This window comes from Anguilla rostrata, chromosome 9 (genome assembly GCF_018555375.3).
Source record: "Anguilla rostrata isolate EN2019 chromosome 9, ASM1855537v3, whole genome shotgun sequence".
Classification (NCBI taxonomy): Eukaryota; Metazoa; Chordata; class Actinopteri; order Anguilliformes; family Anguillidae; genus Anguilla; species Anguilla rostrata.
The window spans coordinates 24,592,127-24,829,182 of record NC_057941.1 but is presented as its reverse complement, the minus strand read 5'-3'; the positions used below and the strand labels follow the sequence as shown (position 1 = coordinate 24,829,182).

Below are 237,056 nucleotides of genomic sequence, written 5' to 3'. Positions count from 1 at the left end.
ATATGGTAGTTCTTACCAATCATTTTGGCATGACACTCCAAACAAGTTGAATTCAAGGGTGTTGGCCAGATTGGAGTTTTTTTTGACTGAGTGATGGATTTGTGTGACCACTTACCAGGCCTTATGGAGTGTTTCTGTGGGTACGTTTTTGGCATAATCATTTAACGGCGCAGTCCTGTGGTTCCAAAATGTAATATTTTTATGTTCAACACATTCATTATTTACAGATGTTAATAATGGGCTGCAATCACGGAAAGCACCAGAACCTCAGCTTTTCAAAGACTAATGATGTAATTGTGTTGATTTTGGTTTTAAATTTGTGCATGGCCCTCAGCTAATGAGAATACATCAGAGAGACAGAGACATACCTTGCTGTGCGCTGCACTATTAATTAAATTATTCTCATGGAAAAACACTGCACATATGTATAACAAACATTAGGCCTACATTTAGCACATTCAGTGTTTATAACCTTGGAGGGTAATCTGTTCAAAACATATTTTTGTTTGGATTCATGCCAATGCTCCTTTTTTTTCTTAACCACAGTTCACCCTTAACTTCCAGTAACCCATGCTGGAATAGTGTGTCAGTGTCTGGCACTAATAGTGGAAAAATACCAGTTCCCTGTTTGTTTTATTTACACAGTGAAGACCCTTTTGCAGAATAAAAAAAAAAAATACACAGGAGACTAAAAATAGCAAGTTTCTTCTGTTGAAGATGCCATAATTCTGAAAACACTTTTTCTGTCCCATTGTTAAATTTGCAATAAAAGGCTGGGGCAAGTTAACAGCTTGTCAAAAATAGAACATTTGGGTAAAGACTTTTAGACTTTTATGTCCAGTTATTGTGCCTTGTGAGTGTTTTTAGTGCTGTTGGAATTTGCTTTTATGCTGATGAAATGTGGCATGAAGGCATCGGGTATCCTGATAAATGTCCTATGACAAATATATTGCAGTGGCCAAATATCCATATCCAGAGTATTATCTGACTTTCCATTGTGCCATTTCATGCCAAGATGTTCCTAGCTAAAGCTCTATCTTTGGTGAGAAATAACTGGGTCTTATTAGAGGTGCACAGTTCTGTTGTCATCACATTAACCAGATAAGATTTAGCAGTGTGGGCACTGGGCAGCATTGTGGTGTCGCTGAAATGGAACTGGGCTTGTGGCAAGATGGTTACCAGTACATATCTTGGTTGTTACACTGCCATGCACTGTTGAGCAGAATACTTCCTGTTTACAATACATCAAGCTTTACTGATTTGAGAAAAAAAGATTCACATAAAAGACTCTATGAAACATTCTGAAGGATATTTCTCATCTTACTCAGGTTGTTTTATTGTCAGGACCTATTACGTTTCATAAGGCTTGTACTGTGCCATTATTATTAGAGTGTGTTATTTGATGTAAGATTAAAGTAATAATCTCGAAGATTTTCATTAAAATAAATGTCTGTTAAGTCACTATCTATCGCTGAATGAGGTAACACAATGGTGATTGAGCCTATTATTATATTAATTTATATTATTATAACAATTTATGACTAAAGAACTGGGTGTCTGTGGCGACATTCCCAGGAAAAAATCACAAGCGGCGCATAGATAGTGATGCGTTTTTCATCACCCATCAGTGGTTGGTCCGCCAGAGAGTGTAGGCGGAGCTAACGCAACAGGCTTGCTTTTCAACTCACTTGTGTGTCTGCTGGCGTTAAAGGTGGGGGGTTATGGAACCCTAATAAGTTTTTGTGTAACACGAGAGGTCATATTATTTGTTGATGTAGATTTCGTATTACATCTGATGACAATGTAACGTTACTAAATTGCATAGCTATTTGCACAGCTAACGCTAGCTACCAGACCATGTCAATAAAGGCAACATTAGTTTAGACAACGTTGCGCACAGTAGGCTATCCATCTCTCATATCAGGTAACATTGCGTTAGCTAATGTAATTATCACAATCTAATGTCAGCTAACAATTAGAAAAAACGCTAGCTAACGCTACCGACCGGTACCGACCTCGTAAACTGTCTCTCGAATGCAATGCTACCTTGTTGCAGCGTTGCAATGTAGCTAACTAAAGGCCAGTTCTGATCAATGATTCGCAACGAGACTGGATGCAACTTGCAAAATTCCGAGACGTCTGATTGTAAACGTTCTAAAACTGCACTTGGCGATTTGACAAGGTGGGTCTTTTGAGACCCTAGGCAACGGCTTCAGAGGCTCTGCAATTAATCAGTTCACACCGCTGCAATTTTCTCTGCAACATTCTAAAACCGTTTCATTGCGAATCATTGATCTGAACTGGCATTAACGTTACCGTTATTTACATTGCCATCAAGTTCATCAATATATAAGCCGGGGTATAGGTGGAGCAGAGCCGGGTCTGATTTCTGTGTAAAGATGTCAAGCTGGAGATAACTAAATAAAAGAATACGGCAGTATGGATTAGCGTTGTTATTATTTTATTACGCTTTCTCATATGTTCCTTCAGCCTTGATGCCCTTTTTTGATGAAATCTCCTTTGTTTTTGTTTTATTCTTCTTATTCTGATTGCTAATTTAACACCCAGCTCAGCTTTATTCTCGAACAGTTTAGCTAGCAAAACCAGAAACAAGGCGGTTGTTTCTAAAATATCACACAACAATCATTCATGATGATGATGCGCGAGATAAATAATTGCACGAACCACAACGAATCCCGCAAATTCTTCTCTGCAGTGTAAAGATGTTCATACTGAGCAAAAGGTGGATAAAGAGCGTTTGTGGAAATTGATCATCACTAATTCTACCCCAGGTCTGCTACAGCATTTTAACCCGGCTTGGCAGTGTAAAGGCAGCTTAAGTTAGCCTAATGTTAGACAATGAATGAGTGTGTACATAATGTTACTTTTATAACAACCATTTTTTATTCAGTAAATAGTAAATGTAATAGTTGGCGTGGCCCAGGTGCCAACTGACTGACGTCACACAGGCGACACTGGTTGGATCCGGTTGGATCTATGGGAAGTGAGGTACAAAAACATACCTGCAATTACCGCTTCACCCCATTGGTACCGCCAAAGAGAACGAAACTGAAATCTTTGAGATTGTAACTTTAATTGTTGACATTTTAACAAGGCACACAAACCTTGAAACACTAATGCATGACTGTATGCATGTATTATTGGTGATAGGGTCTAAGGTTGCAATTATATCACAGTTATATATCACACCTCTTTCTGTTTTGGGTCAAGCATAAGCTCAGAATGTTTACTTGTCATCTATATGATGAAATTAAAGACGGTTAAGTTATAAAAAATTATTGTAAAAATGATTTTTAGTTTTTAAAAAAGAAAATAAAGTTAGTTAATATTCTGTTTGTGTCTGTGTGTATGTGTATGTCAATGTTTCTGTGTGTGTGTGTGTTAGTCTGGGATTGTGTGTGTGTTTGCATTTGTGCATGTGAGCACGTGTGTGTGCACATGAGTATCTGCGTCTGCCTACGCAGAACTCTGTAGAAACAGCCACTGGGGTTTCTACAGAGTCTCTTGGACTGGGGCCAGCACTGCATAGCCTGCCTCTTACTCAGGAAGGGGGAGTACTGGCTCAATGACGTCCATAGCGAAGCCCGTGGCTGTTTTGCAGGTAACCACTTGCAGATGGAGCTGGCAGAGCAGCCATGCTATTCCATGCCAAATTCTCTTCCAGGAATCGAGCGTTAGATGTGTATCATGAACACAGCAAAATACAACAGTAGAGAGAGCGAGTGAAGAAGAGATGGTGGGGGGGTGGTGGGGTGGCGTGCTAATCTGATGCTGTGTTTCTTAGTGGAAAGTGTTGGCCTTTTAAAGGGATAGCAGGCATAATTAATTTGCCTTAATTTTTCTACTTCATGTATTTTATTTCTTATTCAAAAGTATGTTGTCATATGAAACCCACATGCAGTTCTGTGGAGATGTGAGAGTCACACGGGTGAGATATTTATGAGCAGTGAACAGGGAAGGCTGAATGGAATAAAACAATTAGAATAGTTGACTCATTATTAATGAAAAAAGAAAATTGTATGATTCATAATACTACTGTTTGTCAACCTATTTTAACAACTAGAAATTCCCTGTATTGTCTCATTAAACATCTTGAGTATATATATATATGAAAAATGTACGATTATGCAAATCTATAATGTTAAAAATGTACAATAATCTGATATATTCATAATTAGGTCACAAAAATCATAATGCTCTGAACCTTGTTTTAGATGCCATTATGGAGTGAAAATGTCTACAGGAACAGATAGTTTACACCAAATCCACTGTACCATCACTGAAAATATTACCATATCTTCACTTGGCCCAGTTTCACGTCCAACACTGCACAGCTTTTCTGTACTAGGAATACTTGGCATATGTCATATGTATATATACAATGGAATGGAGTTTTCCCTGCAGAACTTTCATAAATAAATTCAAATTTCTCATCCATTCATAATCAGTGTGCAAATCCTGGGTCTTATGTGAAATCCAAGAGCATGGGTGGCATTCAGATTTCTTCCCCTCTTTCAGAGAGGTGGGCTGGTGGGAGGATTTCTGTATCAGATACATGCTAGGAACATAGCAGCGTGGACATGGTCCACACTTTCAAGTGTTGATTATAAGGTGCATTTGAGATCCTCCCTTTCAGAACACTTTTTTCTAAGAGTGTATAACAGTCAGACAAGGAAAATAAGTATTCTCTTTGATGCCTGATAGAGATGTTTCACAGGCATTGAATATTGATAGGTCCGTATTTTCATTTACTCACACGGCCAAACAAATAATGTGTATGACTGAAGACTCACCTCTTCAGGCTACACCTCTCCCCATCCCTCCCTATCTCCCTGTAGTCTCTATGTAATCGTAGGGTTGTAGCTAGTTAAGCTGTTTATTTTAGTTGACTTAGTTGAGCAGGCACTAGTGCAACAACTATTGCTTGTTTTATTTGCATAGACTGCTTTGTTGCTGTTTTTTGTTGTGTTAATCAGATTAACCTACGGGGTCCAAGTTAAACTACGCGGTCGTTCCCTGCACTTGGAACTGTACTTCCCTCTAGGGTTTTCAACACGCTTGTTCCTGGTTTTGGTTATACACTTTGTTGTACGTCGGATAAGAGCGTCTGCCAAATGCCTATAATGTAATGTAATTTTTTTGGTGGTATCATATGCAACTAAAGCCCCAATGCTCTCCATGCTCCTTAGTATTTACCTACCCTCACAATTGTGCTTTCTCCAGTTGTTCTCTTACAAATGTGTGACAATTATTATTGTTTTTTAAATGTATTAAAAATGGTTTCCGCAGCCACGTTATTAAAGGCCAATTATGTATATCTCAATAGCTGTGCTGTGAGGGTGATTGAGCAGGGAGACTCTGGTGAGGCTCGACTCACTTGCACTTGAGTCATCTGTGGAGGAGGCGTTTCTATCGTCCAGATGGCCCGCAGAAGCAGGCGATTGAGCTGACCTTTATATTTGTTTGAATTGCACCAGATGAATATCGGACTGCCATAATGGACTCAACCCAGCAGGTCAGGGAAGTGGCAAAATGGCCCTTCTCACAATTTCACAAAACTTTTGTGGAACGGCTGCTTGAACTACATCTACTACACTGTCTCTGCTTTGATCGTGGTGGCTTTTTTTCCTGAAAACCCTACCGATGGAGGGGTGCTGGAATGGAAAGAGAAGAGAGTTTTGGGTACTGGGGCTGAGGGAGTGGGTTATGAGACACAACTAAACTGGTGATGTGAAGCGGGCCTCACACTCACATAATCAAACACTGATCTGATCCACACGAGGCGTGTGTGAAAGTAAAAGTGATTGTTACCCCAGATGCTTCAACTGCTGTGATCTGGTTGAGCAACAGGACACTGCCCCACATGCAGGAAACTGAAAGGGGAGGGGATTAAAAAACCAGCTCAGAACAGCTAACGGGAATCTCACACCTCCTAATGACAATCCCTCAGCAGCCCATTCCTGCTAAGACAAGTCAGTAACAGAAACCTGCTAGATCTTGATCTTGATCGGATTACCATCAAGATGGTGAGGAAGATAAAGTGATAAATGTTCTTTCTTCCTAAGTACCGCTTGGGTGGTTTTCATATATTTTCATATGTTTTTTTTTTGTTTTTTTACAAACTAAAACAACACTGGTTGGATAAAGAGCTATTGTGCTGCAACAGAAGTTGGACATGCCTCGGAGGATTTTTGTCATTAAAGAAGTACCTGTTTGCTTGAAATAAATCTGGATTGCACATCAGTCATTCAAGAGTGCATCCGATCACCATTATTGAAGTATAGCACAGTATGTGGATGGGATACAGATGCTTTTCGGGGGGGGGGGGGGGGTGATGGGAAGTCTATTAGAACACGTGGAACAGGAATGCCAGTCTGTGCGGGAAACCATTGATGCGAGCACTGTCTTTATTGCTCATCAAACCTTCAGCGCACACATCACGTCAATAAACATAATCAGTGGTGCAGCCGCATAATCAGGCAATTGGCTGACTCAAGGTTGCCCTGGTTTCCATAATATTCAAGTCCCTGGTCCAAGGTCCAAGAGCCTATCTGCAGTGATGCGCCCTAGCTTAAATTCCTTCCCTTTCTCATTCTTGTGATGAGAATGAATATAAGTACATTAAGTGAAAATCAAGCCTTTCAGTCAATGGGTCCCTTTTTAATTGTTACTTCACCTCGTCTTTGAGCATGTTGCTGCAATGCTCTGCAAAAAGCTAAAAAAAGTGCAGATTAAAATCTTTGACCATGTTGATCTTGCTTACATCGCTTGCATTCCATTGCAGATAGTTTCAGGGTCTTATCGCCATGAAAAACTTTATATGTGCATTTTAAATTGAGAAAAAATCTCTGCTGTATGTGGAAGAAATATTAAGACCGATACAACAGAATTTATTTCGAGTTAAGAGGTCCCCCATTTCCCCAGAAGATGTCATACAACTAGTTAATTTGTATACCTATCTACCTATACCTTCCAGAGCAGTGTATATACATTGAGCAGCCAAGTAGAACGCAATAAACATGCAGGTTTTTCTTATTCAGCTCACAGCTTACGGCTGTGCTTTCCAAAGAAACGGCGGGGTTGCTGCTGGCAACGGGAAAAGAACTAAGCAAAATTAAAAAGGCAATCACATGAATCAGCTGCAGTGGCGTGAAGAAATAATTCAATGCTCAAGCTGCCAAATTTGAAATGCCTCTAGAAACTACTCCCGGGGTGAAATTAACATTTTGTACCTGTGAAACTACTCTCTCGCACTTAACGAGCATGTCAATCACCGCCCCCGCTGCAGATACCATGCCTCTTGCTGTTTATCTAACTGAGTCTTACAGTCCTCTCACATGGTCTGCACAGAGGACTTCAAGTGAAGTAAAACATGAGTATCCGATAAGCTAGGCTTGGCCTTGTCTGTCACTCTGAAAGGGGCTTCTTTCTTTTATTTTTCTTTCATGTTTATATCCCTTTCCTATTTATATTTGTCATTAATCTTGTGTGATGGTTCTTACTTCTCTTCTCAATAAAAAAAAAAAAAATAAATCCTGGGTCTCAACAAACACTAATTTTCCTGAGCTATGTCGCCCCAGTGCCAACCTCAGGTCCACATATTTCCCCAGTTTACCTTGTGAATCAGTAATTATCTGTCTGTATTATTGCAAAACATTAAAAAACCCAAAGAGTGAGTCACAGGGGTGGTTGTTTTGGTTGCCACTGATAAGAGCCTGTTCACCATCTTGATACTCCTAGCCTTTAAGGCTGTTTTAGAAATGTATTGCCATTACGTAACAGATTAGATAGTTGTAGTGAGAGAGGGGCTGGTGAGTGGTTCGTCCAGGTCAAGCACGAGGTAATTGTGTGGTGGAGCACCCGACCGGGCAAGGGGTGAAATTTTGGTTGGCAGCATTGCCCCTGCTTCATTACATGAGGGTGACTCCTCTGTTTGAGCAGTCATATAGCCTGTGCTGTCTTCAATCGCAGTGAATTTGCAGCACAGCTGGTGGACTGCGGTATGAAAACAAACTGGCTAACTACGTTTTTGTTCATGTGCTAGGTGCACTCTCTCTAGATTGAAAGAGGATTGTTGATTGATGGAACGGGCCATTGATTAATCATACAACTATCATTTTGTTTTTCCAAATTGGCAGCAAAAAGAAAGATAATGATGCTATAAAAAGCATGGCATCCCACGTTGTCTTGTTCTTTCAAGAAAGTCAAAGGCTCAAAATTGTTAGACTGTTGTTAGCATAGGTTTATTGCTTAGATTCCCAACAGTTTGCTTAGAATTCTTCTGGGGGATATTAGAATGCAACTCTTACCTAGCTGAATAGTACAATAGACAAAATGCCACGATTAGTTTGAATATATAGGCTTCCCTTAAGTATGCAGCTTGATACATTTTTTGGTCATTTGTTTCGTCTTTGTCTACTTAAAATACTACATTCTCACTGAATTGGCATTTTCTCATTACTCAGCCAAAGATATCAAAAAAATGGAGGGGACTGTGTATAGATAGATAGATAAATAGATAGATAGATAGATAGGTAGATACATACATACAGACGGGAGACAAATTTATGCAAAAACCTGAATAAATGAGTGGAGAAACATAATGAATGCAGATACTTCCATACATTTTCCAGACATTTTCATGTCACAGAGCATGGTAGGATGTTAATTTCTTAATTGTATCATATATATATATATATACATTTAATGCCTCAAATTACAACATTTCTAATCATATGTAATGTAGTTTTTATCGTTTCATGGAATTCGGAACTGTCTGCCAAACCTGTCTACTGGCAAATATTGTGGGGGGATGTATTTTTAATGTATGTTGTAATATTACTGGCAAATAAAGGCAGGCAATAATGCATGTAACAAGGACAATTATGTCTCTGATTCTGTGCACAGTGTCGGTATGTTACAATAATAATAAAACCTGTGTGTGCACTGCAGGACAGGAAAGACAGTCACGTGTTTGTGTTTGCTCAGTGGAGCGGTGGAGAGGCAGTGCAGGTCTGATGACTGAAAAGACGTGCGTGGGTGCAGTTATTACATACGGCCTTGAAAATGCTCCTCAGATGTGTATCGCCCAGCTCTGGCAGAGTGCCACGGGGTTAGGCAGCAGTTGCCTGTTATGGACGTGGGCTGGTAGTGTTCCGGCCTTTGGCGGTATTTGTACTGAACTTTGAAGGTTGTACCTGAATTAATGAAAAAACTGTTGTTTCTCGTACTGCTGAAGTGCATATCTGGCTTCCACTTTACAGGTCTGCTCTGTGACTGCCTAGAGACAAATGTCTGACTAACTGATAATAAATGTGACTCTTTATTATTTAATTTGAATGCTGTGGCTTTTGAGACATCCCGCGGGACAAAAGAACTCAGAAAAGATATCCAAAAGTGTTTTGTGTGAGTTCAATCAACCTGACACTGATAGAGCTCTTACCACCATGAACAACCCTAGCTGTCATTTCTATGGCGATTTTCATTTTGATGGCACAGTTCCAAAAGGTGTCCAAATACAGTTATGTGATGTCGAGGAAACCCTGTTCTCTCTGGGCGCAAGATCACTTATTTTTCTCATTGTGATGTTTTACTGTTGATATACAGCATTCATTGTTCTCAAACTTCCTTCTGCCGTCCTTGCCAAACACACACACACACATGCACACGCGCACACACAAAAACACACACACAAACACACAAACACACACACACACACCAGCTGCCTATGCGGCCACACAAAGTTCACAGACATCATCTTCTAATCAAGTCTGGATTATTATACCGGTTATTACAAGAGATGCTGGCAGTGGGTTCCTCCGACCTGTTGGCATAGCAGCGAGACACCTTTGCTAGTGGTGTAGCCAGTATTGACACAGCTGTGTGTGAGTCTGACAGTGCTGAACATAAAACCTAATGCATGTAAAGAGTGGGGCCTCAAACGCCTAAGCCTCAAGCCACAATTTAGCTCTGCAAATAGTTGTTTTGTATTTGTTGTGGTTCTCCTTGAAATGTAGCATTGTGTGCATACTGAAATTTTTCATTGGTTTAACAGCTTTTGAGTGAGGATAATTGCTCCTGCTCCATTTCTATCATGTCAGAAACATTACAGAGAATATCTAGTATCACCTTTAACAAGCCTACAAATGAAAAACAATTATTCTACAACACGTTTCAGCCGTTGGTTTCCAAAGAAATGGTGGTAAAGTTTTTGAAGAAAAGAGACACAATGGCCACGTGACAGGAGGGACAGAGGAGAGGCACGTGTTCCAGGAGCTGTGGGGACAAAAGAAGTGTTTGTTTTGAACCATTTGCAGTGACCTAGCAACCACAACAGATTACAGAAACACAATAAGAGGACAAAAAGCTGGGCTGTTCCATAGATGTGCTAGCAAGGTAAGTTTTCAGAGCCTAGCATTATTATTGATGTGTTAATATAATGTTTCCTGAGCAATAGAATTGAAGACAATTGCAAATAATGATCTGCTTCAATGTTCATTTTAATGTCTGTGTGTGCTGTGGTGTGCAAATTCTGACATCCTGGTTCCTCATTCTATTATAGTTCAAACCCACCCATTTCCGCTCGGCCAATGGCAGGTATCTTATCAGTAAGAAAGTAAGCTGAGAGACCGACTCAAGTCAAGGTGCACCTGATTGCCTAGGCATGCATATCCCTCAAAAACTTGCAAAGACTACAGTGGGGTATAACTGAATCCAGGACAGTGTAAACACACCATGTGAATTTTCATTACTGTTGCAATATTAACAGATGAATTATTCCACATTTATTACAGAACTTTCGTAAAACCAACTGAAAGCACTTCTCACTTCAACAATGACCAAAATTAATATCAATATTATACAATTAGACTACTGCACTTTATATTCGATTGAATTCAAGAATTCAGTAGTTCATTAAAGGCATTTGGCCTATTTTTTATTGTATGTGGTCATCACTTTGAACTCACTACTTATTCAGTGTTTTTGTATTAATATAAGCAGCTGTTCATCTGGCCCAACAGTTATTGGGGGTTTTATTCAAATGTTGGCTACTGCAGCGCAAATTAACACATCAAAATTAAAGAATAAATTGCCTCTGTATAAACAATTTGGAATATAACCGACAGAAATCGGTCAATTATTCAAATTACAGTTGTTGCTGAAAACATCCCTAATTTGTCGATACTTGTCCTATACCTGGTCAGGAAGTGCTAAAATGCTCATTGGTGGAATGATACACAACCCATGCCCATATTTGGAATAAACCTCTCAACAAATTTCATGATCATGTGGTTTTTATAGCAACCATATAAAACAAACTCCAGCACCCCTGTGGCTTCCTTTTTTTTCTGTGTGGTTAAATTTTATCTCAAGAATGCTATTAGGCTCGAACATGAATGTGGGCCCAAGAGCGATATAAAAGGGCCTCAGGGCCAGAACCTCAGTCTTATCCAGAAAGGACAAGTGTGGGTGCATGCTTCCATTCTAACAAAGCAGTTACACACCTGATCCTACTAATCAACCACTAAAGTCTTTGCTAAGGACCTTGATTAGTAGAATCAGGCGTGTTACTACTGGGTTCAAACAAAAGCCTACTCCGACACCGGCCATTTTTGGGTAAGATTGAGGACCCCCGCATTAAAGGTTCAGAGTCTGTTCCTCAGCTTTTGTGAGTACCCCTTGCTAATGTTGCACATCAGCAAAATACAAAGATTCACTATTTTTATTATTGTGGATCCTCATTTAAGGCACAACAGACACAAACACAAGATTGTAGGAAAAAATAAAACTTTATTACACAAGGTTATAATGTAACAATGCTGTTAATCAGTAGGGGTAGGAGAAAATAATTCAGAAAAAATGTCACCATTTAAAAAAAATTTAAATTTGAATAGTATCATCACAAGCACTTATCATCAAAAGAAAAAAAGCATCCTTTACATGGTTGTTTGCACGTTTGCAGTTAAAATTCTGCCAATAAAATGCACAAGCAACTCTGTGATGAGAAGCTACTCAGTATACCTTGCTTTTGAACTTGAACCATCCATTGCATTCTGTAGGGTATGTAGGCAAATCAGTCATTAATACAGAACAATCTGTCTACTACCTCAAATTAACTAATTTCTGATGGATATAAAAGGTGTACATTCCACAATGCTCCTGTTCTCCTGCCCCTATGCATACCACGTTGGTTTTTACAACTGCCAAACATTAAAACTTGACAGCTATTTAATTTAAAACTGTTCACACATTAGGCATTGAGAGGAGGCCAGTACAACTTTACTTACAATTAAGACAGCAAACATCCATTGCAGACAGGACAAGTAGTGTCTGCCTAATCAGTGGCATATAAGAATCAGATTAACATTTGTATAACATTAATGAACAATTTACTAAATAAAGTCATCCTCCTGAGAGAACAAATGGTTTCAGCCCCATTTTCACAATACTTATTAAATATTCATACTTTAATTACACCAATAGCCAGTCCATACTTGCGGCGAGCACAGGACTGTCGAACAGAGTAAAAAAACATATATAACAAAATATATAAACACAAAGCTTAATTTATTTTCTTACATCCACATGTCGCTTTGGTCACACAAAAGAGAGAAAGAAAAGCAGCAAATCTGGCACAAATAGAACTCTGACAGACCAACTGAAACCCCAACAATAAAATTACATAAGATGTCTTTTCTGCAACAGCTGTACAAGGGGCATTCAGCTAATAAATTATTCCAGTGAATGTCCACATAATAATACACTCACATAACATGATAAAAAATATAGATTTACATCGTTAATAAAACAAACATTTTTTAAATATCAATGAAATCCCTTTAACAGAGGAGCGAAGTGCAGCATCTTGACTGCATCTGACACAGTGTGTGACACATCAGCATAGACATGCCAGCCTGAATTTGGATTGCAAGCCGCTTAGCACTACAGTAGAAAGCACTTTGTACAAAGTTGTAAGAAGACAATGTAAACATTTTTGCAAGAATCAGGAGCACATTCCTCTCCTTGAAGGGTTACTTCTTGGAGAGGCCACACTCCTTGTGCTATAGGGTCAACATTGAACATACAATTTGCCATATTACCAACAAGTTTGACAATTAAAGGCGCATCCACAAAGTGTAACTTATGGGAGGGGTCATACAGACTGCAGATAACAAGCATAATTCCCAATACTCAGGGATTATAAGCATAGAGTCTCCAATCACGTCACCCTTGGGAAATCTTTCTTTACCAGTTTTAGCCTTTCAGGAATGTTGAGCATTTACTTCAGGTTAACATGAGCAAATATCTTTCTCATTTGCAGCTGTTTCACACTGGCAGCTCAAGAGAAATACAAGTGGGTAGGAATTTCCCCACCTTTGAGCAAAGAGCCTTCCATTGCCATAAGAGATACAGTTAAGGAAAAAGACACTTTTCCCTGCGGCAGGCTCTAAGGGTCACCTCTCCACAGTCAAAAAAAATGGAGAGGGTACGAACCCCCCCTGCTCATGTCTGCAGTCTCCGCCAATGCGGTGACTTTCAACACAGTGTATCGCACATTGTGCAAGCCATGCGCTCACCATAGGGTGGTGAATATCAGAAGGCCTCCTACCAACGGCAACTGCCCCCTTCTCCTTCACCTGCCCGAAACGGAACAGCGGCTCGCTCAGTCCTCGGTGTCGGGCTGCACGCCCAGCATGACATGCAGCTCCTCAGCAGAGTACCCCAGCAGGTTCTGCAGGTCACAGACGAAGCGGTAGACGTAGCGCTTGCCCGAGGTCTTGTGGATGATGTTCTTGTCGTAGTAGTAGCGGAGGCCGCGGCTCAGCTTCTCGTAGTTCATCTTGGGCTTGTTCTTCCTGCAGCCCCAGCGTCGGGCAACCTGCGGAGGAAGGACAAGCGTGAGGCCATGGACGAGGAATTCTTCTGTATTTGCTACCGCTTTGGCGTGAAGCCATGTTGACCTGAACATTTTCGTACTAGTCACTTGGATTTGCTTAATTATGAAAGCGCAGGTCTGTACTCACCTCATCAGGGTCAGTGAGTTTGAACTCCCAACCATCCCCGGTCCAGCTGATGATGGACTGGCATGTTTTATCGGTTAGAAGCTCCAACAGGAACTGCCACAGCTGGATTGGGCCACTGCCTGTAGGGACAGAACCAAGAAGGCATCAGAGACTGAGGTAAGCCACCACTGTACAATGGTGATTGAAACTTGAGGGTGAGGCTTGGGACCAAGCATAAAGCTTATACAATGGAAAAGGGTGGAGTTTGTGAAATAAGGGGGTGAGACTTCAGAAAGCAGGGAAAATGTGTTAATGGGGGGGAAGGGGTTTAATGAAACCAAAAATGGGTACAGCTAAGGTACAAATAACACAAGCCACCAATAACAGACTGATTTCAACCTCACATTGTTTGTGGAGGGCTAAATATTTTGATTGGTTCAAACAAGAAAATGATTGATGGCTCATTTTTGCTCCACCCATTCTCAGGTCCATGAGTAGGGTAAGTGGCTCACCCGTGAATCCAGCCAGAACTGCAGCAGGGATGACAGGCTCGCCCGTCTCCACAGGTTTATTCCTCTCCTGCACGTAGTCTTTAAAGGACAGACCCTGCTTTCCCAGGCTCAGAGGCACCGAGGCAAAGTCATCCTCGAAGCTGTCATGGGAGGGGACTCGCTGCATGTCAGCCAGGGAAGACTGGCTGCCCCAAGAGCGAAGCATGGACTCCGTGCCATCAATGCTGTCCACGCTCTCCATTGAACTCTGGTCCTTGGAGGAGACTGCACACACAAAGAGAGACACGGGCAGGTTAGTCCCCTAATCCATAGCGCACTCATCCACCAGTTAGATTCTTTGATGCTAGAACTCTATTTTTTCAGAGCTTCTAAAGTGTACAAGACTTATGTGGCACTTGTAAATCAAACAAAAAGCAAATAGTAATCAGTAATCCACTCTTATGCACCGGCACATACTTGGAGGTCAAACTTACAAGGTTTGCAAAGTCCAGTCGCTTGGCTGCTTCTGGAGAAGTCCTGGGAGATGGGCATGTAGTTGACACTGACAGTGTGCAGTTGGGGCTTGGAGAAAATGGAGTACTTCGGCTCTGGGTTGAGGAGCGTGGTCCTGTCCGGGGCCTCAAAGAGCTCCCTCAAAAGGTTGCTGCTGCTGCAGTCGGGCACTTGAAGAGAGCTGCTGGTCTCCTCCATGCTGAAGCCTGCGGGGACAACAGTTAAACTGATTAAGTTACCACTCCCTCCTTCCTCAAACACCTCCCACTTCCAACGCAGCCCCTCACCATCACACAATTTCTTTATTGTTTTAGTCCAAAGAAACACAAATGCTTACCGACTGAGTTGTTAGTCAACCAGTTGGTCACTGAAGGCACAGTGCTACTGAGGTTCTGGGACTCTTCTTTCGCCTGGGAATCTATGGGACACAATGAGGGACAACTCTGCTTGTAAAAAAACTCTAACATACTCAATGGATAATAGATTATGGATACGATAATTGTGAAGCCACATTGCTGGAAGAAAACTGGAAGGAGCACGACCAATCGTGGTTGAAGGCTAGAAATACCAACAGAACTACGCTGTCAATGATTGGTGAATACTTTCAGGCTATATTTCTGGGATCTGTAGGAATTACTACTAGTGAAAGGAAGCCAGAAAATATCTACTAATAACTGTGGGTATTGTTCTGTTGTTGTTAGCAACGTAATACGTGATTAGTGGAACTCCTCTTCGTTATCTTCCAGTAAGCAGACATCACAATTGTCTTATTCAGATTTTGTTATACCTGACACACCAAGCTCTGCCCTTAACACAAAGCCTGCACTGAGCTCAGGACTGTGGGAACAGAAGCCCAGTCTCTCATTACCTTTCATCATCTGATCCAGGTGCTCCCAGAGGATGTCACCCACAAAGTCCGGTGCCAGGTCCAGGAAGCGCTCCTTGCCCAGGTCACAGAGCTCCTGTCCATTCATGTTGAACTTGAAGAAGTTGATGTTCGACAGGCTGAACTCATTAGCTACCCAGAGCAGCCACTGTATCACATGTTGCTTGCTCCATGTGCGGGGGTCTGCCAGACAAAGACAGTAGGTATGTCACTATTTGGATGTGTCAGGTGCCAACCACAGCCAACCGTAAACTAATATAATTTGAAAGGCAAAGTAGAAGCACAAATTCAATGCAGCGATAGTACTGAACACGTTGAAACAATGAAGCAAGGAGTAGAAAGCAGTGTGTCTTACAGCAATTAGATAAAAACACTCTAAATCCCAATACAAGACACTTCTCTCATTATGGGAATGGTGCTTTTGAACAGTTAGCACAGAAAGAAGTTAGGATCCTTTCATCAGCTAAGTTGCGGTGTACAAGCTGGTTTCACTAAAGTTGGAAAAAGTGAAAGAGGCAGAGGGAAGAGACTTACTGTTGGAGATCCCACAGCGATGTTGCACTTTGGCAAACCCACTGAAGCTGTCGTTAAGGGCCTGGCTCATCACTGCTTTGCTGCAGGGGGTCAGCAGGGGCACCGTGCAGGGACCCAGATCTGTGGGACAGCATGAACATGCACTCTAAGGATCCTGTTACACTAAGCAATCTACACACAACTTCTGTTACATGCAACTAAATTGCTCTAGGATTGCATCGTGTAACACCAATGCAAATTACTTGCAACTCGGATGAATTTAGTTGCAGCCGGTTCTGAACAGCTCAACTTCAAGCAACCGATTTCATGCAATAGCTAATCTGAGTAGAGATACAGGTCGCACATGCACTTATGCACCTACATTTTAATCCGTAATATTAATTTAGCTAATATGGTGTTTTTGGGGTTTCTTCCTCATTTTCAAGGAGATCGAAAATTGGGAATATTAACACATAAACATTTGTGTTTCCTTGTTGAAAGTATTGCCAGTGACATTAAGGACAAAAAACATAGCGAACAATACACCGTTATATTATCAACCGTGAATGTCCTGAAATTATACTAAAATAAACACCGATAGAATGTATCAATGCAACGTCAAATGAGATTACGTAACACACTTTATTCTGTTTGTTGATTGACTACAATTTTAATTTCTTGCAAATTGTCTCGTGTAACAGTGTTATCGCTTGAAATAACATCAGAGCCAATGTGTTGCAAGCAACAGAAGTTGTGTGGAAATTGTTTGGTGAAACAAAACCCTAAGACACATCAGCAGGGATGAAACCTAGACCCCGCAGGCAGCGGTTTTCTTTTGGAGAATAAATGCCAAAGCAGGTTGGCTTGGCAATGGCACTAATGACCAGCTGCTCCTCTGCCATACGTTAGGCATTACAGCAGAAGGGATGTAATGCTACCTGCCACACAGCCCTGGTTTACTTCTCTTGCTGTTTATGACCACAAAGACCAGCAGGGTGTCAACTTCTTTTGAAATTTAAGGTTTAGCCTCCCAGCTTGCCTGATTATAAAGGGATGGAATGAATCGTAACTGTACAGGCACTGAATAAATTTACATTGTAACCAGGCGTAATGCAGTTCTGGTGTAATTTTGCAATGATGTGGATTTCTTGTTCGTGTTCTCCCTCAGCTGAGCAGACACAGAGGATTTCAAATGTACTGAGGATTTCAAAATAGCGGTAACTGCGTTATTTATTTCAAAAGGTTTCTCACCATTTCCCGTCAAGTCATTTTCATCACTGAGAGATGACGTAACTCAAATTTGTAGGATATTTGCCATTCACGCTTAACCAGGTCATGCGAGACGCCCCTAACAAATAATAATTTTTTACACTTTCAGATGTGATTTTGGGTCTTAAGGTACCATTTAACACCCGTTTGCTCACAAATCATATGGGTCTTCAGTGAGCAGAATTAAAAAAAAAAAAAAAAAAAAAAAATGATGAATATACATGGCTTATTTATTTGCAAGTACAAGTCAGTGTGGTTTACCATGAGAAATGGAGTCTAGTCCTGTGGGCACCTCCTGCACCGACTGCTCTTCCTCTGAAGAGAAGCAGTACCCCGAGAAGAGAGACATGGCGTCTTCAATCACATCAAAGGCTGCCTGACGCTGTGAGCAGAAAACAGGGAGAGTGGAGAGATTTTAAAAAATGGCCAACTACAATCATAAATAGCAATGTGGCCTGTAAAACTGGGAATCCCACAGTGTGTACATCTAAATAGGTCAATTACGCAACACAGAACCAGTCTCATCCTGCTGACAGTACGCTCTCGTCTTTAAAAAGTGCTGAGGTCTGAATTGTTTTCAGGAGAGAAAAAAAACACCACGGTACTTGGTGTCACGTTGACAACATCAGAGATCGAGAAGCAGATAACAAGGGCAGCAAGAGAACTTGCAGACACTCCCTTGGGCTTGCCTGTCATCGTTACTCAAACACTGTCTTTATCAGCCTTTAAAGTTCAACTCCCCTGCCGTTGCCTGGAGCCGTGAACAGTGGGTGACCATATATGGGACTTCCTCTTCCGTAACACTGGAAGCTTGTCTCAAAGCAGCCTGACTGCAATTCAGCGCTTTGTGGCCTAAGGGGCTGTGTGGGAGTGTACTGATTTGTGTAAAGACAAGCTCCCTGGTAAATCTGATTAGCTCTCATCAAATTAGATTTTGTGAAAACTGAGCTGTCTTAAAAGTAGCACATGCTATACATTCTGCACCATCACACTTCCAATTTAGACAATTTTTAAATCTAGTTTTTGTGTTGCGTTTTGTGTAATTTAGGATAACAGGATTCAAAATATGACATTAAAAATACTTTTCAAACAACATTAAACCAATCTGTTTTCTGGTTAATAAATAAATAAATACTATTGAACAAAAAAATGTGTCTTTTTGTCCCCAATGCTGCAAAATGAATTTACTTATAAGATGACTCGAGCTGAAAATCCCAGAAAATGCTTGAGAGACCTTGAGGCATTTTTATTCAATGAAACAATTTGTCATCTGCTCTTAAAAAGCTGCTCAGCCTTTTCTGGGGCTCTGTCTGGGCATTCACTAGTCCTGCTTAGAACAACATGTCCCTCAAGGTCTCACTGTATTTCTCCCCTTTTGTTATTGGGGGGACAGACTGTGCTTCACTGGCCAGTATAAGAGTACACATTCAACATCAAGATCCTTTGGCGTAGCTCCACTACAGACTCCCTGTCATTACTCAGTCAAGTCTGTCATTTACGAGAGACACAATGTAGCAGGCAACCACCATTGATTAACAAATCATTTCCAACTATTATCAATACATTGTAAACAAATACAAAATATGTTGATGTTTCCTCAAACATCGAAAAAACTGAGGCATCTCCAAGTTCTTTCACATGTATGCCAACTGCATGAGGAAAAGCAATGAGCATTTACAGTAGGTACTGCGCTTGACTCATGGTAAAAGGGCAGCTGAAACGCCCTGTCTTCTTACCTTCAGAACAGAGCGACAGCCGGTAGAGAAAGGGGCCACTTGGTCCATGCTAAGATCACACATTGTGCTGCACCTTAGTTCAGTCAGGAAAATAACTGTGAATGATCGAAGTTACAGAGACTGATTAAAACCTTTACAGTCACAATGACAACAATACATGAAGATAATGCCATTTATTTGAGAAAACTGGGAAATACCTTGGCCCTCTTTACACCCAATAGTGGCAAGTCTAATTAGTAGCAACATATATAATACATGCTGGGTAGAATCCATAAAGTTATCATGTGAGGGTTAGGGGTGCAAGAATAAGACAAAAGCAAGAGAAATCATTGTACAAACTTAACAATGCTTCAGCAAAAGATGTGCATTTTCCACATCTCTTATATAATATGCATATAATAAAATGATCGCAAAACACCAATTGTGCATATGGTTTAGTATCCCAAGACAACCCTCAAAATTCTGTCCTACTGGAAATTGTGACCAACTAGTTTGATCTACCAAACTTATGATGCACTGAAACTTTCCTATTGGAAGGTAGGAAGGAGCATAGGTTTAAATTATTCATGTTCTACTGCTGCAATATTACTTTTTACGAATGATCGATCGATTGAGCAGCCGAGTTAAATCACCATTTTCCTGCTATGCGTCATGGATTTTCAAATATCGATCCAGGCGCATAACTCTCTCATTGGTCATAAGTTTAATGGCTAATAGAAATGACTCACGCGCCCTCTACAGAGGGATGGGTGGTCCTCGACACATAACACGCCGTCCATCATCTATTTTATTACCTCAAAATATGTATCTGCTCAACAATTGGATGACTAACAAGTAACGCCAAACGTATCTGAAACGGGTTTGTTCCGTAGCCGCACAGTCATTTCTAAATACAGGATAACCAGCATAACTCCATAAACTTAGACCGATAACGTATTCTGTGTGCCTAATTACTGAGCTTTTTAAATAGCTACGTAAACATTAATGAAATACTCGATACGTTGAAAGGAAACGCTGTACAATCGACGATTGGCGCGGTCAGACTAATTTCCTGATTTTACAGATAAAACAGCATAACATTCCTGATAACATTGTTAATCTGCTTCAAGAGCTTGGCTTTTAGTCGTTATCAAGGAGTAGACTATATATTATTAGTTGTCAGGCGAGCGATTATAGACCCCTACCTGGCAAAGTTTCCCGTAGCTTCTTAGAAACCGAAAATATATCCCAAAAAAACCCTTTGTATTCCCTTGAAATTCAGTCGTATGAAATCAATTGATGTCTATAGATTGTTTGTTCCCGATTGACTGACCACGTTATAAGTGAACAACTAAGCAATCCTGTAGGATATAGGCTTGGGTGAGTCAGGGCTCGTAGTCTACCTTCTCAATGAGGAAGTAAAAGAATTATTTGCTCTTTTCATAGCAGCCGTGGTAGATGGGAGGAGCGACCAGTAGGCTAAACAATAATACGCCATTCCCACGGCGATTCATCGAGATTGTCGGGAAACGTTTTACGTGTGAAGTAGAACAATAACGCTCATGTATCCTATAGCCTATTGGCCGACACCCCACAGCATTTTGAGACGGTGTAACAGTAGCGTGTCGATTACTCGTGTGATGGCAGATATATGGACGTAGGCTACAAAACTCTTCCTAAATGCACAATGAAAAGAGTAATTAGCTCGTTTGAATCATATACATAAACTAAACAATAAGTTAAGCTATTTGGCACCGCACCCTGACCATATCAAGAGAGGAACCCAAGTAAATTGTGTTTGCCAGTGTCTGTTATCTGCTACAGTTTTATTTGTTAAATGGGGCGTTTGTCGTTCAAACTGAAATACAGCCTAGCCCAAAACAAGCTTACTTGGAAATTTAAGTAGGCTACTTAAGGTTGTAAAGTCGGACCGGTATTTTATGACTTTATGTATAATTGACTGCAATTTGTGCGTGTTGATGCTATTCTTGAAACCATTGCTGAGTTTGATTTTGGGGTGAATTAAGCGGTGTATAAAGTCAATGGCTGAGCCCTACAGGTACACAATTGAGAAGTGGTCGCGCACGTGTACAGCATTCGCGATGAGATGTTAGCATACTGCTGAAAAAACAAAACTAGGCTACATCGTGTAAAAGGTAGGCCATTGTTATACGCATAGTGTGCTTACATTGGTCTTTGAATAAATGTAAAGATAGTGGACTTAGAAATAGGCTATGTGTAATTCTATAAAACTTAGCCCATGTTTCTGATGTGCACTGGAGCCATCCTCGCCCCCACCGTGTTTAATTTAAACCTCCTTAAAACAAATTTGTAGTTTCGCTTTAATTTGGATCTGCATCGATAGCTCGTTTAAGTAGGCCTATTAATGTGCTGGGGGCAACGTAAAACAGGCCCTGCATATTTATGCAGAGATCTCTTTATGGCTGAGAAGCATACTTGCGTAATTCGGGTAATTTTAACGCGGTGCAATTGCGTAAAAAAGGTAATCGTCACACTTTATTACGTATTGTGAGCATGTACGGTAGGATAACAAAACTCAGCATTGGTGGGTCTACGCATCTCAAACGTGGTATTAGGTCTGCTCTTTTGTGAAGCCCACCTGACTGGATTTAGTTTTGACATCTGTCGTTTCCCAGTTAGAGCATGGCTTGCTTTAACGAGGTAGAAGTAAAAATAGCTTTTCAAAATGAGTGTTTTTTCCCCCAATGTGAAATATTACGTCACATTATGACAGTAATAGGAAAAGAGAATGGCAGAATTCCAAGAGCAATAGGTCCTACAATAGGACATGCCTGAATTCATAGAGCATTTTTTTAGTGACCCGGTAAATAGACAGTTCAAAGCTATCAGTAACATTTTATATTTACCGCAAATGTACCTATTCACCAACAGTTTTACCACAGTTTCTGGGCCCCTTTTTATACTAGTCGTCATTACAGCCGTTTGGAAGCTTTTATTCAGATGTGCACCGCAGCTATCAAACTGCTACACTATACCATCAGAAAATATCTGGAAATAATTAATACCTTGAGGAGAGAAGGTTAAATCTCAGTATTTATTAGTAAAAATAAAAGAGAACAAACTCCAGTGTTATAAGTGCACTATACCGAGCACACATGCAGTCATTGGCACTTAGCTACAAGTCTAATTTATAATTTTGTTGTCTAAAAAAAACATCTGGGATGGGCTGTTCCCTGTGTTTTATATTCTCATGAAACCACCCTGGGCGAAGTGTACAGTTCTTTCTCATGTTTTCACAGGGCTAAATTTCTTCCATGCCTTGTGCTCCAAATTCTGTAATGTAAAACCCTCAGTCCTTAAGGTTGGCTCCTTGATGGTTCCATTTTAGGTAAAAACACAATAGAAACATTTTGACTGTTGCACGTGTTAATTGAGTGTGATATGGTTGGTGGTTGAAAAATCTGCCTATAGAGAGAAGTTTTTCCTTTGAAGAGCACTGCTAGACAGGTAAGGCAATTGATAACATACCAGTATTACCTAAAACCAGTTTTGGACTAGTTTCTGGTGTCATTTAGAGTGTAGGCTTCTGTTCAGTTTAAGAGCTGTGTAAGTTCTCAATTTTGAATTAAAAATTTGAGGTTTATTTTTTTATTTTTGTAAATTTCAGTTACCGGCCTTCTCATAGCATTAGGTTGAATATGGAAATATAACAAATAAATAAATAAATAACACTGAATTAAATTTGTTGCTGAAATGCAATTACTGACAGTGTTGTGAAACGCATTTATGATTGCTTAAGGTAATGACCTCATGACTGTGTTGTACAGCCCTTTGCTGTGTGTTTTTTTTTTATGATAAGCGATGCTTCCGTGTTACATAAATCTGCATCAGGAACTTTGTGTCCTAGTTCTCATTATGTTACTTCACAATATTGAAGCATGGATTGCTGTATCTCATCTCAACCCCTTAAGCACTTCTGCTGTTGAATGAGCATTGAATCCCTGATAAAACTATATGGCAGGGGTCAGATGACTGTGCAAAACATGAGCATTAATGCCTGTGTGACCACTAAAAGAGCTGCAGTCTTGCAGTCGCCAGTGAGCCTTGCACACGCTGGCCTAGTCTGCAAATGTGTTTTGTTTTTCACTGTACAAATTGTTGCTTAGCAACTCAAGCTCAGTTCAGTTCCTCTCTGAGGTTGCAGCCAGGCTGCAGTCACAGGGAAAATGAGTGCCAGTGCTATACTTACTGGGCACAGACTAACACAGAACCAGGGCTTTGGCCGCTTGTCATTTGACAGCCAATCTTTGGACTAGGGTTGGGGAATAATTTAACTGCATGTAGTTAAACTAGTAGTAGTAGGCCCTAATTGCATTTTGCAGCAGTTTGCTTGTAGTTCACCGATATTCAAATTTGTGTTGTAGTTACTTGCTTTTTTGCAATCCTGATTGGTGAGCAGTGCTTCCCAACACTATAAATGGGCACTAGGCAGCTGTTTTGTAGGTGACTAGGTGACTAGGTGCATTAACTAGGTGACTAGGTGCATTAACTGTCTTAACGACTACTTGTATTTTTTCCATAGATTGCGTTGTTGCCGTTCTCGTTGTTAGTGTTAATCAGTTTAACCACCAGGGTCCAAGTTGAACTATGCGGTTGTTCCCTGCACTTGGACCGGTACTTCTCTCTAGGGGTTTCGTCATACTTGTTCCTGGTTATGGTTATACACTTTGTTGTACGTCGCTCTGGATAAGAGCGTCTGCCAAATGCCTGTAATGTAATGTAAATAAATGTCAATGGTCAACTGCCAACAAACAGAAATACAGAGGCTACATGGCAAGATGCATACCACTGGTTAGCTGCAAAAACAGGATGGCCAGGTTAAAATTAGCTAAGAAGTACCTACAAGTGCCTGCAAAGTTCTGGAAAAAGGTCTTGTGGACAGATGAGACCAAGATTGACTTGTATCAGAGTGTTGGCAAGAACAACACGTGGAGGCCAAAAGGAATTTCCCAAGATCCAAAGCACCCTGCCCCCCCCCCCCCCCCCCTATCCATCTGTAAAACATGGTGGGGATGTTATGGTTTGCGCATGTACAGTACGGCTGCCACAGGTGCTGGCTCAGTTGTCTTCATTGATGATGTAACTGCTGATATCGGCCACAGAATTAATTCTGAAGTGTACAGAAGCTTCTTATCTGCTGAAGTTCAACCAAATGCTTCCAAACTCTTTGGACGGCTAAAGAAACAAAGAAGTTTTTCAAAGCCAACAGCTGGAAAATTTTTGACTGGCCAAGTCATTCATCCAATCTGAATGCAATTGGACATGGGTTTCATATGCTGAAGAGAAAACTAAAAGCATCTACCCCCAAAACAAGAAGGAGCTTAAGATGTCTGTGGTACAGGCCTGGCAGAGCATCACCAGAGGAGGTACTAAGCACCTGGTGATGTCTATAGGACACACACTTCAAGCATGCTTCATTGCATGCTAAGGATATGTAACAAAGTACTAAACATGACTATTATCATTTACATAACATAAAAATGTCTGAAATATTATAGTGGCCAGAAATGAGGGGTATTTATTAGAAGTGCTTTAATGGGGGCTATTTATTAGAATGGGGGCTATTTATTTGAAGTGCTGTAATTTCTATGTGGAGAAACAAAAGTGCATAAAAACACCCTTAAATAAAAGCGGATAATGTGCACTTTAATCACATGTGAATTGTTTGATTGAGTACATAGCCAAATGTATGATTTGAAAAAATATGTCCTTGTCTCACACATTATGGAGCTCACTGTACATCTTTGGAGTAATTGTAGTTTCACAGGCTACATTTCTCTTTAGAGTAACTTTGCGGTGTGAATTAATTGGTCCTTTCTAGAACTATGCTTTCAGGTAGTTTACCCAACACTGCTTTGGAGAAGATGTGTCAGCTCGTACAGCTGATGACACCTCCAAAACACATTCTTTGAACAGTATTAATAGAAGGGATTGTGACATACAGACAAGGCAATGAATAAAGCATGCTTGCTCCCTGCTGAAGTATTTGCCTCTCCCTGGGCAATTTATACAGTCTTCCTTCTCATCTCCTTGATTAGACTTATTGTTCCCCTTACATGCTTCACTGATGTCAGCGACTTGTTGGCAGCTATTGGTACAAAGAACTTGATGCAACGACTTATAAATGTATTTGCACACTCTAGAATCTGTAAAGCAAATCTATGTTAAATGAATGGTTCTTTATCAAGAATTGTTACTGCTGAGACAAAAGCTTAAAAAATGCTATACTTACGGAAAAAAATGTATTGTCTACCTATTATTCATGAGAAAAACAAACAAAGATGAACATTTTTTTGTAAATTTGTTCCATATTGTAAGTAGTTGATTCAAGTTTTGTGGTGTACAACTTTCAAATCTTATTATTTCTCTTGACTCAGTGGGCAGGGAAGTGGGACAGGATGTGTTTTATGAAGTGGTATAAGGAGCAGAACTAGTGATCATGTCAGTTTGAGGATAGTCTTCACTGTTAACCAGATGCTAAGAACTTCATTCTATGTACCAGAATTGAGAATGCATTGGAGAGTGGTGACTGTATGTATTCACAAGCCATCCACAAGGCATAAGTGCACAGTTCATTAAACAAGCACGGAACCGTCCAGACCCACAACTTATTTCCACAGACATATTTTAGCTGGCACCACCTGCGCACGTGTCCCACAAAACGTCCCTCAAAGGTCATCCGTGAGTGAGTGAGTGAGTGACGACAATTTGCCATGCATAGTTACTGTACGCCGTGGGAAAAACACTAAAATATGTTAGATTCACAAACAGTGAGACTACATACTGCATAAATCATTGATAATACTATGAGAATTCAATGTTTTACTGAAATTTGTTTTTTCATCGACTTATTAAATCACACTAGCAATGGTAAGTGCATGCCTTAAATGTCCATGAAAGAAAGATGAGTGTGTTGTTGAAAGAGCTGAAACATGTCCAGAGGCTTTGGAAAACCAGATCCCTGGCCCTCAGGGCCAGTTCACTTGGAGAGTGTGCCTTGTGAGAAAGTTCTCCATAAAATCAACTCTTAAAATCATCCGTCAAGTCAACCTGCTGTTCCACTGTAACTCATAACCTCTGCAAATGATTTCTTAAACAGATGATTACGTGGCCACAGAAATAGAAAGTTTCTGCATACTTTACTCTCCCTTGTGTCATTTTCAGCCATGTGTGGATGATTGCTTTTCCATATAGAACAACAGATGTTCAAGCAGATATATCTTGCAAACGAGCAGTTCCTTTTTAATCACAAAGCATAATAAAATAAAGTAATAATAATAATAATAGTAATAATAATAATAATAATAATAATAATTTGTATCAGGATAAGGTGTACACTGAATGTTTTTAGTATCTAACCAAATAAGCAAGAACTGTATGAACTTCAATAGTATTTATTTACAGTTAAAATAATTTTAAACTGTGAAACTGATAAAGTTGAAGTATAATCTTTCAAAAAATATATTAGATTTTTTTTTCTCAGTCTCTGATTTTATTGCAAAACCTCTTAAAGCTCTTAAGCTGCACTCCCTGGCCTATACTGTATCTTTATAACTCAATGTTTTTTAATAATTAAGGACACCAAACTCTAAAGAATGCATTAGATATTTAATGGTTGATGACTGACAACAGGACCAATATTTTAAGAAGTTGCAGTGAACACATTTCACAACATTTATAGTCATTTGTTTTATAAATGTCAGTATTAGAACCTGGTATTATGTATTAAGTTGAACCAAGTGCTGTTTTACCTTTGAGTCCATCTTATAGATTAATTCCTTAGAAAAGGCTGTTGCCGTTTGAGTAGTTTCATTCAAATTGCTTGGCTGTGTTGCCCTCTGGCGGTGAAGTACAATATGTGCACTCTGACAGGCCATGTTGACTTAACCATCTTGTAAAATGACTAAAGATCTCTTTTTTCTTATTTTCTAACAGGGAAGCAGTTATCATTAACATCCTCTTATTATCTTCACTGCGTGCCTGTTCAAAACATGTTGTTTTATTGAGTGTGATTATTGTGGTTATCAATGATGTATCTACTTTGATTGTTAAAAAAAAAAAAATTAAATAGTACGAACAAATAACATCTGCAAAATACATATTACATATAATGTAGATAATAGATATAAATGTATAGATATTAATGAGTTTAATGTGAAACTGAAGTGTTATTTCAGTTAGAACAATAGATGCCATACATAAAAATTTGTTTTAAAACAGCATGGCACATAAACATTTTACTGCATGCGATTCTGAAACAGTCTTTAGCGTATAAAGGCCTATTCAGAAAGTCTGCTTCCCCCACCCATGACTTTAACTACAGAAAAAAAGGGTGAAAAATGATGTGACTATTTTTCATGTGTAATTAGGCAGTGAAATGTGACCCTTCACTGCAAGACTGCCTGCCCTGAGCTTCAAGCTGGAGTCAATGGCTTCCAGATCCAGATTTCAATCCAATCTCCTCTGTCTAGACTCTACGTTGCTCTTTTTTTTCCCCGTCCCAGCCAAAAAAATAGACTCTTTACACAAAATGGCAGGAGCTGGAAGGTTTCTGTCCCCTTCTCACTTGGAGATACGGGAAAGATTCCTGCAGCCCAGATGGGCCAATGCTAATATTCCCCCAATGCAACACGTGTCATCTGGGATGGGCTGTGATGACTCTTTGGTGTCCTGGGGTACCAGACAGGTCATGCAGGGCACCTTGGCACAGACAGTCTGTCTCTCCCTCCAGGACCTGAATAAAGAAGCTTCCCTCTGGGATGGTTTAATGATGACTGTTTGCAAGGTTGTTTTCTGTGATGCAAGGCTGTCCTTTATAGGATTACAGGTTTTTTTATTTTTTTATTTTTAAGAGTATCATTTTCATTTGTGCATATATTTTACCAGCAACAAATAACTGCCCTGAAAATAGCTTGAATGATGGTCTTCTGTCTTAAATAGATATTCTTTTCTTCTTTCTTTATTCTTAATTATGATTTAGAAATTCAATGTGCACAGTGACGTGAGAACCGACTGCCTGATGCCATGTCTTTCAGTCAATGTTTTATTGTTTTATAGACTTCTAATTTTATTGGGATGAAAAACTAACTAACTTTCTAAAGATGTGCATTTGAAATGTGAAGCACTCTTAGACATATTTGAATTGGGAGCAAATGATTATCCTTTGATGTTTAGCATCTAAACAAACTAAATTGAATACATTTTGTGCTGCATTATGCACATGAAAAAAATTATAAGGTTTCCTGTTGGTCTTGCTACCTCTTCTGTATTTGGGCTCATTATTTGAGTTTAGCAAGTGGCATTAGTGCTGCAATCACTGGGCTGAGCCGTTGCAGTTAAAAAAAAAAAAAAACTTTTACTCAACCCACTCCCTCCCCACCCACCAAATCTGGAACAATTCCAGAACATTCAGACTCTGTGCAACAGTTTTCTATTTTCTGCCCATTAAGAACCTGGACTTAAATTTTCGTGCGTAGACCCTTAAATGTGAAAAACCTGGAAGCAGTGCAGCCCGCTTTTATTGCTGTATTGTCCAGTCTGTAACATGTAGCTGTTCTTTCTCCTCATGACTAGCGTGTTATTGTCTCTCCAATATCAAGCAAGACATGCTTGCTTTGGATTTAGTTTGTGGCTTGGGGCAGGTACAGAGGATTTCTCAATATTTCAATTCTGTTTGTTCTGTGGGAAGAATTGTCTTTTGTGTCTGCATTCTTTCTGTTTCTCCAGATGGTTTCATATTTGCTCTAAGGCTTTGCTTAACTGGAACAGATTGACTTATTTCTTTTTTCTTTATTTGCTTTGTCATAGAAAAGGAAAAACTGCCATGTTCAACCAAAATGTCCACTGACACTCTGTGTCCAAAGAGACTTTAAAAATGGTGTGACTGTGCACTACTGAGCCTCTCTTGATGGACCATGAATGCAAGAAAATGAGATTGTGCAAGAGTTGACTTATGGTAATCACACCAACATGACTTCCCTCAACAAATGTCCGATTTGTTATTTTTTCCTCACAAACATTTTTCTAGTTTTCAGATGTATTTTTTTTTCTGATTTATTGAGATCATCACACCAGTTGATGCATGGCTGGCCATCTAGCACACTTGAACAAAGGCTCACTTTCTTCCCAACTCTACAGCAACATCATGCCACTTTGCCAGAATGGTAGAAAATTGTTTAATGTATTCATTAATAAATTATAACCTTGTGTAAACTCAATACATTTAGTTCTGCAATGTATTTTCTCTAGATGTTTATGAAAGTGGTAGGCTTTTGGATAACATATCAGGGTAAGATTTTTTCATTGGAGAGGGTTAACATGAGAAGGTAAATGTAAAACAAATATGAAATAAAACAATGAACAGTTAATAATAATAATAATAATAATAATAATAATAATAATAATAATAAAAAATAATAGTGTACATCATAATCATGTCATTACTTGCTGTTCGCACTGATGTGTTATGCAATGCCTGAGGGAAGGTTATATTTGTTCCCAGGCATCAGTTCAGAGCAGGGGCTCTGCCGGTTCATTGATCTGTAAAACATGTGGATTGGCTGTTTATGGGCAAAGATTAGATTGATGAAAATATTAGTAGATCTGCATAGCGGTTACCTTAAACTGTTGCTTGTGAATTAACTTTCATCAGGAGTTCCTCAGCCTTTAACCTTTGCCAACGTATTTTGCACGTGCATTGTGCGATTCTTCTCGTTTGGATATTTAAGCTGCCCATTTGTTTTCAGCTATTTGCATTAATAAAATGCAGTTTGGCTCTGGCCATTTTGTATATTATTAACCTGTCCAAGTGACTTTATTTCATTGAATCAAATGTATATGAGGACATTCAATGACTGTTTGTTAAAATAATAACCAGACAGTCATATTCTACATTTCTTCGGTTCTCTGTATTTTCCAAGGCCAGAACACCCATTACCACCCATAATTTGGTCAAAATATTCTGGTCTTGGTCTCACCCTTTCATGAGGAAATCACATTTCAGCTTCAACAAACACAGAGACAGGACATTCAATGTTAAGAATATAGAGCTGATCAGCTGAAAAATCTGTTACATATATTTTTTCCCAACATCAGGAAAAATCCCCTCATCTACCAAAATGTAACTTGCATAGTGCCAATTTATGACATATTATTCCTTTCTTTGGCATTCACAGTTCCATTGTAGAAAACATAACACTATGGTGAGCAACATAGAAACCATGAAAATGGAGTACAATATATACAAAATAACATGATATCACAATCCTTCACACATAGGGCAGAATATAAACAAAAATATACAAATAAGGAATACGCATTCATCAAAAATAGACAGGCATGTAACAAAATAGGGGCGGCGCGGTGGTGCGGGAGAGTTGTGACAAACAGTTCAGTAAAATGGTTAATGTATTTAGAGTCAGGTTTGGAAATCGAGTTGATACCAATGATTATTGGCCAACGTGGGGGACATGAGAGATGTATCTTGGCTAACATGTAAAAGTCAACAGTTTAGAGTTTTCTTTAAAAAGAAAATCCCATTCACTTGTGTCCAACGGTTTCTTGTAATGTATTTTATCTTTTTTTTTTCACCTGAAGACTCAGTGCCTTGGCCTTTTTCCTTGGTGCTGCACTATTTCATATTTATCCACCATTTAGAGGAATTTGTCCCCTAGTATTTGCCTACCTGGCTTACTAATGAGCACCTGTCATTCACAGATCTGTTCAGTGCTTCCTTTTTTAGTTGTTTGATCAAGTTAGCCAAATTAGACTGTAGCAAAATAGTTACTGTAGGTGCTACTGTTGAGCCAATGGCTGCTTACCTGACTGTGGGTATCTATTTCCTCATGAATATCAGCGTATAGGGAAGCTGTTCAGTTTGCTTGGTCCCTGGGACAAATAAACGTCCCCTGTTAATTTAGGGTCACTTTCAACATCCTTCAGTAAATCTTTCATTAAGCCTATATTTATATAGGACATAATACAGATTGCATAAATACATATTTTTTCTGTCAGAAGAGGGGGAAGAGGGTGTGTTATATTTCTGGTTCTTAAAAAAAAAAAAAAAAACCCAAAAAATGTTGCAAATACCAGGAATTTCTAATGTGAGCTTTCATGAATGAGGAATGATTCCAGAATGATTCTAGGGCAGTAAATCACTTTAAGAGTTATGGAGCACCATGAAATCCCAACAATAATATCAAATATAAAACATGTAATTAAGAACACTTTAGAAATTATAATACCGTTGAGTCTAGAACACTATGGCATAGAACACTGGAGGGGATAGAACTATGCAGAGTATAGAAAAGAGTAGAATAGAACATAATAGTATTATAGGACTGTAGGAAATTAATAGTTGGGGAAGTAGGACATAAATTATTTAATGGGAATAAACCATAAAAATTCTTTTCCCAGTAATTTAACAGGAATTAAAAATCAATAAGTCAGCATTGTCTCTGTAAGTAATTCAGTAAGGGCTGCTTAGGTTAAAAAGTTTTTGCACACCCAAATGTACAATGTCCAAAGCTTATATGTAGTGTGCCATATCCTCATCCATCAAGAGACTCTTACACACAGGCACGGCACACATACACACACACAGACACATACACACACACACGCAAGCACACGCACACGCACACGCACATACCCTCCCACTCCTCTTTCTCTCGTGCTCTCTCTCTCTCTCTCTCCCTCTCTCTCTGGAGGCAGAACTGTTAAAGTCTTCCACAGGGACTTGGGGGGGGGGGGGTAATACCCACAGCCTCTATCCTGACCCAGACTTGGGGGTCTCTCTGTGTGTTTCTTTTTATTATTTCTCTTTTTCCCCTCCTCTGATTTTTTTGGCAGACTTCAGGAATGTCTGGGAGGCGAGGGGATTGGGCCTTCGCTCATGGTGTAGCATTCTGAAATGAGAACAGAAAAAAGAGAGGGAGAGAGGGAAAGTTAGAGACCAGACCACAGAAATGTAAACATGTCTGGAGCTAAAATAACTCCGCTTTCATTGAAAACACCCCTCTGTCACAGACAGACCTCTATGTGCTACACCCTGTCCAAAAATTGTCACCAAAAGCCAAGTTATACATTGCACAAGCATTGTTTTACCAAAAAAACAGCCATTCAAATATAACTTACAAATACAAATAAGGCTGGCCATCAGCAGATAAGAATTTAATTACAGTTTTTAAATAAAACATAACATTAATGCAATGATCCAGCATTACTTGCAAACGCTGCAAAAATAATTTACATGTCCCTCAAAAAGAAAAAAGAAAGAAAATCTATATTTTACTGTATGCTTGAACTGTCTCTTGACATTCACCAGTATGACTGAAATATAATTTCCATCAAAACATTTTAATCAACAATTAACTAGCCAATCTTTGCTTTAAAAACATATTTTATCCAAGCTAAATTTCAACCATTTGAAAAACATATTAACAATGTTAACATTTCCAGATCACAAGTGATGCCTTTTGTTAACAACTTTAATGGGCATAATTAATTTTGACTGCATTTCTGGAATCAGCTAGTACATTTTAAAGAAACTGTATTTAAAACATTTTTGTGAGACAAATTAATTTATATTTCTTTTGTGAATGAACATATGAATGCTTGTGTGTACAGATCCTCTGGTGGGCTCTGACCTCAAATTGTTGGAAGAGACTTTAAGCAATTAACTTTTTGAAAACAATTTGGGACTATTAAATTGGTTTAATTGCAGTATCATTAATCTCAAATAGCTCGTTTGGGCAATGGAGGCTGGACAAAAGCCAAATATTTTCTGTGGCTGTCCCATTGAGAGACCTACAAGACGTCAGTGAGGAGCCATACTTGGTGGCAGGATGTAAGGTTGTCTGGCAAAGCCTTGGACTAGCGGCTCTGAAACCATTTCATTGTTCTTCTCCATTATTACATTTATACATAATTATACATGATAACATTGAATACCTGTGAATTGACAAGCGACCAAAACAAAATAGAAAATAAATAAATCATAATAAATAAGGAATAAGTAAAATAAAAAATAAAATAACAATAAAAGAAGATATTTACAGATCTGTCTGAACATCACACTTCCTTAGAACAAAACGCATATATTTTTAGTATTAGATTGGTTTAATGTTCTGGGTAGCGCATATCTGGAATGACGCTCGGAAGTTCAGAAGTTAAGTAAATTACATTGTAGCAAGCCTCATCTCTCTTTCGAAGTCTATTTCTGCCAGCTTGTAATGCTCTCTCTCTCTCTCTCTCTCTCTCTCTCTCTCTCTCTCTCTCTCTCTCTCTCTCTCTCTCTCTCTCTCTCTCTCTCTCTCTCTCTCTCTCTCTCTCTCTCTCTCTCTCTCTCTCTCTCTCTCTCTCTCTCTCTCTCTCTCTCTCACATTTGTGTGCGTACAGTGCGCTGTTTTGTAAGACTTACCCAATATGCTCTAAACTTATATAGTAGCTGTAGTCTGGTCACTACGCTGATCTATGGTTAAAACAAGCTAAATTTTTTTTTTCTCCCGGCTGAACGAATTTCACACATCGCAGCAAAAGTTTGTCTCGCCTGAAAACTAAACGTGAGTAAAACCGATATATTAAAAACTTTTCTTCTTATTTTCTTTTTTAAAGAAAGGCAGTATTTTATTCAACATGAACACTTCTCTAATGCCTTCTGAAAAAGTCGTTTTGAAAACGATTTACAAAGCACCGGACGCGCCGATTAATGATGCTATACAGACAAGACCATTTGCTACCGCGAAGATGCTCTTTTAAGATACTTGCAACCATTGACAGCTATCAGTCAGTCTCTGTTGACGGACACGAGACATTATGTGGGTGCATTGTGGGTTTCCTTCGTCAGTATTATGGATAGCTTTTATAAATTGTTCAGCGTTTGTGATTGTGTTATGTTTAGCCTACATATTAAACCTGCGTTTATTGCGCATTAATAAGGGGTGTTTCGCATAAATTTGTGAGACGCCAAACAGTTAGATCGAATCGCGCCTTTACCTGTGCACATAAAAATACACTGTTTGCCTTACACATAAAACATTGGTTGCTTGTTATTGTTAATTTTTTTAATGAAACGACCATGACAACAGTATCCATTAGCATAATAGTAGTAGTAGTAGTTGTAGTGGTGGTAGTAGTTTTTTTATTTAATCTTTTATTTAACCTTTATTTACCCAGGGTAGGTTCGTTGAGCACGGATGCTCTTTTACAGGAACGCCCTGCTTCACACTCACACACATTCACACCTGGGAGCTGCCCAGTACAACCACAATCCTTTATTGTTGGCCACTGAGCAGCTCCACTAGTGTAATAGTCGCAGTATTAGTGAAATGTTCAGTCTTAATTTAACTCTAGCAGGGTACATATGAGTCCCACTGGGTACACTACTACACTTCACTGTGTGGTAATAGTGATTGTAGTAGTAGTGAAAGTAGTAGTAGTAGTAAAAGTAGGAGTAATAGTAGTAATATTAGTAATACAAATAATACTACAAAGTCAAGTTAAGGTGGGAAAGTTGAATAGAGGTGGCTTACTCCAGCGATCTTGATCCAACAATGCCTGAATTTCATTAGCCATTTTTTACTCTTTACCCTTCTGGTATTGATGCTGCAGGGAACTGGATTGGATTTGTAAAAACAAAAAAATCAAACAAAAATAAATGTAAATATTTCTATTAAGAGGATGCTTAAAGGTGAGGCTATGGAGAATTTTACCATCAACTCCGGTTCTCATTCCAGATTACTTCTTGATATCGTGATATCTTTGGGCATTCCTCTGCTGTTCATATGTAAGAGAAAAGGGATTCAATTCTAGCCAATCAGGTTCCGTGTTATATGTACTGGGGGAGTGAATGAATCACGTATTCGAGCTTTTTTCTCCCAATGAATATCACATGAAACAAGTTTTCTTCAACTTGTCGCATTTCCACCTTGACCATTAAAATAAAACAACTTTTCCATCATTTACAAATGGTTGTTGTATTTTGGAGCAATAACTGAACAAACAAATAAAATTACATTAATTTCTCAGCTATAATCTCTTCTTATAAAAAAAATGATAATTTGATTGCTTTCAGATTTTTTATAAAGAAGGACGGCAAGGCTGATTTTAATTTTGTAATTATCTTAGATATATTGCAATTGACAATTTGGTCTATGGCTAGCTTTGAACAGAACTATCGCATGTTGTGAACGCGAAACAACCACTTGTTGTGTGCATAACACTAATGAGATGTGATCAGTGTTATGAGATCAATGTATTTTCTTGTTTTACATAATGTCATGTGGTACCTAAATTGCTACATTCTTTAAATAAAATTGTTGATATTCTTTCTGATACAGGTACACAGTATATTCAGTGTTAATTCAGCTCTTACAGAGTCAGATGGGGGTTTCAAGTACTCTATTAGTGTACATCAAAGGTTATTTATCACTGAACATGTTACTGTATGACACGTTAAGTACCAAGCCTATTTCATATTCACCTGCAAACTTCAAATGGTAAAACTCCATGAAAACAATGGATCCTCCCCAGTCTTTACGCATGAATGGCATACCATACAGTGCAAACCCATAATTGTTCTGCACAGAAGTCTATCATCTACCGTCTAAAAAAAAAACAGCCAACGTAAGATTCACTGGCTGGAAAGATGCGAGGCTCTCTAGTTTCAAGTTTTATGGGAGGTTAATCTTGAATACTAGAATGTTGCTTTTTCTGGATAGTACTTCATGATGTTCCATCTAGAGCAAATATTTCCTTCTGAAAATATGCATTTTCTTTCAGAACAATTTAAATGATTTGCTGTTTTTTTATTTTTTATCAAATTGAGTAAGAAAATATGTAATTAAGGTCAAGATGACACTTGCAACATCTGCTCTGTTCTGCAGGCTTATCAAAATGTATTTTCTTTCCAAAGCAACTGTTCCATCAGTCAAGTTTTGCCAATGCTTCTTCTTCATGTCACCTCTTTCCAATTAGAAATTGGCTTCAACATTGTGCCGTAGAATCTTGGTTTTGCAGTGATATATGTTTCTCAGTTAAGTGTGAATCTTCACTGAATAGTCTGCTTCAGTTTGCATGCACCTGGATTCAATCATTTGTCCTTAAGTTTAATGTTTGAATAATTGTTTGTGTTACCTTTTATTGCAAACACAATTTTCCTGTTCATAAATCGATTGTTTAATGTAATTGTTGATCATTACACTCCCCAGACTGTTTAGTGAAAGTAAAAAAATAAGGATAAATGTTGAATTATTGATTTTGAATCAATGGTCATCAAACATCACAGCTGCATCACATTTTTAGAAATGTTTTGATCTTTTTGATGGCAAAATCTCCATATGCACATTTGTCAACTGTCCAAACGGTACTTCAAGAAAGGATGTTGACTGTCTTTTGTTGCCGTGGAGTAAATAGACTCTGTCAATAAACAAAAAACAGACTTGCATGAAATCATAAATGGAATTGCTATATTATTTCATGGTTGCTACTGAGAACAGCATAGCGCGGTTTCAGAAGGTGTGCCTTGGTCATGGGCAAACTTTTAAACCGGCTGCCCGATGGTCAACCTCGGGTCAAACACCAAAACTCCACTGCATATTTTCTAAGGGGATGCCTCGGAAGAAAATAATCCTCGACTCTGAGAGCCGCAGAATGCATCAAGGTTTTTGCCCAAGGCCGATTTAATAAGATCGCATGTGCAGGAGTGATTTTAGGCCCCGAATGTTTAAATGTTTAATGCATGGAGCAGAGGCTCATTCTGTAGGTGTGATTGGAGTGCTGAGATGTGAGGTGGGTGTATCAATAAGGGCGCTGTTCCTGTGCACACAACATTTCAGATGCAATCTAAATCTATGAATCAAAAATTCCAATGTTCTCCACTTCAGTTACTCACTGCCCCCAATGCCTGCAGAGGGGGGAGTCTACCTGAGAAAAGTATGGTTTTGGTGGAGGGTGATGGATGGGGTGGCCAATAGTTGAGGCAATAAATAGTAATTTAAAAATGATTTCTGAATGAATGCATCAAATACTGTACATTGAGAGGGCTACTGATTTTGTGCACAGTAAAATGTTCAGTGTTAAATCAGCTCTAAGAGAGTAAATGCGGTCCCTATTGAGCTCATACTGTATGTACTCTGTTAGAGTTGAAGTAGCACTGGCAGTTTTACTGTGTGTGTTTGGGTCCAGCTAAACATTTTCTCCAGCCTTCATTTTCAAATGTGTATTGCCTTTTTCTCTGGGAAAAGAAGAATTACAACATTAAAATGAGAAAAATTCCAAAATTATACTGATTTCCAGTGAAGTGAACTGTAGTCTCATGTAATGTAATGTAATATAAAGTAATGTATTCTAATCTAAAACAGCCCTAGATTTATTTTGACGAATTAATTTCCAAAAGGGTAAAACTGATATAAATATCAGAGTAATTTGCTTGCACGGGTTATTTTACCTAAAGTGAGCCTCACAGCAACATGTCATTTCCCGAAATGCATATTAGACTCATACTGTCATATTGATATTGTCTTTCACAGATTTGGAGAGGAACAATAAGGTATTTCTCCAGTATGAAGAATTGCAATGTGTTACCTTCCTAATGCATACATTGCAATCTTAGTTACTTGATCTTTATGGTATTGCAGATGATGTAGAATTTTTACATAAGTCTTTAATTATTCACCTGTAAGCATATCCTACACTGTTGTCCAGGTTTACTGAATGTATGAATTCCCAGTTTAACGTTGAACTTCAGTGTGAAGTGTCATGGCAGTTATGGCGAATGCATTGTGACACATTAGAATGCTAACAGCTATCAGATAAAACCAGAGGAATGGTGCTGTATGCAGCCACGAAGGCAAGGAATGGCTGAACAAGTGGGAAGGAATGAGGTGGTAAACCTTGTGCTTGGCCTGCTGAGAGGGAAGGCCTGGCTGTCTAATTCAAACCTTGTGCGTGTGTGTGTGTTTGTGTCTGTATTGTGTTTGTGCGTGTGTGCGCGTGTGTTTGTGTGAGCGTGAGTGTGTGTATGCGTGTGCGTATGCACGTGTTTGTGAGTGCGTGTGTGTGTGTGTGTGTGTGTTTGTGTGAGAGAGAGAGTGTATGTGTGTGTATGTGTGCCCCAGTATGGGACTGCCAGATCTGAGTTACTGGCCTACACAGACCTGGGGCTGAGAAAGCCTGGGTGAGAAACTTTGTTTTCGTTCTCTGAGCTAAAGCTTCTTAGCCCTGAGACTACAAATTAAACCATCCTGTAAATCTTCCATTATAGGTAGTAAAAACTAATTTTAGATTTCCTGCAGCGTCTCGACTGATTGCTACCATACTTGTGAGCAGGGGCCTGAGCTGCTGGAAGCGGCATAGGCTTCATGACGGTTGTGATGTGTGAGCGATTGCAGGAAAAGGACAGGCTTCACGGGCCAGCCCTCGCCCATTAAAGGTGTTTTATCATGAGTAAAATCGTTCAGCCGGCTGAGAGGTGTGCGTCTCTGTCTCCGCGGAGATGGGAACTTGTGTGGTATCAGGTGATCAATGTCCAGCATTTGCTGTTGTTTAGGTCCACACCTGAGGACACCGTGTGCACCCCTGCTTCCCCAAGCACTTATCTTCTTATGTGGACCTCTAATTTGTGTAAAAAAACTCACACAGAACTGAGAAGTGGTTTGATTTGGGAATAGCGATGGCTTCAGGTTGCGACACCTGCAGTGATTTCTTGTTGTGCGTCTTCTGAGAACACGTCACGTAGCGTAATTAAATCACTTCTTATTTTGACAGCGCTGAGAAACCATCAAGTGTTGCACAAATGTGTGTGCAGAATTTTAAAAAACGGAGTGAGAGCGAAAGTGAGAAAGCGAGAAATGTTGTGTCGCCCCAAATCCAGTCAGTGAGTCATGCGCTCGTTCAAAATGGAGCGGCTCTGGGGTTTAGATCGGGTACCACCTGAAAGTAATCACTTCTCGGCTTTGCGGGGGTCCCTCATATGGAATCGTTTTATGGGCCATCTTTGGTTTCCAGTTTGTGTGTCAGTCCGTGTTCTCCTGACGCGCGTCGGCTCGGCCGCTGAAAGCTGAGCGTGTCCGCTCGGGCCCACTCGTCAACGGGAGCTAATGGAAGTTTAACGAAAGCACGCGGTGCCAAAAATCCCTCCCTCTGCAGGCCGACGCGAACCAAGTTCGGTTTGTTCCCAGATACAGCGAGCACGTCCAAGGGAAGCATTTGAGTGAGAATACATTCAATTCGGGCATTTTTTCAACAGGTTGAGGTGGTTAGATTAGCACACGCTTCACTTCACTTATGTTTCAGAAGGCCTCCTAATAATAGCTTTCATTTTAAGGATTATTTTATTTTTAAATGCTACTTAAAGGTTGTTTTAGCAAACACAGGCATGTGGTCATTTGTATAGTTTGTACATATCCATACAGATAATACTTCCATCCCATAGCACTGCTATCTGGTGCAAGTCATTCGGGCTATTATGGAATTCTTTTATGGTTTTATGATTTAACTGCTTGTTGTGGATGTTATCTGTATGCATTTGTGATTTGCATTTTGATTCTTGGTTAGCATAGTTAACATCCATTAGTGATGTTGTGATGTTGCATATACACTAGCAGGTTTGCCCAGGTCCGACACGGTCATTCAAACTCTTCAGGTGGAGGTACTTGCATATGCAAGTAACATTCATGTATAATTATCTGTGTTCCTACTTCAAGCCAGAAAAGCTGATTCTCTGAATGCTGCTTTGAGAGGGCTCTGGGCCAGGATATTTTTAGGGCTTTCCCTGCTTCGCAGCTCTGGTGGTTACTAGGTTTGGTGTTCCACATGACAGATCTCTCTGACATCGCACTAACCATATTTACTGAAACGACAGCTACAAGAGGCCTGGATCAGCATCCCTATTGCCTTCCTCTGTCTGAGAAAATAAAGTATAAAAAACCCGACTTGCAGTAACAGACTTATGGGGAGTGAACATAGTTCCCATTGGTTTTTAACCTTTATGCGGAATAAATCTCAGAAGCCATCAAAACCACAGGCATGAGCTGGTTTTGAATGTTGTGCATTATGACTCCAATTTGCTTGAAAGAAGCCAGACCGGGCTCTGTCTCTGCAGAGCAGAAAGATCTGAAGTTATTCATGTTTAATAAAGTGTGCTTTAGATGTTGTTGTAATATTGATATCCACAACTACATGGCATGTATTTAAAAAATAATGATTTTAAATTAACTGGTTTTTAATGAAAATATGAAAGAACCTATGAAACAGAAGCCCATAAAGTGCAAAAAAGATAATGTGACAATAATCTCTTATTTAAGTATGGAAACTGTTGCTGCATTTAGCACTGAGCTTGCTCTGTTCACAGACAAACTATTGTACCTTTGGATCAACTTTACACCTCCTCCAGCGCAATTAGACTTCAACTCTGAATAACAAGTATTTTTAAAATACTGAAAAACACATTTCTCACTGATCTTAACTTGAGATTAAAGATAAATGTTTATGTAGCAAAAAATAACAATAAAGCTTCCTTAAATATGTTCAAAAGCATGAATTCTAGGCTAGTCCCTGGTTTCTTCTATGTTTTTTTCTCAATTTTGTGGTCCAAAGACTGGTTTTAGCATGTCCAAAACTTTTTATATTCATTGCAGTCCTTCAAGCGAAAGAATTAGGCATTGCACGTTAGCATTGCTGGTAACAATATGCAGAGCGTGTGTTAGCCAACTTCTTCCACAGCCACATGTGCCTAATTTGCTGAAAATATGCTAAGTGCTGTAATTCTTTAAGGACTATTAAAGCAGGCCGATAAGACCACCCGCTTAACTTCTTGAGATTTGAACCCCTTCTCTTTGGCAAGCCTACAATAAATGCATTGCTCTACAAAAATGGTTTCCTTTGAATCTACAAGGCACTGTGGATATCTATACCCTCATTTGTGTTTTGGTGACTGGGGGTGCTTGTAGATATTTCTTCATTTAAGTAAACTCAATGTTAATCAGGCATAGATAAAAGTAGTCATTTGCCATCAGACCCACATGGGGCAAAATGAATCCAGCTGCATATTTTCTGAAAACATATGAATTATAATGCATGTGGAAATTTTTATACCTCAGTGTGTGGGCCATAGTAGCCTATATTTATTATCAAGCATTAGTGAATTTTTAATCTTAGATTAATTTGCAATATCCCAGTTAACGAAGGAAAGGTGATGAACCTTGATATGTTGTTTTCAAATTAATGCTAACTTAAATATGTGTTTTTGATTGTGATCCCATTAGCAATGGTGGTGTTAGAACCACATAAGTAAAGGAACAGATGTCATGGTTGGTCAGTGGTTGGAATGGTTTCAAATGGAAGTTTTGGTTTATACTCTCTTGTTGGTCTTAAATATCTTACACTCTTTAAGAGAAGTGGAAAGAACTGGAACATTACTGGCTTGTCAATGAATTTGTTTACCATTTTCTTTTAGCTGCCTTTCCTGACCAGCAGAACACTAAAAGATGTGTCATCGCACGTGTGTTTTTTAAGTCTCAAATCTCAAGTAACCTTTTACAGAGTGACTCAATTGTAGTGTTTTTAGAAACCATTGCCTCTCCTCTACAGTATTCTCCTGTGATGTCACCCCACTACTTTTTCACCAAGGCCTATTTTTCTTAGGAAAGTTTTATTTTGGTTGAAAAAAGAAAAAGAAAAGTACTGGATAATTATAACCCCTTGGCTGAAATTACACGCCACTTCACTGAGCTGCTGCATGTGCATTGAGCCTGTCAGTCAGTCCACACCTTCCCACTCATGGCCCAACGGAGTGGGGCCCACATGGGGGTGCAGTCCTTGGAAAGGGGAACAGTGGGGTGGGGGGGGGGTAGTTTTGAGGGGGTTTTGTCAGTTTGAAAGGAAGAGTTCTCTGTGTGCCTGTGAAGGGGGCTGCAAGCCAGGCGTAGTGGAAAGTTAAATATGTGGACTGTTGATGGGTGGAGAGATGGGGGGGGGAGTTAAAAGAAATTGAGTAAAAACAACACTAGACTCACTCGATTGTCATAGGATGGAATGTTCATTTTCAGAGACGCGTGTCAAAGTGTGTTGCTCAGTGTTTGGTGTGTTAAGCAGTGTGTGGTGGTGTGTCTCAGTGGTGCTACTCAGTGTTTCCTATGTTAAGCAGTGCATGGCGGTGTGTTTCTGTGTGTGTTACTCAGCGTGTGCTAAGCAGGGTGTGAAGGTGTGCTCCAGTGTGGTATTCAGTGTTTGGTGTGTTAAGCAGTGTGTGTGTTTCTCCGTGTGTTACTCAGCCTGTGTTAAGCAGTGCGCAATGTCACATTTCGCTGTCTCTCCGTGTGGTACTCGGTGTGCGCAGGGAACAGTGCTCCCTGTGTGCTGTGGAAGACTCTGGACTCTCCATCGGGCAACGCAGGCAGTTGAGGCCACAGTGAGTGGGAGGCCTAATACTGCCAGCCAAGTGCCCATGACATCACCGCATGACATCACCTGGCCTGCACTGAGGAACGCCTACCTTTACTGCGGGGTGCACTGCCGTCCCTCTGGAAATATGAGTGTGTCTGCACACAAACAAACAAACATGCAAAAAACTCTTTCCACTGTTTTTGAACATACTTTGTGCACAATTATTTTAGCGTGGTACACTGGACCCACAGTTTTCAATTTTTATTATTTTTTCACCCTTTTTGAGTTTTGTGTTTCTGTGTAAGTATGTCTTGAACTCTCTTCTGCTCTGCGATAGGAGGTAACAGAGTGCTGACCAGTGATAAGCAGAGTGCCCTGTTGTTGTACAAAGTATAAATAATAAACAAGGTGTCGGCCTGTCCTGCGTCGGGACTATCATTAACGTGCTTATGCGAGTAATTACGCTCAGCTACCATTTGCCACGGTGCCACTGTCTGCGTCATGATGCGTCCCAGATGTGGACTGCGGGACGGGGAGTATTGGAGACGTGCTTATCTCAGGGCCCGACTGGTTAACCTCGGTGGCAGATATCATTACGGAATTACGGCTCGCCTGGCCGACATTCGCAGCGAAGATCAGGCGTGACCGCACGGCCTGTTTATTTGCGGAGGAGTGAAATGGCCCTACTTGCTAAGTGTGGGGCTCGCTGTCAAAGCCCAAAATGAAGGGTGTGTATGGGGGACAGGGTAGCATACCTCTATGCTCTCTCTTCCTCCTCTCTCTGAAGAGTGACAGAACCCACTGCATTGGGGGGGTGGGGGTGTGAAAGTAGATCCTGCATAGGTCTTCCAGCATCATTGTTGTGATACACATAAGACACATGGCTGCATGGATAGCCACATACACAAGCGTATATATTCCCATTTTTTGAGATCAGACTGTAACCATAGCCTTTACCTTGTGATCTCTATCCTCCTGACTCACGTGTACTCTTCTCACAGGTACGCGCAAAAGGGACGCCCCCTGCTGGAGAGATCTCTCATGTCAGCCGAGGGACATGATTCAGACTGGAGCAGATCCTGCAGGCCCCACAAAAGTGAGTATGCAGTATGCACTGACTGTGCTCTTTGGCTTATTGAGGTTTGGATGGTGGGAGGTAGTTGTGAGTATGCAGTATGCACTGACTGTGCTCTTTGGCTCATTGAGGTATAGAAGGTAGGAGGTAGGTGTGTGTATACAGTATGCACTGACTGCACTCTTTGGCTCATTGAGGTATGGAAGGTAGGAGGTAGGTGTGTGTATGCAATATGCACTAACTGCACTCTTTGGCTCATTGAGGTTTGGATGGTGGGAGGTAGCTGTGAGTATGTGCCGATATGATCAGCCATGTATTTTGTCCATGTGTATATGGATGCATGCAGGTTTTGTGTTGGTTGACCGCAGCTGGTGGAGCATGCAGGCGTGTTGTGGTTCTTCAGTGATCCATCAGTCAGCACTGGGTACCTTGTGATGTCATATGGTGCAGGCTGTGCTAAAGAAGTGTATTACTGTAATTCATATTGTGCGGTGTTCGTGTGTGTGTGTGTGTGTGTGTGTGTGTGTGTGTGTATATGTATGTGTGTGCTTTCATTTGAGAAGTTGACAGAATCTTCTAACCCTCTTCTCTGCATTGAGTCAAAAATTCAGTATGCTCTCTTTAGGGAGTCGCAAGTGTACTGAAAGTGAACTTTTGGTTTTGGTTTTAAGTGCTGAAATTCCAATCTTTTGATTGTGGCAGTGAGATGCTGGCTGGGGGCACTACCTGTGAAGCGGGACAGTTTAAATCAAGCATCTGGGCCCATGAGGAGTTCATCTATTGCTCAGCAGCCTGACCGAGTATAAGAGTCAGGAGTTGACAGTTGTGAGAGTCGAGGAGTCTGCAGACTTTGACTCCATCCTCTGGAGATATGTTATATTTATAGGAGCTGTCCATATGTGTCAAATAAAAGTCAGAACTTACTGTAGTCCTGTGAAGTATGTTTCCAACAAAAGGGAAGAGGGAATGACACAAGCAGGATTTGAAATTGAGTGCAATGGAGATTTGTTGAATGGAGTAGAAGGGCAGACTGAGGTCTTTTGGGGGTAACGGCAGTTTTTTTCGTTTATGCTCCACTACCCCAGATTAAAGTGAGCAGACTTTTCCTTTGTTACGTCTGCCTCTGATAAATGTATAACGGTGTTGGTTAGGGGGTTAATCTGGCTGTATACACGGTCGCTGACCTCTTGTTAGCTGTGAATTCCATTTTTTTCTCTGTTGAGTTGTATCGCATCCTGTGGTAAAAACCATGTGCAAGTTGATGAAGATGGTATTGTATAGGTGGAATTCAATGTACACATATACAGTATGTATCTATCAACATATATGTGTGCACTCATATATAGTGAGCTCCATAATGTTTGGGACAATTTTTTTTTTCTTGATTTAGCTCTGTACTCCACAATTTTAGATTTGTAATCAGACAATTCACATTTCACACAGTGAAATTGCACATTCTCAGCTTGTATTTGAAGGTATTTGCATACACGTTGGTTTCACCATGTAGAAAGTGCAACACTTTTATATAATGTATACTCTATATAAGGATCTGACATTTGCGCTGATATATTTTAGCTGAATACATTTTTTATTTTTAAGGAATTAATTTTAATGAAAACATTTTCATCAAGACCACTGCTTGTTATGTAGTCTCGATATATGGCTGTCGGAGCAGGTACAACACAGATGTGTTGTGTGTGTGTGTGTGTGTGTGTGTGTGTGGAGGGGGGGTGGTCTATCTTCTTTAAACTGCTTGGCTTCTGAGAGATATTTTTGTGAACGAGCTGCAACAGCGCCCCAGAGATTGGGCAGCATGACGGGGGATGCTGATTTAGGTTCATCCTCAAAAGCGAGCAGGCTGGGACCAGAGGAAGGGCTTCCTGCATCCTTTGCTTTGGTCCGATAGAAGGAGATGGCGATAGCACTCGCCGATGGTGTCACCGTGATTAATGCTTCCAGCATTTGTTCGGTGGGCCTTTGGAATGTGTAAAGAACAGCTCGTGACCACAGGAAATGCTTCTGCCTTAACAAACGGCATTTCTGCTTCAAATTCAAGATTGAGTTACTTTGTCAGCAGCGCTGGAATTTGCAGAGATTTCGGCAGTGTTTTCATTGTAAATGTAAATTTCATTTATGAGAATTTTAACCTTTTTCACCCCTCCCCTTTTACTGCCTCCTTCCTATAGTATAGCTTTTTATTTACCTGCGTATAATTTATCTAATGTCTTTATGGTGCCATGTGATCAGCCCTGATGTTTTAGAGGAGAGGTTATCCTTTGGGAAGCTGTAAATGTCACATGATACTATTTTATCTGCCCAGCTTGAGCTACCATTGTCTGTATGTTTCTTTCTTATCTGCATAAAGTAGTTCACATGAACCAAAAATACATATTATCAAGAAAGTAGTACGAAATGCAATATGGTTACAGATATACTATGCCCAGTATGTATCATAACCAAAAAATATGAGTGACTCATTTTTTTTTACATACATACTATGAAGTAACAAGTACATAAAAGCAGCCCATGAGAAACAGCAATATGTGCTCGCATATGAATTAAGCTAATCATATCTCTTAAATAATCACTATTAAAATATGTTTCGTGTATTGTGGAATGTTTCTTGAGAAACAAGATGTATTGTGTCTGCTGATATATACCATAGTTGTAGGACGCACGCATATTTCAGGGTACTATCTTTAGTCCTAAGTGTATTTCTAAAATATACGTATTTTAAGGAGACCCAAAGGCACTTTAAGATAAATGGTTTAAGATAAACGTGCATGTGAGATCTGCCAGAGTATTCTCTATTTGTTACAGCTTTCATGCCTGAATGTTTCCTCTCTCTGCATTTCTGGTGCGTATATAGTTTCACTCATAGAATTGTTTTTGAACATTAAGTATTCAATTATTCCAGGTTCTAGGGTTACCCGGCCTGAGTGGTGTGAGTGTGTTACGGTGTAAACAGTTACACACTCAGTGGAAACGATGTTGGACTATTAATGGGTAGCAAGGGAGGGTACAGTCCCCTGTGTGGCTTCTAAAACAGCACCCTTCCCCAAGGCCATGATGACCTCCATGACCTCCAACTAGAAATCCCCGTCACCTTCACTTCATTCACCTCCTCAGTGTGTGAGAGCGTGTCTTTATAGAACTGCTGCGGGGGGTGGGGTGGGCTAGTGAATGCTCTCAGTCCGCAGTTCTGCCACAGCTGCCATTCAATAACACAGACCGGTCCCCATGAGGAGATCCTGAATAAATGAAAGTCTGATCCGTGAGCAGTGGGTGCGGTGATACAGAGTTATCCGTGGCCTCGCGTGCCGAAATCCTGTTGATGTACAGGCCAGCCCCCCCCCCCCCCTCGCCTCCCCATCCAAAAAATCTAGCATTCCGGAATTTTATTTGCACTGGGATCAGGCTGTAATCTTCCCTGTCTCTCTTTTCTCCCCTCATTCTCTGAACTTGTTTTTTTTCCTCTATTCTTTTTCGTCATATGGTTTTTTTTTTTCGTTTTTTTGGGGCAAACTTGCGGTCCGGTCACGTTCACTCCGGTTTCCAACCCCAAGCTCCAGCATGTGGAGAAAATCTGGTCGGATATTTCAGTCATTTGTTACCCAGCAGCCTCGGCCGTGCCACTGCCAAGAAGTGACAGAGGCTCTGACACACGGGCTCGCGTGTGCGTGTGCAGAGCCGCGCGGCGGGCAGGGCCGGCCAGATGTTGAGCTCCGCTCGGCAGCAGCCGGAGAGAAGTCAGGTCTCCACCGCGCACCCAGGTACTCCTCTCCTCCTCCTCCGCTTATCGCCTCCTCGCTCCCGCGCTCCCCCCTGGCTCCTTCCGCTGCCTCTCCCTGCATATGTTTTACGCGGTGCGCTCGTGAAACACGGGCCGCTTCCCTCTCGGGCTCTACTGCTCTCTCTCTTCTCTCTCTCTCTCTCTCTCTCTCTCTCTGTCTCTGGAGGTTTTGCGATTGTTGGTCACAGCTCGTTTCGCACCTTCTGTGTGTCGAGGTCAGGGTCTCGCCTGTCCTTTTGATTTGGGGAGTCTTGTTTCCAGTGCTACCGTTAAAGTGACTCAAGGCTGAACTCTCAATGCTCGTCTCAGCTGAGAGGGAATGCCACTCTCTCTACAATTATATTTCATAATTTTACGAAGCCCTATAACATGTGTAATTGCGCTATGGGTGAAATTAATTTTCTTATGTGATGCTTTCAAAGGTGCTGATTTTGCCACCATTTTGTAAATCAAAGCTCCGTCACTCTAATAGCCATCATAGCTGTAGCAATTTCATACGTCAGCAATTGAATTTTCAAATTAATTTATAGTGTGGGAAATATATACTTTTTGTTTATGTGTGCAGCACGCTTATAAATCCAGCACTGTGGGACAGAGTGAGCATTTGTGATGGCTCAGAAGAAGCCAAAGACTGGAGCTTTACTGTTTGTTTCCACTGTCGTGATGAGTGATGCTCTCCCACCAAGTTATCCAAGTGCACTACACACAGTCTGCAGTGTCTAGTTAAGTATTGCTCAGCTGAAAACATTAAGTGCTCAGTTCCTGGCACAGTGTTTGACCAAAGCTAAGCTGCTTCTGGACCCAAAAAGCAGGTTGTACTTAACAGCACACTCAGTGCTAGCCAAAGTGATTTTTTTTGGAGGGGGGGGTGGGTGTGGTTGACTATAAGAGGGATCTCTTAGGCTGTGAAATTCCACTCATTTGCAAATGGTCATAAAAACACCCACGTGCAGTAAAGACTGCCTCTTAGCTTTTCTGAAGAAAAAACAAACACTTCCTTGTATTTTCAGTGTTGAGTCTAGTAATTTTTAGTGCTTAGCCGAGAAAGAAGTATAGACCAAAAAAAAGCGAGGTTATGCTTCTTGTTTAAACTCTACCATAAAATGTTCTTCTTATCAGAGCTGAAGGATAAGACATGTTGGTGAATATTCATATATAGAATACATTGATTAATTCTGAACACGTTTGAGGAGTGTCAGCGTGGGTGTTGAGGTTCAATGCTGCCTTTTATGTGTAATTAATTGCATGTTGAAGGCCAATAGAGCAGTCAAACTTAACTACCTTTAAAATGTTTTAGCCTGAAGTTTTTCCTCTTTTTCAGTCATTTTATTTTAATGTTGCATGACAGAGGGTAGGGATGAATATTAATTTAAAATGATGATATGGCTAATTTCATGAATAATCATTCACAAACAGTCAGAATTTAATTTAATTACAGTAAAACTTGTAAGCGGTCTCTGAGCCTGATTTATTGTTAGAGCACACCATGTGCTTTGTGACCTTCTTTTGGACATCAAAATGGTGTCCAGGCCTGAATGACTGTGCAAGGCGGTATGCCCTCATGAATATTAATAAGCAGTTATGAATGTCATTATTTTGTCTTACCAAAGCAATTAAGAGTTTATGTTTGCATGAATCCTCGAAAGGTAGAGTCTTACCTTTCTTTTGTTGTCAGGATTAAAAGTTACCTCCTCATGTATTTTGCTGTTGGCTGAACGAGTGAAACGGTCTTGGCGTGACAGTCTCAGGATCCTGCCCTTCTCCCGCTTCTGGCCATTGGCATTCTTTCTGGCGATGATTTCCTGTGCGGCCAGCTGCGCCCCCTCCAGCCGCACGCTGTGACTCACGGGGCCAACGTGCCAGCGCCTGGCCTGATGAAACATGGGGCCAATGTGACGGCAGCGAAATGGGGGGGGGGGGGGGGTCAGCTGACTTTGGTCAGCAGTGGCCGGAGCGGAAGAACAGCGAGTGGGGACCTGGGCAACACCGGCGTCCTTCACAATGTGCACGGCATGTGGTCCAATGGCCCTGTGCCCTGTGGAGGAGCTGCCATGCATGCAGCCACTTCCTGTTTCACTCTCACATGTGGGTGTGTGTGTGTGTGTGTGTGTGTGTGTGTAAGTTAAAATGGTTAGAAAGCTGAGGTGTTTTTGCTGGTATACGTCCATTGATATTTCATCATTCACAACAAAATGTTCAATGTAAAATAAACTCTGATAGAGTACACGTGGTCCCTATTGGACACACATAAAATCTATTTATATGTGTCCAACAGTCTAGACATTTCTACATGTAAATCAAGTCTGGGCTATGTCATAAAGTAGATTTAATGCTGAGCATTTTGGTATGTTTCTGCTCTTAGATTTCCATACCAATTATTGTGGGACTCATTTTTTTTAAATGGCAAGAAATAGCTCATTTATTTTGAATTATTTAAAGTGGGTGAGTCATAGCCTCAAGGAATCCACCATGAACCCTCCCTCAGTATTGCAGCTCAGGCCGATGGTGTGGGTAAACAAAAGTGACGCCTATTAAGAAGTGAAAACATCTTCAGACTGTGCCGGTTTGTGTTGGGCTGTCTGCCCTGTATTTGGAAGACACTGTTGAAATTGTTGGACCACACAAACCCATAATAACTAACCAAGGGCGCCATCACCCCCTGTAGCCCCCTTTTATTTGGTGGACCTGCCGCATGCAGGTATAATTACTCACATAGAGATATGTGCTCCAGCCTCTAAGACCTCTTTGTTTTCAAGACTAATGTACGGTGAGTGGGTCATCACTGAGGTAACAACACACCAACACACTCACACCCCAGAGTCTGATAGAGTGACCCTCCCTTCCCTCCCCCACCCCCCAGCTCATACTGAGAGTCCTGTCACTTTTGCCGATTTGTTTCGCTGATGTAGCCGAGTGTACGGTCCTAAAATGGGAACCACATGAACGCTGCCGGGGGATGCAGGGGAAAGCCTGAAGTTATGGAGCTTTTGGCTGGCTGTTTTATCAAGCAACAGAAGGCCATTATGACTTAAGAAAAAAAAATGTTATCTTTAATATAACCGTCTGGCCACGGTGATTAATTCAAATCATATGCCGTTTTCCCCCTCCTTTATGAATGTAATAATACACGAGGACGTGGAATGTGGCAGCTAAATTAAGCTTAATATTGCAGAATACTGCTAGGCAGTGTTTAGATGTAAGTGATCCTTAAATGTCTCTTTTCACTGCTTTAGGTTGAAACAGAAGGGAAAAGGACTTTCACCAGTCCCCTTGGTTTCAGCATAGCTGGCATATTTGCAGGATGGTTTGCCTTCTGTAGCCCGCAACGCTAAGAAAATAAAATCAACTCTTATGTGACCTTAGCAGTTAACATCAGGCTCATAGTTTCTCTCTTACTTGCTCCTGTCAAACGTGGTCATCTTTACGGGAGAGCATGGTCTTAGCTCCTCGAAGGAGGAACGATCTGCCTTGAAAAACATTAGACTTTTTTTGTATCTTTTCTGCACTGAAGAGTTAGGTGTTGGAGATTAACCAGTGAGATGTGTTTATTGTGGCTAAATTGCGGATAATGAGGGCTGGAGGGCAGGCAGACTGCATTCAGCAAGATGATGGTTTGGTTTCCTCTCATTACCACCCAGCACTCTACAGGGATGCCCACAGTCAGACCACCATCTGAGACGTTGGTAGCTGCTTCCACTCACAAATCAACAGGGGGCTAGTCAGGGACATTTTTTGAAAATTGTTTCATTGATTTTTAAAAAAGATAATGTGTGTGTGTGTGTGTGTGTGTGTGTACGTTTTTATGAGTCCTTTCCTTTCCATTAGATTTATTTATTCAATTAATTCAAATTCAGCAGATTTTATGCTGGATAGAAATGCAAACAGGTACAGCTTCCGACAGTCCAGCTCATTACTCACTCAGCCCCTCGAGAGAGGCGAATATTTAATGGTAATTAAATAGTTTAGCCTGAAACCAGCTCTATCTGGCTGGCTCTCCAAGGCTAATAGGATGATAATCACTGAGCTCTCAAATGGCCATTGGAACAGGAGCAGGTTTGATTAGCTAAATTCACCCAGGAATCTTGCAACAAATGTAGTTGGGGAAAATCTGATTTTCTCCAAAAAAAGAGGAAGTAATATATCTAAGAATTCAATGAGAAGTTTTTTAAGTTACCTGAACACACTAATGAAATTACAATGAGAAATTTTAAGTTAGCACAGTGAAAAGCAACTGAAAATTAATATACAATTTGATCAGAACATTCAATCTTAGAATTTTGTGATAACTATAGAAAAAAATAATTTAACAATTTAATATCAAAGCTGTTGCTATGTTGATGACTGAAACATTATTGTTTGATAGAGTGAAATGTGCTATTATCAGACCATTAGAAGACACAAGTATTTTTTAATTCTAAATGAAAGATGCCAAGAACATACTACTGAAGGAATCAGTATTTTTAGAGTGTGTAAAATATATGATTTTAAAATGTATGTTGTATAATTTGTGGTATTAATTTATCTTTATTAATGTGAAGCTCTTTTGTCAGATTCCAAAGGCTGGAAAGCATCTTGTCCAGCTGGTTAAAATTTTATCCTGGATGGCAAACACAGCTTAATTTTACAGACACTTGGAGCTTTCATTTGATTGCATGCTAAAGTGCAGTCTTGAAAAAGGGATTGTATGCCTACAGAATGAAATAGTCTCAAAATGTGTTGTTACTGCACAATATCATGTGGGGCAAGAAGTGTTTTTTTTTAATAAAAAGACTAAATCTGGTCACAAAGTTGAGTGAAAACTGTCTGCAGGTAGTGAGAACCCACAGGCATGCAGTGTCTATGAATATTTCCTGTCATGGACAGTATAATGCTTCCAGAATTAGTGGGGTTTTCCCATTGTGAAAGACAATAAGAAAGCCATGTGCAGTGTTCCAACACCGTGAAAGATCACCCTTCAATAAGTAACATGTTTTCATTCAATTCCACTGTCTGGTGTACATTTCAATTGTTTTTTCAAAGCTTAGCTGAGCTAATGAAATGGACCCATCTGAAAGCTCTATTTTACATTGACTGGAAGGAGTAGCTTTACAAATGCTAGTGTTCATGGCTGTCTCAGTAACTGATCAACTGACAAATTCACTAACTGACAGAGTTTTCAGCACAATGCTTTGCCACTGAGGCCCAGAAATGTAATAACAGGTATTGAACAGGATCTGCTCTTGCTCTTTTTTCTTTCAATAGTCCTACCTCTGAAGGGAAATAGTAGAAATAAAAACAGCTATAACCACAGCAGTGAATCAGGTGCTTTACATTTTGTTTAAATTGAAAGTTCTTTCCTTCATATTTGTGCCAAGAGCCCTGAAGCAGGCACTTACACGAATGTTCATTAGCAGTAAGTCTTTAAGTAACTTTCTTGTTTGGGTCCAATTGTAATCAATGGCACAAGTGTTCTAACAGCCATTTTTTTGGAACCGTCCTTGGACCCTATAATAAACATGCAGTAGACAGGAGGCACTAGAAAATGGATTTTATCAAAGCCTCGTCAAAAAATTCTCCCCTGTGAGCTGTCTTTACCTTGTGGGTTTTGGTACTGCAACGTCAGTAAAGCTGAAAAAAGAGAAGATTGAAATCCAGAAAACAGCGATTTATTTTGGTTCATTGTTATTTGTCTGGTTCCCTCTGCACTCATCACACCACAGAATACATACAGTAAAAATGTCAGTCAAATCACTGAAAGATGCTGGGTCCTTGCACTGTCCTACAAGAAATGCATTAAGCCCGGCTGTCGCTACGCATATGTGAATAATCTTTACTGTAAATCTACAACAGCGAGTGATTCACAGAAGCATGTAAGTGGCAGGAGGTCTCTCCCCTGTACTGTCAGTAGATGGTGCTGTTGCTGGCAGCACATTAACACTTGTTGGCAGGTGATCAGGCCAGAGTGTGAATTATAGTCTATGTCAATAAGAAAATCAACATCACTACTCTGCAGGGCACTCCCAACCTAGGATCGCTCTTATCACTTATATCCTTCTATCTTGTTCTCCTAGCACTTTCATGTTACACTTGTTTCTCTATCTAGCACTTACATTGTACTTATATCGTTGTCTTGATGTTGCAGCTCATCATCATACCTCGTAATTAGACTTACCATAACTTTAAGTCCTAGTCTATGCTTACTGCGTGAACTGGACTTAATGTGTTCATGGCTATGGATAACTGTTACATAATGGGTATTGTACCTTATCGAACCTGTGTTTTGTAGTTGTTCCAATGACCTTCGATATGCACTTATTGTACGTTGCTTTGGATAGAGGCATCTGCCAAATAAATGTAAAATAATCAAATCATAATGCAACTGAGAGGTCTTAGAGACCTTTTCCGGATACATGTTCCTTTGTGTTCTCCTTGCTACTGGTGGAATGCCACAAGCACTCTTTGTGCAAATATTTTCCTTTGTGCCGTGGATTTCTTTCCTCCACTGATCATTAATCACAGTCATGACCATGCATCTTCAGACAGGAGTGGTGCACTGCTTGGATCTGGCGAGAACGGTGGGTTGAGGACGAGGGACCGGGGAGGACCTGGCTGGGAAGGCAGCCAGGGGGCTGTGTTTAGGTGCTGACGCAGAAAGGTCCATTCCAGTGAGGGGGACCGTCACAGCCTCCCAGCCCCCTGCTGAGGGGACATTTCCACTCCCGGCCCACTGGAGGCCATGCGGTGTCATGCTGCTGTGTTGCTGAGTGAGGGGAACAGGGTCACTTCCTACAGACTTCCTGCTTTAGGCCAGAGAGAGAGAGAGAGAGAGAGAGAGAGACTGACAGTGAACAACAGAGAATGAACAAGGAAGATAGAGGTGAAATAAAAATGGATAGGAAGATTTAAAAAGGAAAAAATGATGGCGAGAAGAGAGTGTGTGAGAAAGATAGGTTAAGAGAAAGGAGAGAAATACAGAAAGAAGGATGAGGAGGAAAGACAGGGGGACATAGAAAGGAAAGAGAGATAAAAAAAAAAAAACTGCCAGCCACGGGAGTGAATTCTCCAGTGTGAGAATCCCCACTGTGGGTTCCATTTGACCGAGTGACAGTTAACCACTGCTACTTAGTCCACATCACCTTTACAGCAGTCCAACTGGAACAAATCCTTACAGGTAATATTCCATTCTATACTCTTAAACTGCACTACAACAGAACTTTGATCAACAATCTTTAGTTTGTACAAAGGTCAACAGGTCCATCTTTCTCTTTTCAGCGAATCAGGCAGAGTCCACATTTTCATTTGGTATATATTAATTAGGAATGTAATTTATTCTGAAACACATGGATTCTTTTTTATTTTTTATGTTTTTGCCCTTTTTTCTCCCCCAGTTTGGAATGCCCAGTCATGCTCATGCTGCAGCGCTCATTGCCGCCCCTTATTGTTTGGAGAGTGCCAGCATGTGATGTTAGCCACCACTTCTTATCACAGTGCAGTTTGCAAGTTCGGCTTGCTAAGACCATAGAATGTAGAAAGACATGGACAAAGGCACCGTGACGTTACCCATTGACTCTCCATGGGCTTGGTGAAAAGAGTTTTGAAGTCCGGGAAGTGTAGTTTGTGGGTGATGCCATGTTGTACAAACTGGAGCCAGAGACTGCACAGTAGGAACTTGAAGTTCAGTCGTCCACTACGCTTGTTAGATACAGTGACTAGGTAGTGACACAAACTGTCCCTGATTCGTCCATAAAATATTACTAGATTGTCTGAATACCACAATAACTTAACAAATCAGCATATGGGGAGTCATTAGACTCAGAAAAAACACCTATTGCGACTAATGTTTCTTGTGGAAAAAAAATAATTGACTTTGTTTTTTGATGGTATTGTTGCCATTGACTTACATTAAAACAAGTTGAAACACCTACACTAGAGCCACCCGTGTTGGTGCTAGTGAGCAATGTCTCTGAATAAGGCAAGGAAGTGAGCTTCAAAAAACGCAGCCCGGTTTTGGTCACTTGGCTAAGACATGTATCAGAGGGAGACGCTTTGTGTGCAGCTGACAAACTTGCAGGGCCTGATCGGTGAGCAGGGGTTGAAAGTACACAATGACACTGTCATCCTAGCTGACTGAAACCCTCCCATCCCTGGGCGATGACACAGAAGAATTACAGATGATATTGATATATTGATGTATTTAACTATTAAGTAATTACTATGAAGAGGGCTGCTAAAACAACTCTCTCTCTCTGAGCCAGAGATAATAAGACTCAGGTGACGTGTGAAAGCAAACAGCCTCATTAGTATAGCCTTCACAGTTGATAGAATGTATGGAAAAACACAATACATCGCTCTGTGGGGCTGCCATCCACAATTGGTGCTGGCTCAGTCTGGATTCGATAGCAGGACGTGGGGCCCATCCATGCAGGAGAAAATTGCGTTAATACGATGAGCCACCCGGCAGCCCTTAGATTGTAGATCACTTCCTCTTCAATAAATTGACTGTTTTTTTCTTGTAATAAGCTGTTGAAAGACAGCTCTTGCAAATAACTGAAGGATAGCACAATCTTGCAAAATAGGTACTGGGCAATTCAATTTTTGAGTAACGCTTACTTGAAATGTCATATATTTATTTTATTTCTTTTGAAAAGGAGAGTAGACATTTTGCCCTCCTTTTGTATTTTTACTTTATACAGGCAGGGAGGAATCAGGGGTGGTGACAGATAGAGAAAGGATCACAGTTCAGAAGGTGCCATGGCAGGGATCACACCACCGCCCATGCAGAAGGAATCATATGTGCCTCGAGATTCAGCCGCTTTGCAGACTGTGCCGCACATCCTGCCAGGTTCACTAGCATATTTAGCTGATGTCATGTAACTGGGACAAAAATACTGAAATATATTCCTAGCAGTGGCAGTAGTGTATGGTGAAAATGTACTGCTGTGGGGTCTTGTCACCCTGTACAACACAACACCCATGCCATGTTGTTTAACGGCAGCGCAACCTTTAATTTATCAGAAGACGATAAAAACGTGTACTGGTTACAGCAACTTCCTGTCTTAGTAACTGCTCTTATGCAATGCAGGGAACACAGTGCTATCCAGTTGAGCTTGTATCTTGAGCAAGAGTCTGAACCATAAATCTCAGTACAATTTAAGAAATACTGAACACTGCGTATTTAATTACGCACTTCAATTTGCAATAAAAGTCATTATCACTGTGGGATTATTTACTGAACTGCAACTAGTGTTTATTTGTCATTTATAGTAAAAAATTAAATAAACACGTATAATGAGTGAGAATAAGACAGCTTCATTTATATATATGAAATGAAAATATCTAATTGCAGTTACAGTAATGTTAGACTGATTGTGCACACTATGCACATACTCATTTATAGACACACACACCCACACACAAACATACACACACACACACACACACATAATCTAGGAGGATCATCATTCTCAGTGCTTTGCATTATGCTTTTCAGTACATGCATTAACGCCCTTGGTGTTGTGGCTCTTTGCTTTGTGGAGCTTGAAAAGGGGGCGCTGGTCAGTCCATTGCTGTCCTGCTCTTTTCAGGTTTACCTTTACCTGCTTGGTTTCATTGCTTTTCAAAACGGTTGAGATCCTGCTCTCATATTACTGAAATTCATCTGAACTCTCCAGAGAACAGTGGGAGTGTCCAGATTGATTCAACTCCTTTTATTTGACAATTTGAACACAAAATTAATACCCTGTAATAATTGATATTGTGTTTGTCCATACATTCCATCAATTGTGAAGACTACACTAATGAGGCTGTTTGCTTTCACACGTCACCTGAGTCTTATTATCTCTGGCTCAGAGAGAGAGAGTTGTTTTAGCAGCCCTCTTCATAGTAATTACTTAATAGTTAAATACATCAATATATCAATATCATCTGTAATACCTGAGTAAAAAAGTAAGTTGATATTTAGCAGGAAATGCAGCATAATTATTTTCTCTAAGGTAACACATGCTGGTAAAAGTGGCCAAAGTGTGTTGTGGGAGCTTTAAGAAATTCATGATTTTAATAAGTGCTCAATAGAGAATACTGCTTTATCTCAAAAGCAATGTTTTGTGCATTGTGTTGGGCAAGGCTCAAATGAAACACCATGCCCTCTGAGTATCGCATTAAAAGTGAATGTGAACATACACCCAACTCAACAACCTTGGGTGGGGAGCAAGGGGGGCACGTCATGGAACCGTGTCAAAATTGGAAGGCGATCAGACATCTGCATCCTGCCACCAGCCATAGTGTCACATGCAGAGCATTTCTCATCACACCTGCCTCACCAAACTCTGCACAGCTGACGTGACCCCCTTGCCCAGTTCTCTCCCACCTCTGACCCCCCTCATCCCGAAAAAAGCAAAAAAACCTTCACATCACACACATCATCCAGAATAACAACATTGTTTTTAGCCCTCCTTATCTCCTCGCTCCCAAATATCCTGTTTCTTAGAGTTGCATTGGCCAGAACCAATAGAAACCTCTTCCTGCCATTGGCTGACTTCACTTCCCAAAGTTAGCACAATCTCATCCGCTCCAAACAACGCTGGTAGAACCTTCAACTCACTTGTTCGCGCTCCAGAAAAAAAAGATAAAATAAGTCAACCGTATTTACGACAGGACTCGATCGATAGTCCTGATCGAGAATGGCAAGCACCATAAAGGTAAGCGGCCTGAGACCCTGGGTTCTTTTTAAAGCTTTTCGCGCATAATTTTGTCATTGTTTTGGGGAGCTTTCGATGAGTTCAATGGAGAACGGTCTCACTGGGAAGGAGGTAACACCCTTTTACCAGAACAGTGCAACAAGATTTCCTTTTTCGCTGCCTTGTAAATTTCCTTTTTCCTACTCCAACTGTCTGCAGTTTTGGAATTCTTCAGGGGATAGCAAAAAAGGGTACCTCATTTAGGGCGTTGAGGAGATGGGAGCAGGAGAATGTTGGTGAACGAGATAGATCTACTGTATATTTTTGGTTGAATTTTCCCACTGTACCCAGGACACTTAGTATGTGTCAAAAGGATTTTCACAATTCCATGTTTTTTCAGTTTTAAGGATTTACCATTTTTCAAAGAACTATTTTGCTTTTTTAAACTAATGAATGTGAACAAAGTGTTTTTATTTTTATTTTAAGTGATTTTACTATAATTAGGATAATCAATACTGTTTATAAATAAAAGCTATATGAATTTCATATATTATTGGAAGATTAACAAATTTTTCGGAGAGTGTTCTATTTAAATGAACAATTCTTGGGTATATTAACAAGCTTCCTTACTGAAAATTGTCAGCTCACACGTAATAAAGCAAGCAGTTTTAAAATGGGATTAGAATGTATGCTGTTTGGTATCAAGTGAGACTAAGTTGAATCTTGCAAATTAATTGAGTTGGCTTATGTTACTAAAGCCCACTTGTAGATGTTCAAAAGTCATCTGGCAGCCAGCAGTCTGACCTTTGCAGAGGTCTGCGTGCCCGTCTTCCGCAGAACAAAGATGTTTACGAGAGCTTAAACACATCGCGCAAACAATAAAACAAAAGGCAAAAACCTGCCATTGAAGCCATAATTATATAATCATCTGTCTTAATGGCTTCAGTTGTAAACACCACAGCAGAGAATTTGGTGGCTTGGAGGAAAATATTTGGAAAAAGGAGCTTGCTTCTTTTTTGTGTCATGAATTTTTTTGGACTACGGTCATGGTTTACTTGGTTTTAGGGGAGAAACAACAAGATGAAAAGATGTACAGTATTCCTGATGCTCAAGAAAAGATGCACTGTCCCTGAGTAAGTTGAGTCAGGTCTAGTACGTTGGACCCAGTGTTCAATATATGTGACTTCTTTTGACATTCACAAGACATGCTCATAAGGTTACGACGTGCCGTGACCTTATGAGCAGGAAAGTCCTATGTTCCGATCACTCTTTGTTTTAGCTTCCTTTGCATTTTAGATTCAGACAAACTGTGCAAGGCTTAATTCTTACTGATAGTACTTTTGAAGCAATGTGGACATATGTGCATGGTACATAGATAACATGTACATGTAGATCCTATTTTGTTAGGATGACATCAAGACATGCCCTGAATATTATGTATGTTATTTTATCCATAAAAGCTGTAAGACTTACACTCTATTTTTTGTTCTTTGTCATGTCCGTGAGATAGGAAATAGTGAACACTTTCAAAACTCTAATGAAGCCTAATGCAAATTGAGACGTTGTTTGGTCTTAGAATAAAAAAGGGAACAAAAAGCAAACTTTATTCAAATTTCTAAAAGCGCAATACTTTTTTAGTTATTGCTAATGAGCCACTTAGCCCTTTAACAATAATGTGACTGGGTACAAGACTACAGGTATTTGCCTGTTAATCTACAACCACTCTGGAAATGTGCGACTGGACTGGAGTTTTCAACCTTTTATGATCCTGTGACTACCACCCAGGGTGAAATGCATCTAGGAGACCCCCATCATAGGTTAACACCTTTTGTGGTGCCTCTTTTTTAATATAAGTTTGAGGATGACATACCAAAAATATAATGATTACAATTCTTGAACCCTTTGGACAACAACAGGCATAATCCTAGTCTCTTCTAAAAGGTAAACCCTAGAAATGTGTTTGCCAAGAGTCAAAATTACCCTAAATATTACTGAAACAATGTAACAGAAGGTCAAACACAGTGGAAGTGGAAGTGTTTTTTCTCACCTGTGGCTCGTCTGATTTAATGACAATACCACCAAAAATGAGTATTCTGAAATTTTTTTTTTAACTTTGTCTAGGCATTTTTTGGAAAATAAAAAACGGCACTTTCACATTTTATTTATGTACATTGAAATACTTGTTTCCAAGTGCTCCTGAAAAGCCTTTCAGCTCAATGGAAATAATGCATTATGAAACAATGACTTTTCCTAGTCTATGTATAAAGAGTGGATTGATTGCTTATTGCTTATTGATTGCTTATTGGATTATAAAATACCATAATCATCAACCCTCCTTTGCCTTGTTCATTTATTATCTCTAGTGGTTTTCTCTATCAAGACAGGGTTTTTTGCATCAACGTGCGAAGAGTCTAAGCTTTACAATGGCGTACATGCTAGAGCGCTGCACCTTGAATCAATGAAAGTAATAATTTAAGACAATGTTATTTTTAGATGCCAGCATTTATTTCACAGCCATTGGGCTTTAATGGCTAAAAAATAATATTTTTAAAAAAGATTATATATTTAAAAATATTTCCAAATCTATATACATTCACTGCAAAGCAAGTTTGGCCGGCGACCCCCTACAGTACCTTCAAGGACCCCCAGGGTTTTGTTCAGGTACTAAACCATATACCATCACAAATATAAAGCCCAGATTTTAAGAGCATTGTGGTAATAAGTGTCCAGGGAGTAGCAGGCCTTTTCTGTGAAGTAGTTTCCTGTGAAGTCCAGGGAAGGACCCGCCCTGCTGTTGGGCCTCTAGCCTTCTGTACGCACTCCAGGGCAGTACAGTACAGAACAGTGTTTTTAAACAGAGTCAGTGACCCTTTATCATAAAATTATCATATTGCAAGATTATTATTTCACTGTTCCCTGTATCCCCAATGCCCCCTTCCTCATATTCACTATTGTGTCAATAACATGCTTCGCTAACAGTTTGACATTCTTTGTCAACACCATCTCTGTGCAATCTTTCAATACTTCAATCTGTTTTCATTACAAGGCGATCTTGAAATAGGAATTTGTAAAATTATTTTTAAGTGACTTAAATTGGAGGAAAGAAATTCTCATGTGACTCATTGGTTCTCATTAACATGATTTACAAGTTCAGTTTTTATCAACACGAAAGTATTTCAAAATCTGTTCAGAAAAATTTGAGTGAATTTCTCAAAGGACCACAAATTTCTCAAAGGACCTTTAAAGAAAACCCGATAGTCTTAAATGGTTCATATAACAAGAGTTTTTCTCTGTGGTATCAGAAGGACCATGAGAAAGAGATGGAGAGAGATATAAAATTTTGTTGTGATATGGTGTAGAATAAATTTAAATCTGATCCAGCAGGAAAAGCAGAGCCAAGTGAGAGCTAAACTGTGTGTATTCAAGTCCACTGATACAGCTGATGGAGGACCGTAAGAGTACGCTTGTATTGTAATTAAAGACTGACTTAGCACATTGGCCGAATGGCCTGTTTTCATAGCAAATCTTTCCCATGTTTTTATGTTCTAAGTTGCTTAAAGGTTCCTTTCTGTGCTCCATGTCACAGGATGTACTCCTGCTTTGTTTTCCTCCATTAGAGAAGGGAGTGAAGCATTTTAAGGCCTTCAGCAGCAGCTAAAATCAAAACTCTGACAGAGGAGCACTTCCCTGGCCGCTGATATTGGCTTTATCAGGAATTTTCAATGCAGGAAATGCTTTAAGAAGGCGTTTCCTGTCTGCTGCCACACAGAGAAGAGGGTGCCTTCCCTGCAAATCTGTATGACTGAATGCCTGGTGGTCTTTCCAAGCTGTTGGGTCACTTAGACATCCATTTATAAAATTCTTAGTAAATGAGCAGACTGAAATACAGTATAACGAAGCGAAAGAGGTAGAATGTGGCGGAAAGGTTTCATTATGATTAAGGCTTCATGCTGTAGCCACAGTCATCTATGCAGCACACATTATTTACAGTACGTTTGAAGAACAAGGATAATGATTTGCCAAGAGTACTGGCTCAATCATTCACTCAGTGTCATATTACAGTTTACTGAACTGTGAATTGGACAAACAGCTGCTTGTTACAGCACTGCTCTGATTGATGTTTTAAGCGCCTCTTTTTAACAGAATGAAACTGGCAGTACTGACGGTCTTCACATCATCAGGAGATCTCTGTGTTGCAGTTGTTCGGCACATAAGGATTCATTATGATAATTGCAGCATCATTGGCCATTTAGCTGGGCAGAATTGCATCATTAACGCAGGCAAGCTTATGTATGTCCTACAGAGTACATTGCTAAGAGAGCAGCTGTGCACCATTGCTCTCTCAGAAGCTGGCAACCTGCATATGTACTTTAGCTTGAAGAGCATTCTAATGCAGAGTTGTGATTAAGGAACTGGGCAACCAAAAGGTTGCTTGTTTGAAACCCACAGGGGTCACTTCATTTCTACGTTAAAGTATGTGCAAAATGCCTAATCATAAAACATCTGTATATATATAAGTGGTAGCTGATTGGAAATATCCGTGTCATTAAAAAACCTCCATATATAAGTCCACATTTGACTTTTTGACACATATTGAAAGCTCTCATCCAGCTCTACATAATGTGAACATTACATAACTTAATAAAGTAAGAAAACTGCTTCAGGACACCTCAATGGATGAGGAAGCCTCTTGAGCCTCATGTTAAAGACGGTTACTGAAAGGCAGCCAAAGCGGGGGCAGGCAGGAGGTGCAGCCTGGGGAATCTGTGAGGTGTACAGTAATTCAGGGAGAAATGGTTTTGGATGAAAACCAGACTGGGAGGAGCTCCCGGCAGAACGGAACAGCAGAAAGACCTCCCTGACTGCGCAGCTCTACAGGCAGAGCCCGCTCACGCTCGTCCATCATGCAGACAGGGTAGGGGTGTTAAAAAGGAAAATTGGTCACCGCGTTTTTTCCCCTCCTAAATCTGTGTTTGCTTTCTTTGGCTGAGGCCTCAGAACAATCTCCCGTTCGCCTTTGATGCAAATAATGTCCTGAAGTGGAAAGTTCTGAAACTTACGGCACTCGCTAAAGCATGCTTTTTTCTGCTCGTGGCAGTGTTTGAAGTGATATGGAATTTACTATGATATGCTACATTGATTTTCGGAAAACATACCAAAAAAAAGATTCTTCTGAATAGCTTTACATACATAGTCAGCGAGTAGTTCTCAAAATCACAATAGGGCTTTCTGTTGGTATCCTACACAATGAACAATGAAGACTTATAAACAGGCCACTCCTGTGAAGGTTTGGTGACATACTGTTATTGTTCTAATCATGGTTTCAGGTCCTCTTCTGTAGGATCAAAGGAAAAGAGGCGTGGCTTGGCATAGAAGCAGACACCATTGGAATATTCAAGACCAGGCTCGACACAGTGCTAGATGAACTTCAGACCACTGCTGGTCTGAGGTAGGCTGAGGGGCCCTTTCATTAAGCATTCTTGGGGCCCTTTCATGTTCTTCCAGTGCATGCCTAAGCTCACAGCTCTGTGGTCATTAACCTGAAGTGGATGTGGTTCAGGTTTTTTTTTTGGACAGAGGAAAATAGGTTGCACCCTTGTCCATGTGCAGACTACCTAGCGTATGCATGCAGGCCTCCTCCAGTTCTTCCAGGTGAAGGTTAATTGCCCCTCGGTTCGATAATGGGCTTTGCAGCTGACATATCAGCGAGGAACAGTGGCCACTAGATTAATCTGGTTTCCGACACAGCTTCCCTTTCCTCCAACTGATCCCAGTCCAGCCTCTTGACCTGTCATCAGGAAGGGCTGGGGTGGGCAGCTGCCTGAGCCGTATTGAGTTTATCTGTGGAGAGAGGCGAAGAGGGATTGGCTAGAGCCCCTTGTAGGAAGGGGTCAGGCTCTCCCTTTCAGAAAATACCTTCAATGCTGACTTCAGCGTCAACTTTCGATTTGCCGAAAACGGTTGTTAAAAGAATATGGCAGTTTTCCGGGATTCATTGTTATTTGTCAGTGAAAACATCTGGGGAAATGTCAGTATTTGAACTGGACACAAGAGGACGTGACAGCATCTATAGGTTCTATAGGCAGGTAAACTATGCAGACCTTCAGCATTCTTTAGCTTTCCAATCCTCTGCTTTTCCAAGTTTTTGCCATATGTTGCACCTTGTTCTGAGAAAGCCTTAAAGTATAGGATCTGGTAACTGAAATTACAGGGAAAACATACATATTATGAACTACTAAATTCATGTAAAATAGGTATCCTGCAATTCAAAAATATTTTATATTTCTCTTATTGTTGGAATTTCATGTTTGTGATAGGAGATGTCAGACACAGGAACAGATGTACCTTGTGGCAAAACAAATCTTAGTGATCTATAGAGGCATTGGTTAGAGGTTATTTGGTTACAGTGGTTATATTCAAAACCCAGAAGCTGCGATATCTGCATGACTGTGGGCTGCAATGTGGTCCTCCTCAACCAAGCCAGTTACATCACAGGAACTCTTCTGATAGTCTTTTCTGACTTCCTCCTTTGTCACGGAGAGTAGAAAGCACTCAGCAAAGCTGTGGCACAAATCACAGTGGCTAACTCTGACCAAAGGTATTTCGATGAGGATCATGTCCTGTTTAAACTCTTGTTAGATCTGTTTGTGAAGTAAGTACAGACTTCAGGGGCAAAAAAAAACTTAAAGAAAAAGCATGTCCATGTTCCTTAATATGATTGATGAAAATCATTTCAGAATGGTCATTTGTGGCTTCATGCTCTGGAGTGATGTTTACACAAAAGGTTTGGTTTTCAAATTACACAGGCTTCCTCTGCTTGCGCCAGGCCTGGTGTTTACAGTTTTCTTACCCATAATGCCTTTTAGCTGCATGCCAGCTGAGCTGTGTAATACTGAAGCATATTGTCCCGGAGGTCTGGTACTGGACACAGTAATCCAATAATTAGGTGGGTCTTTGGTTCCCTTCAAGTGAATGCACTTACTCGTTTTCAAACACTCCTAAGTTAGGCTGTCAGGCACCGTGGCAACAGGGCAACTGACAGGAAATAGGATCCTGTGACAGATGGATGGAGCTACATGCTAGAATTGACTCTCCAGTTTCACACACTGGCACTGTAGCAATATTCCTGGATTTGGGTGTTCAAGTCACAGATTGCACGTTAATCGCATGCAATTTGAGGAAATCCCTGCATTGGGCAAGCCAATGATGCTCACTTTGTGTAAAAAAGCCCAGTTTAATGGTCCAGAATTGTGGCATATGTAAAAGGTATAAAGGGGATACTGTGTGGCAGAATATGAAAGGAAGTGTTGTCCTCCACTTTGTGCAGGAAGCGTTGTCGGTGGTGAGTGAAGACCAGTCGCTTTACGAGTGCGCCTACGGAACGCCGCTCCATCCCAAGACTGAGATGACGGCGTCGTCCGCCAGCGAGTACGGGCAGACGGCCAAGATGAGCCCGCGTGTCCACCAGCAAGACTGGCTGTCCCAGCCGCCTGCTCGCGTAACCATCAAGATGGAGTGCAACGCGGGCCAGGTCAACGGCTCCAGGTGGGTTCACCCCCTTTTAACTCATTTGATTGCCATAGCTAGTTCTCACAACCTTGGTCTCTACTGGTTTGTGTCCTGGGCATGCTGTGTGCTGGTTGGAGTGGAATGAGTAGGTAAAGACCATCTTATGCAGGTATTGGTAGTGAGCAATGGTGGAGTATGTAAAAAAGCCCCCTCGTTGCCCAGGAGAACTGTCAACAGGATTATTAAAACTCAAATCTTAGTTGGCTATACTAACTGGTTTACTACTGGTTTTTTAAATACTTTTCAGCACTTAAGTGCTTAATTTATGCTGCTGAGTCCACAAACCCAGTTTTTAAGGCCTGGATGAATTGCTGATTGAAAGGAAGCCACAAAAACCTTCAGGCACTGCAGTCCCCTTCAAGACTGTTGTTTGAGATCCCTAGTGTAGAGCATGCATTGACAGACTGACAGACAGATGACCATTGGTCCTGTTCCGTTGTCCCATTTTGCTCCTGGGTGGGTGAAGCAGGCCTACTGTTGTGCCTGAAACCTACACTCGAAACATAAATATTTTAAGAGCTGCAGAAAAAAAATCTAACGTGGCGCTGTCAGTTAAGGGAGCTGCTGTTTACATCTGAAGCTGCCTATTAATCATGAGGGTATTGCCGGCGCAGGAACAGTCGGTGGCCTGTTGGCCTGCCAAGCACACTGGGAGCTGAAACTGTCTCTCAGAAGAGGAGGTGGGGAGAGGGGAGGGTGCATGCAATGCTGCCTGAACCCCAATCAAGATGTAGAAGCTGCTTTGGGAGTCCAAACTGAAAGCAGCTGTCCCCCCCCAAACAGAAGGACAGCCACAGTCAAAATATTTATGACGTGTCACAATCCACCAAAAACCCCACTCCCGTTCACCCAACCCCTATTGGAACGTGCCGGGCAACAGACACTACTGTAGTACTAGTTCATCTGGTGGTGAGACACAGAAAAGATTGTTCCAATTAGCGCGGAGTCAGAGCGCAAGTAAAAATTTATGGCGCAGTTTACGCCATCGTCCAACGCGTGGACGTGTCTCTACCGGCACAATGCCAGAAGGAGGCGCTGCTCTCACTGCCAAATATGACAGGGGAACGGGACGGCAGGCCGCCGTATGGTATGGAGAATATTTCCGGTCACAGTCAACTCAACTGCCTCAGGAAACTAGAAGGCATTTCACAAGACTCTGAGTCGCTGGTGTTTATGGACTTTGAAATAACCTGGAGTCAAGGAGAGGGACTAAATAAGGTTTCAATCACACATACTGTAGAGCATTTTACTAGCTGGACAGCCTATTAGAGTTGAAGTCAGGATTTTAATAAATGTCTATTTTGCGGGTATGAGACATGAGGGCCTGTATGGTTAATGAGGTGGGGCTATGTGGATGGAAGTACAGTAAGAGGCTAATGAGTAGAGGTGCTGAGGCCAGGCCTAGCACTGGACATGATGTAAGTCAGCCCCACTGCAGTCCTAGTGCAAAGGGCCATATACAGGGAGCTCACAAATTCCCTTTTTGGGAGTTACCTCCTTTTTGTGGCAGATTCATCAGTAAAATAAACTGGAGAACAATGAACAAAGTGGATTTTGCATTGGAGGTTCGGGAGGGTGCTGAGGATGTGTGAGCGTGGGTGTGTGTATGTGTGTATGTGTGTGCGCATGTTAGTATGTGTTTGGGTGCGTGTGTGTATGTGCAAGTGTGTGTATGTGTGTATGAGAGAGAGAGTGCGTGTGTGTGAGAAAAAGAGAGAGAGTGTGTGTGTATGAGAGAGAGAGATAGAGGGAGAGAGATTGTGTGTGTGTGTGTATGAGAGAGAGAGATAGAGGGAGAGAGATTGTGTGTGTGTGTGTGTGTGAGAGAGAGAGAAAGAGAGAGAGAGAGAGAGAGAGTGTGTGTGTGTGTGTGTGTGTGTGTGCACGCTCCTGCCAGGGCCTCCCCCTAATTGTTTTTCTGTGGCTTTCATAGCCAGCCTGCAGTGGCAGGACTCCCCAATGGCGTGTGGCTGCCAAAAAAAGGAAGAATTAGCTCAGTTTGCGCAACCTTTTTATTTTGTTGAGCACTTTCCTATTTCTGAAATGGCAGTTAATCTGAGGGCAGGGAGGCCTCATGATCACCTATAATGAACCTCTGTCCCTATGGTGCTCTCACCCCCCCCCCCCCCCCATGCAGGGCTGACTCAAGCTTCACCAAAAATGCTCAGTGTCAAATTAACTTTGATAGAGTACATTTCACACTGACAGAGCACCTTCTAACCAGCGTGGACTCATATGCACTATTTTTGAGTTGAATTGACATAGAATATTTTCTTGGAAAACCCTGGTGCCCTGCTGTGTGCAAGGTTTCACTCACTGTCTTTGTGGTATAGCCATGGTGATTCACTCTGGGAGGAATGGCAAAAAATTTATAAAGTGGCAACTTTCAACTTCACGCCTTTCCTGTCTGATCTGAACCAGTCTTGCTTTGGTCAGCATTAAAAGCCACTGCCCCCCCACCAAAGCATACAGAGGAAACTGAAATGGCCCTGACAATCTGCAGTGTGACATCAATGTCAAGAAAAAAATAGTTCTGCGGAGATATAATGTCTACTGCAGACAGTACACATTGTAGATAAAATAAATATATTTCAAATTCATGAATTATTTCTACAAGTGAATTACTTGTTTGTCACTTGTCAAAAGCACAGAAACATGGCATTATAGATATATTTACACATGTGCTTCAGATATATTTACATGTGTGCTTCAGATATATTTACACATATGCTTCAGATATATTTCTGAAGCATGCAATAACCATTACGGCCCACCCCAACTGCAAACCACAGCCCAGAAATTGGACACATAAGCTGTGAGTGCAGATTATTTCTTAAGTGGTGTTGTGATGTGGTGTGAATATCTGTGTTTTACTGTAAAGTGGTCAAATGGTTCGTATCATTAATTAATTGCATTATTGTTTAAAATTAGACCCATCTGCCAATCGTGCCCATGGTCTTACAACGCCGAAAATATCCTAGAAAAATGATCAATTTCCACCCTCTTCCCTGTGGTTGCTAATGAACCCTTCATATCTATAGTTTAGTGTTAGAATAAATACTGTAGTTAAATATGCCTAAAGGGAGAAATTTCACAAGCTGGTTAATGGCATGTTTGGCACATTCTGTATGTCACTGTGTTAACCACAACCCCCAGAGACCCACAGGTGCAAAAATAAAACATTTGTTTTAATAGTCTTGTAATATTTATTTTTGACTGAATGTACAGAAAAACTACATTTCCCTGTCACCCGTGCTCTAGATAATGACATTATCTTGAAATCATTTACAATATACAGTACATGATTTAGACGCATTTCTTTGAATATAGCAAAAATGCAACACTGGGCATAATTGGTTGTCATTTCTTCATATTGTTCACATACGTTGCCGTCATTGAATCATATCTACATTCATATAAAATGATTTGCTGGACATTTAGTTAGACTTGGGATATAAACACGGAATTGCATGTGGAATAGGCCACATTAGCAGGTCATTGTCTATCATTTCTGGCTAATATACTTGTACGTAACCATAGCCTTTTCACAGTTGTTAGCTTTAGTTAGTGAAGTTGGTTACATGTAATGTTAGCTAGATATCATGAATGCTGTAAGTTCATTTTCTCTGTTTGAAATAAATTCAGGTGAATTACCGAGCTAGTAACTATAAACAGTAGGGGGGAAGATGTCTTAAAGGAAGAAAGGAATTTGATATAAAAGATACCCAAAGTAATGCTACTTACAGGTCCAACAGAAGACAAACCAACCCTTTGCCGCTTTTCATCCCCTTGGCGAACTTCAGCTGACGCCACTGAAAAAAATTCCAAAGTTGACTCTAGTTTTTGAACGAGCCCTGTCGGCTTGTCTTTTTGTTTTGCTGTATCTACGCTTCTTAGCAACTGCCATTGCAGTAGCTGACTAGCGACAAACGCTTCCTTGGAATCTTATCCCAAACCACAGACTCTGTAGCCACGACCACCCCTCCCCACACAGAAAAGAGCACCACACCCAGAAAAATCCCGATCCCATTTTAGAATAACAAATACAGGTAAAAGGTACGCGAAGAGAGATATTTCCAGTGCATCATAGATATGGCTTAGCATAGTTATTTTATAATATTTTATAAGATTCTGCATAGTATGCCATTGACAGTTCTGGTTTTAGAATCAATTTCCTCTTTTGCAGCAAAATAAGTCCTGTAATAATGAAATAGTGATCCCTTCCTGCATCTCTGCAGCATAAAAATTTGCAGAAGAGGTACTGTTCCTGATTCAGAAATCAATGAGAGTATTTCACCAGATTGGCCAGTCAGATCATTTTATTGGTTCAGTAGCAGTAATATTTCCACGTGTCCATTGCAATGACCCGATATGATACTCAGCAGCCGTTACTTGTCATCATTCTATGGTGCGCCATAAACGCTAAGTTGGTCTGTGCGTCTCTGGCTGTGCTCCCCCCCCCCCCTCTTCTGAGCCAGGAAAGACAGAACAGTTGGTTGACACATGACTTTGATTCTAATAAAGAGTCCAAATTGCTCATATCTGGGCCAGAGCAGAGGTGATCCATGCTGATGGGACATTCCGAGCGTAATCCGCTACATCTGGATCCCGCGCCCAGGGGATAGACCAGCCGTGATAACTGCAGATTGATAAATGTACACAGGGGTCATTCACTCGGGGCTCTGGCTCTCATTTTCCCTTTTTATTTATTTCAGTCTGTATTCCCCTTTTCCATGTGCTTTTGATACACGAATAAAAAAAGCTGGAGGGCATTGGTTTAGCAATAGGCTTGCTTTTAAAAGTGTGTCCAAATAGGGAAAATAAAAATCTGAGACCCTTTTTCCTGAAATCTGAATTGAAGCGTGAACTACTGTCCAAGATTTTTATAGTGTTGCATAAACATATTAATGTTACATATATATATGTGTGTGTGTGTGTGTGTGTGTGTGTAAACATGTGTAAAAATTTATTTTAAGTGAATCTTTAGATCTGTCATTCAAGCTAATGGAAGCACAGTTTAATTGTAGTTTTTTAAAATGGCATATTGAGGATTATCTAGGAATTCTGTTTCCATGTGTCTTGTTGGTTTGTCATACAGCTGTGCATGTGATCCGATTGGCATATCCTGCTCTATGACCTCTGACCCTTGTTTGTACAGGACTCCCCCAGATAATTGCAGTGTGGGGAAAGGAGGGAAGGTCCCCAGTGGGGGCGATGGTGTTCCCATGACCTACAGCAACTACGTGGAGGACAAACACATCCCACCCCCCAACATGACCACCAACGAGCGCAGGGTCATTGTGCCTGCAGGTACAAGAACAGACCACCCTCCCTCACTTCCTGAAGGACCACACCAAACTATGGCACTGACCTCTGACAGTATGAACACAGCAGGGTACCATCAGGGGCGAAAGACAATGGAGAGAGACAGAGAGAGAGAAAAAGAATGATATGGAGATGGGCAGTGTTGGGGAGTAGCATAATTACATGTAATGGAGCTACCAGCTTAACTGCTTCTCCCAGTGGCATGTGGTAGCTTTACTTCTTTGGAAAACAATTAGCTTTGTAGTACAGTAGCAAAGTTTTTTTTTTCTTTTTTTTTTTTACCAGGTAGCGAGGTACAATAGCATGGCAATAGCAATAGCATCCCCTAGGTTGAACTGCGGCAGCAAGATCAGTTTTTTTAAATATATTTAAATTGAAAAAAAAAAAAATGCAAAGTCTCTAGATGGCATGTGGAACATTGTCTACCCCCTCTGGCCCTTTGGCATGACAGTGAGGCCCAGTAAAATCAATGTGTACTGCAAATGCTTCCTGCCTGGATTCTTTTCCCTCAGCATAAGTGAATGGTCCCTGAACAAAACACACCCTGGAAGGGGAGCTGGAGTCTGCAGCACTGTAGTCGTACTGTCATCATTGTTTTGTTGCATCTGTGAGATGAAATTAGTTGGCTACTACGTTATTGAGTAATGCAAGGCTCATTTTGTTAGCGTTTTAATAAACAAAATTTGTCATTTGGGGAGTGCGATTAGGCTTTAGTCAGATGTTTTAACTTGGAGAGTTTATGGCTTTGGATTCCTAAAGCTAAATTAATTGTTAACTTTAGAATTATTTTTTTGTTATTTAAAGAGGGTCTGAGCGTGGTATTGGTTTATCCAATAACTGGCATTCCCTATCGATGACCTCATTTGTGTTTTTTCATGAATTAGCTTCAATACAGTTAACTCCTTTTTAAAAGTAGTTTTAGTTTAGTTAACTACTTTTATCTTATTGGTGGCTAAGCTTTAGCTTAACTTCTTCCAGTGCAGCATAATTGGTATCTTAGTGAACTACATTTTCAGGGTAGCTGTCCCAATACTGTAGATGTAGATAGAAAGAAGGGGACAGATAGGGCAATAGGAAAGAAAGGATGTCTTGGAAATGGAGAGAGAGAGAGAAAATCAAAATAAGGGTTGCGGAACTATACATTTTGATTAGAAGGTGGGTCAGAGTTATGAGGAAATCTTGAATAGCTCTACTCGCATCCATCTCTCTGTAGGGTGCTTTCCTCTGGCCAGTGGCACTGTAGCTGCAGTGTTTGGTCATGAGTGTGCTCTGCCTTGTCTAGGCCATTTCCTATCGTACGCTTCCAATTCAGGGAGGGAGGAGGTATACAGTATGTAGAGTTGGCGGGGGGGGGGGGGGGGGTGTTTGGATGTGAACATCTGCCAAACCGAAGAGAGGTATTCTTATCGGAATTCATCTGGAGACATGCACTTACAGTGGTATCTCTCTCAGTTTTCACGACTAAACCTGATCTTTTTACAGCTGTAAAGTCGATTGGTTGAGAGGGGAGAGGACCTATTGGCTTAACCAGCTCATTCTGATCAAGCTGCCTTTATCAAGAGGTGACACATCGCTAATAATGTCATTGAGTGTTCTCTTCTGAGGACTTCTGAGTGCAAGTTTAGTTGGAAATTTGACTGTAACACATTTACTACAGACACAGAAAAAGTAAGAATGTTGCAGCCCTGTCTGGTAGGAGTCTCCTTTTTGAACGATTTTCCTATCATTGGTTCCACAAATGCTGGTTTACCTTGTTGCATGGGTACGATAGAAAACTTTTCTCGACACTGATAGGGGGTTGGGTGACGGTTTCAGTCTCGTAGTGCAACTTCCTGTTCAGCCAAAGGTTGACAAGGACAATGATGAGACAGGCTAAGCACATCCTGTTTTTGCATTTACAAAAAAGCACAATAGGCACAGAGCTTTCTGGAATTTGATGGGAGGTCATCAGTGGCATGCATTTTGTTTTTCCAAACCAAGCGACAATGTTATATCCCTGCTCACATAGCATTTGATTTAATTTCACAATTTTAGAGGCTTGGGTTTGGTATCTCTGCCTCCTTACATGAAGGACTAGTTACAGAGAGCACCCACAATGCACAGTACAATTGCTGCACACAGGTAGACTTCCTGGACAGTTACATATGAATTCCCCATGGGAATCTCCAGGACATATACTTCAATATTGGTGGAGAAGCTCCTTTCCATTTTAATGAGTAAGGAGACATTGCAGCTGCCGTATCCAAATGTTTTATCCCTGATACGTTGGCTGCCTATAAAATCAGTACCTAAGAAAGGTATAGAAATAGCAGAATGCAGTCATTTGCATATTACACTGTAATGTGAATTTACCTGGAAAGCAATTTAATGATACTCCCTCAGTAATGAAACAAGATTTGTTTGTACCGCGCTAAACATTTTTGCTGATATAATTCAGAGTAGCACCCATTGCTGCTTCAGGGAGCGAATAAAAAATAAAGAACAAGAGTCCTGTTCAACATCTGCTTTGCCCTGCTTGTGTCTCATCATTGCGAAGAGCCAGTGGAATTGACACTGCCAGCAGCGTTTTGTGCCACCGCGAGTAATTTCATTTTCTTTGGCTCTGCGCCACTCCTTAAAATCATGAGCTGCAAATATCCTCCACTCCTCCACAAAAGGAGAAAAGTTACACCCTGGCATTGCTATATTCAACTAAAATAACACACCTCTCAATGTCTTTCATATGTTTTAGCTTGTTTTCTCTAAGGGCCTCTAAGGGTGTTACACACGCTCTGGGAGTGTATGTACGAAATGGAGGTTGCTTATTTTGTAGAGTATTTGGCATGGCACCTTATACTTTGGTTCTGTGAGCTGTTCCCACCTCTAATATTACATGACATTTGTTTAAAGGATCATGTGTGGCCCAGTCCATGAAAACTGCTCTCTGCTCATTGCAACTATATGTTCTGGTCGTCAGTTTGAATCTCAGCAAGGACATGAGTCGTCTATGGCCAGGACTCCACAGTGGCAGGACATCTTGGTCCACCCCTCAGAGGTTCCACTGCTCACCACTAAATTATTTTCTCCTGAACTAAGCCCACTTTATCGCTGGTGGAACAAGGCCAGATATAGGGCACGTTAAAGGCAACCACTGCTCCTCAGGTTCCTGCTGAATTAGTTTCCTTCCAAAACCCATGGGTCACCAGCTTTCATCAGTGAGACATATACCTCTCCTGTAGTACTGTGTGGCTTGTAGAGCATAAAATAGATTTGGCTCATAGAACAGTTCTTGCCCAGATGTGGGAGGGAGGACAGTTGAGAGTCACAAATGGTGATTCAAAATTGGAAAAAACAAGGGGAGAGAAAAAATAGAGTGAGAATCCTTTTGCCCCACACTGCCTTTTTGTTACAGACCCCACCCTGTGGACGACAGAGCACGTGCGCCAGTGGCTGGAGTGGGCGGTGAAGGAGTACCTGCTCCATGATGTGGACATCTCCTTGTTCCAGAACATCGATGGCAAGGAGCTCTGCAAGATGAGCAAGGAGGACTTCCAGCGGCTGACCCCCTCCTACAATGCCGACATCCTACTCTCCCATCTCCACTACCTCAGAGAGAGTAAGTATCCTCCCCACCCGCTGTGGGCCAGATGCAGGCTCCGCCCTGTGTCCCACCCGTCACCTTCACCTGTCCACACAGCCAGATATCATTTTAGCCAATTTAATTCATTAATAGCATAGAGTGAAGTCTGCATGTCGCTGCTCTGCTTGGCTGTTCCTCCATCCCTACCTCAGACCCTTCTCTACTGTCCTTAAATTCTGCTGAGATGGATGACGTGAGTCTCTCCTCCACACAGTGGAATGCTTCCAATGATCACTGTGACATCAGAGAACCTGCTGCCCTGATAGCCTGTGAAATGGCGCATATTGGCAAGCCATACTTTCCTCAGAACCCCTGCATAAACGCATGGGAACTGCAAGCCAACATCAGTTTATTACACAGCTGTGTCCTTCAGTCCACCTGTGACTTTGCTTCAATTAAACAATATGGCCTCTTCTGTCAGCCCACTGCTGAGTTTAGGCTTGGGATACTATGGGTATTTATACTATAATTTTTTATTAATTATTTTAAAATGTATATATTCATTTTATATTAATGTTACATTTTGTATTATACTATTTTTGTTGCATTTGCATGAACATGATGCTTATTTTAGTTACAGAAAAAGGATGATATTGTCAGTTGGCTCTTAAATTAAACTCTCCCTTTCAAAGATGCCTTGATTTTGCTAAAATATAAAGTAAAAACTGAACGGTGGCCTGTCATTGGCAGGAAAAATGTTCAAAGTAGCATTACATAACTTACGAAGACAAGCACTGTGTGTTTCTGGTGCTGTTTCATTGGTGGTTACGTTTACAATCAGATGTGAGTCAGGAGCATGATGGAGAGAGGAGAGAAAGTGGTGTAGGAAGAGAACGAGAGTTGTCTGGAGAGCTGCTCCCTCCTCTTCCTCTCTGCCAGGTCCCCTGATGGCCTTCGGTGCTGCTTCTCCACTCCAGCTTTCTCTGTGCTGTGCAAAGCCTCATCAGCAGCGTTCCCAAAGCTGGATCCAGCCTGTTTCCATTTCTCATGCGTTTCACTTGAGCTCTCTGGGCTTTTATTTTTACTGAAAGTCGCTACTGGTGGTCTTTTACTTTTTCAAGGTGGTATTTTTTGCAAAGTGACCCTGTTGCATTCAATTATTTTTTTTCCTTCCAAAAAGAGTGGATATCTAAATCAAGAGAAATAACGAATGTAATTCGTAATCATTATTTAGTTCAGAGGTTGTTGCCTTATGATCGTTTCTCTGGTCTTGACAGTGAAATTGATGTAGCAGGCCTCTGCAACAGGACTGCTTGTGGATAGAAACATGGTCTGTGGAAAGACCTTGAGTTTTTCAGTGAAACAACAACAGCAAATTAAAAACAATGAACAAATTCTTGTGACAGAACTCACCAGGCCCAGATGTGTACATGTTTAAATAGAAAATATTTGTTGAAGTTCAGCAGCTCCATACCCCGTAGTCAGTATGTAAATGTCCAGATGACTTAGTGTGCAGCATAGAAGCTTCAACGCACATGAAAATCATGGAAATATATTGTATGTTGTACATGCATGCACACACACATACTTATTCATGCATGTGCACACACACACACAGGCACACACACAGGCACACGCACACACATACATGCATAGACACACACACGGACACACACATTATGATGCAGTATGCACAATTTGATTTCTTAAAAAAGTGGGTAATGCTTCCTCTGTATTTTTCTACATAACAGAGGGAATATTCATAAAATGTATTGAGAACAGTACATACCTATGGCATATAAGTTTTGGGGCAAGTGCCTCATTGGTTATGTGAGTGCACACACAGGGCAGCTGAGTCTTTGAGGTGCTCTCTGACTTCGGCTTGAACTGCTATTACTAGAAGAGTTACAACAGACTTGGGGAAGGACTAATGCCTCTAAAATACACAATGGCCAAAAGTATGTGGACACCTGACATCCAACATCTCATCCAAAATTATGGGCATTAATATGGAGTCTGTCCTCCCTTTGCTGCTATAACAACCTCCACTCTTCTGAGAAGGCTTTATACTAGATGATGGAGCATTGCTTCAGCGATTTGTTTCCATTCAGCCAGAAGAGCATTAGTGAGGATGGGCACTGGTTGCGTGACAAGGCCTGGCTTGCAGTTGGCTTTCCAATTGATCCCAAAGGTGTTGGATGGGGTTGAGGTCAGGGCTCTGTGCAAGCCAGTCAAGTTCTTCCACACCGTTCTTGACAAAACCATTTATATATGGACCTCACTGTATTCCAGTTGGCACTGTCATGCTGAAACAGGAAAGGGCCTTCCCCAAACTATTGGGGAAGCACGGAATCGTCTAGAATGTGATTGTATGCTGTAGCATTAAGAGTTCCATTCACTACAACTAAGGGGCCTAGCCCAAACAGCTCCAGACCAAGGGGTGTCCAGATATCTTTAGTCATATAGTATATCTCCTTCCATCCTTCCCGTTCTCTTTTAGTATTGTTTTCACACAAGCTCACCAGATTTGGTTTTAAAGAAGCTAATTATGGACGCATGCAGCTATTTGGAAGCAAATGATTTACTGTTTTGTTTGGCACTCATTGGGCATTGTCTTGGTGTCGAGCCTCATTGTCATGCCGTCTCGCTGTAACCATACCCTCTGTGTTTGGTGTTTCTTCATCTCCCCCACACCCCGCCCTGCTCCGCCCGACTGCGGTCCCTCCGACTGCTCTGAGATCACAGTGGGGGCCGGGGTTGGCGTCTGTCACGTCTGTCAGCCGAATGGCTGCCTCACTGAGTGCCTGCCGCATCACATGGTTATTTTTAAGCCATTTTTTTTGGGTTGGTTTCCTCTTTAAAAAAAAGAATGTTTTGTTTCTCAGCTCCACTTCCTCACTTGACCTCAGATGATGTTGACAAAGCCTTGCAAAACTCCCCACGGTTAATGCATGCCCGCAACACAGGTAAGTATCTCTCTGTCCCTCTGCGCTTTGCTCCGCCCCCTTCACTAGTGTTAGTCCCCAAAGCCGTGCCCACTTACATGCTGATGTATATACAAGGTTTATATACATATAGCCTTATTTATATGTGTGCCTCGTTCTATATATCTATATCCATGCTTAGATAGCATTACCGATGTATTGTTTTTTCCTGTGGTTGTGGTTGGGGTGGGGAGAGGGGGAATACAAATTACACCAAACATGTGATGCAGCTTGGCAGTTTTGTTCAAAGAAATACAAATAAATTAAAGTTTTTGTTGTTATTGTGATTGAACAGAACACGCAGGGGTAACAGGTTTAATGTATGGTTCTGCACTGATTTTTTGCTTCACAGTAACAACTTAGGGAGTGTTTCCTGGGGAGAGATGAACAGGTTACACCTACTAGATGGCATTTCCTGCTCTGCATTGTCCTTGTTTAGTCAGCAGAGCTGCAGTCTTAAGTGTGACGCTGCCAAGCTGCTAATGTTTTTTCCAGTTCTGGTGTTAATGATATTGCTTTCTTCCACCAGGAGGTGCTAGTTTTATTTTCCCCAACACCTCAGTGTACCCCGATTCTTCGCCCCGCCTCCCAACTCGGCCAGGTGGGTTCTGCTCAATCCCAGCTGCGCTGTTTGAAAGTACGACCCGGTGAAACGTGTCTGAATTCCTGAGTGTAAACACATGCACATTTATATTTTCCCTGTATTTACCTGACATTGATAAAATTTCACCTGTCACTTAGTGAAATGTTGGAAGTCATTTTTTAAAAGTAATTCAAAGACTTAATTTATGTTTTATATTTATGTGCATTGCAGTCATAAAACAGATTTTCCCCTTTGCTAGTGTCAATGTTCATGCATCTCTTTTTAAGCAGCCCATTTGATGATGAAATTCTTTGCCAATCTGTTGCTCTTAACTTGATCCTTTGAGGCAAACCACAGAGAACTACCCACTTCTCTTGTGAAACTTTGTGACCCTCTGGTGGTGAGATTAGGTATTGCACCTAGTTGACGTATTGACGGTGAGATTGCTACTGTCTTGCAGATTTAGCTTATGAAGCAGCGAGAAGGTCAGGGTGGACACCACAAGCTGTGTCTTCCTCAAAAGGTGAGTGCGGTCGTCAAGTATATCCTTGTCTAATAAGAAGTTTTTTTTAGCCGTTCCAGTAGCCACGCCCTGCAATGTTGATTTACACAAAATGTTAGAGGATGTTATGCTGTTAGGAGATTACTACAAAGGTAGTACTACTTGAACACCGTGTTCTCCTTGGAGGTGGCACAGATAACTGCCTGATAAGATGGAAAAATACAGGAAGCAAATGCTTTCCTTTTATGTCGTGTTGACAGATAGCCGACATGATTACCACCACCACGCCCCAGTAACTGGAATCCGTTTCCTTTCCAGGTTCCCAGCCATCTCCTACCATAGTCACCAAAACAGAAGAGCAGAGACCTCAATTAGGTGACTCTGGTTCACAAAATGTTGTTGAATATTATTTTTATCTTGGACTATTACACCCCCTGAAACTGCAGCTCTAACATCTACTGTGTTTGGTGTCTTCTGCACTCTACCTTAGATCCCTATCAGATTCTGGGGCCCACAAGCAGCAGGCTGGCAAACCCAGGTGAGTGGGTGGGTGAATAAGTGGGGAGCGAAGGAATGGGGGAATGGGAAAGAGGGAAAGTCTGTGAGTAGGGGAATAAGAGAATGAAGGAGAGGAGGAATAGAAGAGTGAAGAGTGAGGGAATGGGAAAGTGAAAGAAAATAGGAGTGGTATAGTAGAAGAGTATGAAAGTAGGTGAGTGAGAGCATGAGGGAGTAGAGTATTAGGGGAATAGGAAAGAGAGGGGGTGTGGAAGAATGGGGGGGGGAATCAGGTAGTGGGAGAGTGGCGGAATGGGTGAGTGGGGGACTAGGTAAGTGGGGGAGTGATCGCATAATGGTTTCGGAAATTGGTTTGCAACATCAAGATTGTAGGGTTCATTAACCTTGAAGTGGAGTACTGCTGTTGTACTCTTGAGAAAAGTACTTATCCTGAATTTCTTCAGTACATATCCAACTGTATAAATGGATTGTATATAAAATTTATGTAATGCACTCTGGACAAGAGTGTTTTCTAAATGCCTAAAACGTAAGTGTAAATGGGAGTGAGGGAGAGGAGAAATGGTGCACACTCAGCAGCCTGTCTGAGCAGATTTTTGATCTGCTCTGCAAATAGGCCTGGCCTAGGAGCCCTGACAACAATATCAGGCTTTCAAAACTTCCATCAGAGAATGCTGCTGTCGGCAGCCGTATCGGCTGGGTGGCTTTTTCTGTGCCGCAGCGGTTGCCCAGCTGAGGCAGCGATGCCAGACACTTGAGCGATTGGATCTGGTGGGGGTGCTGATTGAACCTCCCGCATTGAGCCACAGGAATGCTTACACCCGCACGGTTGCTCCGCTGTAGATTGCACCATCAGAGAGGTGCTGATGTGTGGGATGGGATTGCCTTTGCGTTCTTTTTGTCATCTTTCAAAAATAACATGGTCACAGAAACATGATGAGAGCTTCTTGGCAGTCTGTGAGCAGGGTGATCATGGGTACTATGATCTATTGCTTCATCTATCTCTCTCTTTTGCTCTCTCTCTCTCCTTCTTTCTCATTCTTTCATTCTGTCTCTCTCCCTCTCACTGGTAAATGCCTCTTTATATCCCTCCATGCTTTGCTCTGCCCCTTCACTAGTGCTAGACCCCAAAGCCATGTCCACTTACATTCTTATGTATATACAAAGCTTATTTTCCAAACTTTTTTTTTTTTTTGTCCGGTGGTTGTTGCAATGGAGGGGAATAATAATTGCACCAAACATGTGATGCAGCTTTGCAGTTTTTTAGAACACACAGGGGTAACTGGTTTAATGCAGGGCTCTGCACTTTTTTGTTTTACAGTAACGACTGAGGAAGTGTTTCCTGGGGGGAGATGAAGGGGTTACACCTACTGAATGGCATTTCCTGCTCTGCATTGTGCTTGTTTAGTCAGCAGAGCTGCAATCGCTGCCAAACTGCTGATGTTTTTTTCGGTTCTAGTGTCTGATGGTGTTGACATCTCCTCTCTCTCTCTCCTGCCAGGGAGTGGTCAGATCCAGCTGTGGCAATTCCTGCTGGAGCTGCTGTCGGACAGCGCCAACTCCAGCTGCATCACCTGGGAGGGCACCAACGGTGAGTTCAAGATGACCGATCCGGACGAGGTGGCGCGGCGCTGGGGCGAGCGCAAGAGCAAGCCCAACATGAACTACGACAAGCTGAGCCGCGCGCTGCGCTACTACTACGACAAGAACATCATGACCAAGGTGCACGGCAAGCGCTACGCCTACAAGTTCGACTTCCACGGCATCGCCCAGGCCCTGCAGCCCCACCCGCCGGAGTCCTCCATGTACAAGTACCCCTCAGACCTGTCCTACATGAGCTCCTACCACGCCCACCAGCAGAAGATGAACTTTGTCACACCCCACCCGCAAGCCTTGCCCGTCACCTCCTCCAGCTTCTTCGCCGCCCCCAACCCCTATTGGAACTCCCCCACCGGGGGAATCTACCCCAACGCGCGCCACCCGGCCGCCCACATGCCCCCTCACCTGGGCACTTACTATTAGGCGGCTGCTGACTCTCGCTCTCATTGTAAATCCAGCAGCAGGGATGAAGGAGGCAAACTGCAAACAAAAGGCAAACAAAAAGGAAGGGGGCTTTTGTTTGGGAAGTGTATACTCTGACATGTATACGAGCAGAAGTTAAACAGCGTAGACAGAGAGGGTCGGGAAATACGTAGAATAGAATGTTGTTAAAGTGTATTGGGAGCCACAAAGGTGTGAGAGTAAAATGAATGGAAAGAATGAGGATGTAGAAAACGAAAGAGAGGAGAGATGTTGATATTAAATGGCAAATTGAGTATTTAACTGGAAACAAGCATTGAATTGATAATGTCTGTTGCATGTGAGTGAGCAGGGAGGTTTCAGAGGGTGATGTAAATCCTATTAGAGTGGGTGGTAAACCCACCACCACAAACTAAACAATAGCTGCATGAACAGTTACCTATTATGTATATGTTAAAAGTATTAAACTACCTTATTTAATAAAGCAAACATATCAAAGTCTGTCATAGGCAAAAAGGAAAAAGGGGAGTAAACGAAAAAAAGAGAAGCTGGATGTTGAACAGCAACTTCTGCTTATATGAAGAATTCAGGAGGTGGGTTTTGGGTGGAGTGAGTTGCAGGTAAACTGTGAAGCAAACAGGGGTAGGATGTGTTTTGATTGGACAGAGTGCGCAGGACAGTGCAGGACAGCTGAGCTATAGGCCGTGGACCCGGGTGGGGGTGGGGAGGTGGGGGGGAGCGAACTTAAAGAGAAATAGTCCAATCATGCTGGTGCGACTATGTGGAAGATGGTTGATGACAGAAACCTGTGAGATACTGAAGTGTAAGACGTTGAAAATTAAGTATTATACCTTTGGATATAAACTGCCATATCTATCAGTATTATACTTTATATGGCATTGCTGAAACTAAAGGAAAAAGCCTTTTTACTTGATTGCTATTCTGAAATAGAATGGTGTGAAAAAAGGTGCATCTTTGCAATTAGGAAAACTGGAATTATGATGATATGAGAATATTATAGAGGACCTCAAATCTGGATGGGTGGGGGAGTTTTATTGACCTGTGCCTTATAATAGAGAAACTCCTCCTACTACCATAGAGATTTCATTTAAAAAAACAAAAAAAAAACATTTTTTTCTGAGTCGCGAACGCTGTGCGTTTGTTAGAATGAAGTATACAATTCAGTGTCATATGTCTTTTATATTATAAATATATAACTTATGCATTTATACACTACGAGTTGATCTCAGCCAGCCAAAGAGCCAGTTTTAATTTCTTTTCATAATGGATGTGGTGAAGGGGTGGTGGGAGTTTATAAAACAAACCAAAGTGGAAAGGAACCTACAATATTCACCAATAGTGCCTTTGGATTTTTCAAGTTCTTCAAACTTGTTTACAATACAAATAAAATCAATAAAAATAAAACTGATTGTATGCAATAAGATAAGCTTGGATTGGTATGGCATTTAGGCCTGTTCAGTATTATTTTAGCTGTTAGTGGTTTAAGGATGGGGTCTCCAGCCAGACACCTTTAAACCCAGGGAAGCAGGAAAGCCAGAACTGAGATATTGAAATTGTTCACAAAGGGAAGGGTACAAAAACCATGTACTATGATAAATTATGTTTTTGTTTTCTATTGTGGCATTCTAATAAAGTATTTTTAAAGCAAAATGTTCACAATAACAACATGAAGCGTGGTAACCTTGTTTTGTTTCTCACAAAGGGCTCTGTCATTCCTTTCCTCTGTTGTCCCCACACACTGTGCATTGTTGTTGCATGAGTGTGTTTGTGTGTGTGTGTTTGTGTGCGTGCGTGCATGCGAGTAAAACTAGCTGATAGGCTAGATGGGCACCCTAAGGTCTATGTTTCCACAACAAACAATCCCTCGTACAAAGGAAGGATAGAGATTTACACCAAAGACAATAGAATATCTATCCATTTTATTATATAGTTTCCTGGTTATTTTGCATCTGAAACATACTTCAAAAAGCTCAATATACATTTAAGAAAAATACTGCTAATATTTATTTTTGCCATTATCACATTATCATATGCTGAGCTCTTAAACACAGGTGTAAGAATCAAACAGGCTCATTTCTTAAAGCAAAAATGAGTTCCAAATACATTTTAATTGTTTTCCCAAGAATAAACATTTGGAAATACACAGTACACCAATTCCTTACAGTACTCTACTCAACTGTCATTTCCTTCAGTATTTACCTATATGAAAACACCATCCTCCAAATTTATGTAATGCATTATGTTTGGCATATTTTCTATTTGTTGGCATGCACTTACATGTCACTCCCCTTACACTGTCATTGCTATTATTATTATTTTATTATTGCATTATTTCTATGATCTTCTGAAACAAATGGTGCCACAGTCATGCACAATGTGACCATCTCTGTTTTTAGTCACTTTGTTCCTTTCGGTACTCCTCCTCGAGTCTAAGTTTCTCAGGGTTGTGGGTGAACAGGGCGAGGTCAGGACTGGGCCTCACTTTGTCGAAGTAGTTGAAGTCGGCCATGTACCTCCCGCCAGGGGAGGTGAAGAGCACGGGCTTGAACTCGTAGCCCCACATGATCTCCTGGGGGACGTATGACGTGCGGCTCTGGCAGGTGGCGGCCGTAGACTCCATGGTGGCGTTGAGGGTCACCACCAGCTCAAAGTCCCTGGTGCGCAAGTTCTCAGCCGTGAGTCCCCACAGCGGGCTGGCCTCGTCAATGACATGGTAGAAGGCCAGCGGCAGGATGAGGAAGGGGCAGTCGCTGCGGGAGTCCAACCGAAAGTCCACCCCCGTCTGGGTGATGAGGGTCTTCTCACCCTCCATGGTCTCGTGGGGGAAGAGCAGCTTGCCCGTCAGCTGGCACTGGATCAGCAGGCTCTTCCTCATGTTGGCAACCCGAACTATAAGGCAAAGCTTTCCGTCCTTCCTGCAGATCACCGCAGAGTGACTAAACTTGATGGTCTCCGCCCTTTTCTTGGGGCGGGCTAGCTTGGCCAGGAAGGCCCCAGTGACGAAGATCTCGGCCAGGCCAGTGATGACCAGCTGGGCGACCAGCGTGAAGATGGCAATGGGGCACTCCTCAGAGATGTAGCGGAAGCCGTAGCCGATGGTGGTCTGGGATTCCAGGGAGAAGAGGAAAGCTCCGGTCAGTGTCTCCACGTTCATCACGCAGGGCGTGTGGTTGAGCGACCGCTCGGCTTCGAGGTCACCGTTCCCCATGCTGATGAAGAAGAAGACGACGCCGAAGATGAACCATGTCATGACGAAGGTGGAAGAGAAAAGTGTCAGTTTGTAGCGCCACTTCATGTCCACCACGGTGGTCCAGATGTCGTGGAGGTAAAGTTTGACCATGCCCTCCACGTTGTCGATCCTCACCTTGTTATGGCCGTCTTTGGACACGACCCTCCGATGCGTGTGCGGGTCAGCGGCCGTCATTTTGTAGATTTGAGCGGTCTTAACCTCAGCCTTCTGACCCGTCTCCATTGCTCGCCAAATAGAAAAATCACCTGCTGAGAGACACAGTATCATAAGCATGTGGATAATTCAAAATATGAAAATAAAACAAATTTATGAACATACTGATTTATTTCATATAAAAACTTTATTTTAATTACTTTAATACACCATTTGCATATAATACATATATAATAATATGATATTAAATGTACATTGTATGTACAGTATGGTCATTTGTTTTCATTAGTAACAAGAACTATTCTCGGTGAGTCTTTGTGGCTTTAAGGCTATGAAAATGCACCTTCATGTTTTTATATCAACATTATATTTGACTCCTGCATAACATAACGTCATACAAAATTGATTTTTAATATTTACCAAAATGAATTTACCACAGTTTGCTGGACAGGCATAATGTGATTATGAACATGATGAGAATGGAAAAGTAGGGTTTCAAACATAAAGTTAATAATGAATAAATAGAGTGACATCATACATTTTGGTCACTGATCATAAAAGAATATGACAATTCCACACTAGTTTGTTCAATTCAAATTTTCTAAATGTAAAATTTCAATAAGTGAATGTTTTTTTTTCTGCAAACGTGATTATTTGGTTAACAAATGAGTAGCCTTTCTATGCCAGTTGTCACCACCACTAATTCTGTAACAAATACATACAATTCCATTGTGGAAGACATAATATTCAGGTATGAATAAAAGTAATAAGTCTCACCAGCCATCAATCAGTGAATCAATGTAAAATCTTGTAAATGAATGGCATCAATTGGCTATGTAAACTAGAATCGTCGTGTTTGTATTATCTAGAAATATATTTAGAAAATGTTCCATGTGTTATTTTATTAATTTAATTCCATTATGGTAAATTCTAATATACTCAGTTTAATGCCATCATCAGTCCACCACAAAATGCAAGTTTAAAGTTTTCCATTGCTTATGTAATATCGAGACTCTATGCTCAAGGAAATTCTTTTCCTTATTGCTCCTTCTTGGTTAATAAGCACTCATGAATAGTTGTAAATTAACCACAGAGTCTTGCCCTTGCATTTTACATATTTGAAAGTTAGATCTATTTATTATAGTTTGATCTATATTGAGCTGTCACACTTCTGTCTTATGGTCAAGGTGCAGATGAAGGTCTGTACTTACTGTCTGCGTCTGCGTCTGGTTCCTCCTCTGGTTTGAAGCTTTCCTGGCCTTAGCTTGTTATCTGTAATGCGAAACTAGTGGGTTTTACCCCCTTGACGAATTGCACAATGCCCTTGGTCCTCTATTGTCCCTGTTTATGTGCACTGAACTTCGGCACAATGCTATTTAGGACAGTTAAGAAGCAAATGGTGAAGGGTGTAAACAGACATTATGAATGTACTTTACTCTACCTGCAAGTCAGGTTTTGATTTTGTGTGCCACACAAAACTCCACCTTCTTGACCTGTCTCCCTTTTTGAGTGTAATTTAAAAAGTCCACCTATTTTTTCCACCTCCAAATCCACCTCTCTTTTTATGAGGTTATCAGTATAAACACACCATGATTTACAGTCCCAATAGACAAGAGGTGCTTGCTCCAAGAAATTCTTGTTCTTGACCAGAGTTAGGAATGACACTGCTTACAGTAAACACACATTTCCACAGGAATTATTGCAGAAGAACAGGTATTTGGTGATGCAAGTGTTCCGGGGAGAGGCCAAACAGGAGCTTCTGTTCCCTGATTCTCATGTGAGCGTTACCCCCTGGAGACCGGAAGATTTTATCTCATAGTTATCATAATTGTGAGAAGAAAGAGCTGCAATATTAATCCATTTCAGGGAAAGCAGCCTTTTAGGCCAATTAAGTGCTGACCCGGAGTGGCACAAACACGTCTACTTCAGCATAGAATTTCCTGTTGCTATGACAGCGGTTTTCGTTATATTGTTCATTATGTCCAATGGAAGTCACACTGCTGTACCTCTCCTTGCTCTCATTAAGGGAAAAAAAACCCTGTAGATTGTCATTCATCATTTCTTCTGACAATGACATTATAAATCCATTAAACTTAACAATTGCTCCAATATTCCTGTATAATTATGGGAATAAAGTTAATGTCATGGTATATTCTTTCTGTTTGAACAGACATAAAATTGAATCCTTCCAATTAGTTGTTGCAGCTGGCAGAAATATGTTGGAAATAATTGATGCTTAAAACATTTCCAAAAACTGATGCTTATGCAGAACTATTTAATATTTACTTTTCCATTGAGGTTTCATCTAAAATAATTACTTGTGGGAGGAAAGAATGTTGAATTTCATAATATGAAATGACAAACTGCTTCCTCTCTTAGTTTTGGACAAAGGGTGTCTTTGATCGTCTGAATTTATTGCTCATCTAGTGAACATAACGTACCTTAAGCTCCGCAGGAATCCTACACAAAATGTATTCTTGACTTTAGTTATGAATTATTTCCCAGTTCCCTCCTGTGACAGCACATTCCTGTATTCCCACTACACAGAGCTGGAGTTGCCAGTTTCAGAATGTCCAGTGGAACTGTGGGATTGGGTGAAACTTTTGCTAGTTACACCTTTTCCCTGACAAATGTTAAATACTGGAACACCACAGAGAAAAGTAAAAGCGTCACTCCCCTTAAGTCTTATGGGGTATATTTTCAGGTTGCTAGCAACATCCCATTGTGAACTTTGGACAGAAACAATACAAGGCACAGTATATGACCTCTACATGTCATTGCTGTGTGATCAATTCAGTCCATTTTCATTAACAAATATGATAAATGGGGAAAATTGCTTCACAAAACATAAATGCACTGTGGTTTGAGTCATACTGAACACATGTGTATATCAAAATGGACACAATTTTGGACACAACTCAGTCTTCTAAACCCAGTGTATGTGACAAATGGAAAATTCCAGGTCATTGACCTGACCCGTCCTAACGCACATTTTTACATTGTATTATTTGCCTGAGTTCAGAATTTAGAAAACGTAGGTTTGTTATTAATCTGGGGTGTACCAACTAGATAGGCAAACTGTTGCATTCTTTTAGTAACTACATTAAATCTATCTTCTTCTTTTTTGTTATGAAGGCTTGTTCACCTCTTGAACATAAATATCTCACAAGACATGTTTCAACCAGTTCCAGACTGACCTAAACAATGGGTGTAACATATTAAACATTGGCACCGCACAGCCTAATGGTTAAATTTAAATTTATTCTTGGACCTCATCATACCTCCTTTTTTTACTATGCGATTCAAACAACAAAATGTTCAGCGTTACATAAACTCTGGTAGAATTAATCTAATAGAGCCCATTTCAGCCAAACAAAATAGTCTATATCAGAGTTGATTTAACGCAATGCATGTTACTGGACTTTTTTGGAATCACAGGCATTTTGCATTTTTGTGAATTAAAAACAATTAGCTGCAATAGAAAGAACCACAAATATATTTGTTAGAATTCTGACATTTATTATATGTTAAAATATTGAAATACGGGGATAATTATATGTTGACACTGTTATATGTGCAGGACAGTGTGTTCAGACCAGCTGGTCATACCAGTTGTGTACACAGACAGCCTGCTAAACCAGCACCGCTTTCTAGATAAAGAGGTCAGAGACTTTCTGCATAGACCAGAAATCCAAACGTCTCCAGGCTGCCTTCATTCACTGTAAAGCACACTGAGATCATGAAATTAAAAGTGCTATACATGCTATCTGGTTTAAAATTATAAGTATGATGATGACAATTTGTCTTCTTAATAATAATAATAATAATAATAATAATAATAATCATCAGCTGCTTCTGCATAATCATTATTATTTATTATTAGCACTATCATAATTTATGTAGTGTTACAAAAGTGCACAATGCACAAAAGCACAAATTAATAAAGACATTTATAAAACAATGTCTCACCCAGTTGAACTCTATGCCTTGTAAATTCATACTATTAAAGTTAAGCAGATGACAGTTTTACAGACCATTTTCCAGGATAAGAAAGTCACAAAATATAAGGTCATATTGTGAACATTGCACATTAGCATTATGCACTGGGTGGAGAGGTAGAACGGTGTGGGCCTGTGAGAACAATTCACTTCACAGACCCCTGAGACTGGGGCTGGTCACAGCAGAGATATTGACAGATAAGGATATAAAGGCAGGGTAAGGCTCATGTGTCTCAGGCGTAGAAATCTTTGCCATTGCCACAGTGACTGGGAATCCATGCTGCTGCAGCTCCGGAACAGTTTGTGTTTATCGGCTGATGATGTCACTGAGGTATCTGGGGTGCAGAAACACCCTGCTGAGGTGTCAAATGAAAATTTAAATGGAGTATCCTGGACTGATCTGACTAATGAATAGAAATGGCATTTGTTCTATAGGGGCATGACTCCCATCAGTTTCTACACTGTGTATGAAAAAATATTCCTGGACGAAATTACAGTGTAGAGCTTTTTTGCATGTCTACAGCATTTTAGGGTCATTACATGAGCTGTGTCTTCAGTTTAACAAGTGCACCAGGCATGCTCTATAAATGCAGGTGCATGTCAGAGTATATATATTTATTAAGAGCAGGAGATTTAGAATTTGTCCTCTGGCAGAAGATGTCATTAATGCAGAAGGATGAATGTGGGTCTCTGTTAAACCATTGGCCCAGGAGCCATGTTAAATAGTTACTTTCTAACCGCAAAAACCCTGGGATAAAAACAAGGTTACTGAAAGAGCAGAATTACAGCACTGCCACGCAAATCTGGGAGGATCTGAAGATCTCAAGCCAGAGGCGATCCTAGAGACCCCATGGGGCCCTTCCAACCGACTTTTATTGTCATCATGCTCAGCCCTCAGGGGCCCCCCAATGCTCACGTCCCCAGGCAATTGCCTGCCTTGTCTGTTCGTAAGATTCACCTCTGCCTCAACCCCATTGGTTTATTTCCTCCTGGACTCCGAACCTGTGGATTTCCTCCCTTGTGCAGTTTGTGGGCAAGCCGAGACAGCTCCTGCCCCAACACAATTTATTGGTCATTTTCTTTCAGTAACTGGCTGAGGAGATACTGCTAATAGATTTTTCCAAAAGATATCTGAAAATCTGCAGTTAAACCATGAGCATTGTTGGTAATTTACAAGACCAAACATAGAGAAACTAAAATCATTTTTCTTGTTTGCTTTTTTGAGACTTATTAAAATGTAATGATGTAAAAATCTTCAGTAGATGCAAGACCTGTGGCTAGGTTCAGCCTGTTATACAGTATGTCAATGCATGATCAGAGACCCACACTGCAGCAGTGTCAAAATAAATTGCTTTATTTTCCCTAGCAGTTGAATAACACTGTGTTGAGCCCTTGCGCACCAGACATCTCCCTCTCACCGCCAACATGCCGTATGGATTTTGGTCAGGTGAGAAGCATTCATGGGCTGAACCAAATCCATTGTAAAACTGCAGAATCAGAACATGCCAAGATATTACATTCCCTAGCACAGCACAATATCGTACAGCAGCCAAACGTTAAACTGGTTCCGCCTTTAAGATTACTCAGAGAACTACTAAAGGGTTAACAATCTTTATTAGCAAAGTAATCTTTTTATTTGTGTCCTAACTTAGTATAAGTTAGGACACATGCTGTGATGAAACTGTGTGAGAGTGCTATCTCTCCCCTTCGCCACGACTAAAAGTTCTCTCCCATTTAATTTGGATCCATTCAATTAAGTTCAGTGTTGGGTTATTGGCAGGAAAAACCGAGGCTGTTCTGGCCAAACTGGGTGCAGATATGCTTGACTATTTGGGGATTGAGATGCTACTCTGGGTGGGTGAGGACCTCTTTGTGATGGGAGGTCCACTGCTTCATTAAGAGAGTTGGATGGTCTGGAGGGAGGCTAGCTGAGCATGGGCCAGTATCAGGAATCGTCGCTCTTGCGTGTAACACTGTGGGTAGGAGCCCCGCCTTGGTGACTGATATCCAACACCACTGTGGTGTTTTTTTCTTTAAACACATGCTTCCCGTCAACACTGGAGGCAAGTGGGCAAGGCTGAAAAACCAGTGCCAATTCTTGGTGATTGACGTGGATATGGTTACATGTAGGCTTCCACGTTCTGTACACACCTAGGCCTTTGGCATCAATTGTTATGACTTTCCCATTCAAAATGGGTCCCATGAGGACTAATGGCATTAAATGGGCTGAACTTAGCTGCCAGTTTATTGCTGTCCTGCATTGTGATAACCAAGAAGTGCTTGACTGCCTGCATCCATTTGTGGAGCTTTCCAAGTCAAGCAGCAGCTTTACCAGCTTCTGTTCACCCTCTCCCACACCCTTGCCATGCCCCTTCCCTCCTGAAAAAAAGGTTCTAATACCTACAAGGATCTCCTGATATGGATGTAAATGCTCTCAAATTATAGCTGACAGTCTGCAATTTAACCTCATATTCATTGTTCATTCAGATCAAATAAAGGTGTGCTGAAGTACAGAGCCAAAACAACAAAATGGTGTCACTGTCCCAGTACTTTCACATTTTACTGTAAGTATAATGTTATATATACCTTACTTGTTTTAAGTCTAATCATGTATATGTATGCAAAGAATATTTTTGGCTTTTACACATTTCATTAGCAAGCAAAGTATATTTTTCTTTTGAACATATCAAAGTTTATTCATTCTTATTGATTGCGGTAGGTTGCTAGTGTACGTATGTAAAGGCATATGAATTATAACCTGTTTCAGACAGTGACATCATCATGGACAACTTGCTAACATTCACAGTGGCCTCCTTATGTTCAGTGATACAGATTCAGACATGAATACTTGCTTAAATTATCAATACTCAGAGACAGTAGCAAGAGAACATAATTTTTTATTCATCATTGAGAGTGAATACTTCGGTATTGTATTATTTACATCTAGCCTCAGTTCTGTTATTATAGTAGTATAGTATTTCTGACAGTGTCATTGTATTCTGATGCCCTAGAGAGGTCTAATGTTGTGTCTTATCTGCAGGCCCAATGAATGTGTAGCACAAGCACACTGGTCTCCAGGGAGATAAGCTTTCTGGAACATTTCAGCAGTGTGTTCACACTGTTTGAAAGTGAGGTCTTGTCAGACAGGCCGGAGAGGGAAGGCAGGCTCACACGACCTGCTGTAACTGGGTCAATAATGTCACACAGCGCAGAATCATTATGTGGCCCAGGTTGACCAGGAAGGACGGCAGCTCAGTGGGTAGAGAGCGGAGGGGGGTAGGGGGGTGGGGGGGTGGGGGGGAGGGGCGGTGCTAGAAGCATGGACACCTGTCATGGTAAGAACAGGAGTACAGGAGGCTGCTGGCTTTATCTTGAACTTCTGGAGTGACTCATACATAAGTCACTAAAAACTATGGCCATACAGATTGACAGAAAAGGGCCCACAGACACTTATAACTTGCTGAATAAATTTGCTCAGCTAACATGCCATCAGCGAAGGAAAGTGATGTTAGTAACTTGTGAAGCACAGCACACATTCCTGAAGTTGACAAGCACGTTTTGGAATGATGTACTATGTCCTGTCAATTTGTACTGAAAAACGATACTTTATTTGCAAAGCTAAATAACAGAATACATTAAAGGCTACCAGATACCTAGACATAGGTAAAAAAAGAGTCTGAGCATAAGAGGAAGGGCTGGCCCCCTGGTGAATTGGATAGACAGTGTTCTAGCCTGCCCATGCATGGGACACTGGGGATAAGGCCCTTTGCGATTACTGAGCTCACCAGGGCTCTTTTTCCTTAATGATGTTCCAAACGGTTGATTTTGGTAAGCCTAAGTTTTGGTTTATTTTTCATATTTCTCAGCCTCGTGATGGCTTCCTTGGCTTCACAGCTCTGGTCCTTATGCTGACAAATGCCAATAACAGAATTCAAAGGCAATCAAATGTCTAGAATCAAGACCAGACACTGAAAGCTGTCTTGTACTCGCAGTAAAAAAGCAATTGAACATACCTGATTAATTAGAAGCAACTGTGGAGCCATTTGTCCCAAACATTAAAAAGCTGGGAATCTGCACTTTAATCGCATATGAATTGTTTGATCACAAATCTAAAATTATGGAGTACAGTGCTATATCAGGAAAAAGAATATGGCTTTGTCCCAAACATTATGGGGCTCACCGTACATACTGTATATATACATAATGTTCTTTCTGAGAGCTTATGCCATATGCATATATTAAAACAAGGACCACTCTCGCAATTATTAAAAGAGCCTGCAGCTTCTCTAAAGCTAAATGAGCCATTGTCACACAGCATATATAATTAAATTCCTTGCCTTATTAGCTACAGAATGTCAGTTTGGCAAATGAAATAAGTATGATTTGGATTATGTCGTACCTGAGAGGCTTGTTCGAAGGGAAAGAGTGAATATGGGGAAGTCAATGAAGGCAAAAGGTTCTGATCCATGCATTTGTCCAGGAAATGCTGTGTTGGATGTTTGTGGAAAAAAAAATGTGTGAAGAAATTTTGGCCCGATGAATTGTGTCACAGTGTTCTAGAAAAAAAAAATTGAGTGGGTCTCAGTTATTTATTTCCACCGGCAAAATAATATGCATTAGCATACAGTGCCGAGCCAGAAATGTGTGGGCTTTTTTTCCATGTAACACTGATCAACAAATTAAGTGCTGATGCAAGGGAATTGTATCCTTTCAGGCAGTACCTATAAATATTACCTGATAAATATGCTATGGGTGTGTCAAAAGTTAATTAAATATGAGCATCTAAATCAGTTTTGAGGTTCATTTTTTGTGCCTGCAATACTGTTCATTCACTGGTGGTGGCAGTAGATATATTCTGAGCCTCTAAAGCTATAAGCTGTTGTAAGATGAAAAATGCACTTGTTTCCACGTACCCTTCTTGCAATGTATTTTTCAGCTATTTCACAGTTAAATAAAATGTCATACGATCCAAAAATCAAACATTATCTTGATGGGTCATGATTCAGTAAAAAGAGAAAACATTTTCTTTTGCTTTTCAGGAGTCCTCTTCTTTTAAGGAAATGAAAAAAAAACTTACAATTTTTTTGGAAGTTTTTTTATTACAGCATGAAAGTGAATCAGCATTTTACACTTTCTGAATTTTTTATTTTGCAATGATTGCAGATAATAGGCAGAAAAAAGAACAGAAACTTGAACATAATATACAAGTTCAAATGCTTTAAATGGATTGTGAGTGTAGATATATCTCAATGGAAATATCAGAATAGTAAGGGTGTGATTTATGGGGGGATGGGGGGGGGGGGGGGGTTACAACACCCACCCCCAAATATTTCAAAACAGGCCAACTGACCTACCAATATTTACTTAATAAATATGGGGATTTCACGCTGTTAGGAAAATGTTGCTAAAATGATTGCAATTTGCTGGCAAAAATTACCCAGCAAGTCAATGTAATTCATATAACAGCAAAGTTACTGTAGTTTTAATTACAATAGCTTTCACCATGCTGTACGATGAAATGTCAAGAAAAAGTACACTTTACACCTTAAATGTATAAAAAGTCATTTTAATTTTATTGAGCACATGTATATACACATCCGTCCATTATCTATATCCGCTTATCTTTGTCAGGGTCTTGAGGGGTACTGGAGTCTATCCCAGCATGCATTGGGTCAGAAAATACTCCCTGGACAGGTCGCCAACCTATAGCAGCACATACAATATATATATATATATATAACAGCAGGAATCTGGCAAAGCTTGAACTCTGGTATCCAGGGGGCGATTAATTCACCTTTGATGGATTGGGCAGGCCACTATGGTACACTACTCCCCACCTTCCACAGAGTCTGAGAATTAACATATAGCTCACTACTCATATAATTTATTTTATACAGTTCATCTTTTATCTTTGTGTGTGTATGTGTGTAAATGTCTTTCATAAGATCGACTTCCCTACCCCATCCCACTGCACCCTTACACTTCTCAATTGTTGTGGCATCTGTGGCGCTGGTGTTTGATCCAGGTCGATGTCTGTACCATGCATTTTGAACACTGAAGTTGTAGACAGAAGACAGAAGAAGGTTCCATGCTAGATGGAAAAGAGAGTCTTATATGGGAACGGATGTACTTCTGATTTAATATAGATTGCACAGGGAATATTCTCAAAGTCTGATAGTAGCAGGCTCCATATCAGTGTTAGGCAAAGTTCATTTCATTCAAATTCTATGTTATTATGCTAAGAAATTGATCATGTGGTGCAGAGACTTTTTCAGTATGATCCTTTGATCAGTACTAGTTTCCTATAGTGTTCTGTGGACTGTACCCTATATAAAATAGCCACTAGCTTTCAGGCGAGTACATCACAGCCCTACACACATTGCGGCTGCCATACTCCTTGTGTGGGTGTAGGTGTCAGAGTGCTGACTTGAGAGGCAAGAGAGAAAACAGGGTGAAAATTTGTTACAAAAAATAGAACATTTCTAGAACAATTTGCAGTTGAAGCCTCCTTTACTTCAAGCTCACAAGCCACCACAGGTGTTAGAAGGAATTGCGCCTCTGTACCTGCAAACAGGAAGGGCAGCACTTGGCCTGATTTCATGGCTGCCTTGTGACAGTTACAGGAGTCTCAGTCTATGCGTCACTCCTGCGCTCAGGCCACTGTGTTTCTATTTCAGGCATGGCTTGTCTGTTATAAAAAGACCTACAACATGGCGCTGGTAGTGATAAAGAATGTGGTATCATGACGTCAAATATGGGAGGAGCAACAATGAGCTGTCAATCACCAACTTATTTGAACCAATCAACAGGTTTATATTACTTGAAAACCTGTGAGGAACCACCTGCTATAAGCCTTGCCAGTTGCATGAAGCCCAGTGCCAGTCATTTGTATTGATAAACAGTTATCTCCCACAATGCACAACATTCACTGAGGTGCATTCAGGAGTGTCACCACGGTGGCAAACATTAGCGACAAAACAAAATGTTTTTTCTCAGACAATTCCTGCAGTCAAACCTGGTTTAATTCATCAGGAGACAACTCTGTGGTACACCTGACCGCCAGATGGCCAGGGGATGATTATCCCAGCTTTCACTGTCCTTCTCAGGGGGCCTCGCTTTCTTCCAAAAGTCTTCATGAGGTCCCATCCCTCAGTGCATCTATTTTATTTCCATGACGATGTGAACACTTTATATCCTTGCACTTTCCTGCTGCCACGCCGTTTGCGGGGGGGTTAACGGCCCGTTAGAGGGACTGTCTGCTGGGACAGAGCGAGTAGTGGCTTGTCTCTCACCGGGCCCCTGCGGACCTGGTTGCGCGCAGACCTGGGCAAGCTCCGGCGGATGCCGTTTATTTTTGCACCGGTCCAATTGGCTCTGCCAACACTTCCGCGCTGAAGGACGACAGCCAGACGGAGTGCTCCGGCTTGCATCAATACCGCAACATAAAGGAAGCTTTCATCTCTAAAATTAGCAGCCTGCGTGTTCTGCAAGGTCAGAAACGGGATGATAATGCCTTGAAAAGATAACTCAAAGCCCACTGAGTTGCGTTCTGTATCCCGTTGTTCATCCAATGCCCTTGAGATGTCATTTAGTTACAGTGAGCCATCTGCCACCTTGTCGGCATACATTACATTACAATTATTTTGTTTACATTAAAGTAATTTTTTCTAGCTTTTTGAAAGGCACATTTGTTACACGCACCTTGCATTTGGCACTTCCTTCTGAAAGCAGAGAAATCACGAGAAGGGGAACAGAAACTTCTGCAGCTCAGTTCTGAGGAACTATTGAACTCTTGCCAATTCTGTACTGCAAAATTTAAACAATGAAATTAAGTTGCTTTATCAGTGGTCATGGAGATATTTTAAGAGTTCTGTGGGATGGTGCAGGCAGACTACCTCCATGAAACTGGGTTCTGATCTCCAGAGGAAGTGCTTCAATCAACTTCCTGTCTGGCAGCTGCAGCATTGATGACATTTCACTCTTGCGCAGGTCTCCTGCTCGATAGTGTCACCAATACCTCTGAGCCTCTATTTTTGCCCGCCGTGCTCTAATTTCCTTCCTGCATGGCACAAGATGCCCATGTGCAGATGACAATATTTCCCTGAGCCTCTAATCCTCTGCCCTGCCCTGTGCAGGCTACAGGTGCTACCATACAGGTTGGGTTGGCGAGAATGCTAAGACCTGATAAGGTGAGTGGAGATTGGATGACACAGAGCACCTGCCCCATACAGTAGCTTAGCAATACTTAGGAATACTTTCCCCTACAAACTTAACAGTTTGATTCTAAGATACCATACAGGGCAAGTACTTGTCCATCCTCATCTTAAAGAAGGAATTATACTTTATAACACTTCTGCTTCTCATGACTGATATTGTCCTTCTAATGAATGTGTCAGCCTTCATTTTTCGATTAGTTATTTCATTATGTTAATATTTTACGGTGTTTTGTTGTTTTCCTTTACAAATGCAGGAAGTAGACCCAGGCAGTTTAGTGTCGAACTAGAGGATGCATATCATAGCGCGACTTCTGATGTGGGTGAACCTGCAGACAATAACATCAGGTTGGTCGTAGAAATTGTGTCGTATGACTACTAGGCAGCGAAACCGAAAATGTTTGAGGACGAAGGAGATTTTGTTATTGATCATGGGATTGTTGTGCCCTATCGATTCAAGCTGGAATACACAGAAGAAGAGCTGGCTAATTTGCAGGCTGATCGTGTGAGAGCGAGAGCGAGTCAGGAGCGGGCCGAGATTGAGGAACCACAGACTATTCAGGACAAACGGCAACTGGTGGTACACATCCTATGTATCATAGACAGACGCGTTAGCCAGCCCGCATAGTACCTACCTCGAGCGATTCGACCAACGGTGGGTACAGCTCCAGGCTTCAGACGGTCGCCTTGGTAGTCGGTGCCTTCAAAGTAGTCGCTGCATAACCTTAGTCCTCGTTTGGGAACTTCTTTGGCTGTTTCGTTGGGGTGTCTGATTACATCCAGCCATGTCTGGCACAAAGTTGCATCGTGTGGAAAACTAGGAAAATGTGCTTTCAAGGCAAGTTTAACGGGGGCATTATAACAACCAGGTACAATGCACCTCATTATTACACCAGTATCGCAGCAAACAAAAACTAGCAGACGTTAGTTTGTTCGATTTCAACTCTAAGTTAACAGAATGTTTTGCTTCGCTTCTTCTCAATTTTGCCAGGAAACAAAATCGAAGAAGAAGAAAAAACCGGAAACCGTACTACTATGTGGACTTGCGCTAAAAAAAATAGGTCTTTGTTTCTAACGTTAGACATTTAAAATGAAATAACTAATAGAAAAATGAAGGGCAACACATTCACTAGAAGGACAATACCAGTCATGAGAAGCAGAAGTGTTATAAAGTGTAATTCCCCTTTGAAGGCACTCTCAACTAGGGTTGGGCACTAATCCATGACCACTGAGCTCTATCTGCTCTCAGCATGACCATCAATGAGCTCAGGATTCTAGGTACAGATCACCCCGCCAGTCCTTCATGAAGGACCATGACACATTTGCCTGCCATCTTATCTGTTAACAAGGGGCAAAGCAGCAGTTTTACTGAAAGAGAGAAAGAAGTAGAGAGAGAGACACACATAGAGAATATGAGGAAGAGATAAAGAGAGAGAAGAAGAGGGAGAGGAAGAGCAAAAGAGAAAGGGAAAGACCTGTAAGTGCTTTATGTACAGGTGTGATAGAAAGCACATATGGACATCTATAAAGTAATTAAAGATTCAATTTTCCCCAAGACCCAATGAAAGCACTGCCCTTGAGGGAATATCACTCATGAAAATATGTGATCTTGGCGAGGGAAGTCATTAACAGCTTGATGACGCTGTCGCTGCCCCACAGTGGCTGCTTGCTGAAGAAGTTATTAAGGATCACAGAGTGCACAGAGGGGACTCATATTCAGCAGGGACAGAGCCAAACATTTCAGCGGGAGAGGCGGAAGCATTGCATTATGGGGCAGCTCGCCCCAAAGCCACATGGGGACTTCTGCGCTCACAATTTCGCTCCCACTGTAATCCAAAGGGCCGGGAAAATTTCCAGGAAATCTGCGAGGTGCCGTGGTGTCTGAGCATGCCCTCTCTCCACGCAGATCTGTTCCTTCTTCATTTCGGGGCAGGCAGTAGCACAGCCGGATCCCCAACTGGTGCCTCTGAGAGCTAGCAGCAAAGGCAGGCTCTGATTTAACTTGAACCTGAACCCAAATCGAAAGGCTCCAGTCCACCAGTGTCCAGATTCTGTCCTCATTTTGCTTCCCTAGTTTCATATTTAAGGGGAAATCTCTCCTTCCTTCCCTCCTTCCTTCCTTCCTTCATTTGTGTGCTGACTGTACAGTCATTTATAATTCATGTCTACAAGCTTTAGCCTGCATTGAGTCCCATCTGTTCCCAAGCACTGAGCTGAAGGCATGGCTTGTATCGTGCATATGCATGACTGTGCAGTGTGTCCTGTATAAACAAGGGCTCCTTAAAACACAGAGAATTTATGAACCCTTTTTTGGTGGCATTCGGCTGCTTTGTTGGTTTGAACAGGCATCGCAATGTACATTTTATCTCTGGGCCTCTGGATATTATATTTTTCATTTCACTTTGTTTGTCCATAGGTGAAGGCTTATTGTACATTCCTATCAGAAGTTCCAGGGCTCTCGGCAATAGGAGCAGTACTATCCTAGAACATTACAATATCTGCCATGCTAAGATAGCAGTTTGTATTCAAAAATGGACCAATTTATTTCTGTAGACACAGCCAGTAGGTCACATTGTGGCTATTTTCTGATGTATCACCATTTCGCTCAGACTGGCTATATACCGTAGTGAGAGAAGTGACTCAGGAGACTTATTTAAGAAACAGCAGTGACCTCTTTTCACAAAGTAAGAATAATTTCTTGAGCTAAAATCTGTTTGTCAATGTCTGTGCCAGGTTTATATTTGAGAAAGATTGGAGTGTTTGTTCATGATGCAGACTAAATATAGTTCAAGGTTTGATTGGAGAAAAAGAAGTAGAGAGGAAGCCAATGAGCAGAGAGGTGCCGGTCATGTGGTAGTGCCTAGGGGACTGTTCTTGTGGCTCAAAGGTTTGTTGATTTGAACCACTTACTTTTTTGTAATGTGCTTTGTGGCAAATGATTCTTTTATAAAGAGGTTACATTTTTAAATGGGTTAAATTATAGACTGATAGGTGAATCAGTTGGGGGTTCTAATTACAGAAAAGTGTGGACATCTGGATACTGAAGCTAAACCATTTGTGGACAGACAAGTTCAGTGGTAGACCAAATGTCAATGAGCCAAAATGGCAATGTGATAAAACAATTTTACAGATGAAATTATGATATAATGTAAACACCGGACAGGAATGCAAGTCTCAAGCAGTTGTAATAGCGTTATCCTCAGGATGCTAATCATCTCAAATATACCGCAAGTTAACAGAGTTCTTAGACAAAGTCGGTAAACTAATATAAATTAAATAATATTTAAATTCTATTGCTCTGGTCAGCATGTTATCAGTCAGTATTGCAATGATGGTTACATGTCAGGTTGCTAGGCAATTATACCTAGTCCTTGTTTACATTTTTAAACTAAAAGCATCTCATTTGATGGTAAAAATAAATCTTTGTCTTATTCACTGGCTAGCTGCATCTGTTATCTCTTGTACTCCCTAGTCTTTCCCACTCAAGGCCTGAAGGGGTGGAAGACGAGACACAGAAACAGCCTGGGCACAAAGGCCCCTTTAGTGAACAAATGAAGAGAACTGGAGGAAAAGCCAGAAACGAAAAGGCATTGCCATAAAATGGCAAAACAATCCAGTTGCTACAATAAAGATGAGGTGGCACTCAGGGGTAGCATATCAGTCATGTGAGTGATCAATGATTAAGAAATTAATATGTAATAGCAGGCATAGGTGTGTGTGAGTGTGTGTGTGTGTGTGTGTGTAGGTATGTCTGCTTGTGTGCATGTAAAGAAATGTGTGGAATATGCTGTTCACTGACCCCATCTCATTGCAATAAGCTGAAAGCAAACATCTGTATATATGGGTAGACAGAAGTTAGCACTCCTGTCATATGTAAAGTCACGTCTCTATACCAGCATACATAGCGCGTCCCCACAAGTAATGTTACACAATTGCACTAGGGCACCAGATTTATTACCAGAAGGTTTCCATTCTAAGGAACTTGTGTTCAACCTTTGAGTGAGGTTCTTAATCCGAACGTCTTCTGTAAGATACCCAGCAGCGTACTGTAAATGGGTGACTGTGCAAATGAGTTTGCCTGAATTCAGTAGTGAGCAGCCCTGGAGCTATCAGTCTCTGGATCAGCAAAGTTCATACCATTCAAAGCTGAGCCTCAGGTCTTAACCCTTTAATGAACTGCACCACCAGGCTGTATCATTTCTGATGGTTTTTATCGTGGTTTGCCGGTTAATCCGCAAGGCTAGTTTTGATTTAATTAGCTTTGACTGCAGCTCAGTGCTGTTAGACAGTAGCTTACCCGCCTTTCACCTGGCACAAATGAATACAATTTTAGCATAATTGGTCTCTTCAACACTATAGTTACCACGGCTGACCCTCTGTCCTCTACCTCACCTGCAGAGGTCAAATACTACGGGCACCTTTCAGGCTTGCTGGGAGAACGCTGTGCCTACGGAGGGCGGTTGAATCCTGTGTTTTCCCTCCGCTCACAGCCAGCCAGGTTTCCCCCCAGAACAACACCATCCAGATGTTGGGGGCTGGCAGGTTTCATATAAGAGTCATTAGCTGAAAGTCCAGTGTTTTTGTTTTCATTTTTTAATACAGTGCCCAGTACCCAAAGGTATGGCAATTGTGAAGGGAAATTTGTATTTGCTATATACTTAAGGCACTTGTATTTGAGATGACTATGAGAAAAAGTACAGGCAATCAGCTTTAATTTCATGGTATTTACATGCATGTATGTTTTACCATTTTATAAAAACAGCTGTTTCTGTGTTGAGTCCACCCATTAACCGCTGTGCAAAAGCAAGTTACAGTAATGGATGACTGACTGGTGTTAAAGGGGAATTCCACCTCAGTTTGTAGAGTAACTGTCCTCCTTATTAAAATGAGGACACACACAGGCAACTCTACCAGTAGTGAGTGCAGAGATATAACCCCAAACTATTGTGCATGTTCCAGGTACCTGTTTTACCAAAGACTAAAATGAGCGGGCACTTCCATTCTACAGGCGGGCATCAGTCAGCACTCCTCCTGAATACAAACATAGGGGCTGGGCATTCACCTGGAGCCATTCTTCGAGAGAGGGTAACTTTACTCGCTAGGAAGCTAGCCACTAAAGAAAGAACATCTAGGTTTTTATGTGTACAGTACAGTTTACTTTCCTGCTTAAAGGTGCAGTATGTAAGATTGTTGTAGAACACTTTTGTTCATGTTTGGTTAAATTTCCTTCACACCCAAACACATAGCAATAAATTATAAGGTTTAAGAAAAAAAAATCCAATCTCTCTGATTGTCCCAGGCTCTGAAATGAGTCACTCCAAATTTCACCACACCTGGATCTTAACAACCAATCAAGACAGCTCTCTGCCCTGCCTGCCTGTCAGTCAATCCTGTTGCGCACTGCCAGACCCAGCAGGGCAGGCGGGTCTAGACAGATAAGAGCAAAGCAGAGATAACATTACTGCAGGGGTAGTGCTAAAGCTAGACCTCCAAACAATACATAAATCCAGTACTACCATGTCATCTCATGTTTAAACCCTTAAAACTACATTTTTATTTTGAATTTGACAATAAAACATGCAGATAATGGAAGCATTATTCAGTTGACTCGTTGCAAGCTATTTCAGACATGGCTATGACTTATTAATTTTTGGTTGTAATAATAAATCCGGCAAGAACAGATGTTTTTTATAGAATACTTGTAATGAATGAGAATGGGTGAGAGGAGACAAAGGCGTTAAGCCAGGCAAGGAGAAATGTACGGTTGAGGTGGTTGAGATTCCCTCATAGGAGACTTGATTCTCCACATCTACATGAATACATAAAAAATTAATTATCTTACAAAAATATCACATTTGTCTCTTGTTTGTTCATTGCTGCTTGTTGCTTTTCTATATGACACGTCCACAGGAAAATGCACACGACCTGTTTGACTTGTCATTTGAAGGCAGAAGTAGCCTATGTGGGTCTGAGAAATCACTTTTCAGCTTTAACAATTCTACGGTCAGCAAAAATAATAAATTTCAGTCTACTGTTGCTGCTGCGTTTCTGAGATATATAGTAGGCACGAAATCTCAATTCATAATTAATTTCTTTGCAAAACCCATCAACTTCTGTATAACGTTCCAGAAGCAGTTATCTTTAAATTGTGTGCTACAAACACAGATTCCCTGGGTAGATCAATGTGATTTTTATAAACATATTTCACCCATTTTTGTTTTAGCATGGGCTCCTTTGATCATGAATTGAACAAAGATCCTACCTCAGGATTGCATGTTCATCACACCAACTGTCACAACAATGTCACTAGCAAGTCTGTCTTCGGTGTGCTAATGTTTCAGTTTACCACATTGCTCTCCTGTAATTTGCATATCTTTGCACAGTGGACCATGATAGGTTTGACATATTTGTGAAATCACAAATCTTGCTCGTAGGTGCACATTTCCAACTCAGATTTCATGATAGTATGGAGAGGTTTTCCATTTACAGAAGAATGTAAAAAGGGCAGCCTGGTTACAAGTTCTGTATAGTGTAACAATATAGTATAGTGTACAATTTCTGTATACAGTATAACACTGTATAGCAAAAATCAATCTGTCTAGTAAAAGTCATGCTTCCAAGAGGAGTCAACCATCTAAATAACACATTTTTAAATTGAGGAGGTCTTTAAAATATTATTGGAGGGTAGTGTATTTGCATCTTTGATTAGATGTTAATAATCCCGTAATAATTCCTGTGTGCTGTTTCTCAGCGAGTTGCTCTAGCTTGGCATGACCTGAACAGATTCGGGCGACAGCAAGTCTGGTGGCTGGCCATGAAGGCCGAGCACTGGCACAGCCAGGTGGGAGCAGATTCTCACACCCCTGTTGCATCGTGGGATATGTTCAGGCCACCGCTGTCAGCCATCTGGTGTTCACTCTCACACTCTTTCCTGTGGGAGATGGAAGTGTGTGGCACACACGCACAGACACACGTGTACACACACAAATGCACACAACAGACAGACACACACACAAACACACACGCACACACCCACTGCTTTCACTCTCTGTACCATGTGCATTACAAAGCCCACACCTCCTCTCCCTGCATCTAACACTTCCACCCACATGCCCATATATGTTCACTCATTTATATACCACAGGCACAGTCACTAATCCACACATCCTGCAGATGGATGCTGCAGAAGCAAGCAAACACACCCTCAAACAATGAACATGACACAGGCAGGAATGCTCACATTAATTTATCACCTCATAGATGTGTGCATATTGACACATACACACACATCATACGCACACATATATACACACAGACATGCACACACACACATGCACACACATATATACACACAGACATGCACACACACACATGCACACACATATATACACACACACATGCACACACGCACACACAAACACACAAACACACATGAAAGTATCAGCCAGATGCTCCATTTTCTGTGTATCTCGCTCTGGGGTTCCAGATGTTATTAAACTTTAATGTTCAGTACAAGATGCCTCTTGATGAAATCCCTATGATTTAATGATTCAAGATACGATTTAAGAGAACTATCCAAAATTCAGTCGATGGAATACCTAATCATAGAGTAAATTGTCCTTTTACACCAAAACTCCTGCAAACTCAATCCATGAACTCAACTCAAAATGCCCTTTCAACAATAAGTCCAGAAGTACCCTGTTTTCTTGTCACACCTCAGGTTTGAGTGTAGTATTGAGCACATCTTATAAAAAATGATCCTCTGTTTGGTAACACATAGAGTTGGCTGGTACACTGATGGATGCTGACACTGGGCATTGCATGTGTCACATCAGCATCACACAGTCAATTCAACAGCTAAATTTCATGATACAATCCTTTTATCTTCTTTCTCAACAATGTTAAATGTCCAATCACAACTGCAATGTTTGGCCAAGTGTGATAATTATTGTTGCTCACAAATAGCTATGCACTTTTTTAAAGAAAAACATTATTGTGAAAGAAATGTGTTATTATTTTTTACTAAAAGTCCACATATATTTTGAAATATACTGCAATATGACTGTAAGGGCTCCCATTGCAGCAGCATACTGCAAGGGTACAATCGAGCAGAGGAGGTGCTCATGTGCAATGCAGCAGTGAATACCCTACCAATCAACCCTTGCTGCCTGGGGGATACAGTGAGTAAGTGTGGGCCACCCCAAAAATTCCTGGCCACAGTTGGCACTGTAGTGACATGCCATTCCTGGCCATGGGGTCAAAGGGCTAGTGCTTTAGCTGGACAGGCTGCCTGGGAGACCTTGTGTGTGGTACAATCAGAGAGGCATTCAGAACTGAACAGCTTCATATTTGAAAATTCAGAACCAACACCATTTTGCTGCTCACAAATAGGACACCAGGCTCCAGAAACATTGTACTTGTCAAAAGCAAACAGACATAAAAGGATTAACAGAGGCTCAGTGGAAAGATTTGACTGTTCACCCCTGCAGAAGAAGCGAATATAATTAGTACAGTGCATTTTGGAGAAGTAGTAGTCTTCTTTATGCATATGTATTGAGTCACGAGAACACACTACACACACACACACTCACACATTTATAAATAAATCTATGTTGATAATACAATCCTTAGTACAAAAGACCATTGCAGTAACAATGCGACAGTAACAGAGAACATAGACAGCTCAGTTTCCACAGAATGCCCTTTGAGATTCTTTTAGGAAGTAGGCGAATGGATATTTTAAAAATATTTAATTTAGCCAAAAATGAAAGAAAGAAAATCTAACAGACTTTTTCTCTTCGTCATTCAGGCCTGAAAAACTCATTAATTTCCTCTACATAAAGTCTTGTATAAACCTTTCTGAAGCAGGTTCTGGGTTGCTGTCTAATTGCTTGTACTGTGCCCATAAAAGGCTATGGTAGAAAAGGCACGAGAGCATTGTCAGGGAAGTGTACGCCAATGAATTTCTCAGGGTGCTCTGCAGGCGGCATGCGTGGGCAATTCATCAGTCGTGACAGGAGGTTACCGTGGTAATGCTCTTTGCCATGGAGATCTCTTGTACACAATCTCTGCGGCGATGGTGGTTGAATTGAACGGTTCAGCGGTTCCTCCACCAGCTCTGTTACCGTTTTTTTTTTCTCCTCTTCTTAGTAAGGGCTGAATGAAGTGTGTGACCATAAAAGAGGGCCCAGCAGTGTGTCCCTGTGTCAGCCTTTTCTTCACAGATATGATGTCTCATTATTGTCCTGTACATGCCATACATCAGATTTATGGGTTTCTCAAATTGCCCCACAGTGCCTGAATCATTCTTTTTATTCTATTAATGTCTATCCTGGCCTTTATTTCGGCAGTTACTCATCCCATGGCTGAATTTGGTCAGGACTGTATCATACAACAGACAGCGTGCTCTAGTTCACACATCACGTTCTATATTTTTGTCTAGTCTCAATCATTCTGTCTCATCCAGATTTTGTTGACATCAATATTCTGACATTCATTTTCATTTTTGGTAACCTAGAAATGCTCTCCGTGAAATGATGCCGTTCTACTTTTTCTGTAATATGCTATGCACAATACTCACAATGCTCAATGCCCTCATGCAGGCTGCTTTACATGATTGATTGACTAGCTGATGACTGATTGAAGAGCTGCATTTGACAGATGGGGGCATTCCCATTTGCTCAGTGACAGAATTAAACTAGAGTGTCACATTACCCATGAGCCTTTGCTTCATCACTTTCTATGCTTTCCCACTGCTGTAAATAGTTAGTGATTTCCCTCTGCGTGATGGTTATGTGGTGGGTGGTTTGCTGTGGAAAGTAACATTACTGATGACACATCATGCAGCGCTTCTGAGCCAAAATCCCCTTTCATTTTACAATAGACTAGGTTTTGTCAGTTGATCTACATACTTCAGATCTACTGATCTACTACAAAATGCCATTTTCAACCATTCATTTCTCAGTAAGTCTTGTTTTTATGTTTTTTCTTGTTTTCTTTTTTTCTACTTTTATAATTTCTTAAAAATACTACATGTCTGTGTGTGTGTGTGTGTGTGTGTGCGCGCACACTTGTGTGTGTACAGTATGTGTGTGCGTGTGTGTGCTTGTGTGCATAACAAAACAAAAGTATTAGAACTAAGCAGGAAGCATAAAATTAAATTGTCTTCAGGCGGACGTGTAAACACAAATTATATTCCTAATGCACAACAGCAAAGAAGAAGTACCTTGAATAAGACAGAGACAAACCAACAAACAGACATTACGCTGAGGGAATGCAGAGCTCTTCTAAATTCACAGCCATTCTGAAGCACCATGTCTGCTTCGTGTTTTCTCTGCTTCCGTTTGTTCATTCCTTTAGAAGTGCTCATACACAAGCTGGGAGCAATTTCCTAATTAGCACCATCTAATATGGCAGTTCATTTATGTGGAAACAAATAGCTCATATTTATGTGCTGATTTAAGGTTTGATTGTGCCATTAAATATTATTTTTGTTTGTACTTTTTACATGATCCAGAAGTAAATATTCACACTTTCATAGTGTTCTTGAACTCTTTCCTTTGCTTATTGTACATTTCCTTTCCACAGAACAAAAAAGAGAAAAAAAATATTCATTTCTTATGCTGTCTTCTTTTTAAATCCAATTTGCAATAGGGCTGAGTGAAGGCAAGCATGTTGTTCTGTCATATGAGCTTGTCCTCTCAATTAATTGTGCTTCAACTTCCCTTATGAAAAAAAAAATGTGTTCAAAATCCATGTGCCCAAAAACCACAAGTGAAAGTGTGAAAATGTGAAAATTGTATTTCACCTTTAAAAAGTGCGTTACATGTGAAAATGTAGAATTTCACATTATTTCATGTCACGTTTCGTTTTTGCATGTGGAAAATTTCATTTACATGTAAAAAAAAAACAGTTCATGTGTCCTTTTCTTTTCACATGTGAATATTTGAATTCACATGTGAAAAGGTGAAGTCAACATGATGTTTTTGTTAGGGTTCCCACATGCAGCCTACCATACAGTATAATATAATGCACAGAAACCCCTTACCTGAATGATAATATTTAAACTATATGCCATAAATCATGTAACTGGCATAAGCATGATAAGTCATGGCTGTGTATTACATCATATGGCCAATTTCATAACACAGTCATCATGTATACAGCAAAAAGTTATATGTTTTTTTTAATTTTTTCGCATTGGTCATAAAGTGTTGTCATCATGACTGGTTATAGAACATGTTACTCCACGCTTATGACAGTTATTTATACTTCATGATGTGTAGTTCAAATAAAGTGTTACTCAATGTATTTGTCAACTAAAATTTCCCTGGCTATGCCAAACAATAGAAAAGCAATTGCAGCGAGTCTTTTGTTGACTCATTCCTTCGCTTGTTTGCATAAACATTTTTTATAAAATGTATTGCTATCAGTTTTTTGTCATTTTCGATGTTGACATTACTGATCGCTAGAGACTACATAAACAATGTATAAAATAATAGTAAATAATAAAAAGGTAAAATTATTAATTGAATGGCTCTGTGTAGAACCTGCAGTAGTACAATATATCAGCTGCCAATCTGATAAATAATACAGTCATCATATTTGCACTTTAATATTTCAGCATTGTTAGTCCTGCTTGGTGAATAAGCTTCCCAGTCACGTACAGTGCATATCCCATATGATTATATGTTCGCTACAGATATACTATAGATGGAACAAAAAATGTTCTGTAAAGGGACAGCAAGCAAAACCAGTCATTAATAATTTATGCCCATGTGATCTGGCAGCCAAGCAGAGTGCCTCGCCCAAGGTCATGGTTCACTTGATATTTTCCTTCCAGTTTTCAACTTCAAACAGCAGCTGAGGATTTTTTGTTGCTTTTGTTTCAGTTGCTGTTATTTTGTTGCTATTGTTGTTGTTGCAGGGACAACATAGGAGATTTTTTCCCCTTTTTTCTTTATCTGTTTGATGTAATCTCATAGGTTTTCACTGAGTGAAAATGGCACCAGAACTTATATGTATAATGTCCCTGCTTGCTGAGGATGGCAGATATGTGGTCTTTGTCCAGGCCTTCTGGAGAGCTTGCAAGGTGCAGTTAGACACTGTAACGAACACAGTGGCAGGGGTCCATGGGCCGAGAGAGCGACTGGGCACTGGCTCGTCGAGGAGCTGTCCCCGTTTTCATACAGGGACAATAAAGGGACCAGCCTTCAAAAATAGCTCTCTAAACTAGAACATGAAATTGTCATTTGTATGATTCTTTATTCATGTAGTCTGACTCATTCACACAATGGAGTTCCCCATGCTACTTTCAATAGACGTTCATGTGTTCAGACATGCTTTCAGAAATGTGGGGAGAGTGCGGTGGAAAGTGTGCTGTAAATTGTATTTCGGACTGCATTATCCAAAAAAGCATGCTTTATAAGGAGGGCTTGTTATTACTGCCTGTACCAGGTGTTTCAGCCAGGCCTAAATTGGTTTGGCACAGAAATGATCAATGAATTTGCATTCTGGGTGATATTTTCTCTATGGACACACATTTGTGCACACATACAGACTTACATATTTAAAGACTGAATCTCAACACACCACCTTTGTTTCCCAGTGGTGGAACAACCTACCCCACTGGGCCAGAAAGATCAGAGCACTAGTGGTTTCCACAAGAGGAAATCCCACCTTTTCAGTCTTTACTTTGGTTGTTTTTTTTTTTTTTTTTTTTTTTTTCAAACAACCATTCTCTCCCTTTGTTTCATGACAGGCATCTCTGCAATGGCACTGATATGTTATATAGTGATAGTTTTATCTTTAGCTCTCATGGTGGTTTCCCAGCAATGTAAAATCCATCTTTTGTAAGTTGTTTTGTTTGTTTTTTGGACACTTGAATAAAGAATAACAAATCAGAACAACTGGTTTTTTGCCTCATTTTATTAAGCCTACGCTTATTTTGACATTTCTCACTGCTACATATTTTACTGAGAAATTACCATTCTTTGTGTGTAACTACATCTGGATATGTGTCTACAGTTATGACTCAAGGTTTGAATGAAGAAAATGGCCTGTGGTCAAATGTTATCTGCCTTTAGACAACAAGAAATGTCTCCATCTATAAATAAAAAAATAAAATAAAAGAAAAAGTTTAAAAAGTCAGCACAACAGCAGGTCAACAAAATGTATAACTGGCAATCACAGTTGTGCGTGTGATAAGTGAGGGAGACCATGACTGTGAGAGCTTGCGTCAGCTGCACATTCGCTTGCAGCAGTCGGGTTCAAAATGAGAACAAAATGGAAATGCATTTGGCTTCAGCATGGGCAGTGCAGAGTAGGCTAACATTGCTACTGCTGTGTCTTGGATCAGTGTCTGTGTTACGGATGTTTGGTCAGCGGATTTTGCAGTGAATTTCGAGATATGACTCAAACTAGTGCAAGCCAAGTGGGGTGTTTTATTTACAAAAGTGCCCCCAACTATTATAAAACATGTATATACATAATATACAAAACAAAACAAAAAATCAGCACATCAATTACACTTACCTACACAACTAGGCACCCCATCTGCCACACTAGCCTACTGACTGCCAATGACCTGCTTCTATACCATACACTCATCCAGACTATACCATTTGCATACAATATTCAGTTATCTCACAGAAGAAATGACAGTACGTTTTTACACATATAAATCATTATATTATATTATCAGTTGGTACTCTATATCTAATAAGCACCCATCTAATTACCGGAAAATATTATGGAATACACATTACGGTCTCCCCCTGTCTAAAATAGCTAAATGTTCTTGTCCACGGCGTCCAGTAAAATTACACAGAATCGTGACATTCGGTTTACGTCATTCCAGTTTGAACATGGATGGAACAAACAAACGAACAATTAACGGTTAGTAGCAGTTCCTATAATTAAGTTGAGCGAACACGGGATACTAAAATAAATAAATGTAATGTTTGAAACCAGATATGTGTATGTTTAAGTTGCTAGCAGTATATTATGGTGATGAACAGTTGTACAGTAGCGAATGTGTTTTAATTGACAAACCGGCAAGCATACATAAATGGTGCGCACTTCATTTATAAAAGCGGCCTACTCGCGCCAAACAACCGCTACCAAGAGCAGGAGCTAATAACCCATTCGTTTAAAAAATAGTAGGAACGGAAGGTTCGCTCCGTTACAGTCTGCATGAGGATTTAGTTCTAAGCCAATGCTGAAAACACTTAATAAGTCCTCTAAATCAGCATCATAAATCTGGGGTGTTTTTTTTTTTTAGCCTTTTTGTTCTCAACGCCTTTGTCTATACCTCTATTAAACGCCTTTCAGCTGGCAGGATGCCACCTCCCTCTTGTTTTTTTTCAATTACCAGTGAACTAAATATCTATCTCGTAGCCTCTCTGTATTTACGTCGAGGGGAGAGGATAGGAGAAGTTGGCAGGATATGTGGTGAAAACTTCTACAACCCCTTATTCATCACTGCCCCAAACCTGAGGATGCTGCTCTGACTACAAGCAACCTATCGCAGGGACACCCAGGGACTGTTTTAGCTGTGAACACAGCTTGACTACCATAGATCTACCGTTATAATCATCCTGTTCTCCCAGCATGAGTAATGCATGATTGATGGTCTCCTCCTTCGCAATTATACACTATCTCTGCCGGATGATCCCCCAAATTATTGCTGTCTTGTAACTGGCAGCTCCCACAAAGGTTGAGCATGCCTGCGATTTAGCCTTTCATGACGTCAAAGTTTGTGTGGAACTACTTTTAGGATACTTTTAACAGTACAGTATAAATTCCTGGTTGCACAATTGTCTAGTCTTGAATTCAATGTAGATACAATATGCAGGCAAATTTAGTACAAATATGTTCAGCATCAACATATTAGACAACTCAAAGCAAGGGTTGAACCTGATGTCACAATGCCAGTATCCTCTTTGTTTGCGATGTAGGCAAAATTGCTTGAGGGCATCGTGTGTAATTTCATTAACTTTGCATCCCATACAATACAGCAGTATCAATGTAGGGCTGAACACAGAATTTTTAAAAACTTATTGTGAGATTTCTGTGAGAGCAGGACAAAAAAATGAGGTCTAACTGACATTATCGGTTTAAAGCAACACCACAGCTTGGTAGTAACCACTGGTTTACTATCATATATCATAGCCTTTTGTTTATTTGTGAATATAAAATGTTTTAAGATGAACCATCGTGTGGCTTAAAATTTCATTACAGTAAGAAGGCTTGAGGCAATCATGGGAACAGCACATTCTTCCTTAGAGATGACACTTAAGATTAGTTATTTGTTTTAACATGTCTGTGCTATTAAAACCACATATTTGACAGTGAACAAAATCAAACCGTGTTTGTTATGGATTCTGCACAAATCCCTTAAATGGAAAGTGCAAATGAAATCTCTCTCATAGACTGGTAGTGCTTCCCTTGGTTCACAGTGCAAGCTGTCCAGCTAAATTTTACCCTGTCTTCTGGGAGGGACATGGAAGTTGTATCCAGTAGCAAGAAGTTCCTCAACAAATCAACTTGCTTACTGGTGTACTGGCACCAGACAGTGTGAGATATACTCAAGGCCTATCATCTTCACATAAAAAATAATTTAGAATAATTTAATGATTTTGTTTTCATAAAACTTTTCATGCACCCTTGTGCACTCCGGGTAACATTCTATTCTTAGTGTCTTTCTGTTGTGTACAATATGTGTTTATTACTTTGAATTGTTTATTTCAATGTCATAAAATTCAAAATATCCACAAAAATGTTCAATCTAAAACAATAATCTACATATCTTAGCATGTTTGCGTCATTGCTTCGCTATCAAGTTCTCTCTTGGTCCTACTCACAACTGAGCAAAGTCTGTCTTTTTGTGGCATTCTGTTGCTCACACTGAGTGCACAAACACATAAAGGTACAAGCAGCGGCAGCTGCCAAACAGTGATCTCCTGCCTCCCCCTCTCTTGGCTTTTGCTAAATTCAGTTTGACGGTATTTATGTAACACCATTGTCAGTGAGGGTGTGTACTCTTGTACTCTGTGTGCTTTCATCTTTCATTGGTATGAAGTAGATAATTAGAAATGGCAAAGTTTAACAAACACCAAGTTTTGCCTTGAGTATCTTTATTTCTACAGTAAGCCTATTATCTCTCAGTAACTGGGCAAGTGAAGAAAAGTTTTTGCCAATATATAAAACAAAAACTTTCTGATTGTATGCAATATTCAGGCAATGCTATGGCTGTTGTGTGAATACTATCTTTTCTTTCGGATAAATGAAATTTGCAATGGGCCAGATCATCTGACAATCCATCAAGTGTGAGGGAGCGTGGAAGATTACAGTTGATCCAGAAGTAATGCCCTCTGAACAGATTGATGCTTACCAGTCAAACAGAAAATCTGTTCAGCAACACTATCACTATGCCATTGCCAAAGCTGGGTGCTATCTCATTCCGTGGCCCTGAATTCATTTTAGCAGAAGCAAACAAAAAAAGCATTCTTACCGGCTGACAGTATGAACATAGTCTCATGAAAGAGACCACAAGATATGAAAGTGGGAGGTGGGGTTTGGTGTTCCTTAGATGTGAGCATGGTGTTCTGTGTCCAAGGGTTTGGCCATGGCCTGCTGATTGACCTCCTTGTTATTTCTTCTAAAGCTACTATCCTCACATCAGTCCTGGCACGGTGCCATCAAAACGGGCCCTCTGGTTTGGCCTGCTCTCCCTGGTGCCCCACAGTCTGGCCACGCCTTTGAGGATGAGGGTGTGAAGGGCAGATGCTGCAAGGTGAGGAGGCGGCAGAGAGTTGCGTTTGGGTCGCAAGGAAAAGGGGGGGGATTCCATTTCTGAAGCACTGAGATTGCTGAAAACCACCATGAATGTGTTGAGTCAGGGAGCCTGTTGCAGGAGGCAAAGAATACAGGCCCCAATCCCTCAAGCTTCATTTCGAGAAATGTGGCTACTAGCCGTTGGCCTTACAGGGGTGCAGAAGAGCAGGTTGGCCATTTCCAGGCTGTTACACCAACACAGGTCATCGCTGGAAAGGATGGAATGTGTAGCACTTATGTTATCAGGCTATGAAAGGAGCATATTTTTTGGGCTGGCTATCCCCTTTGGAAGTGACCCAGGGCGTCCTCTCTTGAAATTTCTGTTCCTGCTGTTTCTTGTTCGGTTTTGGAAATTGACTTTGTAATAGATCTCTATTGCATTTTAACTGAAAGCAATTTTCTTTTTAAGACCCCAACTTGAGCGCTTGCTCTCCGTGGTAAGTGCAATTCATCTTTAACACCTTTCCGGCTGTGGGTGTCCTGCTATTCCTGCAGCCTTCTTCCCAGAACAAAACTTCCATCACTCAACCATAGATACATTTTTAAATTCACATCCACACCTGTTCTCTCTGTCAGCTCTAAAGTAAATAACATCTGGGTAGCCTTAGAAAAGACTGACACCCTGATAAACAGGCCATTACGGTCCTTTGACTTTGGAGAATTATTTTCGGCAGTCAGTCGCTGCTGAGCCTTGGCATTTGGGGATTAATGCTCTCGTCAGTGCAGACTGAAGCATTTGATTTGCTGCAAGACAGGGGAAGTACATTGGTGAAAGATAACGGTTGCTTGTGCCTGCATGCATGCATGTTTATTCACATCCATGTATATGGAGATGCATGTGTACTTGCGTGCGTGCATGTCCGTGCATGTGCGTGTGAGCATGTGCATGCATGCAAACGGCAGTGTTTAAAGGCTGGATGTTCCCAAATAATAGCACACGTTAAGGTTTGTGATTTAGCACCCTGCCTGATGTGATGTATGGGGATCAGAGCAGTGGAGTCTGTTCTTCCCAGGTGATGGATGCGGGAAGGGCGAGAAACAGCACCTCCAGCCCCTTATCCTGGAATGTGAGAAGAGTGGGAATTGATTTTAGCCCGTCTTTTAGCTCACCTGTCTCATTGGTCAATAAAGGGGGCGGGGGGGTGAAGCAGGCTCACAGATCGCGATTCGAGATCTGCCCTGTGTCAGAATCCCTTTTCGGACTGTTAACAGGCCAAATAAGAGCACGTTGACATGTGCTGACATTATAGAGCCCTGGCGGGTTGTCTGGGCCATCATGGTATTCTCTGCTAGCCCAACCAAAATTGAAGAAATTTAATTTTTATGATGAAATCTGATTGTGTTTATTAATAAAATAACTATTTACTAAATTTAATAAATTAATAATTAGCCAATTGTATATGAAAATTCAAATGGGTTCCTTTTCATGTTAGCAGGTCATTGTGAGTTTTTTTTAATCAAAACACAAGAGAATTAGTGTAAATGCTCATTTTGAAATGTCCTGTGTTCCAAAGATGCAGCATTACATGGGGTAGCGCAGCCACTATAATACTTTGGTGTGCCATAAGAATAAGCTTTGTTGTATTGACATCTATTCTGCTTACTCTGTGTACAATGTGTGTGTGTGTGTGTTTATGCTGTAACGGTTGAGCTCATTTTTGTGTACATGCATAGGTGGGTGGGGGTTGTTAATTGCATTGTTAAAGGCCCCACGGTCTGCGACAGGTGTAGGCCATTCATGAGCCTTTTTTATCCATAGCTGCCCATAAGGTGGAACAGTCAGTTATATGGTCCAGTTATTTGTATTAACCCAATAACGGTGCTCAAAAAGGCAAATATTCTGTTGGCCCTGAAAAACTGAAATATTCATAAACATGATGTTACCCACGCGCGCATGGAACAGCATCGCCAGGGCGTGTGCTCTGTGCTGCGAAATGAACCCGATCCTTGTTCTTCATGTTCATCGTCACCGTCCCGCTGTTCTGATTTCCCCAGCCGCCCCAGGGTGTCGCCGAGCGGATAGGGTCGCCGTCGTGCGTCACAAAGCAGCCTGTCTGCAGCTCCGCCAACGTGCCAGAACATGAGCTCATTTTGGAGGGGCACACTGGGGACAGCAGGGAAAGGGGCACCGCCACAGCTCTCAGCGAAGCACACTGCTTCGCTCGCAAAACCTTGGTCATGTTAACAGTGAAGGCAGGAGAATCACGGTGTGAGTGTGAGTGTGATGGTTAGATTATGTTTCACCTCTCTCACCAAGTTCTTCAACAGTCCACACTGAAGTCCAGTTCCAATTCACAAGGGTTTAATGATAAGCATTATAATTAGTACACTACACTACACTACACTAATAATGGTATAATTTATTAGCCCTTTCATGTCACAGTACAGCTCAGCAGGGGGAAGAGGTGAATAGTTCAGGGTCATCATTAAGGAAGACCCCTGGTCCTGCTGATTTTTTGCAGTACCAAAACAAAAGAAAACCCTAAAATGAAAGTGAAACATTCCCTAAAAACCTATACCTATACCCATGAGATAGCAGTCCTTAATGTAAAGCTTATAAACTCCCTTATAAATATACTAAATTGTTTGGACTTTATTTAGCATGTTAACTAGAAATAACTAGAAAGCTACATATATAGCTGCTTGCTCATTGGCTAGCAGGCAATCAAACATCAGCTGAGCTAATATAGATTTTTAGTTTTCAAATTCATTTTTTCATCGCGCTGGTTGCAGTTCAACTTGGGGCATCTGTGTGGTGAGTAAGATACATTTGTTTTTTCTTTTGAGTTGAAAAAGTATTTTTTTGTTTTTTAATTAAATATTTAATATTTAATATTTAATTTAATTTAAAAAAATTATATAATAATAAATATAATATTATTATTATTATTATTATTATTATTATTGTTACTATTATTTAACTTCTCATATTCAAGAATGAGTCACCCATAAGTTAAATCTGGGGGTTATACTTTATGTGTATGTATAGAATACTATTAATCGACTCCATTATCCAATAAATGAAAGCAATGATATCTGCTACAATGATATTTAATAAACACATAAATGTATCCGCTGCACATGATGGCAAATACAATAATGAGGTAAGTTAATTTTCAGCAATACATTAACCTCATTCAGACCTTGTTACTGATCATTTGCTGTAAAATAATGCTGAATATTTCTTTTCCCCCTAAATTATAAATAAAATATAAATCGTCCATACAATATGTGACTACAGGGTTCAAAATTAATTATTCATGTCATTGCTGCCTACAACATTTATTCTGAATTATATATATATATACACACACACACACACCATGTTTTGTTCTGTTCTGTACTCATTCCTAGAGAATGGTTTTTGTTCACAATGCAGTTTTGCAGCCCTCATATACAGCATTTGACAAAGGGCTTTGTAGACACTTGCAACAGCCTCAGCTGCATCTGGTAATAGAGGAAATTAATGTGTGAGTTGGCACTGAAAGAGCACAAGTGCATCATGGGGGTTGCTGAGTGCAGGAGATGAACCTTTTTAAGGTTGACTTGCTGCCATTTCGGCTCAGAGCTCCTTGCTTTTTGGCTCAGCCAACAGAGGTCACTCTGTGTGAGTCTGTCAGCCTGTGGTGTGTGCACTCCATAGAGCACGCACTTTGACACCATCCTCCTTAATCACCACTTCCTGTTCATTCCCCTCCTCCTGCTGAGCTGCACGTAGGTCTCACTCTTTTTTTCTGCTTCTGATTTTGAGTGCCTCACCATATTTATCAGCACTCATTGCTGCAGTATCAGCTATCAGCTCAGGAAAGTGCCAAAAAGCATGAGCTCACCTCCAAAACATGTGATGTCAGCCACCTGTTCTTGTCACACCAGAGTTCTCCAGTGGGGCTCGCACAGGTGCGAATTGGGGGGGAGACATTTCATGTGCAGCTTAACAAGTGGACTTGCATGTGCCTGATCAACCAGCAGGGGTCGCTGGTGCACGATGAGACATTGTCATCCTGGCCAAGTGAAATCCTTGGGCAGTGCTCGAGTGTAAGGAATACTTCATACTCTTTGTTAAATGAAAGCATAGGCATTCATTGAACCTTCTTCATTACTTGACCTAGTGACTTCAGATCCCAGTCATCACATGCACTCTTTTCCTTGTTCCAAGCAGGGGCAATATTACAGGGGTTCATGAGTAGATACCGATATCAAGTTGGGGAGGGGGGGCTGGGAGAGAACTGTCGAATGACAGGCAGGGGTGGGCAGCGAAGACATTTTTGCCAATTTGCACTGTTAGCCTGTACTAAGCTCACCATTTAACAGGCTGCCAAGCCAGCATTATTCCACTCAATCAATCTGTTGTCAGGGGAGGAGGGTGGGGTATTCCACAGGAGTCCCCAAGAGGTTCACATGAATGCTGTGAACCCCGTCTGGATCCCCCAGTGGGATGAAATCACCATGATTTCACCTTTTTCGTCGCAGAGCTCATCTTTCTGGTGCGGCTTCTGGGACCACTCTGGGCATTACTATATCGCCAGAAGTTACTGTAATAGTATCTGCCAATCACTGCCAGCCTTGTTCTATCGGTTGTCACTGATGCACTCTGTGATTGGTGGACTCTCCTCTGTTTTGTGAAAAGTGCTGTAATGCCACAGATTCCCATAATGTTTGAGACATATTAGTGTTATGTAAATGAAAGTACGTCATGTTACGTAGTTTGTTACTTATTCTTTGTATGCAATGACTGCTTGAAGTCTGTGACCCATAGATATCACCAGGTGCTGAGTATCTTCTCTGTGATGCTCTGCCAGGCCTGCACTGCAGCCATGTTCAGCTCCTGCTTGCTTCAGTTACCTGAAGTTTTATTTTCAGAATAATTTGGATTTAGATGGGTTGCATGACTTGGCCAGTCAATATTTTTTCTAGTTTTTGAACTCCTTTGTTCCTTTAACAGTATGTTTGAGATCCTTGTCTTGCTGTAGGATGGAAATGCCATCCAATGAGTTTGGATGCATTTGCTTGAACTTGAGCAGATAAGATGCATCTGTACACTTCATAATTCTGCTGTTGCTATCAGCAGTTGCATTATCAATTTATGACAGCCATACATGCCCAAATCATAACACCCCCACCACCATGTTTCACAGATGAGGAGGTGTGCTTGGGATCTTGGATAGTTCCTTTTGGCCTCCACACTTTTCTCTTGCCCACACAAGACCTTCCAAAACTCACCAGGCCCTTTTAGGTACTTCTTAGCAAACTGTAACATGTAGCTATCCTGTTTTTTGTGGCTAACCAGTGGTTTGCATCTTTCAGTATAGCCTCTGTAGTTCTATACGTGAAGTCTTCTGTGGACAGTAATCACTGACACATCTGCATCTGCCTCCTAAAGAGTGTTTCTGACCTTTCGAACGGGTGTTTGGGGGTTTTTCTGCATTATGGTGACAATATTTTTGTCATCAATTATAGAGGACTTTCTTGGCCTATTGGGCCCTTAGGGATTATTGAGCTCGCCGGTCTTCTCTTTTTTAATAATGTTACAAACTGGTCCTCATCTTGACAAACACCAATAACAGATTCCAAAGGTAATCAAAAGCCTAGAAACAAGACTAGAAAGCTGAAAGCTCTCTTACGCCTGACTAATCTGAAACACATTGTGAAGCCTTTTGTCCCAAACATGTTGCCCTGAAATGGGGGGACTATGTATAAAAAGTGCTGGTGAAACCAAATACATGGTGAAACCAAACTGTATTCAAATACCCTGTAATAAAAGCTGAGGATCTGCACTGCAAAATTCTTTGATTACAAATCTAAAATTGTGAAGAGCCAATCAAGAAAAAAGTGTCTGTCCCAAACATTATGGAGCTCGTTGTATATCTTATTCCTCAAAGACAGATTTCATTGGTTGAGGTCTGCATGTGGGAAAATTCACTCATTTGAATGGAATACAAACATCATTCGCATCATGATGCAGTTGCTAAATATGCTTATATTATATTGATTTTTTAAACCTGAGATTTTGTGTTTCATATGTTTTTAAGTAATTATAACAGTGATTTTTTTACTGAAAAGATCAACTGATAAATATTAATAATGCTGCATGATTTAATGTCTGTGAGGATACAATATTACCAGACAAATACACATTCCATCTCCAACAGTAGCAAAAAGTGTACCATAAAAAAGACTTCCCCAGTGTGTGTACCATTTGATATAGATTAAAACTTGTTTAAGATGAACTGAGAAGCTCCAACAGAAAGAAAATCAATGTATTCCCCCCATTTCTATAAAAATCTGCAGGTTTTTTTGTGTAATTTCATACTGTACTGTAACACTGCAATGTCTGGAATTTTTGTTTCTTCATTTTAAATTAACAAAAGAAATGGCTGCCAACCAGACAGGATTTTCTGAGGTTGCTCCAGAAGATCCTGTCTGTCACTGTCTTTGTTTACTGCCATCCAGGAGGGAGGTTTATGTTCACATAAGCAGCTATAACAGTGCAAATCATTTCAGCAGAAAGAATTGTTTCCTGTGAGGACTCAATCGATGGTTTGCCTTCGCTATAATCAATTTCCATAATAGTGCCGTACAGGCCCTCAAAATGGACTTCTAATTGAAAGCAACAGGCCCCAGACAGGATCTGCTGTGATTTCATGAAGAGCAATTTAACAGCATTCTTTGGGTGGGAGGGGGGGGGGGTAGCTGGCTTTCATATGTTTACCATTTCCATTGATAGCTACAAGGAGAATGAATCAGATAAGTAATACAAAATCAAGTGATATGATTTGTGACTTGCATCACATTTGTAATTCATCTCCAACTCAGAATACCATCGCAAGAACTATAATATTAGCATACTGAATTCAAATGGACTTCAAAATGAACATGACAAGAAAATCAACAGAAGCTTTAGTATAATCTTCCTTAGCAGTGTCCAGGCATGGGTGCTCTCGGGTCATAGCTTATTAGTGACTCCAGTGGTCTGCCTTAACTAGCTGCATGTGAAGCATCCTCAGGTCCTCAGATGCACCGCTCAGCTGGTGCTGACTGCAGAGAGAAAAGAAGCAGTGGCTGCAGAAATGATTTTTAAAATGCATAGAATTTTATATTGCAATGTAAGAACGTGGCAACTATTTGTATATTTGTTCATACATCGTGACGTGATGTAATACCTTTTGCAATCTCTGTAATATATTTTGTTTCAACATATTGCGCTGTATTTTGTTTGCTTAAGGGATGAAAGGGACGTGCTCTCCTGTATTGATGGTGGACATTGTGCAGATGAGACCAGCCTACAAATTGGTATACCAAGGGTAAAATCAGAGAAAGAAACTGGTTAAAACATGTGTGACAGAGCAGATGGAGAATTGCAGCTGAGTGCTCATATTTCAAGTGTGGCAGCTTTAAGATTTTTCTGTCACGCTGATTACCCTGGCCCTTGTTCTTCAATGGCAGATGCTGGACATTTTCGACTGAAAGCCTCTCGATCCCTTAGGTGCGCCTATTGGCTACACTTCTGTTTGAGCCTGTCAAACAGGGGCACAGAATACCCCCCACCCCCCGCCCCGCCACTGCCATCCCTTCCCAGGGCAGAAAAAAAACTAAGAATAGACCACAGCAGAGACTGGCGAGGCAGATGGAAGCATGCACGAGCATATTTGAAATTCAAGATGGTATCTCCTCGGGACAAAACACTCCTGTTTTCACCCATAAGGAATGTCTGTGGAGACTGGGTATTATCTAAGTGGGACATTTGGCAGGCTTTGCGTTGTGGCAGGTGGGATCTGTTGAGCATTAATACCTGACAGTTCGGGCGTATCAGAAAAACAGGTATTAACAGAATTATACTCTGGGTTCACTCTGCAAAACTGTGCTGAGGCTCTGCCCCCCCCTTCTCCACCTCGGATCTGATGGTAGAGCTATGCTATAACCCTCTACATCAACCTAAGACCTAACCCAGGGGGGAGTGGGGAAAGGGTTTTGGGGTTGTATGATGGCTTTCTAAAATTCAAGTTTAAAAATGATGCAATTTCCTTGAGTAATGTTACCATGACAACAACTCTGAAAATAAACCACAAAATAATCAATACGTGGTGGTGGGTATCGCACTGGGCTGGTATTGGATTTTGATTTGTAGGTTAGATGACAAATAATATTAAATATACATGGTATAAAATGTATCTTGGAGCAATGTTTTTATTCCTAAAAATGTTTGAATGTGATCAGATGTACAGTAATGCAAAAATGTTATTTCTCATAAACATATATGTAGGTAATGGCAATTCAAGAAACACAAGTGTTGTTGGGATCAATGTATTGTAAAATTCAACATAATTAAATGTTTCATGCTTATCTTAGATTTCTTTCTATATTTTAATATTTTGCCAATGCTTTTGCTGAACCACTCAAGGTGATTTGATGAATATGTAGCTCAGAGTAAAATAAATAAATTATATGCTAATTTTAGTTTACAGCTTTAGATTTATTTGAATTACAATGAAAACTGCATAGTGTATTTTAAGGTTTTAAAGTTGTAATAGTCCCTGCACAATATGCCAGCAGTGTCTTCAAACAGATACTGCTGGCATATTGTTGCCAAAATTAATTGGGGGAGAAAATGTTTTGTTTTTTTTTCTCTACTGAAAGCTACTAATTAGTTTTTGCATCGGTTAACACCCCTGAGCAGTTTTTCTCGCCAAATAAAAAGAGTAGATATTGAGATGCGCATGGTCTTTCTGAGAAGAGTATAGTTAAAAAAAAAAAAAAGATTTATTACAGAATTGTTAGTCTTGACAGACAGAGCAGTGTAATTCTCTTCCCAATTCAGTTCATACAGTAATCTTTAGTCTGAATCTGCTCTGAGCCTCCTCTCACAGTCTGGACTCTTTTCAGCCAGTGAGTTAGAGTTCAAGTTCACCCTGGGAACCAAGTGGCCAAGCTATCTTTGCCTTGTAATAAGATGGCACATGATTCATTTGGTTGATTGATTCGGTTGATTGCTTAATTTAATAACAATTTCCCCTACGGGCTGGCTTTATGGGTATGATTGAATCCAGTTAATTTTGACTTGTGTAGCCTTTGGTAAAGATTAATCACAGAAAGGACTGTATTCTTCCATTATACCAGCGTTATCTTTCAGGCAGGTCTATGAGTTTTCCATTTCTGGCGTTGCAGCATAGGCATTGTTTGCCAAAAAACGCCTTGTTGCCTCATTTAGACACAAAAAACAGTAATTCACAGACAGCTGCTGCTTATCCACACGTGACTAATGTCAAACTCAGTTCTGCTCTGACACAGTGTACTGTAGCAATTTGTTCCAAGATCTAGGACAGACATGCTTAAAATATGTCATTTCTGCACAGACACAGTAAACTGTGGACAAAGGTACACAAAAGACACAATGAAACATCCTCCCATCCCTCTTTCTTACTGATGCCCAGAAATGCACACACAAGCCACCCTTATAGCACAGAATCAGATATGAACTGGAACAGGTATTCTGATTTGTGAGATGGGAGCAGCTGTTCCTGTTGTACTAGTTCTGTGGTTAGAGGCTTTAAACCTGAGGTTTAAATTCCTGCCTGGCTGGCAATAAGAGAGTTTGAAATGTTTTCCATTAATTAGATTTCTTAGAAATGATGATTTGTTAAATTTGTGTTAATCATTGTAAAATTAACCTTCATCGATTCTTCTTTCAAATGTAGTTTAGTGGAGCCTAACAAATCACGATTGTCACATAAAAATGTCTGTAGCATTCTTACTGTATCATGTAGCCCTTAAAATATTGTTCGGTAATGTAAAATGCAGAATCGAACCGTTTACATATGTTCACAAAATAAGCACTGCACGTTTTAAGGCATGATATTGTTTTACAAAGAAATATTTCATCAAAAAAATAAAAATAATAATTCTACTGAGAAGGAAGCATGCCACTGGTTTTGCTCTAGAAGACTAGTTTTGATGTACACCAGGATGCGGTAAAAATCTGAATATAAATTCGGTATAAATTTTATATATATATATATATATATATATAGCCTATTTGTTCTTTTGGACATTTCAGCTATTCTGCAAAACGATAAATGGTTGTAAGTTCTATTTCTCGTCCTACTGTAAATCCTGTGCCCATGTCGATAAACACGTTTTTAATTCACACGCGAAACGGTATCTATAAACACTCCGTGAGTTCGGGACATATACAGTTAGCAATACAGGACGAATGGCTTACTGAACTGAGACTTCCTTATCTGCGATGAGTTGCGTTGATTTTCTCGAAGTTAATATAAATTTGTAAAACTGAATGTAAAGAACAACCGGGAATAACCGCCCTGCCTAAAATAAGGCGAACAGGAAATTAGGAGGACAATTAAGAAGGGAGAAAGATTCCATTAACCTGCCTTTGGATGATTGAATAGATGTCAGTTTACAACGAATGAGTAAATGTTTGCGCTGAGTCATACCTTTACCAGAATGTTTTGTGGTCCATATTACAGAACAACAGGCTGAGCACTGTTGCTGGAAGGTACATACTTTTATCGGGTATATTATTAGTTATGCAATGTTTGAGGCAATGGTAATGCTACCTATGTATTGCACAATGCATGATGTTACAAAACAAGACAAAGGAGATAAAACAACTAGATTTCTTTCACGTGCGTGCGCATCTGTTTCACGCTTCCCCAAACCCACCCAGACACGCACAAAACAAATCTTGACTAAATGCAGTATCTACAAACTAAGAATCGGTCTCACTCCCAGCATGAGGCACTGTTTCAGAGACATCGGTCAGTCTAGCGTCGTCAAGCACACAACTGCTGCTTATAGCAGTGGAAAATATCAATATGTTAAGAATTATTAATTGAACTGATGCTTCCTTGCGTGATTCCTGGTTTGCGATGAGTCTCCTCGGACAGTACTTTATTTTTTCTGCATTAACCTCAGTGCCATTGTGATCCAGAAGCGTCTCTCTCTCTCTCTCTCTCTCTCTCTCTCTCTCTCTCTCACACACACACACACACCGCGCGCGCGCGCGCACACATAGACACATACACACGCTGTCTCCGTCTCTCTCCCACACTCTTCTCTGGTCGAGCTCAACACAAGGGGACATGACAGAATGACAGGAGATGGATTTTTCCGCGTGATGTGGGGGGAAATGGTGATGCTAACAACTATTATACGTCCCTCAACGTGAATCACCAACCTTCGTGAACCCTGGCGTAATTGTAAAACGGTGGATCATGAATGAATGAAAGCAGAGTCTATCAATTAGGTATGTAATACTGTACATCTTGCTCTTCTTTACTGCACAGTTTTACCAATTCTGTTGATTTTGTCTGAAGAATATAAAGAATGCACATCAGTGTACTAAGCGTGAAGGTGTCAGTTATGTAACGACGTTATGTAGTTTTATTAGCGATCTTGAATTGTGCGATTACGCGAGGGTAATCTAGGGAAATCCAACCATCATCACAATTGTAATGACGGTGTTAAAGCAACGACTGAAAACAGTATTTGAGGGAAATAAGACGCCAAATGGGTGTGATTTTAAAAATCATAAATGAAGACATATGGACTACACTGCAGATGTATTTGCAATAGCTGTGCTTGTAGTGTATATTTGATGTGCCGATGTAGAATAGGGAACACAACTACTTTAGCTACAGTGGAGATACATATTGAGAATTTTAAGACCCTCTGGTCTCCTTGTTCCATTGTTTCGGTATCGGAAAGCCTGTTAGAGTACCTGTCTTGTGTGAAAAAAAATAAAAAAGAAGAAGAAAAGTTGACCATCACAAGGCCACAGTAATGTCATACTTATTTCCTGTATGAAACCATGTTCCATTGGTTTGGCTAACTAGGCCAAAATGAGTTAGCTTATTAAACTGTACATTTTATAAAAATCCGTTGCTGAACGCAGTATTTTAAGGCTATTTGACACATAAGCGGGCTATCTGGTGTACGTGGACATTTATGCGATATTGTTCCATAGTCATTATTACGGTCATTCAAATATGCAAATTTACAAATAAACTGATGTGGGTTTCGGTTGGCGAGGTATTTGCAAATGAAGTGATACCTATTCTAGTCTGGATAAGAGCTCCCTCCATCTCCATGGCGACCTGGAAATCTCTCATTCAAAACCATGGAGAGTGCGCGCAGCTCACTCGGAGGGAGTCGGTCCGGTGTCAGTACAAAGCGAAAGATAGAGTGACGTGCACAGTGAAGCTTGAAAACTGCTGTCTGCTCTTGAGCCGAAGAGTGGCAAGGTCTAAAACATAGTCTTCTCTTCAGAGAACCAAAGCGGGGTGAGTGAACCACAGGCGGCAACGCGGAGCATAGCCTGTTGCTTGCCGAATCCCAGGCTGAAAGTAGACATTTGGAGACAGATTAAGCTGGCGCAGGTGTTGTCAAACAATACAGCCGCGGTACTCGAACTCCGGTGGAAAACTACAGACAGATTAAACAAATAAATCTCAACTTGTATATATCATTTGGTTATACATTTTTCACAGTTACATTTGCGCATTTGTTCTCGTTGCAACTTCACAACGAAGAACACCTTACTAGTCGCAATACTGACCGCACACCGCGAAGTTGAACTCATATTGTTAATGATTCTTACTGAAAACCTTTAAATGTGAGAAAATATTTCCCTGCTCCCCGCGGTTTCATAGATTTTTTGTTTTTTCGGTTCTCCTGAATTATAAGGCCAGTCGGGAAAATGGTGAATGAGAGCTTGGAAACAACAGCATTTTTATTTGCATAAAGACATGGCCTCGCTCTGGCTCAAAATGCAACGTGGCTGAGCGATACTCTCAGAAAAGAAAAGTGGGCGTGCAAGCAAGATAAAAGCAATTTAAATCTGAACTAACAATCATTGTTATCATTTGTAAATAAGAACTACAGTGTAATGCATACAAAATACTACTACAGGTATTCTGGGTTTTAAAGTCGATGGTACAAGTTTATGAGTTTAAATTATACGCTATACTTGTACTTCCAATTGGAGATAGACTTTATTTGGATGTCACGTGTTTTCAAACTGACCAGAGGAGCACCAGCAAAAGCAGGGATTCCAACGTGCACATAAAGGCCCATACTTGGTTGTGTGGGGAGAAATTAAAATTCATGGTTTGATTAGGATAAACCACGACAGTGTGTATTTATAATCCAATTTGGATTGCAGGCCTGGGTGTTAGCTACCACAGTAAAGCTTTGCCTAGACAAGAAACATATTCTGAATTGAACTCGCTATAATCTCATACGCTTCGCTGTTTACATACGCAAAATCAAATAATATAGTATAGAATAGACAATGAATCAGCTAATAACCTGCTAACATGGTTTTGGTTCTCAGAAAATTCCTGTAATGTTGTAAAGGGTAAATATGAATATTTGTTCAGTTTCCTGGGTGTCCCCTGGGACGTGATCACAAGGAACTTTTGAAAAACAGCATCAGTAGGTTAAGTGTACCCGTTAAATATATATATATATATATATATATATATATATATATATGGATGGTCATTCATGTTCATTTCGATCAGGAATGTTTGCAACGTTAAACAAACCTATCAATTTTGTACTCTTATTCGGAACATTCTTCAAATGCATTTGACGCGGATACTCTTTACTGTAAATTATAACCATAAGGGGGTGTGGCCAGACATTGTGTGCAGTATGTTGTAGCCTATGCCTGGGAGGTCAGTCAGTGACTTTGACCGAAATTAGTTGGAACCTTAAAATTTCCTTTGGATGTTTAGGGAATGCTCTCATCATGAAGTAATTTCAACCAAATTGGAATAGGCTATTGGGTAACTGGAATAGCCTATGTCTCAAAGTTCTGGGAATGTTTTTTTTTTGTTGTTGTTGTTTTTTTTTTGTCTCACTGCTTACCACTCATTTTAATAACGTTTGCATTTACGTATATATTATACTTAGCTTTCGAATTTGTTGTGTGCACGTCAGGCTGCGGCTTTAAATGATTAAACAGGACTGGTCAGCTTGTGAAAAAGCGGAAAGGAAAGCAACCGCCTTAGGAGTATCTTGTTCCTCTGCATCATATGCCACGAGTTATCGTCTTTCTAATGTATATTTTACTTCATGATAAATGTGCAACGTCACGTAGCCCCTGTAACTATCCTCATGTTGCCTATCTTTCCTTCTGCATTTGTTGTTTTCTATCAGTTTCTCCCGTCCGTCGTTCCGCCATGACAGGCATTCGCTTCCTAGTTCCCAGGGTTATTCTGGTTGATTTATGACAAGCTTTATATACGAAAAAAGTAGCCAGGGAGAATAGATGCTCCTCAACTTAAATTTTCATTGTAGCAGAATACTAGTGTGCATTGGATTTTCAGTACCTTGGAGAGCGAACAGCGCACTTCGTGAGTTTTAGCGATCTCTTGATCTCGGAAACGACCTAAAACGGGGGCATCCTGTTTGTTTTACATGTTCAGTATAAGTATATTTTTTGGATTAGTATCTATTTCATTCTTAAACGTCCAATTTTAGTTTAGTGGCAGTGTCCAGGTGAGCTGGATTTCACGAGTTCGTGGCTCTGTCACTTTCTGTTGTATTGATGGTCTTAAGACAATGTTCTCAAGACAAATGATATATAATTCGACACTTGCTGTCTAAAACGAAAAATGTGCAAACGAACGCATACAATATTGGAAACTTTTTATTTAGTCGTGCATAACTGGTAACCGCAAAAAATAAGCCTTGGTAAGAGTTGAACCTAAAGTTTCTTGTTTTAACATATATAATACGACTTGTTTTGAGAAATATTAGCGCGAGTTCACAGAATAGAATGTTGAATGTGCGTGAGAGTGTTTACAGCTATAAATAACCTGTAACTGTATAATTAAAGTGTTTAATTGCAGTTCTCCCCGTCATTCATACTGTATCTCGCTCACACGTACAAATTAGACATTAGATAGTATACCACAGTGCAGTGTTATTGCAGGCTCTCAAGGTTCCCTGAAGATGAGCAGTGTTTCATGTGGTCATACTACAGGTCATGCAAGGCCTTACAATGCATTAATTCAGTTTGTGTGTGTGTGTAGTCACAGTTTCCTGTGGATTTTTAATGATGCGCGGATGGCTCTTTGGCGTTAATCATATCCATGTGCTGCAGTGGTCAGCGGGGGATGTGAAGCAAAGACATAAAAATAAATCAATCGATGTGTCTGAGACCCCGGCAGAATGCTACCAGGTCACACTGCATATTGTGAATCTGCCATTGTGAGGGCTTGATGGATCGAGCTGCACGTTACCATGGAGATCATCACTGCTGAGCTCATATTCCCCGGTGAAACCAAGGAATTTTTTCCCCCTCAGACAAGCCGCCTTAATGCAGCAGGGGATGTTCCAGTATTAAACCTCTCGGAGTCACAAAAGGTGATTTATGATGTCTGTGGGGTGTGTCACGGCCATTTGGGTCCTGCTTCAGAGAGAAAGAAGCTGAAGCCTAATCACTGTAGTCACGTGGGTCCAGACGGCCGTTTGTAAGCACGCATTGATTTTCTTTAAGAGCGTGCCTTTTCTCTCTTTGATAATATGCGTTACTGTTGCGTGACGTTCGCATGGCAGTGTGCTGAATTTGCATGACAGCGAGCACAGCGAGCCAGTGAGAAAGCTGTGAAAAAATGGACTCTCCTAATCACATGTGGCTTGTAGACACTGTCACTGTAGAAACATCCAAGAAGATAATGTTGTGACATGCAGTAGCAACAGGAGTTAATGGATCCTTGTGAGATTGTGATTGTTCAATATTGTACCACCTCTATGACTGTAAACACAGGCTAACTTTCACCTTCATCTTCAGCTTCGAAGCACAGAGCCTTTGAGCTTCTTGTGTTTAAGGCCAAATTTGGCCAAATTCTTATGTGGGGCTGTGGTTGGTTCCCAAAGTCACGACAAACAGCACTGCTCATTATGCCATGGAAGCTCCTCAGTGCATCTGAACTGGGGAAAATACACCAAGACAACGTATTTCCCTCCATGTTGTCAAGAAAATGTGTAAGAGGATCTGCCATATAAGTAAAGAGGGTGAGTGTTGGGTGGCTGTACATGTGTGTTGGGGTGGGGGGGGGTGGGGGAGAGGGAGCTTGTCACTCTGCAACATATTTGGATTCTCTCTAGCTGATCTGTGGCGATGTGTTGAGTTGTGTGGTAATAGTGAGGCCTCAGCCGTGGTCACGCACCCTCCTCACGCCAGTTTCCAGGCATGTTGGCGCTCACTGAGATTGTATTTAATTACTGGTCTCCAGCAGGCACTCACAGAAAGCGCGCGTTAATATTTTATGCTTTTGCATGCTGTCTGTGTGACCCATTGAGAGGAGCAAGGGGAGAAAAAGAGGAAAGTCATGGTGAACAGTCATCTGCATTATAAGAACCCTGTATATTCAAGTAAGAAGAAGGGAAAAAAACTCACAACTGCCGGTGCCCAGTTTCATTTAAAATTTATATTGGTAATATGATGGTAAATTGATGTAAATTTCTGTCTTTCAGTCACAATGGGAAATACTAGGCTGGATGCTTGTGAGATACTTCCCCTCCAGTACTAAAGTTGGAAATGTCCTTGTAATCACAGAGGAAAATATAACACTGAAAATGCAGTCAAATTAAAAATATGTAGCTTTTGCAATGGAGATATGTATTGATTTTCTCCAAACAGAAAGCTAGAGGTAATATGTGAAAGGGAATTTTGGGAGAACACACAGACAAGCATTTGTTAACTACATGTGAAGACTGACTGGCTTTCTGCTCTCTACTTTTTATATTTCTTTCTGCTTAGTCAAGCAGCTTGTATGCAGACATGCATCTCTGATCTCCATTTGACATTTTTAAATGTTTAACTTGAATAACTAATACCCGTACTCTGTAGTGTTTGGGTACCGGTCACTGAGGGCGTTGCTACACTGGACTCTTGTTATTAAATGCATTCTGAACTGAGGGCTACAAAGGGGAATCATAATGTGGGAGTCTTTCATACCACTGGGCCCCTGGCAGGGTGACAGGGTGGACCAGACTCTATTTACAGTCACCTAAGGAGCGAACATGAGCAATCACAATTCAGTTTGCAACCCCCTTCTCCTCTTTTCTGAGAAAAGGGGCATCTCGCATTCCTCCAGCGGAGGTTTCTGAATTGTCTATTCTCCTGCTATATTTCATTATTTTGCCTTTCAGTCACCTCACTTCCTGCATGCACTTTAACCTAGAGAGCAAGTTTAGTCAATGTAGTTAGAACTATAACTCAAAATTGGAATATATATCTGAAGTCCAAAGCACAACACAGTTTTTATTAGAAGGACCTGCCCTCATATTATTTTTTTTAATATCTTCTTTGATATGATTTTATCTCATTGCATTATGAACTCTAGATCAAAGAAACATTGCTTCCACAGAAGTCTAATGGACTGCCTTTTGTGTCAGGAGAGGTAGGAATAATTCAGTTCCACTTTGTATAGTCTGTGAATCAAGCAATATTCAGCATTGAGGTCAGTAAATGCGAACTTCAGGTAGTGATGGTGGTCAGTGTTTACCCGGTTCTGAATTCCATACCCAAAATTTTTCTTTGGCCATATATCTTCATTCCATCATTTCCTCAAAATGATGATGGTATCAGTTTCTACCTAATAAACAAGTGACAGCTGGAGCTGTGGCAATTGGCTCCAAATCGATTTTTGTCAACGCCCGCCTTTGGAAACAGAAATTGATTTGTATACAGAACGATGCTTACAGATGAGTTCTCCAGCTTTGTCAGGCGTTTAAGTGCTTTTAGCGACTGATTGATGTTTTTCAGGTAATCGGCTACTGGTAATCTGTAATCTGTGTGAGCATTCTGAGTGCGGACGAGCAGTGTCTTGCCTAAAGGAACATTATACCCCATTTCCTCTGTAAAGCTGGAGCCAGGCTGGTGTGAGCTGCTGCCAAAGCCAGCTAACCTGGCACGGCATGATTGTTTTTCCATTACATTACGAGAAACCAGAGCTGTCGTGCCAAATGCCACCGTCAGCCCAGATCTGAGAAGACTGTCTGGACTTAATCCGCTGTCGAAAGCCAGAGTTTCCCCAGAAAAATAAACTCTGCATTACTTCCGTCTACCTCTGTTTACTATGATCAGCTCTGGCGGCTCCTTTGTCTCTTCAAAGTGTATGTGCTCTGGCTATGCAGCTGACGCTAGTGCCGAAGAGCCCGTCTCAGCTTGCATAGACTCCTCCCAGAGCACTGCTGCGTGTAGCGCAGGACCAATGAAGTTTGCACGCTGATTCAGACTGGTCTGTGGGGCAAAAGTACTGCGGAAAAACAGCTGGGGCCACAAGCTAAGGGAACCAGCGTGGTTCCATCCGGTGCTGTGGGGAAGATGATTAAGGGACACGTGGCTGTCTGACGACACGTAATGAGGTAATTTCTCATTAGTCTCATTGTCACAATGCAGAGAAGTGGAGCTATATCAGTGTGACTAAAACAGGATGCAGAAACACATTGCCAGTGATCATCTCCCACCGTCCTTCCTACAGCAGGCGTCTCTGTTTTTTAGTGGTTAGTATATTGGTTACATATGTATGTATATATGTACATGTATTTTTGTAAATATGCCTCAGAGAACTGTATTTGTTCTCATATTTCCAAAAAAGGCTTGCATATTTGCAATGTATGTATGGCAGTATATTGCTTTTCTTATTGCTTTTCTGTTAAAGGTATGCTGTGTTTCTACTGTGATGACACACATTTTTATATCAGTGGGGGTCATCAGGGCCCAGATTTACGAGGCAGAGCCGGTCCAGTGGGCCCAGATGATTGGCCCTGAGGTCCCGGGGATGGCGGGGAACTTGTCCAATTGATCCCTGTTCTGACAAATTATTGATTAAGCGTGAGGCCGCTGCAGAAATTCAATGCATGCGAATAAGAGAGAGAGGGGAGGAAGAGAGGTCAGGTCAGAGATGAAGCCTCTTAACTGGACAGACGTAACCACTTTAAAGGAGTAATTACCGCTGGATTTTTCATCCCTCAGTTAATATATGGGCAGCAGCTTTTGTGCACTACTCAGCCTGCTGCGGCCTTCCTGAAAGCAGCATCCAGCTCTCTATGTCTGCTGCTTCAGAAGCTGAAGAAAGAGATGCATGAGATAGAACACAAAGAGAGCAGCCCTGGCGTGTACAGTTACTTGGTTCAGTGGCAGACAGGACACCTGGGTGGCGATGAGGTGGAAAATATTCACTGTTAAGCAGACAGTTTCTTATATTTCTTCGCTGTGAAGACTGTCACCCTTTAAGCAGCATCTGACACATCATGGCAGGTGGCATGCTTTATCTTCCCCATGTTATTAGTTATTGAACTCGCTCTATTTTTAAAAAGCCTGACCTCTGCAGTCTCATAACAAGGAAGCGGCACGGTGGTCTGGGTTTTAGTATTTTTAAAAAAGAAGAGAAAAAAAAGAGTTAATTTCTTTTCTTTTTTACATTTATCTCTGGTTTCCCACAATAGCAGATTGTAATGTGCTCTCTCCCCCATCTCCCCAATAATCCTTCTGAAAGAGTCTCTTCCCCTCCATTCTCTCTACTGACATAATGATGTAGGGTTAAAGAGATCGTATCCATATTTAGATGTAATGAACCAAAACTTGAACCAAAGCACAGTATTTCTTCCTAGTGTTCTCTCTTGGTCTCTCTCCAGTAAAGGAAAACCATATAATGTGTGAGCACTTTCATGCACAGGAAGGTGTATGTGTGTGTGTTTGTGTTGATTTATATGTATATGTATATATATATATATAAGTGCAAATTCTCCGTTTTTATTTGAGGGTGTTTTTTATTCATATAGTACAGCGCTTGTTTTATAAATAGTCCCACCATTTCAGGGCATGATAATGTTTGGGACAAATGGTTCACAGGTGTTTCTGAGTAGTCAGGTGTGTTCAATTCCTTCGTTAGTGCAGTATAGTTTTGATTCTTTGGAGAGCCTGGTAAGCCAAGGAAAACCTCTACTGTTTATGACCAAAGAATTCTCACCATAATAACGAAAAGCCCTCAAACAGCTGCCCAACAGATCAGAAACTCTTCTGGAGGAAGGTGTAGATCTGTCAGAGACAGAAGCTACACTACAAGTAAAACACTAGTTATCTGCAAAAATTGGACAGTTACTGTTTGCTAAGAAGCACCTAAAAGAGCCTGTAGAGTTACGGAAAAAGGTCTTGTGGATAAATGCGACCAAGATTCACTTGTATCAGCGTGATGGCAAGAGCAAAGTATGGAGGCTAATAGGAACTGCCCAAGATCCACCACCCTCATCTGGGAAACATGGTGGTTGGGGGCGTTATGGTTTGGGCATGTATGGCTGCCACAGACACTGGTTCACTTGTCTTCATTGATGATTTAACAGCTGTTAGCAGCAGCAGAATGAATTCTGATGTGTGCTGAAGCATCTTATCTGCTGAAGGTCAACAAAATGTATTCCCCACAGAGCTCGGCCATGGCTTACCAGACTCTTTGTGATTTCTGAGCTCACCAGGGCTGGCTTTCTTCTTAATGATGTTCCAAACAGTTTGTTTTGGTTAGCCTAAGGTTAGGCCTAGGTTTGGCGGCAACAGCAACAGACTCCAAATGCAATGCCACACCTAGAATCAACTATAGACCTTTTATTAGCGTTCTTGTGCATGAACAAATGACACGCAGCTGATCAAGAAACACCTGAGCTGCCAATTGGTCTATTGTGATTGTGATTGGTCTATGGTAATTATTTTTGATCCCCTAAAATGGGGGTTAAATGTCTTTTAAAAAAGACTGTAATTCCTACACTGATCACCCAATACGGATATAAATACCTTCAATTCAGATCTCCAATTTAACCTCATATTCATTGTTTTATTTCAAATCCAGTCTGCTGGAGTATATAGCCAAAACAATGAAAAATATGTCACTATATATATATATATATATATATATATATATATATATATATATATATATATATATATATATATATATATATATATAATGTATAAAGTGTCTGTATATGCATTTTATCCTATGCATACATACATTTTTGAACTGTATGACGAAACAACGGGGGGAAGCAAACTCAGCATTTACAGCTAGACCACTGGTGATATTTATGAGTAAACATTACAGTCATTCATCCATGACATCACCATCATTTGCATTTCTGTGTTTCTCTTTTCTGTGTTTCTAATGGTGACATTCATCTGATTCACTGTATGCGAATCCAGGATTTTTTTTTTTGTTTTGTTTTATTTTTTAAAAAATTTTAAATTCTGCCTATACTGCCGGTTTACATCAAGTCATTTGAAATTGCACTGAGCAGTCCCCATTCTATGGTTCACTGGCTTTTTTAAAGGCTGTTTGAATCTTGTGAAAGCAAATTAGCCTGCCTTTAAATATGCAGCGCTTGAAAGGTTGCACTTTTTCTGCATCTTGAGCAATGTGTTGGAGATGAACACGCTGTACTGCAGGCCTGGCTGGGGAGTGTACCATGGTCTAAACCAGTGCTTCCCGCTGAGAGAAAATGAAAAGAATGGGAAATAATAAAAGCAGAGACAATTTCATAAGGTGGGAGGCATGGTTATATCCTTATGACCATGTATTTGCAGAATAATTCCACAGCCTACAGAGAGATAAAAGAACGACATTAAAGACCAACATTTGTGTCTTTAGAGTCATATAGCAGCTTCATACGATGTTTAAGACATCTTCATAAGCACTGCACAAACATTCATACATATTTAATGTCAGTAAATGCAAATAGGCATAGAAGCTTGTCACGTCAAGTAACATTACCATGACATACAAAGTGACAGACAACATATGCCTTTTTGGGGCTATTGACATAAGCAATGATGAATGTCCATATAGCTCTTATGAAGGACTTATGTAGTGTTTATGAATGACTGTCCATACAAAGTATAACCACCCCCTTTATATAGAATGCAACTGAATTCTCCCTTCTTGTCTGTAGTCATAATACTATATACTATCCAGTAGTGTTTTTAGTCATGCATTCATTTCCTCCTACTGGACAGTAAAAGGTATGTTGCCTCACAGGAGCCTGTCTGGACCTGTGTATATTATTGGCTGAACACATTTTGCTGTCATGCACAGGGTGGGTGTTATGATAACATTACCGAGCCACATGTATTAAAGCGGGGGCCATGTACCCGTAAACACAGAGTGACTCTTTTCAAAAGGCAGGAAAGCTAAATAAACATTATTTTGCTGCGTTTGCCGGTGGCGATGCTTGATAAGTTGGGGAATGGCAAGGCGGGCGGAGCAATATCACAACATTTATTTCCGAGGTAAAGGTTTCGTAATCCTTTCGGTGGCGTTCTGTGTAATCACATACACAGCGAGAGAGTGCTAGCCTTGGAACGGGATGATTCACCAAAAGGAGCCCAAGGAAAGATTATTTGCAGTGATGCTGCACAACAGGGCTCCTGGTATTTATCTGTGTGTATTCCTGCTGCTGGTCTGAGGAGGCCGGCGGCCCGGCTTCAGGCCGCTTCCCGCTCATCCAGCCGGTCGCGGAGCCGCGGCCTAAGCGCAGCGCGCGGCCGCCGAGGACGCGGGGACGGCTCTTACCACTGCTCTTGCCTAATTATTTCCTTTGAAAGGGATTCTGTGTTTGCCATTATCAAACACAATTGCAGAGTCTCCAACCATGAGAATTACACGTCTTCCCTTTCATTACGGATAATTGCCGGGGGCGTTTTTGTTGTTTTTTGTTGTTTTTTTTTGGCTGTCGTGTTTCGGCAAGTGGTTTTGTCATTTCATCTCTATCGGGCAACGTTTTTGAGGGTATAGAGAGCCTGAATGGCAGCGCTCTAATGTCTACAAAATAAAGATCTACCCATCTCCAGCAGTAGGCCTATATACTGTAAGGGTTCTTTTTCACACATTCATCAGTGGCGGACATCTGTGCTGCTTGGATCCAAGAACAATAAAGTTGCTCCATCTGCACACAACAGCTATGGAAATGTGGTCATTTATATGTGGCAGAGCATCTGGTTGAACCATTTGAGAGGCTTCATGAATATTGGGATTTTTTTTCTTTTTCTAAATTGTTTTATGCAGTCCATTTTGAGACCCTAACAACATAATGCAGCCCTGCCAGCACAACAGTAGGTGTGCATTACATTCAAGGAGTGTGAATTTAAAACACCCATCACAGCCCTTGAAAGAATAGCTCTTGTTGTATTCAGATAGGAAACACATTTAGTGCCCAGCCGCTAATCAGGCTAATTGTCCAGCCAGCTGCAGAAATAGTGATGTTGTGTTCCTTCGGGATGTTGGTGTTGATGATTTGTGAGAGCGTCTCTAAAACTGCTCTCCTACCTGGATTTTCAGTGGAGTCAGTCACACCACACTACAATACACACGCTTCATATGGACACATTCGCTTTCTCACTCGCGCACACATGCACAGAAATTCAAGCACCCACACATGCATGTACACCCGCACGCTCTCTCTCTCTCACACACACACACACCAGCCTGCACAAACACACAAATGGACTCACACAGACACACGCACAAGGGCAGTCTCACAAATACACAATTCATACTGTTGCAGCTTCCATTTTTCCACGAAGATTAGATTTTTTTGGAAAAATCAATAACTGTTATATAGACCAATATGAACGCTCAGTCCCCACACAAAGGATCGCTCACAAACTCATTTAAGTGAGAATACAGGAAAACATTAAAAGGTACTGAAACTGCGATGGAGGTAAAGAAAGAGGAGAGAATTGTAGACTGTGCGCTGCATACCAGACTCTGCACTGAGTTTGTTGCATGGGCCATGTCACAGCTGGGCTCAGGTGAAGCCGCAATAAACAATGAGAGGAAACCAATTAATCAGAGCCACAAATGTTTGCACATCTGTCTGCATGATGCGATCATCGCGTTTTCCCTTTACGGTGGAAGATAAGCAGGCATGTCTAATTCCAGCGCTTTGCTTCCTCCTCGTTGGTACAAGCTGTCAGTGTCTTACTGAGTATGATGCAACTGTATTGCAGTACCTGGGACTCCTCCACTCGTTCAGCGTTAACTCAGCTGTATTGTGTGTTTGCATGAGTCTACAAGGAATAATAAATCTGCTCTATCAGAGTAAATTATACTCCACATTGATTTTTTTTTGTAGGGAGGACACACATAAAGACAAATATCACGGATAAATTGTACACTTTCCCATGCAAAACATGGGGAGAATCCAAATACTACACAATATGAGATGTTATTATCTATCTCCTTTAGATGAACCCAATATCAGTAGTACATTACATAGCACTACAGTGCTACGTATCAGCCCAAAAAGCTTTTGCATGCTTTATAAAAGGCCTAGTACGTTGTATTCAGAATCACACAAAACTCTCAAGGTGACAAAATATGATGTTCTTTCATCATAATAGAATGAGCGTTCCTCTTTTGTTTTTAATCCAGGACATTTAGAGGTAGCTGTCATTTTTCAAATTTATTTGATTATGAAGGAAGGACTGGTTTACAGATGAATATGATGATACAGTTTGCAGCTCAATAATGTAAATGACTGTTGCTCCTTGTGATGATATATATACAATATGTATTATCTAATATTATGTATATATATATATATATATATATATATATATATGTATGTAAATTCATTGCAGTACACCTACATAATGATTGCATTTGCATTCGTTATGTTCCTCCACACACATGTATCTATATATATATATATATATATATATTTATATATATATACATATATATTCATTTTTTTTCGCAGCATGACATAATCCAAATCAAAGCCTAGTATTTCCATGTTAAAAAAATGGTGCTCTTTGTCTGTGTTTGGTCCCCAACAAAAGTTGGCCCTTGCTATTTTGTACATATAATGATGACAAGAAGTCATGTAAAGAGACTCTGAGACACACAATGCTGTGAAAAAAGATGATGCATGATGAAAATGTATGTCAGTTCCTGTCCTGGAGAAACAGTATGGCATCGCCTTAAATAGATGAACGGCTTATTTGACTGGACTTGTTTGTCTTGGCTGATTCTGTGCTGTATGAGTAGAGATGGCATGCCGTGAGAATGAAGAGCTGCCAGAGGGACTGGCTTCCCTTTCAATAACGCACATTTAAAAAAAACTTATAAGGATATTATATAAATAAACATCACAAGCATTTGGATGAGAAAATGGGGTCTGACTGACTTATTCCTAATCTGGTGTTGGTGCATTGTGAATAAAACCATTGTGGTGCTCACCACACTACATAGTGGTGTCCAATAAAGTGAATAAACATGTAATTATTCCTACAGAATAAACAGGTATGAAGTACAGTGGGAATATAGGCCTAAGTAGACAAATGCGGTGCAAATATCCTTCTCAGACGCCCGGTGGTCCTGAGGTCCCAGTTTTGTAATGCCTGACTCTATGGCATGTGATTCTTCTGTAAATGACAAACGGGCGATAGGAGACCTGCAGTGCTGTTTGAGAACATTCCAGTGATTCAGTGGTTAGCAGTGTACTTTGCTCTGTTAAGGTTGGCCCAGGAGCACTGAACTCTTTCTGCACTGTGAAATGAGTGAGGGAAGCTAATGGCTGGGCACTGTTCTTGTGGATAATGGCTGATATCATTGGCTGGCAGGAATATGACAGATTCCCCACACCTGCAGAGTAAAGTGGTGGTGGTGGTAATAACTTGGTATGTAATGATCGCCTCACTTGGTGATGGAGCCCTAGCATCGGGACAGGAGTCCAGCAGCTAGAGACAGACCATAGAAACAGTGTATATGTGTTTCATTAGTGTCAACACAGGCTCAGGGTGGGAGTCCACATTGATATGTCTCCTCCATTTGTACAGGTTAGGATCAGTAGACAATACACACAAAGCACACAGGCACAGCATACTTATCAAACACACACACATAGGTAATACACTATGTATTATACATACATACATACATACTGCCCACACATATAGATACTAAACAAAAAACATATATAAATGCACACATAGGTATGCACAGCATACATATATACCCATACTGTACATGGAATGCTAAATGTGACAATGTGCAAATAAAATTGATAATTGTAAATCTGAATTTAAAATGGAATTTAATATTTTAAATATTCACTCATAATATATGACAAAAAATCTCTGTCATATTTAAATTGAATTAGTTAAAAAATGACATTGACTAAATTGAAATTAATCCTTCATGTGAAATGCATTTTTAGTATCCACTGAAATGGCAAATATGTCTTATCTGAATATTATCAATTCTAGATTTCCATACATACATGCACAGTTGCACACACATATACACACACCTTTAACATTTTTCATTGACAGTGATACAGATTGCAAATTTTCCATGAATGTCTTGTACAATAATTATATAATTTCTGTTAGATAATGATTTAAGATAAGCCGTATGGCATTCACCAGATGTTGCTATTTATTTAGTTAGTTTGACTTAGCAATTCCATCTGATATAGCTCGTAAATCGAAAGCCTTGCTATGCATCCTGATGATCAGTAGAAATACGTGTCTGATGGGGAACGCTACCTGTGGGCTCCTACACTGGGTCCTGTAAATTAAGAATCAGATGAATAGAAATGTGTTAAATGTTAGGCACAGTCAGAGCAGGCCTTTAATCACAGAGGAGAGGAGAGTTCAGGGAAACGCATTGTGTTTCTTAGCAGTACCCATCGTGAGTCATGGTGCGCTGTGGTCTTGCTGGTAGGAGGTTGTCAGGATTTTCTATGGCTGTGTTCAAGGAGGCAGCCTGCCATTTATTTTTTTATACTTAAGGGTAATATAAAGATCTAAACACGGTGATATAAAAACACAAATGCAGAGACACAAGTTCAGGGACACAGAGACACAAATTCAACAATACAAATGAGGCAACGCAAACACAAACTTAATAATATGCTTGCAGCTATATATACATGTAATTGCAGTACATACTGGGCGCTACAAACAGCTTAGTCTGGGCTTCCTCAAAGAGGCCTTCCTGCCTCACCAAGAGCCACTGCTTCAGAATGTTCTAAGCATGCTTGAAGGAAGCAGAGATGAGGTCAACCCAAGGGTGAAGCAAGGAAGAAAGTTAAGTTAGCGTCTTTCGACATTAAACCATTAAACTAGCCGAAATTACGTTTCTATAGCAACTGGTTTACTGTGAACAATATTGAGGCTGTTTTTTCCCCCCATAACACTCTCAATATTATGAGTTTCATTAAATTAAAATGGTAAATCAGACCAATGAAACACTTTTGAAGAAATAAAACTGTTACTGTATTCATTTTATATTTTCTTTGCATTTGTTGTAGCGGAGCAGTGAGTAGTGGCCTAATCCAGTCAGCCTTGTGCAGCAGAGGTCAGAGTTCCTGAGTGCATGTGAATATTTGCAACAGACTCTGCCATTCCTTTTACTGGGGACCTTGGTCTCTAGCTCGGCATGCTAATAGTCATCTCTTGCTGTATGGAGCATCCAGCTGGGCCAGTGGTTCAAAACACACGGCAGACTGTTACATTTTTGCTAAATATTAATAGTGTTGCTGTTGTTCTGGTGTTTTTGTAGGTACCCTTGCTATCTGTACTTCTCAGTGTTGTTGTCTATGGCTGAGCACTTGATGAAGAAGAATCAGTAATTTATGATATTGACTCAAAACTGTGGTTTTTAGTTCTCTTTCTAAAAAGAGAGAGTTGAAGGGACTTCATGAATTCATAGCTCAAAGGAAAACAAAAACAGTCTTCACCCAAAAGCTATACTTGAGTTAAAGTATAATATTAGAGTAGTAGTATAGTAAAGTAATCTACTAGAGTCAAAATAAAATATACACAATTGTTTTCAAATCAAACATAGAATACAACATGAATCAGCAAAAGTAATTCTGGGGCTTGTAAGCTCTATCAAAGAAATGTTAGTTTTCTAGCTTTCTTACTCAGCTGCCAAAAAAGAGCAAGTTATTAATGCTTTGTTTTACTGTAACACTTTTCGACATAACATGCAACTAAGCGTTTCAGGGAAATATATTGATAAAAAGTATATGTTTTCATGAAAAATGTAGTTGACCAAGAGTGAAAGTAGGGCCAAAATAACCAAAGTACTAATGCACAATACATTGTACCACACTACACTAACAAGGTATTTACTGTATACTTCCTTGCTTTACACCACCGAACAAAATTGTATTACAGTATGTAACCAATTAATACATTAAATCTATTTCTACTCCCTCACAGCTTGGTAACCCAGCTGAATACAGGTACAACAAGATTTTCAATTTCCCTGGAAAGCATCTTTATGACAGTGTCACAGCACTATACAGATAAAATTATTGACCTGAGCTGAATAATTAACCCTTTGCCTGCTAACCTCAAACACCAGCTTTTATCCCCGTGTGACCGACCCACCTTCAGTGGGGTCCTAATCACTGTAGGGCAACGCAATCGGATGCAAGTCATCTGATCACATCTCCAACCTGTATGAGTGCTTCTCCTCCTGAGACGTCTATACGATGGGACTTGTGCACCCACCTGTATATTGCACGCTTGCTTATATATCAAATTTCTCAGCCAGATTTGTGCATTTGCTCATGAGCTAATTCATTCTGATACACATATGGTGCCGAAAAATATGCAAACTAGCTGTGACACTCTAAATGAACAATACCATTATACATGGATAGGAGTGACAACATTTTCCAGCTTTGATATTTTACATGGAATAAACATGCCTACTCCTTTGACATACTGTCTTCTGCAGACAAATTGTGCTACTGTATATTTTAGCAGCTTGCCAAAATGTTTGAATCTCTTTTGTCATCTTAATTGAACATGTTTTGAATATGGACTTTTCATTTATTTACATAACTTTTATCCATGCATCTGTTTTGAACACTTAAAGGGTTGAAATAAAACCTCTGTTTGTTTCCATTTTAGCTGCCTACATTGGATTGTCCAAAGCTTAGGGTTCTCATGCTCTCATGTGGTCTGTTTGGTCATGGGACAGGTTAACTTACTGTAGAACCAACACTTCAGAGTGCAGCACCTCAACAGCCAAGTGGTCATTTCAGCCATGGGATCAGACCCTGCCCCTTTATCACGAATGACCAATCCCTGCTCCCGGGGATTGTGACCTTTACCTCCCACAGCGTCAGCGGTGGCTTATTTCATCTACCACCTCCCAATGCATACATAATCTCAGGACAATTATTAGTCGTTATAGTCTTCTTCTACAGGCATTTCATATCTTGTATTTTTACCTTTCTCTGTTATTTAAAGTGTAGAATGCTGCCTGCATTATTGCAAAAGTATATACCTCTATCTAAGGTGATGTGCATATACCAATCAGAAAATTTTCATGACCACAAAACTAGAAATGTGGAACGTTTTATTTATTAAGGACGAGGGCTAATATTTTGGCAGCACTATCAACAGTCACACTGCGGTTGTTTGCGTGGCCAAAGTTATACCTGGCACAAGTCAGTTGTGAAGCTGGTTTCAGTTACAAACAGTGCTTCAATAAAGTGATACATGTGCCAATTGAATAAATCACAGAGTCAAGTCATTCGATAGAGTAGTTCTCCATTGTTAATAGTAAATACAACGTAATTGCATAATTGCTTTCCACATGCTCTCTGTCAAAGACTACAGCAGTAATGCAAGTTGCTTGAGCTGAAAGCTTCCTGGTTTAATTGATTTTCTAACCAACTTGCAATCACTTTATATTGAGTGCTCATTAATTTGGGTTTGGAGTTACTGCATGGGAATTGTGTGCTGTGTTATGATCAGGTCTGGTTTTACTGAATTTCAGCAGCCAGTTATCACATGGCTTCTTGTGGTCAGCATATCTAAAAAGCGAACTGATCAGTAGAATTATATTTACTGCTGTATATTGTCCCTTCAGTAGAAGAAGACTGATGTCCACATATGTGCCTATTCCTTCAGAAAGGTGACACATACCACTGCATTCTAGTATATGTAGTATATACTCTAATGCCCATAACGCTGGGATGATTGGAGGGTAAGATCTGATGGACTTCTCTGACAAAAACCACAAAAAAGTCAATCCACTCTCTGCTGTCCACTGTCTGTTTGCAGGTTCATTGGTAACTTTCATTGGTAGCTTTTCCCCAAATACCTACATATGCAGCACATACGTTTACTAACACTGTGTTAGTTTGAAGAGTTTTTGCTTCTTACCTACCTGCATTTGATGAGGTTCCGAGGCTCAGCGTATTCTGGTGCTGATTGTTTCGGTGCCCAATGTTGTTATCCTTTACGAATAGACCAGACAATACATCATGAAATCCTTATTGCAGCACAACCCACTGTAAAATGAATCCAGCTTGAATAGGGCTTTATACAACACTTGTCATAATCTTGTCATGACCCTAGTGATGTTACTGCATATGTCATGCTATATAGGAACAATTTGCTTGAAGCTAGTAACAATATTTATCAATGCTTATATAGATAAATATGTAATATAATAACAATATTTATCTATATTTTCAATATTACTGATGCCTAATTTATGTAGTGTTAATTAAGGCATTATGAATGCTAAATAAGACTCACTGCAAAAAAGTGAAAAGTATTCCTCAAAAGAGGGCATACTGGCTTCTGCTTACCATCATTTCTTCTTATGTCAGACCCAGTGCTCTTTCTAAGTTAGCCTTGGTGGGTTTTCTGCATGTTGGTTTCAAGCCCATGGCCCAGGAGTTCAGTGTGTCTCAGAGCAAGGCACAGTCACGCTGAGGTCCCTACGTTAGCTCTCTGCCCCTTCATCGCCCCAAATGAGGTCCTGCCGCCTGACACAGCATCTGTCTGCTCCTATTTCAGAGGGCCATCAGCAGGCTTGCCTTGGCATGCCTGGGCCTGTCAAGGGATCCTGGGGCTTTGGAAAAAAACTGAGGTAAATTGCATCAGGTCTCATCCCTGTCTCTTTGGCTTTATATTTGCAGTCGCACTGAGCAGCAGTCTCTTTGGGGGTTTACAGGTGCTGTGGCCCTTATCTGGGTTTCCGTCTACGGAACATCAAAGAGTGCAGGCCACATACACACATGCACACAAACACACACACACGCATGCATGCAGGCACACAGTCATACACTCAGGCACTCAGCCCCTTCAGACGACTAGTGAACAAATAACAATGGATTACTAAAGGAGAAATTTTGACTGTGCACGTGCGTGTGTGTGTGTGTGTGTGCGTGCGTGCGTGCATGCGTGTATGCGTGTGTGTGTGCGTGCCAAATGAGCTCTACAGAATTAAACAGCTGAAAGCTATTTTTTAAATAACACAATTACTACCCACACAGATTAATGTACCATGCAATTATAAATGCAGAGCATGGATTTCAAGAAAAGCCATAAAACAGTTGTCTCCACTTGTATCGTTATGGTTAATTTTAAAATAGACCATCATTTTCATTCACTCCCATTTTTTCCTAATTTTTTAATGGTTTATATTGATAAAAACAGCAATGTAGAGGTCAGTGTAATAAATCACAATTTAGGTCTTTGTTAGAACTGCCCAGCGTCCACTCCATGTTCATTACTTGTAAGACTCGCTCGTAATTCAGCAGCCTAAGTTTAGTAATTAATAAGTTGTCATGTCTCGCCCCTCTGCCATAATGCAGCTGGAGGGCCGGATGAACTACGGCGCGTGGCACCGCTGCCTGTTTCACATTCATCATTTGTTTGTGTTTTTGGTCCACGGTTGACTCATCCAGATAGAATTAAAGGGATGGTAAATGTCAGAGTCTTGTGCCTGCGCTGCTCTGCAGTGTCTCCCTTTGTGCGCAAAATGCCACATACTAGACTACAAGACTACAGCGCGCCGTCGCAGCCATGGGGGAGACATCCGCCCCTAACCCCTCCGCTAGCCGTTGTGCTACCCGGGACTCAGACTAAAATAGAAGGGCCTTCATTCCTGTGCCGAGGTACCAAGGCGCTGACTAGAATGGCCCAGCATCATGAAGGATCAGCAATATATTAGAATGCACTGCAGTTAGCCTTAATAAAGCTTCAATAAGTGAATTGTACTGCCTGAAAGGATAGACTGTGAATAGCAGAGACCATCTCCCTGATCGCTTCAGAATTGAGTCTGATACTCCTTTGCTGCATCCTCAGACACGGCTCCAATAGAAATACATTGGGGCAATTCTTGCAGCCTTCAAAAACCATGATGAATAAATTTTTCAAAACCAGGAAGCTCACAGTATATTCAAACACATCTTTCTATGTTCTACACAGAATGGTCGCAAACAGAGCATTGAATCAAAAGCAATGGGCTTGCATTGTTCTGGCTCTTGTTCTGGCTACATTCATGCAGTGAGCCATATACCCCGACTCTAGTGTCTGGAGGTGCTGCAGAAGGAGTTCATCCAACATGGGGGACAGTTCAGTAGTTTCAGGAAGAAATGTTTAGGGGCTCGTTCTCATCCCTTTCTTGGCTGCAAATCATCATCAAAATGATTGTCAAAATGATTGCCACACATCCAATGGTCAGCCAAATGGATAAGACAGTTGATATCCACCCGTATAACCAGGAAAAGCATCAGTCTATCACAGTCATAGCGTGGGCGCTTGTGAACAATGAACTTAAACCCAGCATTCATTCTATTGCCACAATTGGGAATAGCACACTTGCCGCCCATTTTCTGTAATGCGCTGGTAAGCCAGATAGTTAAAACTCTCAGCTACTTCATAACCTCTGTAGTTAGTCTGAGATGATGGATCACACCCGCGTTGATAAGTAGCAGTGTTTTTCCATCATCTTTAGCACCACCCCCACAACATCTAGCAAGAGTGTGGAAGTTTACTGCTGGCTCTGAGATAGTGTGTGTTCCAACTCAAATAGAACACTGCTCTTGTTTGAAATGGTTTCTGAATACTTGAAAATAACTTGAAACCAGTATGAATATACTGTGAGAATGCAGGAGAAGAAGTAGGCCTATTAAACTAAATTCTGAAGCAGTTAGTGAATAATACGGTCTCTACTATTCGCAATCATCACAAACTATCTGGGGCCAGGGTTCAAAAATACAGAACCTATCCTTTAAAAAAATGCTCTGTTGCACTTTATCCCCACATTGATAAATATTAACAGTGTGATACTAAAACAGACACCAGGTTAAGCAGATGGACTAGTTCCACCCAGTTGGAATGTAATGTTACTATTTTATTTGCTCTCATTTCTCCAGTGCATAGGGTATTTTTCGTGTGGAGTTCTCTCAATCTGGCCACAAAAACCGAGCTTGTTTGAACACGTTTTATAATATCTATAATATCAATTACACAGTTCAGTGATTAAAATGCATCTTCACATGTGCCGTGTTCTGAACAAGAACTATTTGAGCATTCTGTCAAGTTCTTGTGAGAGATACAACTTCCAGGGAAAATGGGAGTGAGTTCTGTCAGCAGTGTGGTGGAGAATGTGAGCAGCATGACAAAGCTTCGTTCCATCTTGACAAACAGCGGTCTTGAATCATCCTTTTTTATCAATGGGCTGTAATGGGTGGCTGATGTTGACTACTGCCAACACGTAAATGATGACTGTCGAGAGTATAATTAGGAAGGTTTGCATTTTTATTCTCAATCATAAAGTATCCAGGTTACTGTACTATATAGACCTGGGGTGTTCAATCTTACCTGAGAAGGACTGGTGTGGGTGTAGGATTTTGTTCTAGCCCAGCACCGTAACTTCTAATTCTTCTGAACTAATCACAGTCTTCAATCGAGAACTTGATTTGTTGAATCAGTTGTTTAGGTGGTGGAGTAAAGCACATGGATGCAGTCACAACAGCCCTTCTTGGATAAGATTGGGGCCTCTGTTCTAGTGAGGCACTCCAAAGTGAGGGCTGGGAGTGGTTTGGACATCATGAAGCTTTGGAGATGGAGGAGGGGAACTCTGTGTTGCTACTGTAAACAGTGAAAGACCCTAAAAGCAGGGTAGACCCCAGCATCGATGTGACCTACAGGCTTTGGTGATGCTTGTTATGATAATATATCACGCTCCGCATTTCAGCGTGCTCTTTATGCATTGATGATGCTCATTAAAATAAGTCACTATTAGTTGCATTTCCGGGTTCCTCACTTGCTGAAGAACAATATTGGTGGTCTTACTAGGATTATAGGATTTTATTTTTCTTTGTAAAGAATAAAGATTTTGTAAAACGGGTAATAATCTGAAGTATAAAAGCAAATCATTCCCAATGACCATAGCTCCAGCTGTATCATGATGTTGCATTATGCTATGCTATACCCATGCCTTTGTCCAGCAAGGAGTTAAAACCACTGTTATGAAACCACACAGAGAAGTACATATCTTAAAAATATTCCTTTGTATTGAATACATAAAACGGAAGTCATTTTATTCAGCTTTCGAAAAATTCACCGATGTATGAATGCATTATATCATCATGCAAATGAATAAATAGATAATAACTAAAATGCTGGCACAGATAAAAGGTAGGCATGGAAAAAGAAAACCAGCACTCACAAAAATCTTCTTATTTATTTTAGATCAGCAGCGAGTCTGTTTGAAATTTTTGCCTACAAAGATTTCATCAGTCACTGATGAAGACGAAATGTTCAAACCGATACATTGCCTATCTAAAATAATTAGGATGAGTGTTAGCACCACTAGCACCACCCTGTAGTACTATTAGCTACTGAGATTTAGAGCGTCATTTCTTCTTTTTACAAGGCACGAGGCAAGCCCCTTCTCTTCTGCAAGTTAGGGGCCTTCAAAGGAGCATGCAAGGGACGCATTGAAGTGACAATAGCCTCCAGCCTACCAATCATAATTATCTGTTAAAATGACAAAAAATACAGTGGAACTCCACGCTTCCAGTGGGCCTTCTTGGTCATTGGGCCCTGGGCTGGAAGACCCCTTGCCCTCCGCTTCCCACCCACCCACCTGCTCCGCTTCTGTCTACGTTCTTGTCTCTCATTTATCCCTGCTAGGTTTACTGTTTTTCCATTTTTCTTCCTTCTGACCATATTCCTGTCCACTGTGTAACTAATTCCCCATAGCAGTTCTGTTAGGTCTCTGCCTTCCCTGTGGAAATAAAGCACTTCACAAGCTCACACTGGAGCTGTCTGAAGACAATCACTTACTTCCTTACAGGCTTTTTGAAGATGGATCACGATGGAGCTTTCCAAATACTGACCAAGTAATGGGAGCACATTGAAGTAATGGGGTAAGAAATGGTCTCAGTGTCACATACGTTTCGCTTCTTGGCAAGTCATACATTCAAAAACACAAACCGTACACTGGAAGAGATTCACGGCATTGACAGGTTGACGGCACATTCCTTTCGAAACAGATGGTCTGTGTCTTGAGGTGTGGAGGATCTCATTGACATGATTTAGGTGATTTAAATGGGATGAGTTCACAGGCCAGGGGTTGGTGGTGCAGGTTTGTGGATGTGGCTGAATTGCTTGGAGGTAACATTGATGTTATGACATATTTGGAGGTGACTATGAAAAGACTGTGAATATATGTATTTATGCTTAATTTAAAAAATCACATTCATTGGCCAGCCTTGAGATACACAGAAGGTAATGTACAGTATGTTCACATATAACCTGGATGATTGGCATACAAATCGAAATTCCAACAGCAATTATTTTTGTGTAGGACACTTCAAAAATGGCCTGCTTTGCCCTGGTTTCTTATTTCACGTGTTTTTCTGTGAACACCAGGATTCTACATTACATACAATATAGTATTACGAACACGAATCGGAACAGCTATGTTCAACAAAATCGATAATCACATTAGCAATGCCAGGCCCGTCGTGGCTTCTCCAGCTAATGGATCTGTGTCGTAAATCGATTGGCTGTGTCTTGCACTGTATAGCCAGGCAAATGACAGGTCTGTTTCTGAAAGCTTCACCTTTAAAGAGGAGCTCGGACCTGTCAATCACAACAGTGGGATTCTTGGTATCCTGCTTAATTATTGAAGGAGTCCAGGGTTCCCCATGAGCAATGTAGAGGTCCCCAGAGACCCCAGGGTAGCACAGTGCAAGGATGTGGTCGGAACAATCAAAACAAAGAGCCTATTTTCGGCACGCCATATTTTACGGGTTTTACACATCGCATGTCTGCTGTAAATGACCCTGTTCTCTTGAAAAATAAATTATGATACGCTCGCCTTCTCCAGTTCAGATCCTCCGTGGCACATGCTGTCATGGCAGACATCACAAATGCCAAAGCAATCAAATCTGTTTACCGTTAACAGATGGCCGCTGGTGTTAAAAGCTTGTATCAGGTTGCTTTGCTGATTCGGCAGACTCAATTATCCCCAGGGTGAAAAATATATATATGTTATCTAATCAGTACCACCTCATGGCTCATAAATCCAGATATTGAACTCTGCCGGCAGTCCGCGCCGAGAGTCCTAGACCTGTGGTAGGGTGAGGAGATGGTCACTCAAATAATCTGTGGAACGTCCCGCCTGAATTCCGAAACATGTTAGACGTTAACAAAGTTTGATTTTCCGAGTGACTCCAAGCATGAAATGCTAACGTCAGGGTCATATGATGGGTATTACTACAGTCCACTGCCATTAATTAGCTGACAGATGTTGGGCTGTATGTTGTAGCAGGCAATACAAGGAAATCTATTACCAAGGAGACATGGTAATCCATCTGCCTTGGTCACACTGCAGGTCTCTAGAGATAGATGCAGAGCAGGCCGCTTCTTGTTTGCATACTTTAATACTCAATTTTGTAAAGGAAGTCAAATGATTTGATTATAAGAGGTGTTAACAACTGAAAACAAATCATTTTCATTGCACAGATGCATGCTCTGGCCTGTGGCTTTCTTTTCAGTTTTTGATATGCACTGTAGCATACTGTCATATTTTATCACCATTCCCTGCACCCTTTAATGCTGTTATTAAAGAATAATATTCTAAAGTTGTCATTAAAAATCATGTAAAGGAATTTGAATGTATACTTTTTTATGTTTAAAATGTTCTGAATAATGTTTTAGGAACCATTACAGGTTCTGTGTTCTTCCTGGCATAGCTCCAAAAAAGGCTAATCCAGAGCTTGTATTGTATGCTTTTTTTGAGTGTTTTTGAGAATACATGTACAAATATTAGTGCTTATTAAAAAAGAGACGAAAAACAGACAATATAGGGCACCTCCCACACAAAAGTCAACAACATGAACTGCTGTGTCAGCGCTCTTCACAGCACAGTAAGAGCACAGCCTGGTGTTAATCAGCCAGTGCTCAGCGCAACAAGAGTGGATGCTGTGTATCCACAACAGAAATTTCACCAAGAGGTCAAGGAATGTCAACCCACCGTTTCTGCTTCTCTCGGCAGATGGAGGCTTTTCCTGTTTGTTGCCGCTGAAAAAAAAACAAAAAACGGAGATCTCTGCAAAATAGGTTCTTTCTGTGGAAAGAGGGGAGGCGGTAGCACTGCCGGGAGGTGTGGGTCCCCATTTGGGGATTTTCCATGGCTTTAATTAAAAAGGCAAATAGCACCAGCTGTCAGGTAGACACAATGCAGTACTATGGTTGCATGAGGTGTTTTGCGTGTCTTCAGAACTGATTCAACAACATACTCTGGATTAACTGCAGAATAGCTGAAAAGAAGAATGCTGCCACAACAACAACAACAACAAAAAAAACTTTTACTCCCTTAAAAGACTTTTGGGAAACACCAGTTAGTTGCAGTTAAACACTTCAATATCATTTAACAGACTTATTTGCTTGTTTTTTTATAGACTTATACTTTAATATTTTATGCACCTATTGCAGTGATTATGTTCTATTTATTTAAATCTCAAGGATGGTTCACATACGGATTGTACTGAACTCACTGTCAGAGTTTATCTTTGACAGCTCATGGTTTGGCTGTGCGGACACTATTGATTTGTGACAGCAGGCTCTGAGTGGGACCTTGTGCTCTGTAGGGGGTGCGGAGATGCGGAGGTGGGGGGTGAGTTGTTGAGGTGGGGGGGGGGGAGGGAGGAGGGGTTGGAAGCTGTCAGTGAACGGGGTGTGAAAATGTGAGAGTTCACTGGAAGCTCAACCCTTCAGCCTGGTTGTGTTTTGTGTATTTGACAGGCGGAGTCTCGTCCACTTATCCTGATACAACCCCCCCTGTGGCTACCCCTGTTCTCAAAAAGCCTATTTTGTCTTTTATCATTCTGTTAAAATGTAACAATGATCGTTCACATATTTTAAGTTGCCCCTTGAATTTTAATGAAAGTAAGGATGATATACATTTCCCTGTGCATTTCAGTTGATGTCCAGTGCTATGAATAACTTGCATGAATATTTTAGATTTTGGTAGTCACCAATGTGGAGACAGCTGGAATCACTTCTGAAATTAAAACCAGAAGGAAAAATAAGCTGTGTGTGTATGCGTTCGTGCGTGCGTGTGTGCCTGCGTGTGTGTGCGTATTTGTGTGTGTGTTTGTGTGCATGCAGGTATTTTGACCATCATATAGCCTTTAAATAAAGAAATAAATTTTATATCTTAGCCAAGTTGGTGATCATATATGGTATCATCATTTTTTAACACTTTATCTGAAACTAGAGGTAAATGATACAGACATAACAGAGACTAAATGAGAGGTATTTGCATATTTTATGCCATTAATGACTTTCTTAATTTCCATTTCATTTTAGTTTCTTTCATTTTCATTTGCAAAACAATGCTCTGCCATTTTATTTTGGGCTTGCAGAAATTCTTGAAAACAATTTCACAGCTCTAATATGCTTAAAACTGAAACTGCAATGATAAGAATCAGCTCCAAGGACACTACGAATTTGATTGTAATTCAGACAAAGTTGCTGAATGCTCTCTCTCTCTCTTCTCTCTCTCTCTCCTCTCCCTTTCTCCGCTCACTTTCTCTCCCTGGGAAACCATGGAATGTGTGTATCCATGCAGATTAAACAATTTAAAGGTCAAACATGTCCTGTTTCATTATAAACTAAATATGAACAAAGGCCTCTTCACCGCTCGCTTCGTGTTGTGATTGGGTGTTGCGTGCACGCTTAATTTGCTCCAAATGTGGATTATGATAGATATAAAAAAAGTCACAGGCCTGAGTAATAGGTTTTTTTCGGTTTAGCTGGAAGCCGCAATTCCTAACACATTTTAAAACAGTATGTTCTCTCACGTGTACTGTACAGTTGAGTAAATACACAGTAACAGAAAAAAACTGCTGAATGGATGAAGCACTCATAGAAATGTATGGCTGCATATTAAGGCTAAATGCATTACCCAGTCATGGTAAACCTCCTAATACTCTTGCACTCTTTTGTAGCATGCAACATACATGAACCCAGTTCTCCACACAGGGCTAGTGCATTGCCTACCAATGATGTGATTAGTGTGAGACTGTAAGAGGTGAGAAGCCCCGTGGTAAAATTAAAAGATGCTGCCACATCGCATTGTGAGTTGTCGGAAGTCAAGTGTTTCTTGAGGGCACATTTCAAGGGCTGATGGAATTGTTTTACAGGCCTGTGTTGGGGCCAGCCACAAGGAGCGCTGTAAATTAGCCACTGTGATCGAAAGTGATGACCGTCACTACACAGCGCCGTTTCCATTGGATTACTCCTTATCTTAACGGTTTTAACTCATTTTTACTGTCGCTGTACAAGCGAGATTACACAATGAAATCCTATTGATTTACCCTGATGGAAAGCCATGGAGTTGGTCTCAAGCAAGAGATACAAAGCTCCCAGAAGCAACAGACATAGGCCAAGCAAGGAAAGCAAAAAAAAAAAATACACATACTATTTAAATATGGACTAGATACCATAAACAATTAGGGTAAACTATGTAGACATTGAATTCCATTTTTCTAGGTTTGTGCAAGCTTTTGTTTGGTTCAAATTGCAAATAGCTCAATGATCAATTGACCCTAGAAATATGTATGTATTCCCATTTTCACCTAAACCATAAAAATAGACACAAACATTTTTGATTTTGATATGGAGCATTACAGTACTTCAACCATTTGTCCAACCAATTACATTATGAGCTACACATTTGATTTCTAGTAGAATTGCATTAATCTATGTGAACGACTCCTGCCCACTGAACACTGAGAACTGAGCATTGCCATGTGTTCTGTGGGACATCCCCCAAGTAGCAAGAATGAAGGTTTATGATGTCACATCTGGACGTCACCTCCGTACACCTTATTCTTCGTAGCGATTTAGGGTGAGTTAGAACACATTATTTGATATTATCCATATGTTATGATCTCGGTCAAGAAACACCGTCTAATGTAGATAGACGGTGAGCCAAAAACAAACCCATTTTGAATTAATCTGCTTGTGCATGCAACATCACTTGCTCATTGGGTTACAGACAGTGAAATGAATTTACTGCCATATTTTGTAAATACGGATGTTTAAAAAATATCTAAAGATAGTATATTTCACAGCAGTGTAATGTATTACAATATCTTTAATTATTTGATTATATTATCTAATATAATCATTTTCATTTGGGACTTTTGGTGGCAGAAAACAAATCCTCTTACACATTGTACAAATGCTGCCTCTGATGAAGATGACAAATCTGGGGGATGAGAGAGGGAACAAGTGAAGCAGTAATAATTCAATTACCTGCCCCTTGTCTGTATTGCTGCCAGCGTCCTGTGACACAGGGATTAGTCATAAGAGCAGCTCCCCTACACTGTCTCTGTAGAACCCTGGCTTTGTAGGGGCACTTATCTCACAAGGGCTAAATATAAAACGTGTGGTGACTTGCAAGAGGTTATCCGTTTTCCTTTAGTTACCACACATAATGTGGTTGGCATTATCTTCCCGCTGTGGCAAAGGCCCTGTTTAAGTCCATTTCTTGGGTGTCTTTACTCTCATATTAATGTGTAAAAAGAGCGTCGCTGAGGCTCTGTTTACCTAGCCTTCAAGTGGCTCCGGACTCCTGCCCACACACATAAAAGTATGGTGTGAAAATTCAGGACAGGTATGGAATCTCATTGCTCGATCCTGAGCAACTGACAGGCATAATTGGACGAGGCACGTGGGTATACCAGCACGACAAGCTCGCAGAAACAAGGATCACACAATCCCTGTCAGACCTTTTTCATCCTGTCCCTCTGGGCACCTGCCTAGTATCCAGGTGCAAAAATTAATTTTCAATAAGGCAGTAAAGCATGTGAATATACAAAGAGACCATTTTTTAATTCTCTCTCTATCGTGACTTATCTATAGTGTGTGTGTGTGTGTGTGTGTGTGTGTGCGCTTATGTGTGTCTGTGTCTGTGTGTGTTGTGTATAAAGCCTGTAGTTTCCTATTTGTATGCAGTCAGATGTGAAAAGAATTAAAATCAAAATTAAATATTTCAGATCTGCCAAATATTTAATATAATAGCAGTCAGAAGTATAAAAAAGGGCAATAACTCAATATATGGCATGCAGACATGGTGAAGAGATTTAGTAGTTCTTCGACTGAACATTAGAATGCATCCACCAGTGTGGTTGTTCTGACTTTGATTATGGTATGACTGTTGGTACCAGAAGTGGTGGTTCTAGTGTCTCAGAAACAACAGCTCTCTTGGGATTTTGATGCACTACAGTCTCTAGAACATTGGTAACCAACCCTGTTCCTGGAGATCTACCATTCTGTAGGTTTTCATTTCAACCCTAATTTGAGACACACAACAATTTGGCACACATTGGGATCTTGTTTAATGAGGTGTATTAGGGTTGGAGTGAAAACTTACGAGATGGTAGATCTCCAGGAAAAGGGTTGGTTACCACTGCTCCCGAGGTTACGCAAAATGGTGCAATAAACAAAGATATTTTGTCTGCCTTTTTTTTTTACTTCAGTCTGCTATTATGGTAAATGTTGAGCTCAAGCAAACAATTTCTTTAAATCCTATTTTCACAACTGAACAAAATTGGAAGCTTCAGGCTTTGTCTTAATTAGAAATGGTGCCCATTACTTTTCATGACCATTTGTTCTGAGAAAACAAGTCCTCCAGTGTTCTGATCTGACAAAATCTAAAAGGAGGCTGAGGAAATGTGGTCATGGTTCAAAGTGACTGGCCCTGAGTGCAGAGGAGTCCCCAGGTTGCCCTCACGATGAGCCTGATGACCTCACTTTGACCTGCTCCTCTGCTCGCCAGGTCACAACCCATGCTGCAGGCATGCAAAGGGCGGGGTGACATGCCCCAGTGAACGACAGGGAAACACTGCTCACTTGAAGCTTCATCATCTTTAGAACATGTCAACAAGTAAATCATGAAAAATAAAGCAGAAATCAGTTTTGATTGTTTTCCATTGAAAAAAAAAAAAAAAAAACAGGTAGCGGATTTTTTTCAGCCTGATCTCTTTGTATGGTGCATCTGATTATGCTATTGATTGTGTTGTAATGGATTATCATTACAGGAAGGACATGCACAATACTGCACAATATTTTAGTATTTTGGCTTCTTGGGAACATGGCCACAGCTATGAATTCTTGGGCCCGGGATGGAATCCCCCCCATATATATATTATCAAATTTTAAATAGTTACACCCTGTATCCTGGGCCCCCTGCAGGCACAGGACAAAGTGTCCCAATTAGTCCCTATCTGCGGACACAAATATATTGCACAACAATTAATGGAACATATATAAAAAGATCAGCAAGAATTTGTATATTTCGAAGTATTTAGGTTATCTGCTAAATGAATGTTGATAATATCTTTGTAGTGTTTTATTTCAGTATAAGGGCAGTATGTTCCATTTCGGTGAGGATAGTGAGATACTAGGTCAGATGTACAGGGATAAATTGGCCTGCTGATGCTTTCTGTGAAGTGTTTTGGAGTGCTTGCCATTTTTTAGTCTGCTAAAAATGGCGGTCCTGTCTTTGGAGATGGCAGCCAGTATTTCTCTATTTTATTGTATTGCAAAAAATATGAAAATGGGCACAAACACTTGCTAAAGGCCATCGTATTTACATACATTGTCAATGGAAAATAAACAGAGCATGTTGTACTTAATGTATGTTTGTGTTTATACTCTACTCCCTGTGCCTTTCAAGAACAATTTAACTTCAAAAGTATGTAAATGTATGATTATACATGCACCAATAAATAACACTCACTAACTCACTAAAACTAAACTTAACTATGGTGAAATAAATTAAATGAAATGGCAAGTGTTTCATATTACATAGAAAATAAGTTACAGTTTGCATCTCATTATGTTTCTGATTAGTAAACTCATATTAACAGTCCCAGTGCTACTTGGGAAATGTTTTGAACTAATAAAACACACAAAAAAATGTTACCCCAGTTTCTTTTAGCTATTTCCTCCTAACAGCTTTACAACAATGAAGATTGCTGTCCATGACATTACAATTTAACCCAGAAATGTTGAATAAAGTGCTCTTTAGGCATACAGAAGAAGAGCCTTGTATTTTGACCCTCTTAGTGCTTCATTTCATCAGAGGTTGTAAAAGGTAGAGGGACAGCTGGGTATTTGTTTGAAAATCATAATTCTTTTTTCATCTCCCACTTAGAAACTGTTGTATCCTGATGTACAGTACACACTGTTCTAAGTAAAAAGTATCTGTTGCCAATCTCCATTTTCACATTATGCCGTGTATTTTTTTACATTCTTATTTTCATGCAGATATTGGCAGGAAAAACTGCCACAATGTGAAATGGCCTTACCTCTTTTTCAAGGTACGGATCCAAGATTCAACTTTTTTATTCAAATTTTCTGGCTGTGAAACGAAAAAATCACCACCAGTGTGCTCTAAGGTTGGCTGAATCTAAAAATTGCAATTTAATTGAATTTAGAATGGGCATCGATCAGAGGGAAGGCATCCCTATGGAACACCATTTTAGAAGGGGAAAAGCTTTCTTTCTGCACATAAAACATTTTTGTTTGAATTGACATCTAAACAGTTATAATGTAGTTTAAGCTTTCGTGGGTCTGGTTTGGGATGAGTGGATCACATAGGAGGTACACCGGGTGACAGTTTGAGACTGTTTCAGATTCTATTCCTCAAAACCATATACAAAAATACTGGAAAGTGGAGTATGTCATTAGTCAACAAACACCAGGAGTGCATAAGAGAAAGGCACAAGTCACCATTATATCAGCACAGGCTGAAATAAGCCGGTTTCCCTGGATTATCACTGCAGTAGCATCACCTATTTACTTAACAGGTTCCTAGTCGTTGTCAGGGAGAGATATGCCACTCATCCAATCTGTGCCAGCCCTTCTATTCAACAATGTGTGAAAAACAGCTGCTAGTATTGCAGGCTATTATTATTATTATTATTATCAAAGTATGTAGACCTTCTTCAGAACCTTCTGGATGGACAAGAGAGGCTTAGCAGTTAGAGTAGGGTATTCTAAAATTATCTTGACAAATGCAAATGCAAAATTGAGATTACCATGAAAGTTTTATTTCATTAGACATTTAAATGGCTGGATTCTAAATGTTGTTGTATCTGCCTCACTTGTATGCCAGCTCATACAATAAAACCCCTTAACAATGTATGCAGGGGTTGGACATTACACTGCCATTTGACTGTAGTGACTACAGAACCAATTTGTCCTTGACCTAAACAACTTCCTCTATCATCTCTTTCTCAGGCTCAGATTTGTCTAGAAGCCCCAATGGAGCAGGATGTGGAGAGCCCAGTAACCATCAGACAGCCCAAGCTGCCCAAACAGGCCAGAGAGGATCTTCCCAAGCAGCTGGTTGACAAGGAAAGAGCCAAAAGGAAGATCCAGAGATACGTCCGGAAGGACGGAAAATGCAACGTTCACCACGGCAACGTGCGAGAAACCTACCGCTACCTGACAGACATCTTCACCACACTGGTGGACCTCAAGTGGAGGTTTAACCTCTTCATCTTCGTCCTGGTTTACACGGTAACATGGTTGTTCTTCGGGTTCATGTGGTGGCTGATAGCCTACATCCGAGGTGACCTGGACCACATAGGAGACAACCAGTGGATTCCATGTGTCAATAACCTCAATGGGTTCGTCTCCGCTTTCCTGTTCTCCATAGAGACCGAGACGACCATTGGGTATGGCTACAGGGTGATCACAGACCAGTGTCCCGAGGGCATTGTTCTCCTCCTGGTGCAGTCAGTGCTGGGATCCATCGTCAACGCCTTCATGGTGGGCTGCATGTTCGTGAAGATATCGCAGCCTAAGAAGCGGGCAGAGACCCTGGTGTTCTCCACCAATGCGGTAATCTCCATGCGCGACGGCCGGCTATGCCTGATGTTCAGGGTGGGGGACCTGCGGAACTCGCACATCGTGGAGGCCTCCATCCGGGCCAAGTTGATCAAGTCCAAGCAGACCAAAGAGGGGGAGTTCATCCCCCTCAACCAGACTGACATAAATGTGGGCTACGACACCGGTGATGACCGGCTCTTCCTGGTGTCCCCGCTCATTATTTGCCATGAGATCAACCAGCACAGCCCATTCTGGGAGATCTCCAAGGCCCACTTGGCCAAAGAGGAACTAGAGATTGTGGTCATTCTGGAGGGCATGGTGGAAGCCACAGGTAAGATGCCATGTCCGGTATTCAGGTAACACTTTTTGTGAAGGGTCTCGCATAAAATTATGTAAAGCCTTTGCAAACATTCATAAATACATCAGCATACATGCTATGCCATGATCCCTAACATACATTATATAGACATATAAAAATCCACGCATGGATCATTTGGCCTTTCAAAATCAGCAGATTTTGTATATGATGATGCCCTGGTATCCACACCGTACAAGTCTACATCAGTTTGCATGACATCTTTTGGCCGTTTGTAGAAAGTGTCACTGATCATTTATCATATATATTCTTGTATGGGGTGCTTAGAAAAATGATGTGAATTAAAATTATGACTAAAATTACTGTGAATGAAACTAAAAATCAGTGATGCGCAGTCTGGGGAAACGATGAAAGGATTTATGTTTGTTAGTTCAGATTGTACGAGCCTAAGTCAGCCAGGGATGTTCATAATCAAGGCTATGTTGGCACACAGAGGGCTGTCTAGAGGTCACCAGCCTTCATGATGCCTTTATTGTTTGGAAATGCAAACAGGATGAAATTTCATTATCAAAGGAAAGGGAAAGGCGCTCCCCTGGCATTCAACCGTATGTGTCATTGTAAATAAAAACCAGACACCTGCATCTGATCGGAGAGTCAGTGAGAATCTTGGTCTGAAATGGAACAGGTGGAACAAAATCCTGGATCAGGGGGGTCAGTCCAGCATGTATTTCAGGTTACGGATTTCTCTGATGCACTGTCACCCTCACCGTGGCTCTGTCTCCTTAGGGAAGGCAGCTGTTTGCTGCCTTCAAAGGCAGTGTTGTCAGAGGTGCCTGAATACAAACCAGAATTGAGACAGGCTTCCAAGGCAACACATACGTCATGAGCTTGAAAGTTTTTCGTTGTTCACACACAAGTCCAGCCTATTATTTACATCCATCATGTGACCCTCTCAAATGTTATCCTCAGCCTCCTTGTTCACAGCATTTGGGCGTTAGACCTAAGTCAGCTATACTACCAAGTTATAAAAACAATTAATGGGAAGAAAATGGTGCAAGAAACGTATGACCAGTATCTACTAAAGTCAAATACACGCTGAACAACCTCTCATTTAGCTTCCAAATTTTAACTGACAAAATGCAAAATAACATTAACAGACAAATTTGCCCTGCTGGCTGTCTTCCATTTTGACAGGTAGTTTCTGAGATGTTTGTGCAAAATTATGGGATATTTTACCCAGAGAATGATACATTAGATGCTACCTTCAGAATCATCATGAATAAAGGCTCATTGGCTGGTATCATGGTATCCTAACTTTAAAATGAGGCATGACTTAATAGCTTCCTGCCTTTGAACACTGCCTGTAGAGGCAATATTATTTTTATTTGAATGAGACAGAGCCTGTGTTCACGTGTGTCTCAATATCTCTTGTATGTATCCAGTTTTGCTCCTTTTTAGCAGTGTGCATGTAATTTACTAAGGAGTACAAAATAATCTTAGACTATTCATCATAAATTATATATTTTGGACTGCAATTGAGGCATGGTAAGTTCTCCATCAACCATAAACATGATCTCTCTCTCTCTCTCACACACACACACACACACACACACACAAAGATCTGCATGTAATTGTCTGTAGTGCTAAAGGTGTCTGTCAGTTGATGTTTATCCCATGCAATTCTTTGAAGTTCTCTGTGACAATGGGTAATTGAAATCGAGCGCTCTGCGTACTTCAGTTTTGTAGCGTAATTGCTTTCAGGTACAAGATTACTTTTTTATGAGGTAACCAGCAGAGAGTTATGCTGCGATGTAGCGTGGAATACAAATGATCTATCATTAAAGATGAAGACAAGGTTTGTTTACCAAGAGAACAGACTCCCTGCGACCTGTGCACCCAAGCGTCACTAGTCTCAAAGTGCAAAAGACTCTGTGTCAGAATACAATGGTACTCGCACCTTCTTTTTTTTCCTGTAAAAGGAGGAAAAACAAGGGGAAGTGCACAGTGATATGGCCTGTATTGCCTTTTCAGAAGCAAGTAAATAATGAGTAAATGGGCCCAGGGGTGGAAGAGTCAGTTGGCTGGTCATAGTGCCTGGTGGTGGGCTCTGACTTTCACGTGAAGCTACTGAAGTAACAGTAATGCGAGTGAGTCACTTTACATCAAGAGCAGAGGGCTTTCTACAGCTCCCTCCCTGCTGAAGCACTAGGTCATTTATGTGATTTAGAAATTTAATTCAGGGAGCTGTTTTTATTATTATTGAACCCTATTAGTTTTTTTTCCATTTTTAAAAATTATTATTCTTCCCTAAAATGCAATGGGCAGCAAAAAAACATAAATTGTAAAGCTATGAAACATGGCAGGTGAACTATATGACCAAAAGTATATGGACATTGGTCTGGGGCTGTTTTTCATGGTTTGGGCTAATTCCCTTAGTTCCAGTGAAGGCAAATCTTAATGCAATGGCATTCTAGACGATTCTGTGCTTCCAACTTTGTGGCAACAGTTTGGGGAAGGCTGTTTCCTGTTTCAGCATGACAATGCTCCCAGGCATCCAGCAAGGTCCATATAGAAATGGTTTTGTCGAGATTGGTGTGGAAGAACTTGACTGGCCTGCACAGAGCCCTGAACTCAACCCCTTTGGGTTGAATTGGAAAGTCAACTGTGAGCCAGGCCTAATCGTCCAATCAGTGCCCAACCTCACTAATGTTCTTCTGGCTGAATGGAAGCAAATCCCTGTAGCAATGCTCCACCATCTAGTATAAAGCCTTCACAGAAGAGTGGAGGTTGTTATAGCAGCAAAGGGTGGACCAACTCCATATTAATGGCCCTAATTTTCGACCGTGTGGTCGAGAATCTAATGATGAAGTCGTATCTGAAGAAATATGGCCGGCATCAGCCAATTCCTTGTCAGTGTCATGTGACAGGCTTAGGAATGGCTGATCATCATGGAACTTGTATGTACTGAATGTTGACCTCAATGCTAGGGAAACCATGTCAAATATTGGGACAGAGACTGAATTTTTTTTTATTTCTCCAATATGTGTCATTACTGCTTAAAAATTAATAATTACCGCATGCTGCTTTGACCCTGTTAATTACCGCTTGCGGTTATATTTATTATTATTATTATTAGTAGTAGTAGTAGTAGTAGTAGTAGTAGTACTAATAGTAGTAGTGTTATTGTTATTTCCCATTAGGTGAACTGGTGATAGAGATCCAGAATGGTTTAAGAGAGTGTGTACTGTTATATCGGAATATACCATATACTGGATGGCATCAGCGCCTTTTTGCGAAAGGATGAATTATTTGTAGCACATTATAACACAGTGCGTGTAGTGTGGTTGTCTACCATGTACACTATTTTCCCAAGATGCTCGGGGGTTGGGTCTACAGGCTTGTATTTTTTATTACACCGGGTGCTGAGAGCATGCCTACTCTCTAGATGCTTCCTGCTTCAGGCACATAGTAGTACTTGTTGTGAGCAATAAAGAAACAACCCAGTAAAAGGAAAACAGTATCAGTGGCTTGTGTGAGAGGATGTCGGTTTATTTTATGTTAAAACCATAAGAAAATGTTTATGTTAATGCAAAGAGATTCAGTGGTGAAGGGGATCTTGGTGAATTGTTGTGTCTGGGTGACTCCTTCAGCCATGTTCTGTAGCTCAGAGCAGCGAATCATTTTCCACCCACCTCCCTGTAGTTATTCCATTCTACTCTTTTGTGCCCAATATCAGCTGATGCATGCAAATTAGTCAAATGAGCTTAAAGCTGTAATCCTTCATTTTTTGTTTGATACCTTTTTATTCTGGCATTTTTTGTAGCAATATCCATTCCATGTATTAGAGATCTATCATTTTCGGTGTTTTGGTGCTGTTGAGTGCAACAATTCCAGCAAGTATTCAAAATGTGATGATGCACACACAGAAACATGAATGTCAAATGCAGAAGAGTAAGCTTTGGTTATGTAGCTGTTTAGGCCATTATAGCAAAGACGCAATGTAATTCAAACTGTTTTAGGTAAAAGATGCTTGATAATATATTGTGCCAATCAAGATATTGGCTTATATCTTCTTTGTGTTGTAGATTAAACAATACTGAAAATGCTTATCTGCTTACATCGTACTTACAGTCTGACACAGGGTCCGCTGCATTGGCACACCGGCATAAGCCTGTGGTCCTCTAGGCAGGTGGAGTTTGCACACCATATATACTGTACTATACCGTATATACGCCGTCTCTACGGCAGGTGAAGAGTGCCAGTCATAGATTCCCTGATTCTCGTCATTGTCAGTGTAAAAATTACAATGGGATTAATATGGGACTCACATAAATGACTGGTGGCAATGTGGCTGCAATGGCAGGGGAGGAACACCCATTAAATTTTACCGTCTGATATATACGTTGTCGCCAAGTGCGTCACCTATCATACGTCTCATTAATACCCTAACCCTAAAGTGATTAGTTCCCATCCCTATCAGACTACTTTCCAGAGTGATAACGTCGGTAATTCGCTCCCTCGTTCCCCCGCTATTTAGACATAATGATCCTCCCTCGCCACTCATCGTCGTTTCCAGTCAGGAGGTGCCCCAGATATCTGAAAAGGAGTCCACCCATTGTTACCCCGGGGACCAGGGATTGACTTTACCCCTGTAGCTCACAAACTTACCAGAGGTACTGCACTTTAGTGAGCCAAATTTCCCCATTGAAGTCCATTAAAAACTATGAATTTACCATGGCCAAATTATACTAATTTGGACAGTACTTTTAAATTCTAAAATGTCTTCTCACTGAACTAATTACTCTTCAGGGACCTTTCTTTCTGAGCCCCACAGAAGATATAAGATTTTTTTCATTCCCGTTCATCCCTTCATGTTTAGGTACCCAGTGTGCATGCACATTTGGTGCTAACAGCCCCGTAGTCAAACATGGCAGCCTCCATGAACTGGCTTCATGCACCAATGAGCAGCTCCCATAATAATCCATGGAGCCAGTAAGTGGAAGCTGTCTCCGGTTCTTACATTTTTCGATGTTTTACCTAAGGTCAGCTCCCTTATTTGCTGCAGTTAAAATTAACAGTAAAATTTATCAAATGTAACCACATCTGTTAACAGTTGTCTTTTAAATTAGGTTTGATATGTTGCTCGACATTATTGTGCCAGATGACATTGCTGACAGTCTTTAGGCAGTCTTCTTTCACCAAAATACATTACCACTGGATTATCTTAAGAAAATGAACCCTGTATGCACTCTTAGTGCTACACCCTCAAACAAACCATGCTGCTTTGTTTGGGGGTGTAGCGTCATTTTGAGTGTAAATCTGGGGTTTTCAGTATGAAAACAAACTGCTGTGACCACCACTTACCACAGATGTTCCCAAATCCACCAAAACTGAAAATTAAGGATTGACACTTTAAATGCCAAGGAGTCTGCTGGATTTGGGAAGTGTGCATTCCTCCTTTTATGCTTTTCTCCTTTTAGTTTGTACTTTTCAATTTGACTCAGCCAAGGTTGGTGTAAAACATATCAGCACTTTGTAGATAAAAAGTCAATAAAGTACTAATGCAATTGTATTTGGTGTAAAATGTGTATTATCTATACTGAACATGTGTCATTTAGTTCCCACGGGTGTGGTGACAATAGAAATCTCAGGAAATTATGATAGGGTATCGTTTAAAAATGAAAAAGGAAATTGCTTGATCAATCTTTTTTTCTCAGAAGCTGGCCGTTGATAATCACTAGCAAGTGTACCCTTTTTGTCTGACAGCACTGAGCTTGCACCTGGAAATATTTAAGACTTAGCCACTGTTCAAAACCTTTTCTCAATTGCTAAGTCACCTTATACAGTTGGAATGACTCAATAAGCTGTCTACTATCTTCCCCTAAGAGGGATGACTGGTGCATTTAAAATAAAATAGCCACAGCTGCTCATAATATATATTTTCATTAGTAATATTGAGATGCTCAGAATTAAGATCCCATCACCACTGATACAGCTGGCAGAAAAGACTGTTCGTGTTCAATATCTTTTATTCAGCAAAATAATTGGTTTGTCTATTTCAGAACTTGGATTGGACAACCTGCTAAGCATGCTCATTATAGCACTTTTTATGCCAGGCCTGCTGTTACAATGCACAGATATTGTTCATAATGAATGCATTCTTAATTAATGCAAGTGCCTATAAAATAGCAGGACATATTTCATCCTGGACATGAACTCCAGAGATATAAATAGCTTTACTGTAAAGGTGAGAAAGGAATTACAATCCATGTGAATCACTGGCACTCAAAAGCCTTGTCTGGTGGGTAGCAAGCAGTGCTGTAGAAATAGGAATTGTTTTACAGGGAAAAGTAAGGAAATTAATTTTTATGCAAGATATAAAAAGATATGAATATAGAGAGCCACAGATGCATGCAATAGAACTTGTGAAGGTACCCTAAGACGTTGGAGGCCCTATGGTTTTGGTTCTGGAGAAGGGGTTCAAAATAGAATGAAATGTGGGCTACTGCAGGGCTTGTCCTGCTAAGATGCTGGGATCCAGTGTAGTGGGACTAAGGCGGCACATAATTGGCCTTTATGTCTCTTGGGAGTCGTGGGTGATATGATTGTACTAACTTACCACACAAGAGCCAATCCTCAGGGTTCCTGGTCAGTCAGCATAAAAGGTAGGCAAAAAGATTAGGGTGGAGCTGTGAGGCCTTTGCGGTGCTAGGCCTCTTTTGCTCCAGTCTTCCAAGACAGAACCAGACAAGCTGGCTTAAGACTAGACACATGACCTGTTAGCTCTCAGTGGATTACTCTACGGGCATCTTTAACTGGCCAGTTCTGGCAGAATTACATTAACATCTATCCAGATCCCACCATGATCCATGGTTCTGAAATGACTACAAGTTCAAAGACGTCAAATAGTATAGGAAAAATTATGTTAACTCTTTTGGCATGCATCTTTAATAGGGACTAAAAATATAGCAAGCTTGTAACTGTTATAATGATTGCAGTATCACTGAGTGCGTAATGCCAGTGATGCATCATGGGATCAAAACTGCCAGACACATGTTCTAAAATAAAGTAAAGCTCAGAATAGAACAGCAGTTTAAACAGAACAAGGAACAATATTCTAAATAAAGCTCTGAATAATTGATAACCTGCACACATGATGTACTATTCTAGAAATCATTTATATGGAAATGCTAAAAAGGACAGTTGTACATTGTATGTTGGGTTTCTGTCATCTTGGCAGTAGTATGAAAACAGGAACCCTTCTGACTCAAGTTCCTGATTCAAGTTCAAGTCCCAGCCAGCTGGACCCTCTCTGTGCAGTGTTTGCTTGTTCTCCCAGTGTTCATGTGGGTTTCCTCTGGGTATTCTGACTGTCTCACACAGTCCAAAGGCATGCAGACTCCAGGTCTCACTTGAAAAAGAGATGCCAGAATCAATGTAACTCCCCAGGTTAAATTAAGGATCATTTTTTAGTTTTGATTAAATTAAATACATTTTTTAAATCCCACTTGCTCCTCTCTAGAACTCCACTGTCACAAAGTAACAGATTAAATTGTCTTTTTTTCAGTCTGATAAATTCCTAACAAGTTGTTCTAAATTGTTGGAAGCCATTGTGAAGTATTTCTTCTGTGACTGTTTTGGCCATTGAATGATGGATGTCACATTTTCTTATGCTGTCAATCTGTTTGTGTCACTTCCCATGAGACCGTAGCTGTTGTGTGAGACATTAATAATTAAACAATCCCCGGGGAGATATGCCCGCACCATTGCTCCTTAGTAAATCTCCTAATGCACTGTTGCATTAGGTTGTGTGGCGTCATTATAACGTGGTGGTAAAAACCTTCTGAGAGAGAGATTGTGTGTGTGTGTGTGTCAGCTTGTGCAAATCCATGTGATGGTACACATGCATATGAGTGTGGCCCTGTGTGTGTGTCTGTGTGTACATATAAGCTTTTGTGTGTGTGTATGTGTGTGTGTGTGTAATTGGTGGCAGTGGGGCAAATGAGATTCGAAAGCTTAATTACAGTCTTTTTATTATGTCTTCATTAATTCATATCCTCCCACATTATCTCCGACAACATCCAGAGGGAGTGGAAGAAAACACCTACTGACTGATGAACTTGTCCCCCCTCCACTGTGTCGCCGCTCTCTCAGTAAGCACATATCCACCTCCCATGTCTCTATCATCATCAGTCAGGAGAAAAATCAAATATAGCACAACCCAATGACTGTGGGTGTGAGAGGGCAGGGAATGGTTGTGTGAGTGAAAGAGGAAGCTGGTTAGAATATTTTACTGACTTTTTCACTGACATTGTAACAATCGAAATGCTAAAAATAATCTCAGAGAGCAAAGGTGTAAAATGTATCATTTTTATTACAGAAAAAATGTAATGAAAAAAGAACATGCATGTATTCCAAATAAATAATGTAGGTCCAAGACGGAGGTAGCTCATGAAAAATGGGAAAAATGTCTGAGATTACTGCTCCTAAAAAAAAACAGAAACCTCATATCCCCCCAAAAAATCAACAATTTTGAACCACACTGGGTTGGCATCAGGTTAACAGTACCTGTATAAACAGACTCGTGGGTCACTTGGTGTGATGACATCTGGCAGACTAAAGAGTGCCTTTTACAAAGTATCCACCCCAGTGTATCAAAAGCACATAATTCGAATGAGGATGTTCTTCTGGACCTACTTCCTTGTGTTCCTTTCAGGATTTTTGCATGCTGGACAGTAACCTGCAAGCAGGGGAGGCAGCAAAACCAGCAGCAAGCCGTGCACTGCTGACTGCCCTGCAGTGGGCTCTGACAGGGCTATGTGGGGTCAATTCAGGGCCACAGATGGGGGGGAACAACACTTTCTAAAGGGAGTCCAGGATACGGGGTGTACCTATTTTAAATTAAAATGTGATGCAAAATATTTTTTGGGGTGGGGCCTCCCCATATATTTTGTCCAGGGCCTGAGAATTCATAGTCTTACTCTGTTCGGGCAAAGTGTAGCACAGTGGGTAAGGAACTGGACTTGTAACCAAAAGGTTGCAGGTTCGATTCCCGGGTAGGACACTGCCGTTGTACCCTTGAGCAAGGTACTTAACCAAAATTGCTTCAGTATATATCCAGCTGTATAAATGGATACAATGTAAAATGCTATGTAAAAGTTGTGTAAGTCGCTCTGGGTAAGAGCGTCTGCTAAATGCCTGTAATGTAATGTAATGTAATGTTCTGATGTATGGTTTCAGTTTGAGAGACATGCAACGATTCAAGGTCAAGACCAAAAAAAAAAAAAAAACAACGGAATCTTTAGCGGCTGAATTTCACTTTGTGTCTTGCCAGTGATTTCAGGAAAGGAAGAAAAAAAGCCATTCTCTCTAGGCCAGTGTACCCTCGTTGGCAGTGGTTTAAGGTGTTGCCATGGCGACAGTAGCTGCTGCGTGAGCACAGGCAGGGATTCATCTCTGTTAGAACCAAAATGAGCAGGCAGGAAAGCCCACTGTCATTATGTAAGTGGTATTATCTAAAAGGCAGGGCTCACCAGCCAGTGGGTATCATTTTATTATTAGCCCTCCTGCACCAGCGAGTCTGAGAGTAGGCGCGACTATTGCACAGTGGGCTTCGTTTTTTAAACAAGCATTTAAGCAAGCACTTTACAGGTGCATTCTCTGCCGATAATCCACGGATATCTGCTCTTGCACGTGAGCTCTGCTCTTGTGAATGCGTGTGGCAGCTTCAGGACTATCACTGCTCGATACATGTTGCAGTAATCCAGGTAAAGTGCTCTGTCTTGCTAGATGTTTTGACTTCGGTGATCAGGAAAAAGAAACAGTTTTCCCTGCTGGATCTCATTTGGATTCTGTTTGTTGGTGTGTATGCTATTGGGTAATGTGGGGGCTACTTGGATTATTGAAGAATTTTACATATCTCTAATATGAAGATGGGGTGAGCTGAGATTTTATTGCCAAGTGGACACATTACGTAATCATATGTCATAAAACCACCAAGCAGTTCACACACTCACCTCACATCCCCAGGAGACACATCTGGTCCTCCATAAAATGAAATTCCCAGGAATGACAAGAAAGGATCAATCTGCTCCGGGCCTAAAGGGTAAAAATGCAGGATTGCTAATGGAATTTCTCAAGTCCGCCTTTATCAACCAGACCGAAACGACAATTACGCAGCTGTCCTCCCCCCTGTCTTCGTGTATCACCTTGTCCGTGTAGATGGTGAGTGGTGGAATCAGAAGAAAGCTCCAGGGATAGCATGTTCCGCCTTTCTGTCTTATTTGATAATGACTGTTTGCGCGCACCTGCTTGTGAGGGCTGTGTAATTGTCACATTGCTGTTTCTGATTAGCACCGTGTGAGAGATGCGCAGGCAGGTGGGAGCCAGGCACACAGGCTGGGACCGAGGGCAGGGAGGAGCGGCGTGCCGCAGAGTTTTGAAGATTTAGGGGAAGTCAGACGCAGAGACGAGTACGAGTTAAAGAGCTCGAGGCCCAGGGGCTGCCTCGCAAGAGGAATACATCACATACGCTATGAGAGAGATGCTTGCCTGGGGGTCCACAGGAAGGAACTGCATTGCTAAATCACAGAACAGACCAGCCTACTGCACAATAAATAAATTCATTTTAAAAACATTTAATAAATAAATGCATACTTGATTACACATATTGTACTTGACAGGCAGCAAAGAGCAGGACACATCACATCCGTTCAGCATCACTGTCAATCTCCTGGATTCACCAGTCAAGTTATTGTTTCGCCTTGTCATCCAAACAAAGCTGCTTTCCAAACCCCTCCATCTCCTAGATCAGAGGTTGTCATTGGCCTGTAGTCAATGGTATGAGTTAGGGGAAAAGGACGGATAGCCATGTATCATATGTCGTCTCATGTCACTCAACTGAAGGCTTCAGTCCAACAGGAAAAAGATATAATTCTTCTGCTAGCCTGTAAACTATAAGAAAAGTGTATGGGCTATTCTATAGGCTATTTTACTGTACAGGCTAGTAGGAAAGTCCTGATGGTTGTTCTAGTGACCATCCTGCATACCAGTGGCAACATTTTATTGGCCAAGCTAACAACCAATGGGCACAAGGCATTTTGATGCTCAGGGCACACGTATGGGTCTAAGCAGTCATTCCTGCTGTGGTCCTGGTTTGACATGATAGAGTTATGGGGAAGTTTGATCAGAGCCTGCTGGAGGCTGATAACAGATGCAACATAAACGCCAAGCTCAAAGACATATGGTCTCACAGTTTTACCTCTGCAGCAGTTTTCAGCAGAGAGAGAGAGAGAGAGAAACTGAGACCTGAATAGAATGTTGCATGGGTCCATAAGGAGAAATCACTTCCTCAAACTTGAAAAAAAAAAAGTGAAAATGGAAGAAAACCCGCACAGAGCCACAAATCATCTCTTAGTCTGTTTCTCCCACTACAGAGGAATGTGGAATATATCTACAGTATGTACACTGGAAACATTGCAGTTTAATGTATTGTTGTGTTTTGACACACACTGAAAATTAATCATTCAACCCCCCCTTCAAATCCAGCTTATGTGGTAATTGCAAACCTGCCAAGATATTGAGACATAATAAACTAGTTCAATGCTTCATAATTGGAATATTGACTGAGAAGCTGTACACACAATCAATTTTTTGTCCCCAGTGTTCCAATATAAAAAAATAGAAAAAGAGGAAACTTAAGTTTCTCTCTCCATTGATTTCAGTGCAGCTGCACTGTAACATGCAGTGTAAGTTTGTAAGTCTCGCAGTTCTGTTGCACATACTCTCCTGCTGATCTGTCAATACTGGTGTTATTCTGTTATATTCACATAGGTATCACTTAGAGAGTGTGATAGAGAGGTGAGAGATTGAGATTGTGTGTTAGAAAAAGATAGCGTATATGTGTATGTGAGAGAGAAAGAGAGATATAGGGAGTTTATTTCCATTGCTATTATTTGATGTTTCATTTCTTCAGCATCATCATCATTTTGTTTATTCCCTTTATTTAAATGTATTTGTTTCAGTGAAACTGTCGGGAATTTGTCTTGTTTCATTATTGTGTTTTGGCTGTGTATTGTGTTTTTGCAGTCATGCTTTTAAATTATTGAATTGTAATTGAATTGAATTGTGTGTGAGTGTTTGAACAAGATGGCGAGAGTATGTGTGTGTATGAGAGAGAGAGAGAGAGAGGGAGAGGAGAGGAGAAGAGAGGGAGAGAGAGAGAGAGAGAGAAGTGTACATTTGAGAAGAAGGGTCAGATCACACACTGTGAGACCAACCGAAAGCTGCTCTTGCCACTGTTCAAAAAACCCCACCAGGCCACAGCTCATCAATCAAAGTACCACCAGTACTGTGCTAATAATGTGTGGGGGTTACCAGACAGTCCCATTGCCAGCACACATTCCCACACAACTCCACATTTCTCCAGCTTACCCAGCGGCTGTTCTCCCTCTGTCAGCCAGGGATGTATTGAACCACACCTGGCACACTTTGCCAAGGGGACGTTACTCAATAGGTTCAATATCAGTGGCACAAGATGTCCTAGAATCAAAACCTTACACCCAGTCGTCTGTTCGGATTTGTTTAATGTTCGTATGTCTTTTTGACTAAGAAACACTTCTTTGATGGCTACAGTATATGATACTATGAGACATGTAGCTAATTACACCTGCTGATTTTGTTTGTACTGTGAGCTGTATTAGGTGTCAGATGCAGTAAAACATGCACGCACACGCGCACACGCAAGCGCGCACACACACACAGGTGTTGGGGTGTGTCCAGGCATGTCCCCACAGTCAGGACTCTTTCTGCCCCTTTGCCAGAGACTGGATCCCCAGTCTAGCCCTATCTCTGAAGCGGCAGTTACATAAATGCATTGGGGTTTGGTCTGCTGCGTGGGCATCTGCCGCTTCTGTTTACCTCTGGGCTGTTGGTGTTATTTTAAATTCTGAAGGCGTTTGAGTGCTTTTATCCAGCGTTAGGCTCTGAGACCTCTCCGTAAAATAAGTTAGATAACCCTGAGACACTATTGTCATATGAGACCCTAGTGTCACCTCTCCTTCCATCTTTTCCAGCCTTTGGCAGAATCTCTCTCTTAAATCCAGACATTATGAAAATCCGTCATGAAAACCCTGAGTCCTTTGTAAGTCATTACAGGACAAAAAAATGCCCTTCCTGCTGCTAAATTATTGAAGGGTCTTGAAGGCTGTTGAAACAAAATACTGGGATATGAACATTGGGGACCTCACCCCGTAACACTCATCATTCAAATCATGCATATTTGATTCCGGGTACAATTCATCAAGTGGGAAGCACCCCGTCTCCCTCCTGTCTCCCTGTAGGGGGTGGAGGGGAGAGGTGGTGGGGGTGGGGAAGTGACATCTTAAACCTTGCATTCTTATCAAAATCACAGGTACCACAAGCTGATTTTTCATCACAGACACAATGCAGTGAAAGGTATACTGTCTGTTGCTTTTGAACTCTGAACTTTAAATTTTGGTTTGGTAATTTCTTTCCCAAACCATTCAGACAGCTCTTGTGCACTCTTGTGCAACAGTGGCACGTTGAACTGCTAATGCACATTCATTTTGGGGTGTATACCGACCCGAACATCCCATCTGCATAGTTTGCATGTTCTGCAGTGCATTGACATAGCTGACGTGAAGCCGATTAGCGTCAGGGATCCAAGCTCAGACTCCTGTGTAGGATTCCACACCACACAGTACATTGCTTCAGTTAGAAAGGCCTCTGTTCAAGCCAGTATGAATCGGCTAGCCACTAAAGAGAGTATCTAAGAGCAGAGAAACTGACTGTGTTGCTACTCTGAACTTAAGACACCGTTGTTAAAATGCAGAGCTAGCCCACATTTCAAATCTTTCAATGTGGATTTGTGTACAAGCTACATACAGGTGGTTATTCTGCGGATGTAAGGCCAGTGGGTTCACATCCCAGATGATCCTAGTGTTTTTACCCAGAGGCAAGAAACAGCACATTTGCTCCTGTAAACAAAAGCTGTTCGGCTGGGGCTTCAAAATTTGATAAGCTTCAGTCAAAAGGGTGTACAGTTACAACCTGCAGCAGGCTGCTGAGCTAAAAATAACTGGGCAGATAAGTTACCTTCAAAATGATAATGGTAATGATGGGTGTTATTCATTATTTACAAGCCTGGCAGTTTAATGAAGAATTTATTGTAACCATAAAAGTATGCTGATTTTTTGCGAACTGTGTCGAATGCAGTCACGTTGCCTTGAGTTAAAATTTAAATGTTTTAGCAAATAAATGCATGTTAGTCCTTTGTAGAGAGTATGAGTCTGTTAAACATAGAAACGTGAATCCTTTTCACATTTGGTTTCTACCACATGAAACGCATGCAGCTGTGCATGGCTGATCTTTGCTCAGACCAGATATGGTTGTCAATCATACAAAACAAAATCAAGGACAATTTCTGGAAAATCTTGCTGCTGCTGACCATTGTTCAACAGTAACTGGCTGTTTTCGTATTCAACCATCCAGAAACGCACATCATTAATGGAGCGCATTTTTAAACCAGCAGGCAGACCTCTCCAGCTCCCACCTGTTGTTTGGATCTGCGTCAATGTACTGGGGGGGGGGGTGGTTTGATATTTCTCATTTTTATAGGGGAGATGCATTGTGCTCGCTGTTTGATAGGTTAGTGCATGCTGGTGCGTGCACAGAAGTATCTAAAGCAGATCCATTCAGTGGCAAACCAAAAGAAATACATTTCATAGTCATTAATATATTTCACGTAATTGCTGGCTTAATGTCTTAATTTATGTTATATTTTAATTTAACATTTCACACTGAACTGCATCAATAAGAATTGGCGAATTATATGCACAATACATAAAGTAACTAGCAGAGTTTAATGCAGGCATGCCTAGCATTTTTTTTTTTTGTTAAAGGAGGGAATGTGTCTCTCATTCACTATGGAAACTGAAACCTTGTGGAATTATCAGGAAGAATCTGTGACTCAGGCAGAGTTTTAGTCATGTGACATTCCTCTATAGATGTTTTGCTCTGGTGTCAGGCTCTTTCTTCTGTCCGAGGGGTTCTTTTAAAAAAACAGCAGTTGCTAACCAAAAAAGCAGCACTTGCCCTGTCCACATAATTTTTAGTTTTTTGTTTATTATCCCACAATATGTTTTCCTTTCTGCGAATTTGCAATGCCCAATTGTGCGAGTAGGCCCATCCTCTCATTGCAATGTCCTCCATCTGTTTGGGAGTGCTCAGACAAGCACGTGTATCCTCTGAAGCATGTACAGTCAACCACTGCAGTCCATGCTGAGCTGCGCAGCCATTTCAGTGGACTGTGCCTCTAGGGGTAGGAGTGTAGCACAGTGGGTAAGGAACTGGGCTTGTAACCGAAAGGTCGCAGGTTCGATTCCCGGGTAGGACACTGCCGTTGTACCCTTGAGCAAGGTACTTAACCGAAATTGCTTCAGTATATATCCAGCTGTATAAATGGATACAATGTAAAAGTTGTGTAAGTCGCTCTGGATAAGAGCGTCTGCTAAATGCCTGTAATGTAGTGCAGCTGGTTCAGACAGACTGCAGGCATCCTGTTTGACCAGAGGAGGCGCCAGTGTGCAATATGGCCACGGATTACACAATTCTGACAGAAATCGGCAATTACATTTCGTTTTCGTTTGATATGCGCAAAAAACATGACATAATTAAAATGAAATTGCAAAAGGCCACTTTGTTTTTTTCATTTTCAAGGTAGTGTATGCACTTTATCTGACCGTTTGAAAATTTTAATGCAAAGTCCATTTCACTTCAAATAATTTTTTTTCACACTCTATGACACAACACTGTCATAATTTAAATGAAAATGAAAAACCACATTTGAAATAGCAGTTTCTTATTGTAACGACATTATCCATCAAAAATGAAACTATAATTCACTTGGCCACGTGTCATTTTATTTTCCTGTTTTTGTGGCACAATGGTCACATAAATCAAATGCAATGGCATTGCTTCCATTTGTATTATCATTTTTATGTAGTCACACAGAAGCCCTGCCAAAATTCAAATTGAAACCCATCCCAAGTTGTCTTCGTTGTGTGCTTTTTGGATATGCTGTTGACATAATAAAAATCACATGATTCATGAACCTCTCTTTTCCGTATAACATGAAAGCAGAACCTTAAATGGTGATGCAGTGCAACGACTGCAGTGTATTTATGTTTTGTCTGTCATATTTAGTAGGTTTGATATATAGTCATTATTTTCATGAGCCTTGTCAAGGGCAGTCAATATTGCTCTTTCTCAGTACAGTTCATCTTGGATTCCTAATGTACCAAACATTAATAATTCAGGCCCTGAGAACAAAAAGGTTTTGAGTATGAAGTTTATTACAAAACCAGTACCCCTCAATTACTTTTGATCCTTCATCTCATTAATTTGGTCTTTTTTTGTGGTTTGCCTAAAATAACAGTGAAGCTATGACAACAATGTGAACAATGGTTGAATATAATATTTTAGTTTTTTTTTCTTTTACAAATAAATGACTTCAAAAACATTTACTATTAATTATTTTATTGAACTGAGGATTTTATTTTCATATATTTTATCTGATTTTTTTTATTTATTATTTTAAATTGAGATAAAATATTTATATTTACAATGACTCCTAGAGATAGAATTAGGTGTTTGGTTTCAAATTTGTGTTATGCTACAGTTAGGGTCAGGCCAAGGTTAGGGTTAGGAAAACAGTGTTAGGGTTTGGGCAAGATTAGGGTTGTGTTTTAGAGCTTGTAAAAGGGCTAGGTCAAAGATTAGTGCTTGGTTTTGGATGATCTAAATTTTTGGATAAACCACTTCAAGTTGATTTTAATGTTTTGTTGATGCAGGCTGTGTCACCATGTAAACCTTGTATATTTATTGGCTGAAAAAGGAAAACGTTGCAGGATAAGAGCTCTTCATGCCACAAACGGTTGATGAAAAGTTTATATATAAAGAGTATTTTCAGGATAGTTTTTCATCATGCCTAGGCTCAGTGATGTGAATTTTGTGTGCACAAAGGTTCTCGTTAGCAGAGATTGGATGGGTGAAACCATTCAGAGCATGTTCATGTGTCACCTGACCTGGATCCCTCTGCCCAGGCCTGAATCTCACTCACAGGGGTGCTGAGTGCTGACTGCTGTTTCAGCTCTAACAGAGTTAGACTCTAGAGGGCCCAAACTTACCAGCTTTCTTTCAAAGAATTATACTGTATAATGGGAAATGGACTGCCCAACAGAAATATAGCACGAGGGGATTACAGAGCTAGACTGTACTGAGGCTGTTTAGGCCACGTCATTTTAAACGTGCATGACTGGAAATCACGTGATGATTATGGTTTTTACCTTTTGTGTTGTTGTTGTTTTTACTTCCCCCAGACACTCATCCCTTTGGCATCTGAAAATATGAACATGTCCATGATCCAGTAGCAGATAGCAGTGTCGCAGTGCTCATGTGACAACAGTTATCAGCAGATGGTCTTTTTAATTGGACTAAGGTTTTTTTTGTCATCTTAGGCCCTTGGTTTTGATATTCAAATACATACAGACAGGTTTAGCAAAAAATGAATAGATGGGATTTATTCATTTTTAGGATTTCCCATGCATATTCTATAATGCCAATGTAACACATGCATAATGGAATCAGTGATCAAATACCCAGCGTTCATTCTAAAAAAGAACATGTCAGTACTGAACTGAGTATCCATACAACAGATCCTCCTATTGAAATGATAAATAGTTCCCTTACAACCCCCCCCTCATCAGTAGCGTTCGTTTGGCTGTCATTCTGTGGATTTACATTATGCACTGCTTTGCATTCCACGACTCATTTTCTGTCAACACTCAGTGACTTACTGCCTGTCACTCAAAGAGGATTTCTGAATATTTACTGTGTGAGGTTTGCATGGGGAAGACGGTACTGGAAAGGAAACAGCACGTAGCCAAAGGCTGAAATTTGTGTTTATTCAACCTTGTGGGACCACATAAAACACTGTGAATAAAGCGGCAATAAAAACTAGGCTACAGCCGCCTCTTTTAAAAGAGGCAATTAGGTTAGGACAGCATTAATACGGCTTATGCAGAGCGCTACAGGGAAGGCAGCTAAGTACCACGCCTGGATATGCTGCTCAAGTTGGGTTGAGCTGCGTGAGCGCTGTCAGGCTCCTTGCTAGTTTTACCATGCAGACAGCGATGGCGGATCAGCGTGCGACCGGAGGCTAACGGCTCTTTTTTTTGCTTTGCACTTCTCCCCGCTCCCCAGGGATGACCTGCCAGGCCCGGAGCTCCTATGTGGCGAGCGAGATCAAGTGGGGCTACCGCTTCACGCCGGTGCTGACCCTGGAGGACGGCTTCTACGAGGTGGACTACAACAGCTTCCACGATGTGTACGAGACCAACACGCCCGCGTGCAGCGCGCGGGAGCTGGCCGAAATGGCGGTGCGGGCGCGGCTGCCGCTCTCCTGGTCCGTGGCCAGCAAGCTCAACCAGCAGGCGCCACCGCCGGACCAGCAGAAGGAGCGGCCGGAGAAGGGCGGGCGCCAGGGCGAGGACCAGACGGAGCGCAACGGGGACATCGCCAACGTGGAGAGCGAGTCAAAAGTGTAGGCGGGACGGACGGACACGCGTGCAGCGGAGGCAGGACGGAAGGACACCCCGCGTGTGGTGAAGTCTCTCTTCGCATTGTCTGTTAGAGCAATGGACCCCAGTGAGCAGGGGGAGAGGGGGGGGGAGGAAGTCCCAGAGTCGAGGTCTGAAAGGAGACGCGGAAAGCAGGAGGCCTCGTGCCATGAAGAGCCTTTTCCCGCCCAAAATGGCTGCCCTGCGGAACGCTGGAGAGATCGAGCGGAGGCGGGAAAGTCCGGGGGCAAACGCATGCTTTTGAAACAGCATTTTTTCTTAAAGAGTTGATATAATTTTCTTTTTTTAATTGAAAGATTTAACCTATATATAAATATAAATATATATTCTAGGGCATTTGCATTTGTATTTTTTGTACATATTTCAATACTTGTAACTAGCCAATGAGAGTATGGTTCTGTAGATGTGTGAATATTTGTTAGGAGGCTGTTTGATACCGAGTCAGTTAGACAAGGGCAAAAGAATCAGTCTGTACATATGCCTTATGTAATAAGCTTTCTTTACTTTAGGATTTTTTTAAAGACACGCATGTACAAAAAAAATCTACAGTTGTTAAATTATTCTATATAATGTACATAACGATAATGTAAGTAGCTATAGACAGAATACTTCTCCTCAATACTGGATGCAAAAAATATAGATTAGACTATTGTTCTGGGATGTGGACCCAGTGTTGTGGAGGTGCGTCTGACCCTGGCTGTGCATGTTTGCTGTGCATTCCGCGGAGTCTGCGTGACCACTTGCCTATAATCCTGTTAAAGTGGCTCCATTACCAGATACAGTTTCTCCCTTTCTCAGTCTTTACTCCCGTGTGTCCGTGTGTGTCGTTACAGGCCCTTTAATTTGTGAATGAGTTAGCGCGCGTTCACTACTGGCCACAGTTGCTGTGAAAGTGTCTCGCTCCCCGTTAATTTATCCCTCATTGTTGTTGACATTGGCCCGCTTTTAATGCGACCGTTGAGAATCAGATCTGCGGAAATGAGAAGACTGCCTCGGAGGCCTTGATGAAGTGACAGTGTTCTATTTTTAACCCCAAGCAGAATGAAAACAGACAGCGAAGGAAAAAGGGACCAGGATTACTGTTTTCTTTCAACGATGCTGTTTGAGTCACGCAGTGACTGCAGGCGTGGCCATTAGCAGGGGGAGGGCCTCATCGGGTTTTTTTACGCTCGACTGTAAAGCCTCGGCGAATGGGTGTTCATTCCCACAAAAAAAATGCAGCTTCATATTAGAACGTTGCTTCTAAATTGTGCCACCTGCTGGAAGTTCTGCGAATGCAATTTATCTATTCAGCCCATTCCGATGGCATCACGACAACAGGACAGCCGTTTCTCCCCTAAAAACACGGTTTTTAAAAGGCAGAACTGTAACCACTTGAAGTCTTAGCGGACAGAGCTATAGGACAGGATGTGCGGCAAGCTGAGGTCCAGCATTCATAGCTGCCCTCCCTCCTTAAACCTCAGCAGCGCTCAGCACTCAGCATTCACCAAACAACCGTGTGATTGGGCTACGATGGCAGCAGACGGAACGAGTCTGGTTCCGCTCACTCCCTCCTGCTCCAGCTCTCCCCTCCTTGCGGGATCCGCCAATGACCGTGTGGCAGCTTGCTGCACCAGGCGTGTAGTGGGAGGCTCCTCCCACTTACGATGATTGCCACGGCATGTGTTTTTGCACAGGAACCCGCTGAGCATGGGCCGCTTGCTTGCTTGTCACTGGATGACGTGGCAGCACCTGTCCCCCAATGAGAGCAAAAGAGTAAAACAGAATGCGCATCACATGTCCGTACCAGTACTCTCATTATGTTCTAAATATTCCCTTTTCTGAGCCTTCTGTGAGGATGGCTTGCCCATATTCCCTACCTGACCTCAGGTGGTTTTGATTATGGAGACAGGGCCAGTGAATACTGTCACTGCAATGAGGCTTCCTTTTTGTAGCTCAGCTGGGCCTCGCTGCCCATACATATTTCAGGATGGAAGCAGCAGCAAAACAATGAATGGGGGGGGGGTTGGGGGGGCTGGGGGGGCTGGGTTCCTTCGAGAGATCACCGTCGCCGGGAGACCCCAGCATTGCACAGCACTTGTCCCCAGCAGCACAGATTCTGCGCTGGACCCCTGTCATTGATGGACACATCTAGGGAGAGAAAAACAGCAGCCAAAGTGCTGGAGGCAATTGATGGTCCCTAGCATCTCCCTGCTGATGATGATTGTTGGAGAGAGGCCTGGCTGGTTGTGTGGATAGGGGATGCGGGGATTATGGGAGGGAAGGGCACGGGGCAGCAGGTGCCTCGTGGGGGCAGGAAAGGGCTTGAGTATTTCACTACAGCCTGTACATACAGCATCAAAGATGTGGGAGAGATTTTACAGTAATCCATACCTACAAGTGCTCTTTAAAACTTCTCATCACAGACAGCGGCTCAGAGAATCCACACAAAGAAAGCCATTTTAATGAAGGACAAAAAATAGATATATTCTGCACCTTGCTAAGTGTGTCCAGTATTTTGTTTCCTTTGCTCTCACATTGACCGGGTGATGTGTTTGTTTACTAATCACTGAACATTTCTGTTGGGTGCAAAATAAACATTACTCTGATTTTTTTTATAGCACAAATACAAAATAATATTTCAGTTGTCAAATGCAAAACAATAATAGGAAATGGTTATTGTCAGGTTTTTCCTGAAATATATTCTTTCTTGCTCTTAATAACACATTGTGCTTTTCTGTTTAATTGTAATTTGTTTTTGGATACATGTTTGTACATAAGTCCGCTGCCATACAACACTGCTTATACTGAGTTTGACTGTGCTGACTTTGGATTGCTTATGAACTGAGAATTGAGTTCCTCCAAAAAGCCATACCCTTACATTTACAGTGGTTTTATATTTCTGTAGAACTCATCCAGTATTGTTGGGTATTTTATAGACATCTTGCTAAAATGTTTTGGTTAATATTTGTACATTCCTAATCACATCTGTAGAAAGATAGCCCAAAGGACTGAGATGGTTGAACAGTTGAAAAATGTATTTGGAAGACAACTGAGGCAAGCAAAATTTGTTATTATTTTCCACCAATTTCTGTTTATTATTTTGACAATTATTAGATGTAAAACTACTATTACACAGAGGAAATAACTACAAATGGCAAAGTAATTTAATATGATTTAAAGCTGGAACTACTTCAGTGCTCATGTGATGAACCTTTGTGTTCTTATCTTATTTTTGTCCTTTTGACTCGAGATGAATGATATGTATGTGTTCATATATATTCTATGTTCAATACACCATATATTCTTCATTCTGTTGAAATTTGTTCCAAGGAGTGTATTCATTGGACAATCAGTTTGGCCCCAATAAGGCCATAGAGCACTTTCTCGATCAGCATCTGTGGAACCAGGATGGTGTGCGTGGGTCAGCTGTATTCTTGATAAGAAAATTTCTTAATGGATTTGAAATGAGACGTGAAACAAGATTACACTTGGCTTTGACCACAAGACATTTTTCTACCTTCCTTTTTTCCCCCTCTTTTTTATTTAAACCAAGAACTTTCAGGAAATTCTGAATTGTTGCTTTACAAAGGTAAAAAAGGCTCCAATAATTATTTGCCATTTAAATGAACAGCGAAGTGGACGTAGCTGATACAGTCTTACATTTCAGAATGGCATTCGATCATTTCCTGTGACTTGGGCTGACCTATGGGATAGGCAACAGCACTCAGAGATTAGAGTTGTACACCCAAATATGGCTGGTATCATATTTGCTTATACCCAGACCTTCTCCTTCCCACTCAGTGATGTGAATACCCAGCCAAAGTGCGCACATCAAAAGTTACAACCATGACAGGACTTCCTCCAGCAAACAGATATGTCTGTTTGTTCAGCCTGTCTCCATCACTCTCTTCAACTGACTGGGTCCTCAAATCACTCATATTTCCATTGCTAAATACATCTAATGATGAGCTGCTCATTTCTTATGTGCGCATCATTAACATGGAACATTCCCTGAAAATGAGGTCTGAAAGTTTAATGCAGAGATATATGTGCAGATAGGCTCTAGCAAATCTATATGATCTGTGATATCAATAGAAAATATGTATTAGATACAAGAATGTGGACACAACAGAATAAGTTTTACGTGCATTTTTCTATTGTGTGTACGAGTGAGAAGGGGACATTTGTCATGTGACTCATCCTCCGGTTTCCCCAGTATCTTCAACATCGCATCAGTGGATGTCAAAAAATATGCCACACCGCCATTTAATTTGATTTAATATAGATCGGATGTCATCTTCGTAAAATAAGAACTGACGAAGACGTGACAGTCGAGCAATAACGCGGCGCAGTTGTCTTATGATGGGTGACGAGGAAAAGGAGGTGCTGGCTGGCAGCAGGGTAAGAATGGGAGGTTGTGTTCAGTGGCTAACGTGTGAACAAGCCGACAGACAGATCAGAACCTGAAAGAACATGGCAGAGTTTTTACACTCTGGCCTTGGGACCAGACCTCTAAAAGGCTTTCCTTTTCCAGAATGTTACCAGAACAAAAATAATAATACACAAAACACAACTGGAGTGAGATAAATGCCAATGTGTCAAATAATAATAATGTCCAATTAAACACAAGCTGTTCCTTTTTCCAAGATCCTGTTTTAAGGTTTTCTTTGATTTTGAGAAAGAACAATTAGTTCCAAGCCAGAGGTAATACACATTGGAATACTCTTGTGCAAGTTATTACTACTTTTACTTAACATCCAATTAATAGATTAATATATGATGACAATCTCTCACAGGTGTACACTGTGTACCTGAATGGACAGTAGGTGACAAGAAAAAAAAGTGAAAGTAAACCTGAATATGTAGGTCAAAATCTATTCTGTCTGATTTGCAAATTACTGCAATATCCGTTAAGCCAATTATCTTATCCATTTTCCTATCACAGTATCGCTGTGACTGACACAACTGCCACAGTAACTGACCATTTTTTCGCATTTGTCTTTTTTTCACCTGTAGTGCTTATTCCCGAATTCACTTTTCTACAATAGATTTTTAAAAACTGGCTGTGTTTCCAGAACTGAATTAAGAAAATATGGGTTGTGTTAAGCAAATCACTTTGGCTACGTCTCACCCTACATCCCACCCCCACCCCATTTTGCATTTCGTTTCACCTACTGCTGGGCCGGTCCTGCTGAAGGTACTAAGACTCAATGAGCCAAATCAGTCACTAAGCAAAGTGCTCTCTAGAACAGACACGTTAAGTTTATTTCTCTCCTCTTGGCTGCGCTGCTCTTCCTTCTCACTGGCACAGCTCACTTACTCAAGAGTGGCAAATCTTTCTTTTTTTAAACCCAAAATCTGACTGATCTACTTTACAAAGATGCTTTTGATATCAAGGTGGGAAAAGTATTAGCAGGCATTGCATAATCAAAACAAAACTTATCCTGTGTTATAATAACTGAGTCGAACAAAGCCAGTACTTTGTGTGCACTTTAGTTGGTGTATGAAACGCACATAAGGTTGGACTGTTTCCCTGTCTACGACCTCCCAGCAAGCCATTATTCTCAGTGTGTCTGTGCACGGGCAATGGAATGAAAGCATGCTTTATATGAAAGCACAATAACTGTACAGGAAACTGATTATAGTGCCAAATTTTTAAATAAATTGATACAGTATGTTTAAAGACCTGTGAAAGCGTGATTAATTTGCTGCGTTGGAGACATCGGTGACAGGTGTCCGTCAAACCTAAGCACATTCATTGGTGGAAACCAGGGTCCTGATGCTTCTATATGAATGTTCATCTGTAAAGGAAAGCTTGCACTAGGCACTTTGCAAAATCTTTTAATTTCTTTCCAATAGCTACTTTTGTTTACACTCAATAGCTGTGCAACATTTTACTCTCAGCTAATGTTAGGAACCATAGTTCACTTTAAACATGATTTTACAAATCTCCAGTTCAACTAGGAAATTTACCTTTTTTAAAATATGTTATTCAAGATCATTACAATCTATTATTTTAAGTGCCACAGCCATGTATTCCCATGATGCAAGGCTGCATATACAATAGGGTTACAGTGCTCTCTAGTGTAGTAATAGTGTATTGCATTAAACGATTAAGAATGGCATACACTGCAGTTTCATTTGAAAATTATAATACAAAACAAAGTATGCAATAACAATATATATGTGTGTACATATATATATAACTTTCTACAACATGCACTGTAGTGTACAACATTAAGTACATCTTTCCCATACATAACTGTAGAATATCCCCTTACAGACCAACCAAAAATTGAGGAGACATGAATTATGTCACCATAAAGGTTCTGCATAAAAACTTGACACAAAAAAATGGTGGTGCCAATGTGAAGATGGTTAAACGAAAGAAACTGATTATATAAGCATTTATAACTACAAAAAAAGGCACAGGTTAAAACACTTGAGGGTAAATTCTGATATTAGAAGAATCCCAGAGATCACCTTAGCAAATACAATGCACGAGAGGGGGAAGCTTGGTATGTGCAGTTTCTAGAAAAGACACAACCAAAACCTAGCAGACGTGGTGCTGTAATGTCGGCAGTTTGTTCCCCCGCTGAGATGCAGGAGAAGAGAAAAAGATGATCTATAAATGGAAGGCAGAAAACATACATGAGTGCCTGCCAGAACCGATCTCCACGGACAAGCAGTGGGAGGGGAACGGAGATGGGGGACCAAAAGGGAGCTGAAAGCACATTTCAGCTGCAACCGCCGCGCGCCGCGGACTTCCTGTCGGCTCGGCGCGCGCGCGGCTGCCTCCGTGCTCAAAGCTGCGGGGTCAAACAGGCTATCTGGAATCTCTAGCATGTCGCAAAACGATTCAGTTTTTATTTTTAAGCAGCACAACTTCTTTCATTCCTGAGGGTGAAGATTTCCATTCAGAGCCAGGAACAACATTTTATTTTTAGCTTTTATACGCCATTTAAAACATCTTTTTTTTTCCAGGCAGTATTCTAAACATCTGATATAGAAATAGTCAGCTGTCTCATAAAACCCTTTGTTCTGACATTTAAAAAAAGCTTTTAAAATATTAATAAACCTTCCCCATTTAGCTTGCCAGTGTGCTCCATTGCTTTTAAAGCATTCAAAATATTTGCTTGGAACTTTAGGAAAAGAATAAACATTTCAAAAGAAACTTGGCGGGTCCTGCCTGTACAGCCAAGGCGCTATATTCATCCAGGACATAACGATGCTAGTGGTTTTCAAAAGCCATCTAAATATAAACACATCAAGGAACCGCAAGAAGTTGAACAAAGTTGTGGAGGAGGAGGACAAAAATGACAGCAACACAGAAAGAAGAAAAAAAGGCTCAGGACAAGTTAATGAACTTTTTTTATATCATACATAAGACCGCTTGAATATAATACAAAGGGCTTGTCCATTTTTTTCTTTTTGTAACATTATCATATACACAGCAAGTCTCGACTAGATCTTACAATCTGTGGACACAGGTACTCATCCTTTTACCACGCTGCTGCTCTTTACAGTGCACGTCAGACGTCCTGTAACCAAACCGTGTAGTCAATCACCAAAAAACTGGACTGGGGGACACAGGGGACGGGGGAGTAGACATCCCAAAAAGGCGGGGGCGGAAAATAAAATGAAATAAAAACATTTGGAATTATGTTCGATGTTTGAAAGTTGACAATGCACAGATTATATTTGTGTAGAGAGTTGTGTGCACCCACACATAATAGCCTGACTTAAAATGGACCCACTGTTGAAGCTTGTGCCAATTAAACGCAACAATAAAAGGTTTCCTGTAATACGTATATATAATTGCTTATATATATTTATATGTATATAGAATTAAAACACTGCTGTCATCCAGGTTCGTAGACAAACACCCACACACTATACCCTGTCTAAAATACTTAAAAAGTATGAAGATCTACTGTTTTCCTGTTTTGAAATTTAAACCCTACTGTACTGTACTGCAGTTTGTCAACTACTTTGGCCTGGAAGCACTGTTACCCATTGACTAAAATCACAGAGACTTCCACTGCATGTTCTCCACATTGACTTAATGTAATCAAAATACCATTAGGAAAAAAGTAGTGAGTTCTAAACTTCCTTTATTAAAAAAATATAAATATGTACATAAATTCTATTTCAGCTATTAAAATGGGGGAGGGTGTGTGTGTGTGCGTATGTGTGTGTGCGTGCGTGCGTGTGTGTCTGAAAAGTAAACACCTGAAACCTGCTTTTCATGGACACCTCTAGACTGATGCTGTTCCCGCTCTGACTCGTGACTGGCTCCTCGGTGCTCTGCCGTCATGCCAGGGTGCTGAAGCGCGGGCCTCCAGCGGGCAGGGCTAACTCACTGTATCGTCGCTACTTGTTTCCCTTTGGATGAACGGTCCCTGTGTCGTGGGCCTCAGTCATAGATGTGGATCTGAACCGATTCTTATTTCAGTACTTTTGATTACTCTCTACTTTCGTCCATTTTTCCAATTTGCGTACAGTGCCTTTTGTTAGATTTGGGTCGCTTCTTCGTTTCATGGGATGGGGTACCATTTTAGCCACTGCCATGTTGGCTGCGATAAGCACTTTAAGGCAGCATTAGCCATTTAAATAGGCACGTTTTTGTTTGCGTTTTTTTTTTTTTTTTTTGTATTTTTTTAAATAGCCTGATAAAACCCAGATCAAATTGAAGATTTAATGCACTGTTGTTCACACCTTCCTCTTGCTTGGAACTCATGAATACAAGGTCTTGCCTTGAAACATCAGCCACCATTTCCTGGTACTCCGGAACCTGCAGAGTAACAACCAGTATCTGCATCTACTGTCCCACGAGTCCTTAACAACAAAAAATACATTTCTACAAATGAGATTCTTGTTTGTTTTTTGTTTTTTTGGAAGGAACAAAAAAAAAAAAAATACAACCAATTCTCTCCAGGATACAGCTAAGTTAATGTACTGAGTTCAACAACAGTTCCAGTTTTGCTAAAGCAATAGATACAGCCATTTTTTTTTTAAAACTGACATTTAAAAAAGGTCTTGATACACCTTATGTCAAAGTGCAGAACTGCTACATTATTGGTTACAGACATCTATGTGCTATAAAAAAACAGCTTTGGTACAATAAATTATCAAAAGGGAAAATAAATTCTTGTAAAATTCACAGCATAATTGAGGCAAAAAAAAGCAGTCGCGTAAAATTCTGCATGTTTTCATTTTTCAAGATGAACAGAAGACATTTGTGCAGAAGCTCTGTTGGATGAACCACATGCTGAAGGAAAAAAGCAAAAAAAGAAAAGCAGTAAGAAGCAGGAAGGGACACAGTCGTAGCTAATTCCATCCGTCACGCAACACTACTCCTGTGACCTTCGGGATTTTTAGGAAGTCATGTTTAGGACACGCATGTGAACTTACAAGACCCTGTAATCAAAGGGCCACCCAAGTCATAAATTTTAGTTAAAGAAAGGCCTCGTAAATTACCATTCTCAAATAAGCTTTTTTTCTACTTTTTTCTATTTTTTGTTAAGAATTAAGAGACTTCTAGAATTCAAAAATACAGGAAAGCTATTTTTTTCATTGTAATGATAATGTCCAGCTTCTTTCCCCATCCCCCCCCCATTCAGAGTCCAAGAAATCATAAGGCCAAAGGGTTAATCTGAAAAGACGGTCGCTGCCCGACGTCCCTACGTTTGGGCAGAGCGCACCTGGTGGCTGATCCTCAGTGCATTTCCTCAGTCCCGGGGGCCCCTGGTCCCCCACGGGGGGAGGACCCGCGTCCGCTGCGTCTAACCTACAGTGCACGCCTGCCTGCCCCCCACGCCACCCCCACTCCCGACCGGCCCCGAGCGCCCGCCACCTGCCTCCTGCCTCGCCGCCCCCTAGTGGGGATCGGCGGGAGGAAGACCTCGATCAGACGGAACCTTCACTGCAAGTGCTTCTCCCCCCTTTAGTCACACTACAGCTTCCGAGCACACGGCCCTTTGCGAAATTGCACAACGTAAAGAACAACTTGTTTAAGAAAGCAAAAAAAAAAAAAAAGCATTACGAAACTCAAAAGACAACTGGGACAGAAGAATGGCAACGTGTGCTTACGTTTTGGCGGGTTAAACTGTACGGGTTAAAAATAAAATAAAGAACGATTCTTTACCTGTGACCACTGGCAAACACAATGTGACATTTCTCTCTCACCCACAGATGCCTGTTACTTTCAAAGCACACAAGCAGACAGCAACATCAAACCGACTCATGAAATTTCAGAAGTGAAATGGTGGATGTGGATGCAGGTGTGTCCGTACGTTTTTTACATACCCAATCTGTGGTTCTATCATGCCTATGACCGATTAAAATGAAGGAAAGAAAATAAAAAGGGAGACAAGGGCAGGGTGGGGAGGAGATAGATAAAATCTGGACTCTGCACTGTGGTAGCGGTTCAGTGATAATCTCCCTTCTGATTTAAGCAGCTTTTGATCTCTATGCACTTTTATTTTATTTTTTTAAAAACACCACCTTAAAAAATACACACAGAAAAAAAAACCCATTCTCAGTTTAGTCACGAACTAGCCACAGAACTCTGCTGAACACACACTCCGGCCATGGGAGACTCCTCCCGGTCGATCCCCTGTCTCATGCCCAAGTGGCCCTCCGTTATATAATGACCAGGCCCCGTGTTCGTGGCAATAGGGTACGTAGGATGTCCAGCTATGCCAGTCTCTTGGCGGGGATTCGAGAAGGCACCCAATCCCATGTTCATGCTGCCGTTTTGGCCAAAGTCCAAGGCGTTGGCAGCGACCGGGCGGTTCTGGTAGGCCTGGTTGCCCTGGTTCCCGGTGGAGGAGGAAGATGTGGAGGACGATGAGGCGGAGGAAGACAGGGAGGTCATGGACAGGTGGCCGTGGACCACCTCCATGGAATCCTGCGTGGAGGCGCTGTTGGTGGGGGAGTTGTAGAGCCGCGGGCGGGGCCGCGCGGGCTGGCCCTGTCCGTGGTGGTGATGGTGGTGGTGGTGATGGTGGTGGTGGGAGCTGTTGCTGCCGGCGAGGGGGTGCAAGGCCTTGGGCTGCTGAGGAGGCACGTGGAAGGTGGTCTCCTGGACGGGGTGGGTCTCCACCGTCACCTGCTGAGGCCCGTCGCTGCCCGCCCAGCCCACAGGCGGGGGGTAGGGCTGCCTCACCTGCCGGGACGGGACAGAGAGGGGTCTTACTCACAAAAACACCACCATGGCTTCACGGCTAGAAATCATAAAATAAACCTTCATTCACTTAATAGCCAAGATAAAAACTGTGGGAGAAAAAAAATGTTTCGCTACGCAGCAGCTTGCTATAGTGGACAAGGAGCTAGATTCGTTACCAGAAGGTCGCAGTTTGAAGCCCGTCTTCTGCTGTGTGACTGAACAATGTGAGGAGAGTAAGAGAGCGCAGGGCTAGGCCTGGCCCAGCTCACCTGTGCACACACGTTTTCGCAGTCCATGGCCTGCACCGCCGCACTGAAGTGCCCGCCGCTGTGCCTGTGCTGATGGGTCGGGTCGGACCTCGCTCGGCCGCTGGTGCTCGTCCCGGACGAACCCCCTGCGGACGCGGACACGGGCGTTAGCCGGGGCGTGCCGGCGGGAGGCCGGCGGCCTGGCGGGACCGGGCGGGGGGACCGGGCGGAGGTACCTGAGCTGGAGGACGTGCTGGACGTGGTTCCCGAGGACTGCGACTGCTCCAGTGCGGGGCTGGTGGACACGCTGCTGCTCGTGTTGGTCCCCTCGTCCGCCGTCTTCTTGAAGAAGCTGTGCTGCAGGGCGTAGTACGGCTGGATGCGGCCCTTGGGGTCGTAGTCCAGCATTCGTAAGATGAGGTCCTTGAACTTCAAGTAGTCGGGTACGGCGTGGCCCGATTCCCCAGCCCGTCGCCCCCCAGGGCCGCCTGACTCCACCCCCAGGATGGTGTGGAGCTTCCGGGAGCCCGGAGGCTTATACTGAGAGAATGAATGTGGGAAAGAGAGACAGAGAGAACCCAAGAGGTTGAGCCGAATGTAATGCCCGCCATGGCCTGGAGAACAGACCCCTTTACACACCGCATCCAAAATGAGAAAAACTTAAACAGAACGAGCCATATTATGCGGGGGGAAATTTAATTCTAATACAATGTCTCAGAGAGTCTTAAAGAAGCAATAACTTAATTTCCCAAAATGTCAAATCCCCGTTTCAGTAACTGTGCACCCTCCTTCTGTAAGAATAACACCAATGTTGTCTGCGTTGTGAGATTGGCAAACATATTGGCAGTGGGGAGGGGGTCTTTGAACATACAAAATTGTTCACGATCCTTCAAATTGTTTGATCAGTGCTATTGGACTGCTGTGTTCAATTCAAACCACAATATTTTGGGTCTTGGTCATTCAATTTATAGATGGTCATTACAATGGTGCACACACACACACACACATACACAAATTCACTTTCTGACCTACCCTTTTGCCATCTTTGGTCTTCTTTGCACTCCACGTGCTGTCAGACATTTTCTCAAAGAACTTCCTGGCTTTTGGCGCCTGATCCAGTATGTGACTGGGCGGGATACCAAGCACTTCAACTATTTTATTCATCTGATCCACCTGGCAGAGATCAGACAAACATTATGAATCACCATGCTCATTATGCAGTTCCATGTTGGTTTAACACAAAGCCCTGAGCGCTCTGAGAATGAAAGTAAAGGCATAAAATTTAATTTATTACATTTTTAAAATAAATAAATAGGCTCCCAAATGAAAATACAGAAAAGGTCACAGGAACAGCACAGCGTTTTTTTGTCTGAACTACAGCACCCTCTACTGTTCCAACTAAGTGATCCCATCTCACAGTGTAAATAACCCACACATGACCAGCAGTAGCCATGATGGGCTTCCCACGCATCACTGCTATCAAACAGCATCTTGCAAAGACTGCATTTTGCTGAACGCGCGTCTGCTTAATGCGTGAAGAGAAGCACGTTACCTCATTGGCTCCGCTGAACAGGGGCTCGCCGGTGTGCATCTCCACCAGAATGCAGCCCAGGGACCACATGTCGATGGCCAGGTCGTAAGGCATTCCCAGCAGCACTTCAGGGGAGCGGTAGAAGCGGCTCTGAATGTACTGGTATATCTGAGAGAGAAGGCGCCACTTCAGATATGGCCAAGTTCACCTCCCTTTACAGAGCTCTAAAGTCCAGGAGCTGCGTTTTCATATTTGGATTCAGCAGAGAGAGCTATACCTATATGCGCTGCTTCAATAGGCATATTGCTGATGGGGTACACATAACCTTTAGCTCCTGTTGTGCCATACTAAAAACAGAGGCCTGGAAAAGTTCAGAAAGCTGTCAGGTGCTAGCATCACGCACGAATATTACCCCAGCATGCGATACATACGAGTCTTAGCACTGATTCCCCTGTTCGGTCCACACAGGCCGGCACTGTGCATGCAGGTGGCATTATAAACACCAATGAGGTGAGGGTTTTCCCAAACAGAGGGTTTTTGCCTGGACGCTTAGTCGCATTTTGTAATCTTACCATCGCCAAAAAGGCTTAATACCACATTAATCTGCATGTGAGCAAATATCAATTTATTCTGTTCTACAATCAATGCATAACCGTTAAAAAGTGGCAGTCTTGAGAGTGGAGTAGAACACAGCCATTATAAAGGCACACGCACCCTTTGCCCCAGCTGGCAGGAGCTCCCGAAGTCGACGATCTTGATGGCGCTTCTCTTGGGGTTGCACAGGAGGATGTTCTCGGGCTTCAGGTCACAGTGGATGATGCTGAGCTCGGGCGTGGCCAGGAACAGCAGCGCCGTGCACATCTGCTGGGCGAACTTGCGCGTCAGGTTCAGCGACACGCCTCGGAAATTGGTATTCCGCAGCAGGTCGTACAGGTTGTACGACAGCATTTCGAACACTAGACAGAGGTGGTTCCGGAACATGAAGTGACGCTTCAAGTGAACTGCAGCAAAGTGAGAAAATAAGAAGAAAAAAAATCAAATTAAAAAAGGACTCTCTCAACTAAATTATTTTGCCTCAATATTTTGGGCGTGTTGGTTTTTTCAACACACATACATTCTCATCCTGCCCCATGTACCATCAGTGTTTCATAATTCAACAACTAATAAAGTTTGTTCAAACCACCACGTGAATAAACCATAATGCTCTGTTCGCAAATGGCAAAAACAAGCTGTTATTTGCCTTTCATGAGAATGAGCTTTTTTACATAAATGTTTTTACATAGACAACATAAAGAAGAAAATAATCATATTTATTAAAACAAAATATATCCATGTCAATCGAAGGCCTTTCTTCTTTATATGCATCGTGCACTGACTTTAACAATGCCCAGAGCTTAGCCATAACCATAACAGCAGGAGAAAGTTTCGATTTAAGTTGGGAAACGAATGTAAAGAGACTGAACTCATTTCTGCTTTGTCATTACAGAGCCCGTGTGTAAGGATGAGGAGGCACTGGGAGAGGCAGTGCAGGTTCATCATTACCTATGTAGTACTTCATCTCCGTGTCATGTTTGTTCATGAGCTCGAGGAGACGCACTTCAATCTGGGCTTGATTTAGAAAAGCCTTCTTGTTCTTGATGATCTTAATTGCCACCCACTCCTGCTCGACGCGGTCGTACGCTTTTACAACCTGCAGCAAGATGTAAAGAAAGGTCAAGGCGATCCCCGCCGGTGCGTGCACACAAGCACACGCGTGCACATACACAAACACAAGCATATGGACAGAGAGGACACAGGGACCAAGAGAAAGGAAACTTATTAACACCAAAGAGCTACCCAAGAGTTGAGAAGTGCCAAACTTGCATCAGTCAAGTGTCAGATCACTTGAAACCTCTCAGGTAATTTACCCCCTTCATTATTCTATTAAAACCAAATCTTTCAACATTTATTTGGGCTGCCAATTCCAATAAAGGACATAATACCACTGGTACACAGCCACCAACAATGCTTGCTTTCTGGTTATAGTTTTAGAAATGCAACTATAATTATGAGATGCATTTATCATGCTCAATGGAGGTTCTAAATAAAAAATTACTGAATGTGTTAACTGTTTCAATCATAATTAATATGACTAACATTTTTTGTCTGAAATCCTCTCTAAAAACGACTGAAAGAAACCAAACATTACTACACTCATATAAAAATTTCAATTTGTATAAAACGGTATTAAAAGTAAAAGGGAGTCTCACCTGTCCAAACGACCCTTTGCCTATTAAGGAATCAATTTCATAGCGGTCCATCCACTTCTCGCCATTTTTAACAATGTAGTCGTAGTTGTCGTCGTCGTAGCCATCGTTGTACACCTTCCTCTCTTTCTTGTGGCTCGAGTCATCGCCTTGGCCCTGTTGGTGTCTTCGTTTCTTTTTTGCATAGTATACCTGTTAAACAAAAACAGAAATTTATGTAAAAGAAAGTAAGTCTGTGTACAGCCTTCCATAGGCTTTTCGTTTGTCCTGTGAATGGTTCTGATGAAGACACAGGAGCCATCACACAACCTCCATTGCTCTTAAAAATAGTGGAGGTAGTGACAGGACTTACTGGCCACCAATATATACATAACTTTATACATACATAAATATATACATCCCCAACATATTAAACCTTATACTATACTTAGTTTAACAGGACATAAGCAGTTCTGTTCTGAGCATAAGTTTTCCAATTCCGTCCAATAAAGTTTTCAACATTAAATTATTAAAACTTCAGCTTTCTCCATTTATCTTACCGCTGCTGCCATATCCATCCAACAGCAGCAGGCATTCACACAAAATAACTACTGTTTTCCCAAAGTTAAAACTAAATGGGGGAAATGTACTGACCCCAATAAGGAATTATCTGCATGGGAATTCTCACCAATGAAAATGAAATCAGTGTTTTTTTGTCTCAGTTTAGACACGGGCTTTTCATTCAGAAGCTGTGGGCAAACAAAGTGAAGCAAACAGCAAACACTTGACTCAAAAAAAAAAAAACAAACAAAAAAATTCTTCTGTCAAATGCACTGATGTGCAGCAAAATGCTTCAATGGCATGACCAGTTTGAGGGATCAGCAAGGACACCAACGACCAAGTAAACTGATGAACAGTCTCCAAACAGTCGCACAAAAGCTCTAAATTGGCTATGCTCTCCCATTCAGAGCAATGGCAGAACTCAGTGAGGTGACCTCTTCAACAAAAGCATCGCATTCATTACAGGGCCAGCAGGGTGTGCTTGTTCATATACATTCTCTGAACAAACACAATGACAAAGTGTCCATCTTACTTTTCACATGAAACCATAATAAAAATGTATAGGAATTTTCAGGCTGCCACCCACAAGTCAAAAGATTAGATTACAGACATGGTTAACCAAATGATGCGCCATGCTGATCGGCAAGATAAAAAAGGGATTGTTCGGGTATATTAGGAATGCGACTGAATAAAATTGCCCTTCTAATCGGTCTGCTACGGTATATGGAATGCACCCTATCCAAATATTTAAATTTCATTGGTTTATTTGAAGCAAAACACACAAGCTGATTGGTTTGGCGCCTAGACTGCCATCCATGTTCTGGCTGCGTGTGCGAGCAGTTCAGTAATGAAAGGAGACAAAGAAAAGAGGAGAAAAGCAAATTCTGACTGTTTCTTCTAGTCCGCGTTATCACCCAAGAGATCACAGAATGTTCTAGGCACGAATATCACCTTGAAACAAAAGACTATTTTAGGTTTGTTTAAATAAGAAAAACATTTTGTAGTTGTAGAAATGTATTTAAGAAATTTGACTATTTTCTTTTACTTCCCAAAACTCACGAGGTGTCGATTTCGAATTCAAATCATCTTGAGGCTTTTTCGTGAGATTTCAGACCCGTTAATATGTCGCACGCAAAAACAAAAAAAAAAAGAGAAAAAAGGGGGGTGAAGACGAGCGTGTCCCTTTCTGCATTCCGAGCGTGTGAACCTGTGCTGACGCGACGGCGGCGGGCGCGGGCGTGAGGAGGCGCGGGCCGGCGGAGCGGCGGGGCGCTGATCCGCGGAGTCTCTTACCTCATTGATGTGTTTGTAGGTTTTGATCAGGTCAATGGAGAGCTTCCTCAAGGGAGCGGAGGCCGAGTCGCGAAAGGATTGGGGCATGCGCCTCTGTAACATGACAACATCAGGGGTCACCTTAAACAGACACAGAGAGAGTCTGACATTTAGCACAGCTCACAGTACACCGCGCTGCCATTTAGACATTCTCTCGCATTCGCCTCGCTTGTGTTTCAGCTGCTGAGACTGTTACAGCGCATGTCAAGTCTAATGCACCCTAAACTGAAACAAGAAAAAAACTATGAAAGGTTTTTACGTGGAAAAACTACAGTAAACAACAAAAAAACCTGCATTGGTAAATGAAAAGAATATTTTTAAAATTCTAATAAAACATGGGTAAACTAATCTCGAGCAAGAACATTGACCATTCTGGTAAAACCTGTGCATGAGAAATAAGCTCAAGGGCTTGTTCATCTGCGTTACAGATTATTTTGGTAACAGCTGCGACAGTCTACTGTAACCGACTCGAGTGGGGAAAGTGCGGCGTCTATTCTGGGGGCCGGGGCCGATCTGGCCGTGAGTCACACGCGGCCAGCGCACTGCGCCCGAGAGCGCTGCGCCCCAGAGCGCTGCGCCCCAGAGCCCTGCGCCCCAGAGCGCTGCGCCCCAGAGCGCTGCGCCCCAGAGCCCTGCGCCCCAGAGCCCTGCACCCCAGAGCGCTGTCAAGACGCACTTTAAGAAGTGTCCTTTCCAGGAACCGCCAGGGGGAGACGCGTGTCAAAAGGGGGCCGGCCCAAGCAGCTAAATCAGCCGTTGGCTCGAAGGGCTCCGGGACGGGGTTTCCGGACGGGCGCTCCCGTACCTGGTTGGCCACGGGCTGCTGCGCCTGTTCGCTGTACGGCAGCGCGGAGACCGACTGGTCCGTGCTCTGCTGGTGACGGTCACTGTACTGCTGCTGCGAGTGGGGCATCTGAGTGGCCATCTGGAGCCCAGCAGCATGGAAAGAAAACGAGGGTGCGAGCCGGACGGATGAAGGTTTGCATGCTGAAGTCTCTCCTCCTGGAACAGAAGGAAAAGAGCGTCAGTTCCTCCTGTACGACTCGGCCAGAACGTGAACACAGACGCTTCATGTTCACCCACCGCCCCTTCATACAGCTGCGTGCTTACTGAAGCAATTCAGGTTAAGTGCCTGTTTCTGCCTGGGAATCGAACCTGCAACCTGCTGCAAGCCCCGCTCCCTACTGAACCGCTAAACCACCCTGGCACATAGGAATACTGATAACAGGAAGACTTTTCGTTATGATAAAGCAACTAAAAGAAACCAATGTTACTGGGAACTGCCCACTAGTGTTGCTCAACACACATGGCAGTGTGGCCTGACGCAGCCTTCCCCACTCTTTACAGGCTGTATTTTGCAAGCCCACACTGGTTTCCCAGTAAGAATGTGATCAACACTTCATAAATGCCCATTTAGCCCAATGTAAAGGGAACCTGGGGGGACTGACTGACAGTTCGGAGGGAAAGAAAGTGAAGCTAACAGACTTGAACTTTGTGCGCATCATTCAGTGTAGCATAACATACTCTGCTAGGGCATAGAGATCGACGCTAGCTGCGATACCTAGTCTTATTTATGCAGGCCTCACAAAACTATAAAGAGAAATGGTCCAAAGCTTTCCCCAAAACAGAGTTCAGCCCACACAACTACTGTTCGCTGAAAAGTTAATCAGGCCCCAGCTGCAGCCCAGGAGTCACCCGAAACATCAAATTCCATTTAATCACATTGGAACCAACGTTCTACAATGTTCTGGACATCAATTGAGGTCTGGGGCATTTCTTAACGGGAGCCAGTTCGGCCAAGCCCCAGGTGACAGGTGACTTCCTCAGTCAGCTGACTCTAGGGTGAGAGTGGGGTCCTTTTTCAGGAGTGGAATTACCCAGGTCATGTGCTACTTAGCATGCTACATGACAACACCCCATGTCAGCATTCATAAAAAAAGGACTTCTTAATTTAATAGTATTTTTCATCATACCATTTGAACACTCTGAGGATAAACAAGGTAACTGAACTTGAGCAAAATATTGTTTCCCTCAGTTGGTATAAACTTACTAGAAAAGCACACTGAGCCCAACAGAAAACTGTCCAATAGTGCGCTTGAAAGGAGCAGACAAGGAAGTTTTACAGGAAAAACAGTGTGGGGCACACAAACACAAGCGCCTAGCCCACTACACGGTACCCCATTTACAAGTAAACGTACTTAACGTGATCATTAGGCCATTAACGGATTATTAAATTAACATGAACAATTGTTAGCTTTCTTCAGACATTAGCCATCAGACGTAAGTGTAGGACTAAGTTCCTGGCATCAACAGATAAAAGCAATTCGTAATTCATTCTTATTCATTGTATTTATAAAAAATAAAAGAAGTTTTCCTATATATGAACATCATACTCTTTTGGCAATAGGTTCCATAGGGTACAATGACATTGTGGCAAGTATAAAAAGAACAAAGCAAGGATAAATATCACATATGACCAGGGTTAATGGAATCACAACTGTTTCTGCCCAATTCTACAGGCAGAAGCTACCCCTCTGACATTTGCCAGCGGTCAAGCGGGATGACATCAGATCACAAATAGCTACACCTAGTGATGTCACAACATCATGTGGCCAACGGCACGACCTGCTGCAGCCCAACACTGTACCCTGGGTCTCCGGTTACAGCCAAAAGCAGAGGGGCCTGAAGGACACGGCGCACATCACAGTCATCACATGACGCTCCTGTCACAGTCTGCTTTTGGATACATTTGTTACGCAATACGCTACACAATGGACAGAGGGTCAGCAGTGAGCATCATATACCAGAGCAATTCAAATTAGGCTACCTTTGATTAATGAACAAAAAACACACTCACTTAAATGGAGGTAGGTGGGAATATAACATGAAGCAATATGTACAGATATGGTACAATGCTGGTATGGTGCACAGTTATTGTAATATGAAGAGGAAAATATACAAGTTCTTGAAAAGAAAAGGTGCTTGGGAGATTCAAGTTTGAGCGAGAGGAGGGGTGAGAACGGCAGCTGCCGGTGAATGCTGACAGTATACGCCAGCCTGTGAGACGGCTGCCTGGGCATCGACATCAACGCTACGGAGCCAAGTGCTGGCCTGACCCCGCCCCCATGCCCTCCCCGGCCCCTCCCACCTCCCTTTTCCCCAGCCGCGCAGTGCTGAGGGCTGGCAAAGTGCTGCGTCACTGCACAGAGTTCATCCCCAAAGCGGCCTCGCTCTCGCTCTCACGCAACAGCGGGAAGAGAGAGAGAGAGGCTTCTGAGGAGCGCCCCAGGCTGCTGCTGCTGCTGCCGCTCACGCACCAGGCAGTCGGACATCACCTTCCCCCAAAATCCCCGTAACGGCATCCTTCCTCGCAGCGCTTCAGATTAAAAATATCTAATCCCTGCCTGTGCGATTACTGCTCCGTAAAACCAGAGCCGGAGTCATGAAACTTTAAGCACTGCGCATTAACAAAATATATCCTGAATGGAAGATGGGAAAACGTCTAATCAAAGCCTAAAAGCAGATTAAATGGTCATATTTTCTACTGAATAGGCATTATGACTATGAAATGATACTTCCGGTAGGTAAGGACTGTTCAGCTGAAAACAAGTGGGATTCACATGGCTAAAAGTTACATTCTCAGAAAAGTGCTGAGACTTGGGTTTGATTTTAGTGACAGAACTTTGTACAACTAAGTAAACACAATGGAATCTGCAACAACTGTCAGGCATTTATAACTAGGGGTTCATTCACTTACCGTCCACTAAGAAATGTATGTAATAGGTCAATGTACCTAACAAATCAAAAAGATGTTTTCACTACCTGCATACAAACATGAATGCAGGCTGATATAGGCGAAGTAAAAAGTTGTGGACACTTAAGAATGTTACTGATTAAACCAAGAAGCAGTGAAAAGCTCTCAGATCAATTTGCAAATCTGCCAAACAATGCAAACTCATTTCTCCAAAATGTTTCAAAGTAAATTCCCTTATTATTGGAGCATATTTACATAAAAATTGAGAAACTGCTTTCTGTTGCACCTTTCGGTCAAGACCTAAATACTGAGTGGATGATTATCAACTGTGAATTTTAACCATCAGAGATTTAGATGTCATTGCAAACTGGATGAGTGTTATATGACAATTTTACATAATCACTGGCATAATTTCAACCATTATGCATGCTTTATCATGCAAAACGTAGAGATAGTCCTTACTTTTTGAGAAAGGCTGCTCCGGATATGACTGCTAACCAGCTAACATAGTGTTGCTTACCTTGAAAAGCCTCAATTAGCTGTAATGATATTTCAAGCAACTGCGATGGATTTGATAGCTATATTGAAGTAGAACTGGGGTAAAAGAGCAGAATTATTTTTCCTACATTTGTGTGTTGCCTATGATAGCCACTGCTAAGCAGCATAGGTTTGTGGCAGTAAAATAACAATCCTGAAATTTTCCATGATAAATAAGGTTGTAGTTAACTGTAGTTAAAAAACATTAGAACATTAGCATGTATACACCTTCCCTTTTGAATGATGTACCCTTGCATTACCTGATTATGAAGAAATAAGTCAAAGATTTCTTAATATATTTAGAGAAACTTAAAAATTGACATCAAAACAAAACAAAACAAACTAGCAAAAACCTGTCGATTAATCACACTACCATGATTACATAATACATTATTAATACCTCATACCAGGATATGAATCGCTCAAACACTGTGATATGATTTTCTTGGCCATGTCACCCCTAATGCAAACCAATATCTAATATAATACCGGGCAAAAGAAGCTGGAAACATTGATTACAATTGCTATAGCATCCACTGCCGGTAGGCATCCAAAGTGCAAAGTATGCTAGAATTTGGTAATTCCGTCTATCACAAATTTTGATCATCAGGACACTCCTTGGTTCCACACTGCGGAACAACAGAGGGTGCACAGGGCTCGTCTATTACACAATTTTAAAAAATCTGTTAACCAAGAGAATGAGTTTAAATCATGATTACCTGCTCTCAGCACTGGCATCAATCAGACCTGATAAATGAAAAGAATAGCTAAATAACACTGGCTTAAACTATACTCATGTGATGGATATTGGACAATACACACAGCAGAAGGCTATGCAAAATTTAAGGACCTATAGGCTTGACTCAATGTGCAGCCTAAAGCGCACGCTGTCATAGAGTTCAAAACATCATAATTGCAACGATTATCTGCTCTCAATTACACCTACATTCCTTCTGTAATCCAGTAATTTCACTTTATTTACAAAACTGAAAATGAAAGGCACGTACACATGGATTATATATATTTTCAAGGGCTGAAATTTCTTCAAATTTAAATAGATTAATTACATCCAAGTTATACAGTTCTCATTAGACAATAATTGATCCTTAATTTGAAACTGTACAGGACACAGTATCAAAAGACAGTTAACTAAGGGCAGAGCCTGTTCAGTTCTATGTCCTATATGAATCTGAGGAATAGATGTAGGAACAAGCAACAATGATAGCAGGTCAAGCAATAATCTGCTAACCCCAGTGAACAATTAAAAACCAGACAGTGTGATGCTTAATGTTGCAAACATTATGTAATGTACTGTTCACAAGATAATGAGTAATCACATACAAGATCCAAGGTGACGTCTTTAATACTAAGGACACTTCTACACACACAGGAGTTGACAAATCAGAAGTTGGGTTCCCAGGACTGCCAATCTGCTGTCCCAGACTAGCAATCTGTAACCCATTACAGCCTGAGGGACTATCAGTGCATTCTCCTGGCACTTAATGGACATAATTTTACACATAAAATATTTAACTGGCTGAGATGACCAGTCACTGACGTTGGATGAACTACAGTTGAGGAACAAAATGAAATGTTACTTAGCTAGTTCCCCAAACCCTTTCATATCATGCAACATAAGTATATGGAGGGCAAAGACCTGAGTCATACCAGGTTGCAGAGATCTAGGCAGAATGTAATGTTTGAAGAGTGATTGGGGGTGGAGCCAAATCATTAACTGCCCAGTAGGCTAGTACTGAGATTTCAAATGTGATGCAAACAGTAACAGGCAACCAATGAAGTGAGATGAGGAGGGCTGCAACACGAGCATGCTTGGAAAGATAGCTGACAAGTAGTTCTGCCTGAATTTAAGAAGGCAGAAGTCCCCGGCTGTGCACAGCATCGATAAGTATTTTGACAGGAAAGCAGAGCTCGGATTCTGAATTCCCCTTAATTTAACGTTAGATCAGGCATGCCTGCAGTATGTGCTACTCACCTGAACTCACAGGAATATCTTGGCAAATGCACACTTGATATGCAATGGGTGTTTCGCAGGATAATATAGCTAGCTAGCATTTTTAGAAACTAAATTAAATGTTACTTGGCTAGTTCTCCAAACCCTTACTTTCTTATATAACGTTATCTAGCCAACTTATTTAGCTTACAGTATCAGCCTACTCGCCCAATGACTGATAGAACCTGTGTGTGATAAACAAGTTGCCTTGCCACATATGTTCCTTTTAGCTGACAGCAATTCATGCAATTTCTGAGCCAGGTGACTTCACTTTTACTCTGGGAGATACCGCCGTTGTGCTTTGTGAACAGTGTATAAAGGGCAGAGCAGTAAGAAATTTTATTAAAATGCATTTTTTTATTTTAATGCAGTGTTCATAAAATAATTTGTACATATGTAAAGAAAGTAAGACCAAAGTTTGTGTCATTCTACTGTCAAAGTGAAAAGTTGTAAACCTTATTTTAACTCGTTACATTACCGATTACAAAACTGCATTCAAACGAGATGGTAAACCTAGGCCTCAACTTACTGTTGTCATTAAAGATCCCATGACTCGCATCATAAAATGTAGGGGTTTGATGATGCCCTGGCTAAATTCCGCAGAGGTAACATTAATGCAAGTTTCAGTTTATTTTACACAGAAAAAAATGCAGGGAAAAAATCACTGCGTCCTATGAATGCAAATATTCTATTTTTTTTTTTTTACAGATTACAATGCATAATGACCCAGACTTGAACCACAAAAAAATAATTACTTTCGTTTCCTTGACCCAATCGTCTTCTGAGGTCTTGACATTTGTGTTGTTCATTAATATTTACATAACCGTTGATAGTACTGTGAGATTCAAAGAGAAAGTGCTTAATTGAATGTAGTCAAAAACAAGATGTCATGGTCTAGCTAGGTTTCTCAACATGAATAAATTAAAACAGAAATCGTTTGTGTTTTTTTAAATATCATCAGCCTGTGGCAAAAATTTGCTTTGATCAGAACGTCAAAACATAATCGGACCTTATTTCCCACAATTTCATCCCGCTTCTGTTACAAGTGTCATAATAGAATTATGAACGACATACATTTATTGTGCAATTATTTTGAGTTGCCACATTACGACAAAAAAGTTATTTTTTATCTGAACGCAAGTGAACTTGGTGTAAAATTTTGAAATGTCTGAATCCCAACCTGGCTCCCTCAACCTGCCACCTAATCATCCCACAGTTTGGCTTTCCAATTATGTATTAACAAAACAGAACTATAGATGACAAAGTGTACCATGCCAAAAATTGGTGCAACGGTAGAAATTATCCGCAGAAGTTGCAGCCACAGTAAATTACCCGATCACTAGATTTAGGGTTTTCAGTCAGAAGGCAATGATAACTCTGGCCAAGAAAAGCCTCTGTCAAATGCCGAGGAGATATATAGGTATGCACCCATTTCATTCAGCATTGGAATTCTATTTTACACTGCTAATGTTTCTCAGCAAGAAAGATTCTCCTTGAGTGCTGAATAGCTGTGAAATAAACTACCAAGTTATGCACACCAAATGGCACTGACTACAAAACAATATACATTTTTAATTTGCAATTCAGCGAAAAATAATATAATATTAGAGAAAACAGAGTATTGAATGAATTACTAAATGAGAAGGCCAAGCCGATGCAAACAAAAAATGTAAGTAGGTGTGAATCGAAGGAAATTCCATGTTGCCACTCACAAGCCAAAATCAACACCTGCTACACGCAACTAGACAGTACATTTGTGCAGGCCTCTCCGTTTCAGCTCATCAAGGTACAGTAAATTAATTCACCAGGTAATTTTGAAATTTATTATGATTTTAAATACCTCATGGTGTAATTACTCATAAGAGCCCGATTCTCTAATTTAGACAAAGGAGCGATATGATTATTGTTGATAATGTGATGTTAAAATGTTTGTATTAAAATAGATCTGTTTACTGAAAACTTAAAACACAACTATGTATTTCACCAGCTTGAACTGGGACTTCCTCCTCCCCACTAGATATCCCAGTTTTATTAACTATGCATCAGGTAAATAATAATTAGAAGTGCTGGGTATTGGAAAAACTACAAACTTTCAAAAATACTTTAAAACTGATTAACAACCACAAAAACAAAAAGAAAAAAGAAAAGGGGACTCATCCAGGAAGGGTACAGTGTTTAATTTACTTGCTAATTATATGGTTCATCCCCAACTGCATTTTATTATAGGGGATTTGAGAAATGAGGGCAACCATTAGTTAAAACCACACTTTAAAAATTACCTTTTGGATGAAATCACTGAAATCCAGGTTTCATTAAGTACTTTTCTTGACTGATTCAACTGAACAGTAAAAGCAAGCCTTTGGCTCAGCAATCGAAGCTTCTCAGTTCTATTTTGAAATCTCGGTCTGTCTGCAGTGAGTGGGAATTCTGCAGATCATTAAGTACTCATTTATCAACGTCTCTCACCAGGCAACACAATGCAGCAGAATCACACAGAGTAACCACCCTTCTGAACCCCAGCAACAGCACCTAATTAGCATAGCCTACCACCAGGAAGATACAGTGTGATTGGGCGAGCCTGTCAATGCACAAGCCAATCAGAAGGCAGTATGCAAATAACCTACTTTTGTTGCCAGGGCAGAGCTGCCATCTATTGTCCAATAGGAAAACAAGTAATAAACAAGAAATGAAATTGCACTTTGTCACATTTCCAAGCTGGGTTTAACACTTTAGTCCCTGGAAGTAAATTAGTGGAACAGTTCAGAACCTGGATTCAGCTGGTCTAGGAACAGAATTCAAACATCTCGCCTAAGATGATGATGGAGAAAAAAAATATTACAGCAGCAAAGAAACGAATGACCTATATTTTGGTACATTTATAGTTCAGGAGTCCTTTTTTGCACAGTATTAAAAGTTAAACTTGACCAAAGGAATAGAAATATAATAAAGATTAAAACCAAAGATTTTACGTGCTTCCCAATGGAGCACACTTTTGGACACAGCAATTAAAAAATAAAATAAACAGCAATATGATGGAAATATGAGCTTTACATTTTATAGATTTAAGAGTGTAAATGCTGACCTTAAGTAATACTGTTAATATTGAATGAAAACACAAATGAGAATAGATTTGTATTCACTAACAGAATACAACACACAGAATCTGCCAAAAGCAACAAAGTTTCACTTCAGGTGGACACATTTAATCTAAAGGAGTTCACAATTATATTTCATGGAAATATTCCAGAAAGTTGATCAATGTTTCAGATTTTTTTACACTCCAGTTAGGCTTTCAGTTAACACTAAATTGTACATTCTATTTAGCAAATAATGTACAAATAAAAAACTGAAAATGATCTAGCTGATAATATGCCTATGAAATAAATCAAATTTCAAACAACAGTTTTTTTTTCTTTTTTCTTTTTTTTTTTAACAAATCAAAGCTTTTACTTTCCTATACACCATCACTGCACTGAATATTTACAGTAGTTTCTGTGACTCAAACTTAATACTCTCTCAGCAAAAAGACATTAATGCACAATTTAAAGCTTGCTTGGTTGATTCTACTAGACAGCATGAGTATGCTGTTGGGAAATCCAACAGGGCTGAGGCAGCACATTTACAATTGCTTTTACAGTAAACTGGCATTCCAATTTCCTTCTGACAGGCAGGTGTAATCTAGCAAAAAAAGCATTTAGAAAAGTAGCAAAAGTGGAAACTTGTCTTCTTAACTCTCATAACAGGGCTCGGACTCTTGGTAAAACAGAGAAGTGGGGTCACCCTTTAATGGAGGTGGATATCCTAATAACTGAATTCAGCAAAACCTCAAATGCAGAAATGGCATTGCAAATAAACTTATACACAGGAAAAACAGCCAGAAGCTTCCAGATGAATTTTGAAATTGGCTTTAGTATCAACCATGTGAAGGGATATTTTAGGCAGCAACTTCAGGTAACTTGACAAGCCCGATGTCCATTCTCTGCATGCCTACGGACTTATGCAACACTTCTAGTGTACTCATTTGGCATGAGAGCCTGTTCATGGCACTGCACTGTCAGTGGACTCCAAAGCTACTTTTAATTTGCTGCAGACATACTGGATATGTTACACAACTCATATGGGAAGACTGAAATCTATCTCCCCAATCTCTATCCTATGTGACCCATGGTTATAAAAGTAATGTCCATTAAGGGTAAAGAATACTTTAGATTGCTGGGCCATTAATCATTGAGAAGGTGAGAAGGGCACGGGACACAGCACGACCAATCATTCAAAGTGGAATAGAGGCTGCTATGGCTTTTATATTATATCAATATAACGAAAAATGACGGTTGTATTCAAAATATACTGATCACGTTTTAAGCTCTCTCTGAGAAAGCACTGGTCATCTAACCACGAGAAGTCTCACAGCTCACCACATTGGGGTCAAAAACTTAAATTTTACTTGAGTGTTCTTTCTTCTCATGGGCATAGTTGTGGAATATGCATGAGCAAAATATCGTCTCTTTACAACTGACAAGAGGTTTGGAGGTTTTCCTCCAAAGACATTAAGATAAAGGAAATAGCAGCTAACCTGTATGCATCGTCTCCTGTTAAATCTCATATCATCCTGGGAGGAGAGTCCAGCAGCAAACCACAACCCACTACAAAGAATGAAAACAGACCATTATAATCATGCAAGTCAGGAAGATGATACCACGATTATCTTAGGACACATTTCATAATGTCCTGCTTTATGCCCCTGACTTAGTCATATCACAAGCCAGACCCAAGAAATTGTTTTATCGTTAGTCAGGTAAACTGCCCTGACTTGTCCCGTCTATTGTATTGCTTCTGACACTACATGGCAATAAATAAAACTTAAAACATAATTATATGTAATATTATATGTACTGTTATTTAGTAGTAGTCATTTATCTCCATATTGTAAATACAAAAGTGCTGTTTAAAGAGGTGTATCTTCGGAAAATTTCAAAAGGCAACCCGAGATCAGGAAGTTCTATTGTTGGTGGCCAGGTATTCCTATCACTGGTGAAACTGAATATTCTTAATACTCTGATTTCAGGGTTACAGTAATGTTATCACTGTAAGCATGGAAGCATGGACCTCCCTTACAGACATTTAGCGCATTAGCGTGCTACAGTTTGTAGTCCTAAAACCAGTGAGTGAGTCAGCATTTTTGGCCAGGGGTTCCCGCAGCAGATTTCCAATTCTTTTTTCTTTTGATTTCTGCAGAAAATATGGTCTGCGGTTAACATGAGCTTAAGCGTTTCGTGTTTTGTTCTGACATAAATTACACCGGGTGCATAAATTGCAACCGAGAATTTCGAAGTTGTTACATGCTTTAAAAAAGTAAGTTGCTATACTAAAACTACAAACATGGTCGCATTCGACGTAGCACCACTCAAGTTTCGTACTAATCCGTCCGCACAGGACAACTGTAGTAGTTTCAATAAAGTAAATTGTTAACAACTTGCTTCTTTAAAGCATGTAACATCTTAGAAATTATTATTAAAGGGTGAAATTTATGATGTAGAACAAAATCTCTGAAACTCTCTCAAGCCATAGACCTTATTTTCTGCAGAAATCGAAATCCCTATTAAAAAAAGCACTGGAAATCAGTCGAGGGAACCCATGGCAGAAGAAACTTCCAGGCTGGCCTAAAAGAAGACATGATCACTGTAACACCCTATCATGGTGTGAGTAAAGAGGTTTCAATGAAGAGTTCTTCTCCATAGCATTGACTGGACTGGGGTTATTTTTTAATCAAGTTGTTTGCTGACATGATGTACGATTTCTGTAATTTCACGTCAATTTAGTTTATAAATGCCAAAATTGGCATGATTTCTCAAAAAGACAAGAAAACAATTGGATACAAATGGATTAGTATTTCAATGAAACGTTTTCATTTAGGCTACATTATGCTGTTTTAGTGAATTTAGTAATTTAAGTTGAACTTCTAAAACTTTTGAATGCTTGCTGAATCCCACAGCTAGAATGTAACAGAGTTGCCCACAATGAATAGCCTATATTTATCCCGGGCTTTATTGGCATCCAGAGCAATATCTGCTCAGAAAGAGACCTCATAAAAATAATAATTTACAAGAAAACATGGAATTCCATAAAATCAAAACCTATCAAGAAGACTTTGTTGCCTGCAGATTCTTAGTAAAACGTTTATCCTGGTTTTACATTAAGGAAGTGGTTCCATCTGTGAACAAATTAACCCTTCAATTTTAAGTAACATAAATTGAAAGAATAATTATTGTTCTGACCTACTGATGTTCGAGATTTGAATTAAAGAACACTACATTTCCATCAAAGATCTAAATATTACATTTAATACGCAAAACATACCTAAGCCAACTTGCAAGTGGTTTCCGGGTGAAAATACCCCTTCCTTTACAACAGAGTCTCTCACTGTTGGGTGCTCTAGTTTGTCTATAGCCAGCACAATCATTGGTGTGGATCTGCAAAGAAATGACATACCATTCAATTAAGTCAACAAATTCAAAACCATTTAAATCATTACTCAAGACCAACAATGGCCATACAAAGACAAAAATGGACACACATATAGGTGAGGGAGGGGACAAAATAATTTTTTCCTCTCCCACAACCCCACAATCTTTCCACAAATCGCTCAAATTTTAACTTCATAGCAACTTCACACTCAGTAGTTTAATATGCATTTGTTAAAATTATGCAATTTTCTTGCAAATAGCCTATCTTTTTAAAAAATCAATGAACTTTGCATTATATAAATGTTATAAAATATATATGTGGCATTTACATGAAGTGCAACAATCATAGAAGTATTTGCCATTACCAACATTTAACCAACACAGAGGCTGAAGGTCAGAGGGCGTCGTAATGCAGTTTCCCGGAAACACTTCTTAATAAAGTTGCTGAATGCAGAAATTAATTGGTTATTGCAAAAAAAACGATCTGGGGAGGGGTCATACTGGTTTTACATTCGAGATGTCACAAGAGCTGATACTAAGTTGTTGCCAAAATTCAGAAAACATAACAATACTTGTTTTTCTACAGTATCAGGGGTACCCCGTTCCCGTCTGACTGACAACAAACAGATAAGAGATATAGGAAAGTTGAGAAACTTGGAAACACCTAAAATGAGAGAATAACAATAAGTAAAAATGGTGAACATAAGTAGGCAGGGCAACCAAAAATGTTATTTCTGAAAATCAACATAAATATTGTGATTAAAATATCAGTTTAACATTAACATATTGTGGACAAAAGTCCATATGTGAAATTTTTATGTGATAGACTACTGACTTTTTTGTGACTTTCAAACTCACATTTTCCCAACATTCTATCAGTGATAAGAGTAGGACCCCAATGGGACTGAAAACAGACATATCACCGAGTGTTCCTACATTTATGGGGTCGCTTGGCCTGATTGACGTCAACGATGATTCAGGAATATACAACCTTTTAAAGCTTTAATTCAGTATTCTACTGGGGCTTTCACAGTTTATTGAGGGTGTGACAAAACTTTTTCGCGCTACTAACCAACATTGGCTTGTGCTAGCAATATCATACTAGCTCCATATGGTGTTCAAGAAAGGCAAACAACACACAAGCACTTCTTGCAAGTTATTATCACCACTACAGTTAAGTAAAAAAAAAGGTCAACAGTTTTCTGTGAGAAATGTATTGTCAAGCTCGCATGCGCACACTACTGGCTACACATAGCCTATTACTGAATTCAAGCACACAACTGTTTACTTGATTAATGGTCAGTTCCTGAAACAGATACTCTAAAGTTGCCGTTTAAGGTTAACGTTTGAATACTTAAAGGCTACATGTCACTATTCTCGTTTTTTTTTTTTTTTTTTGTTAATGTTCATAAATATCTTTTTTTTTTTTTTTTTTAAATGGAATATATGCTGAAGTCCATGGGATTTCTTGCCCTTCTTTAACTGCGATATCAAGAATCATGGAATTTCACTGGTACTGGCGTCGGCTACCAAAATTCTGGTATATTGACATCTCTATTTTTAGATCTGTACAAACCCTGTGCACTTTAGTATTGATGAGTGGTGAGGATGTGGACCATTTTAATTGGCACTAAATATTTACAGCACAGCAAGAATTATGGTTTATAAATGTAAACAAGCAAAAGATTTGTGGGACAAAATTTGAATTTACATTCAACTTTATATTGTTTGCATGAAAAACATGCACTGGGGTCCCAATAGCAAAATGAAACCAGGTTTCAGTCCAGAGCAATTTTTCAGGACAAAACTGCACAGAAAACAGCAACTCGTAACAAAACTGGAACTGTGCAATAGGCTCGGCAATTTCAGCAATTATTATATTTTTTTACTAATAATGGCAGAGCATTTGCCATGATTTTTGGCTCCCCCCTCAGTATTTTGTGATTCATAAAGTTTGTTTACGTTTAAGGTCAAGTAACAATTATGCTCATCTTTGTGTAAGTATTATGGTTGCTTCAGCAACACACAACCTGTTGTCTAGCATATTTAATCTCATTTTCTTTCTGCTAAATTTCTGCACACTACTCTTCCTACAGATTTTAAGCTAGATGTACCATTCCAATTTATTCCATTAGTATTCACCATGGCTTAGAACATTGTGCTTGCATAAAGCTTTCAAATGTCAATATAGTGGTGCTATACAGTAAGGCGATTTAAGGTGAAAACTTTGAAAGCTCGTGCCTATCACCCCATCAGACCTAGAGTCCTGAAATTTGGTCCCTCTTCTCACAAGGAACAAAACAAGAACCCACTAGATACGCCTGTTTGGAAGTGGTAAAACAGGACAATTTGTGACAGTGTGCCACTATTTGAATCCCATTAGGTTGTAATGATCATAAGGTTACACTGGTAAAGTTTCAAGATGCTACAGCTCTCCAACTTTTAACAGCTAAACAACTGCTGAAGCAAACACACTGAAGTTTATTCATACTTCATACATTCAACTTTTCACTCTAGTTCTTATTGTGCAATTCTCAGACATTCGAGAGTTCCAAAGATAAGTAATCACACAAATTCATATATTTCACTTACAGGGTCAAAGGAGCAGTGCAAAACAACATCTGAAAATCATGAAACATACTTTATATATGCCTTCACTGCAATCTTTTAAAAATCAAAGATTTCGTCCCTCCCTCCCATGCAGTAACACACATACATAAATGCACATTACACATATACATACATATAACACTACATGGCCAAAAGTATGTGAACACCCCTTCTAATTAGAGGATTTGGCTACTTCACCCACACCTTTTGCTAAGATGAGCACAAAAAACAAGCATACAGCCATGCAACCTCCATAGACAAATATTAGCCCCTTTTCAGCCCCTATGAAGTGCCGGTTTGGAGGCATTTGCTTGAATGTGAGCAGATAAGATATTTCTGGACACTACTATCAGCAGTTACAAGATCACTGAAGACAAGGGAGAAAAGGTACCTGTGGTAGCCACACATGCCCAAACCATAACACCCCTACCACCGTGTTTTTTTTTTTGTTTTTACAGATGGGGGGTGCTTTGGATCTTGGGGAGTTCCTTTTGGTCTCCACATTTCACCCTTGCCACCTCAGGAGTTGGACCTATTCCTATGCAAGTTGGTTAAGACATATCAAGGCAAGATGTTCCTTTTGGGGGATTGTTACCATAAAGTTTTTAACAGTGACAAATAATCTTTCATTTATTATCACACACATGAACACTATATCCTTCTGCACTGCTTAATAGACAGTTAAAATGTTCTCTGAGTGGTGTAGAATAGGTTGCCTTTTCATCTAAATTTAACAGCAATCTGAACAAATACTATATTGTGTTTTCACATTGTAGTAGATATTTTGATCTAATGTTCAATCTGGCCTAGTCATTTTGATCTGAAATGAATTGAACATAAGTTTTCTCTTCAGAATATGTAACATAAGGCAACTAGTCCCCAAATCAAACAGGAACTAAAGATGGCTGTAGTACAGGCCAGGCTGAGCATCAAAACCAAAAATGCAAAGTGTCAGATGATGTCTGCCTGTCATCAAATTTGCAACCAAGTACTAGATATGATTACTTAAATTAAGATTATTAATTTTTCCAATTACTGTTGGTCCCCTAAAATAGGGGGATTATGTATAAACAAGCATGAAACCGTCCAGACCCATGGCACACCTGTACAAAGTGTCATGAGTAAAACCTGGCTAACTATATAGCTAGCTGGCTATGGCATGTCCTCACCTCTGTACTGTTATTTGTTGTCCTCCGTGTGTCCATACATCTGTATCGGTGGTACGCGCTAACTAGGTTAACTAAAGTAGGCGAAACGCCATGTTAGGGTTAGCTAAAGTAACGTTACGCGATAAAGCTGTGCTTAAAAATCTTGTGCCGTTCGAAGTGGTGATTTTAGGAGATGCACCTGTGCATGCGTCCTACTAAACGAAGCACCACCTGCGCACATGCGTCCCACGAAACATCCCTCTCAGGTCGTCCGTGAGTGAGTGAGTCATTTGCTTGAAAGTGAGCAGATAAGATATTTCTGGACACTACTATCAGCAGTTACAAGATCACTGAAGACAAGGGAGAAAAAGTACCTGTGGTAGCCACACATGCCCAAACCATAACACCTCTACCATTTTTTTTCTTTTTTTTTTGTTTTTACAGATGGGGGTGGAAAAAGTGCTATAATTCCTATAGAGATCACCTGATATGGACATAAATACCCGCAAATTAATGAAGATGAATGCATTACACTATGATATTTACAAACAAGGAATAGGCTACTCTTAGTTTATAAGTAAAGCCATAGTAATGCTGTGGCTTTACTTATAAAATAAATGTATTCTTTTTCAACCTTTAATTTATTTTTGAAATATATAAATATATATATATCTCTTATCACAATAAACTAAGTAGCTAAGCAACATTTTGAGAGACAGGCTGTGTTTAATTATGCTCTGACAAAAAGTAATTTTTTCCTTACCCTCTTAAAGCCTGTATTCTGTTACATAATATAACTCATACTCTAAATGTTTCATGAAATACTGTATGCCCATGAACACATGATCTATGCTCTAAAGCTGAAGGGAACATCAACAAATGCTAAGCTACAGCTTCTGTATCAATGATGGCCAAACTAAATACCCTTGTGGTCAGCACCTTCAAAAGAAATACACGTTGCAGTGCACTGCAGATACGGTAGTACACTCTAGATCATGTTTTCTTTAATCCATACTGTTATTTCAACATTTCTGAAAAACTCATTTTGCAGAAAAAACTAGTAGAAAACCATCTTCGTACTTGAAAATTTATTTCTGTATTCCACTCTGGCCCTGCTCCAAACGTGATGTCAGACTACCTCACCGGAGGTCCTACTATTGTCACATAAATGTCAATGTCAAGATATCCAGCAAGAAAATTGTTGCCATTCACAAATTCTTCCGCTTGCTTTAATATGATGGAACACTGCCAGCACCTGATTGGTTAAATGCACTGCGGTCTTTGGTTTCAAACCGGAACAACATGGTGGCTATAAAATCTCAAATTCCACCTAAACGGTCCACTGAAATATATTTTTCGGAAAACATTTCAGGCGAGAAATATGTAATGTAATTGCTGAATCCTGATTCATATTTGATCGGCAAAGCGTAATTTGACAGTTCGGTTTCCCGAGCTGTGCTAAACAAATTACATAAAGAATTTATGCAAATGAGATTGACACACCTCTTCCACCCACCTCAGGAAGCATTTTTCAAAATTGTGTAGTAGGCGGAGCCAGGCTGAAACGGAGTGGAATTATTCTTTAAAGGTCTCTAAATACAGCCAAACTGAGCTCAGAAGTGCCATTCCATTTTGCTATGAAGACAGTCTGGATCAAGCTTTCCCAATTGTATATCGTAATCTTGGTGAACCATAGGTGAACATCCCGTCCACACCAAGCTACTCAGAGTAGGAGGATGTGAACAATATAATTTGAGCTTCTCTGTGAAGTATAAAAATGTATAGCCAGCGGTCACAATTCACAATACAAGGCTGAAGGAAAGCAAAATAATATATTCTAAAAACCCACCCACCCAAACACAGATGTTTGATAGAAACACAGGCAGCAACTGTGTATTTACATCCAAGGAATTCATGATATAAACATGGTAAATTTATAACCAAAAACCAGATTTACTACAGCTCCTTACCCGACTGCAACAATTTATGAAAAGCACCAATACCACTTTGCCTTCTCGCCAATACAACTGCAGTTTATAGTGTAAATTAAGGTAAAGTTCTGACCTAAACCTTTTTCAATTTACCTTGAATTGTGAGTATGAAAGAACTGCAATAAAGGTTCTTTAGTGCCTTCTGAAATGTTTAGTTGGTTCTTCCAAAACAGTCAGTTAAATCATCCCTGGTTTGCCTCATACTATCCAAATGCTAATTAGTCCCAAAGAATTGGCTGTTATAGAAAATAAGTCCGTTCCTATGCCGTTGAAAAGTTGGCAAAGTTTTTCACGCATCCAGACATTTGCAAAATGAAAACGATGCGGTTTTGCTGCAAATGCAATTGGTTCAAAGCAAAAGGTTCATGCATAATACCTGAATTAATGTTACCAAATAAAAATTAGTCCTTTGCTCCAAAAAAGGGGAAGGGGAGAAAGTATATTTTACAAGACAAACAGCAGTACATCATCTCCCCTTCCTCAGCGACTCACTATCTCAGATTGCTATTTGTTTTTTGTTCCTTTTCTATTGTCCACTGAAGCCTTAGAAGGCAGAACTGTTGTTCTTTTATGATTGTGACAGGGCCTGAAACTAGCACCTGACCATACGCCTAAGCCGGGTAAACGTGACCAATTCACCAGACACATTGTCATGTAGGAATCGAGCTGCTGAAAAATCCCAGAAACATACATGGAAAATCACGACAATCACAAGCAAAGCGTCAAAATACAAGACTTCAACTCCCACAAATCCTTGCATTTGTTAGGCTACTCTGATTGGATATGTCTGCGGTCTGCTTTCATCGCCAGTCATAATACCTGCTAGAGCAGTTCTGAGCAGTAACCTGAGGTTACCCAGTAAGTTTCCTTGAAAATTATAGCCAAAACTATCTAATGTTAGTCAGCAGCGACTGGGGTAAAAAACCTGTTGAAAAGAGGAAGACAAAAGAAAAAAATCGAAGAACAAAGCTAGGTTTAAAAAAAGAAACAGTTTTAATGAGAAGTGGAAGCTTGATAACGTCTGGCATTCAGACGAGGATAAATAAAGATTTAAAATGCTTTACAAAGCAGTGCTTGCATGGTTCTGTGGGGAGAGTCTGGTAAAATGCCCAAGTGTCTGGTAAATGTTTTCTTCCACCCGACAAATGTTTTCTTTAGGGGCTGGTTATACAGAAAGTTAGTTTCACACCCTATTTTGGTATATAAATTTTGTAAACTTAATAGCAAAATTTACAGAAACATTGTTCAAAAAGAACAACTTAGAAGTCAGTGTCTTTCGACAGTAAATGATAGTACCTGAAATTTCTCTGACTGGAACATCAGTCATTTTAAAAGTTAAATAAACACATAACCATCAGCCAATATCACGCAATTGTGTGATGAGACCCTAATTTTGGCATTCAGCTTGCAGACCTGCCAACCTTAGGAAACTATTTTGAGTACCACAATAGTCAGTGTAACGCTTAGTTCAATGCTTTCGCACCACTTCGCTTTGCACGCACACACAAGCCTTTCTTCATAATTCTAGTTTTGACTGTTGAAGTGATCAGGCAAAATTGTATAATTTGACCTGATTCTAAAATATCACTTGCACTGCACTGGGCTATATTATGATACACTTGCAAGTCAAAAGTTTGAGTACGCCTGCTTAAAACAATTTTTTCATGATTAATATTTCATTATATATGTGTGCTTATACAAACTGATAACCATCAGTTAAGTGAATTGCATTCAATTATTTAATAAAAATGGAAATCATTTATTTTGTATATTGTAACGTTTTCATTTTCAAGTATTTACAGAAACTTATGTTGTAATGTGTTTATAAAAAATAAAAAAAATAAATAAAAAAAACGTATGTTGCGATGTAAAAGACTGTCAATTATGAATAAAACCAAGTTTCTGTTCATGATTTCCATTTTTATTTAATAATTAAATAATTGAATCAGCTTATATAGGCACACATCATATAGGCCTAATGAAAAAAAAAAAGTATTCAATTGAAAGATCATCTAGGAATGTAGGCCTTTGTAACTAGAGGTTTAGCTAAATTATTAACTGAAGCTCCTTGGTGGCTAATGTCAAAATCATAATTGCACAATGTGCAAAATGGACGTTTTGAGGGGCAGAGGCACAGCCATTGCTCCTGATATTTTGCGAGGAACTTCTGGGGGGCATGGACTTGCTTCTTTTTAGTAGGTCTGCTGCTCTCTCTCTCTCCTTGTTAGTATCCTCGTCATCTGACATCATGATTATTTTCTAACTGCAAGGCTGGTCGGGTGACTGGCTGCAATAATGGGAATTATTTGCTACGTTAGCAGTCTATAGTCAAACACCTTTGCAATGGTCACTTTGCTCCAACAGAGCGTGCACGATTCAAAGTTTGAACAGGGATTCTCTGTAGCGTTTGAGTTACTGCAACTAAATTACTCCATCAGTTATTTGCACGTCTCCTAACGAGGTTAAATCATATGCGAGCTACTACGGCTAACTATATACACAAATTTATCTCATTAGGATATACCCTTTGAAATGCATCATCTCGTAAAGTTACCGAACATGTTTTAACGTTTTATATATGTTAACATTACGGTCACATTTTTGTGCTTGATTATTACTCCCCACTTCCCATTTTACCTCAGCAATGCAGCGTTACGCCTCGGTGGAAAATAAAGAAAATAAAGTTTTCTACTCTACCAGCCACTTTGATAGGCAACCACCCATCACTTGGAGGTCCTGTTCCATTCTAAATATCTAGTAGTCTGCTAAAACGGTGAAATTGGCTGCTGAATTTTGGGATGCACAAGCCACTGTGGCCAGTGGACGTTTCTAGCCCTGCTGGCTAGACCACGCAAGTGCTGGCTACACAGACATGCACACTGTTGGTTAGCCAGTCTTTAAAAAAACATCAGGAGCTTCGTTCTGCTGTGTAATAGAGCCAAAAGCACAGAGAAAATATACAAATCGTGAGGAGTTACACAGCTGTAATACAAAGTATATTGTGAGAAAAATTATAAAGTATAAAGTAGGACCCATAAACAATCTTTTAGTGACAGTGACAGTGACATTCACCAACTACATTTGTGCTCCTAATGCATGTGCCAGAGTACTTTGACATTCTGAGAAACCTTAAGCTTGCTTTTTAAAACCTTCTCCAAAAATGCAATTATGATGTCATTCAGGTTCTGGATTATGCTAAAAACCCTTATAAAACCTATTGGGGGAAAGAAATGTGCCTTTTGGGACAGCCCTAAGACAGATAAATCAAATATAATATGCCTCTGCCCTAACATGTAGTTCAGGTACACCCAAACTATACAGAATAGGTTCATATTTACGTTTACATCACAGTCCTTGTCCAGCTCTTAAAAGTTCTCTCTTACGCTCTAATGAATTTCAAAGGTCTAAAAGTGCTTTGAACTTCAATATGACAAGATAGCTTTGTACCCATGTATTGCAAAGCAAAAAAACAAGACCAGCAATTACTGTCCACATAATTTTTACTAAGGACCCCCACCACCACCCCAAATTGCAATGGAGCTCACTTGTCATGACGATTCACTGAAAAAGTTGCATAATGATACAAACAACATGGACACTATGGCCCTGTTCAGACCTGGCATTAACATGCGTCTTGGGTGATCCGATCACAAGTGGACAGCACTAACTACAGGTGTGAACGCACCCAGGACGCATTGAGGACGCAATGAGATCCGATCACTCAGACCACATTCGGAGGTGGCCTGGGACCCATATGGCCACATTCTTTTAGCAGTGTGTACACAAATGCATCCTGGGCCACATTGAAGGACCGCCTCTCAACTGACGTCATCTGCATAAGCAGAAGTACGTACTCATTCACGCGCCAACGGCGTCATATTAAAGTGCGAAACAACAAGAAGAAGCCACACTGCATAACGAAATAAATGCGACAGTTTAAAAAGTGATACCATCATCATTCTACAGTCTGGGACTAAATGTTGAATAAATATACAACCTTACCATTGGTTTTACGCAGAGATGTCCCTTTTGAGACTGATTGTCTTGGACAATCCGTTTGTGAAATATACAGGCATTTGTGATGCCTGGGTACTTTCCAAAATAGCTGTGCATAATACCACACGTGTTGTTTACAGCGTTGTCGCCCTTTTTAGTACAGTCTGGCTTGATTGACAATTCATTTAAGCCGCGTTTCCACCAAAATTACCCGGAACTTTCAGTCCCAGGAACTACTTTACCAGGAACTAAAAGGTTCCTTCAGCCAATGGTTGTCTGCGTTTCCACCGGGGTCTAAAGTACCGCGAAGATTAGGCAAATTAGCCCACTGACGTTGTCGTCGGTCCATCTGTCATATGATTTCTTCTGTAACCCCATACTACCGAAGTAGCCTACATTATTTTCTAATAACCGGGACAGCCCGGAGGGGTTTATTCCACTTATATACAACGGGTTACCAACAATGACTATATATGGTTACTTTTGTATTTATTGATTTTCATATATCCTCTCAAACACATTCATTAACAGCAGAAAACATGCACACGTTGTAAACAATTTGCTGTTTTATTACTTTCTCGTCGTCAATTCCATATAGGCTAATCGCAAAATGACAAGAATAGAACGAAAACTCGGACTTGCGTGAAAATGTAAATTAGTAGTGGTACAGCCACCGTTTGCTTTCCTTCGAAGTTACTGCTAGCCGAGCAGCGAAGTGTGCCCTCCAGATGCGAACCATGCACCATAAATGAGTCCATAGTCGTCCTGGTCTTTTCGTGGAATTGAAAAATGGCAGTAAAATTGAGTAAAATTACGGCAACTGAAAAAGCTAAAGGGAAGATTACTAGAATTAACCTGTTATTTTACCCGGATAAAAAGTGCGGAAGGTGATTTCCAGTTTGCTTGTACTGTATGACCAATGTTAATTATGCAGAACTACCGCATACCTCACATAACTGTATCAAACGTTTTGAGTCAATTACAACGGGCGAACAAAGAAAATCCGGAAGAAAATATCCAGCAACCGAATTAATCCGTTTGAATGTTTTGGTAGCCTACGTAATATGCTGTCCCAGCACGAATGCTTAGCATTTTATAAAACGAATACTAAAGCAAGAAAAGAACAGAAGAGCACACGTTATAATTCCAAGACGTTGACAGGCTATAACCAAAAGTAGGCTACTGCGCCGCATAACATACAAGTTTGATTTGAAGTTATTATGAAAATAAATTGGTTTGCCGCTGCATATTTTCAAACATGGCGGGTAATGGCGGAAAATAAATACAACACAAATGCTACGAGTACTCGACCAATCAGAAATGTTCAGCGCTGCAAGCTCCACCCAAAAGGTTCCTGTACTTTCGGAAAGTACTACCCCCCGAGCAGGAACGTTTTGGAGGGTAAAACAAAGCCCCCAGAACTAAATTTAGACCCTAGTTCCTGCGGTGGAAACGCACCGAGTTCCTCAAAAGGTTCCTAGTTCCGGGGTATAGTTCCTGCGGTGGAAACGCGGCTTTATTGAGTAGGTGAGAGTATAAGCTTTCTAACGTTGTATAATTTGTCTAATTTTGCTTTTGGAATAGCGTTTTATAGGTCAGCATAACCGAAAATATTCTTATCATCGCATTCACTTACGCATTCACTCTGTGGTAGCAGTAAAAGACACTGCACCTAAAGAAATGTTGTCAACGATTTTTCATAATTTCTTGGAAAATACTATTATTATTGAGGACTTCTGGGAATAGCTAAGCCATATGTCTGCTGATAGACCTATCTGACATTGTTTTCTGGAGCAAAACAGAAGCGGATATAACTATCATTTTGGTTGGTTCTCAAATCGCATAAGCTGGCTTTGTCCACGATGTTTGAAAATTTCGAAAAGCACAGAGACATATTACGAGTGCGTCAAACATCTTGAGTGATTTGATTTGCCTGGAACACGCCAAGGAATAGACCCAGTCTGTTTTTGTTTTGCCCGTGCACCAAGGTCTTTGCAAACTTCTTCTTTTAATTTCCGGCAGACTAGGCACAGGTAGTGCATTGCTGCCATAGACTGTATAACATATACAGGTTAAAAACATATATATACTGGTTGTTTTTAACCTCCCGCCGGTTAAAAACAACAACGCATTTGGTCTTTGCAAATGGAAATGATGTACGTGTTTATTTGCATATTGAGTGGGGAAGTGAGATCTGATCACAAGTGGTCACTCGAATCGCATGTCTAGATGCATTCTGATGCCAGGTGTGAACTGACATCCGTCTCGACTGAATCTAGACACAATCTGGATGTATCTGGATACAAAGTACAGGTCTGAACAGGGCCTATGAGTGACTGGCAAGGCTAGCCTGATCAAAAGACACCACATAAATTTGCAAAACACATGCCACATAGATTCTTTAACAGAAAGCATCTACACAAGCTTTCTTTAACAAAAACACAGCTTGCTGAAAATGTAGCATAAGCTAACAGTTCTGTATAAACCATAGGTGGAAACTAGGGGTCTTTTTTAAAAAATAAACTTGGGAGTTAGCCTACTTGTGGAAAAGGAAAGTGGCCATAAGATAGTCATATTCATTTTATATTTACAGATTTTACTGCATGTTCAGATGTACAATGAAATTTGCCCTCGATATCCGAGATGTGGAGTAAAGTTTCATGGAGTCTAGATTTGAGATTTTTGGAAGACTCAATGAAGAACTCTCAGAACCATGTCTACAACCATTGGGGTTGAATAACAACATCTGGAGTTGGTGATTCGGTGTTGATCCTAGGCATTATGAATGCTGACAAATACAGTATAAAGAAATCTCAACATACCATGCAATTTCTTCTGGACAATGTCTGATTGACAGCAAAGTCATTCCACAGAAAGATAATGACCCCAAGCACACTGCAAAAAAAGTTCACGCTGCTGGTGTTCTCAGAACAGTCGACTGGCCACCCCAGAGTTTAGACTGAACGTGTTTGAGAATACTTGGATTGAGAGAAGCAGTAAATGCAACCAACTTCTATGACAGAACTTTAAAAGCGTTCATAAAAAGCATGAAATAATATATCTGCAGGTCTCTTTGAAAACTTAAAGCACGTCTCCCAAAAAGAACAGAAGCTGTAATAAAGGCAAAGAAGAGACACAGTAAATACTGAACAAATTGATATTGTATAGATGTGGAGGTTTCTGTGCAATTTTGCATTAAACATGCATTTGCTGCTTAATTTCTGACACTGAAAAATAAATAACTTGCACATAATGGTGGTTTTCACTAAAAAAGTAAATAAAAGAAAGGGTCTCTGACTATTTCACAGAACTGTACGTTATTCAAAAAGTCAGTTTTTGTCCCATGTCAGCAACATTAAGTTACTCCAAGGGTTCCAGTAATTTCCAGGAAACTTTCTGGAAACTTTCCATCGGAAATTAAGCTTGAGAATGCGGAAATTTTGCCAAATTTCAAAACAAAATGTTACCTTATAATAGTGAATAATGTGCAGCACACGCACAGATAAGTGTCAGCATTCCATCTGATTCAGTAGAAATGCAACCTTCTGCATACACAGAGTATTCTTCCATCAGAGGAATACATTTTTAAGCATTCTTGTTTTTTGTTGTTCAGTGGAAGAATTCCATGTAAAAAGTTAACTCAATCAATTTAAATTGTGTCACCATCACAACAGTTCTGCATTTAACTGTATATACCCACTCGTTAACTTGGTGTCCGAAGTAAACTGGAGTGCCTTGATGGGCGAGAGTCGCGTTTTATGTGGCGTGTAAGCGTGAGAGCACGCTCTGTGTTCGGCGGGGTGTACTGTAGCGATCTGCTGAGTGCGCATATATTATAATTAGAATTTTTAATTGAATGCTGAAATTGAGTCATTTGCAAGACGTTGAAATGGCTTCCATGTAATCGATAAAAATATAACGCACAATCACAACCTACGACAACCAACTCTACAGCCATGCAGCTGACTGGCGGTCTTACCAACACCCAATAGACAGTGGTGACACAGGGTCTATTGGGTGTTGATAAGTGGTGACATGGGGGTGACATGGAAGCATTTCACACGGCCTCTGAAGATAGGATGCTTACTAACTCCTCAGGTATAATTAAAGAAAAAATGACAAAAAGAAAGGCAACACACCATTTCGGTGATGATCGTTAATGCATTTAATAATTATTGTTGTGCTATATCAACTGCATACCACAGAATTCTCATACGCAGACATAAGCTGTTGTGACAATGTGTTCATTTCTGCTTATATGACCGCCTATCTGTCGAATGTAACTACAGTACAAATTCTGGCTTTGACTTTATTCTATACTGAATCTATTGAAAATCACTGGCTTGTAGTTAGTAGGTATACCCAGTTAACTAGCTCATGCTTTGATCACAGATTTGTGAATGGGGAGTGTAACTCCAAAATACTTCAGGAATGATACATTCTAACAATATATTTTTCTTTCTAAACTTCCCTTTACAAATTCCCACCAACCCACTTAACGTTGATCTGCTTTAGCCTGGCAAATGCTCATGTGGTAAGACTCCGAAAACATATCATAATGTCATAATTTTTATTATGTAACATTTGCAGAGTGCATTTTTCACACGCAAAGCATTAAATAACAGCATAAACAATTTTAAGAAAGAAACAAGGAAAATGTAAAACTTGATAGAAAAGAGCCAAGATAAAGCCGCAGCACCGGCTTGTTCTGTTCTTTTTGCAAGCCGGTATCTTAATTTGCATTTTGGGGTAAAGTTAGACGGACCCTACAGAAACTGAGAGATTTCATATTTTATATGTAGTGGTGGAGGCATTTCTGTAATTTGTGTTGTATACATTTCCTGCATTACCTGACACAAAAAAAAAACAAATTTGGTCTGAATGGCTGATTTGGGTGGTCTCTGATTTTAGCAAGAAAATCAGAAAATTGCAATTACAATATAATGCAGGCATCGCGATGACAACCGTCAGACAAAGTGGGCTAGTTTCCATACACCATATGCTTTTATTAACTCTTACAGCAGAAGCAGGAGTAATGATGTTAATAATGATTTGGCCTCCAGTGAGTGGTGGAGGGAGGCAGTCCTGAGCTGTAGAGAGGGCACTGCTGTGCTGGGCTGGGCCGCGCTGAGCTGAGCTGTGCTAAGGGTCAGGACTCAGAGTCACTCTGTTCAGTTTACAGACTCCCTCTCCCACACTGACTCAAGCGGCCCATCCCCCCTGCAACAACCAGCTGCCATCCCCGAGCCTTCTCTTGGTAACTACTGCCTTTGAAACAGAAGCGGCTTGTTAGGTTTGCTTTGTGACAAGGCAAGTGTAGGAAGAAAACCAAATTCAATTAAGTGTTGCAGAAGACAGCAGTATGCATACTACAAAAGCCCATAGTTCTCGGCAAAGGTAATAAGGCCTTAGTGTTTACTTCTTTGCATTGTTTAACACTTATCATATAAAATGACAGAAATATGTGAAGTTAGATGGCCCCATTCATTGTTCCAGAGGTCATACTGTACTTTTACTAGAAATCCACCAGGATATCAAGGTGACCCAAGGTATGTTTGTTTTGCCAATTCTGTTTAATCTTCTAATTTACACCAATGGCTAAGATTTGAACCATCAACAATGTATCACAACCCACACAGATGACTGAGCAGTCTATAAAAAAAAAGAAATTCCCATGGGATTCTTCCATAATGTAACCTATTCAACTTTTTTGGTTACAAAAAAGAAAGGATACTTGCACGCACACAGATACGCACATAAATGATTAAAAAGTACATTGTTTTTCTATGATAAAGAATTTCCATGAACTATTTTTTTTTTTACATTACACACTAGCTTCCAAATGGATTTAGTCTTCCAAATCAGTGTTAATGGATGGCAATCGAACATTCTTAAGCAAAACTTTGAATTAACAACTGTTAAGAATACTGCTAATAAAGATCTGCATCTAATTTTGCTTCTGTTGAGGTCAAATTAAAGAATGTCCATTGATTAAAAACCATAACTCCAATGGAAAGTGTCTTATTACATGCTGCATGTGAAGAATGCATCCTATGGACCTCTGGAAAGGAGATTGGTATGCTAGAGCCAAGTATAAAAATTAAATACGATGGCCATATAATTTACTTTATTGTGAATGGTCAGCAGTCTGTGAGCATAATCGTCCACTGTATCGACCAAATCACAAGTCTGCATGGGTTAAACAAAAGCTCTAGCCACTGCCACAGCTCAAAGGGTTCCACATCCTCAGCTTGTACCCAGCTTGCACCTTTGCGTTTAGTTTACTTCTTCATCCTTATTGCTCATAAGAGTTTGAGAAACCCCCTAATCAAAAGGTGTGACATGACAAGGTATGATTTCAGATGGTTTTCGACAAATGCCACTCAAACACTAGGCCTGAACAAATAAGTTGCCAACAGGTTATGAATGACCATGCTCTCCTCAGGCAAAATGTTTCTTACAAAACAAGGAGAACTAGTTAGGGAACAAAAATGATAGGACAAGAAACAAGGTTTCTTGGCCAATAACATGACAATGTCATGAGGACACACATCTAGACCGGGCAGAAAGGGTAATGAAACAGCTAAACCTAATTTCTAGCAAATCTAACCAAAACTTAGCCCACATCTCAAGCCCAAAGCTCACGCTTGGAGATGCTCAAGTAGTCTTCCCTACAAAGCCTTGGTATAGCAGCAGATCAGCATGGCTGTCAGGAAGCAGAAATAGACCCAAAAGTCCTTTAAAAATATTTTCTGTTGATGTGCATGTCATGCACTATGAATATCTGCTTTGAATGAAGACCTCAATTATTTTGTTAACTAATTCTGTTAACTTCCAATGAGAACCATGTCTTTGTCCTTTGACCATATATGAAGAAGGACTTTTAGATAGGGATTTAATTAGGCATAATTATGGGTTCGATATTCTGTCCTATTAGGCATTGATTAAGTGTCTGTAGGCAAGAGTTGATTTAACAAACTGTACAAAAGGACATAGCCTAAATTACATAACATATGGCTTTTGGCCTTTCAGGCTCCAGTCCTCAAAGGCTTCATAATACAGTTCAGTATTGTACATGTAGTGAGCAGGGAGCCACTTGGTTGGCAGGTGGCAGCCATTTTTATTTATTTATTAGTTTATATAAATAAAATACAGCTTGAACAACTTGGACTCAATAGATCCTTTTGAAAAAATAAAATAAAATGTATTCCATTTAAAGCCACCATCCATTTTTGCTTATTAGCAAAGTGATAAATTTTAATAATTTTTTAAAAATCAAACATATTTATTATGCCAAGTAGGCTATATAGCCTAGTCCCTACAGAGGCAGTTTCACAAAACACAGTCACTGTCCACATCATATTAAGTCATAGTTCAAAACAGTTTTAGATTGGGATGCAAATCGAAACAAACGCACGCTGAACACAGGCTGTCCCAAATCAGTCATAATCGAAGATCCAGAGTGTAGCCGAGTAGGAAAGAGTTATCAGTGATCCGATCACAAAAACATACCCAGTACTAGGCTAGCTAGGGAACAGAGAATTGATTCCATTTATTCTCCCCTTCTGATTCTATCAGCATTCGAAGTCTGAAAATGAAGATGCCAATATGTAATTGCAAACAGTGGCAATCTTTGTTTTCAGTGAATTGATTCCATGCATGTGGAAAACTGTATGCTGCCTAGAAGTACTGTTCTGTTGGCAAATTACATATCATTTTCAGGCTCCATGAAATCAAATCAAATTTTATTTTCTCCTAAATTTAGATCTTGTTTTATCCCATTTCAGACTACCAGAGTGATAATCAGGCAAGACTTTTACTTTTTCTTTTTGTGGTTCCCTTTAGTTATTCAGTCTATTCCTTCTTGTTCATAGTTCAGAGGGAGCCCTGTCTCAGCTTCCAAATTTTTTTTTAAAACGACAACCTGACGAATGACTAAATTACAGTAAAACTAATCGGCATGGTCTTAGCTTTACACTATGGGTTCGACAGTGTTAATATTTATTGACGCCACTGCCCATCAAATTTAAACACATTTCAATGACGTACACCCATTTTCAAGATTTGCCACGTTCCTTACCGATTCATTACTGGATCCCATGTTAATTATTTAATTTTGTGATTCTAGTCACATTCTTTGTCATGGAAATCATATGGAAGGAACTACATTTTAAAATCCAAGACACTCTAAATTTCGGCCAAAGTTCGGTGCAATCATAGCTTGTAAGAAGCCAGCATAAATCAGATTAGAAAACCCACTTAGAATTAGCTAAGGTTCTTGAAAGGGACCATTCAACCAATATATTGCCCAGTTGATATTAAGCATTTCTCATAATATCAGTAGCAGTCCATTAGATGCTTATAAAGGGCCTATATCAGGCTAATAATGCCCAAAATAGACAATAAATGCACCAACTATGCTGTTTTGATGTTCACTTATGATACAGTCATTGATAGCAGAGGTTGAAACTTGGAAATACTCATATCAGCATTCTCTTACCAGCCAACCTGGCTAAAACATTCTAGAACAAATGAAAATTGCAGGGAACAAATCTCAATTCATTTCCACGTGCCTTGAAGATGCTCAGCCCAAAAAGCTCTTTGTACACTATAAACCAATTTCTCCATTATCTAAAAATGTATAGATAATGAGTGTCAAAGGTAGGGCCAAAAGTAACATTCTTGTAATTAATTTAATCCCCTCAAAATTGGACAGCTCTTTATCCAAGATACATATGCTAAATTCCATATCTTCCCAAGAGTACATAGCTGCTTGAATTCTGTAGCTACACCTCGCTGAAAGGTATACAAATCTGCCCTCCGTGCATTTTCCAATATTCTAGTACTCAACACAAAAGACAGAAGGGAAGGTCCAGAGCATAGTTTAAGCCATGTATCTCATCATTGATGGTTACCCATTTTAGTTTTAAAGAATGATAGAAAAATAAAAAACATTTATAATCCATCACAGGGTTTTCCCTAGGTTTTCAGAGGGCTTAGGTGCTCTCAACTATATTCTGGAACAGTGTTTTTTTTATATGAAAAAATGCTTTGACCAGAGGTTTTCATCAGAAAAAGATGTTACGCGTGAACACAGCCTAACTTTTTTAGCTACCAAGCCACTTAGATACTAACGTTAGTTCAGTCAAGGTATTTTTATGTAACGTCAACTAACTAGCTTCGCTGGCTAACGTTGTCATAAAAATTTTTCCGACCGTGAAAACGGTCTTACTTGTTTACATTTTGGACAGATGTGGCTAGTGGGTAAATCAGTCGCTGTTTCCGTCGCAGCACTTTCGACACAAGCGAAATCGGAAGCGCTATCCTAAAATTTCTTCTTACCATGAAGAGTGCCTGACCCGCAACGGTAGTAATGTGTTAACACGGCGGCACAATTATATTGAGAAATATCATAATTGAGGGAAAAAAACGCTATATTCTGTGAATGCATTTAGATCAAACCTACCATGCATAAAAACATAAAAACGCTCGTCAATCACCCACTTCTATTTGTAATGTCATCATAGCGCGGAGTGTTTAAAACCATAAAGCCACCTCTGCGTTTTTTTTAGTTTTTTTTGTCAGCGCAGAGAACTCTCACCGTTGTTTTTACATTCATTCTGATCTGTCGCCTAAATGTCTTTTTACGTTCATTCGGCTTAAGGCGTTCCGCAAAAACACTTAGGCGCTGCACCTAAGCATTTCTATGTTAGGGAAAACCCTGCCATCAGAACATTTCCAGTCAAAAAAGAAACTGACTAAACTATATTAGAAACCAACTGCATTCAGATTTCTCAGCAACTCTCAATTCCCCGATTTTCAAAAACTGTAATAAAGCAAGTGATCTGCCAACACAACGATAAAGCTAAAAGTGATACGATAAAGTTAAAGTGACCAAGCAACCCATGTGTCAAATATAAATCCACAAGACCAAAAGGTCAAATATTATGTGAACATAAAGTTGACACGCAAGGCTCAGTTTGCAGAGCCATGGTTGGGAGGATGCATTTAATCTTAAAGAAATCTCAGTGACATTACAAAATCCATACAACGGTTTGTTCTCCTGCTGCCAACAGTTTCAGTCAATTAAGATAACAGCTTTGATGTAAACTTCAGCCTGGGAATAAGCCAACTACAAGCAGCACATACATTTCAATGTTCCTCCTCTTGTTTACACTCTCCAAATGTACAGCATACACCGATAGCGAACCAAGTTAATCACAAAACAGGAAATTTCTGACCTTTTTCGAAAGCTCCATTAAGGGTAAGGGGAAGGTCAGTGAGTCAGGATTAGGTCAAGTGTAGCAGCCAAGCAGACAGATCTGTGTGTGTGTGTGTGTGTGTGTGTGTGTGTGTGTGTGCATGCGAGAGAGAGAAAAACTCAGGCGCAAATTCAAACATACCACTTAAACCATCTCACAGCTAAATAACACAACACAGAATAAAACATTGCATGAAACTCAATCATTCATTTCATGATTAATTGTAGATACCAGAGAAAACTAGTCTTCTTGTTTAGAGACTGGCAGAATCAGTTTATAATCAGTCACTTCTGAGTTCATAGTTTCATGAATCAGATTTCATAATTTGACAGATTTTGATTAAGAGTGCAATTCATAAAGATTTAGTACCAAGTAATGTCCACTGGTTTGGTAAAAAAAAACAAAACGGAAATAGCATCCACAGCCATGTCTTGATTTGAATTTCACTCAAATTAAGCTAAAATCTTACTACAAAAAATATATTAATGGTTACAACCACACAGACCCTTTTTTGCATTTGTGTACTGATAAATAATATAGATCCAGTCCCATGCTGTTAATCCAACCAACAACAATACAGACAAGTAAAATAGTAAGCGCAAGTAAAAGTAAATAGTACAGACAAGTAAAAAACCCACATACAACCACTGCTGCAAAGGTAAGAGTCCAAACCCAGAAAATAGACAGTGCATCTTCTGGAAGCAAACAAAACTGACCAGAATTGGAATGAGCTTCATATCTAGTTTTTAATTTTCATATCATAAAGGTCTCAAACAAGCCTTTTGTCTGTGAAAACTATTAACTTCAACAATTTACAGAATGATTACATTAATATTTACTGCATACTGCTTTTTTGTCCAACTTAAATGGTCACAAAATGCTAGTATAAATAGGCTATATTGTCATAGAAGCATAAAACTGTTTATCAGACCACGAATAACCTGGCAAAACACTAAATAGACTCGGCAAGCACTCAAGTATGTGTTAAAAGTAAAAGCGTCCAAGTCCCCATAGCAATACGACAAGCTACTACTGATAGTATTTAATCCACATGGCTATATAGTTTATTTGTATAATCACCAATTGGTTTTATGATTCCCAGATGGATAAGCAGATGGCACAGCACCTTCTGTAAGTATGCACCTGTTCTGAAAACCCCTTCCGACCGGACTGAAATTGATGAGTGTCACTTACGTGCTCTTTGCATATAACCATGTGGCATTATCAGACAACGCCGTGATGATAAATTTCAAGCAGTGGATTCACAGAGGGTTTCTGGGAAAACAATGCAAACTGCCCTCGTTGGGACAATATTTTTGTGAAAGCATCATATACAACAATTCATAGCTGTCATGAGGATGGCAGTCAGTCACACTTCTTTTGTACACCTCACAAATCAGGACAAACTAGTAACCAAGGTAGCTGGTTACTTCTGACCATGAGGGGATTCGCCCAGCCCAGTTTGTGAATATCATCACCCAGTAGGATGTGACATCGTGTCACAAGGCCTTTTGTTTCAGGCTCCCTTGGCAAAAAAAATCATGAAAACCCCATTTCAAAGAAACTAAACTTTATTTAACACATATCTGAGCAAAATGCATTCATAAAGGTCCATTTATCTGAATTGTGGACTTGCTGAAGTTTGCATGCTAACTTTTATAGTTGTTGTGCTGAAAGCTGGTGAAATATGCAGTTAATGGAGGAGTGACCTCTGAGTTCAGTGTACCCTTTATTTGAAATGATTAAATTGATTTTACTGAATTGATCTCATCACTGAACTTATAATTTACCTTATCCAACTTGACAAGACAAAACAATGATCCATTGTGAGACATAATTAAAAGAAGATTTTAGGATTATTTGCCAATGGATTATTCATATAGCTGCCACACTTGTTAATCAAATAAAATAGATGATAACAGGTTGACACCAATGATCAGTTTAAAGGAAATGTGTCTCTACCATTTCAATCTCACAAGCCAGTACTACTGAGTACAATACAATTTATGAGGTGGTCACCGGAAAATCAAAGAGAATTCATTGAAACTAAATTCTAACAAATTTACCCAATGGACTAATTGATAGTTAGAAATATATTGCACAATAAACATTTGCATTGCCAGTGATCCTTAATTTTTTGTTGATGCTCCTATGTTTCAGGCACCAGTGCCATGTGAAAAAGTTCAGAGACCCGTATCGCAAAGTGATGCTCTGCGCAGTTAGATCACAGTGCCATCCCAGCCTAATCAATCTCTACGAATGGGAGGGAAAGCAGACAGAGGCTATTATTAGCATAGATCGTTGTTACACCTGTGTGTAAATCTCCTCCACATCACCAAGTGATAAGAGCACAAACCCACGAACGTCATGTTCAGCTTCCCACACATAACTTGTAGAATATCACTCAACATCAGAAAGTTCTTCTATGTCATTTTGTTCATTGACTTCCCATCATATCGGAGTCTTACAGACCTATACTTCACATAGATTAGTTAGGAAAAACTTGAAAACCTCAAAGCATCAGCAACTCCAGTGACCATCAATACAATTAACACTTGTAACGTGTTCTGTAATGATCATTAACATAAAACTACTGACCCACATAGGAAAAAAGCCAGATTTAGAGTTCAAAAAAATTCATAAGGTTCAAACAAAAAAGGCACCATTATGTACCACAGAAACAATGGGAGGGGTATATCTACATGTAAAGGAGAAAATCCCATGTAATGAAATTCTAAATTTCAGTTAAAATTTTTTAATTCTAAGAGTAACCTGCTAATGACCCATTCATTCCTCTAAACCATAGACTAGAAAAAATATGGATCAAGTTACTGTGACGCTACCCAATTACTTTCCATCGCTTGATGAAAAGTGACTTGAAACCATGGAAGTGTAGTTTTTGTGCACCACCATGCAGTACAAATTCAGAATCAGAGACTGTGCTGTCAGGAAAGGGCCACTAATTGCGTGAGGTACAGTGACTCGCCAGTACCACACCCTATCCCTGATGTGTCTACAAAAATATTAAGATATCATCCAAATCACACAGTAGCTTAACAAACTGGCACATAGGGATACAATAGATGAAGAAAAACACCTACTGCAACAATATTTTCTTGTGTGAAAAATGTATTGACTTGGTATTTCGACTATATGGTTACCACTGACTTACATTAAAATGGGAGGCTGAAACACCCATACTGGAGCCAACTGCACTGGCGCTACTGAGCAACATCTCTCAACAAGACCAGGAAGTGAGCTTCAAAAATGAAGTCAGGTTTAGGCTGCTTGATTTAAACATAGATGGCACTATTAATATCATGGTGGAAGAGGACTCCACTAGTTGTTGAGGATCGACAATTGTCTCTTTTCTTGAAGTCAAAGACCGCAAATTCTGCATACAGAACACTCAGCATGAATGATAAGAAGAATGCCTCTATGGAAAGTTTACATACACAGATAACTACTGTTATATATCTGACTATTCCCTGAAAGAATGCCACCATTATTGCCTGGAATTCATTAGCACAACATGTCATTCTGTTGTTTCTCTTAAATTCAGGAGGGGGGTGGTTAGAGAGTGAGTGTTCTCCAAAAAGTGCTTCACAAACTACAAATGACTTGCCTCAATCTTTCAACAGTGTATCTGACACTCTTACATTTTTTAAATTTAGCTGATCATTGTCTGCGGGTCAATCTCAGTAATTCCTTATTTTATGTATGCGTGTGTGTGAGTGTGCGTGTGCATGCGTACAGGTCTTAAAGTCCTTCAAAAACATGACTTGAGCAAACGCACATAAGTAAATGCTGAAAAAATCCTCAGAATCAGGGGATTCCTCTTTAAATTCTAGCTACATGCCAGTGAATCAGAATTACTCAACTATCAAAGCTATTTTTAAAAGTGACTAAATATCTTATTCCATGAGATCAAAATGAATTCATACAACACAATAAAATGTCTTTGATAGAAAGCATGATTATTTTTAAGAAAATAGACTGCCCACCTCCCTTGGTGTTTAAAACCAATTGCCCATCAAACTCTATGGGACACACAGGAATAGCAAGATGAAAAAAATCCAAGAGGATTCTTCCTGCTTTGTCACTTGCAGCTGTTGCAGCCTTGATCTAAAATAAGCCTCTAAAAATGCATTTAAACAGTCCACTAGGTGTTTACATAAAATCAAATATGTACTTGAAAATTTAGATAAAATTCAATGAGTGATCCCACTTTTCCCTTTTTAGTAATTTTCAGAAATTTACAGAACAGTTTTTCAGAAGCTGTCATTTCAAATTGGAAACGGGGAAATTCTACAACTTTAATAATGCTGTACAGCCACCGATGCCCAAATGTCTTATAATACAAACACAAAGACCCATATCTGGCCCACACGTGTGAATATATACAGTCAAATTCCACTTCCAAGTTCCATATGTTAATTTGAACAGAAGTATTTCAAACCAAGGTATGACTTGGGCAGGTAAAACAATCAGCCTTGTACACTTACAATAACCAATTACCATCGTAATATAAGAATACTGATATGCAAATGCATTGCGGTCTGTATCACACTTCACATGAGATGACTTTACTGGAGTGAGACGTTTTTGTCATTTTCCCTATTTTCAGAAATTAGGTCTCGGTGTAAAAATGGGTCAGCATGACTTTTTTGACATTGGCAGTACATGCCATCTTTTGCAAAAATACAATATACTGACCCCTGTACCACGAACGATGAGTGATTCTAAGTGACACTGGGATGCATGTTTTCTTTCCATGACATACAAAGTTAAAAAACAGAAATTAGTAAGCCTAAGCACCTATCTTTTCCAATACGCAGCTGTCGGTTAGCTAATTCCATGCGTTTCCCAATAAAAAAGTAACCTAATTGCACGCAGTATATAATAAGAATATTACATTCAGAATCGACAATATGTTGCCATACACATGCATACATACTACGACACTGAAGATTCGCAAGCAACGATTGTATACAGCAACCCATTGCAACTAAACAAGTTAAAACAACGATAAAAGCTATTTTACGAATCATTTTTTAACCTCAATTTCTATGCGTCTGCATGTCAAGCCAGTGACTTTGACGAAACATTGGGCCAAGAGCATCATTCCAACACATCCTTGAATCCTAAATGGAAACCCCAGCTAACGAAGCTAACAATGATAGATGCTGTAACAGAATTCCGTTTCCTGACGGAGACCACCTAAACAGCGGGGCATGGTAACGTTACCGCTAACATGACCCTTGCTGTTAATATCTTAGCAGTAAATCGTGCGACTTACTCCACACAGTTTTTCCACAACCACAAAAAAAGTGAAAGTAGCTGGTTAGCTCCTCATCTGAAACAACCAGCAACACGCATGGAATTGAAAGCATCAGTCAATAATAATTGACACATTCAGCTAGCTAGCTAGCTTATCCATGAGCCACAATATGCTAGACACATTAATGAACCAGGCCTTGTTGTGTTCAACGCAGATTGATAACCATCACAAGCAAACTTTAGCCATCGCTTAGCTAGCTAATAAATCTGGGCATGGATTAACACTAGCTTCAATCGACAAGACGTCAGATAGCTACTTAGTGAGACTGCTATTGGGCGGTGTACCGAAGTTAACGTTATAGCCAGGCTAGTCGTATTAAAACACACATTCCAGACCGCTAAAGTTGGTTGACAAACCATCTTACGTTAAACAGCTTAACTGTGATTATATAACAAGCCAACTATGTCTTTAACAAGCTAACATTACTTTGCCATAGCAAGGCGACTGTCTTTACAAAACATGACATTCCTCAAATAAGACCAAGAGGTATTAAGTTAGCTAGCTAACTTGGCGAGCTAGCTGTGCGTATGCACAGTACACCTATCTGCACAATACATCCCATCGATTTCGTAATTTGCGACATGTAGCTAGCTAGAACTAGTTGGCTAGGCAACACTCATTAGTGCCAGCTACCTAGCTAACTAGCTAACGTTACATGAAACCGTATAATTTACAGTGTATTCAGTCACGCTAAGATTCGACAACTGGTCGGCAGAGCCCGATGACTAGCGTTAATCCGCACACACCTCGAGCATCATTCTTAGCTTTATCAGCCTGAGCAGCTAGCTACCCAATTTAAGATTTTCCCACGTCTTCTAGGCTTGCGAGGTAACGTAGTGTAACGTTAGCTTGGAAGCAGCCTTAACACTTAGCAAGCCACTTCATTGGTGCTAACAAGACAGCTTGTTTATCAAAGTACCCATATGCCAGGGCAGAAGAGCTGTCATCCTAGTTGGCCACCGAGGAAATAATACTGTTAGCCACCTAAATAGCTTCCAAGTCAGTTTACTAGCTAGGTAGCCACATATTTCATCGTGGCCTACTAGGCTAACGTCCAGACGAACGCTTGCAGGTAACCGATAATTCAAGTCCACGTTTAACAGAGAATGTAAATTCAATAACACGATATAACCAGCTGGCTACACGTTGTCATACGCAGACCAAGCATCTCAACATGATCGGGCTTACTATGCAAGCTGGCCACCTAACAAACACTCGCAGCTGAGCGTGCTACTCAGCTAGCTAACAAGCCACGTCTCGAGATAGCGGATTGCAAGTATTCAAAACATTACAAACACTTTAGTATAGGAACTCACCTGTGTCGGTATGTTTCACTTTTTCTATTTGTAAAAAACGATCTTCATTTAAAGTCCTGGAACCCGTAGGTCGAAGTAAGGGATCCAGCTTCTCTTCTCCAAGGAGCCCCCCAGATTTCCCAACCAACAACCCTCACTCCTCTGACTCGGTGTCAATTCAGTTTCCAAATCAACAGCGCCTCTCCGTCAACTAGCCAGCTAGCTGGCTAAACACAAAGTTATTCGATCTAAGCCTGAAGAAACATACATTCAGATGTAACCACACAATTTTTTAACTCTCGGCGACTCCGGTCTCCAATAATATACAGCCTCCAAAACAGATTTTTGATAATAAGCCTTATAGTTATATACCTTGTTTCCCTGGACAGGATTTTTTGTAAATTTCACAAAATGGCGCGCGTTCCAAACCTGCGCAGCGAACCGGCCCGGCAGACCATAGAGACACGGACAGCCACTACGCTTGGCGCCGCCTAAAAATATCCACCGCGTTCTGTCGTAAAACCTCGATTTTCTTAACCCGATCCTGTCGACGCGTTGGTTTTAACATTATTGCCATTACTAAGAAAAAGTAAATTCATTATTCAGGCGGGAAGCTAAATTATTTGAAAAAAGAAAAAGCAGCTAACAAAATGGTGGCTGACTGAGAATGTTACCATGACAACTGTCAATCAAACTACGAAGTTCCCGGATGGACCAATGACGCAGGAAGACAGTGCAGTTGTCATAGAAACTGCCAATCAATTTACGTATAAAAAGGGGTGGGGCAAAAACGACGACCACTGCTGGACTCTGCAGTCGCCTACTGTGTAAAACATTAGAAACAGAATTGGTTATACGATGGAATTCTCATTTTGTTATTCATTACGGGGACAATAATGCACTTGAGCATCCACGATGGACATTTTTAACTTGTGGACGCGTCTGACTTCATTGGTCGACGACTCCTCGAAGTGGCTCAGAAGCCACAACTGTAGCCTACGTATTAGGTGAAAGCATCAGTCTGGCGGTCCCTCGTTTATTCTAACCCAGTCCTCATTGGACTTCATAGTTTATGGTTTGCAAATTGCACTGCTTGTGTTCTCTCTTGGCTACATATTACCACTACTTGATATTGCCCCCAGTTTGCTCCCTGGCCAAAATGTGGTTAAATTATGTGACTACACAGATGTCAGAATCCAGCACTGGATGGCCTTAATGACAGATATGTTGTCCTTTTTGTTTTTTCCCCACATTTTACCTATTTGTACGGACATTTACTGACGAAAGTACATTGCCCTAGAGTGGAATGAGAAATATGTGGTATTGAAGGACCCATACTCTAGTTTAAAAGAAAGTTCTCATGCAATCAATTTTATTAAATTTTCCATATATGAGTCCTCTTCCATTTTAGATAGATAAGATATATGTTTATTGAACCCCGTGGGGTAATTTGTCCTCTACATTTGACCCATCCTAGTTACTTAGGAGCAGTGGGCAGCTGCCTCTCTTGTGCTGCACCCGGGGACCAACTTCAGTTCTGAGGCAAGTGCCTTGGTCAAGGGCACCTGCAGGAGCGCACCTAACTAATGGATGAGTAGCATTACATTGTAGGAATTTAGCAGATACTCTTATCCAGAGCAACAGAGCTACAAGTCAATTTTCCTAACCATTGTGCCACACTACTAAATGCATTCCAATATAGTGTCAAATATTCTTCCCAATGATCTTCCCAAGTGCGAACATATCCATTGAGAAACTTTAAAGAATATGTTTTGTACAAATACCTATTATAAACTTGCTGCAATGCATCAGTTTTAACTGTAAAAAAATAGTGAAATTAATTATTCAAGAACAGTTATGATATTTATGATAGATCTATTAATCTCAAAATAATTTGATCAATTATACAACATCATTATATTTCAAACATATGTGGCCAGATTTAAAAGCACGGGAGAATTTGCTAACATCTTTCTAGGAAGTTGGAACGCTATTAAGCCAGAGCTTTAATTGTTCAGTAGGGTCATTAAAAATATGTGTCCAGTTACCACAATGATAGCCTAGTTCTTTCGCAATTTCTTAAATATCTCCCCTTTTCTTAGAATAAACCATTTGCTCTTTAGTTCTTCTGTTTCTCAATTGACTGTCTAATTGTTTGGTGATTATGATTATGCTTTTCAATGTGTATGGTCAAATTAAATTTGGATATGCAAAATAATCCTGATCATCCATTTTAGATGGCACGAGGCACTTCTATCAGTCTTAAATGCGAGGTGTCCCTTATTTCCACAGTTTATGTTGCTAAATTAAAATGTACCATGTACCATCCCTTTCATTTCTATACCTTATATACCTTTACTTGATACAGTTCGAATAGTCACTTGCAACAATAAACAATTTAAGAAAACTTTCTACCCAGTTGTGTGGTAATAGTTAGCCCGAGTTTAGCTCTAACGCATTGTAACTCACAGCAACTGGACGGCAGTAAATTGAAGTTCGAGCTGTGTTATCTAAACATGTATG

General features: G+C 40.6%; 5 protein-coding genes and 3 long non-coding RNA genes across 25 annotated transcripts; 4 read left to right on the top strand and 4 right to left on the bottom strand.

Moving 5' to 3' along the window:
* Positions 1 to 11,791: 11,791 nt before the first annotated feature.
* ets2 (v-ets avian erythroblastosis virus E26 oncogene homolog 2) lies at positions 11,792 to 20,836 on the bottom strand. Of its 2 annotated transcripts, none has more exons than XM_064351245.1 (10): positions 20,617 to 20,836; positions 19,433 to 19,505; positions 17,958 to 18,078; positions 16,449 to 16,568; positions 15,897 to 16,097; positions 15,366 to 15,446; positions 15,010 to 15,234; positions 14,537 to 14,800; positions 14,046 to 14,164; positions 11,792 to 13,900 (listed from the first exon to the last, which is right to left on the bottom strand). In XM_064351245.1, exons 2-10 carry the CDS (start codon positions 19,493 to 19,495, stop codon positions 13,685 to 13,687), a joined length of 1,410 nt encoding a protein of 469 aa, XP_064207315.1. In that variant the 5' UTR covers positions 19,496 to 19,505; positions 20,617 to 20,836; the 3' UTR covers positions 11,792 to 13,684. The 2 variants fall into 2 exon arrangements, with proteins under 2 accessions (XP_064207315.1, XP_064207314.1); XM_064351244.1 differs by having other exon boundaries at positions 19,433 to 19,527; positions 20,617 to 20,835.
* On the top strand, positions 14,069 to 17,902 carry LOC135263334 (uncharacterized). Its single transcript, XR_010332445.1, has 2 exons — positions 14,069 to 14,201; positions 14,511 to 17,902. It is a non-coding gene; the product is annotated as an uncharacterized LOC135263334 (long non-coding RNA).
* An 84-nt stretch (positions 20,837 to 20,920) lies between the features above and the next one.
* On the top strand, positions 20,921 to 44,833 carry LOC135263333 (uncharacterized). 2 transcript variants are annotated; one of them, XR_010332444.1, is made up of 3 exons: positions 20,921 to 21,567; positions 43,837 to 43,931; positions 44,613 to 44,833. It is a non-coding gene; the product is annotated as an uncharacterized LOC135263333 (long non-coding RNA). The 2 variants fall into 2 exon arrangements; XR_010332443.1 differs by lacking the exon at positions 20,921 to 21,567 and adding an exon at positions 33,829 to 34,014.
* Positions 44,834 to 58,115: 13,282 nt separating this feature from the next.
* On the top strand, positions 58,116 to 83,101 carry erg (ETS transcription factor ERG). 2 transcript variants are annotated; one of them, XM_064351236.1, is made up of 10 exons: positions 58,119 to 58,379; positions 65,686 to 65,903; positions 71,086 to 71,237; positions 74,644 to 74,847; positions 77,697 to 77,777; positions 78,325 to 78,396; positions 78,839 to 78,901; positions 79,199 to 79,255; positions 79,371 to 79,418; positions 80,898 to 83,101. In XM_064351236.1, exons 1-10 carry the CDS (start codon positions 58,362 to 58,364, stop codon positions 81,416 to 81,418), a joined length of 1,434 nt encoding a protein of 477 aa, XP_064207306.1. In that variant the 5' UTR covers positions 58,119 to 58,361; the 3' UTR covers positions 81,419 to 83,101. The 2 variants fall into 2 exon arrangements, with proteins under 2 accessions (XP_064207307.1, XP_064207306.1); XM_064351237.1 differs by lacking the exon at positions 77,697 to 77,777 and having other exon boundaries at positions 58,116 to 58,379.
* Positions 83,102 to 83,340: 239 nt separating this feature from the next.
* Positions 83,341 to 98,242, bottom strand: kcnj15 (potassium inwardly rectifying channel subfamily J member 15). Of its 5 annotated transcripts, none has more exons than XM_064351239.1 (2): positions 97,686 to 98,242; positions 83,341 to 84,934 (listed from the first exon to the last, which is right to left on the bottom strand). In XM_064351239.1, exons 1-2 carry the CDS (start codon positions 97,933 to 97,935, stop codon positions 83,829 to 83,831), a joined length of 1,356 nt encoding a protein of 451 aa, XP_064207309.1. In that variant the 5' UTR covers positions 97,936 to 98,242; the 3' UTR covers positions 83,341 to 83,828. The 5 variants fall into 5 exon arrangements, with proteins under 5 accessions (XP_064207309.1, XP_064207310.1, XP_064207313.1 ...); XM_064351240.1 differs by having other exon boundaries at positions 83,341 to 84,931; XM_064351243.1 differs by lacking the exon at positions 97,686 to 98,242 and adding an exon at positions 86,051 to 86,608 and having other exon boundaries at positions 83,341 to 84,931.
* Positions 98,243 to 110,882: 12,640 nt separating this feature from the next.
* kcnj6 (potassium inwardly rectifying channel subfamily J member 6) lies at positions 110,883 to 183,302 on the top strand. 7 transcript variants are annotated; one of them, XM_064351231.1, is made up of 5 exons: positions 124,899 to 125,146; positions 144,743 to 144,815; positions 149,037 to 149,109; positions 158,507 to 159,431; positions 177,699 to 183,302. In XM_064351231.1, the coding sequence occupies exons 4-5, from the start codon at positions 158,531 to 158,533 to the stop codon at positions 178,040 to 178,042; spliced, it is 1,245 nt and encodes a 414-aa protein (XP_064207301.1). In that variant the 5' UTR covers positions 124,899 to 125,146; positions 144,743 to 144,815; positions 149,037 to 149,109; positions 158,507 to 158,530; the 3' UTR covers positions 178,043 to 183,302. The 7 variants fall into 7 exon arrangements, with proteins under 7 accessions (XP_064207299.1, XP_064207301.1, XP_064207303.1 ...); XM_064351232.1 differs by lacking the exon at positions 124,899 to 125,146 and adding an exon at positions 125,191 to 126,182; XM_064351229.1 differs by lacking the exons at positions 124,899 to 125,146; positions 144,743 to 144,815; positions 149,037 to 149,109 and adding exons at positions 110,883 to 110,946; positions 113,717 to 113,845.
* On the bottom strand, positions 138,646 to 144,732 carry LOC135263329 (uncharacterized). The gene is made up of 3 exons (XR_010332442.1): positions 144,532 to 144,732; positions 144,105 to 144,174; positions 138,646 to 140,477 (listed from the first exon to the last, which is right to left on the bottom strand). It is a non-coding gene; the product is annotated as an uncharacterized LOC135263329 (long non-coding RNA).
* A 2,108-nt stretch (positions 183,303 to 185,410) lies between the features above and the next one.
* dyrk1aa (dual-specificity tyrosine-(Y)-phosphorylation regulated kinase 1A, a) lies at positions 185,411 to 235,226 on the bottom strand. Of its 5 annotated transcripts, XM_064351224.1 has the most exons (14): positions 234,906 to 235,226; positions 234,555 to 234,787; positions 207,784 to 207,896; positions 206,000 to 206,069; positions 195,930 to 196,126; positions 195,086 to 195,205; positions 193,256 to 193,444; positions 192,549 to 192,696; positions 191,721 to 192,007; positions 191,028 to 191,174; positions 190,508 to 190,648; positions 189,712 to 190,015; positions 189,497 to 189,621; positions 185,411 to 189,227 (listed from the first exon to the last, which is right to left on the bottom strand). In XM_064351224.1, exons 4-14 carry the CDS (start codon positions 206,007 to 206,009, stop codon positions 188,607 to 188,609), a joined length of 2,289 nt encoding a protein of 762 aa, XP_064207294.1. In that variant the 5' UTR covers positions 206,010 to 206,069; positions 207,784 to 207,896; positions 234,555 to 234,787; positions 234,906 to 235,226; the 3' UTR covers positions 185,411 to 188,606. The 5 variants fall into 5 exon arrangements, with proteins under 5 accessions (XP_064207294.1, XP_064207292.1, XP_064207296.1 ...); XM_064351222.1 differs by having other exon boundaries at positions 234,555 to 235,226; XM_064351226.1 differs by having other exon boundaries at positions 195,086 to 195,178; positions 234,555 to 235,226.
* Between the last annotated feature and the right edge of the window lie 1,830 nt (positions 235,227 to 237,056).

Coding starts and splice junctions, on each gene's coding strand:
- ets2 (XM_064351245.1), bottom strand. CDS start 19,495: ATGTGTGATCTTAGCATGGACCAAGTGGCCCCTTTCTCTACCGGCTGT. Junction 16,569..17,957: donor ACTAGACTCCATTTCTCATG/GTAAACCACACT, acceptor GCTGTCCCACAG/ATCTGGGTCCCTGCACGGTG. Junction 16,098..16,448: donor TCGCTGTGGGATCTCCAACA/GTAAGTCTCTTC, acceptor TTTGTCTGGCAG/ACCCCCGCACATGGAGCAAG.
- erg (XM_064351236.1), top strand. Junction 65,904..71,085: donor GGCCAGGTCAACGGCTCCAG/GTGGGTTCACCC, acceptor TTGTTTGTACAG/GACTCCCCCAGATAATTGCA. Junction 74,848..77,696: donor TCTCCACTACCTCAGAGAGA/GTAAGTATCCTC, acceptor TTTGTTTCTCAG/CTCCACTTCCTCACTTGACC.
- kcnj15 (XM_064351239.1), bottom strand. CDS start 97,935: ATGAGGTGCATTGTACCTGGTTGTTATAATGCCCCCGTTAAACTTGCC. Junction 84,935..97,685: donor CGTTGGTCGAATCGCTCGAG/GTAGGTACTATG, acceptor TGTGTCTCTCAG/CAGGTGATTTTTCTATTTGG.
- kcnj6 (XM_064351229.1), top strand. CDS start 110,920: ATGGAACAAACAAACGAACAATTAACG. Junction 113,846..158,506: donor TGAAGGGCAGATGCTGCAAG/GTGAGGAGGCGG, acceptor TCTCTTTCTCAG/GCTCAGATTTGTCTAGAAGC. Junction 159,432..177,698: donor GGGCATGGTGGAAGCCACAG/GTAAGATGCCAT, acceptor CCCGCTCCCCAG/GGATGACCTGCCAGGCCCGG.
- dyrk1aa (XM_064351222.1), bottom strand. Junction 192,697..193,255: donor GCAAAGGGTCGTTTGGACAG/GTGAGACTCCCT, acceptor ATCTTGCTGCAG/GTTGTAAAAGCGTACGACCG. Junction 191,175..191,720: donor CCTGCCAGCTGGGGCAAAGG/GTGCGTGTGCCT, acceptor CTTCTCTCTCAG/ATATACCAGTACATTCAGAG.